This window comes from Phyllobates terribilis, unplaced genomic scaffold (assembly GCF_046119375.1).
Source record: "Phyllobates terribilis strain yellow unplaced genomic scaffold, ASM4611937v1 Scaffold_2__4_contigs__length_985480577, whole genome shotgun sequence".
NCBI lineage: Eukaryota > Metazoa > Chordata > Amphibia > Anura > Dendrobatidae > Phyllobates > Phyllobates terribilis.
The window spans coordinates 656,928,970-657,208,973 of NW_027362762.1; the positions used below are offsets into that span (position 1 = coordinate 656,928,970).

Below are 280,004 nucleotides of genomic sequence, written 5' to 3' on the forward strand. Positions count from 1 at the left end.
CATGATGATGGGATTAGATACATCGGTCTGGGGAGTATCGCATATGATGGGATTAGATACACCAGTCTGGGGGCATATTGCACATGATGGTGGGATTAGATACACTTGTCTGGGGCATATCGCACATGATGTGATTAGATACACTGGTCTGGGGAGTATTGCACATAATGGGATTAGATAAACTGGTCTGGTATGTATCGCACATGATGATGGGATTAGATACACAGGTCTGGAGAGTATCACGCATGATAATGGAATTAGATATACTGGTCTGGGGAGTATCGCACATGATGGGATTAGATACACCGGTCTGGGGAGTATCGCACATGATGATGGGATTAGATGCACCGGTCTTGGGCGTATCGCAAATTATGATGGGAATAGATACACCGGTCTGGGGCATATCGCACATGATGGAATTAGATATACCGATCTGGGGAATATTGCACATGATGATGAGATTACATACACTGGTCTGAGAAGTATCGCATATGATTGTGGGATTAGACACACAGGTCTGGAGAGTATTTCACATGATAATGGAATTAGATACACTGGTCAGAGGAGTATCGCACATGATAATGGAATTAGATACACTGGTCAGAGGAGTATCACACATGATGGGATTAGATACACCAATCTAGGGAGTATTGCACATGATGATGGGATTAGATACACCGGTCTGGGGAGTATCGCACATGATCATGGGATTAGATACACTGGTCTGGGGAGTATCGCACATGATCATGGGATTAGATACACTGGTCTGGGGAATATCACACATGATGTCATTAGATACACCAGTGTGTGGAGTATCGCACATGATGTGATTAGACACACCGGTCTGGAGCATATCACACATGATGGGATTAGATACACTGGTCTGGGGAGTATCACCCCTGATGGGATTACATACACCGGTCTGGGGAGTATCACACATGATGAGATTAGATACACCGGTCTGGGGAGTATTGCACATGATGATGGGATTAGATACTCTGGTCTGGGGAGTATCACACATGATAGGATTAGATACCCCGGTCTGGGGAGTATCACACATGATGATAAAATTAGATACACTGGTCTGGGGAGTATTGCACTTGATGATGGGATTTGATACACTGGTCTGGGGAATAGCGCATATGATGATAAAATTAGATACACTGGTCTGGGGAGTATTGCACATGATGATGGAATTAGATACACAGATCTAGGGAGTATCGCACATGATGATGGGATTAGATACACCGGTCTGGGGCATATCGCACATGTGATTAGATACACTGGTCTAGGGAGTATCGCACATGATGATGGGATTAGATGCACCAAGCTGGGGTGTACTTCACATGATGTGATTAAATACACTGGTCTGGGTCGTATCGCACATTATAAGATTAGATACACCAATCTGGGGCATATCGCACATGATGATTGGTTTAGATACACCGGTCTGGGTAGTATCACACATGATGCGATTAGATACACCTTTCTTGGGAGTATCGCACATGATGATGGCATTAGATACACTGGTCTGGGGAATATGACACAGGATGATGGGATTGGATACACTGGTCTGGGGAGTATCACACATGATGATGGGATTGGATACACCGGTCTGGAGAATATCACACATGATGATGGGATTAGATACACCGGTCTGGCGAGTATCACATATGATAATGGGATTAGATACACTGGTCTGGGGAGTATCGCACATGATGAGATTTGATACATCAATCTGGGGAGTATCACACATGATGATATGATTAGATACACTGGTCTGGGGAGTATTCCACATGATGGGATTAGATACATCGGTCTGATGAGTATCGCACATGATGATGGGATTAGATGGTCTGGGTATATAGCACATGATGATGGGATTAGATACACCGGTCTGGGGAGTATCGCACATTTTGTTGGTGATTGCCAGTAGTATTGATAAGTACAGGACTGACGGCAGCTCTGATTTTGTTAGTTGGTGCTGTTGGTTACTGAAAGAGGACCCAAACACTCGAGATATTAATGTCCACTAATTTCTATCACTTACTGACTGTGGTGAACAACTATATTAAAATGTAACTTTTATTAGGATATTAAAAAATATTTAATCATCCACCATTCTTGTGTGCAGTCTGTCCTCTATAATCCTTATACAAAGAGCCAGATACACCATTGCTCCTATAGAAGTGGATGGAGCAAGGTCACACATTACACCACTGCTCCCATAGAAGTGGATGGAGCAGGGTCACACATTCCACCACTGCTGTCACAGAAGTGGAAGGAGCAGGGTCACACATTACACCGCTGCTCCGATAGAAGTGGACAGAGAGTGGTCACACATTACACCACTGCTCCCATAGAAGTTGGCCAGAGAGTGGTCACACATTACACCACTGCTCCCATAGAAGTGGATGGAGCAGGGTCACACATTCCACCACTGCTGTCATAGAAGTGGAAGGAGCAGGGTCACACATTACACCACTGCTCCGATAGAAGTGGACAGAGAGTGGTCACACATTACACCACTGCTCCCATAGAAGTTGGACAGAGAATGGTCACACATTACACCACTGCTCCCATAGAAGTGGATGGAGCAGGGTTACACATTCCACCGCTGCTCCCATAGAAGTGGACAGAGTGGGGTCACACATTACACCACTGCTCCCATAGAAGTGGACAGAGCGAGGTCACGCATTGCACCACTGCTCCTATAGAAGTGGACGGAGAGTGGTCACACATTACACCACTGATCCTATAGAAGTGGATGGAGCAGGGTCACACATTCCACCGCTGCTCCCATAGAAGTGGAAGGAGCGGGGCCACACATTACACCACTGCTCCCATAGAAGTGGATGGAGCGAGGTCACGCATTACACCGCTGCTCCCATAGAAGTGGAAAGAGAGGGGTCACACATTACACTATTGCTGCCATAGAAGTGGACAGAGCAAGGTCACGCATTGCACCACTGCTCCTATAGAAGTGGATGGAGCAGGGTTACACATTCCACCGCTGCTCCCATAGAAGTGGACGGAGCGGGGTCACACATTACACCACTGCTCCCATAGAAGTGGACAGTGGATGGAGCAGGGTCACACATTCCACCGCTGCTCCCATAGAAGTGGAAGGAGTGGGGCCACACATTACACCACTGCTCCCATAGAAGTGGACGGAGCGAGGTCACGCATTCCACCGCTGCTCCCATAGAAGTGGAAGGAGCGGGACCACACATTACACCACTGCTCCCATAGAAGTGGACGGAGCGAGGTCACGCATTACACCGCTGTTCCCATAGAAGTGGACAGAGAGGGGTCACACATTACACCACTGCTCCCATAGAAGTGGACAGAGCGAGGTCACACATTACACCATTGCTCCCATAGAAGTGGACAGAGCGAGGTCACGCATTGCACCTCTGCTCGTATAGCCCTGATGGTGATACCACTGTTGCAGCCCTGATACTTACCAATGGGTTATGTCACCTCGGCGGTCCTGTCGTTTCTGCAGCTCGCCCAATATCCAGCAGTGTCTCGAGTCTCCAACAGCTCCTCCGGTATCTGCAGCTTGCGCAGGACCGGTTGTGCCGGAAGTTAACAATACAGCTTCCAGCATAACAGGTCCTGTGCTAGAATATATACCGAACCCAGCGGATAGCGCTGGGCTATAAAAGAATGGCGCCCAGCCGCACGTACAGCTGTGAATTGGACAGCCCACAGGGACATGCCCAGTTCATGGCTGATGCAGCTGCAATGTTGGAGATAGGGTCAGTGTCTGATCGCTATGTTCTATGCACAGGGACTGCCGTATTTGCAGACTGTAAGTGTCGTCCAGCAATCTTACAGATCTGCAATATAAAATGGCCGTCCCCCGTGGCTGCAATAATAACTTTTATTTAAAAAAAAACATACATACAATGTTGTCAAGCTTAGCTTAAAAAAACTTTTTGTATTCTTTTTTATTGATATACATAATAAAAAATCACGGCAACATCCCTTTAGGCATATACGGCAATTTCCCCTCCTCTAGTAGACTACTTAAGATTTTATAAATTAAAGACATTCTTTTAGTTGTGGAGTTCACATTATTTAAAACATTTTGAAGCGGACCTCTAGTATTTCTTTTATCTAGGAAACATGACGCTGGAAAATGTCTAATTTGTAAATATTGATAAAAACAACTTTTTCTCAAATGGTACTTATTTCTAATAACATCTTATGGCATAAGAACTGAACCGTCACATATATCTGCTAATGTATTAATTCCACTCTTATGCCATAATGCTAGATTTAGATATAGGATATAAAATTCTATAGACCTAATGGAAATATTTTCCAATGAAATAGACAGATTCCTTCTAGCCTGGTTGTTCCAAGCATATATAGTTGCCACCATAGTTGGTAACAAGGAGAAGAAACTGTTGGCTTTAGATATTTAATTTCAGGAGTTCTCCTTGTAGAACCACTGTTAGCATAAAAGGATTCCATTGCATCCATCTATGAGAACCTTCTTCCAACCACCAATCCTTTGTTGAGTGAAGAATAGCAGCTTCATATGACATGAATTTTATACATCTAAATAAATATAATAGTTTGGGAAGTAAGGTCATTTTAAAAGCATTTATCGTAGCTATCCATGATAGGGAAATCGTTGAGTATCTTTCCAGCTCCATTCTAAGTGAGCTATATATGGTGTCAAGATTCTGCCATACCAATAGATGTGTAGATGTAAGAAATATACATAGATATGAAATTCCCTTTTCAGACCACTTAAAAAGGAATAAAGTTTATATCTTACTGTTAGTTTGCTAGGTAATATGAATATGAAAAATTAATGACTTAGACCCGTTAAGTTTATAGTACAAAACAGTGGAAAGATTCACCAAATTTCTAATAACCCCTTTACCCCCGAGGGTGCTTTGCACGTTAATGACCAGGCCAAATTGTACATTTCTGACCACTGTCACTTTATGAGGTAATTACTCTGGAACGCTTCAACGGATCCCCCTGATTCTGAGATTGTTTTTTCGTGACATATTGTACTTCATGATAGAGGTAAAATGTCTTCGATATCACTTGCGTCTATTTGTGAAAAAATCGGAAATTTGGCGAAAATGTTGAAAATTTCGCAATTTTCAAAATTGTAATTTTTATGCCCTTAAATCAGAGAGATATGTTATACAAAATAGTTCATAAATAACAATTCTCACATGTCTACTTTACATCAGCACAATTTTGGAACCAAAATTTTTTTTTAGAAGGTAGCTATAAGGGTTAAAAGTTGACCAGCGATTTCTCATTTTAACAGCAAACCATTTTTTTAGAGACCACATCACATTTGACACGACTTTGAGGGACCTTTATGATAAAAAATGAACAAAAGTGACACCATTTTAAAACTGCACCCCTCAAAGTGCTCAAAACCACAGTCAAGAAGTTTATTAACCCTTCAGGTGTTTCACAGGAATTTTTGGAATGTGGAAGAAAAAAATGAACATTTAACATTTTTTCACTAAAATGTTACTTTAGACCCAATTTTTTTTATTTTCACAGGGGTAACAGGAAAAAATGGACCCCAAAATTTGTTGTGCAATTTCCCCTGAGCACGCAGATACCCCATATGTGTGGAAAAAACGCTGTTTGGGCACACGGCAGGGCTCGGAAGGGAAGGAGCGCCATTTGACTTTTTGAATGTAAAATTTGCTTGAATAATTAGCGGACACCATGTTGCGTTTGAGGAGCCCCTGATGTGCCTAAATAGTGGAAAACCCCCACAAGTGACCACATTTTGGAAACTAGACCCTCCAGGGAACTTATCTAGATGTGTGGTGAGCACCCTGAACCCCCAAGTGCTTCACAGAAGTTTAGAACATTGAGCCATAAAAATAAAATTTTCACATTTTTCCAACAAAAATTTATTTCAGCCCCCAATTTTGCATTTTCATAAGGGTAAAAGGAGAAGTTGCACCATGCAATTTGTTGTGCAATTTCTCCTGAGTAAGCCGATACTCCATATGTGGGGGAAAACCACTGTTTGGGCGCATGGCAGGGTTCGGAAAGGAAGGAGCGCCATTTGACTTTTTGATTGTAAAATTTGCTTGATTAATTAGCCGACGCCATGTTGCGTTTGGGGAGTCCCTGATGTGCCTCAATAGTGGAAACCACACCCACTCCCCCCAATGACTCCATTTTGAACCCAGAGGTACAACACAGAATTTGATAACAGTAGGTCATCATATTGAATAAGTTGTCATTAGTCTTGAGTGCAAGTGTTCGCTATTTGAGTTTGCATCAGGTACTCAGGTATGCACCAAGTATCGCGGGTGCTTGAGTGACATGCTTGAGTCCCTGCCCCGCATGTTTCACAGTTATTAGACACCCAAAAAAAAACATGCGGGGATCGCACGTGCATGGCAGGTAATCCTCGCAAGGTTTTTTTTGCTGTATAACAGCTGCAAAACATTTGGGGCGGAGACTCGAGCATGTCACTCGAGCACCCGCTGTACTCGGTGCATACCCAAGCACCCGATGCAAACTCAAGTAGCGAGCACTTGCGCTCAACATTAGTCGCCATATCGTCGTCATTTTTTTTTTCTTTACTTCTGAAAAAATCCCAACCCCGACCCTAACCTTAGCCCAACCCTAACCCTAGCCCAACCCTAACCCTAGCCCAACCCTAACCCTAGCCCACCCCTAACCCTAGCACAACCCTAACCCAAACCCTAGCACAACCCTAGCACAACCGTAACCCTAGCACAACCCTAGCGCTAAAGTTTATTTTTTATGCCGTTCCTCGTGCGGTATAAGTGATTAGACGTCTTTATTCTTCGGGTTGGTGCAATTACAGCGATGTCAGATTCATATCTGGTTTTTATGATGACTGTCACACACTAAAAGATGCATTTTTTTTGAGGCAGAATAAACAAAAACCAACAATTCAGGAATTGTTTTTTTTTTATGTCGTTCTGCGTGTGGTAAAATAGATAAGGTAGCTTTATTTTTCGGGTCAGTACGTTTACAGCGGTACCGCATTTACATTTTTTTAATATTTTGGCGCTTTTACACAATAAAAACTATTTTATAGAAAAAAGAATTGTTTTTGCATCGCTTTATTCTGAGAGCTATAACTTTTTTATTTTTCGGTTGTTGGAGCTGTATGGTGGCTTGTTTTTTGCGGGAAAAGCTGACGTTTTCAGCGGTAATATTTTTATTTACATTTGTCTTTTTGATCACGTTTTATTCCATTTTTGTTTGGCGGTATGATGATAAAACATCGTTTTATGTTTCATTTTTTTTTTACCGTGTTCACTAAAGGGGTTAACTAGTGGGATGGTTTTATAGGTCAGGTCGTTCCGGACGCGGCGATACCAAATATGTGTACTTTTATTGGTTTATTTTTTGTTTATAAGATTATTTATTTATGAGTTCAATATATATATATATATATATATATATATATACATACATATACATTTATATATAATTATTTTTTTCATTTTTTTTCATATTTTTACAATTTTTTTTTTTCACTTTCTGACACTTTTTGATCTTTTACACATTGTACCACTATGGAACTTTCACTTTTTGTAGCCTGATCAGCTGTATAGCACAGGAATGCAGAACCATCCCTGTGCTATGCAGCCTGTCAGCGCTGCACAGGGAGAAGTTACTTTGGTCGTGCACTGCGCATGACCAAAGCTACTTCCTGCCTCCTGTTGACCCGGATGTTGTCATGATGATGTCGAGTCACCATGGCAACATTTGGGACCGGACTCAGACGCCGCGAGATGCAGAGAAGGTAAGCATCACCCTTACCTCCTCTTGCCACCGGAATGCTGCGATCGATTTTGATCGCAGAATTTCGGAGGTTAATGTGCTGGGAGCGGTGCGGGACCGCTCCCTGCACATAGCACCGGGTGTCAGCTGTAACAATCAGCTGACATCCGGCGGCGATCTCGCCCGCACACAAGCGTACTAATACAGTACAGACCAAAAGTTTAGACACACCGTCTCATTTAAAGATTTTTCTGTATTTTCTTGACTATGAAAATTGTACATTCAACTGAAAATATGTCTTATATTCTAGGTTCTTCAAAGTAGCCACCTTTTGCTTTGATGACTGCTTTGCACACTCTTGGCATTCTCTTGATGAGCTTCAAGAGGTAGTCACTGGAAATGGTCTTCCAACAATCTTGAAGGAGTTCCCAGAGATGCTTAGCACTTGTTGGCCCTTATGCCTTCACTCTGCGGTCCAGCTCACCCCAAACCATCTCGATTGGGTTCAGGTCTGGTGACTGTGGAGGCCAGGTCATCTGGCGTAGCACCCCATCACTCTCCTTCTTGGTCAAATAGTCCTTACACAGCCTGGAGGTGTGTTTGAGGCCATTGTCCTGTTGAAAAATAAATGATGGTCAAACTAAACGCAAACCGGATGGAATAGCATGCTGCGGCAAGATGCTGTGGTAGCCATGCTGGTTCAGTATGCCTTCAATTTTGAATAAATCCCCAACAGTGTCACCAGCAAAGCACCCCCACACCATCACACCTCCTCCTCCATGCTTCACGGTGGGATCCAGGCATATAGAGTCCATCCGTTCACCTTTTCTACGTCGCACAAAGACACGGTGGTTGGAAGCAAAGATCTCAAATTTGGACTCATCAGACCAAAGCACAGATTTCCACTGGTCTAATGTCCATTCCTTGTGTTCTTTAGACCAAACAAGTCTCTTCTGCTTGTTGCCTGTCCTTAGCAGTGGTTTCCTAGCAGCTAATTTACCATGAAGGCCTGCTGCACAAAGTCTCCTCTTAACAGTTGTTGTAGAGATGTTTCTGCTGCTAGAACTCTGTGTGCATTGACCTGGTCTCTAATCTGAGCTGCTGTTAACCTGCGATTTCTGAGGCTGGTGACTCGGATAAACTTATCCTCAGAAGCAGAGGTGACTCTTGGTCTTCCTTTTCTGGGGTGGTCCTCATGTGAGCCAGTTTCTTTGTAGCGCTTGATGGTTTTTGCAACTGCACTTGGGGACACTTTCAAAGTTTGCCCAATTTTTCGGACTGACTGACCTTCATTTCTTAAAGTTATGATGGCCACTCGTTTTTCTTTACTTAGCTGCTTTTTCTTGCCATAATACAAATTCTAACAGTTTATTCAGTGGGACTATCAGCTGTGTATCCACCTGACTTCTGCACAACACAACTGATGGTCCCAACCCAATTTGTAAGGCAAGAAGTCCCACTTATTAAACCTGACAGGGCACACCTGTGAAGTGAAAACCATTTCCGGTGACTACCTCTTGAAGCTCATCAAGAGAATGCCAAGAGTGTGCAAAGCAGTCATCAAAGCAAAAGGTGGCTACTTTGAAGAACCTAGAATATAAGACATATTTTCAGTTGTTTCACACTTTTTTGTTAAGTATGTAATTCCACATGTGTTAATTCATAGTTTTGATGCCTTCAGTGTGAATGTACAATTTTCATAGTTATGAAAATACAGAAAAATCTTTAAATGAGAAGGTGTGTCCAAACTTTTTGTCTGTACTGTACGTATCAGGCCCATAAGGCCCAGGGCACAGATACGTATTAGTACGCCTTGTGCCGGAAAGGGGTTAATGGCCTGGAGGGATTTTTCCACACTTGTGCACAGTAAAATAACTAATTGAAACATTAATAATTGTTCGATTACATGATCCAAATCATCTACTTTTATGCCTGAAATATCTGGATTAACAAGTATAGACTCTGCCAAGGGTTCCATAGCCAATGTAAAAATAATTGGCGATAGTGATATTAAACTTAGAGGACAAATAACCTGAAGCTGAAACCACTGCCCTAGGATTGGAATACAAGGATCTAATTGCAGATCTAATAAAACCTATCAGACCAAATTTTGTGAGCACTTCCTCCATGTATCCCCAGTGCACCGGGTCAAAGGCCTTCTCGGCATTGTGACAAAGTCACTGGCGGAATACTGGAGGGGGATATGTTTCACTGAGGCTGTTAGCTTCAGTGGTGTGAAACATGTAAGTCTTTTCCTGCATAGTAGGTGCAGAGAGGGTTAAGCAGCCATATTTAAAAGAGCATGTTTTATAGGTGGATGGCTAAAGTGCAGGCGGGAGGCCATCCACCATATTTCCACCCCAGGGAGTGGTCTGGCCTTTAAATAGCCAGCCTTGGGACTCAGGGGTGGTTCAGTATCTGGAGAGGCTTGCTCCAGAGAGGAGTTTGCATGTGTTGGGCTAAATCTGAACCAGGTGTGGTTAACCCTGAGTGGCCGGACCCCGGCCGATATACGGACTGCGCTGTATTCGCTTTTGTTTTGATTTGCCATTATTGCGAATTGGCTGTATTTACTTTATGGAATCCAGGGTGGTTTATGACATCTCTTAATAAACCAACTCAAAATTTAAAGTAGCAGTGTTCCGTGTTTACCTCCGAATGCAGCAGAATGAGCAAGTCTACCACAGTTGGTGTTAGAATTGCGGGAAGCATGCTATAATCCAGCAAGTGACGCCAGACAAAATGGAGGATCTAATTAAGCATCTGGTGCAAGCACAGCAAACACAGCACCAGCAGCAGCTACAGCAGCACAGGGAGCAGCAGCAACAACAGCAGATGGTGCAAGAGGAGACCGCTAAGCTACTTATGCAGCAGCTACAGCAACTACAACATGACCAGCGCCGACAACAGCAGCAGATCGATTTGCTCACTGAGGCAATTCGTAGCACGGCAACAGCTCCCGGTCTAAGGTCAGTGGATGACTTTTCTATCCGGAAGGCGTTAAGGGTCTCTGTGGAAAATAATCCCGGATGACAACGTAGAAGCCTTCCTGACGGTGTTCGAGAGGGTTGCCGAGAGGGAGAAGCTTCCGCCAGAGCAATGGGCAGAGGTGCTGGCACCATACTTGACGGGGGAGCCCCAGAAGGCTTACTATGACTTGGCCCTGCAAGACCCCAAGGAATATGGAAAATTAAATACTGAAATTCTGGCGCACTTGGGGGTGACAATGACTGTCAGGGCGCAGCGGGCCCACCACTGGGCGTATAACTATGACAAACCCCTCGCTCCCAAATGTTTGACTTATTACACCTGGTCCAAAAATGGCTGTAATCCTATACTCCTGTGCAGATAGTAGAGCGAGTGCTATGGATCAGTACATGCATTCCCTGCCAATGCTAATACAGACTTGGGTTGCTCAGGGTGATCCCCGGAACGCTGATGAACTGGTTGGTCTGGTCGAGACCAATCAGGGGGCCAAGGGTTCCTTGGGAAAGCAGCCCACTCCATACTGGGGAACTCACCAGGGGGCTGAGGCCCAAAAAGAGGCAGGTCATCCAAGGTTCAAAGGGGTGGGGGAGGTAATGCCTAAGGTCCCTGCGGTAGATATCATATGCTGGAGATGTCACAGCCCAGGCCATATTGCTGCCCATTGCCCCCTAACCCCCGAGCAAATGGATTGTAGCCTGGGACGTCGGTGTTCGTACTATGCCTACCCCGTCTGCAGTGTGGACTATCAGCCGATTGAGGGGCCACAGTCATGTCCCGTGACCATAAATGGGGTACTGGTGGCAGGACTCTTGGACTCTAGGAGTTTGGTGACCCTAGTAAAGGCCACACTCCCCCACCAGTTGATCCCAGGGAAGTACATAGGTATCCGCTGTATCCATGGGGACACCAAGGACTACCCCGTTGCCTGAGTGACAATAAAGACTAATTGTGAGACTGAGTCCCATGATGTTGGAGTGGTTTAAGGCCTACAACACCGTGTGATAATAGGGCAAGACTTTGGACTGTTCTGGGACTTATGGCGGAAAGCCGGTGTACAACGCGATCCAGGAAGGAGCCAATTCCACCATGGGGAAACTCCAATGCAGTCAGAGACTGATGAATTCCCTCTGTGTGTCCTTGCTGGTGACGAGGATGAGACGGTGACCCCAGAGACCGAAATTCCTGAGTTGGGGGTTTCTGGAGGGAATTTTGGTACTGCACAGATGCAGGATCCCACATTGAAAAATGCTGTCTGTAATAAATGGGGTTGCTCAAGAGCTGGGGGCGGACATCAAGTTTCCATATTTTACAGTAAATGAGGAACTCTTGTATCGGGTCACTAAAGTGGTAGAGCAGTTGGTGGTGCCGAGTCCTTATAGGCGTAAGGTATTAGACCTGGCCCATTCTCATGTCTTGGGTGGGCATCTGGGAGTAGACAAGACTGCTCCAGTGTCCCACTTTCGAAGCCCTTTAGCATCATTGCCTATTATAGAGGTCCCATTTGACTTAATTGCCATGGACCTTGTTGGGCCCCTGGTCAAGTCCGCCAGGTGGCACCAATACATCCTGGTAGTGTTGGACTACGCAACTCGGTATCCTGAGGCGGTACCAATAGGAAACTCCTCCGCCAGGTGTATCACCAGAGAGCTTGTACATATTTTCTCCTGGATGGGCCTGCCAAAGGAGATCCTGACGAACGCCTTTTATGTCTAAGGTGATGAGGGAGTTGTGTAAATGTCACGGGTGTGTCAGAAGTGACAGACAGTCACCCTGCAGTTGGTTGCAGGAGATTGGCATATGTTTGGCATTACAGACTTCTTGTTAGAGGCTGTCGCTAGGACCCAGCGGCTACCTTCCTCTGGCTAATTAACACCCTGCCTGGGTGTATAAATATCTGCTGTGTTTCAGAGGGAGGTGCCGGTGATATTCATTATTCCTTGAGAAGGCTTTAGCAAGAGCAGTACTTCCTCTTTGGAGCTTGGGAACGTTTGTGCATTTGTCTGGAGTTGTCTAAAGCTAAGCAATTTCCCCCTGTTTGTTCACCCTTGTTGTCTATAGTGTTTAGTGGAGATCGACTAGTGCTCATCTCCTCCCTTCCCTAGCCTTAGCCATACGCCAGGGAAAGACAGGGTGAGGCACGTGTGCGGCGATTGGTGAAGAGCCAATACAGGGACGTTAGTGGAGTTAGGGTGACGCTAGATCAATCTAGGAGGTCTCCTTTTCTCCCCCTTTCTCTAGAGTCTGGGTTCCCTTTCCCTCTTCCCTTTGTGTGACACTAAGTCTTTCCCACACCTTGCGTGACATTATCGCCGGCCGAGCACATTTTGAAATGGAAAAAAAAACTGACACTTTGGTTTTTTTTTTTGTGTTTTGGGGCGTGGACCTTTTTTTTTCCCTTCTCTCTTGGAATGGGTTCAGTTGCAGAGCTTGCAGACCAGTTCTGCTGTCTGTCTCTGGGGGTGAATGACCTCCGCTGAGAGGTTCAGCAGCATCAGCAGTTACAGGTCGCCAATGTGGGGGTCTCTGCAGCTAGGCCTGTCCAGCCTGAACCCAAGGTTGCCCTCCCGGATAGGTTTTCAGGAGATAGGGACAAGTTTTTTGTATTTAAGGAGGCATGCAAATTGTATTTTAAACTTCATCCTTACTCCTCCAGAAATGAGGAGCAATGGGTTGGTATTGTGATCTCTCTATTGTAGGGAGATCCTCAGTTGTGGGCGTTTTCCTTACCACAGGAGTCGATTTGTCTCCAGTCTGTGGAGGTTTTTTTCGGGGCTCTGGCCCTCATCTATTATGACCCTGACCAAGTCGCCTTGGCTGAGTCTAGGCTACGTCGCCTTCAGCAGGGGAATCGGTCGGTGGAAACGTACAGTTCGAACTTCCATAGCAGAACAACAGATTTCAAATGGAATGACTGAGCCCTTAGAAGTCAATTTCGTGAGGGGCTTACTGAAAGGTTGAAAGATGCCTTGGCAGTATATGAAAGCCCTCAGTCATTGAAGGCTGTCATATCGTTGGCCATACGTTTTGATAGACGCCTTCGGGATAGACGGGTGAGACTTCCTTCTCCGGGGCCTTCTTGTCGCAGTTGTGTACTTCTGCCAGGAGAGCGATCTGGGGTTGAGCCAGTACTGGGGGAGGTGGAGGAACCCGTGCAGTTAGGGGGTGTCTCTACATCATACATCTCCCCGGAGATTCGCAGGAAAAAAGGACATTTTGTTGGGACCTGTCCTGCAATTCCTAAACAAAAGGAGTTTCGATTAACTCTTGGTAGTCTGGAGTTGGATAAACAAGGTATGCATTTGTTACCAACCTGCAGTTACCGCTTTGTCCTGTCAGCAGAGGTGATGCTAGAGAGCAAAACTGAGAAAATTTCTGTTTGTTGACAGTGGAGCTGGAGTCAGCATGGTTGACGCTGAGTTTGTGAAAACTCATGGTCTTGCTTGTTGTGCTTTAGCTGAACCTATTTCCATCTTTGTCATTGACTCGGCGCCACTTGCACAGAAAGCATTTACTCAGATTGTACATAATGTAAAACTGAGGGTGGGGTCGGTTCATTGTGAAATAACCCCTTGCTATGTCCTTGACAGTCTTCCCACATCTATTGTTTTAGGTCTTCCCTGACTGGTGAAACATAATCCGTTGGTGGATTGGCCAAGCCGGGGAGATTATTGAATGGGGAGATTACTGCCATGAGAACTGTTTAGATATTTCCCTTGCTACTGTCTCTACGGAAATATTACCTGCTTTTCTGTCTGGTTTTGAGGACTTTTTTTCTGAGAGGGGGTGTCAGGATTTGTCTCCTCATCGTGCATATGACTGTCTTATTAACCTGACCCCCGGAGCTAAACTACCAAAATCCAGACTGTATGATATTTCTGGCCCTGAGAGACAAGCCGCGAAGGATTTCATTGCGGAAAGTCTGGAAAGGGACACATCAGACCTTGATCTTCATCCGTGGCGGCAGGGTTCTTCTATGTGAAGAAAAAAGATGGCGGTCTACGTCTCTGTTTAGATTTCCGGGAATTAAATCAAATTTATTATTGAATGGGGAGATTTCTGCCATGAGAACTGTTTAGATATTTATCTTGCTGCTGTCTCTATGGAAATATTACCTGCTTTTCTGTCTAGTTTTAAGGACATTTTGTCTGAGAGGGGGTGTCAGGATTTGCCTCCTCATTGTGCTTATGACTGTCTGTCAGGGATTCCACAGTAACGACATCGGGGAGATCACACAATATCTCACCGTTGCCGTCACTCGGTCACGATTTCGTCAGGGATCCACGAGCACATGGTCCCCACTACTCACTGCGGAGGTATCAGCAAGCGACCAGTGAGCGTATGGCATCAAACCTCTGGATTCCAACGTATGGAACATGTGTTTACGCCGTCCGTACGGTCACTGTCAGCTTCACGATAGCCCGATTATTAATACTATTCTCTGCCACTACCGGCCGAGTTTGAAATATAATACAGGCCTGGCTGGATGCCTGCGTTCTGGTAGCATATGGCTTCAGGGAAGGGAACTATTACAGGACAAAAAAAACAGAACTATTACATTTTATATTTAATCCAAAAGGGAGGCAGTGTTTAGGAAAAATATACAAACGATTTTACAAAAGGGGACAATTACAATACATTGGCAATTACACAAAATCATAAGGATTAAAGAAGAAACTTACTCTATACAGTTCGCAGGGACGAATCAGCAAAGGTGGAGGGGAGATGCTCCAGATTTGACTGTTATTGAACAGGATTCGTTGCTATACTAAATATATACTCTCGGCAAGAATATGGATCAATCTTCAGTTGGCTCTTTTATGCCTAAGGGGAGATCTGCCCACACACCACTGTGGTGACATCATGTGGGCTCGGGCTCCACCTTTCATGTTTTTATTAAAATAACTAACTTCCGCGATAATTTATCCCTGGTTGCTCGCAGAAGCTTGCAAGCGATGCCATTTTTTCTGCTATGAATTTACTTTTCCGTAGGGACCACGCATGGCGTAGTTGTGATCCGTTATTCTGGTGATTTTGCGCTACAGCTCCACTGAGGGGTTTACAGCAACAGGAAAATATCCCTATCATTCCCTAGCTGACCCTGTCACTAAAAATATGGGTCCCATCATTATGGGATGTATGGAACTTTTCTTATTCCATATTTCGTTTCGCCTCCAAATGGCCTGGAGACTTTTGTTAAACTCTCTTTGAAGTCCTGGGTATCTGTAGATTTATCGCAAGCTTGCGTCTAATTGCCCCCTGCCGCGGCCAGGTGAAATTCACTTGCATTTCAAGTAGGTTGGTGGCACCTCTCTTGCCAGCATTTGTTTACAAGGCCAGGAATTAAATCAAATTACCATCCGTGATCCATACCTCTTCCTCTGATTCCTGATTGGTTCAGCCAGGTTGTGGGAGCTAAAGTATTCTCCAAGTTGGATTTAAGGGGAGCCTACAACCTGGTTAGAATCAGAGAATGGGACGAATGAAAAACAGCGTTCAAGAGTCTGGTTATGCCTTTTGGTTTGACCAATGCACCTGCAGTATTCCAGCATTTCATAAATGATATTTCCATCATTTGGTGGGGAGGTTTGTGGTGGTCTATCTGGATGATATTTTGGTTTACTCACCTGATTTTGAGACTCATCAGGGGCATATTAAGCAGGTGCTCCAGATATTAAGGGATAACAAACTGTATGCCAAACTGGAAAAATGTGTTTTCGCTGTTCAGGAGGTGCACCTTTTGGGGTATTGGTTGTCATCTTCGGGTTTTCGGATGGATTTGGAGAAGATCCGTGCAGTTTTTGATTGGGAACGATTGGGAACGTTCCGAGAACCTGAAGTCTCTATAACGTTTTCTGGCCTTTATTAATTTTTACCGGAAATTCATCCACCTATACTCATTCAACCTGATGTTTCCCAACCCTTTATTGTGGAGGTTGATGCGTCGGATGTCGGGGGTTGGGGCTGTGTTGTCTCAGAGTTCATCCCCTGGTAAATGGCGTCCATGCGCATTCTTTTCTAAAAAAATTGGCTTCGGCTGGGAGAAATTATGACATAGGTAATAGGAAACTTTTGGCGATCAAATTGGCATTCGAGGAATGGCGACATTGGTTGGAGGGGGCTGTCCATCCTATTACTGCTATTACTGACCATAGAAACCTGTCATATCTTCAGTCAAGTCAGATGGTCCCTGTTCTTTTACTAGGTTCAATTTTGTTGTCACTTTTCGTCCAGGGGTCAAAAATGTCAAGGCTGATGCTTTGTCCCTGAGCGTCCCTGGTGGTGGTGACCATGAGAACCCTGCCCCGATATTACAGAAAGGGGTAGTCACTTTGGCACTGTATCCTGAACTGGAGGGTGAGGTGTTGGAGGCTCAGGGGGACGCCCCTGCCTCCTGCCCTTAACAAACGTTATTTGTACCATCTAATCGGCACTGCAAAGTAATTAAGGAACATCATAACTCTGTGTTTGCTGGGTATCCAGGTGGTAAGGCAACCACGGACCTCCTCTCTCGTTGTTTTTGGTGGCCGGGTTTGCATCGGGATATGATTGAACATGTAGCTGCTTGTAGTATTTGTGTGTGTTTTTTGCATACCCATCTGTGTGGTACTCTTCTTCCGCTACCTATCCCTAGTAGGCCATGGACACACTTGTCCATGGATTTTATTACTGACCTACCGGTTTCTGCAGGCAAAACAGTGGTTTTGATGGTTGGAGATAGGTTCAGTAAAATGGTTCACTTCGTCGCATTGCCTGCACTTCCAAATGCCAAGACACTTGCTCAGGTGTTCATAAATGAGATTGTGAACCTTCACGGGGTTCCTTCCGATGTGGTGTCAGATCGGGAGACTCAGTTTGTTTCCAAGTTCTGGAAGACATTCTGTTCTCGACTGGGGGTGCAGCTGTCCTTTTCCTCTGCCTTCCACCCTCAGTCGAAAGATCAGATTGAGCGTGTCAATCAGAATTTCGAGACCTACCTCAGGTGTTTTGTCTCCGAAAATCAGAAGGACTGGGCATACTACTTACCGCTGGTAGAATTTGCCATTATTAATCATCGTCAAGAATCCACTGGCAGGTCGCTGTTCTTCAGTGCATACGGTTATCACCCACAGTTTGGTACCTTTAGTGGGGTAGGAGCTTCAGGAGTTCCTGAGGAGGAACGGTTTGTTTCGTCACTCTCCTCGGTATGGCAGGGTGTTCTGAGTAACTTAAAGATCATGGAAGACAGGTATAAATGTATGGCTGACAGAAAACGCTTGCTAGGTCCGGACTTATATGTGAATGACTTTGTGTGGTTGTCTACCAGGAATATAAGATTTAAAGTTCCTTCTTGGAAGCTGGGATCTAGGTTTATTGATCCCTATAAAATAACCGTCGTCATTAACCCAGCAGCGTTTCGTCTTGAACTTCCTCAGGCCCTTAAGGTACAGAACGTGTTCCACAGGTCCTTTCTCAAGAAATATGTGGAACTTCTTGAGTAGTGATGGGAGAGCACTAAAATGCTCGGGTGCTCGTTGCTTGGGTCGAGCACATTGGAATACTCCGGTGCTCGACCCGAGCAACGAGCCCAATGTAAGTCTATGGGAAATTCGAGCATTTTTCAGACGGCTCCCCCCGGCGGTCTGCAGAGGGCCTAAAAATTGCCCAAATCGATGGGAACAGTGCTCAAATGGCATGGGAACAGCATGGGGAAGACCCCTGGAAGCATTTCTGACTCCAAGGTCACTGCCATCAACAATGTTTTCAGAGGTATTATGCCACTTTTACGGACTCACAATAAAACATGCAAAAACTAAATCAAAATGGATTTTCCTGGGAAATATGTTAAGGAACATCCTTTCCAGGGTAATGACTTGTATATAATGTTATGTTCTGCAACTTAGAACTAAGGAATAGGAGGGAAAAGCTGTCCCTGCACTGAGACTCAGCTTTACCCTACGCTGGGGTGGGTGTCCTATTCCTTGTGAATAGCCCCACCGAAACTCCTGCACTGAACTCAAACGAAGACCTGTAGGAAAGTGAAAGGGGTCCCTAAAAGATCTAAGGACTGGGAGAAAAAAGCAGGAGACCTCCTAACAGAAAAGTTAGTTGCAGAAACAAAAATTAAAGGAAACAAAACTGGTGGAACAAGAAGTCCCAGGATAACAATAGTCAAAAGCAAGAAGAACTAAACCAGGCTACTTAGCCAGAGCACGAGCGTTCCAACACTGATGTCCAGCAGGGAATGGGGGCCAGGTGCTGGGTAATAAAGAGTGCAGAGATCACGTGACCAAGAAACCCAGCACTAGAGGAAAAGACTAGAAGCCAGCAAACCACAACAAGATGGCCGATAGTAAAACAACATAGATTCTAACATATAAGGCAAAATAAATAACCAAAACCAAAAATACTCCTCCACACCTTGGGCTATGTTCACATGTAGCGTTTTTGCACTTTTGTATTGCTTTCAACAGTGACAAATGCATTCACCAGGAAATGTCATTTTAACATTTTACAACCTTATCTGGCCATGTGGTGTGTGAGACATGATCAGACACATCCTGTTTCATTTATGAAGGAGGGACTCTGAAAGCCACAAAGCCTATTTTTATAGGGCCATCAGGCGGCCTTTACTATTCTTAAAGGGCCAGCAGTCGGCCCTCACTATTCTTAGAGAAACATCATCCGGCTATGCTTTGTTGTTCAAATTACTAAATAGTGGGTCTCCTATACTGTTATTGTGTATGCAGTGAGTGGCAGGGCTGCCCAAAATTTGGACGCACGCCAATACCCCTTTGAAAATTTGGACGCACCCCAATACCCCTTTGAAGAGACATAGGGGAGGGCCTCCTGAAAACAATGTTCCCATTATTAGGAAGTGGGTCTCCCATTGTGTTAGCCTATGCATGCAAGGGTTGCCAAAAATTAGGAGGCACTCCAATGCCCCTTGGAAGAGGCGTAGAGGGCCTCATGAAAAAATGTTCCCATTACTAGGAAGTGGGTCTCCCATAGTGTTGGCCTATGCAGTGAATGCAAGGGCTGCCAAAAATTGGGAGGCACTCCAATACCCCTTGGAAGAGATGTGGAGGAGGGCCTCATAAAAAAATGTTGCCATTAGAAAGGAGCGGATCTCCTATACCTGTAATGCCCATGCACTGTGTGTATGGGCTGACAAACATATACCCCTGGAGGGTATACATGAACATACTGTATAAAAAAAAATTTTTATGGGCATCATAAACACCCTTTAAAAAAATTATGTGGATGTTGCATCACGGACCAAGGTCACCCTGGTGATATGATGGTGGAGGATGAGGATGAGGAGAAGGAGGAGGACAAGAGCAAATAGCCAAAATCAGGAAGCGTATACCCATGTATGTGTGTGAAAAGGTGCATGGGAATACACCTCCCAAAAAAGACACTGGATTTGAGTTTATGTTACGCTGCTATCATTCGGTGGTGTTGAGAAGTCTGGCCCAATCCAGCCCTTGTTCATTTTCAGCTGACAGGCGGATGCGCTTATCAGTTATAATTCCACCAGCAGCAATAAAAACCCGCTCTGATAACACGCTAGCGGCAGGGCATGCCCGATCCTCCAAGGCGTAGAGAGCCAGTTCTTTCCACATATCCAGTTTGGATACCCAATAATTATAAGGCACAGAGGAATCACGGAGGACGTTGGTACGGTCGGCAAGGTACGCCGTCAGCATCTTCCCAAACTTTGCACTCCTTGTGAGAGTACCCCGCGCCTCAGGGCCTGTGCGATCGGAGGGGATGAGAAAATTCTCCCAGAACCTTGACAGTGTTCCCCTGCCTCTGCTGGATTGGAGTTGTGTCTCTCTCGCCTGTAGTCCTTGGTTGTCCAATGAACTGTGACCTCTGCCACCAGCGTTTTCAGATGGGATTTTTTTTAACAGTTCCGCAACAAGGGCCTTCTGGTACTGCCCCATTTTTGTAGACCTGTCCGCCTCAGGAATAAGAGATATAAAGTTCTCCTTGTAGCATGGGTCTAGAAGTGTCACCAACCAGTAATTACTGTCACCCAAAATTTTGAGAACGCAAGGGTCATGGGAAAAGCAGCGTAACATAAACTCAGCCATGCATGCCAGACTGCTAACAGGCAAGACTTCCGTGTACTCACCAAGAGGACGACTGACCATGCTCTCCTCCTTCTCCTCCTCTCTATTCTCAGGCCATCCACACTGAACAGACGGTATGACAGTTGCGCAGGTAGTACCGTCTATAGCGCATGAAACTAGCTCCTGTTCTTCCTCCTTCTCCTCCTCTTCCTCATTGTCACCCAATCCACGTTGGGATGAGATGAGCCTGGGCTGTGTGTAATCACCCTGTATGATTCCTTTCTCCATCTTATCGTGCTCTGCCTGCAATGCATCCTCTTTGATTGTGAGCAGAGAGCGTTTCAGAAGACAGTGAAGTGGGATGGTGATGCTAATTATGTCGTCATCGCCACTCACCATCTTGATGGAGTCCTCAAAGTTTTGGAGGATGGTACATATGTCTGACATCCATGTCCACTCCTGAGTTTTTATGTGTGGAGTCTGAACTGAATACCGATGGCCTTGTTGATGCTGTTACTCAACAACTGCCCTCTTCTGCTCACAAATCCTTCCCAACATCTGCAGTGTAGAGTTCCAACGCATGGGGACACCACACACCAGTCTGTGAGCTGGAAGCTGCAAACGCTGCTAAAACACGGCAAGGGCAGTGGAAGCTGTAGGTGACTTTCTAAAATGGGCACACAGGGGGCGTACTTTAACAAGCAGATCCGGTAGCTCCGGGTAGGATTTGAAAAACCACTGAACCACGAGGTTAAGCACATTGGCCAGGCATGGTATGTGTGTGAGCTCGGCTTGCCTCAGAGCCGCCACCAGGTTCCGGCCATTGTCACATATGACCATGCCTGGTTGTAGGTACAATGGTGTGAGCCTGCCTGCTCTTTCAGAGCTGTCCACAACTCTTCAGCATTGTGCGTTTTGTCACCTAAGCATATTAGCTACAGCAAAGCCTGTTGCCACATGGCTGAGGCAGTGCTGCAGTGCTTCCAGCTTGTGACTGATGTGGTAATTTCAGAGATGGAGGCTGAAGAGGAGGAGGAGGAGGATTAGGTGCAGGAGCTGTAGACTGTGGGGGCAACACTGATTGACCTAGGGCCCGCAGTCCTTGGCGTCGGGAGGACATGTCCCGTCCCAAGGTCCGACGGTGTCCCGGCTTCCACTATGTTAACCCAGTGTGCCATCAGCGAGATGTACCGTCCCTGCCCACAAGCACTTGTCCATGTGTCCGTGATTAGATGGACTTTCCCGGTAACTGCGCTGTTGGGGGCACGGCTAATGTTTTGGGACACGTGCAGGGCAGGAGGCATCTTCGCATGCACCATGGACAGGGGACTGGCTTGCATGCACAACAGCGGAAAAAGCAGTGGTGCCACCCGCAGACACTGTTCCTGGACCCTGGGGTTCAGCCCACAAAGTTGGGTGCTATGCTGCCCAGTGCTGATCATGCTGGTGGTGGTCAGGCTGCTAGTTTTGCCACCCCTGCTGATGCTGGCCTGATAGATGGTGCAAATGGCCTTTTTGGGGTTATCGGCAGAGTCTTTAAAAAACAACCAGACTCGGGAAGACCTAACAGTTGTACTGGCAACTTCCTTCGTGTTGGTGTTACGGGGAATAGTTGCCTGCCTTCTGTCTGTGGCCACCACACTGCTTCTTCCTGCCTATTGGGGTGCTCTGCCTCCCTCCCCCTGTGTGCTGCTGTCCTCGCTCTGCATGTACTCCTGCCAGGTTGGGTCAGTTACTATATCATCCACCACCTCGTCTTCCACTTCCGCACCCTGGTCCTCCTCCTGATTTTCTGGCAATTGTGTCTCATCATCGTCCACCTCTTGTGACACTTTCCCACTGTCGCCTTCGTGTGACCACGGCTGCTCAAATATTTGGACATTGCTACATGCGATCTCCTCTTGCCCCGCTTCAAGTGGACCAGGCAAGAGGCCCAAATCTATAAATGGAAAAGTGAACAGCTCTTCGGAGTGTCCAAGTGTGGGATCAGTTGTCTCCGGGCACTCGCCATGGTGGGAGGAAGGAGGATCAGGGTGAGGAATATGCAGCCCAAACTCACGGCTACAGAGACTTGACCGTGTGGAAGACAGGGTGGTGGTGGCAAAGTGACGGGAAGCATTATCTGCTATCCAACCAACAACCTTTTGACACTGCTCTGGGTTCAATAGTGGTGTGCTGCGGTCCCCTAGGAATTGGGACAGGAAGGTCAGGCGAGAAGATGTGGGTGTTTATTGTGGCACAATTTCAGCTTGCCTACGGCCTCAGCCTCTGCATGCACCATCACTATCACGTCCAGTTCCCCGTCCCTTTCCATGTGCCTTGCCCATTTTAAATGGAGGACAATATCTTCCACGCTCACTACAAATGGCTGAATTTGGAGCAAAGTTATATGTGATCCGTATGACGGAGAAACCACAGTTTTAAATACCTGGCCTGTAGGTAACTATTTTGAACAGCAAACCGGTGTCAAAAACTTCGCTGACACACTGAAACAAATTTTTTATGGAGGCCAGAAATGGCAGTATTTTCTGAAAACGTATATGTGATCCGTGTGACGGAGAAACCACAGTTTTAACACTAGAACTACTGATGGAGTCATTTTGACTCCTTTCGTTTTTTATTTCTCTTCTGTGACTACATTTTTCAGAATTCCAGCTTGAAACTCGGTGACTTTTCCTCAAATATGATGTGAAAAAAGATTTTGTGAGAATAAATAATTTTGGTGAAAAATTTGCGCGTTTTTTTCAAAATTTACCAAGAACTACTGAAGGGAGTCATTTTGACTCCCTACTATATTTTGGGGTCCTTTTGTCACTAAATGTTGCTATAAAGTTTTGTGCATAATTTTTTCACTCTGTCTTATTTACCCTGATGTTCATATAGATGTAGTTCAATTTACATGTCAACTTTTCACATTTTCCTTGTGTTTTACCTGCTTGTATTACTGTGTAATGCTGAACAAACTCTATCTGATGAGGAGCTAGATGCATTCATTGCGATATTCTATGCTCGTGGAATATCTGGCACGAACCGTCACTCGATTAGCAGTATTTGGTGTAATGACTGGGGAATACCGTTTTGCAAAGCGACAATGTCTAGGGACCGCTTTGTTGAAATTATGAGGTTTCTCAGATTTGATGAGAAATCTACTCGATCGGAGAGACTGCAAAAGGACAAGTTTGCTCTATTTTCTACTGTGTGGGACAGGTTTATTGAAAATTGTATTGCGTGTTACAAACCTGACCCATACATAATGGTGGATGAGCAACTTTTCCCAAGCAAAACTAGGTGTCCATTCACGCAGTACATGCCTTCCAAACCAGATAAATATGGCCGCAAATATTGGCTAGCTGTTGATAAGAGGAGCAAATATCTGGCAAATGGCTTCCCTTATCTAGGCAAAGATGACACACGCCGTGCTGAGGACCGTTTAGCTGACCATGTGGTAATGAAGTTATTGGACCCGTTTTTGAAAAAAGGTCGCAATGTTACAACCGATAATTATTTTACTTCAGTAAAATTAGCTAAACAGCTAAAAAGCAAAGGAACAACCATCGTGGGAACACTGAACAAGATAAGGCGAGAAGTGCCTAAAGAAATAAAATCCATGAAAGAGGAATTGTACAACACTAAAGTGTTTAGAAATGAAGACAATTTTACACTTACAGTATATCAAGGAAAGCCCAACAAAAATGTTGTCATTTTGAGTTCCGTCCATCCAGATGTTGTTGTTGCGTCTGATTCCGCTAAAAAAACTCCAGAAACGGTAAAGTTTTACAATGAAACAAAATATGGAGTAGATGTAGTGGATCAGATGGCACGAAAATATACCACACGAACATGCACAAGGAGATGGCCTGTTCATGCATTTGAAAATGCCTTAGACTTTGCGGGTATAAACGCATGGATAATATTCAAGGAGATTACCCACCAAAAAATGTCACGCAAGGCATTTTTGCAAACGCTTGTGAGAGAGTTGAGTGGTCCTTATGTCACAGATAGGGAAAAGGGTTCCACGTCCCAAGTTTCTACATGCTCAGAAGTGATGGTTCAAACAAAATTTTGCCAGATCAAAGAAAAGTGCAAGAAAAATAGATTTGTCGGAAATTGTAAGACTTGTGGTAAGTCTTTGTGTGGGCAATGTACTGCCATAAATCAAAGGCAATGCCTAAAATGCGAAACACCAAATGTTTAGAAGGTGAATTCTGCGCCATATTTTCATTTTTATGCTCCTCCACCTACATTTTCTCTGCTTTTTGTTCTTCAGTTGTTGTTTATATGTGTGCACTTGAATAAAAAAAAATGTTTGAAAAACGTCTATTATAATTATTGTTATTTTCTGTAGAAAAATAAGAAAAGCAGAAAAAAAACAATCAAAAGCATTACTGTTGGATCTCACAATAATAATACATTACAAAAAATATAATTATTAATAAATAACCACAAATGAAACTCTAAAAATAAACGAAAACAAGCAAGGAGTCAAAATGACTCCTTTCAGTAGTTCTAGGCGGGGTCACGAGTCCAGTAGTCCTAGTGTTAAATAGCTGGATTTTTAGCACTGTAATATGGAAAGGATCTGGCTGTATTCTGCACTGCCAACAAGCAAATGGCGCAAAAAAAAAAAAACTGTGTTCTCTGGATTGCTTTTTAAGCAAATAATGAGGATTAAGATCCAAATAAAATTATTCCTGGCCCCTGAGACTTGGGCCTATGTCTAGATATGTCCAACAGCAGCAGCAGCAGACAGAACTGGAATGGAGCCTCTTGTGCTATATGTACTGCAGTCTGCTATATACACTGCCTGCCTGCCTATATACACTGCCTGCCTGATATCTCTGCAGATGGATTAGTCCTCAGAACGACTGTTTGTTGAGATGGATATGTGTAATATACTTCTGCTCTACCTACACTAACAAATAAACAAGCAAATCTCTCCCTAGCTCAGCAGCACCTCTCCCTACATTGTCTGATTGCGGAGTAGACTGACGAGCACGGTGGCGCCCGATCTGATATAGACCTGATGACGCCGTGCGGCCAGCCAATCACTGCAATGCCACAACCAACATGGCTGCGGCATTACAGTGAGTGTCAGGAAATCCCTGCATGTTCATTGGCTCGCTAAAGAGCGGGACCCGAGCATCCGGCCGAGCATCTCGCAAGTTCTCGGCGAGCTCTGAGCATCTCGAGTACGGAGATGCTCTAGCGAGTACCGAGTACTTTCGAGTATGCTCGCTCATCACTACTCTTGAGCCCTCACTTCTACCACCGCCCCCAATAATGGTTGATGGTAATCTGGAGTTCCAGATTTCGAGGAATGTAGATTCTCATCTCCAACATCGTTTTCTACAATACTTGATGCACTGGAAAGGCTATGGTCCAGAGGAGAGGATGTGAGTTTCAGCATCAGAGGTGAACGCTCCCAGGTTGGTGCGCTCATTCCACACCTCTTATCCTGAGAAACCCGGTCCTGAGTGTCCGGAGGCCACTCGTAGAGGGGAGGGGAGTACTGTCACGGGTGTGTCAGAAGTGACAGACAGTCGCCCTGCAGTTGGTTGCAGGAGATCTCTACGTTTGGCATTACAGACATCTTCTTAGAGGCAATCGCTAGGACCCAGTGGATACCTTCCTCTGGCTAATTAACACCCTGCCTGGATGTATAAATACCTGCTGTGTTTCAGAGGGGGGGTGCCAGCGATATTCATTATTCTTTGAGAAGGCTTTAGCAAGAGCAGTACTTTCTGGAGTTTGAGGACGTTTGCGCATTTGTCTGGAGCGGTCTAAAGCTAAGCAATTTCACCCTGTTTGTTCACCCTTGTTGTCTATAGTGTTTAGTGGAGATAGACTAGTGCTCATCTCCTCCCTTCCCTAGGCTTAGCCATACGCCAGAGAAAGACAGGGCGAGGCACGCTTGTGGCGATTGGTGAAGAGCCAATACAGGGACGTTAGTGGAGTCAGGGTGACGCTAGATCAACCTAGGAGGTCTCCACTTCCCGCCTTTCCCTAGAGTCTGGGCTCCCTTTTCCTCTTCCCTTTGTGTTGCACTAAGTCTTTCCCACACCTTGCGTGACAGTAAGTCTCTTCAGATTACACAACTCCGGCGTATAACATCCGCAGACGGACTTCCCGGTGGAGAGATTCAACAAGTCTATCCTGTAGAAGGTCATAGAGAAGGATGAGCGAGATTGGATTGCCTGTTGCCTTACCTGCTTTTCACCGTTAGGGAAGTTCCCCAGAGCTCTACGGGAATCTCACCATTTGAGCTGCTATACGGACAGCACCCTCGGGGACTTCTGGACATAGCGAAGGAGATTACACCCCACCGGAGCTTCATCAAGCATGTGGCCCAAATGCAGAACCGGATCAAGAATGTGATGCTAATTATGAAGGAGAGCCTTCTACAGGCACAAGAGGCCCAGGCGAGGGTCTACAATCGGTCTGCAAGGCTTAGACAATTCAGCCCTGGAGACCAGGTATGAGTTTTAGCACCCACGGTTGAAAGTAAATTTCTGGCCAAGTGGCAAGGGCCGCACGAGGTGGTCGAGAAGTTGAGTGAAGTTAATTATAAAATCCACCACCAGATCTACCACATTAAGCTGCTTAAGCCATGGCGGACAGGGAACCGATGGAAGCTATGTGTCTGAGGGCCAATCCTGAAGCCAGGGTCGAGGACGTCACAGTGGCAGAGACACTATCACCAGCCCAAAAATAACAGTGCCGAGAACTTCTGCAGAGAAACCGAGACCTGTTATCAGAGTTGCCAGGATGTACATAAGTTGTAGAGCATGAGATCTTGACATAACCGCATGTACAGGTGAACCAGAGGCCGTATTGAATCCCCGAAGCGCGATGCGAGGTGATCTCCAAGGAGGTGCGGAGAATGACGCTCTGTGAATAATTAAAAGTCCTAAGTAAATATGGGGATAAATTCTCAGTAAATGGACGATAGTATTCATTTGGTAGGCCATCTGGGCCTGGATCTGAATTATTTTTAGAAGTTTTTATAATATTTTGGATTTCCTGTCTGGAAAAAGGTGCATTAAGATACCATAATTGTTCTGCAGAGATTTGAGGAAGGTTCAATTTCCCAATATATGACTGTATACTCTCCTTTTTTGGTTGTATAGTAACAAGATCTTCTTTTAAATTGAAGAGTTTATAATAATAATCTGCAAATTTCTCTGCTATTTCAATCAGATTCCGTATAATTAATTTATTTGGGCCTTCTAAACTCTATTTTTGTTTTAGCTTCTTTCTTTTTTATTCCTTGAAATCCCCTATAAAGTAATATTTTCCACCACCACTCAGACCTATAGCAGCGAGAAATGGATCTTTAGGTATGAGACTGGGGGAATGGGTGAACCATTACCTGCAACCGCTGGCACAGGATGTGTAAGGGTCTCAGGGTGGCTGTGATATGTTTGAGTCACTCCGTGAGCATGATTTGTGACTGTTTGACAGCTTTAATACATGTGAGGAATGCCTGTTTCTTAGGCATTCCTCACATGTATTAAAGCTGTCAAACAGTCGCTAACCATGTGCACGAAGTGACTCAAACATAACACCCGAGCACACTGAAGATACTTGGAGAGCACCCGAGCATGCTCCCCGAACAGGTTAACAGAATATGCTCGCTCATCACTAGTTGTCATTAGTCTTGAGCGCAACCCTAACCCTAACACAACCCTAACCCTAACCCTTACACAACCTTAGCCCTAACACAACCCTAACCTGAACACAACCCTAACCCTAATCCTAACCCTAACACAACCCTAACTCTAACACTACACTAACCCGAATCCTAACTTTAACACAACCCTAACACGACCCTAATCCTAACACAACCCTAACCATAACGCAACACTAATCCTAACCCTAACACAACTCTAGCACAACCCTAATCCTAACCCTAACACAACCCTAACCCTAATCCTAACCCTAACACAACCCTAACCCTAATCCTAACCCTACCAAAACCCTAATCCTAACTCTAACACAACCCTAATAAAACCCTAACCCTAAGGGTATGTGCACACTGTCCAGAGCTGCCTGAGGCCCCGACACTGCGGGATAGCTGCTGGCGGCTTCAGCTCAATATGCAAATGAGTGGCGCCATTTTTTATTTTTTTTCACCTGCAGACTTTTCTCATAGAGTTTAGGTGTATGGGGAAAGCCCGCATGGGGATCCACAAGAGAAATTGACATGCTGTGGTCTGGAAAGACAGGCCACATATCAGTTTGAGCCGCAGGTGCACAAAGACGCATATTGGACATGGGATTCTACAAATCCCATCCACTATGCTGTAAGAGCTGGCCGCTGTGGGTTTTCCGCTACATAAGAAATGAGAAATCATGGTCACACTTTTTTTTTCGTGATCGCTGTTATTCACTGAATAACAGCGATCACGAGATCGGCGACCTGAAAATCCGACCCTGATCATATTCTCCAGAATCTCAGCTACTCCCGGTAGCTGAGAACCCGGAGAATTTCCGACTCTGGGGGGCGCTACAGCCTTATTTCTCAGCGACGCATTTTCACGGCGCTGAGAAATAAGTACCCTTAACTGCCGCCGTGAAAATGCGTTACGGCGGTCGTTAAAGGGTTAAGAAAAAGTGTAAAGCACGCTAGTCCTTTTTCACATAACATCATACAAAACGCTAAAGCTAATTGTTCTGAACTCCTAAATAATTCACAATTCCTATTAATGCAAAATGATGACCATTGCTCCCATGCTGCTAAATACCCCTTCCAGGACCGGCTCCATATTTTCGTGGGCCCTAGGCAAAAGAATCTCAGTGGGCCCCTTTAACACATACCACGATTCATGATGCACAGATATGGGAGAGAAATATAGGTATAGTACAATGCCAAAGATTTCACTGACTTCTTACATTAAATGAGTGATATCTATTGTAAATTCTACAATAGCTCAGAAACAAGCGAATCCTCACAGCGCACAGTACATGCCCTGAGGGGATTCAAACGTTTTCATTTTAGACCAGACAGTATAGTCCTCCGTACAGTATTATGGTTACCAAAGAGCCCTCCATAAAGTATTATGGGCACCACATAGTCATCCAAACAATATAATGGGCACCACATAGTCCTTCATATAGTATTATGGGCACTACATAGTCCTCCATACAGTATAATGTGCACCACATAGTTCTCTATACAGTATTATGGGCACCATATAATCCTCCATACAGTATAATTAGCCCCATATAATGCTTCATACAAAATAATGGACCCCATATATTGCTCCATATGGAATAATGGACACCATGTAATGCTCCATACAGAATAACGGGCCTCATATAATTCTCAATACAGAATAAGGGACTCCATATACTGCTTCATACAGAATAATGGACCCTATATAATGCTCCATACAGAATATTGGACCCCATATAATGCTGTATACAGAATAATGGGCCCATATAATGCCCCATACAGAATAATATACCTCATATAATGCTCCGTACAGAATAATGAATCTCATATAATGTTCCATACAGGATAATGGACCCCATATGTTGCTCCATACAGAACAGTGGACCCCATATAGTGCTCCATACAGAATAATGGACCCCATATAATGCTCCATACAGAATAATGGGCCCCATATAATTCTCCATACATAATAATGGACCCCATATAATACTGCATAAATAATAATGGGCTCCATACATTGCTCCATACAGAATAATGGACCCCATATAATGTTCCATTCAGTAAAATGGACCCCATATAATGCTCCATACAGTATAATGGACCCCATATAATGCTCCATACAGAATAATGAACCTGATATAATGCTCCGTACAGAGTAATGGACACCATATATTGCTCCACACAGTACGGGCCCCATATATTGCTTTATTCAGTGCAGGCCCCTTATATTGCTCCATTCAGCAAGGGCCCCATATATAGCTCAATACAGTATGGGCCCCATATATTGCTCCATTCAGTGTGGGCCCCATATATAGACACATACAGTATGGGCCCCATATATAGTTTCATACAGTGTGGGCCACATATATACAGTCCTTCTCATCATTAATGGCACCCATGAAGTTTAAGTACATAATGTGGAATTTCTCCTGAATTAAATTAATCAAGTGAAACAGTTTTATTGTATAGAGACTCATGTTAAATAAAAAAGAGCAAATGAGAAACAATAATTTAAAAACAAAAACAATGAAAAATAGAAAAACTTAAAGCTTGCTTGACACTGGTTTTGGCACCCTTTACATTAATTTAGTATGGAAACACATTTTGACTAGCCTGTGGTAAATCACGAAAGAGATTCTCCTGTGATTAATTGTCGGTGCCCATGTGACATGAATTAGCCAATTAATGATGACTACACTGTTTTAAAAAAACACATGGTAGGCCCTGATCTTTTTTCAGAATGGTGAAGACAAAGGAGCAAACACAAGACTTCCAAAGGGTATAAGGCCATCTCCAAAGACCTTGGTATCCCAGTTTCAACAGTGAGCAATGTTATTAAGAAGTTTGCCAAGCATGTAACAGTCAAGAACCTCCCTGGACATGGGGGAAAGAGGTAAATTGACAAGAGATGTCTTAGAAGGTTGGTGCGAATGTTGGAAAAAACACCACTTCAAACATCCAAAGACCTGAAGGCCAACCTGGAACAGACTGGGGTCATGGTTTCAACAAATGCCATACGCTGCACACTAAACCAAGCAGAGTTTTATGGACGAAGGCCATTGCTGAAGAAGAGACATAAAAAGGAACGACTGATCTTTTCCAAAGAGTACCTTGACAAACCACAATCCTTTTAAGAAAATTTTCTGTGGACAGATGAAACAAAAAAAAGAGCTTTTTGGTAATGCAAAGCAACAGTTTGTTTACAGAATGAAGCTTATAAGGAAACGAACACCTTGCCTACAGTTAAGTATGGTGGAGGATCCATAATGCTGTGGGGTTGCTTTGCTGCGTCTGGTACTAAAGGCCTTGAACGTATCACAGGAATCATGAAATCAAAGAATTATCAAGAGATTTTAGAGCAGAATGCCCAGTGTAAGAAAACTTGATTGGAGTCAAAGATCATGCGTCTCCCAGCAAGACAATAACACAAACACATGCAAGAGTACACAGGAATGGTTAAAAAAGAAAAATGGACTGTTTTAAAATGGCCAGCAATGAGTATTGACCTCATTCCCATTGAAAATCTTTGGGGTGAACTGAAATCTGCCATTGGGAAAAAGAACCCTGCAAACATTCGAGAGCTTGAACAAACTGCAAAGGAAGAGTGGGGGAAATTCCAGCTGAGAAGTGCAAGAAGCTTATAGATGCCTACAAGAAACTTTTGGAGGCTGTCTGCAATGCCAAAGTCTGTGCAACCAAGTATTAACACCTTCGCAACCTTGGGTTTTGTCGTTTTTGCTTTTTCTTTTTTTGCTCCCCTTGTTCCCAGAGCCATAGCGTCTTTATTTTTTGGACAATATGGCCGTGTGAGGGCTTATTTTTTGCGGGACAAGTTGTACTTTTCAACGCCATTACTAGTTTTACCATATCGTGTACGGGAAAATGGTAAAAAAAATTCCAAGTGCGGTAAAATTGCAAAAAAAGTGCAATACCACAGTTGTTTTTTATTTATTTTTTTTACCACGTTCACTGAATGCTAAAACTGACTTGCCATTCTTATTCTCCAGGTCATTACGAGTTCGTAGACACCAAACATGTATAGGTTATTTTATATTTAAGTGGTGAAAAAAAATTCCAAAATTTGGTAAAATTTTTTTTAAAAAAATAGCGCTATTTTCCGAGACCTGTAGTGTCTCCATTTTTCGGGATCTGGGGCTGGGTGAGGGCTTATTTTTTGTGTGCCGGGCTGACGTTTTTATTGATAACATTTTGGGGTAGATCCGATGTTTTGATCGCCCGTTATTGCATTTTATTGCAATTTTGCGGCGACCAAAAAACGTAATTCTGGCGTTTAGAATTTTTTTCTCGTTACACTGTTTACCGATCGGATTAATTCTTTTTTTTATATTGATAGATGGGGCGATTCTGAACGCGGCGATACCAAATATGTGTATGTGTTTGTTTTTTTTTTAAACTTTTATATTTTTTTATTTTTTTTATATTTTTAAAAACATTTTTTTTTTCACTTACTGCATGCTTCAATAGTCTCCATAGGAGACTAGAAGCAGCAGTTGTCTGATCGTCTCTGCTACATACAGGGGACCCGCAGATCCCCTGCATATAGCAGAAATGGTCCTGTGCTATGAGCGCCGACCACTAGGTGGCGCTCATAGCAACGAGATCATGACAACCACAGGCGTCTGCTGCAGACCCTGGATTGTCATGCATGCCCATCGGGGAACCGCGATCATGTGATCGGGTCGCTGGTAGGCGGGGCTTATGACGCGCAACCCGGAAGCGCGCGTTAAATGTCGCTGTCGGAGATTGACAGCGGCATTTAACATGTTAACAGCCGCGGGTGGATCGCGATTCCACCCGCGGCTGTTGCGGGCACATGTCAGCTGTAAGAATCAGCTGACATGTGCTCGGTTCAGTGCGGGCTCAGCGCCGGAGCACTCACTGAACCGGGGGTACGCAAATGTGCGTACTAATACGGCAAGGCTTGGAAAGGGGTTAATTAGGGGTGCCTTTATTGCTGCACATGCTGTTTATTCTGTTTCTTCTTTGAAATTGCAACATGGAAGTTGAAAAACAATGTTTTATTGTTGTATTACTTTGAGCCAATAATTAAAAAATATTGAGGCTATAACTTTGCTACATTTCCATTTATTTCTGAAGATATTGTACAGTCTATGAAAAAATAATGAGGTGCCAATAACGATGAGCAGGAATGTAGCTCCATACAGTAGAGGCCCCATATATTGCTCCATACATAAAATAAAATACTCACCTTTCCTTGCTGGCGGCCAGTCAGGACTCCTCACCATCTTCCGTCTCCTTGCACTGTCAGAGCAGAGGGTGCACTGTAGTGACGTCATCATGACCTCTGCCTTGACAAGTCATAGAGTCAGGAGATGCGAAAAACACCGGAACTGTGGAGGATTGAGGAGATGTAAGTATGGCAAGTTCCGGGGCCCTGAGGGCTGCTTCCTCAGGACCCCGACACTGGCCCGGGTGCTGATGACGGCCCTGACCCCTTCCACGTTGAAGCCGCCACAGAACGCTCCAAAAGATTCATTACAAGGACCAAATTGAGCCCCATAAATACTCCGGACAGTCCACGCCTGTCCTTTCTGCCTCTGGTTCAAGGTTGAAGGACTTGACAAGCTGAAAACGAGAAAACACATGAGCTATTACATTAGTTCTGCCTTCAATAGCACTGCTTTTACCCAAATATTCCATTTCAGGCACAATAAAACCAAGTGTCTAAGCAATTTTACTACTAAACTACAGCAGGACGATAAACAATTTATTGCAAATACTACATCTTGGTTATCTGAACTAAGCAAAATACACTTGTTAGCTAACTTACTACTCCAAAATACCAAAGAAACCACTACAGGGAAAAGTTCTAGCAACACCAGACTTTTTGTTAGTCTGTTCGCCACCCACTATTGATGCCATCTAGCACAGCACCACTTACCATTTCAATAAGCTTCAAAACCAACTTAACTAGATGCATCTGTGAACAACTTCATATCCTCAGCAACTACAAACAGGTCTCTCCAAACTGCAATACCATTAAAGTCACTTAAAAATTCCAACCAAATTTCTAAATCTTTAATTTCTCTAAAAATCAGTATATGAAACGATGAATTCATAACACCTGCTATATGCATAGCTAATCTTCTGCAAAAAACCCTTCCCATCGGTATAACTCTAGAAGCAAATGCTAACATACCCAGCAAAGATTCAACATCCTTAACTGTGATTTTTTTCCTTGAATAAACCACCATTAACACATTTTTACATTTCTCAACTTTATCTAATGGCAACCTAAACTCTCCCTTTACGGTATCAATTACTATGCAACTGGATGGAAAAACAGTCTTATCACACGCTAGCGGAAAACCAAATTCCCTACAAACTCCTAAAAATGTATTCACCAACTAACCACACACCTCACTGTGGTTTGGACCTGTGTAGCATCGGCGTCTCTGCCCCCTGCCAGGCAGAGACGCCGTCCCTCTCATCTCCTCGCTCCCCGCGCGGCGTCCTCCAGCGCTCCTCCCCCTGCTGCTGCTGTCGGCGCGCGCTGCTTCCCGGGCACTGTGCTTAGGGCGCGCGCCTGCTCCCTCTCTCTTAAAGGGGCCGCGCGCGCCGTCCTAAGGAGTCCCCGGCCAATGGCCAGAGGACCTCCCATATATAAGGCACCTCCTTCAAAATGGAGGTGCCCGAGCAATAGTTGTTGCACAGTATACTTTCCTCTGCTTCAGCCCTCAGGTCCAGTTGCCAGCCTGACTACTGTTCCAGTCCGCCAGCCTGACTACTCTCCAGCCCGACAGTCTGTCTTCCGTTCTACCCACCAGTCTGTCTATGGGCAAGTCCGCCTGCTTATCAGGAAGCACCTGCCAGTTACCTGCCTGCAGCCTGCCGAGCCTGCTAAGCCCGCTCACCTGGGAGCACTCGCCTGTTACCTGCCTGCTACCTGCCGTGCCTGCTAGCCCGCTCACCTGGGAGCACTCGCCTGTTACCTGCTTATTACCTGATAGCCTACCTGGGGGCTTCTGTTGTCACTTGCCGTGACCACCTGTCTGCTAACCTAGAGACTTCTGCCTGCTTGTTGTGCCCATCCACTATACCGGTCAGTCCCAGTCATCTGACCCGTGGGAGCCACCTGCTCTCTTACAAGGTCGTCCCCAGAGTAGCACCTGGTCCCTCTGCTCAGTCCCTCCCTGGTCACGGAGTAGTTAGCTGCCGTACGACCAGGGTCGGTCTGAGTTGATACTTAGTCACGCCCCTCTGGGTCCCTCCTTGCACCACGGCACAGAGGTTCCACCACCCGGATCCGTAACAGTTTGCTCGGGCCATGGAACCCGGTGGCCCCCAAGCCCCCTCGCTTACGGACCTGTACCAGGAGGTTTCCCGTCAGAGATCCCAACAGGAAACCATTTTGAACTACCTGCGGAATGTCAACTCCCGACTGGACACGCTGTCTGTCCCACCTATGCCCACCTCGAGTCGTGTGACTTCCGCTCCGGCAGCACCACTGCCCACTGATACAACGGCATCCAGCCCTCGAACCCGGCTCTCGGCACCTCCATGTTTTGCAGGCAACCCCGCCTTAGCTTGAGGTTTCATAAACCAGTGCACCCTGCACTTCAAACTTTTGGCACATCAGTTCATCTCCGACCGGGCCAAGGTGGCATTCATCATGTCCAATCTCACTGGGGAAGCACTGGCATGGCTAAATCCCTTGTGGGAGAGAGGGGATCCCCTGGTGTCCGACCTATCGTCTTTCCTCGCTGCTTTCTGGAAAATCTTCGATGAACCAGGACGAAAATCCTCTTCAACCTCCTCTCTGCTACGTCTCCACCAAGAGAGTCTCACCGTGGGCCAATATGCCATACGGTTCCGTACCCTCGCTTCTGAGCTTGCCTGGGACAAAGAGGCTCTGGTGTCCGTCTTCTAGGAGGGTCTTTCCGGTCGATTAAGGACGAGTTAGCCGGTCGACACATTCCTACCACCCTGGATGACCTAGTGTCACTAGCTACTTGGATTGACATCCGTTTCCAAGAATGTACCAAAGAGACTACACGGGAGAGAAAGTTTCCTCGCCTTGCTCCTACTTTCCAGAGACCTGCCTCTCAACTAGTCACTCCCCGGGCGCACTCGCCCGAACCTATGCAGATCGACCAGACCAAGATGGTCAAATCTCGCCAAGAGTTACACCGAGCCGAGGGGAGCTGTTTCTATTGTGGCAGTAAGGAGCACTTCATCCGTTCCTGCCCGGAGAGGCCGGGAAACTCCAGTGTCTAGGACAGTTCGGAGAGGTCGTCCTAGGAAAAAGTAAGCCCTCTCCAACCCTGACTTTGTCCGTCTCTATTTCCTGGGGAGAGAACCATCACTTTGAAATTGCTCACCTGGATTCTGGAGCTGCTGGAAACCTTATTTCCCAGTCCCTGGTAGAGAGATACCGGATTCCCACCAAACCTCTGGCTGAACCATTGTCTGTCGCCTCCATGGATGGAAGACTCCTTTCGATGACCATCCTGCTCGTCACTGAACCCATAACCCTGCAGGTGGGAATGCTGCACTCTGAGAAAATCTCCTTCCATGTGCTACCCGGACTCTCCCACTCCCTATTGCTAGGTCTACCCTGGCTCCAGACACATGAACCCGTGCTGAACTGGCAATCCGGTGAAGTACTCCGGTGGGGTCAGGACTGCCACAGGACCTGCCTGGTTCCGGTTCGCCCGGCTCGTCCACCACCTACCCCAGCTAATTTACCCGGTCTTCCGGCTCCTTACTGGTCCTATGTGGATGTCTTCGGTAAAAAGGAAGCAGAGACACTGCCACCCCATAGGCCATATGATTGCCCGATCGACCTTGTACCTGGCGCCATGCCACCCCGTGGGCGTATTTATCCGTTGTCGGCAGCCGAAACCCGGGCCATGTCCGAATACATTGAGGAGAATCTGGCTAGGGGATTCATCCGGAAATCTACCTCCCCGGCTGGAGCCGGATTCTTCTTTGTCAAGAAGAAGGATGGCTCGCTACGCCCCTGTATTGATTATAGAGTACTCAATCAGATCACGGTAAAAAACAAATACCCCCTGCCGCTCATCTCCGAGTTATTTGATCGCCTTAAGGGCGCCAGTATCTTTTCCAAGTTGGATCTATGTGGAGCATATAACCTGGTCCGTATCCGTCAAGGAGACGAGTGGAAGACGGCATTCAATACCCGGGACGGTCACTATGAATACTGGGTGATGCCCTTCGGTCTCTGCAATGCTCCCACCGTCTTCCAAGAATTGGTCAATGACATCTTCTGTGATCTTCTCTACTCCTGCGTGGTGGTATACCTGGACGATATCTTGGTCTTCTCTCCGGATCTTCCCACACACCGGAGGGATGTTCGTCAGGTCCTGCTTAGGCTCAGGCAGAACCACCTCTATGCAAAATACGAGAAGTGCCTCTTCGAGCAGACCTCTCTTCCATTTCTGGGCTATGTCATCTCCCAGACAGGCTTACGAATGGATCCTGAGAAGCTCTCTGCTGTCCTAAAGTGGCCCCGTCCGGAGAGGTTGAAGGCGATTCAGCGATTCCTGGGCTTCGCCAACTACTATCGTCTCTTCATTCCGCACTTCTCTTCCCGGACTGCTCCCATATCTGCGCTCACCCGTAAGGGAGCAAATCCCAAGGTATGGTCGCCTGAAGCTGAGGAGGCCTTCATTTCCTTAAAGCAAGCCTTCTCCTCTGCTCCAGTACTGCACCGTCCGGACTGCAACAAACAGTTCTTCCTGGAGGTTGATGCCTCCTCCTCCAGAGCCGGAGCGGTGCTCACCCAAAAATCATCATCCGGGAGAATGGTAACCTGCGGCTTCTTCTCCAAACTCTTCTCCTCGTCTGAGCGCAACTACTCCATTGGAGACCGAGAATTGTTAGCCATCAAGTTGGCACTGGAGGAGTGGCGTTACCTGCTTGAAGGGGCTCTATACACGGTGATCATCTATACAGATCACAAAAATCTGGCATATCCCCAGAATGCCCAAAGACTCAATCCGCGTCAGGCCCGGTGGTCTTTGTTCTTTGCTCGCTTCGACTTTGTCCTACATTTCCGCCCGGCGGACAAAAATGTCAAAGTCGATGCCTTGTCCCGATCCTTCCTGTCCTCCGACCAAGAGGAGGAGCCTATGCACATCATCGATCCCTCCAAGGTTATGAATGTGGCCCCCTTGGATCTGACTCGTCTTCCACCCGGTAAGACGTTTGTAGCAGTACCAGATCGGAAGAAGGTTCTTCACTGGGGTCATTCATCTAAACTAGCCGGCCATGCTGGCCAGAAAAAGACCTTCCTGCTCATTACCCGACATTACTGGTGGCCTACCCTGCGCAAGGATGTGGTAGACTTCATCTCAGCCTGTTCGTCTTGTGCCCGCAACAAAGTTCCCAGACATCTACCAGCCGGTCATCTCCTACCTCTTCCCGTACCTAATGCCCCATGGCAACACATTGCTATGGACTTCATTACAGACCTCCCTGTCTCTGCCGGTTGTACAGTCATTTAGGTGGTTGCCGACCGCTTTTCTAAAATGGCCCACTTCATTCCTCTGCCTGGTCTCCCGTCGGCATCACAGCTAGCTAAGGACTTCTTCCTTCATATCTTCCATCTCCATGGTCTACCCCTCCACATCGTGTCGGATCGAGGGGTTCAGTTCACCTCACATTTCTGGAGAGCTACGTGTAAGCTTCTGGATGTCACCCTGGATTTCTCCTCCGCTTACCATCCATAGTCCAATGGTCAAGTGGAGCGGATCAACCAGATCCTTACCGGCTACCTCCGGCACTTTGTTAATGCTCACCGTACTGATTGGGTGGACCTCCTACCATGGGCCGAATTCTCCTACAACAACCATGAGAGCGAATCGACTTCCAAGTCCCCATTCTTTATAGTCTATGGTCAACATCCCCGGATTCCGTTTCCCGTCTCCGCTTCTGTGGACAACCCTGCCACGGAGTCTCTGGTCAGCGAATTTTCCACCATTTGGGAGAATACTAGGTCCGCAATTCTTCAGTCCTCCGAGCGGATGAAGAGATTTGCTGACAGAAGATGTCTGGATCCGCCTCAATTCCGTCCGGGAGACAAGGTTTGGCTCTCCTCCAAACATGTTCAGCTAAAAATACCCTCCTACAAGTTGGGTCCTCGGTTCATTGGTCCATTTGAGGTCCTTAAACAAATCAATCCAGTGGCCTATAAGTTAAAGCTTCCAGCCACCTTACGGATTCCCAACTCCTTCCACATATCTCTCCTCAAACCAGTTGTCTTTAATTCTTTTTTCAGTAATCCAGGTACTTCTCCTGCCCCGATTTCCGCTGAGGACGTTTTTGAGGTAGAGAATATTCTGGCCACCAAGAGGGTAAGAGGAAAAACCTTTTTTCTGGTGGATTAGAAGGGGTTTGGCCCAGAGGAGAGAACTTGGGAACATCCACGCCCCGCTTCTCCTTGAAAAATTTCTTTCTGGCCTAAAAAAGAGGGGGCGTAAAGGGGGCAGTACTGTAGCATCGGCGTCTCTGCCCCCTGCCAGGAAGAGACGCCATCCCTCTCACCTCCTCGCTCCCCGCATGGAGTCCTCCAGCGCTCCTCCTCCTGCTGCTGCTGTCGGCGCGCGCTGCTTCCCAGGCACTGTGCTTAGGGCGCGCGCGCTCCCTCTCTCTTAAAGGGGCCCACGCGCGCCGTGCTAAGGAGTCCCCGGCCAATGGCCAGAGGACCTCCCATATATAAAGCACCTCTTCCAAAATGGAGGTGCCCGAGCAATAGTTGTTGCACAGTATACTTTCCTCTGCTTCAGCCCTCAGGTCCAGTTGCCAGCCTGACTACTGTTCCAGTCCGCCAGCCTGACTACTCTCCAGCCCGACAGTCTGTCTTCCGTTCTACCCACCAGTCTGTCTATGGGCAAGTCCGCCTGCTTACCAGGAAGCACCTGCCAGTTACCTGCCTGCTACCTGCAGAGCCTGCTAAGCCCGCTCACCTGGGAGCACTCGCCTGTTACCTGCCTGCTACCTGCCGTGCCTGCTAGCCCGCTCACCTGGGAGCACTCACCTGTTACCTGCTTATTACCTGATAGTCTACCTGGAGGTTCCTGCTGTCACTTGCCGTGACCACCTGTCTGCTAACCTAGAGACTTCTGCCTGCTCTGCCGTCACGTGCCGTGACCACCTGTCGGCTCACCCAGAGACTTCTGCCTGCTTGTTGTGCCCATTCGCTATACCGGTCAGTCCCAGTCATCTGACCCGTGGGAGCCACCTGCTCTCTTACAAGGTCGTCCCCAGATTAGCACCTGGTCCCTCTGCTCGGTCCCTCCCTGGTCACGGAGTCGTTACCCGCCGTATGACCAGGGTCGGTCTGAGTTGATACTTAGTCACGCCCCTCTGGGTCCCTCCTTGCACCGCGGCACAGAGGTTCCACCACCCGGATCCGTAACAACCTGCAAACAAAAAGTCATCTAGATAATGTGTAACTTCACCTTTTCCATGAGAGCATTTATCTACATAATGAACATTTAAACTGGCAACCCAAAGAATTAAACCTGTCTGGGTGAATGGGGAGCAATCGAAATTCTGCTTCTATATCTGCTTTTGCCATTAAAGCACCAGGACCAAACCTTTTAACAACTTCCGCTGCCTGATCAAAAGATATACAGTACAGACCAAAAGTTTGGACACACCTTCTCATTTAAAGATTTTTCTGTATTTTCATGACTATGAAAATTGTACATTCACACTGAAGGCATCAAAACTATGAATTAGCACATGTGGAATTATATACTTAACAAAAAAGTGTGAAACAACTGAAAATATCTTATATTCTAGGTTCTTCAAAGTAACCACCTTTTGCTTTGATGACTACTTTGCACACTCTTGGCATCCTCTTGATGAGCTTCAAGAGGTAGTCACCGGAAATGGTTTTCACTTCACAGGTGTGCCCTGTCAGGTTTAATAAGTGGGATTTCTTGCCTTATAAATGGGGTTGGGACCATCAGTTGTGCTGTGCAGAAGTCAGGTGGATAAACAGCTGATAGTCCTACTGAATAGACTGTTAGAATTTGTATTATGGCAAGAAAAAAGCAGCTAAGTAAAGAAAAACGAGTTGCCATCATTACTTTAAGAAATGAAGGTCAGTCAGTCCGAAAAATTGAGAAAACTTTGAAAGTGTCACCAAGTGCAGTTGCAAGAACCATCAAGCGCTACAAAGAAACTGGCTCACATGAGGACCGCCCCAGGAAAGGAAGACCAAGAGTCACCTCTGCTTCTGAGGATAAGTTTATCCGAGTCACCAGCCTCAGAAATCGCAGGTTAACAGCAGCTCAGATTAGAGAACAGGTCAATGCCAAACAGAGTTCTAGCGGCAGACACATCTCTACAACAACTGTTAAGAGGAGACTTTGTGCAGCAGTCCTTCATGGTAAAATAGCTGCTAGGAAACCACTGCTAAGGACAGGCAACAAGCAGAAGAGACTTGTTTGGGCTAAATAACACAATGAATGGACATTAGACCAGTGGAAATTTGTGCTTTGGTCTGTTGAGTCCAAATTTGAGATCTTTGGTTCCAACCACCGTGTCTTTGTGCGATGCAGAAAAGGTGAACGGAAGGACTCTACATGCCTGGTTCCCACTGTGAAGCATGGAGGAGGAGGTGTGATGGTGTGTTTAGTCGGACCATCATTTATTTTTCAACAGGACAATGACCCCAAACACACCTCCAGGCTGTGTAAGGGCTATTTGACCAAGAAGGAGAGTGATGGGGTGCTACGCCAGTGTCACGCTGTCTCTGTATACTGGAGGTAGGGGGCCTAAGCTGACCCTAAGCTGGGGCCCTGACTAATCCCTCAACCTGGAGGTACTGTTAAAGGTACAGAGGTCCAGGCCGCCAGCGTAACCCCTACCTCCTGAGGATCCCTGCACCTAAGTAATCTAGTCCTGAGAAGGACCCCGATCACAACAAAAGGGGACAAGTAATAATATGCCCACACACAGTACTTAGACGAACGAGACAGTACAAGGGAAAAACCAAAACCACCTTGCATACAAAAACTACACAACTACAACAGAGGGAACACCAACGGGAAAGGAGATAAATGATAAAGCGAGGAAGGGAAAAAACACTCCAAATGCACTTATCTCTGAAACTCCAAATACCACGATCCGCTCTGTTAGTCTGCATGAAATGCTTTCACCGACACTTCCCTAACAGACCAGCAGGCATTTGAAGGAGTCTCACTACAGCAGCATTGATTGCAGCTGGGCGAGGCTGGACCTCGTCTAGCACAGAGAGAGAGAGAATTAACTCCCTCACTGCCGAAAAACACAAAGCACCAAAAAGTCAGCTGCGAGAAGTCAGGCTGTGTAATCGTGACGATCTTCGTGGCGACACACCCGTGACAGTACCCCCCCTTCTACGAGGGGCCTCCGGACCCTCAGGGCCAGGTTTATCCGGGTGAGTCGTGTGGAAGGCCCGAACTAATCGGTCTGCGTTAATATCCGACGCAGGAACCCACATCCTCTCCTCAGGACCATACCCTTTCCAATGAACCAGGTACTGAAGGGACCGGCGATTAAAGCGTGAATCGATGACCCTCGATACCTGGAACTCCAAGTTACCCTTGACCACCACTGGAGGGGGAGGTAAAGGTGACGGTACCACCGGCGCCACATACCTCTTAAGCAACGATCTGTGGAACACGTTGTGAATTTTAAACGTAGGGGGGAGGTCAAGACAGAATGCCACCGGATTAATAATAGAACTGATTCTGTACGGCCCGATGAACCTGGGACCCAGTTTCCAGGAGGGAACCTTAAGTTTTATATTCCTGGTAGACAACCATACCAGATCGTTCACACTTAGGTCCGGACCAGACACTCTCCTCCTATCAGCCATACGTTTGTATCGGTTCCCCATAGTATTCAGATTCTTCAGCACCCCTCTCCATACTGAAGCGAGTGATGAGGAAAATCGTTCCTCCTCAGGAACCCCCGAAGAGCCCCCCCTACTGAAAGTACAAAACTGGGGGTGAAAACCATATGCCCCAAAAAACGGGGACTTACCAGTGGACTCGCTCCACCTATTATTAAGAGCAAACTCTGCCAGAGGTAAGAAAGAAGCCCAGTCCTCCTGGTTCTCTGACACAAAACACCGGAGATATGTCTCCAAGCTCTGGTTCATACGTTCCGTCTGACCATTGGTCTGAGGATGAAAAGCCGATGAGAACGACAAATGCATCCCCCGCCGTGCACAAAACGCCTTCCAGAACTTGGACACAAACTGAGACCCCCGATCAGACACCACCTCGGAGGGTACCCCGTGAAGCCTCACAATCTCCCCAATGAACACCTGCGCAAGAGTTTTAGCATTAGGGAGAGCCGGAAGAGCGATAAAATGTGCCATCTTGCTGAACCTGTCCACTACAACGAGTATGACCGTTTTACCCGAAGACGGAGGGAGGTCCGTAATAAAGTCCATAGACAGATGAGTCCAAGGACGCTCCGGGATCTTCAAAGGTAAGAGGGCCCCAGACGGACGGGTATGTGAGGTCTTAGAGCGCGCACAAACCCCACAGGACGCGACAAAAGTTACCACCTCCTTATGTAAGTTAGGCCACCAAAACCGACGCGAGAGGAGATCCACAGTTGCTCTACTCCCCGGGTGTCCTGCAAAAACTGAGTTATGGTGTGCCTCGATCACCTTTTGTCGCAACTGATCTGGAACAAACAGTCTCCCCGGAGGTCCAACAGGCGCGTCCCCCTGAGCCTCCAATACCTCCTCCTCCAGCTCAGAGCATACTGCCGAAACCACCACCCCCTCCTGAAGGATAGGAATCGGGTCGTCCGTATTCCCGGCCCCAGGGAAACTACGAGATAAGGCATCCGCCTTTACATTTTTTGTCCCAGGACGATATGTAACGACAAAATTAAACCTGGTAAAAAACAATGACCACCTAGCTTGTCTGGGATTCAGACGTTTCGCGGACTCCAGATATAGCAAGTTCTTGTGATCGGTGATGACGGTGACCGGATGGACTGCCCCCTCCAAAAAATGGCGCCACTCCTCAAAAGCTAACTTAATGGCCAAGAGTTCCCTATTGCCGACATCGTAATTCCTCTCAGCGGACGACAATTTTTTAGAGAAAAAGGCGCACGGATGCCACTTACCAGGGGACGAACCTTGTGACAATACTGCTCCCACCCCTACCTCGGAAGCGTCTACCTCTACAATGAATGGCTGTGACGCATCAGGTTGAATGAGTATGGGTGCCGAGGCAAAACATTTTTTCAAGGAGGAGAATGCTTGACAAGCCTTGTCAGACCACCTAGAAAAATCCGTCCCCTTTTTAGTCATGTCTGTGAGAGGCTTAACCATGGACGAGAAATTACGAATGAACTTCCGGTAATAATTAGCAAACCCCAGGAAACGTTGTAGTGCCTTAAGATTCTCTGGCCGATCCCACTCAAGAACTGCCCGCACTTTCCCAGGGTCCATACGAAAACCGGACGCTGAAACCAGGAAGCCTAAAAACTGGAGTTCCTGTACGGCGAACACACACTTTTCCCATTTGGCATACAGTTTATTATCCCGCAAGATCTGTAACACCTGCCTAACGTGCTCCTGATGAGACACCAGATCCGGCGAGTAAATTAAGATATCATCCAGATATATGACAACAAACTGTCCCACCAGGCGGCGAAAAATGTCATTAACAAAGTGTTGGAACACCGCCGGGGCATTAGTCAGACCGAATGGCATGACAAGGTTCTCATAATGCCCCTCCGGAGTGTTAAACGCCGTCTTCCACTCATCCCCCTCCTTCATCCTAATCAGATTGTACGCCCCCCTGAGATCCAACTTAGAGAACCATTTGGCGCCCACGATCTGATTAAAGAGATCGGGAATAAGTGGGAGCGGATACGGATCTCGGACCGTAATCCGATTAAGTTCACGGAAATCCAGGCAAGGGCGTAGGCCTCCATCTTTCTTCTTAACAAAGAAGAACCCCGCAGCCACCAGTGAAGATGAAGGTCTAATATGCCCCTTAGCCAGACTTTCTGAAATATAATCCTTCATGGCCTGCCTCTCAGGACCAGAAAGGTTATACAACCTAGCTTTAGGTAACTTGGCCTCAGGGAGCAGTTTTACAGAACAGTCATACTCGCGATGAGGAGGTAGTTCCTGACACCCTTTCTCCGAGAATACATCCTCAAAGTCCGCCAGAAATGGAGGTAAGACCCAAGGAGTAACCGCACCGATGACCGTGTTCATGCAGTTTTTATTACAGAATTTACTCCATTGGCTTATCTCTCTGGTTTGCCAATTAATAACCGGGTTATGCTTAGTTAACCAAGGAAGGCCCAACACTATAGGAGTGGGAAGACCCTCCAACACATAGCAAGACAACAGTTCTTTATGTATCGCCCCCACTTGAAGTTTTACGTCATGCACAGCTTGCAAAAAACTTCCCTGACCGAGAGGCCTGGCATCGATCGAGAATATGGGGATGGGTTTAGCCAACTCACTCAATCGCATACCTTGAACCCGGGCAAACCGAGCATCAACCAGATTAGCCCCGGCCCCACTATCCAGAAGAACAGATATCCTCTCAGTTCTCGTACCCACCACCACCTCCGCCGGTACGAGAAACTGAGACGAACCTAGGGACGAAATACCTACTCCCAGATTGCCGTCCACCACACAACCTGGGATCAACAGTTTTCCGACGACTCTTCACTCTGCAAGGGACGGGATGGACACCCCCCAATAAAATGTCCCTTTCTCCCGCAGAAGAAACACCTTCCTGTCTTATGGCGCACCACCGGTCCCCTCCCCCGAAATGATGTCCCTCCTAATTGCATAGGCTCCTCTGGACTGACCAGGGGAACCACCATATGAGGGGACCTTGTAGGAGGTGGAGTCATCACAGGGGGTAGAGTTATCCCGCACCTCTCCCGAAGCCGTCTGTCAACGCGAATAGCAAGGGCCATAGCGGCTTCCAGTGACGCGGGAGAGTCATACTGTGCCAACACATCCTGTAATTTGTTGGATAAACCTTGACAAAACTGGCTCCTAAGAGCCGGGTCATTCCACTGGGTGTCCGTGGCCCACCTACGGAACTCCGAACAGAATTCCTCCGCCGGACGATCTCCCTGCTGAATCCTACGTAACTTAGACTCAGCAAGGGAGATCCGATCTGGGTCATCATATACGAGTCCCAGAGCAGCGAAAAACCTATCCACTGACTGGAGAGCCGGGGAGCCCGGGGGAAGAGAGAACGCCCAAGATTGTGGGTCCCCTTGTAGGAGCGAGATGACAATTCCCACCCTTTGTTCTTCACTCCCCGATGACCGAGGCCGCAGCCGAAAGTACAACTTGCATGCCTCCCGGAAAACAAAAAACTTGTCCCGCCCCCCAGTGAACCTGTCAGGGAGAGCTACTTTAGGTTCTGGTCCGGCTTGCTCCTGAGGATACAAAACCTTGGACCTAACGTCCGCCAGCTCCATGGACAAACTCTGCAACTGCCGAGCTAGACCGGCTACTGGATCCATGGTAGCTGGAGAAAAACTAAGTGGTCGGTGAAAATGTCACGCTGTCTCTGTATACTGGAGGTAGGGGGCCTAAGCTGACCCTAAGCTGGGGCCCTGACTAATCCCTCAACCTGGAGGTACTGTTAAAGGTACAGAGGTCCAGGCCGCCAGCGTAACCCCTACCTCCTGAGGATCCCTGCACCTAAGTAATCTAGTCCTGAGAAGGACCCCGATCACAACAAAAGGGGACAAGTAATAATATGCCCACACACAGTACTTAGACGAACGAGACAGTACAAGGGAAAAACCAAAATCACCTTGCATACAAAAACTACACAACTACAACAGAGGGAACACCAACGGGAAAGGAGATAAATGATAAAGCGAGGAAGGGAAAAAACACTCCAAATGCGCTTATCTCTGAAACTCCAAATATCACGATCCGCTCTGTTAGTCTGCATGAAATGCTTTCACCGACACTTCCCTAACAGACCAGCAGGCATTTGAAGGAGTCTCACTGCAGCAGCATTGATTGCAGCTGGGCGAGGCTGGACCTCGTCTAGCACAGAGAGAGAGAGAATTAACTCCCTCACTGCCGAAAAACACAAAGCACCAAAAAGTCAGCTGCGAGAAGTCAGGCTGTGTAATCGTGACGATCTTCGTGGCGACACACCCGTGACAGCCAGATGACCTGGCCTCCACAGTCACCAGACCTGAACCCAATCGAGATGGTTTGGGGTGAGCTGGACTGCAGAGTGAAGGCAAAAGGGCCAACAAGTGCTAAGCATCTCTGGGAACTCCTTCAAGATTGTTGGAAGACCATTTCCGGTGACTACCTCTTGAAGCTCATCAAGAGAATGCCAAGAGTGTGCAAAGCAGTCATCAAAGCAAAAGGTGGCTACTTTGAAGAACCTAGAATATAAGACATACTTTCAGTTGTTTCACACTTTTTTGTTAAGTATATAATTCCACACGTGTTAATTCATAGTTTTGATGCCTTCAGTGTGAATGTACAATTTTCATTGTCATGAAAATATAGAAAAATCTTTAAATTAGAAGGTGTGTCCAAACTTTTGGTCTGTACTGTATATCATACTGATTTTAAATTGTCATCTATGCTCTCAATTAGTGATGAACCATAAGGAAATGACAAATGATATATTAGCTTAAATTAATTTGGTTCTTTTTATCAGTGGCAATAAGCGAAAGTTGGGAACTACACCCAGTGGCGATAAGCAAAAGTTGGCAAATTATACTTTTGCAAAGGGCCCAGTAATTCTGCTGGCTTTAAGTTCTTTATCCAACTTTGCTACTAACACCTCCGGATGCAGCTCCGCAAATGTAACATTTTTTGCCCAACTTCATCCTGTGCCAGTAAAATGGGGAACAACAAAACCTTCAGAGAAACCATCAGTTAACAGCTTGGCTCTCTTATGATTTGGATACTGTTCTAATCATGTTAACATATTTTCCAGTTTTACTGAAGCCATTGCTTTTGCTAAGGTGTTAGTATATGTACGGCCCTCCTAATGTCTGGTGAGGTGCCCAAGTAGGGTTCCCACCTGTAGTCAATATAGAAACAACTTGACACTTAGGAGGGTTGCAGTGAATAATAGACTCTTTTATTCAGGCCATCTTTTTAAGTTAAACGTTTTCGGTCCTACAATTGGACCTTCATCACAACTGATTGCTGGTGTGTCTGGGAGTTACTGCCTGGAGTAGCGCTGGTATGTGCGATGCACGTGGCTGCAGGGGAGACGCTCTTTTAACTTTAAAAGATTGCCTGAATAAACAAATCTGTTATTCACTGCAACCCTCCTGAGTGCCAAGTTGTTTCTATACTGCTTTTGCTAAGGTATTCCTTTTTGGGTGGCTGATCCGGCAAGTGGACTTTTTTAAATCATCTCGCCATCAGATGTGCCCCTCCACAAAAGAAACATTCGTGTCTATACTTACACTAATTTGGCCATTTACACTGAGTCTTGTTAAATGCAAAGCAGGTATCTTTTCTAATTATTGTTTGGAATATGAGCCTCTGCGCACTGCCCGACTTAGTTAGTAGCATTAAATTTAGCCAAAGGCCCACATCCTTAACTCCCCATTTAAGTGATGGGTTCACTGTTAGCTTCTGTCTGAAATTTTAATCATATAAAAACCAACTGAGACCACTAAAATTTTTATACGCCTCCTGTGACTGCCAGATAGAGCAGTCACATCTCCTGATGTGGCTGTTCTATCAATGACCCAATCTCTACTGCAGTATCCATCTGATGTGGTCAAATTTTCTCTTTCATATATATTCTGTAAAGTTTGAAATTTGGATGTCCAGCAGACTGCCCTCACAGTTCATGGAAGTTCAACAGGCGGCCCTCACAATTTATAGAGTGCCAGCAGGCGGCCTTCACTATTTTTAGAGGGCCAGGAGGCGTCTTGGGGTCAGCTGAGACCAAGATAGAGCTTTTTGGTAAATCACATCATTCAACTGTTTACTGTAAATGGAATGAGGCACACAAATAAAAGAATACAGTACTTACAGTCAAATATGGTAAAGGTTCAAAGATATTTAGGGGTTGTTTTGCTGCCTCTGACACTGTGTGCCTTGACTGTGTGCAAGGCATCATGAAATGTAAAGATTCCCAAAGGATTTTGGGTCACAATGTAGTGCCCAGTGTCATAAAGCTGGATTTGCATCCTAGGTCATGTCCAGCAGGACAATGACCCCAAACATACTCCAAGAAGCACCCAGAAATGGATGGAAACAAAGCACTGGAGAACTCTGACGTGGTAATTCCAGCTCCAGTAGCGTCAAGTCTCCCACTACAACCTCTTACATACAGAAGCTGTAGAGAAACTGCGAATGACACATTAGTGTAGTATCAGCGTCTCTGCCCTCGGACAGGCAGAGACGCCGTCTCACTCACCGCCACGTTTCCTGCCCGGCGTCCTCCGGTGCTCCTGCCTCTGTGGCTGCCGGCATGCGCAGCTCCCCGGGCACTGTACTTAGGGCGCGCGCTCCCTCCCTCTTAAAGGGGACTCACGCGCCGTCCTAAGTAGTCCCCATCCAATGACCGGAGGACCTCTCATTTAAAAGGCACCTCCTCCAAAATGAAGGTGCCCGTGCAAGGTTGTAGCTTTGTATCTCATACTCTGCTTCAGCCCTCAGGTCCCGCTGCTAGCCTGACTACAAGTCCAGCCCACCAGCCTCACTACAAGTCCAGTCCGCCAGCCTGTCTACAAGTCCAGTCCGCCAGCCTGACTACAAGTCCTGCCCGCCAACCTGACTACAAGTCCAGTCCGCCTGCTTGTCTACTCTCCAGCCCGACAGTCTGTCTACAGTCCAGTCTGGCAGTCTGTCTAGGGGCTCTGTTCGCCTGCTTACCTGGAAGCACCTGCCCGTTACCTGCCGTGCCGGCCAGCCAGCCTGCCTGGAGGCTCCTGCCTGTTACCTGCCATACCTGCCAGCTCTCTTACCTAGAAGCACCTGCCTGTTACCTGCCATGCCTACCAGCCAGCCTACCTGGAGGCTCCTGCCTGTTACCTGCCGTGCCTGCCAGCTCGCTTACCTAGAAGCACCTGCCTGTTACCTGTCGTGCCTACCAGCCAGCCTACCTGGAGGCTCCTGCCTGTTACCTGCCGTGCCTGCCAGCCCGTCTGCCCGGATCACTCGTCAGCCTGCCCGCCATGCTCATCTGCTGTACCGGTCAGTCCCTGCCTTCTGACCCGTGGGAGTCACCTGCTCTCATACAAGGTCGGTCCCCAGAGTAGCACCTGGTCCCTCTGCTCAGTCCTTCCCTGGTCACGGAGGTCACGGAGTCGATTGAGCCGCTGTACAACCTTGGTCGGTCCGAGTTGAAACCTAGTTACGCCCCTCTGGTCCCTCCTTGCACCGCAGCACAGAGGTTCCACCACCCGGATCCGTAACACTTAGATCATTAAATTTTGTTAACGCTGATTAATTTCTGTCAAATTTTAAAAATTTCTGCCAACTTCGATGAATTTCTGTCAACCATGATAATTTCAACCTTGATTAATTTCTGAGTACAGATCACCATAAAAATTATGACTCGGTCAATGAGTGTGTGGAAAAAAATCAATCTAGTTATGAACTGAGGAAGAGATGTATGCGACCAGAATGAACACTTATTTCAAGCAGATGTTACCACTTAGCATCTGTCACTATTGTAAATGCAGCTAACAGTGGAATGAATAGGAAATGGAATATCATTTTTTTTTGCAACAGCAGCAGCACGGAGTATAAGGCAATAATCCCTGGCTGGATGCGTGTAATACACTATCAATACCTCACCTGTACACAAATTTCAGATAAGAGAGGTAATATTGTAGAATATAAAATATATTTTAACCAGCCCCAAAGGGGTTTTTTGGTACGTTGCGGCACCAAACTGTGAACAAACATAAGCAACCCTGCCTGCTTTGATGAATTTATAAGTACAGATCACGGTTAAAAATTATGAATTGGTCCATTAGTGCATGGAAACAATAAATTAAGTCATGCACTGTGGAAGATATTTATGTGACCAGAATGAACACTAATTTCCAGCTGATGATACCTAGCGCCTGTCCCTATTGTAAATGCAGCTAACAGCGGTATCAATATGGAATATAATAGATTTTTTTTCAGCAGCAGCACACAATATAAGGCAATAATCCCTGGCTGGATGCGTTTAATACACTATTCATAGTGCGCTAGCTCACCCATACATGAATTGCACATAAGAGAGGTAATATTATAGAATATAAAATATATTTGAACCGGCCCTGAAGGGTTTTTTTAAGGTACGAGGAAGCACCAAACTGTAAACAAATGCAAGCAACCCTGCCTGCCTGCTTTGATGAATTTCTAAGTACAGATCACGGTTAAAAATTATGAATCGGTCAATGAGTGCATGGAAAAAATAAATCAAGTTATGCATGTTATGCACACGCCCGGGCTAAGCGGCGTGTGCGTGTGATTGGTAGTGATTCCACTGGACCGTGCCGGAGAGTGAATGCCTGGAGGGGCGTGACTAAGTATTCACCCGATCCGACCAGGGTCGCACGACGGCATACGACGCCAGTGCACCAAGGAGGAACCGAGCAGAGGGACCAGGTGCTACTCCAGGACAGACCCCGGACACGGCTGTTGACCCACACAGGGGAATACAGGAACAGGCTGGTAGGCTGGCACACAGACTGGTGGGTATAGGCAGGCACGACTGGTATGCAGGCAGGCGGGTATGCAGGCAGGGGGGTAAAGGCAAGCACAGCTAGAGTGCAGACAGGGAGGCACTAGCAGGTAGGAACACAGGCGGGATAGGACCCAGTACACACCGGGACTCAGGAACAATACAGGCAGAGGGTTACAGGCAAGCACAGCTAGAGTGCAGACAAGGCTGAGCAGGGAGGACAGGGCTCTGTTCACACGGAACAGACAGGAAGGGAAAGACAGAGCCAGATACTCACACAGTACTTGCAGAGACAACAAGCAGGAGTTAGGTACGAGTTCAGACTCTGCAGAAAAAGGAAGGGAACGGACATAGAGGCAAAACAGGTAAAGGACAGGAGAGAGTTCAGACTGGAACTGAGTGTACGGAGGAGACCGACACTGCAGAGGGATACAGGAGCGGGTCTGGGAATACGGCCCCCAGAGAGGCGGAACGAACAGGCAAGGAGCGTGTTCAGACAGGACAGACCAGACGCAGGAGCGGGTCTAGGAAATCGGCCACTAGAAGGCGGAACGAACAGGCAAGGAGCGTGTTCAGACAGGACAGACCAGAGAACACAAAAAGGACACAGTTCAGACACGGGAGCTGATACCGCAAAGCAGGAGACATACAGGACTCAGTTCAGACACGGGAACTGATACAAAAAGCAGGAGACAAGAGACGGGACCTGGCACCTTCAGAGTGCAAGCACACACTGAAGGAAACACTATGCTCAGGCAGGGATAGAAGGGAGCTGCTGAGCTATATACCAAGTGACAGACAGCAATAGGCTGAGGACGCACAAGGGGTGTGACCCACAGCAGGTACAAAAGGCAGGAAGTGATCGGGCGCCGCCCTTAAGCAGCAGAAACAGACACAAACAGACAGCATGGAGGGAAGCCAGAGAGACATTCTGGACAGGAGATCAAGTGCGCCCTCTTGCACAGTGGGAGATGGACCACCATGCAAGGACGCCGCCAGGTATGTTACAATGCACTGTAGAAGATATGTATCTGATCAGAATGAACACTCATTTCCAGCTGGTGATACCTAGCACCTGTCCCTATTGTAAATACACAGCTAACAGCATGCAGTATAAGGCAATAATTCTGGTCTGGATGGGTGTAATACGCTATCCATAGTGTGATAGCTCACCTGTACACGAATTTCAGATAAGAGAGGTAATATTGTAGAATATAGAATCGATTTGAATTGGCCTTCTCATCATTAAGGAGTGGGCCTCCTATACTGTTATTTCATATGCAGTAAGTTCAAGGGCTGCCAAAAATTAGGACGCACACCAATACCACTTTGAAGAGACGTAGTGAAGGGCCTAAGAAAAAATGTGTTAAAAATTATTAAGGATAGGGTCTCCTAGACTATTATTGCGTTTGCAGTAAGTTCAAGGGCTGCCAAAAATTAGGATGCACTCCAATACTCCATTGAAGGGACATAGTGAAGGACCTCAGAAAAATTTTATTAAAAATTATTAAGGGGTGGGTCTCCTAGACTGTTATTGCTAATGCAATAAGTTCAAGGGCTGCCAAAAATTAGGACGAACTCCAATACCATTTCGAAGAGACTTAGTGAAGGACCTCAGAAATATTGTATTAAAAATTATTAAGGAGTGGGTCTCCTAGACTGCTATTGCGTATGCAGTAAGTTCAAGGGCTGCCAAAAATTACGACGCTCTCGAATACCATTTAGAAGAGACGTAGTGTAGGACCTCAGAAAAATTGTATTAAAATTATTAAGGAGTGGGTCTCCTATACTGTTATTGCATATGCTATAAGGTCAAGAGTTGCCAAAAATTAGGTTGCACTCTATTACCACTTTGAAGAGACGTAGTGAAGGGCCTCAGAAAAATTGTATTAAAAATGATTAAGGAGTGGGTCTCCTAGACTGCTATTGTGTATGCAGTAAGTTTAAGGGCTGCCAAAAATTAGGACACACTCCAATACCATTTCGAAGAGACATAGTGAAGGGCCTCAGAAATATTGTATTAAAAAATATTAAGGAGTTGGTCTCCTAGACTGCTATTGCGTATGCAGTAAGTTAAAGGGTTGCCAAAAATTAGGATAGACTCCAATACCACTTTGAAGAGACGCAGTGAAGGACCTCAGAAACATTGTATTAAAAATGATTAAGGTGTGGGTCTCCTAGACTGTTATTGCATATGCAATAAGTTCAAGGACTGTCAAAAATTAGGATGAACTCCAATACCATTTTGAAGAGACTTAGTGAAGGACCTCAGAAATATTGTATTAAAAATTATTAAGGAGTGGGTCTCCTAGACTGCTATTGCGTATGCAGTAAGTTCATGGGCTGCCAAAAATTAGGACGCACTCCAATACCATTTAGAAGAGACATAGTGAAGGACCTCAGAAATATTGTATTAAAATTATTAAGGAGTAGGTCTCCTAGACTGCTATTGCGTAAGCAGTAAGTTAAAGGGCTGCCAAAAATTAGGACGGACTCCAATACCACTTTGAAGAGACGTAGTAAAGGGCCTCAGAAAAATTGTATTAAAAATTATTAAGGAGTGGGTCTCCTACACTGTTATTGCGTATGCAGTAAGGGTATGTGCACACGGTCCGTGCTGTCAGCGCTTTGAACGCAGCATACTTTATGCTGCTTCCAAAGTGCTGCACACAGGTGAATCCGCATGTGTTCATTGAACCATGCAGATTCACCGCATCCTATACATTACAATGATCTAATTTCTCTTGCGGAAACTAGCGTCTCTGCAAGAGAAATTGACATACTGCAGTCTGGAAAGACGCGCTGCATGTCAGTTTCCGCGGGTGTGCGGCAGTCGCATAGTGGGCATGGGATTTCTACAAATCACATCCACTATGCTGTAACATCTGGCCACTGCGCAGCATCCAATCCGCAGCGATCACTGATTGTGTGCACATACCCGAAGTTCAAGGGCTGACAAAAATTAGGATGCACACCAATACCATTTTGAAGAGAACTAGTGAAGGGTCTCAGAAAAAAATTATTAAAAATGATTAAGGAGGGGGGTCTACTAGACTGTTATTGCTTATGCAGTAAGTTCAAGGGACGCAAAAAATTAATACACACCAATACCCCTTTGAAGAGACGTAGAGGAGGGCTTCAGTCAAAAATGTTTTTCTTATTATTAAGGAGTGGATCTCCTAGACTTGTAATGCCCATGCACTTAGTGAATGGGCTGAAAAACATTTACCCCTGGAAGGTATACATATATATTTCATAGAATGTTAGAGGCAGGTCTAATAATAGTTCCAGCAGGCATCATAAAAACCCTTAAAAAAATTATGTCAGTGTTACATGATGGTCACCCTGTTGATATGGTGGTGGACGATGAGGAGAAGGACAAAGTAAATCCTAAAGCGTATACCCATGTCGGGGTGTAAAGGGGTGCATGAGAGTAGATCCCCAAAAAAAACACTGGATTTGAGTTTATGTTCCGCTGCTATCATCCGGTGGTGTTGAGAAGTCTGGCCCAATCCAGCCCTTGTTCATTTTGATAAGAGTCAGCCTATGAGCATTTTCAGTTGACAGGCGGATGCGCCTATCAGTTTTAATACTCCCGGCGGCACTAAAAACCCGCTCTGACAAAACATTTGAGGCAGCAAACCAGGATCTCCAAGGTGTAGAGAGAAAGTTCATGCCACGTGTCCAGCTTGGATACCCAATAGTTGTAAGGCACAGAGGAATCACGGAGGATGCTGGTACAGTCGCCAAGGTACTCCTTCAGCATCTTCCAAAACTTTTCTTCCTTGTCAGAGTACCCCACGCATCAGGGCCTGGGTGCTGGGAGGGTCTGAGAAAACTGTCCCAGTGTCACAGTTCCACCCCTCACTGTGTCTGGGATGCAGTTACTGACAGCTCAGCCATCCAATCTTGTAGAGGGGCATGATGGAGCTGTCGGTACATTGACAGCTCGGCTATCCAATATGGTACAGGGGCGTGCAGTAGCTGTCAGTGTTTTGGATGTCCAATCTGAGACTGGGAGGCACTAGCTATCACCTGGTGTTCATTATCCCAGGTGACTACCTGTCTTCTTAACTGAGCTTCTTCTCCCAGTCCTCTGCCAGATGTAAATTCAGCTAGTGTGAGTTTTTTTTCTCTGCCTAGTGTTCTGTTTATTGATCTTCTGTTGCCTGACCTTGGACCTTGTTCTGACCATCCGTCTGTTTAACCCCTTCTGCTCTGATCTGCTATCCTCCTGGTATTCTGACCAATGGAACATTACCTGACTACACCTTTCCCTCTGTTTATGACGCACCCTCCTGGCTTTTAACTTTGGACTCCTTGACTGTTCCATCTCACGGTTTGGCCGTGAAAAGTGACTCAGCGTCACACCCAGACCTTTGACAGTGTTCCCCTGCCTCTGCTACTTCTGGTTTGTGTCCCCCTCATCTTTACTCCTTGGTTGTCCAAGAAACTGTGACCTCTGCCACCAGCGTTGTTAGATGGGAATTTTTTTAATAATTCTTCAACAAGGGCCTTCTGGTACTGCAACATTTTATTAGACCTCTCCGGCACAGGAAGGAGAGATAGAAAGCTCTCTTTGTAGCACGGGTCCAGAAGTGGGACCAACCAGTAATTAGTGTTGTCCAAAATGCATACAATGCGGTAGTGGAGGTAGTGGAACATAAACTCAGCCATGTGTGCCAGACTGCCAACAGGCAAGACGTCCCTGTCCCCACCATGAGGACGACTATCCATGTTCTCCTCTTCATACTCCTCTTGGTCCTCATCCTCCCTCTCCTCCCCCTCTTCAGGCCATCCACGCTGAACAGACGGTATGAATGTAGTGTGGGTAGTATCATCTGTAGTGCAGGAAACCAGTTTCTGTTCCTCCTCATTATCACCCAATCCGCATTGAGATGAGATGAAGCTCAGTTGTGTATCATAACCCTGTATAGTTCCTTGCTCCATCTCATCGTGCTCCGTCTGCAAAGCCTCCTCTTTAATTGTGAGAAGCGAGTGTTTCAGTAGGCAGAGAAGTGGGATGGTGATGCTAATTATGGTGTCATCGCCATTCACCATCTTGGTGGAGTCCTCAAAGTTTTGGAGAACCACACAGATGTCAGACATCCATACACACTCATCAGCTCTTATGTGCAGAGGCTGACTGGAATACCAATGGGCGTGTTGAAGCTGGTACTCAACAACTTCCCTCTGCTGCTCACAAATCCTTGCTAACATATGCAACGTTGAGTTCCAACACGTGGTGGCAACACACACCAGTCGGTGAGCTGGAAACTGCAAACGCTGCTAAAGCACTGCTGGGCAGCGGAAGCTGTAGCTGACTTTCGGAAATGGGCACACACTCGGCATACTTTGACAAGCAGCTCAGGCAGATCAGGGTAGGTTTTGAGAAATCACTGCACCATTAAGTTGAGCACATGAGCCAGGCATGGTATGTGTGCGAGGTTGCCAAGCTTCAGAGCCGCTACCCAGTTTCGACCATTGTCACACACAACCATGCCTGGTTGTAGGTTCAGCGGTGAGAGCCACATATCTACCTGCCCTGTTACAGTTTTCAACTACTTTGCAGCGGTATGCAGTTTGTCACCTTAGCAGATTAGCTTCAGCAGAGCCTGTTGCCGCTTGGCCGAGGCAATGCTGCAGTGCTTCCAGTTTGCGACTGATGTGGTAGTTTCGGAGCTGGAGACTGAAGAAGAGGAGGAAGAGGTGCAGGAGCTGCTGTAGAATGTGGGGGCAACCCTGATTGAACTAGGGCCCGCAATCCTTGGCTTTGGGAGGGCGTGTTCCGTCCCAGGGTCTGACTGTGTCCCGGCTTTCACAATATTCACTCAATGTGCCGTCAGTTAAATTAACTGACGGCACAGTTAACGTCCCTGGCCACAAACACTTGTCTACATTTCTGTGGCTAGGTAGACCTTCCCAGTAACTGCATTGGTGAGGGAACAGGTAATGTTCTGGGGCACGTGTTTGTGTAAGCCGGGGATGGAACACCAGGAGAAATAGTGACGGCTGAGGACTGAGTACCAAGGTACAGCCGTCGCCATGAGGTTCTGGAAAGATTCTGTCTCCATAAACCTAAAAGGCAACATTTCCAGAGCAAGGAGTCTGGAAATGTGGTGGTTTAGTTTTGTGGCCTGCGGGTCGGTGGCTGCATATTTGCGCTTGCATTCCTAGGACTGGGGTAGGGACAGCTGAACGCTGCGCTAGGACAAGGACGTGAATGTGGTTGCTAACGGTGGTGGTTGGAAATGTGCAACGACAGGTGCAGGGTGGGAGGCATCTTCACCTGCGTCATGGAATTTGCGTACAAGTACAATAGCGTAACAGGCAATGGTGTCACCCGCAGACAGTCTCAGGACCCTGTCATTTGGCCCAACTAGTCGGGTGCTTTGCTGTCATGTGCATGAGCATGCTGGTGGTGGTTAGGCTGGTAGTTTTGCTGCCCCTGCTGATGCTGGCATTGCAGATGTTGCAAATGGCCTTTTTGGGTTATCTGTAGTGTTGAGCGAGCACTAAAATGCTCGGGTGCTCGAAGCTCGGCCCGAGCTCGCCGTGATACTCGGGTGCTCGACCCGAGCAACGAGCCCAATGTTAGTCTATGGGAGACCCGAGCATTTTTGCGGCGGTACCCACGGCAGTCTGTAGAAAGCCTAAAAAGTGCCCAAAACGATAGTGACAGTGCTCAAATGACATGGGGACAGCATGGGGATCGCCCCAGGAAGCATTTCTGACCCACAGGTCACTGTTGTCAACAACGTGTTCAGAGGTATTAAGCCACTTTTACAGGCTCATAATAAAACGTTCAAAAACGAAAGTGAAACTTTTTTCCTGTGAAATATGTTAAGGAATTTCTTTTCCAGGGTAAAGACTTGTGTATAAGGTAAAATAAATAACCAAAAACAAAAATACTCCACCACACCTTGGGCTATGTTCACAAGTAGCATTTTTTATGCGTTTTTGCTCTTTTGTATTGCTTTCAACTGTGACAAATGCATTCACCGGGAAATGTCATTTTAACATTTTACAACCTTATCTGGCCATGTGCTGTGTGACACATGCATACAGTGCTGAAAAGACATGGGGACAGCATGGGGAAGACCCCTGGAAGCATCTCTGACTCCCAGGTCACTGCCTAAAAGTGTGCCCATCAGAAGTGATCCTTGCTGCATCAGAAGATGCAGACTTGCAACTATCCCCGTGCAAGTCCTTGTCCCAGGGCAGTGTTCAATTGTACCTCCCCCATTCCTTGCAATGCAAGCGCAAATATGCAGCCAACCACCCACCCATCCCTAGGCTGCAATACCATACTGCTAGCTTGCACTTGAAATGGTACCTTTTAGTTTTGAGGAGGCCGAAGCTGGCCACTACCTCATGGTTGCTTCGGCAGCGAGGTATCCATACTCAGTCCCCAGCCGCCCGGCGGCCAGGTGTCCACGCTCCGTCCCCAGCGGCCAGGGGGTGGCCGGGTGTCCACACTCAGTCCCCAGCCGCCACAATTTCTCCGTGGAGCATCTCCACACACTTTTCTTAGACTGGCCTGCTTTAGGGCAGCATTGGACGAGCCCACCAGAGAACCCGACTCCTCCGGTGAGCCCTGGCTTCTCCATCAGGGGAGTTGAGAGTGCCAAGGTGAGGAGCATGATGATGATAGAAGTTAGCATCTGTTTTGTTTTGTTGGAATGCAAGCGTAAGTGTGCAACCTGCCACCCACCCACCCTCAGGCTGCAATACCATACTGCTAGCTTGCTTGCACTTGAAATTGGGCCTTTTACGCATGTGGAGGCCGAAGCTGGCCACTACCTCATGGCTGCTTCGGCAGCGAGGTATTCATACTCAGTCCCCAGGCGCCCGGTGGCCGGGTGTCCACGCTCGGTCCCCAGCCGCCAAGGGGCGGCCGGGTGTCCACACTCGGTCCCCAGCCGCCTCCCGGCCGGGTGTCCACACACGGTCCAAAGCCGCCTAGGGGCGGCCGGGTGTCCATAAACGGTCCCCAGCCGCCCCGATTTCTCTGCGGAACATCCCCACACACTTTTCTTAGACTGGCCTGCTTTAGGGCAGCATTGGACGAGCCCACCAGAGAACCCGACTCCTCCGGTGGGCCCTGGCTTCTCAAACAGGGGAGTTGAGAGTGCCAAGGTGAGAAGCATGATGAGGATGATAGCATTTAGCATCTGTTTTGTTTTCAAGGAATGCAAGCGCATGTATGTAGTAGCGGCTAGGCCTGAGGTGATCAGCGTTTTGGCGCATATCCTAGCTCCTCCGAGGATTGCTGGATGTTTTCCTGCTACTATCGAAGTTCTATGACTCCCGTTAAAACAAAGCTTCAGGTGATAAATGATGGATGAGGTAGTGGCAAAGGAGAAAGAGCAGGAGGAACAGGGACCATTCACATCAATATCAGGCCAGTCAACCACATATGTCTTGTAGGATATGTTTCTGTAACAAAAGGAGAGGTTCGGCTACACAGTTATAGGGCATACAGTGAGTGCAATGCCTACCAAAAATTTTGAGGCACTCCAATGTCCCTTGGAAATGACATGGAGGTCAGAGGGCCTTAACTAAACCTTTTTTTCCATTTATAGCAACTGGGTCTCCTATGCACTGTTGGCCTAAGCAGTGAATGGAAAGCTTTCCAAAAATTATGAGGAACTGCATTGCCCCTTGAAACAGACGTGGATTACAGCGTACTAAAAACCTTCTACCCATTATTGGGGAGTGGGTCTCCCTTAGTTTTCGCTTTTGCATTGAAAAGCAAAAGCTGACTAAAATTAGGAGGAAATGCAATGGCCGTTGGAAGAGTCGTGGAGATTAGAGGTAAGGTAATTAAAAACAACATTTCAATGCCCCTTGGAAGAGCTGTGGAGTTCAGAGTGGCTTAAGAAGACGCTTTTAATGCCCCTTTGAAGAGACGTGGAGGTCACAGTAGCTTAACAAGATGGTTTTAATGCCCCTTACAAGAGCCATACAGTACAGCATCTTAAAAACATTATTCCCATTATTGGGGAGTGGGTCTCCCATAGTATTTGCTTATGCCTTCCAAGCAAAAGCTTCCAAAAATTAGGACGGAACAACTTGCAATGCCCCTTACAAGAGCCATACAGTACAGCATCTTAAAAACATTATTCCCATAATTGGGGAGTGGGTCTCCCATAGTATTTGCTTATGCCTTCCAAGCAAAAGCTTCCAAAAATTAGGACAGAGCAACTTGCAATGCCCCTTACAAGAGCCATGCAGTACAGCATATTACAAACATAAGTCCCATTATTGGGGAGTGGGTCTCCCATAGTATTTGCTTATGCCGTCCAAGCAAAAGCTTCCAAAAATTAGGACGGAGCAACTTGCAATGCCCCTTACAAGAGCCATGCAGTACAGCATATTACAAACATAAGTCCCATTATTGGGGAGTGGGTCTCCCATAGTATTTTCTTATGCCTTCCAAGCAAAAGCTTCCAAAAATTAGGACGGAGCAACTAGCAATGCCCCTTACAAGAGCCATGCAGTACAGCATATTACAAACATAAGTCCCATTATTGGGGAGTGGGTCTCACATAGTATTTGCTTATGCCTTCCAAGCAAAAGCTTCCAAAAATTGTGAGGAAATGCAATGCCCGTTCGAAGAGTCGTGGAGGTCCCAGTAGCTTAACAAGATGCTTTTAATGCCCCAAAGTAGAGACGTGGAGGTCAGAGTGGTATAACAAAACAGTTTTAATGCCCTTTACAAGAGACGTGGAGGTCAGAGTGGTATAACAAGACGGTTTTAATGCCCCTTACACTAGACGTGGAGGTCAGAGTGGTATAACAAAATGCTTTTAATGCCCCTCAGAAGAGACGTGGAGGTCAGAGTGGTATAACAAGATGCTTTTAATGCCCCTCAGAAGAGACGTGGAGGTCAGAGTGGTATAACAAGACGCTTTTAATGCCCCTCAGAAGAGACGTGGAGGTCAGAGTGGTATAACAAGACGGTTTTAATGCCCCTTACAAGAGACGTGGAGGTCAGAGTGGTATAACAAGACGCTTTTAATGCCCCTTAGAAGAGCCATACAGTACAGCATCTTAAAAATATTATTCTCATTATTATTATTAGTCTTTGCTTATGCCTTCCAAGCAAAAGCTGACAAAAATCAGGATGGAGGAACTTTCAATAATGGCAACACGGACCACGGTCACCCTGGTGGTATAGTGGTGGTGGAGGCTGAGGATAAGGAGAAGAACATAAAACAGCCGAAATGAGGAAGCGTATACCCATGTGTGGGTGTGAAGCGGTGCATGTGAATACACCTCCCGAAATAACACAGTGGATTTGACTTTATGTTTCTCTCCTGTCATTTGGTGGTGATGAGAAGTCTGGCCCAATCCAGCCCTTGTTCATTTTGATAAGGGTCAGCTTGTCAGCATTGTCAGTTGACAGGCCAGTGCGCTCATCAGTTATAATTCCCCCAGCGGCACTAAAAACATGCTCCGATAAGACGCTAGCGGCAGGGCAGGCCAGGACCTCCAAGACATACAGAGCGAGTTCATTCCAAGTGTCCAGCTTGGATACCCAATAATTAAAAGGCACAGAGGAATCACGGAGGACGCTGGTACGGTCGTCAAGGTTACTCCCTCACCATCTTTTGAAACTTTCCACTCCTTGTGAGAGTATCCCGCGCCTCAGGGTCTGTCCGAAGGGAGGGTCTGAGAAAACTGTCCCAGAACATTGACAGTGTTCCCCTGCCTCTGCTGGATTAGAGTTGCCTCTCTCTCGCTTGTACGCTTTGGTTGGTCAACGAACTGTGACGTGTGCCGCTAGCGTGTTCAGATGGGAATTTTTTTAACAGTTCTGCAGCACGGGCCTTCTCGTACTGCCCCATTTTTGTAGACCTCTCCACCTCAGGAATAAGAGAGTGAAAGTTACCCTTGTAGCGGGGGTCTACAAGTGTCACCAACCAGTAATGACTGTCACCCAACATTTTGACAACGCGAGGGTCACGGTTAAGGCAGCGTAACATAAAGTCAAACATGTGTGCCAAACTGGTAAGGGGCAAGATTTCCGTGTCCTCACCAAGATGACGACTGACCATGCTCTCCTCCTCCCCCCTGTCCTCAGGCCACCCACGCTGAACCGACGGTATGACAGTTGTACAGGTACTACCATCTACAGCGCATGATACCAGCTCCTGTTCTTCCTCCTCCTCTCCCTCATTGTCCCCCAATGCACGTTGGGATTAGATGAGGCTGGTCTGTGTGTAATCGACCGCTACGGCTTCTTGATCCATCTCATCATACTCTGGCTAGAAATGCCTCCTCTTTAATTCTCTGCAGAGAGCGTTGCAAAAGACAGTCAAGTGGGATGCTGACACTAATGATGGCGTCATCGCCACTCAACATCTTGGTGGCCTCCTCAAAGTTTGTCAGGATGGTACATATGTCAGACATCCAGGTCCACTCCTGAGGTCTTATGTGTGGAGTCTGACCTGAATATCGACGGCCTTGTTGCAGCTGGTACTCCACAACTGCTCTCTTCTGCTCATAAATCCTTAGCAACATGTGGAGGGTAGAGTTCCAACGTGTGGGGACATCACACACCAGTCAGTGTGCCGGAAGCTGCAAACGCTGCTGCAACACAGCAAAGGCGGCGGAAGCTGTAGCCGACTTGCGAAAATGAGCTGACAGGCGGCGTACTTTCACGAGCAGATCTGGCAACTCGGGGTACGATTTAAGAAACCGCTGAACCACAAGGTTAAGCACATGAGCCAGGCATGCCTCAGAGCCGCCACCAGGTTACGCCCATTGTCACACACGACCATGCCTGGATGTAGGTTCAGCGGTCTCAGACACAGATCTGCCTGCTCTTTCACAGCTGTCCACAACTCACAAGCAGTGTGAGGTTTATCACCTAAGCTTATGAGTTTCAGCACAGCCTGTTGCCGCTTGGCGGAGGCAGTACTGCAGTGCTTCCAGCTTGTAACTGATGTGGTGATATCTGACATGGAGGCTGAACATGAGGAGGAGGAGGAGGATGATGCGCAGGAGATGTACACTGTGGGGGCAACTCTGAGTGACATAGGGCCCGCAATCCTCGGTGTGGGGAGGATGTGTTCCGTCCCAAGGTCCGACTGGGTCCCGGCTTCCACTATGTTTACCCAGTGTGCCGTCAGGGAGATGTACCGTCCCTGGCCACAAGCACTTGTCCACGTGTCCATTGTCAGGTGGACTCTCCCAGTAACTGCGTTGTTGAGGGCACGGCAGATGTTTTGGGACACGTGCTTGTGTAGTGCGGGGATGGCACACCGGGCAAAATAGTGTTGGCTGGGGACCGAGTACCGAGTTCCACTGCCATAAGGTTGCGGAAGGATTCCGTCTCCACCAGCCTAAAAGCCAGCATTTCCAACGCAAGCAGTCGTGAAATGTGCGCATTTAGGACTGTGGCCTGTGGGGAGTTAGCTGCGAATTTCTGCTTTCATTCAGAGGTCTGGGATATGGACAATTGAATGCTGCGGTGGGACGTGGACGTGGATGCTGTTTCTTGAGAAACTGCCATAACAAGTGAAGACTGAGAGGAGGGGGCATCTTTACATGCAGTATGGACAGGGGATTGCCTTGCACACACAACAGGGGGTTCTATTGCACGCACAACAGCGGAAGAAGCAGTGGTGACACCCGCTGACACTGGTCGTGGACCCTGGGGTTCGCCCCACAAAGTCGGGTGCTTTGCTGCCATGTGCCTGATCATGCTGGTGGTGGTCAGGCTGGTAGTTTTGTAACCCCTGCTGATGCTGGCATGGCAAGTGGTACAAATGGCCTTTTTGGGGTTATCAGCAGAGTCTTTAAAGAAATTCCAGACTCTGGAAGACCTACCGCTTGTACTGGCAACGTCCCTCGTGTTGGTGTTACGGGGAACGGTTGCCCGCCTTCTGTCTGCGGCCACCACACTGCTTCTTCCTGCCTGTTGGGGTACTCTGCCTCCCTCCCCCTGTGTGCTGCTGGCCTCACTCTGCATGTCCTCCTGCCACGTTGGGTCAGTTACTAGATCATCCACCACCTCCTCCTCTTCCACTTGCGCACCACGATGCTCCTCCTCACTTCCTGGCAATTGTGTCTCGTCATCATCCACCTCTTGTGACAAATTGCCAGCGTCGACTTCCTGTGGCCGTGGCTGTTCAAATATTTGGGCATCGCTACATGGGATCTCCTCTTCCACCACTTCAAGTGGAGCAGGCGAGGGGCACAAATATGGAAATGGACCATTCAACAACTCTTCAGAGTCTCCAAGTGTGGGATCAGTTGCTGTCTGACGACACTCGGCATGGTGGGAGGAAGGAGCATCAGGGTGAGGAGGAGTATGCGGTCGAGACTCACGGCTACTAAGAGTTGACCGTGTGGAAGACAGGCGGGAGGTGGTGGTGCCCAGGTAACTGGAAGTATTATCTGCTATCCAAATAACCTGTTCAAACTGATCAGTTCGCAATACTGGTGTTGTTCTGTACTTCCCTAGTAATTCAGTCAAGAAGTGGGAGCGAGAAGATGTGGCTGTTGGTTGTGGCACATTTTCACCTTGGCCATGGCCCCGTCCTCTGCACGCACCATCACCAGAACGTCCACTTCCATGTCCCTTGCCACGCACCTTGCTCATTGTAAAGGAAGTAAAATAGCTTACACTTGCACTATCAATGGAAAAAGGGTAATAAAAAGTAGATTAGAACCGTGGAAGAGGAAAACCACAGTTCTATTTCTCTGGCCTACATCCGACTCTTTTAAACAATCTGAACAATCAGGGAGAAACTATTACTGTTTTTCTTTACATAAAAAATACCAAAAACCTGAATAATAGAGATTTTTTACCGTTGAATGGCAAAACCACAGTTATTGTTTAGTGGTGTATACCAGACTTTTAAAAATATAGATTTGCAGCTGAACAGTGAGCGACACACTCAAACTGTTTTTTTTTTAGATACAAAAGGCCCAAAACTGGATACTACAGAGATTTGACCCGTGGAACTGCAAAACCACACTGGGATTTGTCGGGCCTACACCAGACTATTTTCAACAGATATATTTTTGTGTCACAACAGTCAGGAGACACTACTGCTTTTTTTTTTTTAAGGCAAAAAATGCGAAAAACAGGATAATAAAGATTTTTTACTGTGGAACAGCAAAACCACAGTTTTAATTTACTGGTGTATACCAGACTTTTTTAAAAATATAGATTTGCGGCTGAACAGTGAGCGACACACTCAAACTGGGTTTTTTTTAGATACCAAAGGCCCAAAACTGGATACTACAGAGATTTGACCCGTGGAACTGCAAAACCACACTGGGATTTGTCGGGCCTACAACAGACTATTTTCAACAAATATATTTTTGTGTCAGAGCAGTCAGGAGACACTACTGGTTTTTTTTTAAGGCAAAAAATAGGATAATAGAGATTTTTTACCGTGGAACAGCAAAACCACAGTTTTAATTTACTGGTGTATACCAGACTTTTTTAAAAATATAGATTTGCGGCTGAACAGTGAGTGACACACTCAAACTGGTTTTTTTTAGATACCAAAGGCCCAAAACTGGATACTACAGAGATTTGACCCGTGGAACTGCAAAACCACACTGGGATTTGTCGGGCCTACAACAGACTATTTTTAACACTAGGACTACTGGACTCGTGACCCCGCCTAGAACTACTGAAAGGAGTCATTTTGACTCCTTGCTTGTTTTCGTTTATTTTTAGAGTTTCATTTGTGGTTATTTATTAATAATTATATTTTTTGTAATGTATTATTATTGTGAGATCCAACAGTAATGCTTTTGATTGTTTTTATTCTGTTTTTCTTATTTTTCTACAGAAAATAACAATAATTATAATAGACGTTTTTCAAACATTTTTTTTTATTCAAGTGCACACATATAAACAACAACTGAAGAACAAAAAGCAGAGAAAATGTAGGTGGAGGAGCATAAAAATGAAAATATGGCGCAGAATTCACCTTCTAAACATTTGGTGTTTCGCATTTTAGGCATTGCCTTTGATTTATGGCAGTACATTGCCCACACAAAGACTTACCACAAGTCTTACAATTGCCGACAGATCTATTTTTCTTGCACTTTTCTTTGATCTGGCAAAATTTTGTTTGAACCATCACTTCTGAGCATGTAGAAACTTGGGACGTGGAACCCTTTTCCCTATCTGTGACATAAGGACCACTCAACTCTCTCACAAGCGTTTGCAAAAATGCCTTGCGTGACATTTTTTGGTGGGTAATCTCCTTGAATATTATCCATGCATTTATACCCGCAAAGTCTAAGGCATTTTCAAATGCATGAACAGGCCATCTCCTTGTGCATGTTCGTGTGGTATATTTTCGTGCCATCTTATCCACTACATCTACTCCATATTTTGTTTCATTGTAAAACTTTACCGTTTCTGGAGTTTTTTTAGCGGAATCAGACGCAACAACAACATCTGGATGGACGGAACTCAAAATGACAACATTTTTGTTGGGCTTTCCTTGACATACTGTAAGTGTAAAATTGTCTTCATTTCTAAACACTTTAGTGTTGTACAATTCCTCTTTCATGGATTTTATTTCTTTAGGCACTTCTCGCCTTATCTTGTTCAGTGTTCCCACGATGGTTGTTCCTTTGCTTTTTAGCTGTTTAGCTAATTTTACTGAAGTAAAATAATTATCGGTTGTAACATTGCGACCTTTTTTCAAAAACGGGTCCAATAACTTCATTACCACATGGTCAGCTAAACGGTCTTCAGCACGGCGTGTGTCATCTTTGCCTAGATAAGGGAAGCCATTTGCCAGATATTTGCTCCTCTTATCAACAGCTAGCCAATATTTGTGGCCATATTTATCTGGTTTGGAAGGCATGTACTGCGTGAATGGACACCTAGTTTTGCTTGGGAAAAGTTGCTCATCCACCGTTATGTATGGGCCAGGTTTGTAACACGCAATACAATTTTCAATAAACCTGTCCCACACAGTAGAAAATAGAGCAAACTTGTCCGTTTGCAGTCTCTCCGATCGAGTAGATTTCTCATCAAATCTGAGAAACCTCATAATTTCAACAAAGCGGTCCCTAGACATTGTCGCTTTGCAAAACGGTATTCCCCAGTCATTACACCAAATACTGCTAATCGAGTGACGGTTCGTGCCAGATATTCCACGAGCATAGAATATCGCAATGAATGCATCTAGCTCCTCATCAGATAGAGTAAACTGTAAATTATTGTTCCTGCATGCTTCTGCAAGCGTACAGTTCTTTATATGTGTCAATATATATGAATCAAAAAATAAACGCCATGCGCTCAAAGGACTATCGATAATGATATTTCTTCTGGCGTATCCTGTAGGGCCAGGTGCTTCTCGAAGAATATTTTGGCTGTCACGCCTACCAGGCAAGTGTTCTCCAATTTCAACAGGTTTCCATTGAATACCATCCGCTGAAACTAGTATTCCTTCAGATTCGCCTTCTCTGGTGTTTGTTGTTGCATTACCTTCGCCGCCATCGTTATCTGTTGTTCTTTCATTTCTGGGACGTTTTGCTGATTTTTTCTGTCCACGACCAGGAGGATGGTCACGAGGCAACATAACTGCATGAGCCCGATCCCCAGTTGATGTGCTTGGAATATCTATAAAAAAGTTGATGAATATTTAGAATTTTTGTTTTGTAAGGGTCCGTGCACACTGGCTGGATTAGCGGCGGAATATCCGACCGGATATTCTCACCACAATCCGGCCCGTACCTGCCCGCTCAGGTACAGAGCGGAGTTTCATACCTGAAGCTCCGCTCCGAACCCCGGGCTGGAGCCGCTTTCTGGGACGGAGCCGTGCTCGCGCGTAAGCAAGCGCTGCTCTGTCCCTGACAGCGGCTCCAGCCCGGGGTTCGGAGCGGAGCTTCAGGCATGAGCGGGCAGGTACGGCCTGTATTGCGGCAAGAATATCCAGATGGCTATTCAGCCAGAATTCTGCTAGTGTGCACAGGCCCTAACTCAGTGTGTGGAAGAACAAATAAATACACATAACTACTTACCTTCTGGATTTGTTCCTTCTGAGTCTTCAGATTCACTTGATATGTTCTGAGGAATGAAATCTTCATCACTGTCAGAATCAAATACATGTTCCTGCAATTTGGATTCCGATTCATCCTCCGGTATGGATTGCAAAGTAGCCAGAATATCCTGAGGCTTTATCAAACGTCTTCTCTCCATATTCCTCACAAATTCCATAATTCTATATAGTTCCCTGCTGAGAAATAGAAATGAAATGAAAACTAAAAGAAATAATAACTGTTCTGCCACCTTCAAAAGTAGGTGGGCTGAATCAGTTGACAGACAGCTAAACTATTTCATAACAATTCATACCTGTATGAGTCTTCAGAGCTCGTATGTCTGCGTCTGTTCTCTTTGTCTCTTCAGCTGAACTGAAAGTAAAGTTACTATCCAGAATACTGTCTCCTGCTAGGACCTTAGAAAAACACCACCCTTCATTAGCATAAGATAAGAGCCTAGAGTAAACAAGCTATTTTGTTCAGCATTACACAGTAATACAAGGAGGTAAAACACAAGGAAAATGTGAAAAGTTGACATGTAAATTGAACTACATCTATATGAACATCAGGGTAAATAAGACAGAGTGAAAAAATTATGCACAAAACTTTATAGCAACATTTAGTGACAAAAGGACCTCAAAATATAGTAGGGAGTCAAAATGACTCCCTTCAGTAGTTCTTGGTAAATTTTGAAAAAAACGCGCAAATTTTTTACCAAAATTATTTATTCTCACAAAATCTTTTTTTCACATCATATTTGAGGAAAAGTCACCGAGTTTCAAGCCGGAATTCTGAAAAATGTAGTCACAGAAGAGAAATAAAAAACGAAAGGAGTCAAAATGACTCCATCAGTAGTTCTAGTGTTAACAGATATATTTTTGTGTCAGAACAGTCAGGAGACACTACTGGTTTTTTTGAAGGCAAAAAAAGCGAAATCCAGGATAATAGAGATTTTTTACCGTGGAACAGCAAAACCAAAGTTTTAATTTACTGGTGACTTTTTTAAATGTATAGATTTGCGGCTGAACAGTGAGCGACACACTCAAATTGTTTTTTTTTACATACAAAAGGCCCAAAACTGGATAATACAGAGATTTGACCTGTGGAACTGCAAAACCACACTTCTGTTTCTGTGGCCTATACCAGACTCTTTTCAACAGATATATTTGTGTCTGAGAAAGAGGCACACTTTTTTTTTTTGGGGGGGGGGGGACACCAATAGGTTAATAAGACGGGTATTTGTACAGTGTGAAGGAGGAAAAAAAAAAGAGGATTTAGATGAAAAAAAAAGGATTTTTACTGGCCCCCGAGACCTGGAGCTAAGTCCGGCAATTTCAGAAACAGGAGCACACAGGACTGTAATGCAGCGTTTGCTGGTATAACCACTGCGTCTCCTATACAGCCTGCCTGCCTGATATCTGGGATGGATATTAGTCCTGAGAAGGACTGTTTGTTTGTTCTGGCAGCCTTTACAGACCCTACACTAACTATTTCGCAGTAAAAATCTCTCCCTAGCTCAGCAGCGCTGTCCCTACACTGTCTAATCCGGAGCTACTGTGTCCAAGATGGTGGTGCCCAGTTTTAAATACTCGAGGTGACGCTGTGTGGCCAGCCAATCACGGTAATGCCCACAAACAACATGGCTGCGCCATTACAGTGACTGGCTGCCAATCCCTGCATGTTCATTGGCTCTGTAAAGAGCGCCAAACATGCAGGGCGGAGACCCGAGCTCACGCCCGAGTAACCTGGAAATGCTCGGTGCTCGCCGAACATCCCGAGTAGCGTGATGCTTGGGCGAGTACCGAGCAGTGTCAACACTAATTATCTGGACAGTCTTTAAAAAAAGAGCCAAACTTGGGAAGACCTAATATTTGGACTGGCAACTTCCCTTGTATTGGTGTTATGGCCTTGTATCTGTGGCCACCCCACTGCTTCTTCCTGCCTGTTGTGGTGCTACGGCTCCCTCACCCTCTGCACTGCTGTGTTCGCTATGCATGTCACCTTCCCAGGTTGGGTCAGTGACTTCATCGTCCATCACATCGTCTTCCATGTACGCAGCCTGGTCCTCCTCCTGACTTTATAGCAATTATCTCATCATCCACCTCTTCCAACAGTAATTGCACTTTCCCACCATCGCCTTCTTGTGACCATGGCTGCTCAAATATTTGGACATCACTACATGTGATCTCCTTATGCCCCGCTTAAAGCGGACGCAGGGAGAGGCCAAAATCTATAAATGGAAATGTGAACAGCTCTTCGGAGTGTCCAAGTATCAGCATCACATCTACTTCCCCGTCCCTTACCAGGCACCTTGCCCATTTTAAATGGAGTATAATATTTTGCAAAAAATGTCAGGATTATTACCGCAGTAATATTTGATCACGTCTGATGACCACGTTTTAATGCAGTGGTGGTATAGCGATGCTATTGGTCAGCGACTAAATGTGGATAAGTTTTGAACGCACAACTGGCTGACCTTAAATGGAGTATATTTTGAAGCTTGCAAAAAATGTCAGGATTATTACCACAGTAATATTTGATCATGTCTGATGACCACATTTTTATGCAGTGACGGTATGGCGATGCTATTGGTCATTGGCCAATTCTAGGTATATTTTCAAAGCACAACAGGCAGACTTTAAATGGAGTATAATATTTGGCAGCTTCCAAAAAAATTCAGGATTATTACAGAAGTAATATTTAACCCCATGAGATGATGGACAAGTTTCTCTGCTTGCACAATACAGCAGTGCTATTCAAATCAACCACATTTGCCTGTATGCTGTTAACAAGTAAATGGAGCAGTATAAATGGTGTATTATATAGCTTTTCACCAAAATAATCAGGATCAAGAGCAAAAAGAATATTATTAGCCCTGATATCTACAGTCATGGCCAAAAGTATTGAGAATGAGACAAATAGTAATTTTTCCAAAGTTTACTGCTTCATTTTTTTTAATGGCAATTTGCATATACTCCTGAATGTCAAAGAGTGATCAGCTTAACAGCAATTACTGTACTTGCAAAGTCAATATTTGCCCAGAAAATGAACTTTAACCCCCATAACACATTTCAACATCATTGCAGTCCTGCCTTAAAAGGAGCAGCTAACATCGTTTTAGTGATTGATCCATTAACACAGGTGTGGGTGTTGATGAGGACAGGGCTGGCAATCAGTCATGATTAAGTAAGAATGACATCACTGGACACTTTAAAAGGAGGCTGGTTCTTGGTATCATTGTTTCTCTTAAGTTAACCATGGTTATCTCTAAAGAAACACGTGCAGCCATCATTGCATTGCACAAAAATGGCCTAACAGGGAAGAGTATCGCAGCTACAAAGATTGCACCTCAGTCAACAATCTATCGCATCATCAAGAACTTCAAGGAGAGAGCTTCCATTGTTGTCAAAAAGGCTCCAGGGCGCCCAAGAAAGACCAGCCAGCTCCAGGAACGTATCTTAAAATTGTTTCAGCTGCGGGATCGGACTACCAGCAGTGCCGAGCTTGCTCAGGAATGGCAGCAGGCTGGTGTGAGTGCTTCTGCACGCACTGTGAGGCGGAGACTCTTTGAGCAAGGGCTGGATTCAAGGAGGGCAGCAAATAAGCCACTTCTCTCCAGAAAAAACATCAGGGACCGACTGATATTCTGCAAAAGGTACAGGGAGTGGACTGCTGATGACTGGGGCAAAGTCATTTTCTCTGATGAATCCCCTTTTCGATTGTTTGGGACATCTGGAAAACAGCTTATTCGGAGAAGAAGAGGTGAGCGCTACCACCAGTCTTGTCTCATGCCAACTGTAAAGCATCCTGAAACCATTCATGTGCGGGGTTGCTGCTCAGCCAAGGGAATCGGCTCACTCACAGTCTTGCCTAAAAACACAGCCATGAATAAAGAATGGTACCAGAATGTCCTCCAAGAGCAACTTCTCCCAACCGTCCAAGAGCAGTTTGGTGCCCAACAATGCCTTTTCCAGCATGATGGAGCACCTTGCCATAAAGCAAAGGTGATAACTAAATAGCTCATGGAACAAAACATAGAGATTTTGGGTCCATGGCCTGGAAACTCCCCAGATCTTAATCCCATTGAGAACTTGTGGTCAATCATCAAGAGACGGGTGGACAAACAAAAAACAACAAATTCTGGCAAAATGCAAGCATTGATTATGCAAGAATGGACTGCTATCAGTCAGGATTTGGTCCAAAAGTTGATTGCGAGCATGCCAGGGAGAATTACAGAGGTCTTGAAGAAGAAGGGGCAACACTGCAAATATTGACTTGCTGCATTAACTCATTCTAACTGTCAATATAACCTATTGGTACTCATAATATGATTGCAATTATATTTCTGTATGTGATATAAACATCAGACAAACACTAATAAAAACCAGAGGCCAGCAGATCATGTGAAAATATAATTTTGGTGTCATTCTCAAAACTTTTGGCCATGACTGTAGGGTTATTGATATGAGTTCCAGCAGCTGAAATAACGTGCAATGAACTCTATTCTGTATTATACTAGGTCCCCACAAACTCTGCCTAACTACTACTGTCATCAATATTAATATGCATCAGAATGAGCCCTTACTAGCACTGTTATTGTAGATTAAATTAATAATAGTGGTGTGGAATCACAGATGAAAATAACCACCAATTCTCTCCCTTGCTTAGCAGCACCTCTACCTAATCTGCTTGTTTGTTACTGGGTAGAGAGAAGTGGAGGAAAAAGGGAAAGAGAGCGCTACCTGAGCGTAGTAAGTAGAGACTGGAAATTTTAAAAGAATATAAAATCTTTTATGCTCACCTGAGCGAGTTGTGCTGATAGGCACAACTCTATTTGAGGAATTTGTCCGTTATTAGGGTTCTCAGACCACGGTTTGCAGTTCTTCCATAGACGGTGGCCGTATATTTGTCCTACCCGACAGACAGCCACCACGTGAACAAATTGTGACAAATGGATTCTGGAGGTGCTCCTGTGGATTAAAGAGTAACCAAAAAATTGTTGAATCTTCCAATTGTGGTGCAATCGCATGGAGGATATTCCACCAGGGATTAATATTTGTAGGTTTATTAAAAAAACATAAAACCGTGAATACACATAAGGGACATGGATGTACAAAAGGGGAAGGGAGTCTTTAAAAAGGATCACACAACGCGTTTCTGCTCATAGAGCCTTCATCAGGTGTGTCACATGCTCCATGTGTGCGCTCCCCTATTAGGCTCCTTACTTCCTGGTTGCCCCCGGATTACTCCGTAACCTGGGTCGATTTACCCTGGCATGTATATTATATGGTGAATGCTCTGGGGATAATGCATATGTAAATACCTATGAGCGTTTCTTTCACCCTCTATATGATATAAGGGCACTAAGACAGATTACTATGTGTATCTTGTATAGAGTTGTTGACTGAAGTATATTTAATATGGGGCTTACTATGGTGACTGCCATGTGGAGTGGGCTATTTTTATGGCTTTTTTAGTCTATCCTATTGTACTTGCACTTACCCCTATTGTGTGCCTAATTATTGTCAATAAACTTTGATATAAATTTTCAAATTCAGTGGCCCCTTCTATCGTCTTTTGTTTTCTATGCGTTTTTTGTGCTTATTTGACGATGGGGTTTATTTAGTCCATTATTGGTAGTGTTTAATATAGTAATAAATGGGATATTAATTTAAAATATACACCCGCTTAGGGTGTACACACTACTTTTCTTCCATGAATTGTGTATATTAGGCCAATTAGAGCATAGTTGTTCCTCTGGCTAGATGCAAAGATTGAGGCAAAGCAAGCTGGATCTGGATCCAGAAATACGAAGATTCTATAACCAGAATCAAGGCCAGAGACAAAAGCGTGAAGAGGTAGGCTGGAGACACAAGGTTCGAGGCACAATGCACGCATCCCAAGGCATAAGCCGCAGGCACAGAGCCATGAAATATTATAATGTACCATAAGGTACCATGAGGCGCAATGAAATGCCATGAGGCACTATGAGGTACCGTGAGGCACTATGAAATGTGTTATGCACACGCCCGGACTGACTGGCGTGTGCGTGTTCAGTGATCCCACTGGACCACGAACCGGAGAGTGCCTGGAGGGGCGTAACTAAGTATCTACCCGATCCGACCAAGGTCGCACGACGGCATACGACGCCTGTGCACCAGGTAGGAACCGAGCAGAGGGACCAGGTGCGACTCTAGGTCAGACCCCGGACATGGCTGTTGACCCACACCGGAGAACACAGGAACAAGCAGGTTAGGCTGGCACACAGACTGGTGTGCAGACAGGCGGGCACCGGTAAGCACGACTGGTATGCAGGCAGGGGGTACTGGCAAGCACAGCTGGAGTGCCGACAGGGAGGCACTAGCAGGTTGGAGCACAGACTGGATAAGGTCCAGTACAGACTGGGACTCAGGAACAGAACCGCAGATGCGGTAGACAAGCAGAGGAGAGCAAGAACGCCGGAGTGGTGAATAGGAGCAGAGCAGGGCGAGACCACCTGGAGCGGTGAGCAAAGGCAGAGCAGAGCGAGACCGCCTGGATCAGTGAGCAAAGGCAGAGCAGAGTGAGGCCGCCTGGAGCGGCGAGCAAAGGCAGAGCAGGCAAGAACCGCCGGAGCGGTGAGAAAGGCAGAGCAGGCAAGAACCGCCGGAGCGGTGAGAAAGGCAGAGCAGGCAAGAACCTGCCGGAGCGGTGAGAAAGGCAGAGCAGGCAAGAACCGCCAGAGCGGTGAGCAAGGCAGAGCAGGCAAGAACCGCCGGAGCGGTGAGTAAAGGCAGAGCAGAGAGGACAGGGCTCTGTTCACTTGGAACAGACAGGAAGGGTAAGGCAGAACCAGATACACACAAGATACTTGCAATGAAGTAGCGAGTGGACTCTAAACTCACGAACGGAAGTACAGCGACAACGAGTAGGAGTTAGCTGCAGGTTCAGACTGCAGAAAAAGGGAAGGTTCGTACATAGAGAAAAACAGGAAACAGGTTAGGAGACAGTTCAGACAGGAACTGTTACTGCAACAAATACAGGAATGAGGCAAGGTAAAGCCAAGTGCTGGTTCAGACAATGCAGGAGAAAGGGAAGATACGGACATAGGGAGAAACAGGAAGCAGGTTAGGAGACAGTTCAGACAGGAACTGTTACTGCAACAAATACAGGAACGAGCCAAGGTAAAGCCAAGTGCTGGTTCAGACAATGCAGAAGAAAGGGAAGGTACGGACATAGAGAAACAGGAAGCAGGCTAGGAGACAGTTCAGACAGGAACTGTTACTGCAACAAATACAGTAACGAGCCAAGGTAAAGCCAAGTGCTGGTTCAGACAATGCAGGAGAAAGGGAAGGTACGGACATAGAGAGAAACAGGAAGCAGGCTAGGAGACAGTTCAGACAGGAACTGTTACTGCAGCAAGATACAGGAGCGAGTCTGGGTATGCGGCCCCCAGAAAAGGTGGAACGAACAGGCTAGGAGCGTGTTCAGACTGGCCTGGAAATACAGCCTCCAGGAAGGCGGACAGACAGGCAAGAAAACACAGACAACAGGTCTAGGTATGTGTCCCCTAGAAGGCAGGACGAACAGGCTAGGATACAGTTCAGACAGGAACTGCTACTGTAGGAGATACAGGAGCCAGTCTGGGAATACAGTCCCCAGAGTGGTGGAAACAGACAAGAACAGGACCTGGCACATTCAGAGTAAGGCAGCACACTGAATGAAAGCGTTGCTCAGGCACCAGCTTCCAGGTGAAGCTGGTTTAACCCTCCGTCAGGGGAAACTGATCTGACAAGCGCAGCTCACTTAGTTTCATTTCTCTATTTTCAGTGGTTTGTCTGGTTAGTGTTACTTTTCTGGTTAGTAAACATTTTTTTTCCACCTGATTATGTGTATTCCTATTTATTACATTCCTATTAAGGTAACTAATCACTTTTAGCGCATTGAAATTTTTAAAAAAGGAAAATATGGCCAATTTTATAGCCTGTGCCGGACAGGCGCAATGCCCCTAAACTCATTATGAAACATATTGCCCCTGATGGAGGGTTAAATATCCAGTGACGGACAGCAATAGGCTGAGGACGCATTAGGGGTGCGCCCACAGCAACTACAAGAAGCAGAAAGAGATCGGGCGCCGCCCTTAAGCAGCCAGAACAGAGGCAAGCAGACAGCATGGAAAGAAGCCAGGCTAGCAGACTGGACTGGTGATCAAGTTTGCGATCTTGCATAGTGGGGGATGGAGCACTATGCAAGAACGCCACCAGGTATGTTACAAAATGCCATGACGCTCAATGAAATGCCATGAGGTACTATGATGTACAATGAGGCACTATGTGGTGCCATGAGACAGTATGATGTACCATGAGGTACAATGAAATGCCACAAGACGCTATGATGTGCCCATGTGGCGCTACGATGTACCATGAGGGACTACAAAGCACAGACTAGAGCCGTGTTTGAAAGTGCTAGACAAAAGACTAGACTCAGAGTTTTAATCAAAAGAGTAATTCATCTGAACTCCGAATAAACTGAGTAGCACACCTTGTCAGACTAGCCCCACCTGAAGGAGCCACTTTAATGAGGTGCAGCTGGAGGGCAGACAATGTGCTGAATTAACACCATGTGTCCTTTAGACTGATACTGGTCTGCAGATAACAGTGAAGCATGCGTTTATTCGACCATACAGAGATACAAACAGGCTTGGCCTAAGTCAAACTGTGAAGCCCACTCATGAGGCCCTGTGCAGCCATGACATACGACTAACTGAAGTCAAACTTTAGCACATGGGGGTCTAGGCCCAGCTTTGGCATGAGGCTAGTAATCGCCCAGAGGCCGAGCCCATCTACCATGCACTTACCTGTGCTGGCTACACGCCCATTAAAAGAACAGGAGGGCTGGTAATCGCCCAGAGGCCTAGCCCTGTGCACTTACCTGTGCTGGCTCCACACCCATTAGAAGAACAGGGAGAGCTGGTAATGCCGACAGTCAATAATGGAGGGTAGGAGCATCACACCAGGAATGCTGCACAGGCTGCCTAAGGGACCTCTGCCGAGAGAGGTGTCAGCCCCAGACTGCTTGATAGAGGGAACGGAAGGCCAAGACGCCGCCCGCGCCCCCCCCCCCCCAAGTCCGTAGGATGAAGCTCCACCTTGGAGCACATGCAGCTTGATGCAGAGAGCCCCGCCAAGGGAAGCGGCGAAGCAAGGAGCCTCTTCCTGCTCTACTGACCTGGCTGAGGGACCCCCGCCCAGTGAGGTATCAGCCTGGAGCCTCTTCACAGAGGGAAGGGAAGATATCGATCTCCTCCAATCCCCCAGGTAACTTTGCGCTAATGCACATTCCTCTCCTGCATCTGTCCTGCAAGGGACAGGAAAAAACACTGGAGGGTGAAGGGGCCTTTTAACCTCTCTGTGATCCTGTCCTGTCATAGGTCAGGTCAAGGAGGCTTCCTCCTACCATGCTGTCCTAAGGGACGTACTGGAAATGAACATTTAACTTTTTTCACAAAAATGTTAATTTAGACCCCAATTTTTTTATTTTTGCAAGGGTAACAGGAAAAATTGGACTGCAAAATTTGTTGTGCAATTTCTCCTGACACGCCAGTACCCCAGATGTGGGGGCAAACCACTGTTTAGACGCATGGCAGGGCTCGGAAGGGAAGGAGCGCCATTTGACTTTTTGAATGTAAAATTTGCTTGAATAATTAGCGGACGCCATGTTGCATTTGGAGAGCCCCTCATGTGCCTAAACAGTGGAAAGTCCCACTCAAAAGCGACACCATTTTTTGAAACTAGACACCTCAGGGAACTTATCTAGACGTGTGGTGAGCACCCTGAACCCCCAGGTGCTTCACAGAAGTTTATAACATGGAGCTGTGAAAATAAAAAAAATAAAAAATTTTTCCACAAAAATTATGTTTTAGCCCCACATTTTTTATTTTCACAACGGTAAAAGGAGAAAACGGACCCCAAAAACTTTTGTGCAATTTCTCCTGAGTACGCAGATACCCCATATGTGGGGAAAATACACTGTTTCGGCACTCAGCAGGGTTCAGAAGGGAAGGAGCACTGTGTGACTTTTTGAACGCAAAATTGCCTTGAATTGAGAGCAGACTTCATGCCGCGTTTGGAGAGCCCCTGATGTGTCTAAATAGCGGAAACCCCACACAAGTGACCCCATTTTGGAAACTACACCCCTCAAGGATTTTATCAAGGGATATAGTGAACATTTTGAACCCAGAGGTACAACACAGAAATTGATAACATTAGGTCACCATATTGAATAAGTTGTCATTAGTCTTGAGCGCAAGTGCTCGCTACTTGAGTTTGCATCGGGTACTCCGGTATGCACCATGTATCGCGAATGCTTGAGTCCCCGTCCCACAAGTTTCACGATTATTAGACACCCAAAAAAAACTATGCGGGGATCGCTACTGCATGGCAGGCAATCCCCGCAAGTTTTTTTGGGCCGCGAGGCATATGGGGCGGAAACTCGAGCATGTCACTCGAGCACCCGATGCAAACTCCAGTAGCGAGCACTTGCGCTCAACACTAGTTGCCATATCTTTTTTTTTTATTTATTTACTTTTGAAAAAATCTCAACCCTAACCCTAGAGTTTATTTTTTACGCCTTTCCTCGTGCGGTATAAGGGATTAGACTTTATTCTTCGGGTCGGTGCGATTACAGCAAGGCCAGATTCATATCGGGTTTTTACAACTTACTCACACACTAAAAAAAAATTTTTTTTTGCAAAGACTAGTTTTTGCATCACCATGTTTTGAGAGCTATAATTTTTCCATATTTCGGCCGCGCCATGTGACTGCTTGTTTTCTTGCGAGACAAGTTGACGTTTTTATTGGTACCATTTTCAGGCACATGACATTTTTTGATCGCTTTCTATTCCGATTTTGGGAGGCAGAATAAACAAACCAACAATTCAGGAATTGTTTTTTTGCTGCGTTTACACCGCCATGACTTGCATTGGAACGCATGGAATCCACATCACTGAATCTGTACATGCGGAATCCATGCATTTCAAAGTGCGGATGGTACCCGGGTTTGGAGAAGAGGAGACTCTCCTCCAGACCCGGGTACCATAGTACCTGTACAAAAAAGAATAAAATAAAAACTAAACATTATACTTACCTTCTGATGGCCCCCGGTGTCTTTGTCTTGCCGGCAGATCGCGGTGGACTCAAGGACCTGCCATGACATCATTTAGTCATGTGATGGGTCACACTACTGCTGACGTCTGCAGGTCCTTTAGTGTACCGCGAGCTGCCGGCAAGCCGAGACGCATCGGATAAAGACACCGGGGGCCATCAGAAGGCAAGTATAATGTTTATTTTTTACCATTCTTTCGGTCACACTATATAAATCCATGCAGGTTGCATGGATTTAGATAGTGTGAACAAGCTGTCAAGCACCTTCCAAGTGATGCTAAAATCGCTTGGAAAACGCTTGACAACCCGCGTGCGGAAATGCATATGAAGAACGCTTCACTTCCGCTTGTCTCTGGCAGGAAAAAACGCATGTACAATCCGCATGCGTTTTTTCTGCCAGGGAGATGCAGAAACGCTCAGGAAAAAATCCGGAGCATTTCCACATTGTGGGCACATAGCCTTAATGTTTTTTGTTTTTTTTGCATAGTAACATTTAATGGTACAGTATATATATATATTTTTATATATTTACAATTTTTTTTTCACTTTGAGACTTTTGGAACTTTTACACATTGTCCCACTATGGGACTTTCACATTTTGCAGCCTGACGGCTTATATAGCATAGAAAAGCAGCAGCATCTCTATGCTACATAGAGCACGTCAGCACTGCATGCAGAGGTTACTTTGGTCACACATTGTGCATGACCAAAGTAACTTCTTGCCTCCTGGTGACCCGAATGTTGTCATGGTGACATCAGGTCACAATGACAACATCCAGGACCCGACACAGACACCGCGGGACACAGGAGAGGAGGTAAGTATCGGCGCTTACCTTCCCCCCTTGCTCCAATGTTGTGATAGACTTCGATCGCAGCATTTTGGGGGTTAATGTACAAGGAGCGGTGCTTGACTGCTCCCTGCACATAGCACCGGGTGTCAGCTGTGACAATCAGCTGACACCCAGCGCCGCTCGTGTGCGGGCGCGATTGTAGCACGCGTAATAGTACGTAGCTGGCCCAATAGGCCCAGGGCGCAGCTACGTACTATTACTGACATGGTCGTAAAGGGGTTAAGGTTCAGAATGAATGTGTTTTTAGTATTCAAATCAGAACAAGGGGACACAGTCTGAAATCAAGAGTAGTTGGGGGAAATCAGAAGTAATATCAGTAAATATTTCACAAAATGTTGGCAAATCGAAATTAAATGGAGTCAAGCATGCCAGGGATAACCATATCTACAACCCCTGGCAAAAATTATGGAATCACTGGGCTCAGTGGATGTTCATTCAGTTGCTTAATGTTGTTGAAAAAAAGCAGGATCACAGACATGGCACAAAACTAAAGTCAATTCAAATGGCAACTTTAGGGCTTTAAGAAACACTAAAAGAAATGAAGATAAAAAATGTGGTACTTAGTAAGGGTAATTTTTTTCAGACCTAGCAGAGGGAAAAAATTATGGAATCACTCAATTCTGAGGAAAAAATTATGGAATCACCCTGTAAATTTTCATTTCCAAAACTAACACCTGCATCAAATTAGATCTGCTTGTTAGTCTGCATCTAAAAAGGAGTGATCACACCTTGGAGAGCTGTTGCACCAACTGGACTGACATGAATCATGGCTCCAACACGAGAGATGTCAATTGAAACAAAGGGGAGAGGATTATCAAACTCTTAAAAGAAGGTAAATCATCACGCAATGTTGCAAAAGATGTTGGTTGTTCACAGTCAGCTGTGTTTAAAATCTGGACCAAATACAAACAACATGGGAAGGTTGTTAAAGGCAAACATACTATTAGACCAAGGAAGACATCAAAGAATCAAGACCAGAAACTTAAACTAATAGGTCTCCAAAACAGGAAATGCACAACAAAACAAATGAGGAACGAATGGGAGGAAACAGGAGTCAATGTCTGTGACCGAACTGTAAGAAACCGTCTAAAGGAAATGGGATTTACATACAGAAAAGCTAAACATAAGCCATCATTAACACCTAAACAGAAAAAAACAAGGTTACAATGGGCTAAGGAAAAGCAATCGTGGACTGTGGATGACTGGATGAAAGTCATATTCAGTGATGAATCGCGACTCTGCATTGGGCAAGGTGATGATGCTGGAACTTTTGTTTGGTGCCGTTCCAATGAGATTTAAAAAGATGACTGCATGAAGAGAACATGCAAATTTCCACAGTCATTGATGATATGGGGCTGCATGTCAGGTAAAGGCACTGGGGAGATGGCTGTCATTACATCTTCAATAAATGCCCAAGTTTACATTGATATTTTGGACAGTTTTCTTATCCTTTCAATTGATGGGATATTTGGGGATGATAATGCATCCTGCCATAGAGCAAAAACTGTGAAAACATTCCTTGAAAGAAGACACATAAGGTCAATGTCATGGCCTGCAAATAATCCGGATCTCAATCCAATTTAAATTCTTTGGTGGAAGTTGAAGAAAATGGTCCATGACAAGGCTCCAACCTGCAAAGCTGATCTGGCAACAGAGAAAGTTGGAGCCAGATTGATGAAGAGTACTGTTTGTCACTCATTAAGTCCATGCCTCAGAGACTGCAAGCTGTTATTAAAGCCAGTGGTGGTGCAACAAAATACTAGTGATGTATTTGGAGTGTTCTTTTGTGTTTGTTTTTCATGATTCCATAGTTTTTTCCTCAGAATTGAGTGATTTCATAATTTTTTCCCTCTGCTTGGTTTAAAAAAAAAAAATTACCCTTACTGAGTACCACATTTTTTATCTTGATTTCTTTTAGTGTTTCTTAAAGCCATAAAGTTGCCATTTGAAATGACTTTAACTATGTGCCATGTCTGATTTGCTTTTTTTTCAACAACATTAAACAACTGAATGAACATCCTCCGAGCCCAGTGATTCCATAATTTTTGCCAGGGGTTGTATATATTGTTTAAAAACCTATTGGTGTGAGACTTCTTAGCTGGTGCAGTCTTAAAAGAAAAGTCTGCAGGAGTAATGATTGTTTAGCCATCAAGCTGCTTCTTAGGGTATGTGCACATGGTCTGGATTTGCTGCAGTTTTGACGCTGCAGAATTTCTGCACCATTTCTGCACCCAATATACAAATTAGGTTAATTGCGTGTTTTTGTTTTTTTTTTACATGCGGTTTTGCCGCTGCATGCTTTTTTTATGCATGCGTTTTTCATATTGAAAGAGATTACCGGTAAAGGGATTTCTCGGAGACCATGACAGCACCACGAGAGAGGGAATCCGCCCACCAAGGACAGGAAACCTACAGGCTTAAAAGGGGGCGGCCCTCCCTCTCGCCTCAGTTTGGATTACAGAGCATTGAGAGGACCGCCCGGTTAGTAGACATAGCAACATAATCATGAAACAAACAGTATATACATTTTCTTACAACACCAATGTGTGAGAATAAAGATTGAAAACAGATAAGAAGTGTTCCCAAAAGGGTTGAAGGGAGGGAATATAAGGGTGCTGTCATGGTCTCCGAGAAATCCAGTTACCGGTAAGTAACTAATCTCTTTATCGGTCGACCATGACAGCACCACGAGAGAATTGCAGAGATGAAGATTCTAGGGAGGGACCACCGCTTCGTCTGACCTCCCAAATGTGAGGTCAGACGAAGTACCCAGATCTAGTCTATAGTACTTATAGAAAGTACCCATGAGGTTGCCACCGCCCGGGTAGCGTGAGCTTTCAGGCCACGCGGTGCTTCCTCTCTGCTGGATACATAGGCTAGCGTAATGGCCTCCCTAATCCATCTAGCTATGGTGGATCTAGAGACCTTGAGCCCCTTCCTAACCTCCAGATAGGAGATAAACAAGGAACTATCTCTCCTAAAGGGCTGAGTGACAGCAAGATACCTAACCACACACCTTCTCACATCTAAAGTATGGAAATCTGCTTCTCTCTGATTACTAGGGTTCGGGCAAAAAGAGGGTAATGTTACTTCCTGAAGTCTATGAAACCGGGAAGCTACCTTAGGCAAGTATGCTGGATCTGCTCTAAGAATTATTCTGTCGTCCAGGACCTGGGTGAAGGGAGGGCCAGAGGACAGAGCCTGAATATCACCAATCCTCCTAGCAGATGTTAGGGCTACAAGAAGCGCTGTTTTGAGGGAAATAGATCTCAGGGATACAGAATCTATCGGCTCAAAGGGTGACCCAGCTAACGCTTTCAGAACCAGGTTTAGGTCCCATGGAATGAAATTAGTTTTGGTAACCGGCCTGGACCTACCTACCGCTTTTATAAAGCGGGAAATCCAATAGTCTCCTGCGAGGACACAGTTATAGAGCACCTAGTGCCGACACTTGGACCTTCAGGGTGCTCGTTGCTAACCCCAGCTCGAAGCCCCTTTGTAGGAACTCCAAAACCTTCCCAATTGGCGCTCCCTTATCCACTGAAGATTTAGAAAAAGATAAAAACTTGTTCCAAATTTTTGCATAAATTTTGGTAGTGACAGGCTTTCTACTACGTAATAAAGTAGATACTAGACTCTGGGAAAACCCCTTTAGTTCTAGCAGGGACCTCTCAAATTCCACGCTGTCAAGTGGAGGCCAGGAGCTTGCGGATGGAGCACTGGACCCTGGCTGAGGAGATCCGGAACTTCGGGCAGGACCCAAGGGTCCGAGATTGACATGTTCCTCAGGCGTGAGAACCAGGGTCTTTTGGGCCAAAAGGGGGCGATCAAGAGGACCCTTGCCTTGTCCTCTCTGATCTTTCTTAGCACCATAGGCAGAAGGTTTAACGGTGGGAAGGCATAGGCCAGACTGAAGTTCCAAGGGATTTGGAGAGCGTCTACTGTCAGGGGCCTTTCTCTCGGATCTAGGGAGAAAAAAACCTTTGTCTTCCGGTTTTGCTTTGTGGCGAAGAGATCCACCACCGGAAGACCCCATTTCCGGACTAATAGGGAAAAAATGTCCTGTTTTAGTTCCCATTCGCCTTGCCTTAAAAAATGACGGCTTAAGAAGTCTGCCTTTGAATTTTCTTTCCCTTTGATGTGGAGGGCTGTTAAAGAGAGGAGATGGTGTTCCGAGATCTGAAAAAGATGATCCGCCACTCTCATTAGTGATCCAGCACGTGTACCCCCCTGATGGTTAATATAAGCTACTGCTATATTATTATCGGACAGGATCCTAATGTTCTTATTGTGAAGGAATGGTAAGAAATGATCAACAGCTCTATCAACTGCCAGTAGTTCCCTAGTATTAGAGGAAAGAGCCCTCTCAGCGTCCGACCAGGACCCCTGGGCAATCATATCCCCCAAGTGAGCTCCCCATCCATGTAGACTTGCGTCAGTTGTAATTATTTCAGATATTCTGACCACCCAGGGAACTCCTCGAGACAAGTTTTCTAAATTCACCCACCACTGTAGAGAGTCAATAGACCGAGGAAATAAGAACATCCGTCTCTCCAAGTGCCCACGTAACGAGACCTCATTCTGTAGGACGTCCCACTGTAAAACTCTGGAGTGGTATTGTGCCCACATTACCCCCGGAAGACAAGATATTAGGGTACCAAGCAAGGACATTGCAGCCCTAAGGGACATGACCGGGTTCGCAAGAGCTCCTTCCACCAGCCTTTTGACCTTCTGTTTTTTGGCTTCTGGAAGGAAACACATCTGGAGGTCTGAGTCTAGCATGATACCTAGGAACTGCTGTACTCTCGAAGGGACTACCCTGGATTTCTCCAGATTTAGGATCCAGCCCAGACCTTCCAAAATAGAGGAGACCAATTTAAGATGGGAGACACATTGAGAGGCTGAGTCTCTAACGATCAAAAAATCATCTAAGTAAGGGATAATTAACACATTATGTTCCCGTACATGAGCCATCACCTCCGCTATCACCTTCGTAAATACTCTAGGGGCTATAGCGAGACCGAATGGCAAGGCCGCAAATTGGAAATGTTTGATTTCATCCTCTATGACCAAGGCCACTCTAAGGTATTTTTGGAAGTTTCTGTGTATAGGTATATGGTAATATGCGTCCTTTAGATCCAATACTACCATGTGACAGCCTGAAAACAATAGTTTTATTGTAGACTTAATGGACTCCATTTTAAAGGTGGGAGTTAACAAAAATTTATTCAGGGCCTTCAGGTTAATAATACACCTAAAGGATCCGTCAGGTTTAGTGACCAAAAATAACGGTGAGTAGAACCCCAGTCCCTTCTCTGCTATCGGGACCCCCACTAAGACGGCCTTTATGGACCAGATTCAGGACCTCCACTTGCAGGGCCATCGGCTCCCATGTTGAGGACCGGTTTGGGGTCAGGACGAACCTCCCACGAGGGACTCGCTGAAAGTCGAGTCTCAGGCCGGAACCTACCAGACCAAGGATCCAATTATTAGAAGAGATATTTGTCCAGGCAGATAAGAAGCCCAATAACCTCCCCCCTACCTGGGCCGCGAGTCATTGGCTCGGTTTTCGGGGGCCTTGGCTAGTAGAAGAGGATCCGAGCAGGAGCCCTTTACCTTTCGGTCTACGGTCTTCCCATTTATCCTGACCCTTCTGGCGCTGATTACGTAGAAATCTTCTTTTCTGAAAAGGACGTTTGTACGTGGGGGCAGATAGGCTAGGAAAACCCCTTTTTGTGTCACTTGCTCTATCCAGCAGTTCATCCAGAACCGACCCAAAAAGATGTTCCCCTTCACAAGGGATAGCGCAGAGTCTTGTCCTCGCTTGAATGTCCCCCAGCCAATATTTTAGCCACAAGGCTCTCCGGGCCGAGTTAGACATGGCGGCCGACCTTGCTGCTAATCTGACAGAATCTGCCGATGCGTCCGCCAGAAAGGCTGCCGCCCCCTGAAGAGGAGACATGTCCGCCAAGATTTCCTTCCTGGGGGTATTGTTTTTAAGATGGGCTTCAAGCTGGTCCAACCAGATCATTAGGGACCTGGCGGTACAAGTAGCTGCCACCGCGGGTTTTAGGGCTCCCGCCGAAGTCTCCCAGGTCCCTCTAAGGAAAGTATCAGCCTTCCTATCCAGGGGGTCTTTAAGAGCTCCCATATCATCAAACGGAAGGGAGGAACTCGTAGAGGCTTTGGAAATGGCCACATCTATCTTGGGGGCTTTTTCCCAGGAGGAAGAAGCCGATTCCTCAAAGGGGTACTTCCTTTTGAAGAATGGAGGTAGAGCGCCCTTCCTTTCCGGTCTTTTCTACTCACTATGGATTAAGCCCTGAATTTTTTCGTTCAACGGAAAACTCCTTCTCTTCCTTTGTCCCAGCCCCCCGAACATAACGTCCTGGACTGACTTCTCCTGCCTGGCCTCTGTGATGCCCATAGTGGACCGAACCATTTTAATCAATCCGTCCACTTCACCAAGGGGGAAGCAATTTTGTCCCACACCACTATCAGAGGAGGAAGCAGAGGAAAAAGCTGCACCATCTGAATCCGACTCATAGGGAGAGGATAGGGGGTCATCCAGGACTAAGGGGATCTCACAGTCCGAGTCCACTTTCCCTTTAACTCTCTTGGAGAGGACCTTGTGAATCTCTGTTTTAACTAAGGTTTTTAAACCAGAAGTTAGAGCAGGACCCTCTTCTACCAGAGTCTGGTTTATGCATAACTGACAAAGCTTTTTAGGGTATCCGTCAGGAAGAAGAGACTTGCATAGCGCACACTGTATATGCCTTGCCTTGGAGGTACATTTCTTCCCCTGTTAAAATTTGGAAGGGGAGAAGGGATACCATATTACTAAGTGAACTTACTCAAAGATCACTTACCCAGGCGGCTCAGGAAGAAAAAACAGCTGGTAGCGGATTGGAGGAAGGACCCTTCTCAGCCGGGGGACCTTCCCTAGAGGCTGCAGATTCGTCCGTTCTACCAGAGGTATGGTGACCGGACCTAGACACCGAGCTCCGTTTTCCTGAGGACCGGCTACCAGAACCACGTGAACGATGCGTTTTTTGGGGCTTCCCAGACAGCCGCTGAGATGATGAAGATGGCGGCTGCTCAACCTGCTGCTGCTGCTGCAACTGAACACCTTCAGACTCCATAACGAAAGAATGAAGCATTGGGAAGCTCTGAGCCATGTTACCTGATGGGTTAAATAGGTATTGGCTCCTCCCCTCTAGCAACGCATCAGCACACTTTTTCCATTTTTTTTTTTTTTTTTTTTAAATTTCGCGCTCTTTTGACACCGGAGCCCTCACATGATCGCCGAGTTGCGGTGACGTCATCGGGCCGCGACTTACCAAAACCCGGAAGTACGCGCCGCGCAAGGACGCATGCCGTCAGCGCTCCCTCAGGTAAGCCGCTCTTTAGCGATGCACCGAGCTGCGTTCACCCAGGGCAGGGCGAGGGGACACAATCACCTTGGACCTTGCCCCCCTTCCCCATGCTTAAGGAGGGTGATGGTGGGCTGTCACCCCCACTCGGAGTGCAGACCCCACGGCACTTTTGGGGCTCAGCCAGGGCCTACACTCCCACGGGAGGAGCACCTGGCTGAGGCAGAAAAGGGGATGCCACCCCAGACAGGGGCGCAGCCTCACTGCAGAAGGAACCCCCAGTGCCTCAGGATGCTGTGCCTCTCCCATATAGGGGCGCACGAGCATAGGCCAAACGCTGGAGCTGCCGTCCCCAGACAGGGGCGCAGCATCGACAGCCGTCGCCATCCACGTTTTTCACCTGCGACAGGCTTCCTCCATCAAGGACAGGAAACCAAACTGAGGCGAGAGGGAGGGCCGCCCCCTTTTAAGCCTGTAGGTTTCCTGTCCTTGGTGGGCGGATTCCCTCTCTCGTGGTGCTGTCATGATCGACCGATAAATTTGCAGTTTCAGAGAATAAGGTTTTTTCTTAACAAACTTTATTGATCATCATGCAGCGTTTGGGAGTTTCCGCTGCGGAAACGCTATTGAAACACACATGCGGATTTTCCTCATTTCATGCAAGTCTATGGGGAAAATCCGCATGCGTCCCCGCAAGAGAAGTGGACATGCTGCAGTGTGGAAAGACACGCCTCAGTTTCCGCGGGTGATCCGCAGGTGCACAAAAACGCATAGTAGGCATGGAATTTCTAGAAATCCCATCCACTATGCTGTAACATCTGGCCGCTGCAGTTTTGATGCTGCGTCGCAGCCGCAGCAAATCCAGACCGTGTGCACATACCCTTAATAGTACAAAACACTTGATACGTCCCTTCCAGGATAATTAAAAAGAAATAAAGTGGATATTTCTTCCACCAATTAATTGAAATTGGTCAAATATAGATCAACTTTGTTTTTTTTTGTATCTATTAAAGGGATCCCAAGCTTGTGGATCTTAGAAGCTTTGCACGCTCAGCGGTGTTGCCATCTCATTTTAATTTCTTCAGAATAATGGTTAGGACCCCATTGAAGAGGGCTGACTGGTGCCACTTCCACATCAGGCAAGCAGAGCAGATGACTGTGCATCCCCAAATAACTGAAGGATGCATGCACAATTCCTGCTATAATTGGCAAGTATCTGTCCTATTAATCACATGCGCATACTAAGAGGTAAGCAAGACACGTCATCACCATCGCTCACCTCCCGATGCAGAATTTAGAGCCAGACAGCCCCATTGACAAAAAAAAAAAAAAGGCAGAGAAAATAATATAAAAGACCATGTAGTCTTTTGCAGGAGTCAATTTTCCACATTTCTTCCAAAGTGTCACTTTGTGGGTAAGCACTTTGTTTTTTTACTAACAAACAAACAAAAACCATACATGTGTTAACAATATGAATGGACAACAATATTAAGGTATGGCAAAGACATTGTTTTTATCATTTTAGAACAACTTTACCCTTTTACACAATGCAAAATATGAAGTTTCCAATTAAATTATAAATATTTTTATTCATCTTAGATAGCTCAGTGATCCCCTTATAAGCAAAAAGTAACAGGGCTTCCCAGTACAGCGTTATCAGTGATCTTCCAGCTGCATACGATTGGTCCATTCAATGTGTAGTCATCGCACTATGTAGACCCAGACACTGTATAATGTGCAGATGTGAAGGAATGACACAAACTGCAAAAAAAGAAAAAAGAATGACATCAGACGAGGAATCAGCAGAGTGGGATTAAGAAGTGGTCAGCTGTAACAAACGTTCCACTATACCAGGGAAATGCTCTATGCGGATTGGAGAAACATACCCTATGGATAAAAGTATCAGGATACCTACAGGAGCTTTTATGACATCCCATTCTAAATCCATACGCATTAAGATTGAATTTGTCCGTCCAACAGCTTACACTCTTCTGGAAGACTTTCTAAAACATTTTGCAGTGTCTGAGAATTTTTGCCCAATTCACCCAAAAGAGTATTTATGAGATCAGACAAGAGGACCTGGCTCGTAATCTCCATTCTAGTTGACCCCAAAAGTGTTCGATAGACTTGAGATCAGGACTCTGTGTGGGCTTGTCAAGTTCGTCCACACCAAACTACCCCCAACCATGTCTTTATGGACCTTACTTTGCATACATGTGTTCGCAATGGCTCAAACTAGATGATAAATTTAAAGAGAACTGGTCATGTCCTCAAATGCTGTTAACTTGGGGTTAATCCGCAGATTAATAGCATCCGAAAGCTGAGTGGCCGCCGCACTTGAAAGCCCGGCTACCGAAAGGAAAAACTTTAATCTTCCTGGCAGGCAACCTCCGACTTTCAGTCATAGAGGCACGGCTTCAGTCACAACTCAGTACATAATACGTGGCTGTTGTAACCACAACCCGGGACTGACTAACCACGCCACAGCACAGAGACAGCTGTCAAATACACCACTTATGTACTGAGGAGTGACTGAAGACACGCCATTAACCTGCAGATATGGGGGTTAAGTAGTATTTGGGGTTCCTTTTAATGAATCGTTAGACTACTTAGTTCACGTTTTCGTCTATACATTAGAAAGGATTAGTAAATCTGCCCCACTATTTTCATCAGTAAGCATGACAAGTGTATAGGTCACTACGCCACAAAAAATTATTGCAATAGGAGCCATTGAGCTGTAGTCTATATGACTAATTCAGGATCAAAGCAATGAACAAAAATGTCCTTATTGAGAAAATCTCTATGCTTATACACAGAATAAAAGTACAGTGGATTCTGTGCTGGTGACTGTCACAGATCCAGCCTTTGTAACTCTATCCTAGACGATGAGGATAAGTGCCCTTTTCAGGACCCTCCTCCAATAAAACAGAAAATTGCTACAAAGTGCAGCTGTCCCTCAGTATAAAATGTTTTCATTACTAACCTCCCCTTTAGCTGGCAAAGGTTACAGAAGCACTCGCAACAATTTATTTTCCTTAATCCTAACTATGTAACATAATGTAGGTGCTTTAATGTTCTCATCAATCACAGTCTTCCCTGGTTTCTGGTGTTGCTCCAGTCCTCTTCTAGGACACATCACTGCTCCTCTTTGCTGTGTAGGTGGTGCTACTGTCTCAATGTGAGCCTATGGAGCCTCAGATGAAGGCAGACTTACAAATGGAAGCAATTCCACACACAAATTCTGGCTGACATAGGCGTTTAAGTAAGATGACCTAGTGGAGGACTGGCGAAAATACAAGGGAAGACGGCGATCGGCAAGTATATTAATAAATCTAGAGTAAATTACGTAAACAGGATTAGGAAAATAAATTTATGGAATTGCTTCTTCATCTACTTCTGGTCTACCCATAGATGATGAAACGTCTGAGCAGTTCTCATTCTATTCTGCAGCAACGTTCTAAAAAGTTACTGCATAGTAGAGGAGATACACACGCACGATCGTGCAGCTGCGAAAGTAGGGAGACGAGTCGATTGTCAGACAGAGCTGGACTCCCCACAGTGAAGGCAGAGACAGTTTATTACCAACTCTGCCTTCCCGATCAATGTATACAGAGTGTTAAACAAGCGCAGTTGTACACAGCATATAAGCAGTACTGACAGCACTTCCTCCACTGGACCCAGCAGTCATGAGATCCCTGGGTATAGGAAGGGAACTTCTGGATTATAGGAGACCCAGACAGCTCTGCTATGCAGCAGGAGATTGAATATTTCCAGTAACTTGGTCTAACATACAAGTTACAGGGAAATTCTGGAAACAAAAAAAGTGTAAATACATAAAAAGCTGAAGAAAAAAAACCCTGAAACTAGTCCAAATTGCGGTTAAAAAGATTTCCTGTTGAAAAAAATAAAAAAATACAAAAAGTATTTGAATACTTTTTTACATCTTTTAAACAGCATGTATGAAAAGTCTCAAAAATGTGCCTGGTGAGGAACAGGACCTGGTCTTGAACTGGTTAAAGGGATGTATCCATTACTAGGATACTGATGTAGAACAGGACAGTTCTGTTCAGCGCATTGGGGCTGTTCTCAAGTACTGCAGCTCAGTGCCTGATGAAGTGGAGTCTAGCTGCAGCATTCCTATACAGCCACTACACACTGAACAGGGCTGTGCTGATTTACTTCTCACACAGTTCACATTTGGCCACCAATGGGGCTGCCAGTCCCACCTATCCTATGCTGATGAGCTATCCCAAGAATAAGTCATTAATATTGCAGAAGTGAATACTACCGTTAAGGATGGGGGTGAGGGGATGTTTGGAAAAACTAATCTAGAACTGCAAACTAGGCCTAACAATGTAATATTTTCTTTTATGGCGTTTTTGGCAGTAGCTAAAAGTAGATGTAGTTTTACAACAGCTGGAGAGCTACAACACCAATCATGCCCTTGTGGGAGATGTAGTCTTCCAATTGCTGGAGCTACTGGGTGGGTAGGATTGCCGTTAAAAGAAGCACTCCGCTGATGAAACTTTTTATCCTCTTAATATATTGCAGTCATTACATTGGCACTGTGTACTTACATGCTGCTCATTATGCCTTTCTATCCAGCTAATTCTTCTCTTTTCCATTAGGTCTACACCACATTATTTAAAACCGACTAGCAGAATCCTTGTAATCTCTATGTAGAAACAGTAGGTCAATTTTCCCTGTATGAGTCACTGCAAAGTTCCTTGGCAGGAAAAGCGGAAGAGCTGGGTCAGGAGTTCAAGAGGGAGATGATAAATGCAGGGACAAGAGACGTCCTGTTTCTACATAGAGCAGAGTAAAGAGAATTAGCAGGGTAGAAAGGCAAAATGAGCAATTGTAAGTACACAGCGCTATATATTATGATGACTGCAATATATTAAGAGGATAAAAACTCTGATGGGAGGAGGCATAGTGCTTCTTTCTGGCTGTGTACAGAGGCCTCCACACATAGGGGGCATCGTCTCCCAATTCTGCAAAGACAACCGGTAACTGACATACTGGTGTTCCCATAGAAACATCTCAGGACACTTTCAGTGTTTTGGAGTATGGCAGTGTAATGTATACTGTTACTTAAGACCTAAACACCTAGACTGATACATCTTTATAGAAACAAGCCCCCCTTCCTGTCAGTGAATGAACCCACCTCTAGAACTATGGAGATTTGTCACAAGAAGATGGCCCCTGAATCCGGATGCAATACTGTAACAAGCAAGGGCCCAGGGGAGCCGGGCAGCCATCACTGACAGCGAGCAGAGGAGGCACAGGCCCAGGCGGTGACAGGAGCCTACCTGCAGCTTCTGCCATCACAGTCCAGGCTGCGGCGCCATCAGGTCAATGTCAAACATGTTCCTAGCGGCCCATACACCAGCAACGAACAGGCCGAGGTTCACAAGGAGGTTCCTGCAAAGAGGAGACACATCAGCCCGCCGCCATGACACCCGCACCGCACATTCACATAAGCGCTCCTCACCGCCGGAAGTCATTCCTGTCAGTCATAAACTTATAGGCTCCGCGAACCCAGCCACGGCCGCTAGCACTGACCTCCGCTCCGCCCGGCGCCATCATGACCTGGTCTGCCACTACTTCCGGCTGCATGTCACCCCACTGCGCCTGCGCCTCATTGTCACTTCCTTTTCCCCTGTTGTCGTCACACGGTTACATTAACAAATACAGTAATTAACGGCAATGATACAGCAGAGCTGCGCCTGCGCGGGGTGACGTCACCGGAAAGAGCGGATCCTCCATCACGTGGCACAGCTGCTACCAAAAGCAGGAGGTGACAGAGGTGTGTGTGACTCTCTGTATGACTGTGTGTCTCTGGCTGTGTTCCTGTGAGGACCTCCCTTCTGCAGTGGTGAGGGGACCTGCTGAGGGGAGAATCTCACCGGAGCCACCAATGTAGACACTTCATCATGGCTGGTGTTCACAGGAGAACATGTTTTTTGCTATATACAGCAGTACTGCTATAGTGCTGTATATAGCACAAGTGATCAGATGATCGCAGGGTTAAGTCCCCTAAGGGGACTAACAAATACTATAGAAATAAAAGTTCAAATCACCCCCCATGTCCTCAATTAAAAAATACACATGTGTGGTATCGCTATATTCATAAAGATCGAATTCATTGGCGTACCCACCGTGGGACAGGGGGCGCAGCTGCCCCCCCCCCCAGAAGCAGGGACGCACGCCGCACACCAGGGCCTGCGTCAGCACTCGGGCAAATGCCGGGGCCCTGAGCAGCCAGGGGCCCCCTCACCGTCGAGCACCCCGCGTGCTATAGGACCCGCTCCCCCCCGCTTGCTCAGGGCCCCAGCACCCGGCACATTACTTACCTCTCCCCGTGCCTCCGCAGCAGCTCCTGCATCCTCCGCAGCTGCTGCACTGTGACGTCTTTCCACCGCGCTCTCTCCTGAGCCGTCACAGCGCAGAGCGGGATGAGGCTGGCGACGCTGAGGAGTCTGGAGCAGGGGCAGCAGGTGAGAAGTGAGGTGAGTATTTGATTTTTTTTTTTTTATTATTGTATGGAGCTCTGTGGCAGTATAAGGGAGGGGGGTGATATCCTGCATGGGGCATTATATGGGGGTGTGACATCCTGCATGGGGCATTATATGGGATGGTTGTGTGACATCCTGCATGGGGCATTATATGGGGTGGTTGTGTGACATCCTGCATGGGGCATTATATGGGATGGTTGTGTGACATCCTGCATGGGGCATTATATGGGGTGGTTGTGTGACATCCTGCATGGGGCATTATATGGGGTGGTTGTGTGACATCTGCATGGGGCATTTATAAGGGAGTGGGATGTATGTGACATCCTGCATGGGGCATTATAAGGGAGGGGGGTGTGTGTGACATCCTGCATGGGGCACTATAAGGGAGGGGGGAGTGTGTGACATCCTGCATGGGGCACTATAAGGGAGGGGGGAGTGTGTGACATCCTGCATGGGGCATTATAAGGGAGGGGGATGTATGTGACATCCTGAATGGGGCACTATAAGGGAGGGGGATGTATGTGACATCCTGAATGGGGCACTATAAGGGAGGGGGGAGTGTGTGACATCCTGCATGGGGCATTATAAGGGAGGGGGGATTGTGTGACATCCTGCATGGGACATTATAAGGGAGGGGGATGTATGTGACATCCTGAATGGGGCACTATAAGGGAGGGGGGAGTGTGTGACATCCTGCATGGGGCATTATAAGGGAGGGGGGTGTGTGTGACATCCTGCATGGGGCACTATAAGGGAGGGGGGAGTGTGTGACATCCTGCATGGGGCACTATAAGGGAGGGGGGAGTGTGTGACATCCTGCATGGGGCATTATAAGGGAGGGGGATGTATGTGACATCCTGAATGGGGCACTATAAGGGAGGGGGATGTATGTGACATCCTGAATGGGGCACTATAAGGGAGGGGGGAGTGTGTGACATCCTGCATGGGGCATTATAAGGGAGGGGGGATTGTGTGACATCCTGCATGGGACATTATAAGGGAGGGGGATGTATGTGACATCCTGAATGGGGCACTATAAGGGAGGGGGGAGTGTGTGACATCCTGCATGGGGCATTATAAGGGAGGGGGGATTGTGTGACATCCTGCATGGGACATTATAAGAGAGGGGGGGTGACATCCTGCATGGGGCATTATAAGGGAGGGGGGGTGTCATCCTGCATGGGGCATTATAAGGGGGGGTGACATCCTACATGGGGTATTATATGGGGGGGGGGGCAGCCTGCGTGGGGCATTATGTGGATGGAACAGCCTGCATGAGACATTATGTGTGGGGAACAGCCTTCATGAGGCATTATGTGTGGGGAACAGCCTGCATGAGGCATTATATGGGGGCCAGTATTCTGTATGGAGCGTTATATGGAGGCCAGTATCCTGTATGGAGTGTTATATGGGGGCTAGTATCCTGTATGGAGTGTTATATGGGGACCAGTATCCTGTATGGAGCGTTATATGGGGGCCAGTATTCTGTATGGAGCGTTATATGGGGGCCAGTATTCTGTATGGAGCGTTATATGGGGGCCAGTATTCTGTATGGAGCGTTATATGGGGGCCAGTATTCTGTATGGAGCGTTATATGGGGGCCAGTATTCTGTATGGAGCATTATATGGGGGCCAGTATTCTGTATGGAGCGTTATATGGGGGCCAGTATTCTGTATGGAGCGTTATATGGGAGACAGTATTCTGTATGGAGCGTTATATGGGGGCCAGTATTCTGTATAGAGCATTATATGGGGGCCAGTATCCTGTATGGAGATTATATGGGAGACAGTATTCTGTATGGAGCGTTATATGGGGGCCAGTATTCTGTATGGAGCGTTATATGGGGGCCAGTATCCTGTATGGAGCATTATATGGAGACTAGTATCCTGTATGGAGCATTTTATGGGGGCCAGTGTCCTGTATGGAGCGTTATATGGGGACCAGTATCCTGTATGGAGCGTTATATGGGGTCCAGTATTCTGTATGGAGCGTTATATGGGGTCCAGTATTCTGTATGGAGCATTATATGGGTGCCAGTATCCTGTATGGAGCGTTATATAGGACCAGTATCCTGTATGGAGTATTTCATAGAATCATAGAATCATAGAATGGTAGAGTTGGAAGGGACCTCCTGGGTCATCTGGTCCAACCCCCTGCTCAAAGCAGGATTCACTAAATCATCTCAGACAGATGTCTGTCCAGCCTCTGTTTGAAGACGTCCATTGAAGGGGAACTCACCACCTCTCGTGGCAGCCTGTTCCACTCATTAATCACCCTAACTGTCAAAAAGTTTTTTCTAATATCTAATCTGTGTCTCCTCCCATTTAGTTTCATCCCATTGCTTCTAGTCTTTCCTTGTGCAAATGAGAATAAAGATGATCCTTCTACAATGTGACAGCCCTTGACATATTTGTAGACAGCTATTAAGTCTCCTCTCAGTCTTCTTTTTTGCAAGCTAAACATTCCCAAATCCTGCAACCGTTCCTCATAGGACATGGTTTGCAGACCAGTCACCATTCTGGTCGCTCTTCTCTGAACTTGCTCCAGTTTGTCTATGTCTTTTTTAAAATGTGGTGCCCAAAACTGTACACAGTATTCCAGATGAGGTCTGACCAAAGAGGAGTAAAGACCAATAATGACTTCACGTGATCTAGACTGTATGCTTCTGTTAATACATCCCAGAATTGTATTTGCCTTTTTTGCTGCTGCATCACACTGTTGACTCATGTTCAGTCTATGATCTATTAGTATACCTAAGTCTTTTTCACATGTACTGTTGCTTAGCTCTATTCCTCCCATTCTGTATATGCTTTTTTCATTTTTATTGCCCAGATGTAGTACTTTGCATTTTTCCCTGTTAAAAACCATTCTGTTGGTTGCTGCCCACTGCTCCAGTTTATTTAGGTCTTTTTGAATCCTCTCTCTCTCTTCTCTAGTATTAGCTATCCCTCCTAGCTTTGTGTCATCAGCAAATTTAATCAGTTTACCCTCAATTCCTTCATCTAAATCATTGATAAAGATGTTGAACAATACAGGTCCCAGGACGGAGCCCTGTGGTACCCCACTTGAGACATTCATCCAGCTGGATGTGAAGCCATTTACAATCACCCTTTGAGTCCGATCACTAAGCCAGTTATGAATCCACCTAACAGTTGCCTGGTCCATTGCATACTTGGTCATTTTTTCAATAAGGATGGTGTGAGATACTTTGTCAAATGCTTTGCTGAAGTCAAGATATACTATATCTACAGCATTTCCCTGATCCACCCAGTCAGTGATTCTGTCATAGAAGGAAATTAAGTTAGTCTGACATGACTTGTTAGTTATAAACCCATGCTGACTCTGGTTAATCACTTCATTCTTATCCAGGTACTTACATACATGTTGTTTAATAATTTGTTCAAAGATCTTTCCTGGTATAGAAGTCAGACTCACCGGCCTATAGTTCCCTGGGTCCACCTTCTTCCCCTTTTTGAAGATAGGAACAACATTTGCTCTTCTCCAGTCTTCTGGGACTTCTCCTGTTTTCCAAGAATTTTCAAAGATTATGGAGAGTGGTTCTAAAATTTCTTCTACGATCTCCTTCAGTACTCTGGGGTGTAATTCATCTGGACCTGGAGACTTGAACTCATTTATGTTAGCTAAATATTCCCTCACAATCTTTCTGTTTACAGATAACTTGGATTCTTCTATTCCTTTAAAAGGACAGTGAAGATCAGTTGATGTTACATTTTCTTTCTGAGAGAAAACAGATGCAAAATAGGAATTAAAAAGTTTGGCCTTCTCAACATCCTCTCTTACCATTTCTCCATTTTCATCCTGGGGGCCAGTATTCCTGGGGGCATTTTATGGGGGCCAGTATTCCGTATGGAGCATTTTATGGGGGGCTGTCTCCTGTATGGAGCATTTTATGGGGGCCAGTATACTGTGTGGAGCGATTCGCTGGTTTCTGAGCTATTGTAGAATTTACAATAGATATCACTCATGTAATGTAAGAAGTGAAATCTTTGCATTGTACTATATATATATTTCTCTTTATCTGTGACCATGGCTTGCCCTCCCCTAGTTTTGATCCTGGGTACGCCCATGATCCAGTTTATAAAAATATGAAATTAATACACCCGATCGGTAAACGGTAAGGAGAAAAATTAATCAGAAGAACAGGATTGTGTTGTTACGGCAACAGCTCAAAATAATGTAATAAGAGGCGATCAAAATATTGCATCTACCCCGAAATGGTATCAATAAAAATTTCAGCTCAGGGCGCAAAAAAACAAACCCTCACACGGCCCCATCACCCAAAAACGTCACAACTCTTGGAAAATGGCGACACAAGCAAATTTTTTTTTTTTATATATTTCTGAATTTTTTTTCACCACTGTTCAGTGTAGTCATAATTGTACTGTCCTGGAGAATCACATTGCCAGGTCATTTTTACCGTATAATAAACGCTGTAAATTAAAGAACCCAAGAAAGCAATTGTGGAATTTCACCATCTCCTGCACTTGGAACTTTTTCCCACTTTCCAGTACCAAACATGTGGTGATTTTTTTTTACTAAGTGTTGATTTAAAAATTAAGAATATTGCAAAAAAAATATTTTTTTACTTTGTGTTGTCATTTTTCCGAGTCCTGCATTTTTATACAATTTTAGCCATTTTTAACTAATTTCATGTTCATATGATGATTTGATTCCTTAATATTACCTTTTTTTAGGAAGATGAAGTGCCCTTTTTTTTTCTCTTTGTTACATTTACCGGTTGGGTCAATTCATTTTATATTTTACTAGATCAAACTTTTACAAATATGGCAATACCAAATATTTTTTTTCCTTTTGTTAATTTTTAACGGGGGAAAATGGGGGTGAATTGAATTTTTATATATTTTTTTAGTTTATTGTTTTAAAAACACTTTTTTTATATTATTTTTCAGTCTCCTTAGAGGTTTGATCGCTTATACTATATGCTGCAATACCACTATATTGCAGTATATGGTTAAAATCTTGCTGCTGAGCTGCATAGGAGGACCGAGATAAAAGTGACAGGGGTCTTCAGCAAACCCCTGGCTGTCATAATAACCCATCTGCAATCGTGAGGGGCCAATGGAAGGCAGTGCACACGATCACTCACGTGTTATCATGGCAAGCAGCATCTCTGGACTTGTCTCCCATCAAGCACATCTGGGACATCATTGGTCAGAAATTGCAAAGGCAGCTGCCAGCAGCTGATCTTGATTGTTTATGCGACCAAGAGCATTCAGCATGGCAGAACATTCTTTAGACAACCAATAACAACCTCATTAATAACATGCCAAGTTGTGTAAGTGAGATTATTTCTACACGTAGAGCTCTTACTCAATGCTGTGTTCATTCGAGGTATTTTAAAAATGTTCTTTCCATGGTTTCATTTGCATATCATTAGCATGTCTATTGATCCTGTGATTTCCAGTGTTGAAGAGTGTACATCCAGTGCTGTTAGGCACGCGTGTATGACTCAGACCTGGCGGCTTATGGGAAGAATAAAACTTATTTTCCCCCAGGAGCCGTGTTTTCAGTATGGCTGATAGAAAGCTGCCTAACGCTATTAACCAGCAGATTAGCCCTATATCTCAAGGTTAATAGCGTTATTCTACATGACAGGTTCCCTCTAAAGGGCATCTGCCAGTAGGATCAACCCTCCCAAGCCGTCTATATGGGCATGTAGGTCATAGAAAGCTGAATAAAGTGATACCTTGATATCTGTCACCCAATGTTTTATTTCAGAGAGATCCACATTTTTCTAAATGAGCTGTTAAGAACTATGGAAAGGACACTGATCTGCATGAGAATGTACCTCTAGGGCTTATTTTACATGAAATGGGGCCTTACCAGTGTGAGACATGTAATTAACATAGAGCAGGAGAAATTAACTTTGTCTCATAACAAAAATATTCTCTGCAGCTCTCACAGCTCTGCTGTATTATAACACTGTCTGCCAGTAAGATGGAAGCTAAAGCACTGAGAGGAACCTGCAGATTTGTCAGCTCTGCAGTGAAATCAGGAGAGCAGCCATTACATATCACACTGGTGACCCACACCCCCCTTTTTTAACATAAGCTCCAAAATGGGGTCACTTGTGGAGGGCTTATGCTGTTTTGGCATCTCAGATGGTTGCAAATGCTATGTAGCATCCGCAATTTATTCCAGCCAAAATTTTTCTCCAAAAATTAAATGGTGCTACTTTGCCAAAGCAGTAGTTTTCAACTAATTATGGGGTATTGCGTAATAAATTGTGGGTTTTATTTACCCCTTGTTAAAATAAAAATTTAGGGCTAAAGCAATATATTTTTTATTCCACATTACGTTAATTCCTGGAAAGCACCTGAAGGGTTAACAAACTGACAGCTTTTTTTAAATACAATGAGGGGTGCAGTTTTTAAAACGGTATCACTTTTGCAAGAATTTATATTAAATAGGCCTCTTAAATTAATTTTAAACCAGAAAAGTTCACAAAAAAATAGAATTTTTAAGATTTCTTGAGAAAACTGTAAATTTGCTGCTAAACTTTTAACCCTTCTAACAGGATAACAAAATAGAAGATCACTAGAAAAATGATGCCAACGTAAAGTAGACATATGGGAAATATTATTTATCAAGAATTTTGTTTGGTATGACCATATGCTATGAGGGCATACAAGTTTAAAGTTTGAAAATTGCAAATTTTTCAGAATTGTAGATTTTATTGACCTAAATTTATCACTAAAAGTAGTCTCTCTCAAAATCACTGCGATATATAGAAGCATAAAGTGACATAGAATTGAAAAATGAGGCTTGGTAATTCAAGAGATTATCGGGGACTAATTTATTTTCTTACTCTAGTCCCAAGAAACAACTAGCATGTATTTCCAAACTACCTGCCTGTTCTAACTGGCACCAGCACAGAACGATCAGGGATCGATCCAGCCAGCAATTCTGCTGCTTCATATCAACAGAACAGCTCTTCCTCTTACGGGCTTCGTCAATGGGGAGTGACTGCCGACATTAAGCTGATTGACAGCTGGCTCCCTGCTGCCTAACTGTGGGGAACCAGCTGTCAATCAGCATGACATTGACAGTCATGCCCCGTCTACAGAGTAGAGCAGAAGTGAAGCAGCTGCTCTGTCGATGCGATGTCAGCTGAAGACGCAGAATCGCTTCCAGCAGAGATCGGCGGCGGGCAGGTGGATAGCAACTACCTGCCTGTTAGGCCTTAGACTCATCGTAAAAAAATAAAACAGTGCCGGATAACCCCTTTGAGGCAAAAAGTCGCTCAGTCCTTAAGAGGTTAAAATTCATGACTTATGATAAGAATTTTTATATGCTCACCGATTTCCCGTATAAATAACATTGCTGAAGTCATTAAGGTTCAAGTACACAAATTCCTCGATAATAATAATCATCTTTTTATTTATATAGTGCAAACATATTCTGCAGCGCTTTACAATTCAGACAAGTTACAGACGTTATTGGCACTGTCCCCATTGGGGCTCACAATCTAGATTCCCTATCAGTATGTCTTTGGAGTGTGGGAGGAAACCGGAGAACCTGGAGGAAACACAGGGAGAACATATAAACTCCTTGCAGATGTTGTCCCTGGTGGGATTTGAACCCAGGACCCCAGTGCTGCAAGGCTGCAGTGCTAACCACTGAGCCACCGTGCTTCCCGATAGCTTGCGAGGTACAGTACCAGGATTGATCTAGCACCTTAAAAAAAATTGTTTCTAGACTTGCCACAAAAAAAGACTAGTATTATTTACCAGCTACCATGGTTTACATAACATGCCTTCTTGTCAACAGGTTTGAAACCTACATGGTTCTTTGTCAAGATATTGAAGACTGTGATGACATTGCATTTAGTCGGAGTGACATAGGGAATTATTGTTATTGTGGCGCACTTGACAGAAATTCTCAGAAAAATTGAACACATTTTTTTTTTGTTTTGTTTTGCTGTTGCGTGACACAAAAATGTGTTTCACTTCAACCATGCCATCAAAAACCTCATGGCAAAACCTTGGCAATCTGTAGAAAAAAATATTCAGCTTTTTAACATGCACTTTCCATGAACTTTAATGGCTATGGACACCTTTGACAAGATAAAATATTTTAAACATGTTAGTGCAGTTGTCCCCAACCTTTCTGACCTTGAGAGCCACATTCAGTTGAGTGAGGGTTGCGAGCCACATCCAGCTCCCGTCCCCCTCACAGCAGTGATAACCAAAGTCCCCATTATGGGTATAATGGTAACCAAATCTTTTCCACAGAAATTACCACAAAGCAGTATACCAAGATCCAGGGGTTCCCACAATAACCCCCATTCAGTATTCTCCCATCAATCACTCCCAACACACTGTCACATCCAGCTTCAAGCACCTCCCCTGACAGGTAGTATCATCCTATCTCCAGCGTACCATACTTAAATTATCTCTAAACCCCTAAGGCTAGTAAATGTGCATCCAGATCTGCTCTTCTGTGCAGGCCTATTCACAAAAGTCACCATTTTGAGGTGAGCTCTACATACCTGTTTCCTAGAGCTGGAGCTAATGCACGAAGCTGGCAGACAGCCGCGAGCCACAATTCATGGGACCACGAGCCAGATGTGGCTCCCGAGATACAAGTTGGGGACCCCTGTGTTAGTGGTTACATCAAATTACAGTCAGTTTTAGTCTGCAAACTGTATTTATTTTCAGACCCCCTGACACGCAGTTTGCAGCCTGCTCCAAGTTTCAACTTTTTCTCTGGGATTGTCTCTCCCAATTACATGAGCTGGATGTGAGGTCTGTGTGTATCCAGGAAGCTGCTTCATTTGCTCATATATAAACACAGCTAATATATCAAGTACTTATTTTCTCTTGTGCTTTCATCATTTTTATAGCTGGTTTCCTCTTCTCTCCCTGAGACGTTACATGATTCTCCAAAATGGAGACCCATGTACAACCCCCTTCCTAATGCTATCTCTAAGGTCAGATTTAGACGGTAGTGTTTTCGGTCAGTGTGCTGTCCATGTGCTCAACAGACAGCATGTTGGTTCAATAAAATCCGGTGTGCAAGAACTAAGGAAAGAAAGGGAATCTGTCCCTACAATAAGACTAAGCTGATTCCCTACGTTGCAGCGGGCAACCTGTTCCTTGTGAACAGACCCGCCTTCGTCCTCAGCTAGTCTGAACGCAGACCTATAGAATAAAGGGAGGGGTCCCTAAAAGAACTGAGGACTGGGACAAAATTGGACACCTCCTAGCAGAAGTTGTAGCGGAGCAAAAAGACAAAACAGACAAAAAATACTAAGAGGTCCAAAGACCAAACGAACTAGAGAGATAGGTACAAAAGCACCTGGCTAGATAGAGAGTCAAAGTAACAGTGAAGTCCAGCAAAGCCGGGAGGGCAGAGCTGGAATAAATAGGCAGCAGGTCATGTGACCACAAAATAGAAAAAACTAACAGGAGGGTTCTAACAGTACCCCCTCTTCTATGAGGATCCTCCAGGCCTATCAGGAAACCTCCTGTGGAACGCTCTGACAAGTCTAGGGGCAGAGACATCATCCGCCCTTACCCAGGAGTTATCCTCAGGACCGAAACCTTTCCAAGCGACGAGATACTGCAATCTCCCTCTATACCTTCTGGAATTCAGGATACGAGAAATTTCATATTAGCCGTCTTCCACCACCGGAGGAACTGAGACAGTGGCATCCCTATCCGATACATCAGCCTTTTTCAACAAGGAAACATGAAACACAGGATTAATCTTCCAGGAGGTGGGGACCTCCAACCTAACAGCAGACTGGTTAACCACCTGAAGCACCTTAAATGGCCCCACAAACTTCGGACCCAATTTTTTAGAGGGAATCCTCAACCGCAGATTCTTTGAGGACAACCAAACCTTGTCACCCACCGTAAACAAAACGTCTTTATGTTTCCTGTTAAAATACTTCTTGGACTTCTTGTTAGCCTCTTGAAGGTTACCACGTACATCAGTCCAAACTCTCTCCAAATCACCGGAAAAATTCTCCTCCTCCGGCACAGCCGACACCAATTTTGAAGAACGAACCAAACGACGGATGTCTCCCAGTACAACAAAAAAAAGGAGAACACCCAGCAGAAGAGGTGTATGGTTGTTAAGAGCAAATTCAGCGAGTGGCAGAAACTCAGACCACCCCTCCTGATTGTCTGCCACAAAACAACGCAAGAACTGCTCAACATCCTGGTTCTTTCTTTCTGTCTGTCCATTAGACTCAGGATGATACCCAGATGAAAATGACAAATGGACTCCCAACCTGTCACAAAAGGCACGCCAAAAGCGAGCCACAGACTGAGGTCCCTTATCAGAAACAATGTCGGTGGGAACGCCATGGAGCCTGACAATTTCCTTAACAAACGCCTTAGTGAGTGTCTTAGCGCAGGGTAGTTTAATGAAAGGAACCAAGTGACACATCTTGCTAAAACGGTCCACGACCACCCAGATGACAGTGAAACCCTCGGACACAGGAAGGTCAGTAATAAAATCCATTGCTAGATGCGTCCAAGGCGCACTAGGAACCTCCAGAGGGCAAAGCAACCCCGCAGCAGGGGTGTGTGAAGCCTTTGACCTAGCACACACCGTACACTGACGCACCCACTTGATGACTTCCTTCTGCCACCCAGGCCACCAAAAACTGCGACTTATAAGTCTTAGTCTCAGAAATTCCTGGATGACCTGCCAACCGAGACTCATGATACTCCACAAACAAATCTTTCCTAAAGGTTCTAGGCACAAACAACCTCCCATGGGGAGTGTTAGATGGGGCATCCTCCTGGGCTTTCAGAATCCCATCTTCCAGAACGGAGTCCAATGCTGCTACCACAACTCCTTCCTGTAAAATGCTCTCCTCCTCCTCGGCACCAACCATGGGAGAAAAGCTGCGAGATAAAGCATCGGCTTTAACATTCTTAGTACCAGGGATGTAAGTAACAGAAAAATTAAACCGAGAAAAAAAAAGTGCCCACCTAGCCTGACGGGCATTCAAGCGCTTGGCAGCATCCAGATAAATCAAATTTTTATGATCCGTGAAAACCTGAACAGGAAATTTAGCACATTCCAAGAAATGATGCCAATGTTCAAACGCGAGTTTAACAGCCAACAATTCCCGATTACCAACATCGTAATTGAGTTCGGTTTCTGAAATTTTTTTCAAAAAAAAGGCACAGGGATGTACTCCATCCTTGTTCTCCTGAGACAAAACCACGCCGACCCCCACTGAAGAAGCATCAACCTCAACCAAAAAAGGCTTGGTCTCATCAGGCTGTATAAGGATAGGGGCAGAACTGAACCTCTCCTTGAGATACACAAAAGCTTCAATGGCCTCAGTAGTCCACTGGACCGTATTCGCACCTTTGCTGGTGAGATCGGTCAGCGGCTTGACAGTTATAGAAAAATTCTTAATGAGTTTCCTGTAATGATTGGCGAAACTCAAAAAGGAGAGGGGAAAGAAAAAAAAAAAAAGGAAAAAATTTTTTATTTTTGTGATCAATCTAAGGGACTCTATAATCAATGGTATACACAACAAAACATGCTTATTACGTTTTGTAATAATTTCCAGCCATTTTCATATGGTTTTAAAGTGGAGAGGTTTTTTTTTTTTTGTTTTTTTTTTTGAAAAGTATGCCCTTGAAATCAAATGTTAGAACAATAATTTTTAGAAAATAGGTAATGATATCTTTAGAATTTAAATAGTGCATCAATTGTTTATTCAGTGAATTCACATATATAAAAACTTGGGTAAAAAGTGATCAAATAATTAGTGCATTACTAAGTGACAGTTCACATTGTAATATGTTTGTAGAGGATGGATGTACTATAGGGTTAAACTAGTGTTTAGATCACTGCTAGCCTTGAATTAGTGAAGCTGATACCACAGCTGATTTTGGTGGGTGTTACCCTTGGCAGCTTTCCTTGACTGTTTTCCTTGAAAAGTGCAACATTTATTCAGTACTTTATGCTATGACTAAGGGTCAAATATGATCCGAAATGCGCAAGCCTACACACGCTTTTATCTCTGTTGGAATTGTATTTTTTAACGATGGATTAAATAAAGGCTTTTTGTAATTTTTCTACATCGTGTGCTGGAAAACTATTTTTTACTTTCACTGATATGTATATGTTATACAAAGGTTAAATACATATATATGCCAAAAGTTTGGACACACCTCATTTAAAGATTTTTCTGTATTTTCATGACTTTCAAAATTGTACATTCACACTGAAGGCATCAAAACTATGAATTAACACATGTGGAATTCTATACTTAACAAAAAAGTGTGAAACAACTGAAAATATGTCTTATATTCTAGGTTCTTCAAAGTAGCCACCTTTTGCTTTGATGACTGCTTTGCACATTCTTGGCATTCTCTTGAGGAGCTTCAAGAGGTAGTCACCGGAAATGGTTTTCACTTCACAGGTGTGCCCAGTCAGGTTTAATAAGTGGGATTTCTTGCCTTATAAATGGGGTTGGGACCATCAGTTGTGTTGTGCAGAAGTCAGGTGGATACACAGCTGATAGTAATACTGAATAGACTGTTAGCTGCTTTTTTCTTGCCATAATACAAATTCTAAGTAAAGAAAAACGAGTGGCCATCATTACTTTAAGAAATGAAGGTCAGTCAGTCCGAAAAAGTTGGGCAAACTTTGAAAGTGTCCCCAAGTGCAGTTGCAAAAACCATCAAGCGCTACAAAGAAACTGGCTCACATGAGGACCACCCCAGGAAAGGAAGACCAAGAGTCACCTCTGCTTCTGAGGATAAGTTTATCCGAGTCACCAGCCTCAGAAATCGCAGGTTGACAGCAGCTCAGATTAGAGACCAGGTCAATGCCACACAGAGTTCTGGCAGCAGACACATCTCTACAACAACTGTTAAGAGGAGACTTTGTGCAGCAGGCCTTCATGGTAAAATAGCTGCTAGGAAACCACTGCTAAGGACAGGCAACAAGCTGAAGAGACTTGTTTGGGCTAAAGAACACAAGGAATGGACATTAGATCAGTGGAAATCTGTGCTTTGGTCTGATGAGTCCAAATTTGAGATCTTTGGTTCCAACCACCGTGTCTTTGTGCGACGCAGAAAGGGTGAACAGATGGACTCTACATGCCTAGTTCCCACCGTGAAGCATGGAGGAGGAGGTGTGATCGTGTGGGGGTGCTTTGCTGGTGACACTGTTGGGGATTTATTTAAAATTGAAGGCATACTGAACCAGCATGGCTACCACAGCATCTTGCAGCAGCATGGTATTCTATCCAGTTTGCGTTTAGTTGGACCATCATTTATTTTTCAACAGGACAATGACACCAAACACACCTCCAGGCTGTGTAAGGGCTATTTGACCAAGAAGGAGAGTGATGGGGTGCTACGCCAGATGACCTGGCCTCCACAGTCACCAGACCTGAACCCAATCGAGATGGTTTGGGGTGAGCTGGACCGCAGAGTGAAGGCAAAAGGGCCAACAAGTGCTAAGCATCTCTGGGAACTCCTTCAAGATTGTTGGAAGACCATTTCCGGTGACTACCTCTTGAAGCTCATCGAGAGAATGCCAAGAGTGTGCAAAGCAGTCATCAAAGCAAAAGGTGGCTACTTTGAAGAACCTAGAATATAAGACATATTTTCAGTTGTTTCACACTTTTTTGTTAAGTATATAATTCCACATGTGTTAATTCATAGTTTTGATGCCTTCAGTGTGAATGTACAATTTTCAAAATCATGAAAATACAGAAAAATCTTTAAATGAGAAGGTGTGTCCAAACTTTTGGCATATATATATGTACTGTATATATACAGTTAGGTCCATATATATTTGGAGAGAGACAACATTTTTCTAATTTTGGTTCTAGACATTACCACAATGAATTTTAAACAAAACAATTCAGATGCAGTTGAAGTTCAGACTTTCAGCTTTCATTTGAGGGTATCCACATTAAAATTGGATGAAGGGTTTAGGAGTTTCAGCTCCTTAACATGTGCCACCCTGTTTTTAAAGGGACCAAAAGTAATTGGACAATTGACCCCAAGGCTATTTCATGGACAGGTGTGGGCAATCCCTTCGTTATGTCATTCTCAATTAAGCAGATAAAAGGCCTGGAGTTGATATGAGGTGTGGTGCTTGCATTTGGAAGGTTTTGCTGAGAAGTAAACATGCGGTCAAAGGAGCTCTCCATGCAGGTGAAACTAGCCATCCTTAAGCTGCAAAAACAGAAAAAACCCATCCGAGAAATTGCTACAATATTAGGAGTGGCAAAATCTACAGTTTGGTACATGATGAAAAAGAAAGAAAGCACTGGTGAACTCATCAATGCAAAAAGACCTGGGCGCCCACGGAAGACAACAGTGGTGGATGATCGCAGAATAATCTCCATGGTGAAGAGAAACCCCTTCACAACAGCCAACCAAGTGAACAACACTCTCCAGGAGGTGGGTGTATCAATATCCAAATCTACCATAAAGAGAAGACTGCATGAAAGTAAATACAGAGGGTTCACTACACGGTGCAAGCCACTCATAAGCATCAAGAATAAAAAGGCTAGACTTGACTTTGCTAAAAAAACATCTAAAAAAGCCAGCACAGTTCTGGAAGAACATTCTTTGGACAGATGAAACCAAGATCAACCTGTACCAGAATGATGGAAAGAGAAAAGTATGGCAAAGGCGTGGTACAGCTCATGATCCAAAGCATAGCACATCATCTGTAAAACACGGCGGAGGCAGTGTGATGGCTTGGGCATGCATGGCTGCCAGTGGCACTGGGCCACTAGTGTTTATTGATGATGTGACACAGGACAGAAGCAGCCGAATGAATTCTGATGTATTCAGAGCCATACTGTGTGCTCAGATTCAGCCAAATGCAGCCAAACTGATTGGTCGTCGTTTCATACTACAAATGGACAATGACCCAAAATATAAAGCCAAAGCAACCCAGGAGTTTATTAAAGCAAAGAAGTGGAATATTCTTGAATGGCCAAGTCAGTCACCTGATCTCAACCCAATTGAGCATGCATTTCACTTGTTAAAGACTAAACTTCAGACAGAAAGGCCCACAAACAAACAGCAACTGAAAACCACCACAGTGAAGGCCTGGCATAGCATCAAAAAGGAGGAAACATAGCGTCTGGTGATGTCCATGAGTTCAAGACTTCAGGCAGTCATTGCCAACAAAGGGTTTTCAACCAAGTACTAGAAATGAACATTTTATTTACAATTATTTAATCTGTCCAATTACTTTTGGTCCCTTTAAAAACAGGGTGGCGCATGTTAAGGAGCTGAAACTCCTAAACCCTTCATCCAATTTTATTGTGGATACCCTCAAATGAAAGCTGAAAGTCTGAACTTCAACTGCATCTGAAATGTTTTGTTTAAAATTCATTGTGGTAATGTCTAGAACCAAAATTAGAAAAATGTTGTCTCTGTCCAAATATACACTGTGTTCCAAATTATTATGCAAATAATATTTTCTCAGATTTTCCCAAATTACCTATATGAATTGCAGTCATTGTAATTTTCCAGTCAAATAACTATTAGAGTACAATTGAAAGGTTTTTGTACAAACTGCCTATGATAACAGTATATTTTTAAAAAAATAAAAAACTCAAACTGCACTCAAAATGCATGCTCCAGATTATTATGCACAGCAGAGTTTTCAACCTTTTCATTTTAATAAAGAACAAAAAAATGGTCATTTTTGAAATTATAAGTATTAGCAGGTTATTAGAAACTGAAATCAAACAGTTTTCAACTCAAAACTTTATTCTAGGTGATGTTACATTTGCACATAGGACCGCTTGTTCGAAAGGAGCTTCTGAACTCTCTCGTCCATTGAATTTGTCAGGTTTTGGATGGTTTCTGCTTCAATTGTTTTGCATGAGGACAGAATACCCTCCCAGAGCTGTTGCTTAGATGTGAACTGCCTCCCGCCATCATAGACACTCCTTTTGATGATGGTCCAGAGGTTCTCAATGGGGTTGAGGTCAGGTGAGCATGGGTGCCACACCATAAGTTTGTCCTCTTTTATGCCCATAGCAGCCAGAGATGCAGATGTTTTATGTGCAGCATGAGACGGTGCATTATCATGCATGAAAATGATCTTGCTGCGGAATGCACTGTTCTTCTTCTTGAACCATGGAAGGAAGTGCTGTTTGAGAAACTCAACATACATTATGGAGTTCATCTTTACCCCTTCAGGGATCCTAAAGTGGCCGACAATCTCTCTCCCCATGATTCCAGCCCAAAACATTACTCCACCTCCTCCTTGTTAGCGCCGTAGCCGTGTTTGCATGGGGTGTCCATCAACCAGCCATCCTCCACTCCATCCATCTGGACCATCTAGATCATTTCATGCATGATAATGCCCCGTCTCATGCTGCACATAACACATCTGCATCTCTGGCTGCTATGGGCATAAAAGGGGACAAACTTATGGTGTGGCACCCATGCTCCCCTGACCTCAACCCCATTGAGAACCTCTGGAGCATCATCAAAAGGAGTGTCTATGATGGCGGGAGGCAGTTCACATCTAAGCAACAGCTCTGGGAGGGTATTCTGTCCTCATGCAAAACAATTAAAGCAGAAACCATCCAAAACCTGACAAATTCAATGGACGAGAGAGTTCAGAAGCTTCTTTCGAACAAGGGGTCCTATGTGCAAATGTTACATCACCTAGAATAAAGTTTTGAGTTGAAAACTGTTTGATTTCAGTTGGTAATAACCTGCTAATGCTTATAATTTCAAAAATGACCATTTATTTGTTCTTTATTAAAATGAAAAGGTTGAAAACTCTGCTGTGCATAATAATTTGGAACATGCATTTTGAGTGGAGTTTGAGTTTTTTATTTTTTAAAAAATATACTGTTATCATAGGCAGTTTGTACAAAAAACTTTCAATTGCACTCTAATAGTTATTTGACTGGAAAATTACAATGACTGCAATTCATATAGGTAATTTGGGAAAATCTGAGAAAATATTATTTGCATAATAATTTGGAACACCGTGTATATGGAGCTAACATGTACATATATATATATATAATGTACTTAACCTTTGTATAACATATACAAAAGTGTACGCAATATCATATCATGCTATTCCTTTAATTATGTATTTTACCTTTTAAATCAACTATTATAAATAAAATTGCGTTATATCGCAAAGGGTTGCCTTCTTTAAAGCCGAACCTTAGTGTTAAAAACTTGGCAAAACATCACTGTATACGCCGTACGTACCACACATACACACACTGTATACGCCGTACGCACTACGCACCACACACACACACACTGTATACGTCGTACGCACCACACACACACACACTGTATACGCCGTACGCACCATCACACACACACTGTATACGCCGTACGCACCACGCACACACACACACTGTATACGCCGTACGCACCACGCACACTGTGTACGCCGTACGCACCACGCACTGTATACGCCGTACGCACCACACACACTGTATACGCCGTACGCACCACACACACTGTATACGCCGTACGCACCACACACTGTAAACGCCGTACGCACCACACAAACACTGTATACGCCATACGCACCACACAAACACACTGTATACGCCGTACGCACCACACAAACACACTGTATACGCCGTAGGCACCACACAAACACACTGTATACGCCGTACGCACCACACAAACACACTGTATACGCCGTACGCACCACACAAACACACTGTATACGCCATACGCACCACACAAACACACTGTATACGCCGAAAAAACCTGGGAGTCTGAACTGAAGCGTAAATTTATGTGCATGCAAAATGTAAATGCATGTTCACATAAGACCACTAGTGTCTTTGGTTTTTATGTCTAGTGGCCTTATGTGAACATGCATTTACATTTTGCATGCACATCAATTTACGTTTCAGTTCAGACTTCCAGATTTTTTCTTTCTAGTCTAATGTGCAATAGTGCATATAAGGGTGTGGCCGCCCTTTGTCCGAGCTGAAAGGTTGATTCTGCCTCTCAGGTCCATGCTTCTACTAGAGGTTCAGTCTCTCTGCCCTTATCCATATGTATGTCACTTGACAAATGGTAAGGTTTTAATATTAGAGTTCAGACTGTCCCATAAGGGTTGCCGTGACGTGGCGGGATGGCTTTTACATTATTTTGATCAAAATTTATGTTAACTAAATACCCTTTATTATTATTTTTATGCAGTGTGCAATTTATCCATTTACTTCTAGGTATTTGGGTATTTTGCTTGTCTTTGGTTTTACACTGTATACGCCATATGCACCACACACACACACACACACACACACTGTATACACGGTACACACCCCCACACACACTGTATACGCCATACGCAACACACTGATTACGCCGTACGTATGAGACACACACAGTATACGCCGTACGCACCACACACACTGTATACGCCGTACGCACCACACACACACACCCACACTGTATACTCCATACGCACCACACACACACTGTATACACCACACACACACAGTGTATACCGTGTGTGTGTGGTGCGTACGGTGTATACAGTGTGTGTGTGGTGCGTATGGTGTATACAGTGTGTGTGTGGGGGGGTGCGTACGGCGTATACAGTTTGTGGTGCATACGGTGTATACAGTGTGTGTGGTACGTACGGCGTATACAGTGTGTGTGTGTACGGCGTATACAGTATGTGTGTGTGGGGGGGTGCGTACGGTGTATACAGTGTGTGTGTGGTGCATACGGCGTATACAGTGTGTGTGGTGCGTACGGAGTATACAGTGTGTGTGTGTATGTGGTGCGTACGGCATATACAGTGTGTGTGGTGCATACGGTGTTCTGCTGGTGGTACCGCGCAAGAGGCTGGTACCACCAGCGGTTTCCATATTGAGACACCCATCACTTGGGTGTCCCAATATCGTGATCGGGGAACTTCCGCCGCTTGAAATTCTGGGATCCGGACACATCTGGACAGAACAGGATGTAAAGACATTACAAGGTAAGTATATATTAGATGTGTTTGATTTCCCTTTCCATGGTAATTTGAAAATTGTCCATTGCTGCAACCCTGGTTTGGATTGGATAGAAATATGGACTAGGAACTGGTTTGCGATTGATAGTATTATCCAAAAATGACTCAGTCGATTTGGATTCTTCCTCCAAACTTGACATTTGTTTCTTGTGCATGCTGATAAATTTTAGTGCATAAAATATAACCTGATTCAACTGCATCAGGTTTTGGCACCAAAAACACAGCAAAACCTGATACCTGCATTTTTTTTCCGGCGTTTCTGCTGTGGTTTTGCACTACCCATTGCTTTCGATGGGTGAAAAATGCTGCAAAAATGCTCAAAAAACGCTGAAAGAGGTGACATGCTGTGACAGTCAGGAAAATAAAACAAGATGTGTGCATGAGATTTCTGAAATCTCATAGACTTTGCTGGTACTGTAAAATGCAGCTGAAAATTTGCATAAAAAAAACGCTGCAAAAACATAACGTGTGAACATAGCTTTAGGTCACCGAAAATGTTATTAATATCTTTAAGAGTTTGATGTATAACTCCTCTGTTAGTGGGGACAAAATTCAAACCTTTCTCAAGAACTGTTAGTTGTGTAGTTTTAAGTATACTAGCAGATAAGTTAATGACACTAAAATTCTCAGTAGGGAAGTTAGTAGGAGGGGAAAACTCAGCATTTACATCCTGCGGTTCCGCCTGAAATATCTTTTTCTTCCCATGGTTTCTTCTAGATCTATGCGTTTTTCGTTTTTTGAAAGCTTGTTCCTAGAGTAATTGGGTGTGCAAGCAGAAAAAGTGTTATAATTTTTTTAAACCAATAAAATATGAAGATTGGGATCGCCGTAATCGTACGGACCTGAAGAATTATAGTACTATGTTATTTTTGCCGTAAAACAAAAAAACAATGACAGAATTGCATTATTTATATAATTTTACCCCACTGTGATTTTTTTCCTGTTTGTCAGTATATTATAAGGCAAAGTGAATAATTTCATTGAAAACTATAACTTGTTCTGTGAAAAATAAGGCCTCATAAAGCTATGCTGATGGTAAGGTAAAGGCTTTTAAAAGAAGAGAAGGAGAAAACTAAAGAGAAAAAATTGTCAGGTCATGAAAGGGTTAGGGAATAAAAATGCTCTAAATGCCCTTTAAAGGGATACTCCCATCTCCAAGATCCTATCCCAATATGTAGTAGGTGTGATAATAATAATATTAGCAAATACCTCCAATTAGAAATGTAGGATAGTTTTTCTGATTTGCTAGGTGTCCATGGATGCGACCACTGATATAGTGACAGCTAGTTAGCTAGTTGATAATGGTCGTACCGATTGATAACCTAAGGTCCTGCAATGCCTGCACATGAAGAAAGAGACATAGCAAATCAGAAGAACTATATTACATTTTTAATTGGAGGTATTTACTTATATTATTATTATTATTATTATTACACCCACTACATATTGGGATAGGATCTTGAAGATGGGAATACCCCTTTAATGAATAATAATAATGTGCCAAGTGCCTTTTAGGGATTAATAATGCCCCATGAGTAGAGTTGGTATGAATGGCTAATTAATAAAACCAGATCCATTGGCCACATAAGTAATCTCGGGGCTCTAGATGAGAGCCCTGAAAATTGCCTGTTACCTGAGGCCATACACGGCTCTTCTGATTAGCTAGTAAGACATGACGTCTCATGTGCGCTAGGACGGCCAATCAAACAAAACAGGAACCAGGAATGTGGTTCTCAGGGCTCTCGTCCTACAGACACAGATCACTGTTGTTGCTGATGGACCACGTCCTGCAAATTGATTCACACCAACTCTACCCAAGGGCTCCTTACTGAAGAGTAATGTGCCCTGACTGCTCCATAAAAGTAAAAATGCCGCAGAAAAAAATGCCCTGTGCCCTGCTAAATCTGTAGTCCGCAGGCCCAAATGAACATGCCTACCATGAGACATCGGATGGGACCCACAAGCTCCCCTCTCTACCACAAAGAGGACCTTTCACAAATTTTGACTTTATGAATTGTATATTCTTGCACATAGTAGTAGGGATGTAGACAAACTTTTTTCTTCTCCACTCCGTTTTGGTGATACAAGGCACCAAAATTACTAGCACCCATTATGTTAATTTTCTTATCATTCAACAGGGCCTATCATTTTCTCCAGCTATGTGGGTGTGTAACCCACTGGAATGCTGTCCAACCATAAAAAGGATGCATCATGGGGATGAAAAAGTCTTCCTCCTGCTCCAACACTGATGCTGCTGTCCTTCTCTCTCTGGGCACTAATAGAACTGTGCCAGCGTGACTTTCTGTGCTCACAAACACAGATTTTACAAATTTGTGAACAATATTTGAGAGAGAAAAGCCTTTTGTGTACATGGAAAAAGTCTTAGATCTTTGAGTTCAGATCATGATAAATGGGAGCAAAAATAAAAGTGTTGCGTTTATATTTTTGTTCAGTGTATATAGGCGCAAGTATCTTTTATATAACTAACTGTAACAATGAGTGGTCGTAACCATGGATACCTAAGCTACTGCAATACCCTACACATGGGATAAGCGACATAGCGAATCAGAACTCTACATTTCTATTTGGAGATATTTGCTAATATTATTATTATTACTACACCTACTACATACTGGGATAGGATCTTGGATATGGGAACCATTAATCACTTCATGACCTTGGATGTATCCATACTTCCAGTTCGCTAGGTACTTACTGACCTTGGATGTATGGATACGTACAAGCGATTTTGCGTGCACAGAGGCTGTGCACATGCGATCGCAGCCGCTTGTCAGCTGATTCTGACAGTTGACACCCCGCACTCACTGCCAGGAGCAGTTCCTGCACTGTTCCCGACACTTTAATCCCCGAAATGCTGTGATCGCTAGTTTTCACATACCTGACCAGGCCAAATTTTACAATTCTGACCAGTGTCACTTTATGTGTTAATAACTCTGGAATGCTTCAACGTACCCTAGTAATTCTGAGATTGTTTTTTCACGACACATTGTACTTCATGTTAGTGAGAACATAACAGAGCCTCCTCCAGGTTTCACAGTAGGGACAGTTCTTTTATTGATATGCTTCATTTTTCCGTCTGTGAACATAGAGCTGATGTGCCTTGCCAAAAACTTCCATTTTTGTCTCATCTGTCCATAGGACATTCTCCCAGAATCTTTGTGGCTTGTCAATATGTAGTTTGGCAAATTCCAGTCTGGCTTTTTTATGATTTTTTTTCAACAATGGTGTTCGCCTTGGTCGTCTCCCATGAAGTCCACTTTGGATCAAACAACGACGGATGGTGCTATCTCACACTGATGGTCCTTGAGCTTGAAATTCACCTTTAATCTCTTTAGAAGTTATCCTGGTCTCTTTTGTTACCATTCGTTTTATCCGTCTCTTTGTCATCAATTTTCCTCCTGCGGCCACGTCCAGGGAGGTTGGCTACAGTCCCATGGATCATAAATTTCTGAATAATATGTGCAACTGTAGTCACAGGAACATCAAGCTGCTTGGAGATGGTCTTATAACCTTTACCTTTAACATGCTTGTCTATAATTTTCTTTCTAATCTCCTGAGACAACTCTTTCCTTTGCTTCCTCTGGTCCATGTTGAGTGTGGTACACACCATGTCACCAAACAACACAGTGAGTATCTGTAGCCCTATATACTGGCCCACTGACTGATTACAAGATTGTAGACACCTATGATGCTAAATAGTGGACACAACTTGATTTAACATGTCCCTTTTGTCACATTATTTTCAGGGGTACCATCATTTCTGTCCAGGCCTATTTCATGAGTTTAATTTTTTTTTTAAATTCTGTGGAAGCAGGGTTGAAAAGCAATGTCTGACTTTCATTTTCATAGATTTTTAATTATTACTTTTGTCAGATTCAAGTTATTTCTGTGACCATTGTGGGTTTTTCTTTCATTAAATGAGGGGTACCAACAATTTTGACCACGTGTGTATATGTGCATTGCGCATGTGCGGGATGTTCAGCACTAGACTGCATGTCACAGGGCCCTGTGATGTGCAGGGGGGGGGAATATTTAAATTAAGCAGCTAGGCCGGCATTTCTTGGCGTCCCCCGGACGCCAAGCTCAGGAAAACGGATTTAATAAAAATATATTTCTCTGCTATCAGACCTCTAATATGGGACATACAGGCAACTATAGATTTATATTTCTATAACCTGTATGCCCATATTAGAGGTCTGATAACTCCCAGGGGGTGACAGATTCCTTGATCAGAAATTTCTCAATTTTCAACATCACATTTGAAGTGACTTTGAGGGGCCTATATGACAGAATATACTCAAAAGTGCAGAAAATAACACACAGTTACAGTGAGGAAAAAAAGTATTTAGTCAGCCACCAATTGTGCAAGTTCTCCCACTTAAAAAGATTAGAGAGGCCTGTAATTGACATCATAGGTAGACCTCAACTATAAGAGACAAAATGAGAAAACAAATCCTGAAAATCACATTGTCTGATTTGGAAATTATTTTTTTCAAATTTTGGTGGAAAATAAGTATTTGGTCACTTACAAACAAGCAAGATTTCGGGCTCTCACAGACCTGTAACTTCTTAAGAGGCTCCTCTGTCCTCCACTCATTACCTGTAGTACTGGCACCTGTTTGAACTTGGTGGCTGACTAAATATTTTTTTCCCCACTGTATCTACAGCAGTTTCAAGAGCATATTCCCCAGTTTTTCCCCAACTTCTACACTACACCAGATGAAGAAAAAAAGTGACATAGTGTCGCCCTGCACAGTAACAGGACCCTCCTCACTGAAAACAGTATCCTCAAAAATAAAATACATCACAGCAGTAATAATATCCATAATTAGCCCAATAATGTCCCACATCCTGTCCCCATATATACTCCATTCTGGTCCCCATGTGACTTCATCCTCCCCTCATGTCATGTCTCAGCTCTCCCCCCCCGTGTCTCAGCTGTGCCCTAAACGTCTCAGCTCCCCCCCCCCCGTGTCTCAGCTGTGCCCTAAACGTCTCAGCTATCCCCCCGTGTCTCAGCTGTGCCCTAAACGTCTCAGCTCTCCCACCGTGTCTCAGCTGTGCCCTAAACGTCTCAGCTCTCCCCCCTCCCGTGTCTCAGCTGTGCCCTAAACGTCTCAGCTCTGCACCCCCCCATGACTCAGCTCTGCACCCCCCATGTCTCAGCTCTGCACCCCCCATGTCTCAGCTCTGCACCCCCCATGTCTCAGCTCTGCCCCCCCCATGTCTCAAAAAAAACAACAACTTTCCTCCTTACCTTGCTGCTGCTCCAGCGGGGACGCTCCTTCCTTTATTTCAAGCATGGATGCCAGCCAGTCACAGGCCGGTACTGACGTCATACGCCAGCGAAGTGCGCGTGACGTCAGCTGCAGGCCTGTGATTGGACTCCCGCACGGCAACAGCTTTAAACTAAACCTTCGTCCGAGCGAGGACGCAAGTTCAGTTCACTGGGGCCCGGTGAGCTGAGGGGGGCTGCCGGGGCCTCTCTGCTCACCGGGCCCCATACGCCAGTAAGAGCAGTAATGCCCTGATGGTGGCCCTGATCCTATGCTCTACGCTGAGCACTTACATCGGAGTTTCCATCTAAGTCTCTGAATGACGTAATTCAGATGAAACCTCTGAGGGATCCATTCACTATAATGTGGCAGCAGAGTTACTCTGGACTCTGTTCAGCGGTGTCCTTCTTTTCAGAGGTGCACAAAACTGGCCGACTGCGCTTTTATACACGCTTAAAAAGAAGGACATTGCTGGATCACAGTCCAGATGGAGTTCACAATGCCTCCATCTGCCTCATTATAAGGAATCTTCCACCGGCGGTTCCATCTGAATCACGCATTTCAGAAATTTACATGAAAACTCCGATGTAAGCGCTCAGCATAGAGCACAGGATAAATGTGAGCCCAGCCTTACTGCAAGCTTTGGGAGGCAGAATGAACAAATCAACAGCAGCTCAAGCATTGGTTTTATTTATTTTTTACGCCGTTCCTCTTGTGGTATAAGACAGACACCGCCGAATCATAATGCGACGCTGAATCACTACTCATGGGCAAGCCGTGAGACAGGGTAGTCAGGAGGTCCGAGGTCAGATACCAGGAGGTCTCGTGGTACAGAGAGGTAAGGCAAAGACGTGGTCAGGTAACAGTCCGGGGTCAAACTCTGGCCCTCGGGCCAAATCTGGCCCTCAGGGTGATTATTTTTGGTCATCGACACCGGGGACTATATGGAGTCATGCTACTGTATGGAGGACTATGTGGGGCCCATTATATTGTATGGAGGAGTATGTGGGGCCCATTATATTGTATGGAGGACTATGTAGGGCCCATTATACTGTATGGAGGATTATGTAGGGCCCATTATACTGTATGGAGGACAATGCAGGGCCCATTATACTGTGTGGATGACTATATGGAGCCCATTATACTGTATGGAGCACTATGTGGGGCCCATTATTCTGTATGGCTGACTATATCGGTCCGTTATACTGTATGGAGGACTATGTGGGGCCCATTATTCTGTATGGAGGACTATGTGGGACCTATTATTCTGTATGGAGCACTATGTGGAGGTCTATATGGGGATAACAGTTGGGGCATCATACTGTGATGGGTCACCATACTTTGCTGGGGGGTACAGAAGGGTCATCATACCGTGCGTGTGGAGGTTACTGTGAAGGAATTTACTTTGGGGGTATCATACTGTGTTTGGGGGGCACTTTTCTTGGCATCATACTTTATTTTCTGTATTATTTATTAATTTATGTTTTTTTAGCCTTTGTTTTTACATATTTAAATTAGACCATTGGGCAATATGCTTTTTACTGCTATTACATAACATATTATTGCAGTACGCACCATTTGTGATTATGTGCCAATTTTATTCTAAGATCTATTAATTAAAATGTACTTTGTTCATGGGACCAGCCCTTTAAGTTTTGTTTCCATATGAAAAGTTTCATCATTATATTTGATGATAAGGAAAACTTTCTCAATTGTAGACATTTTTTTAAATAAATATCAAGATTGTCCTGTGATTTTGTCCAAGTTTTTAATTTTTGCCCTCTTGTGTATGTGTGTTTGACATCCCTGGCCTAGAGGGTACGTCAAGACCAGGGAATAAAAAAAAAAAAAAAAAAAAAAAAAAGAAAATTCAGAGGCCATGACTGGGTCAGATACCTGAAGTCAGAGAGTGTCAAAAGCAGATGGTATAATCCAGACGAATAGTCACAACAAATCCGAGGTCAGCCACAGAATCTAAAAGTCAGACACAGACAGCGCACGCACGCACACACACCTAACTTAAAAGGGTTTTCCACAAACAAAGTTAATTTTAATCATAACATCTTTGAATAATAATAACACAATTGGATCAGTTTAGAAAAAAATGTTCCTGTGCTGAAATAATCGAATAAATGTGCCCCCGCTGTGTACTGTGTAATGGCTGTGTCTGACCGTACAGGAACATTGTCTGATCATACCACATCTCCTGGGCAGGGGAGGAAGCAAAAGAGTATAAAGACATTACAACATGGGATCACAGCTGATTCTTTTTGTGAGATGAGAAAAAGCATTTCCCTGCCTATCTCACAAAAAGAATCAGCTGTGATCCCAAGCTGTAAGGTCTGTACAGTCATGGCCAAAAGTTTTGAGAATGACACCAAAATTATATTTTCACATGATCTGCTGGCCTCTGGTTTTTATTAGTGTTTGTCTGATGTTTATATCACATACAGAAATATAATTGCAATCATATTATGAGTACCAATAGGTTATATTGACAGAATGAGTTAATGCAGCAAGTCAATATTTGCAGTGTTGCCCCTTCTTCAAGACCTCTTAATTCTCCCTGGCATGCTCTCAATCAACTTTTGGACCAAATCCTGACTGATAGCAGTCCATTCTTGCATAATCAATGCTTGCATTTTGCCAGAATTTGTTGGTTTTTGTTTGTCCACCCGTCTCTTGATGATTGACCACAAGTTCTCAATGGGATTAAGATCTGGGGAGTTTCCAGGCCATGGACCCAAAATCTCTATGTTTTGTTCCATGAGCCATTTAGTTATCACCTTTGCTTTATGGCAAGGTGCTCCATCATGCTGGAAAAGGCATTTTTGGGCGCCAAACTGCTCTTGGACGGTTGGGAGAAGTTGCTCTTGGAGGACATTCTGGTAGCATTCTTTATTCATGGCTGTGTTTTTAGGCAAGACTGTGAGTGAGCCGATTCCCTTGGCTGAGAAGCAACCCCACACATGAATGGTTTCAGGATGCTTTACAGTTGGCATGAGACAAGACTGGTGGTAGCACTCACCTCTTCTTCTCCGAATAAGCTGTTTTCCAGATGTCCCAAACAATCGAAAAGGGGATTCATCAGAGAAAATGACTTTGCCCCAGTCCTCAGCAGTCCACTCCCTGTACCTTTTGCAGAATATCAGTCGGTCCCTGATGTTTTTTTCTGGAGGGAAGTGGCTTCTTTGCTACCCTCCTTGAAACCAGCCCTTGCTCAAAGAGTCTCCGCCTCACAGTGCGTGCAGAAGCACTCACACCAGCCTGCTGCCATTCCTGAGCAAGCTCGGCACTGCTGGTAGTCCGATCCCGCAGCTGAAACAGTTTTAAGATACGGTCCTGGCGCTTGCTGGTCTTTCTTGGGCGCCCTGGAGCCTTTTTGACAACAATGGAAGCTCTCTCCTTGAAGTTCTTGATGATGCAATAGATTGTTGACTGAGGTGCAATCTTTGTAGCTGCGATACTCTTCCCTGTTAGGCCATTTTTGTGCAGTGCAATGATGGCTGCACGTGTTTCTTTAGAGATAACCATGGTTAACTGAAGAGAAACAATGATACCAAGAACCAGCCTCCTTTTAAAGTGTCCAGTGATGTCATTCTTACTTAATCATGACTGATTGATCGCCAGCCCTGTCCTCATCAACACCCACACCTGTGTTAATGGATCAATCACTAAAATGATGTTAGCTGCTCATTTTAAGGCAGGACTGCACTGATGTTGAAATGTGTTTTGGGGGTTAAAGTTCATTTTCTGGGCAAATATTGACTTTGCAAGTACAGTAATTGCTGTTAAGCTGATCACTCTTTGACATTCAGGAGTATATGCAAATTGCCATTACAAAAAATGAAGCAGTAAACTTTGGAAAAAATACTATTTGTCTCATTCTCAATACTTTTGGCCATGACTGTATACTCTTGTTTCCTCCCCTGCCCAGGAGATGTGGTATGATCAGACCATGTACCTGCACGGTCAGACACAGCCATTACACAGTATATAGCAGGAGCACATTTAAAATGGCCCCAATGTATTTAACCTGTGCTGATAAGTGTTTTTGTAAATACCTTTAGTTGTCTTTACTGCCTGTGAGCGGCGCTATCGCTGGCCGCTCACAGGCATCACGTGACCCCCGGCTGCAGTCGGCTCTTGCTTCTGCTGATGTCACGTCCAATGAGGCATGACTCAGTGTTGCGCTCCCTGCGGTGGATGCCGGGCTGTGGGCTGCAGCTGGGGGTCACGCGATGCCTGTGAGCGGCCAACGATAACTAAAGGTATTTCCAAAAACACTTATCGGCACAGGTTAAATACACTGGGGGACATTGGGGCCATTATAAAAAGTAGTGGACTTCTTTAAGTTTTATCACACTGATCGCTGGTATAGTGCACTGCAATGCATTATATCTGTCAGTGCTGCACTGACAAAAGCCTCTTAGACCATGCTCTGAGCATGGTCTAACAGGCTTGCCATAGCCTGGTGACCCAGATGTCATCATAACGACCTCCGGTTGCCATGGCAATGATCATGCCCTCATGATGACATTGTGGGGGCACCAATTGGATAGGAGAGGGAGCCCCATCACTCTCCCAGCCTTCTAAATGCCGGGATCGATATCGATCATGGCATTTAGGGGGTTAAAATGCCAGGGGCGGTGCCAGCTCCACTCCTGGCAGTAACAGCTGTGTCTTGGCTTTAACTTAAGCCGAGCTCCTGGTGGAGATCAAGCGGGTACAGCTCCTGTGCCGCGCATGATCACCATGACGTACCGGTACGTCAAAGGTTGGAAACACCTCCCATCTATGACGTATGGGTACGCCAAAGATTGTGAAGGGATTAAGGATCTTATACAGGTAACATGGCTGTGGAGTCAGTGTCCATTTGGGTGAGGTCTGAGTTGGAGTCGGTATAAAATGGATCGACTCCTAAGATATATAATAAATTGGGTACTATAGTACAATGCAGGATGTGCTGTAAATGTTTTCATAACAATTTGGGAAAGTTCTGAAATGTCCTATAAATGTCTGTCCTATTCCTGATCTAAGGATCTCGGCTGTTAGTTGAGATGAATCTGTGCTGCACTTTATGTACACGCTCAGTAGTGAGGCAGGGCTGTGGAGTCGGAGGTTTGGCTTACCGACTCCACAGCCCTGGATACATAGGTTGAAAAAAGACGTAGGTCCATTGAGTTCAACCATTCACCAGTTATACATTCTCTATTTCTGACATTTCCGCCAGTTCCCTAAGATACAGGACAGATCTACTGTGTGGGGGGCCGACAATTGGTTGCGCCGTCAGCCATTTAATGGGTGGGGGGCATTAGTTAATTTAGTTACCTGAAGGTTTATTTAGCGCTGATGTAGTTTAGTCCATTTTCTGGGCTAGTGAGGAATGAGTCTAATACAAGCATTGCTTCAGCATTTGTGTAATAACAGGCTGGGGTTGCCCACTTCTATACAGGCTGGCAGTAATGTGTGCACGAGGGCCAGAGGGAAGAGCCAATGTGTCTCATGGACTTCCCGGGCACACAGCTCTCATATTGGCAACCTTTTGCTGTGGATGAGTCCTGACAGGAAGGGGCTATGTTAGGGAGGGGTCTAGATATGCAACTGGGAATGGCCGGTCACAGCCGCCGCAGGACGAGATAACGAGCAGCACACAGCCAGGTGGGTGGTTGCGGCTTTTGTACAGCACGGTCGTGCCGTGCATGTGGGGGAGCGGTTTCTGCGGCAGACACTACTCCGGGATAGACGTTCCGCACGCCGAGCTGTGACCCCGGCGCGTCCGTGTGAGGCGCGCTGTACGGTCACATCGTACCACGCTCAGAGGAGGTGGGGGAAGGGCCAGTCCTCGATGAACCGCACTGAGGTGAGGCGGGACCGTTATGTGCGTGAAGTTATGGGCTCGTTAATTGACTCTTACACAGGAGGCTGCTCCGCAGCTCATTGTGCGGGTGGAGCCGTGTGTGCGGGGACTTCCGCTCCGCCGCGTGTGACTGCTGTGTTACCGAGTGCGTGTGCAGCGTCACAGAGCAACATGGCCCCGGAATGTAACAAGCACCTATACATGTGCCGTGCAAGGGCGCCGCCATTGCAGGCTGGGGAGCTGCTGACGAGACTAGTGTGCGACATGGCAGAAAATGTCTGCCTCCTGTGTGTCAGTCCTTTCAGGGGTTTACTACTCGGACATCCCCCTTCTCAATCACCATAGATCCCCCATGTAAAATAGCGCCTATACTCCCCTCCAATGCCGTTCTGTGATGTTGGCGCCTGTTCTCCCGGTGCTCGCGTGACATAGTTGCCTTATCCGAGCCAGTACGCAACCGCTTCACTGCCTTTGGGCCAGACGCACATCCTGAGGAAGCCAGAAAGCAGCAGTCCTCACTTCTTCCAGGTGCCAGTTTTGCGAGAGTGAAGCTGTCATGGTCACACTGGCACTGTGAGGATTCTCCGGTGTTGGCGCCAGGAACGGTGGGCAGGTGGCCACAATCCCACTACACTGTTCCGACCTTCGCGCAATACATTTGCATTGAGCACACAATCCTCGCAGTACTAGTCATTTTAGACCGGACAACCCCTTTAATGAATTTGGCAAATCTCACCAGTGGGGTATGTCAAGCCAGAAATGTTAATCCAGACTGGACTAAAGTGGGTTAACGTTTGAAGAATTTGTAGAGTGGGCATCACCACACTTTGTTCTGGCCGTATTTTGACCACTTTGGTGGATCTGGCCAGGATTGGGACGAAAACACAAAACATTGCAACATTTTTGCACAACCTCAAGTGTCTCAAAAATGTTGCAGCTTTTCTTGCGAAAACACCTTGATGAATCGAGACCTATATTCCCCAGTGTTTTCTCGATGAAAACTCTTCCAGAACAGACAGAAAGTAGGAGTCTAAAAAAGCCCCTGTGGACAGTTTGAAAATTGCAAAATCACTTTTTTTTTTTTTTTTTTTTACTAAAGATCATGATATGAAAAAAAATAATGAACAGTGACAAAATGTAAGAAATATATGCATACAGCACAAAAACCTGATATGAACAATAGGTTGTTTTCTGATGGCTTCTAGTTTGAAGAAACTTGAAACACAAATATCCACCATACATGTAGACTCCCAAATTTTAGGTAGTTGGAATTTTCTGTCTGAATTGAACGTATTTGGTGTATTTGTCAGGTGCTTAGTTAAAGGGGTTGTCAAATACTAGGAAACCCCTTCTTGATCTAAATGTTTGGCACTGATAAAATAAAGAGTTTATGCTTGCTTCCCGTGTCGGCGCTTTTCCCTTGGTGTCAGCACTCGCGATCCCGGGGCTCTCGTGCGGTTGTTATGTCACGTGGTGCCCAATCAGCACTGTCCCCGCCTTCGGACGTTTTGAACTTGAAGAGGAAGTCCAAGTCAGCTGATCTGATGTCCTCTTCATGTTCATAAGGTCCGAAGGCGGAGAAAGTGACTCCAGCGCTGATTGGGCACAACGTGTCACAACAACTGCACGAGAGCCCCGGGACCGCGAGTTCCAACAATGCTGGAACGGCACCTGCACAGGAGGTGAGTATAAGCTTTTTTATATTATCGGGGGCACACATTTAGATCACAAAGGGGTTGTCTTAGTAGTGGACAACCCCTTTAATAACAATTTGCAGGAATAGGTTGTAATGTCCTAATGTTACTCCCTGGCAGATGATGGCTGGAAATTTCCATGACTCAATTTCCATGACTCCGACTCCCTCATACATGGCTCATGTTTAAGTGATAAATTTATGGTAGGACACCTTTTTCTTGGCTAAAAGTCTAGACCCTTAGATCAGGAATAGGACAGACACTTATAGGACATTTCATAACTTTCCAAAATTCTTATGAAAAAATATTCCCCACAAGCTGCATTGAACTACTGTACCCAATTTATTATATATTTTAGGAGTTCATTTTATACCGACTCCACCAAAGTGGGCTCCGACTCCACAGCCCTGGTGTATAGTGCAAGCAATCGGATAATCGCAGGTTCAAATTCCCTTAGTGGACTAACAAATACAAAGAAAAGTGGAAAAATGTTTTTAAAGCACCGCTTCAGCGCTTTTTTTTTTTTCATTTCTAGCGCTGGGATGGTGCCACTAATGTAAGTTCCCTGACCCTAGTAATATACTGACCAGCCGCTGTCTTCAGCTGTTCTGGGTGCCGCTCCAGTAAAGATATGCCATCTTGTGACCGCAACTTCTGACAGACCAGAAGTCTGAGGGGGTGGTCACAACCTCTCAATGTAAGTCTATGAGAGGTTCGTTCTGAGAGACTCAGGCTATGTGCCCACGTTGCATTTATGAAGCAGAAAATTTCTGCTGCATAAATGCAAGTCCTCTCCCGGAAAAAACGCATGCGGAATTCCGCACGTGTTTATCGCGCGTTTATCACGCGTTTTCCACATGCGGAATTGCCTTGCGTTTTTTATGCATTGGACTAAGGCAATTCCGCTTGCGGAAACGCAAAATTAAGGCTGTGTGCCCACGTAGCATTTTTCAAGCGTATATGCTGCGGAATTTCCGCAGCGTAAACGCTTGAAAAACGCATGTATATCCGCACCCCATGGTCCCCAATGGGATTCCGCAAGTTCTATGCACATGCTGCGGATTTTTCCGCAGCGTTTATGCCGCGTTCAAAAATCCGCAGCATGTCATTTAATTTTGCGTTTCCGCAAGCGGAATTGCCTTTGTCCAATGCATAAAAAACGCAAGGCAATTCCGCATGTGGAAAACGCGTGATAAACGCGCGAAAAATGCGCGATAAACGCGTGCGGAATTCCGCATGCGTTTTTCCGGGAGAGGACTTGCATTTATGCAGCAGAAATTTTCTGCTTCATAAATGCAACGTGGGCACATAGCCTAAATGACATGCTGCGGATTTTTGAACGCGGCATAAACGCTGCGGAAAAATCCGCAGCATGTGCATAGAACTTGCGGAATCCCATTGGGGACCATGGGGTGCGGATATACATGCGTTTTTCAAGCGTTTACGCTGCGGAAATTCCGCAGCATATACGCTTGAAAAATGCTACGTGGGCACACAGCCTGTTAGGATCATTCAGCCATGGAGGGTCCTTGTTGGAGTCGGGGTATCCCCGTAACAAGAAATACACAGACACGTAGTGTATAATCAAGTACTGGGAAGCCCCTGAGCGCGCCTGCCTCTATAGGTGCTGTCCCTTTATTTATACTAATAATCATAGTTTTTTTGTCACACATGCGCAGTAAAATGCCTTTGTTTCACAAGCAGTGAAGTGATGATTCATAACAGTGGAATGTTGATAAGAAAGTTTCATAAGCAGAAAAGTGATAATTCATAGCAGTAGAAGGTTGCTGAGACAGCTAAAAACAAGTTACAATCTAATTTCTGGGCGTCAGTCCAAATGTCCAGATAAGGGAAGAATAACTTCATCTGTGTCTTACATCGTAGTCTTGGGTGAAGTATAACTCCTATCATCCTCTCAGTCCCCCCTTTGATTCTTCCTTATGGACTTTTGGTAGAAAACCTGGTCCGGGAGTTCTTTTCTTTCATATTCTTGAGTCCGTGTTACAAAACTTATTTATGCATATTAAAATAATTTTTAATCCTATTTTAAACACTACATATATGACTACTATAATTAGCACAATCTGTAATATACCTTGCAGAATTCCAGCCACCCAACCTCCAATACCCTTAAACCAGTTCTTTGGGTTGAGAAAGGAGAAGGTGTCTGACCACCAGCTATCTTTATTTTGGTCATTGTGTCTGTCATATTCATCCCGTAATCGTTGTATATCTGCCAGCTTGAACCTCATACTCATTGTACTGTTTGGATCTATGTAATGACAACAGGTTGGACCAATAATTTGACACATTCCTCCCTGGGCCGCAGTTAGGTAGTCTAACACTACAGTATGTTGATTAGTAACAATTATAAGTTGATTTTGGACAGCTATACTAGTATTAAGTATATCCATAATATCCTATATCTGATCATCTAGATAGTCGGTGGCCTGAACTAATTTATCCCACATCTGCATCAACATTGGATACACAAAGAAAGTGCTGAATATTTTATTAGGAATTCCCATTTGGACCACATGTGGCCTACCTGAAGGTCTAGGCGAGTTGTCGGCTGCTCTTTTGTATAGTGTGTGTTTAGGTACTGCTTGCATATCTACCTGCTGATTCTGAACTATAAATGTGGCCGGTGTTAAGCGTCCTAGAGTACATGCACCTTTTATTCCTACTGGGAGCCATTTGTATGCTCCATTTCCACAAATCCAGAAGGTTCCTTTAGGCAGATCCCATATTGCAGAGTGTTGGAGCACCAACCTATGTACCAAATCTAAAAATTTAGATACATTCTGAAGTATACACCAAGGGGGTTTTTGACCTAATGGACTACAGTATCCTGCATCTGGATTTTCACAAGTCGGTGTACCTGGGTCATATGCACTTGACTCATTACATAATATATTACCTGGTATCTTTGAACATGTATCATTGTTTCCATCGGGGAATAATTGTGAATATTTCCAACCATTATTGTGTATGTATTTTTCTACTATATCAGGTTTAAAAGGTTGAGAAGAAGATACTGTGCTACTAAAACTGAGTTGTATATTTTCTGTAGGAATTAACCCTAAGTCTGTTAGTCCCGTCTTATTTCTAGGAACCCATACACCTCCTTTAAACGCTAAATATTGTAAGTTGTTTATTTTTTTCGGTCATATTACCTTGCCACCAGGGAAATCCCACCCACCCCACAATTGGGATGGCAACAGTGGTGTTCCATAATCTAGAATTAACGGTTTGGTTATTTGCTAATTTGTCTGAGCAATTAGTCCATGTAAACACTTCCTCAGGGGTCATGGGTACGGCCAGGAAGGGTATGCTCGTGGCTGATATTGGAGAATGCGTACAAATCCAACAGTCTGCTATTTTCTGTCCGCCATCGAGCAGCCCGTTTACCAATGTCTCATGATGTTTTATAAATTTATTATCTGCAGGTTTTGGGGAACTTAGTTTATCCCACAGGTCTCCCTGATCTATCGTTATAGCTAACACAAGTACAATCACCACTATTTCTTTTTGCAATGGCTTGCATGTACCCATGCTGATTTTCCTTCCAATTTTACTGCAGTTGGAGTTGTCAATAACACCTGATATGGACCCTCAAATCTGGGTTCTAGCGTTCTTCTGTTATGTCTTTTTACGTAAACTTCGTCTCCTGGTTGCAGCTTGTGCGTTCCCTCAATGGAATCAGGATCTGGAATGGAAGAGAACACTAAAGAGTGTATTTTAGACACATGCTTACATAAATTTTGTACATAAGCAGTTAAGCTTTCAGTTTCTAACATTAAAGTCTGTGGGAAATACAATCCTGTATTGGCAACTCTACCAAACAATATTTCATGGGGGGTGAGTTTGCTCTTTCCCTGGGGGGTGTTTCTGACTGAATACAATGCTATTGGGAGACACTCAGTCCATGGTTTCTGTGTTTCTGCCATGGCTTTCTGTATTTTTAACTTAAGTGTTCCATTCATTCTCTCAACCTTACCAGAACTCTGTGGGTGGTAAGGGGTGTGTAGTTCACTTTTTATACACAACATTTTCATTACATTCTGAAAGATCTCTCCAGTAAAATGTGTACCTCTATCCGACTCGATCACTTCTGGGATACCATAACGGGGTACCAGTTCATGTGCTATTTTTACTGCAGTGACTTTAGCCGTGGCTGTATGAACTGGATAAGCCTCTGGCCACCCCGAAAACATGTCCACACATACCAGTACATACTCATAGTGTCCATGCTTAGGCATCTGGATGTAATCGATCTGAAGTCTCTGGAACGGATATAGTGGTCTTACATGGTGCTTCTGGGGGGTCTTAACAGTCTGTCCTGGATTGTGGGCTAAACAGATTTCACAAGAACCACATTTTGCTCGAGCTACCTGGCCGAACCCTGGGGCTAACCACTTCTGTCTGACCCTCTGTATCATACCGTTTGCAGACACATGTGTAGGTCCGTGGGCTTCACTGACCACAACAGGGTACCACGCTCGGGGGAGACAAAGCTCATCTCCTTTTCTCCATAGTCCTTCTTTTTCTTCTGCCCCCTGTTTCTGCCACTCTTCTTTTTCTTCTCTACTCACCTGCTGGTGGGCTTCTTTGAGCCGTGTAATTAAGTCAAATTCTGATACTGCACTAATAGTGTGGTCAGTTGTCAGAGGTTTTACTGCAGCTCGCTTAGCAGCCTTGTCGGCTCGGTCATTACCCCTAGCTATCTCGGTGTCGAGTCTTACATGTGCAGGTACTTTTATTACTGCTACTTGTTTGGTTGAGGCAGCTGATTCTAGGATTTGTCTAATCATCTGTCCATGTTTTACTGGTTGACCTGAAGCTGTCATGTAACCTCTAGCTCTCCATATACATCCAAAATCATGTACAATACCATATGCATATCAGTAAAAATATTAGCGTTTTTTTCTTTTGCTAACTAATGCTCGTATTAGAGCTAATAGTTCAGCTTCCTGGGCTGAACAGCTGGCCTGCATTGGCTCAGCTTCAATAACATCATGATCTGATACAATGGCATAACCTGTGTGAAAGTTACCAGTTTCATCTGCATACCTACTACCATCTATATACATATGTAGGTCTGGATTGTCAAGAGGGGTGTCCTGTACATTAGGTAGCCCTTGTGTTTCTTGTTCTATACACTGTAAGCAATCATGTATTATATTGTCTTGTTCGTGGTATTGTAAAAAATTTTCATCTTCGTCTTCCTGACCTCCTTCCACTCCCCCCTTTGTCTCTAGTGGTAACAGAGTGGCTAAATTTAGAGACAATATGCGGCGAAAAGTGAGGTTTGGTGGCATTAGTAAGGAGCATTGTAATCTAAGATGTCTAGCCATTGAAATGTGTTTTGGCAATACCTGATTCAGTATGCCATGTACATCATGTGTAGTTTGTACTATTAAGGCATGGTCTAGTACTATTTCTGAGGCTTTTTCTACCAAAAGAGAGACAGCTGCTACTACTCTGACACATGATGGTGCAGCTTTGGTAACATTATCTAATTGAGCAGAATAGTATGCGACAGGTCTTTGTTTATTTTCATGTTTCTGTGTTAGTACTCCTGTAGCATGATTAGACATTTCCGCAGCCATTAATTGGAATGGTTTGGCGTAGTCTGGGATTCCCAAGGCCAGGGCTGACATGAGACCTTTCTTGAGGTCTTGAAAGGCTATGAGCGCTGATTCAGTTAACTGAAAAGGCTCGATTTTTAAACAATCATATAGAGGTTGCATAAGCTGACTAGCATGTATAACCCATTGTCTGCAGTGTGATACTATTCCCAAAAATGCTCTTAATGTTTTGTAGTTCTTGGGAGGAACAAGATCTCTAATGATTTTTAGTCTGTCGGCGGTGAGGTGCCGAATACCTTGTGAAATGCAGTGTCCTAGAAATACTACCGTAGTCATACAAAGTTAAACTTTTTTCTTGTTAACTTTACAGCCCATGTCTGCTAGAAATATTAACAATCTTATTGTGTTGCTGTTTGCGGACTCTTGAGCAGGGGCACATAATAATAGGTCATCAACATATTGAAGAATTACAACCTCATCCGTAGGTTTGAAATTTTGAAGAACTGATCTCATAGCTTCTGAGTACAAGGTAGGTGAATGTATCATACCCTGTGGTAATCTTGTCCATGCTAATTGTCTATTCTTAAATGTAAATGCAAACAGTTTGTAACAGTCTGGGTGTAATGGTACTGAAAAAAATGCATTTGATAAGTCTATGACAGAAAATACTCGTGCTGTTGCTGGGATCTGTGATAGCAACGTGTGTGGATTTGGCACAACAGGAGTAATAGGTTCCAAAATTTTATTTATCTCTCTTAAATCATGTACCATCCGGTATCTAGCAGCTGACCCCTCAGTAGATTTCTTTTTTACGGGGTACAACGGTGTATTGGCTGGTGACTTTACTTCTATCAGTACTCCAGTTTTTAGATAATCTTTTATCTGTTCTCCTATGGCGTGTTCTTGTTGGGCACTAATAGGATACTGTCTCAATTGGGGTAGTGTCACACCTGGAACAGGAGTGACTTTTACTGGAGCTATTGGCATTAGTCCTACATCGGTGTCATGTTGTGCCCATAATTTTTCTGGTACCTCAGAAAGATCTAAAATAATTTGGGTAGGGGCAGGATCTTTCTCATCCTCTAAGGCTTGGACTTTTACAATGTTTTCTAGAGACTCTTGGTCATCAGGCACCAAAATTTGGACTCTACCATCCTCCAAAAATTGGATATTCATTTCTGTCTGCTTTAATAGGTCTGTACCTAGAAGACAAGTAGGTGCCCCTTTGACAAAAAGAAATTTAGATAAAAATATTTTAGATCCTATCTTTGTTTCAAGGGGAATACTATATGGGAGTGGCCTGATTCCTCCATCATACCCTTCGGTATAGGTTACATCATCTGATAAACAATCAGCATTTGGTAAGGCGTCTTCATTGAGGACGGAGGAAGTTGCTCCGGTATCTATTAGAAAAGGGCATTGTTTTCCTGCTACTTTTACCTGAATTATTGGGCGCCTTCCAGTCAAAGTGGTTTGCATCACGTCTAGTCACTCGCTTGCTGCAGGAGCAGAAGCCTGTACTGTCTTTTCTTGTGATTCTCTTGGGACATAGGTACCATCTTCTATATCCCTGGCTTTTTTCCTGCATTCTCTAATCCAATGTCCTCCCATAGTTTCCTGTTGAACCTGTCATGCCTTGCTACCTGAAAAGTTTTGCAAACTTTCCCTAAATTCTTAGTTGCTTCTACACCACACCTTTCTTTCACGATTGTATAGACATCTTGTTCATCATTTGTGGTCTTAGTCTGTTTGTTGCCCATTTTTCCTGACTATTCCTACCTTAGGAGGCTTTTTGGGTTAGATAAAATATATTCTATATTTTACCTTTCCTCGTTACCTATTCTGTCCTAAGGAGCCAGTATCTGAAACGGTTTCTCTGGACCGTTTTGTCTGAAGTGTAGAGTAATTCTAACACATATATATATGGCAACAAGGGCAAGACCAACAATACATAAAATGAACCATACAGTCTCCATTATATATCGTGTCCCTGGAGTATTATCATTACTTCCATGGGCTCATTCTGTCAATCTCTTATCCGTCAAAAAGGAGGACAAAGGTTCGGGAGTTAAGCGTGAGCGAAGGTTTCCCCGAAAGGACACAACCTTATGACTCAGTTAGGCAATCTCCGTAATACTTATGTCATCTACCTTAGTGCGGCTTATGAGGCTATTCCCGACATCCACATCTCTTTCATACCATCCGTTTCATAACCTTCTCTGACCTCTCCTTCGGCAGATCCTACAGTATATACATGAATGACCCGAGCTATAGGTATCCTTCTCTACTAGTTCCTCAATCCCAACACAAGATATGCATGAAATTTACGGACTATCGCAGAGCAGATGTAAGAGAACTAACAGTGTCTCTTACCTGGCCAGGTTTGTCATCTGCTGTTCCGATGTCCCAATCTCAGCGGTTACTCGTGCCGGTCGATGAACTTGAAGGAATACGCAGACCTCGGGTCCCTGTTCGGGCGCCAGGAATTGTTAGGATCATTCAGCCATGGAGGGTCCTTGTTGGAGTCGGGGTATCCCCGTAACAAGAAATACACAGACACGTAGTGTATAATCAAGTACTGGGAAGCCCCTGAGCGCGCCTGCCTCTATAGGTGCTGTCCCTTTATTTATACTAATAATCATAGTTTTTTTGTCACACATGCGCAGTAAAATGCCTTTGTTTCACAAGCAGTGAAGTGATGATTCATAACAGTGGAATGTTGATAAGAAAGTTTCATAAGCAGAAAAGTGATAATTCATAGCAGTAGAAGGTTGCTGAGACAGCTAAAAACAAGTTACAATCTAATTTCTGGGCGTCAGTCCAAATGTCCAGATAAGGGAAGAATAACTTCATCTGTGTCTTACATCGTAGTCTTGGGTGAAGTATAACTCCTATCATCCTCTCACAGCCTTAGGCTATGTTCCCACACGTTGTGTTTTGCTGTGTATTTTTATGCAAATTTTCAGCTGCTTTTTGCAGTACCAACAAAGTGTATGAGAAACCAGAATTCTCTGTTCACACATCAAGGTTTTTGTTGTTGCGTATTTTGTGCCTTGGTTGGGTGTTTAGAAAATAGAGCATGTCACTTCTGTCAGCGTTTTTTCACCCATAGGAAGTAATGGGTGGTGAAAAAAACGCATCAAAAACGCAGGTACATTTTTTTTCAGTGCTTTTGATGGCAAAATAGAATGGGGTTCTTTTTTTCACTGAACTTTATGTACATGCATAAATAGAGACAGAAGGACAGTGAAAAAATCGCAGCAAAACCTGCAGATTTGACGCAGCTGATTTCCTGCCAGATATCAGTTTTGCTGCAGATTTCTGTCTGAAAAAAAGCACAACATGTGGGAACATAGCTTTACACCGAGTTGTGACTGCCAGGTTGCCCAGCAAACACTGCAGCAATCCAGCGGGTCACAAACTGCAGAATACCGACCGGAGCAGCGCCGATAACTGATGAAGACGGCGGCTTGTAAGTATAATACTAGGGACAGGGAACTTACATTAGTGACACCACTCCAGCAGTAAAATAAAAAAATACAGGAAAAAAACAAAACGTTGGAGTAGTGCTTTCAAAGAATGTAAAAAAAAAGCAAGTTCAAATCACCTCACTTTTTTTTCATTAAAAATAAAGAAGTAAAATATGCATGCGGTTATTGTTTTGTCCATAAGTCAAGTCTGTAAACTCTGTAATGAGAAAAAATCCAAACAACAGAATTGCTGTTTTTCAGCCTACGCAACGTAACACCACAATAAAAATACAATAAGAGGCAAGCAAAACATTGTATCCACCCCATAATGGTATAGATAAAAACATTGGCTCAGGGCGCAAAAAAACAAGCCATCACACAGCCCCATCTACCAACAATTGAAAAATGTTATGGGTCTCCTAATATGGAGCACAAGCAAATTATATAATATATATACAGTACAGACCAAAAGTTTGGACACACCGTCTCATTTAAAGATTTTTCTGTATTTTCATGACTATGAAAATTGTACATTCACACTGAAGGCATCAAAACTATGAATTAACACATGTGGAATTATATACTTAACAAAGTGTGAAACAACTGAAAATATGTCTTATATTCTAGGTTCTTCAAAGTAGCCACCTTTTGCTTTGATGACTGCTTTGCACACTCTTGGCATTCTCTTGATGAGCTTCAAGAGGTAGTCACTGGAAATGGTTTTCACTTCACAGGTGTGCCCTGTCAGGATTAATAAGTGGGATTTATTGCCTTTTAAATGGGGTTGGGACCATCAGTTGTGTTGTGCAGAAGTCTGGTGGATACACAGCTGATAGTCCTACTGAATAGACTGTTAGAATTTGTATTATGGCAAGAAAAAAAGCAGCTAAGTAAAGAAAAACGAGTGGCCATCATTACTTTAAGAAATGAAGGTCAGTCAGTGCGAAAAATTGGGCAAACTTTGAAAGTGTCCCCAAGTGCAGTTGCAAAAACCATCAAGCGCTACAAAGAAACTGGCTCACATGAGGACCGCCCCAGGAAAGGAAGACCTAGAGTCACCTCTGCTTCTGAGGATAAATTTATCCGAGTCACCAGCCTCAGAAATCGCAGGTTAACAGCAGCTCAGATTAGAGACCAGGTCAATGCCACACAGAGTTCTAGCAGCAGACACATCTCTACAACAACTGTTAAGAGGAGACTTTGTGCAGCAGGCCTTCATGGTAAAATAGCTTCTAGGAAACCACTGCTAAGGACAGGCAAAAAGCAGAAGAGACTCGTTTGGGCTAAAGAACATATGGAATGGATATTAGACCAGTGGAAATCTGTGCTTTGGTCTGATGAGTCCAAATTTGAGATCTTTGTTTCCAGCCACCGTGTCTTTGTGCGATGCAGAAAAGGTGAACTGATGGACTCTACATGCCTGGTTTATATATATATATATATATTATTTATTTATTTTCTCAATGGTTAACCCCCCCCCCCAAAAAAAAACAACAACAAACAAACAAACAAAACTACTCATGTTTGGTATTACAGTGATAGTATTGACCTGTATAATCATATTGCCAGGTAATTTTTACCATATCATGAACACTAACTAAAAAAGTCCCCCCAAAGAACGATTGCTTAACTGCATTTATTTTTACTGCAATTTTGCAGAACTTGGATTTTTTTTTCTGCCTTACAGTACATCACATGATAAAATGAATGGTATCAATTAAAATTACAGCTCACTGCAAAAAACAAGCCCTCATATGGCTATATCGACAGAAAAGTAAAAACTTATCGCTGTTAAGAGAAGAGGAGGCAAAAAAGGAAAATTGCCATGACGTGAGTGGGTTAAGAACCAGGTGACTTAATTTTTTGCGATTTTGTTTTTTCTCTCCTTTCTCCAGCAGCTGTAACATTTTTATTTTTCTGACAATGGTAGGAGATGCAGATGTGCTGTGCTGCTGGTTGTTACAAAGTAGAAAATATCCTAAGGGCCCAGGGTATTGTGAATTAACCTCTTACCAATCACCGTCTGTAAATAATCGTCGTTGCTTGCTGGACTTTGTTAGGCGCTGCCGTAAATATGCGGTGGGCTGTCGGGCAGGTATAGGGGCCGGTATCGCAGTGCTAAACACCGCTTCGGACCCGTGACAAAATCAGGATCTGATTGGCTCAGGTTCCGATGATGTTATTCCTGTGTAAACCAGTCCCCAGCTGTGTTTTCTTTTAGATGCCGCAATAAATTGCAATTGCGGCATATAGACTTTTGTGAGAGGCAGTGGGCTCCTTCTCTCACCCCTCTTAGGGGTATATGGAGTCTGAAAACTATTCTAGGAAAATCTGCACTCCAGGAGGCAAATAGAGCTCTGTCCCTCCCGAGTCTCGCCGTATGGCTAAGCAGTACTGTACAGCCCGCTATGGGGTATTGCTATGTTCAACTGAAATTGTGGGACAAATTTTGGTGCCAGTTTTACCCACTTCCCCAATGTTTAATTGTAAAATCTGAGCTAAAACAAAATTTTGGCAGTAAAAATGTAATTATTTTTTCTTCACTGCTCAATGGTATAAAATTCTGTGACCCCGCTGTGGTGTCAGTTTTCACGCATAGATGAATTAATTGAGGGATTTAGTTTGTAAAATGGAGTCGCTTATGGGGGGTTCTGCTGTTCTGGCACCTCAGAGCCAATGTGATATGGCCCCTTCAAACCATTCCAGGAAAATCTGAACTCCGATATGGTGCTTCTTCACTTCTGAGCTTTACATTGTGCCTCAAAAGTATTTTTCTACCACATATGGTGTATCGGTGTACTCAGGAGAAATTGCACAATAAATTTTGGGGTCCATTTATAGTATTTCATTTTCACAGATCATAGTTGTAAAACTCTGTGAAGCACCTGTGGTTCAAGGTGCTCACCGCACATCTAGATACATTCATTGAGTGGTAACATTTATTCGATATGACTTGCATTTATTTGTGAAAAAAAATTGGAAATTTGGCGAAAATTTTCAACATTTCTCAATTTTCAAACTTTGAATTTTTATGCCCTTAAATCAGAGAGATATGTTACACAAAATAGTTAATAAATAACATTTCCCACATGTCTACTTTACATCAGCACAATTTTGGAACCAACACTTTTTTTTTTTTTTTTTTTTTAGGAACTTCTAAGGGTTAAAAGCATCACATTTGAAGTTACATTGAGGGGTCCATATGACAGAAAATACCCAAAAGTGACACCATTCTAAAAACTGCACCCCTCAAGGTGCTAAAAAACCACATTCATGAAGTTTATTAACCTTTCAGGTGCTTCACAGCAATTTTTGGAATGTGGAAGAAAACAATGAACATTTAACTTGTTTTCACAAAAATTTTACTTTAGACTCAATTTTTTTTCTTTTTGCAAAGGTAACAGGGAAAAATGGACCCCAAAATTTGTTGTGCAGTTTCTCTTGAGCATGCCGACACCCCATATGTGGGGGGAAAACCACTGTTTGGGCGCACGTCAGGGCTCAGAAGGGAAGGAGCTCTTTGACTTTTTGACTATAAAATTTGCTAGAATAATTAGTGGACATCATGTCACGTTTGGAGAGCCCCTGATGTATCTAAAAAGTGGAAATCCCCCACAAGTGACCAGATTTTGGAAACTAGACCCCTATCATGAGGTACAATATATCACGAAAAAACATTCTCAGAATCAGTGAGATCCGTTGAAGCATTCCAGAGTTATTACCTCATAAAGTGACAGTGGTCAGAATTGTAAAAATTGGCCTGGTCATTAACGTGCAAACAGCCTTTTGGGGTAAAAGGGTTAAACCAGAGAGATATGTCACATAAAATAGTTAATAATTAACATTTGCCACATGTTTACTTTACATCTACATCATTTTTGAAACATAATTTTTTTTGTTAGGGTAGAGGGTTGAGGCTGCGTGCTCTCTATGCGCTTTTCAAGCGTTTTTGCCGCGTAATTTCCGCAGTGAAAACGCTTAAAAAACGCTTGGTAATACGTGCCCCATAGTCACCAATGATAATCTGCATGTGCTGTGCACATGCTGCGGAAATTTCTGCTGCGGATTATCATTGCGGAAAAATACGCAGCATGTCCATTAATTTTGAGTACATGCAGCGTAATTGCCGCCATTGACTTGCATTGAAACGCATATTATCCGTGTCGGCACATTTGCACACACGGATAATATGCGTTTCTATGTGCGGATGGTACCCAGGTTTGGAGAAGAGGAGACTCTCCTCCAGACCCAGGTACCATAGAACCTGTTAAAAAAAGAATTTAAAATAAAAAATAAAGATTATACTTACCTTCTGATGGCCCCAGTCTCCTCAGCGATGCGTCCGGTCTGTTGCATGGGTCGCGGTGGTGTGAGGACCTGCGATGATGTCATTTAGTCATGTGACAGGTCACGCTACCGCTGACGTCGGCGGTCGCGTGACCTGTCTCATGACTCAATGACATCATCGCAGGTCCTTTCACGCCACCGCGACCCATACAACAGACTGGACGGAGCGGAGAAAATACCGGGGGACATCTGAAGGGAAGTATAATCTTTATTTTTTACCATTTTATTCCTTTTTTTAACTATTATTTGGTCACACTATATAAATCCATGCTGGTTGCATGGATTTATATAGTGTGACCAAGTTGTCAAGCACCTTCCAAGTGATGCTAAAATCGCTTGGAAAAGCGCTTGATAACTCGCATGCAGAAATGCATGTAAAAACGCTTGACAAACGCTTCTACCTGGCAGGAAAAAATATGCAGCATTTCTGCATCGTGGGCACATAGCCTAAAAGTTAATCAGCAGCTTCTCAATTTTCCAGCAAAATTTACAAAACCATTTTTTTAGGCACCACATCATTTTACACATTTGAAGTGACTTTGAGAGGCCTATATAACAGAAAATACCCAAAGGTGACACCACTTTAAAAACTGCACCCCTCAAAGTGCCCAAAGCCACATCCAAGAAGTTTATTAACCCTTCAGGTGCTTCACAGGAATTAAAGCAATGTGGAATGAAAAAATGAACATTTTAATCGTTCCCACAAAAATGTTAATTTAGCCCCAAATTTTGCATTTTTACAAGGCTAACAGGAGAAAATTAACCATACAATTTGTTGTGCAATTTCGCCTGAGTAGGCAGATACCCCCATATGTGGAGGAAAACTACTGTTTGGGCACACAACAGGTCTCAGAGGGGAAGGAGCGCCAGTTGACTTTTGAAGCGCAAAAATTTGCTGGAATAGATAGCGAATGCCATGTCTTGTTTGCAGAAACGCTGATGTGTCTAAACAGTGGAAAGCACCCACAGGTGACCCCATTTTAGAAACTACACTCCTCACGGAACTTTTCTAGATTTGTGGTGAGTACCTTGAACCCAAAGGTACTTCTCAGAATTTTAGAACGTTGAGCCGTAAAAATGAAAAAATACATTTTCCCTACAAACATGTTCCTTTTGCCCGAAATTTTTCATTTTCACAAGGGTAACAGGTGAAATTGGACCGTACAATTTGTTGTGCAATTTCTCCTGAGTACGCCAATGTGGTTTAAAACTACTGTTTGGGGAAACGGCAGGGCTCAAAAGGGAAGGAGCGCCAATTGAATTCTGGAGCGCAATTTTGCCTGGAACTGATTGTGAATGCCATGTCACATTTGTAGAGCCCCCAACATGCCAAAACAGCAGAAACCCCCACAATTTACCCCATTTTGGAAACTACACCTTTTGAGGAATTCATCTACCGGTGAAGTGCGTATTTTTACCCCAATTCACAGAATTGTATAACATTCAATGGAAAATTACCATTTTCCCACTAAAATGTTACTTTGGCCTCAAGTGTTGAATTTTCAAGAGGGATAATAGGAGAAAATGGACCACAAAGTATGTTACGCAATTTTTCCCTCAAAAATGTTGGTTTTGCTTAAAATTTTTTATTTTGAGTTTGAGTCCATGGAAAACTACAGTTTTTCCACTAAAATGTTGCTTTAGTCTCAATTTTTTAATTTTCAAAGGTAATAGGAGAAAGTGAACCATACAATTTGTCATGCATTTTCTCCTGAGTACACCAATACCTCATATGTGGTTGAAAACTACTTTTGAGGCACAGTGCAAAGATCAGAAGGGAAGAAGCACCATATTGTAGTGCACATTTTGCTGGAATGGTTTGAGGGTGCCATATCACATTGGCAGAGCCCGTGAGGTGCCAGAACAGCAGAACCCACCCCCCTAAGTGACCTCATTTTACAAACTACGTATCTCAATTAATTCATCTAGGGGTGCAGTGAGCATATTGAAACCATGGGTGTGTCACGGAACCTTACACCATTGGGCGGTGAAGAAAAAATAATTACATTTTTAACACAAAAAAAATAGTTTTAGTCACAGATTTTACATTGTCAAATGGGGAAATGGGTAAAAATTGCACCAAAATGTGTCACACAATTTCTGCTGAATGTGGCAATACTCCCATATGTGGCTGTACAGTAGTACTATTTAGCCACATGGCGAGATTCGGAACGGAATCTTGAAGAACACATTATCATAGAATAGTTTGCAGACTCCATATACAGAGCCCCTAAGTGCCAGAAGAGCAGAATCCTCCCTCAAGTGATCCCATTTTAGAAATTACACCCCTCTGGGAATTTATCTACAGGTCTAGTGACGATTTGACTCCATGAGTGTTTTCCAAAAACAAGCAGCAGTGAATGTTGCTAAGTAAAAATTGCAAATCTGACAGTGTACCTGTACCTGTAATGCCTGTACATTGTGCCCAGTTAGTGCTTCTGGAGAAATGCCAAACATGTCGATGCTAACTGTTGTTTAGGCACACTGTGGGGCTCATAAAAGAGGGGGGCCTTTTGATCTAGGGGCACAGAATTCTCTGGATTTCTTTTGGGGGGTGAGCCATAGCGGTTTTCTACAGCGTTGTACTACCAGTAACTTGGAAACCCCCTATGTTTCTGTTAACAGATGATGGACCTAAGTGGGAACTTGCTTTTTTGTGGATTGAGTTGAAGCTTCTATTGGGAACATTTTGCATAACATTTTGGATCACATTTATCCTGTGCTCTATGCTAAGGACTTGCATCAGGGTTTCCATCTAAATCTCTGAATGACGTTATTTGTATGAAACTCTCAAAGGATCCAGTTACTCAGGACTCAGTTTGGCTTCTGTTCAGCTGTGTCTTTTTCAGAGGTGCACAAAACTGGCCAACTGAGCTTTTATGCATGCTTGAAAAAACGGACACCGCTGGATCACAGGTTAGACTTGTCCACTGAGCGCAGGATAAATGTGAGCTGAGCCTTACTGTGATCTTGGAAGGCAGAATGAAAAAATCAGCAGCAGGTTAAGAATTGTTTTTTATTTTTTTACGCCATTCTTCGTGCGGTATAAGTGATTAGACGACTTTATTCTTCAGGTTGGTGCGATAGCAGATTTATATAGTTTTTTATGTTTGGCTGCTATTACACACTAAAAGACTTGTTTTGCAAAGCAAAGTTTTTATTGGTACCATTTTTGATCACATAACGTTTTTTGATTGCTTTCTATTCCGATTTTTGGGAAGTAGAATGAACAAAAAACAGCAATTCAGGAATTTTTGTTTTTTTATGCCGTTAAAATTGATAACGCATTTATTTTTCGGCCCAGTACGATTACAGCAATACCACATTTATATAAAAAAAAAATTTTGCCACTTAAACTATTTTATAGAAAAAAGAATTGTTTTTGCATCGCTTTATTCTGAGAGCTTTAACTTTATTTTTTCCACTGATGGAGCTGTATGGTGGCTTATTTTTTGCAGTGCAAGATGACTTTTTGATACCATTTTTATTTACATTTGACTTTTTGATTGTGTTTTGTTCTACTTTTTGTACAGCGATATGATGAAAAACGTTTTTTTGGCCACGTATTTTTGTTTCGGACGCAGAGATACCAGATATGTGTACTTTTATTTGTTTATTTTTGTTTTTACGTAAATCTATTTTTTGGATTAATATTTTTTCATTTTTTCTTTTCTTGATTTTTTTTTTTTTTATATTTTGACTTTTTTTTTTTTTCTTAACTTTTTCTTTAACTTTTTTTGCCTTGTCCCAGGATGGGACATCAACTTTCTCTTCCCTGATCACTGATCTATTACACTGCAGTGCTTTTGCATTGCAGGGCATCAGATCAGTGTCTTGCAGACAGGGAGGAGGTGTGTCAGCTCCTGCCCTGAGCAGGAGCTTACAGGCCACCGTCCCTGAGTGACCCCTCTGCCATCTTTCGGCTGGGGTCACCATGGAGACCATTGGCACAACACGATCACAATCACGTTGTGCCGATTGGAGCAGAGAGTGAGCTAACGCCCTCTGTGATGCCAATAGATGTCGCTATCACTATTGACAGCGGCATCAAATGGGTTAAACGCCCTCGATTGGCACTAGCACCGATCGTGGGCGTTGCTGCAGGGTGTCAGCTCTCTTATAGAGCTGACACCTGCATTCGATCACGGCAGCACTCTGCGTGAGCCTGCGAGATTGTCACTTCGTACATGTATGGCAGTTTACGGGAACACAAACCTGTACGGTGAATGTAGTGAAGGGGTTAAGAAAGCTAAAAGATCTAAGTCCAGCTGAAATATCACTGTCCTATCCCTCCACAAACTTTAAAACTAAAAAGCATGACCTTTTACCACTAATGGTTGGGACTGCAAAACAACTAATCCCAATCCATTGGAAGCAACCTAATCCATCAACATTCTTAGAATGGCTAGAAAAATATGTCTGATCTACCGACTAGAAGAACTACCCAGTTGGGAAACGCTCAACATTCCTGAAAAATTGGGCTCTTTGGTTATGAAATTCCAGCACAATTATAAATGCCCCCCTCCATTCCCTTCTCATGTCTAACCACCATTGACCTCCTATTCGCAATTATTTTAATACCCTTATCTTAGATTATTGTTGATGTCCGCCTATTGTCCCCCTATTCTGTATTTGATGGACTCGGCCAATCTACCCTGTTTTGTAAATTTACAGTACTGCTCTACTTCTTGGTTGTATACTATACTCAGTTTTTCTTTTTCGTACTTGTACTTTTCGCTACTCTTTTTGTTAATTATCAGGTTTTCTTTGTTTGCTATTATCCTTAAAGTTCATTAAATAAAGAGTAATTTAAAAAAATGGTGTAGCAAAAACCTGCTGACAGATTCCCTTTAACAAAAAGCAAATAGACAGAATTAGATAAGCTCCAAACTGGTCATGCTGACCCAAGCAAACTGACCTCTTTGTAAACTGATAAAAAAAAAACAAAAAAAAAACTTGATACTATGCTCCACTGAATATATTGGACCATTCACATCTGCAAACTGTGCACATGACTGGTTCAATATGACAGTGGTAGATGATTACAGGAACTGCCAGTCGTGGCCAGAGTTTTGAGACTGTCACAAATTTTGTTTATCACGGTTTCCTGCTTCCCTTATTATAGTGGCAATTTACATTAACTCTAGATTGTTATGAAGCATGATCACATGAGTTGCTATGTCTTTCCTTGCCATGGAAATTAATTTAATACCACAAATCCCCATTTCCACTGAATTTTAGTACTGACGCAAAATTAATTGTTAGAAAGTGTTAATAAGGATAAGGCAGCTGATACAATTCTGTCATGCTGATTGAATTATAAGAGTGGACTGGTGTTTGAAATCATTGCCGTATTCTGTTAACCATGGTTACCTCCAAGGAAACATGAGCAGTCGTTACTTTGCATCGAATGGGCTTTACATTTTTTTTGGATCACCAAGAACCTCAGAGAGAGGTTCAGTTGCTGTGAAGTAGGCTGTGGTGCACTGAAGAAAGTCCAAAATTTTCAAAAACTCCTTCGTAAGATTGGTTCACCAGTGTAGAGCTTGCTCATGAATGGCAGCAGGCCAATGCATCTGCATACCCAGAGAAAAGAAGGGTGTTGGAGACTGGCCTGTTCTCAAGTTGGGCAGCAAATATTGCAGAGTATTAAAGTTAATTTCCTCTTAGCAGTTGGGTAGGGATGAGTGACTCCGAACTGTGAAGTTCGGGGCTCGTACCGGACACCTAGTGTCTGATACCGAACTCCGAGCTCAGGCTTTTTCCTGCAAATCTGTTTTACTGTTTCGGTTCAGTGCAGAATAAAATGTATTGAAAGGCTGCAGTGCAGCCAATTAAAAAGCTTTTAGGCTGTGGGCACGATATTGCATGCCAAATATTGACATGGCTGTGATTGGCCGGTGCAACAAGTGACCCGGCTTGTTTAAATGCCGAATCATGGGTAGCACCGCCATTGTGCTCTGATTAGCATAGAGACAGTGTTACATAAATAAATAGTTTTAAAAAATTACATGGGTCCCCCCTTATTATTAACCAGCCAAGGGAAAGCAGACAGCTGTGAGCTGGTCTTACTATGCTGGGAAAGGGCCAATATTCATGGTTCTTCCCAGCTTATTAAGCTCAGCCCCCAGCTGTTTGCTTTGCCTTTCTGGTTATTAAAAATGGGGGGACCCAAAAAAATGACTTGGGGTTCCCCCTATTTGTAATAACCATCTAAGGCAAATCAGACAGCTGATATTAATAGGCAGGGAAGGTCCATTGATATTATCCCATCCATTAGATGCGCTAATTCTTGCTCATCGCCTCGGCTCTTCCCGAATGCCTGGTGCTGTGGCAATCGGGGTAATAGTTTTTGAGGTTGATGTCAGCTGTGTAATGTCAGCTGGCATCAAGCCCAGGGGTTAGTAAGGGAGAGGCGTCTATCAGACACCCCCATTATTAACCCCATATTTAAAAATAAAAAGACAAACAGGAATAAAAAGTTTATTTAAATAAAGACTCCTCCACACATTCCCTGGTTTACCCATTTATCATTAAAAAATAATCCCAGCTGCTTCGACATAATCCATTGTGGTTCCCACGACGTCCAGCGATTCTCTACTGCAACCTATGGAACGGCGTTCTGAGAACAACGCTTCATAGGTCACTCACGGTCATGTCTCATAGGCGATGACGTCAGTAACATTATCGCCCGTGAGACATGACCAGGAGTGACCTATGCAGCCTCATTCTCATTTAAGCAAACGGATGTCCGTTAAAGAGGTATTCACATTGGTAGGGTCCTGGTATTTTGAGAGATGCCTTAACATGGCACACATAAATTGGCCAATTTGTGTGCTAAGATTTCTCATTTATTTCTATTTTCTACAGCAGTATTGCTATTCAAATTTCACATATTTCATGCTCGCATACTTAGCGTTAGTGTGCTGCTTTGTTTGTTATTTTTTATTATTATTATTATTATCATGAGTGATGACGTCAGTAAGCAGACAGCAGGGAGCTGATTTTAATAGGCTGGAAAGCTCCATGGGTATTGGTCCTTTCCCAACATAAAAAGACCAGCTCGAAGCTGTCTGCTTTCACTTGGCTGGTTATTAAAAATAGAGGGGACTCCATGTAATTTTTTTCATTTATTTATTAAGTACAGTAAACTACACACGCGAGGCACTTCTCCACTTGGACCTCTGCCTCCTGGTTCAAGGTTATTATTTTTTTTTACATTTTTTTTTTAATCCTATGTTATTTTAAGTAATTTCCGTATCCACATTTGTTTGTAGGGCAATTTTCCTGCTCTTACCTGCATTTTGCTTCCTTTTGTAGCCCCATAGCCCTTTTTATGTCCATTTTACAGCACAAAGTTCGGGTCCCCATTGAATCATATAGGATTTGGGGTCAAGTTCTGGTTCCCGAACCCGAACTTCCATGGGTCTGCTAATCCCTATAGCTGGGAATTCAGTGTGGCGGCTGCACGGCTTTAGAGCGCTATTAACCTGCAGATTAACATCCACAACTACAGGTTAATAGCATTTTTAGGGTTCCCTTTTAAACTAAAAAAAAAAAAAGGCACAATTGTTCCTGAAATAACTTGAAACTGACAAAAATAATTTTGAATTTAAATCTGTGTTTTTTGACATGAACAGATCCCTTTAACAAAGTGATGGAATAACTTCCATAGGGCATAACACTTTATTCATAATGACAATCTCTGAATCATCACACACTTTTTTTTTTTTTTTTAAATCAGATGTTTTTTATTTAAAAAAATTCGGTTTAGATACAGTACAAACATACCTCCCAACTCTTGAAGAACTGACAGAGGGACACATAATGAGGCAGATTTTGGCTACGCCCCTGGCCACACCCCAATCTACGCTCATATACCATTATCTTTCTCTCCCCAGCAGGTGGAGTTGAGTTGTCAGAAGGGCGCTGGTAATGAGGGACATTCAGCAGATGCTTGAGACTGTAGGGCATGGACCCAAATCCAAGACTGTCCGCTGTATCTGGGACGGTTGGGACTAGAGAAGAGCGGATTGATTCATGGGTCTCTAGTCCGGCATCCAGGTCAGTGGTACCTGGCGGCTGGATAGAAGGCCGTGAATCTCTAACCATCCCGGCGTCCCTAGCGCGGCTTTTGATCACGCAGGGCAGCGCAACGGCATCTGTGTATCCTGCTCACCTCTAGTTGTGATCTGTGGATTATTTTTTGTTCTTTCATTCACAGTTTGAGCCGCCATAACTTTTTCATCTTTATGTATCTTCACTATATGACATCTGGCTTTTTTATGTCTGTAAGGCCATGTTCACACTTTGCAGAAATACTGTGCTTTTTGTTTTCAGCAGGATCCGCACCAACCTACACAATAACAATCTTCTCCCCCTTATTTGATGCGTTTTTGCTGCAGATGTGAAGCTGCGTTTTTAATGTGTTTTTTATAGTACAGAAAAGCTTTGATTCTGCACTTAATAAAGTATCTGCGTTTTTTTAGGCACCACATAGAACCAGAGAATCTAGAGAAAAAAAAGCACCAAAACTGCAGAGTTCAGCAGCGTCCTTGGACGCACAGGGGGCACCTTTTTTTGTTGAAGTAGTTTTTAATAAGGATTTTTTACATAAATGGGGTAAAGAAAAAGGGGGAGACATATAAATACACAGTAATATAGAAGCAAACAAGAGCAAAATAAAAGCAAAAAAGCTAAATTTAAAGGGATGAAAGATATATGCAAAATAAAACGTGGAAAGGGTAAAGGATGAGAAGGGGAAGGAAAAATATGGTTTAATAAGGAAAATAGGAAAAAATGAATTTTTTTTAAAGGGATAGAAGGAAAATGAAAAAGATTGGTATATACAGGATAGGCGACACATATAAGTTACCTTATATATAAAACATTTAAGAGGTAGGAGGGGAAGAATAGAGGAAGAATAGGAATGGGAAAGGCAAGGAAAGAAAAAGGAAAGGAAGAACACTTGTAAAAACAGGTGGAGAGACAAGCATATAGAGAAATACTAACTTTTAAATAATGTAAAATACTGTTTGAATTCTAATAGCTTGCTCAGTTCTCATGAAATCTCATCCACTTTTTTGTGCAAAAAAAAGCAGCAGAAAATACACATCATTTACGCTATATGTGAACACAGTCAAAATTTTTAAGCAAAGTGGACGTGATTCTGTGAAAATCTCCGCCCTCTGTGGTCTGAAGACACTGCTGAACTCTGCGGTTTTGGTGCATTTTCTCTCTATAGGTTTCTTCTGAAAAAAACGCATGAAGAAAAAAAGCCTTTGCATTTTTAAGTGCAAAATCAAAGCTTTTCTATACTATTAAAAAAAAGCACTCTTTCATATCTGCCCCAAAATCGCATAAAAGAAATGCAGCAAACACGCAATAATCAGAGAAGATTGTTATTGCGTCATGTGGTGCAGACACCTGCAGAAAGAACGCAGCATTCGCGCTATGTGTGAACACGGCCTCAGCCGTGTTACATTTTATATGGGTTTAATAGAGAAATAATATCACACCATTTTTTACGTAATTTCCCGATCCCTGTAAATAATCTGATCACTGTGTTGTGCGGGTTGTTACAATTACAGGGACACCGAATATGTCCTTGTTATTTGCTGATTTGTGATGTTCGTTATTTTTTTTATGACATGCATTAAAAATAACAATTTTTTTTTTCAAAATCAAGTGTTTTTATTATTTTTTTTAGCATTTTTATAAGATGAAAAAATCTCTTATTCTCCCTCTAGAATAAAAATACATACATTGTACACAGCAGTGTATTTCTATCAGTACAAACTGCCTGTAGTCAGATCCTGCAGTACAGATCAAGTACACAAGTCTCCCATGACATCATGAAAGTTTATAGTTTAGCAGCTTAAAGGGAACCTGTCATGTTCTTTGTAGTATCTAAACTGCCCCGATTGCATTGTTAGTGATACAATGTGCATCATTAACACGCTTTTTTTTCATTAAAATTGTCGGTGTAATTATGTGTAAAACCACTTTATCATATCTGCTTGTTTAGGCCGGTTTCACACATCCGAATATCTCCGGTACCAGAAAAAACGGTACTGGAGATATCCTTGTCCCGTGTGTCCGAGTATGTCACACGTGTGGCAACAGTGTGCCGCATCAGGATCACACGGACCAGCGCCTGGGAATCAGCGCTACAGTTAGCGCTGTTCCCAAGCACCGGGTGCTTAACTTCCCTAATGGACAGTGATGAGGGTAGTGGTAGTCTGCTCCCGCAGTGTCCCCACCTGTAACAATAAGAGTAAAAAAATAAAATCCATGTACTCGCCTCTCCTAGGTGTTCCCCGCTGTAATCCATGCGACTGCTGCTGCCGGGGAGAATGAGCCGGAGCTGCACTCAGTGATTAACAGGAGCTGCAGCTCCTGTCAGGATCATCCCAACCTCTTAATTAAGTCATACTGTTATTATATACATGTATGGCGAGGGGTAGTGATGTTCAAAATTGTTAATTTGCTGTATCTTAAAAACCCTATGCAATAGATATTGTTGGCTTACATATAGATTTCACAATGCTGAACAAGAATATGAATCACCCAAAACAATTGAAGAGAGAAAAAAATTGTAAAAAAATTTGTTATTCAAGAAAGCTGCCTCACCGTGTCCTATTATGACTCAGCCCGTCTTGTAGTGTTGTGGGTCTCCAGCCAGTAGCCGTGGCTTGCGGCTACACATAAAAAAAGAGGTTCTGGCGAGTCCCAAATTTCAAATAATTTAAAAAGATCGTACAAGTTGGGAATACCGTATATTCCGGCGTATAAGACGACCTGGTGTATAAGACGACCCCCCTACTTTCCTGTTAAAATATCGAGTTTAGGATATATTCACAGTATAAGACTACCCCTTTTCCAACGCATACCAAACACCGGTAAAAATTAAAAAAAAACAGATTTGAATTTAACATGGTCCTTTTTTTAATTTAAATTCTTATGACATGCAGGTATATAGCAGGAAAACTGTCACTCATAAACATATTAAAATAGGGGGGACCCCACGTCATTTTTTGGGGGGGTCCCCCATTCTAATAGCTAGTAAAGGCTAGGTATTCAGCTGGGGGCTGATATTAGTAGCCTGGGAAGCTCCGTGGGTATTACCCTCTTCCCAGACTTCAAACATCTGCCCCAGCCGTCTGCTTAACCTCCGCTAGAGACTATAATGATGGTGGATCCCACGCCAATTTTCTTTTTAAAAAATCCTTTATTTTAACACTAAATGACAATTGAGGGGTTAATAAAGATGCAGTCCCTAAATTATTAATTTTGTAATTAATTTTTCCCAAAAATGTTGACGTGGGGCTTCGCCATATTTTTGTGTCCAGCCAGGTACAGCAGGCAGGAACGGGCTGCACCCAACCACCAGCTGCCTATTTGTACCTGGCCGGACACAACAATATAGGGAAGCCCTTTTTTTTTAAATTATTTCATGAAATAATTTAAAAAAAAAATACGTGGGGCTTCGCCCTATTTTTGTGTCCAGCCAGGTACAACTAGGCAGCTGGGGGCTGGAATCCGCAGCGCAGGGAGGCCCAAGCTTTCTGGGCCCCCCCGCTGCAAATTGCAGTCCGCAGCCACCCCGGAAAATGGCGCGTTCATAGAAGCGCCATCTTCTGGCGCTGTACCCAACTCATCCAGGGCCCTGGTGCGGTGGCTCACTGGGTAATAAAGGGGTTAGGGCCAGCTTGGCATTATCAGCTGGCCCTAAGCCCGAAATTCATGGGGTCACGCCAATATTAGACATGACCACCATGAATTTCTAGTAAAGTAATTAAAAAAAACACAACACCCAGAATCAAGTCCTTTAATTGAAATAAAGACACAATTTTTTAATGTTCTAAATTAAACCATACTTACCATCACGCCCATTCCAGCTGAAGCCAACGATCTCCTGCAATAAAAGTAAAATAATAAAGCAACATCATCCTTACCTCTCCATGGTTCCCAGGACCGGTCCAGCTCTGCTACATTCACATGACAGGCTGCACCGCAGCAGAACGCTGCCGTTCAGCTTGCCATGCGGCAGACACTGAGAAGCGCAGGCATGCTTGCGCTCCTCAGTGTCTGACTGTGACGGCATCCAGATGAGCCGAGATCATGTCCAATGAACTCGGCTCACCTCATGCACGTCACTGACAGCGTGGGAAAATTCTCCTGCTCCCCGCATGCGCAGTAGAAGTTTTCCACGCTGTCAGTGACGGACGTCCAGGAGGTGAGCTGAGTTCATTGTCGGCTCATCTGGATGCCGTCACAGTCAGACACTGAGGAGCGCAAGCATGCCTGCGCTTCTCAGTGTCTGCGGGATGACAGGCTGGATGGCGGCGTTCTGCTGCGGTCCAGCCTGTCATCTCGATGTAGCAGAGCTGGACCCGTCCTGGGAACCATGGAAAGGTAAGGATGAGGTTGCTTTATTATTTTATTTTTATTACAGGAGATCGTTGGCTTCAGCTGGAATGGGCGTGATGGTAAGTATGGTTTAATTTAGAACAATAAAGATTTGTGTCTTTATTTCAATTAAAGGACTTTATTCTGGGTGTTTGTGTTTTTTTTAACTTTGACTATGGGGTTAGTAATGGGGGTGTCTTATAGACGCCTCTCCATTACTAACCTGGGCTTGATGTCAGCTGGCATTATAAGCTGACATCAACCCCAGCCCTATTACCCCACTGCCACCGCTACAGGGCAGTGGGAAGAGCGAGGCTAAGTGCCAGAATTGGCGCATCCTATGAATGCGCCATTTCTGGGGCGGCTGACGGCTGGTGTTTCTAGCCTGGGAGGGGGCCAATATTCATGGCTCCCTTCCTGGGCTATTAATATCAGCCTCCAGCTGTCTGCCTAGCCTTTGCTAGCTATTAAAATAGGGGGGACCCCACGTCATTTTTTTGGGATCCCCCATTTTAATAGCTAGTAAAGGCTAGGTATTCAGCTGGGGGCTGATATTAGTAGCCTGGGAAGCTCCGTGGGTATTACCCCCTTCCCAGGCTTCAAACATCTGCCCCAGCCGTCTGCTTAACCTCCGCTAGAGACTAAAATTAAGGGGAACCCCACGCCAATTTTTTTTTTAATAAATCCGTTATTTTAACACTAGATGACAAGTACAGTAACCAGCACTGTCCCTGTACTTCATATATATGTGACTGACATGTTTCTATCTATCTAATCTATGTGTGAAGCTCTATTCTGTCTGTTATAAATTGTCGGGTACCGCTGCTGAATTGCCGGCCGGCTTTTTTAAAGAGACGGTGCATGAAAACACTATTATTTGTTTTAATAAATCCTTTACACTAAATGACAAGTACAGTAACCAACACTGTCACTGTACTTCTTATATATGTGACTGACATGTTTCTATCTATCTAATCTATGTGTGAAGCTCTATTCTTTCTATTCTAAATTGTCGGGTGCCGGCTTATGCCGCTGCTGAATTGCCTGCTTTTTATATATTGTCACAGAAGCGATGCGAACTTCCCTGCTCCGGACACAGCGCACCGCTTCTGTGACAAGTGAAAGCTGTCGGCACAGAAGCCCTGCGCTGTGTCCGGAGCTGGGAATACGCAGCGATGTGTCAGTTTCAGCAAAGAAGCGCTGACTGTCTGGACCTACCGCCGCCGTATTTTAACTCCCTCCACCTTATATTAACTCCGACATGGCAGGGATACGGCCACGGCAGCTTATTAACACCCCCAGAGTATCCCCGCATGTCAATTTCTGAAAGTTCAAAAGCATTACCGGCGTATAAGACGACCCCAGACTAGACAGAAGATTTTTCAGTCTTCAAAAGTCGTCTTATACGCCGGAATATACGGTACATCTCAACGCGTTTCTGGCATAAGGGCTTTTTTTTTGCAAGAAACGCGTTGATGTATTCCCAACTTGTATGATCTTTTAATTTATTTAAAAAAAATTTGTTGTACAGTGATTTTCAAAGTTCTGAAAAAATGCTAATTTCTGTGTTGCATTCCTTTACGTTTTTCCTCACAACTCAGGCAAGAAACAAGATAGGGAAATGGGGAACAACACTATTCAACTCAGAATAGTAAAGGCTTTCAAAAGATATGTCACAAGAGTATCTTTGTTAGTATTTTACCCATGCGGAATCAAACGCAAAATTTCAAAATGCATTTCCGAAAAATAAATATGATATTAAGTTTGCAAAAAAATCACATGTGCCTCCTATGTAAAATTACGTCAAACCCACAGCGGCTCCTGATCGTGTGCACATACCCTTACACAACGCTAACCCTAACACACCTCTAACTGCAAAGAATGAAAAAAAATGTTTTGATTTTATATTTTTTATTCTAGCGAGGGGGACAAAGGGGGCTTCAATTTATTTATTTTTTTCTTTTGATCACTGTGATAGACCCTATCACAGTGATCAAAAGGAACCAATAGGGAAAATTCCCTATTGTTGCCGGGCACCGGCCGGCAGATCTCACGGGCGCACTGCACATGCGCCCGTCAATTTTCTAATACAGGAAGATGCCGGAGGGCCAGGGAAAATCTGGGGACGGTGGAGGTAGCAGGTGGGCTTGTGGGGTTCATTTCTCTCTCCTCTGACATGTATATCATGTCGGAGGAGAGAGAAATCATTGTATCCGTGGGCAGAATTTTTTTTTCTGTGATCGCCGTTATTTGTTGAAGAACGGCGATCCATGATCGGGGACCGGAAAAACTGGCCCTGATCATATTCTCCAGGGTCTCAGCTACCCCCAGTAGCTGAGATCCCGGAGAATTTCCAACTCTGGGGGCCGCTACTGCTTTATTCCTCAGCGACGCTTTTCACGGCGCTGAGGAATAAGTACCCTTAACTGCCGCCATGAAAATGCTTTAGGGCGGTCGTTATGGGGTTAAAGCCTGTATTATTCTAAACAAAACGGTGCCTCTCCCATCTCTTTATCTTATTTCTAACCAGAGATATGATAAAAAATGTAACCTCATGCAAGCCCAAAATTCTGACTTTTTCAAAACTTTAGAAATCTATAAAAAATTAACTAATGAAGATAAAAATGCAAAACTTCTTCTTGTCATTCACTTAAGTAGCACTTCAAAAAAATCAAACAAAAAAAAATCCGAAGACATCGGGTAAAAAAATATTCAGATTGGGATCACTTGACATGGAATGACCCGTATATATGGCACCCCCCCATCCTCATCTTGCTATATATGCCCCCCCCCCCCATCCCCATTCTGGTATATATGGCCCCCTCACTCTGCACATATAAAAATAATAAAAGGATTCTACTAACATTCCCTCTGCTCCAGTGGCATTCTGTTCTGATGCCATCAGCTGACACCAGCTTGTAAGCAGCGCATGATGTCACAGACCCATGGGAGTGGAGAGCAGTGAATATTCTTGCTCTTTAATAGTGGGCACACTGTTAGCTGCAGGCGTGGTTCCTTCAGCTGCTTGGTGATCACGTGTGCCCGCTACTAAAGAGCATGAATATTCACTGCTCCCCACACCCATGGGAGTGGAGAGTAGTGAATATTCATGCTCTTTAGTAGCAGGCACACATGATCGCCCAGCTGCGGCTAATATTGTGCCTGCTATTAAAGAGCATGAATATTCACTGCTCCGCACGCCCATAGTCCCTCCCACCGCCGGCTTCAGTGCACCGAGGTGGGAGGGGCAATGGGCGTGGGGAGCAGTGAATATTCATTTTTTTTTTAACAGCAGGCACAGTGTTAGCTGAAGCAGACGGCTCCTGCCTCTATGACCTGCTCCGTTGCCCCCCCCCCGTTGCCCTTCCAACCACCCACAACCGTACATATTGACTATAAGACGCACCCCCCACTTTTCCTTCAAAATTTTGGAGGAAAAAGTGTATCTTATAGTCCCAAAAATACGGTAAACCCTAGAGTTGTGGACACTCAGACCTCCATTGCTTTTCAGTCTCTACAGTGTTTCCAATTTAATTCTTGGCGTTAATTCCCTGAACAGGCGATTGATTTGAAAAACATATCTGGGGTATCCATATAGGGGAGTTATGAAGTGCGTATAGTAGCTGGGGCATCCAAATCATTTTAATTAGGTTTATGCGACTCGCCACTGACAGTGGTAGTTTGGCCCAAGATTCCATTTTATGTTTAAATTTCGTGAGGATTAGGGTTACGATTAGTCTATCATAGTCATTTATTTGTGCTGTTTTGGGAGTAAAACTGATTTGTTCCAATTTAATCTTTAGGCCTGAATATTTTTCAAAACTGTCAATGATTTCCATTGCCCCTGGTAGAGTATTAGAAGTCTCTGCCAAAAACAGTAACATATCATCAGCATAAAGGGCCACATTTTCTTCCATTACTCCTCTACAGAAACCTACTATGCTCGGGTGTCTCTTGATGATTGCGGCTAGAGGTTCCATAGCCAATGGCACCTATCAAGTTCAAAGAATGGTGGAAGATGTCTATTTATTTTTAACATGGCCACTGGTCTCCCATATAGCAATTTTATCCATGAGATGAAAACAGAACCCATACCCACTTTTTCGAGTACTGCCCATAAAAATTCCCACTCAATCGAGTCAAACGCCTTTGCGGCATTCATAATATAAAAAGTAGTCGGCACTCCATTTCTGTAGTTGTGGGGGAATAGCAATGGAGCAAAAAAGGAAACCCGGCAATCACATGTTACACCCAATGAACATGTTACCCTATTTTCCACGTTGTCTGCTGGGATTTGGAGGTTGAGGTGTAATCGACGGATGTTTATCGCTGTAGATCTAACCAGCATAAAACACAATTGAGCAGTACATATTACCTTGGAAATCACCCTATTAAGTCTGCTAGCTAAAACTTTCGCTATACTATTGATATCTGTGTGCTTCATCACACTCTTTAATGCCAATGAGGTTGTAGGTTTCTTGAAGATCTAACTTGTGGAAAAATATGGGCTCCCAAAATCTGATCGAAAACCTTTGAAATAAGAGCCAATTGGTAGCGATCTTTAACAGTAATCTCATTCAGTGTTGGTGTCACCTGGTGAGGTGGATCTTCGAAGCCTCAGGTCTTGGTGGGCACACAGATTGTGGACGTTTGTACAGCTGGAAGGTAGGCACTTGGGTAGCGAGGACTTGGCACACTGGAGACCAGTCCAATATAACCTGTGAGGAAGTGGAGCTGCGGATATTTGTGTAACATTCAGACCCTGATAGTCAATACATGGTCTAAGGAATCCATCCTTCTTCATGAAAAACCCTGCTCTGGCTGGTGATGTAGACTTTTCTTAAAGGGGTTATCCAGGGTTGGGACAAAAGTCTGCAGACACTGTGGAACAGCAGAGCTTGATATGTCTGTTGGCACCTTGGCCATGAAAAGCCTGAGCCGAGTTTGTGGTCATGCACCGTGTAACAGCAGAGCCAAGTGTGCAGTAATAGAAAAGATGAGTTTGGAGACACACCTTTAGAGATATGTAGTCAGCTATGTTAGTCTTCTGGCACACAATCCAAGAACATGGTAGCCATAAGGATGCTACACCCGAATAATCAGGTATAGTATCCGGTTATTACATGATTGAAATGGCTATTGGAAATGTTTTGTCTTCTAAATTTCTGGTGCTTACAGTTTGAATTTTGCTTGGTTTCCGAACTGTTACATGGAGTCCTCCAGCTTCCTGTTTCATTACGTTCAAGCAGAGAGCACAGGTTTCTCCTATCTGTGCTTTGCATTGAACATAACTTGTTAATCATGTTGATCCCCTCATGTAGTGAGACAGAACTAAGCCAGCATGTCTCAAAGCACTCTTTGAAAGGTGAGATCAGTGAGGGGACCTTGATTATATTCTCTGGCTTACATTGATTGACATAAGGGATAGTTATGTCCACGGCCAGAACACAGAACACATATAGGGAAGTGGCAAATGCTCTGAAAAGAAGCTAAGCACAATACATCTTGGGACTTGTAGTGTGGAGTCGCAGAGAAAACACTGGGTGGACGTGCAGAATCACAACTATAGCCGAAAGCCACAATGGAGAGGCAATAGGTTATGGGAAACACCTTTAATTAAAGTCATATTGTTATGTCTAGACGACAAACAGCAGATCTTGAGTGTTGTTAATCTTTGTTCAGAACTTCATCCTGGTTTCTGTCAAACAGAAACGAACCAGACCTTCACATGACTAAGACAGGCTGCGACTGATGGGCTCACACCTGCAATTAGCACTATTGTCCCCATAAAAAAAAATCAACTGCAACAAAGGTTTCTGCACTTATGGCGTGCTGATAAACACGTGACTGCTGCAGCCACTCAGTGGCCTCAATAGCAAAGATAGCACAGTTGAAATGCAACGCCCTGAAGCCAGTGATTTGTTGAAGAGTTCATGTGTACAAAACCAGCATGTCCCTATTGTAGGGCAGTTCATAAAAATTGCCAATACTGCGGTTTTCAATTCACTGGATGTCCTTGCTTGCGGCACTTTTGATGGGTAGTAACTACTGCTTATTGTGAACACTCCACTACTAGGACAACCCCTTCTTGATCTAAACGTTAAAATGCCATTAAAATAAAAAAGCTTATACTTCCCTCCCGTGCCGGCGCTGTTCCAGCGGTGTCGGCACTCGCGTTTCCGGGGCTCTCGTGGGGTTGTTTATGACACGTGAGCCTGGTTCCTAATCAGTGCTGGCATCACTGTCTCTGCTTTTGCTCAAATTGAACATCAAGAGGAAGTGAGAGAGCAGCTGCAGCCCTGACTTTCGCTTGATGATCTATTTGTTCGAAGGTGGGGCCAGTGACACTAGCGCGGATTGGGTGCTGGGCTCACGTGTCATAACAGCACGACAGACCCGGGAACGCGAGTGCCGAAACCACTGGAATGGCGCCAGCACAGGAGGTGAGTATGGGGTATGAGAAGGGGTTGTCCAAGTAATGTACAACTTCTTTAATGTCATTCATAATCTGTACAATTCAATTAAAAAATACATTTAAATCTTTTCAGGTGGAAATTCTGCTGCAAGTTCACCATAGAATCTTATGAGCAGCAACTGGCATTTTCTATCTCCGTAATCATAAAATCTGTGTTCACTGAAGACAGATTTTACCCTTGAATTGAGAATTCATGATCAGTCCAGGAGGTGAAAGAAGCAGATTTCTCTAATAAGATGTATTAAAAGGTTTCTTACGCTCACTATTTTATTTATGAAAGAAATTAAATCTATGCTTACTTTTTAAAGGGAATCTGTCAGTAGGATCAACTCTCCTAAGCTGTCTATATGGGCATGCACATCATAGGAAGCGGAATAAATTGATACTTTGAGTTCTGCTATCTGATGTCTTATTCCAGAGATATCCACGTTTTACTGTTATGTAAATGACCTGTTGCAGGCTATGGGGAGGATACTGATCTGCATGAGACTCCACATCTCAGAGATTATTTTTAATAAAAGGGGGCGTTACCAGTGTGATATGCAATGGCCGCTCTGATCTCACTGCAGAGCTGTGTGTGATTATACCGGACACATCTGCAGGTTCTCTCAGTGCTTCAGCTTCCATGTCACAGGCAGTGTTGCAATACAGCAATGTTTATATGTTCATAAGGAGAAAAAGTTCAGTTCTCCTGTCCAGCGTTAATTAGTTGTCTCACCCTGTAACATCCCCTTTCATTTAACTTAGGGTCTGGAGGCAGATTCTCATGCTAATCCTTATCCGACCCATAGATATTAATAGCTTATAGCTTATTTACATATAAGGAAAACATGGATTTCTCTGGAATAAGAAATCAGAATATAATTTTATTCCACTTTCTATGACCTGCATGCTCATATAGACTGCTTTGGAAGGTTGATCCTATTATCAGATTCCCTTTAAAGAGGTTGTCCACTACTTTTTTTTTTTATTGATGACCTACCCTTAGAATAGGCAATCAATAGCTGATTGGGGGTGTGACGCCTTGCAACCCCGCAGATCGGCTGATGCTGCAGGAGCACAGCAACTCCATCGTTTCTAGAGTGTCCACTGCCAAGTACTGCAGATCCATCCCGTATTGAAATTAATAGACCACTATAGTTTTGACAGAGCTGCATCCCAGAACTTCAGTCCGGCTCAGTAGACTCCCATACTGTGCGCAGCTCAGCAGGGGTTCTATTCAGTGATTTGGTGTGTTTCATGACACTGATACCCACTGATCAGGCAATTAAAATATCTGCTAAACCGGAAAAAAAACTTGTTTAACTTTTTAGAGAAGACCAGTCTTAAATAGGGGTGCCAGTCACGAGGTGAATAGGATGACATGTGCATGCTATCATCTTCCCGCTCAGCTAGATTGAGGAGTCTCTAAATACACACACAGATTCCTATTTTCCATCAATATAGTTGTATATGGTCTTGTTATTGCAGAATTTCTTTCTTTAGAACTATTTTCATTGAAAATATACACTGCTCAAAAAAATAAAGGGAACACTCAAATAACATATCCTAGATCTGAATGAATGAAGAATTCTCATTGAATACTTAGTTCTGTACAAAGTTGAATGTGCTGACAACAAAATCACACAAAAATCATCAATGGAAATCAAATTTATGAACCAATGGAGGCCTGGATTTGGAGTCACCCCCAAAATTAAAGTGGAAAAACACTACAGGCTGATCCAACTTTGATGTAATGTCCTTAAAACAAGTCAAAATGAGGCTCAGTATTGTGTGTGGCCTCCACGTGCCTGTATGACCTCCCTACAACGCCTGGGCATGCTCCTGATGAGGTCGCGGATGGTCTCCTGTGGGATCTCCTCCCAGACCTGGACTAAAGCATCCGCCAACTCCTGGACAGTCTGTGGTGCAAAGTGACGTTGGTGGATGGAGCGAGACATGATGTCCCAGATGTGCTCCATCGGATTCAGGTTTGGGGAACGGGCGGGCCAGTCCATAGCTTCAATGCCTTCATCTTGCAGGAACTGCTGACACACTCCAGCTGCATGATGTCTGGCATTCTCCTGCATTAGGAGGAACCCAGGGTCCACCGCACCAGCATATGGTCTCACAAGGATCTCATCTCGTCACCTAATGGCAGTCAGGCTACCTCTGGCGAGCACATGGAGGGCTGTGCAACCCTCCAAAGAAATGCCACTCCACACCATTACTGACCCACTGCCAAACCGGTCATGCTGAAGGATGTTGCAGGCAGCAGATCGCTCTCCACGGCATCTCCAGAATCTGTCACGTCTGTCACATGTGCTCAGTGTGAACCTGCTTTCATCTGTGAAGAGCACAGGGCACCAGTGATGACTTTGCCAATCCTGGTGTTCTGTGGCAAATGCCAAGCATCCTGCATGGTGTTTGACTGTGAGCACAACCCCCATCTGTGGACGTCGGGCCCTCATACCACCCTCATGGAGTCTGTTTCTAACCATTTGTGCAGACACATGCACATTTGTGGCTTGCTGGAGGTCATTTTGCAGGGCTCTGGCAGTGCTCCTCCTGTTCCTCATTGAACAAAGGCAGTGGTAGCGGTCCTGCTGCTGGGTTGTTGCCCTCCTACGGCCCCCTCCACGTCTCCTGGTGTACTGGCCTGTCTCCTGGTAGAGCCTCCAGCCTCTGGACACTACGCTGACTGACACAGCAAACCTTCTTACCACAGCTCGCATTGATGTGCCATCCTGGATGAGCTGCACTACCTGTGCAACTTCTGTGGGTTGTAGAGTCCGTCTCATGCTACCACGAGTGTGAAAGCACAACCAACATTCAAAAGTGACAAAAACATCAGCCAGAAAGCATTGGTACTGAGATGTGGTCTGTGGTCCCCACCTGCAGAACCACTCCTTTATTGAGTGTGTCTTGATAATTGCCAATAATTTCCATCTATTGTCTATTCCATTTGCACAACAGCATGTGAAATTGATTGTCAATCAGTGTTGCTTCCTAAGTGGACAGTTTGATTTCACAGAAGTTTTATTTACTTGGAGTTATATTCTGTTGTTTAAGTGTTTCCTTTATTTTTTGAGCAGTGTATTTAACATTCACTAATTTTAGAATGTTCACGTTTCAAAAAAATGTTATTACCATATATTTAAACATTTTTTGAAAGATGATAATCAGATCGTGTTTGTTTCTAAGCTTTGTACATGTAGATACATATGCTGGTTAGTATGTGTCTTCTTTGTTCCCTCTGTTCATATAATGTCTGTATTTTTTTCCACAGCTCCAGCCTCTTGGTGGCATTAGAAGAAATTAATAGGATGTTTCATCTTTGACCTATATCCGAAGAACAGAAAGGGGTAAAAAATATACTTCTCAAAAAAATAAAGGGAACACTTAAACAGAATATAACTCCAAGAAATCAAACTTCTGTGAAATCAAACTGTCCACTTAGGAAGCAACACTGATTTACAATCAATTTCACATGCTGTTGTGCAAATGGAATAGTCAATAGATGGAAATTATTGGCAATTATCAAGACACCCTCAATAAAGGAGTGGTTCTGCAGGTGGGGACCACAGACCACATCTCAGTACCAATGCTTTCTGGCTGATGGTTTTGGTCACTTTTGAATGTTGGTTGTGCTTTCACACTCGTGGTAGCATGAGATGGACTCTACAACCCACCGAAGTTGCTCAGGTAGTGCAGGTCATCCAGGATGGCACATCAACGCGAGCTGTGGCAAGAAGGTTTGCTGTGTCTGTCAGCGTAGTGTCCAGAGCCTGGAGGCGCTACCAGGAGAAGTGGAGGGGGCCGTAGGAGGGCAACAACCCAGCAGCAGGACCGCTACCTCTGCCATTGTGCAAGGAGGAACAGGAGGGGCACTGCCAGAGCCCTGCAAAATGACCTCCAGCAGGCCACAAATGTGCATGTGTCTGTACGAACGGTTAGAAACCGACTCCATGAGGGTGGTATGAGGGCCCGACGTCCACAGATGGGGGTTGTGCTCTCAGCCCAACACCGTGCAGGACGCTTGGCATTTGCCACAGAACACCAGGATTGGCAAAGTCGCCACTGGCGCCCTGTGCTCTTCACAGATGAAAGCAGGTTCACACTGAGCACGTGTGGCAGACATGACCGATTGTGGAGATGCCGTGGAAAGTGATTTGCTGCCTGCAGCATCCTTCAGCATGACCGGTTTGGCAGTGGGTCAGTAATGGTGTGGGGTGGCATTTCTTTGGAGGGCCACACAGCCCTCCATGTGCTCACCACAGGTAGCCTGACTGCTGTTGGGTACCGAGATGAGATCCTCAGACCCCTTGTGAGACCATATGCTGGTGCGGTTGGCCCTGGGTTCCTCCTAATGCAGGACAATGCCAGACATCATGCGGCTGGAGTGTGTCAGCAGTTACTGCAAGATGAAGGCATTGAAGCTATGGACTGAGCTCCCCGTTCACCAGACCTGAATCTGATTGCGCACATCTGGGACATCATGTCTCGCTCCATCCACCAACGTCACGTTGCACCACAGACTGTCCAGGAGTTGGCGGATTCTTTAGTCCTGGTCTGGGAGGAGATCCCACAGGAGACCATCCGCAACCTCATCAGGAGCATGCCCAGGCGTTGTAGGGAGGTCATACAGGCACGTGGAGGCCACACACAATACTTGGCCTCATTTTGACTTGTTTTAAGGACATTACATCAAAGTTGGATCAGCCTGTAGTGTGTTTTTCCACTTTAATTTTGGGGGTGACTCCAAATCCAGGCCTCCATTGGTTCATAAATTTGATTTCCATTGATGATTTGTGTGTGATTTTGTTGTCAGCACATTCAACTTTGTACAGAACAAAGTATTCAATGAGAATATTTCATTCATTCAGATCTAGGATGTGTTATTTGAGTGTTCCCTTTATTTTTTTGAGCAGTGTATTTACATTTGACTTTTGGAGCACTATTTTAGCTGGAGTAAATTGCAGATGCCATGTCGCATTTACAGAGCCCATGAGGTAGAAAAATAGCAGTATTCATCTCCCCTCATGAGTCAATCCATTTTGGAAATCTAGACCCCTCAAGAAATTAATCGAGGGGTGTAGTGTCCTTTTTGGAGTCAACAGGTGTTTCTCAGAATTATTTTTCTTTCACAAAAAAAATGTTGCTTTAGCCCCCAAATTTTCATTTTCACAAAGATTAATAGGGAGAATTACAGTTGAAGGGCCATTTCCGCCGAATGGCACAATACATTATATTTGGTTGAAAGCTATTGTTCTTACACGTGGCGGGATTTGAAAAGAAGAAACACTATTTGGCTTTTAGAATTTACATTTGACTGGAATTATTTGTGAGCACCACTTGCAGAGTCTTCAAAGTGCCAGAACAGCAGAAAACCCTCAAAGTGACACCATTTTGGATATTGCACCCCTCATACAATTCATAGTGGTATAATGAGCATTTTTACTCTACGGTTGTTTCACTGATTTCTTTACCATTGGCTATGTGAAATAAAATTGCTTTTTGTTACAATTAGTAGTTTAAGCTCTAAAAGTTTCATTTTTACCCTAATAAGAAAAAGTACCCCCTAAATTATAATATTTCTCACAAGTCCGACAGTATGGACACAAGGCAGGGCTCAGAAGAGAAGGACCACCATTTGGCTTTTGGAGCATAGATTTGGCAGTAATAATTTGCGGTGGCCACTTGCAAATTCCCCCAGGTGCCAAACATCAGAAAAGCCCAGCTACACCACTCATGGAATTCATGTAGGAGATGTAGTGAGCATTTTTATTTCACAAGTGATTAAGATTTTTTTTACCATTGGGCTATGAGAAAATGAAAAATTACATTTGTTACAATAATGAGTAGAATTGGCCCAAAATGTTTCATTTTTATCATGGCTAATAGGAAAAAAAAGTACACCATAAATGATTATTGATATTTCTCCCATGTATGGCAGTACCCTGTACTGGTCATACACTACGGTTTGAACCCAAACCCGTGCTTTGAAGAGAAGAGCGCCATTTGGCTTTTGGGGAACAGATTTTCCTGGGGTACTTTGTGGGTGCTATATGCAGAGATCTAAAGTGCCAAAACTGCAGAAATCCCCAAAAAGTGAATCCATCTTGCAAATTTACTCAGGGAATTCTTCTTTCAGGTGCGGTGACTATATGAGCCTCACTGGCATATTTCATCATTTGGTGCGCAGTGGCTATAGCCCGGTGAAAATTGCAAATATTCCATTTGAGTGTCCAATACATAGTGCCCAGCTTCCGCTTCTGGAGACACAAGCGGCATAATTTAAGGTGTACAAGACTTAAAGTACCACTCCAGTGTTTGCTGGGTGAGCTGAAAGTCACAACTCACTGTAAGTCTAGACTTATATTGAAAGCTTGTGACCGTTACCTCTGACTTCCGGTCAGTCACATGTTGTGGACACAAGATGACGGCGCAGGACCGGAGCAGCGCCAGGAAGAACTGAAGACAGCACCTGGTAAGTATAAGACTAGGGTCAGGGTACTTAGATTAGTAGCACCACTCCAGCACTGAAATAAAAATAAGAAAATGCTCGAGTGGTGTTTTAACAATTGATGACCTATCTTAATATGAGACTAGTGTGGGTCCGACACCACAACAATTGTCAGTAGTAGCTATTCAATTTTGTATTGGGCTGTTGTGTTCTGCCCATACGTCACAGTTTTCAGATGACTGGTGGGTGTGGGTGTGTCGCTGATTGGCCGCGGCCGGACCAATCAGCGACGCGGGATTTCCTGGACTGAAGGACAGACAGACGGGATAAGACAATTATATATATTACATGAAAGGAGCTGTTACCAGTATGAGACATTTAGATCACTAGAGCACAACCTGTCAGTCGTTACATGTCTCAGACTGATAATTCTCCCTTTCATTTAAAATGTTGAAATTCTTATTGGTGTCATTATACACCGCGTGCAGAATTATTAGGCAAATGAGTATTTTGATCGCATGATATTTTTTATACATGTTGTCCTACTCCAAGCTGCATAGGCTTGAGAACCAACTACCAATTAAGTAAATCTGATGATGTGCATCCCTGTAATGAGGAGGGGTGTTAACTAATGACTTCAACACCCTATATAAGGTGTGCTTAATTATTAGGCAACTTCCTTTCCTTTGGCAAAATGGGTCAGAAGAGAGATTTGACAGGCTCTGAAAAGTCCAAAATTGTGAGATGTCTTCCAGAGGGATGCAGCAGTCTTGAAATTTCCAAACTTTTGAAGCGTGACCATCAAACCATCAAGCGTTTCATGGCAAATAGACAACAGGGTCGCAAGAAGCGTGTTGGCCAAAAAAGGCGCAAACTAACTGCCTATGAATTGAGGAAAATCAAGCATGAAGCTGCCAAGATGCCATTCGCCACCAGTTTTGCCATATTTCAGAGCTGCAACGTTACTGGAGTATCAAAATGCACAAGGTGTGCGATACTCAGGGACATGGCCAAGGTAAGGAAGGCTGAAAAACGACCACCTTTGAATAAGAAACATAAGATAAAACGTCAAGAATGGGACAAGAAATATCTTAAGACTGATTTTTCAAAGGTTTTATGGACTGATGAAATGAGAGTGACTCTTGATGGGCCAGATGGATGGGCCAGAGGCTGGATCAGTAAAGGGCAGAGAGCTCCACTCCGACTCAGACGCCAGCAAGGTGGAGGTGGGGTACTGGTATGTGCTGGTATCATCAAAGATGAACTTGTGGGACCTTTTCGGGTTGAGGATGGAGTGAAGCTCAACTCCCAGACCTACTGCCAGTTTCTGGAAGACAACTTCTTCAAGCAGTGGTACAGGAAGAAGTCGGTATCGTTCAAGAAAAACATGATTTTCATGCAGGACAATGCTCCATCACATGCATCCAACTACTCCACAGCGTGGCTGGCCAGTAAAGGTCTAAAAGAAGAAAAAATAATGACATGGCCCCCTTGTTCACCTGATCTGAACCCCATAGAGAACCTGTGGTCCATCATAAAATGTAAGATCTACAGGGAGGGAAAACAGTACACCTCTCGGAACAGTGTCTGGGAGGCTGTGGTGGCTGCTGCACGTAATGTTGATTGAAAACAGATCAAGCAACTGACAGAATCTATGGATGGAAGGCTGTTGAGTGTCATCTTAAAGAAAGGTGGCTATATTCATCACTAATTTTTTGGGTTTTTGCATGTCAGAAATGTTTATTTCTAAATTTTGTGCACTGATATTGGTTTACCTGGTGAAAATAAACAAGTGAGATGGGATTATATTTGGTTTTTATTAAGTTGTCTAATAATTCGGCACAGTAATAGTTACCTGCACAAACAGATATCCTCCTAAGATAGCCAAATCGGAAAAAAAGCCCACTCCAACTTCCAAAAATATTAAGCTTGGATATTTATGAGTCTTTTGGGTTGATTGAGAACATAGTTGTTGATCAATAATAAAAATAATCCTCTAAAATACAACTTGCCTAATAATTCTGCACACAGTGTATTTGGGAGAACATAAGATTTTTTTTATTCTGATTTTTGGAAACTGAAATGTCTTAATTTTTTTAATGCTGTTCACCCTTCGGTAAAAGTGATACAAGAATTTTATTCTTTGGGTCAGTATGATCACCATGGTGCCAGGGATAAATAATGACATTATATATACACTTTTTGAAAAATAATAATTTATTTTTGCATCACCACATTCTGAGAGCTGTAACTTTTTATTCTTCCGTCAAAAGGGCTGTGTGGAGGATTATTATTTTTTCAGGATGAGTTTAAGATTTTATGTGTACCATTTTGGAGGACATAACACTTCTGTTCTAACTTTTTTTTCCCGATTTAGGCTGCATGCCCACTATGCGTTTTTCAAGTGTTTTTGCAGCAGAATTTCCGCAGCGAAAACTCTTAAACGCTTGGTAATGCGCGTCCCATGGTCCCCAATGAAATTACCGCTGCGGTTTGTCATTATGGAAAAATCCGCTGCATGTCCATTAATTTTGCGGACACGCAGTGTAATTGCCGCCATTGACTTGCATTGAATCGCTTAATATCCGCATGACTACATGAGCACATGCGGATATTAAGCGATTCAATGTGCGGATGGTACCCGGGTCTGGAGAAGAGGAGTCTCTCCTCCAGACCGGGTACCATAGTACCTGTAAAAAAAAAGAATAAAATAAATATTATATTTACCTTCTGATGGCTCACGGGACGTACATGCTAAGAGGCTGCTGTGATACCCTGAGTTATAAATAACGGGGCAGCAAGTCTTAAAGGGACAGTGTAATGACAGACGATTCATTAGGTCTGTAAGTGAAACAAAAAGAGCTGTGTCCTATGTAGATGTAGAGCTGTCATTGAGTCATCTGTGATTCAACAGAAATTTACAAGCAGTAAACTGATATCGCATACCAATTGCTTTTAGACAAGATCACAATCTAGATAGAATCGTGTTATCTGTATCATCTATTAGTGGATTGTAGTTTATAAAAAAAGATTAGAGGGGGGGGGGGATCCGTCCTTTTTCGTATAAAAAACGACAATACACAAGATGAGAAGGGGTCTATATTTTCTGCAGAGGGCAAAGTGCAATAATAATCATATGCTCCCCCTATGGAAATAATTAATATTTCTCCTGTCTCATATAACCCCGACTATATATAGGATGAGAAGGAGTCTAGAGTCTGATATTTTGCAGAGGGCAAAGTGCAATAATAATTCTATGCTCCCCCTGTGGAAATAATTTAAACCTCTCCTTTTTCATATAACCCCGACTATATACAGGATAAGAAGGAGTCTATAGTCTGATATTCTGCAGAGGACAAAGTGCAATAATAATCCCATGTTCCTCCTGTGGAAATGACTTATATTCGTCTAAGGGTTGGCAATTTAGGATAGAGATATATTGAGAGTAGTCTAGACATCAGTTATTACACATTGGGTGATTGGTTTTAGGGAATATTAATATCCTGAGTATGACCCGTGTGATAAAAGAGGGGACATACAGGATAGACTGCATTTAGTACGGTGGTTTTGTTCATCATATTTTAATATTTATAATAAAGTATCATTTTTTAATTATTGCTATTCCTCCTCAGTCAGTGATTTCCGGGTACCATAGTACCTGTTAAAAAAAAAAAGAATTTTTAAAATAAAAAATATACATTATACTTACCTTCTGATGGCCCCCGGTCTCCTCTATGGTGCGTCCTGGCTCCCCGGTGGCTCGCAATGGTGTAAAAGGACCTTCCATGACGTCATGTGACAGGTCACGCGACCGCTGACGTCGGCGGTCACGTGACCTGTCACATGACTAAATGACGTCATGGAAGGTCCTTTTACACCCTTCGAGCCGTACAAGAGACCGGACGCACCGGTGAGAAGACCGCGGGCCATCAGAAGGTGAGTCTAACAGGTTTTTTTTATATTTTTTACCATTTTTATTTTTTTAACTGGTTGCATGGATTTATATAGTGTGACCAAGTTGTCAAGCACTTTTCCAAGTGATGATAAAATCGCTTTGAAAAGCGCTTGATAAACCCGCAAGCAGAAATGCATGCAAAAACGCTTGACAAACGCTTCTACCTGGCAGGAAAAACGCATGTAAAATTCGCATGCGTTTTTCCTGCCAGGGAGATGCAGAAAAAATATGAAGCATTTCTGCATCGTGGGCACTTAGCCTTACGGGTGGCAGAGTGATCAAAAAACAGCAATGTGCTATGCATTAATATTGACAATGAAGCATGCTAATTTAAAGGGGTTATCCAGCACTATATAATTTTTTAGTATGGGCTTAAGAACTTACAGGTAGGTAGTTGCTAACTACCTGCCTATTGTGCCTGGCGCCAATCTCTGCTGGCACAGAACAGTCACAGACCACTCCTGTTGGCTATTCAGCGGCTTATGCTGACGTTACATTGGAGGAGCAGTGGGCAATCTCCTGCTCTGCTCTGTTGATGGGACATGACTTTCAACATCATGCTGATTGACAGCTGGCTTCCCTCTGCCTAAGACTGTTTTCAGACGTCCGGATATTTCCGGTACTGTAAAGAAACAGTACCCGAGATATCCATTGCTGCATTAGGATCACACGGACGGCGCCTGGGAATCGGCACTACAGTTAGCGCTGTTCCCAAACGCCAGTGCTGAACGCTGCCCTCATCATGGTTCCCTGCCGGCGCTGCGATCAGCATCAGAAGGGACAGTGATGAGGGTACTAGTAGCCTGCTCCCGTAGTGTCCCCACCTCTAAAAATAAGAATAAAATAATAAAATCTATGTACTCACCTCTCCTAGGTGTTCCCCGCTGTAATCCAAGCGGCCGCTGCTGCAGAGGAGTCGGGAGAATGAGCCGCTCCGGAGCTGCAGCTCAGGAGCGGTGTCCTGTCACTCACTGAGTGCAAATCCGGAGCAGTTCATTCTCCCCGATTCCTCTGCAGCAGGGGTCGCATGGATTACAGCGGGAGACTCCTAGGAGAGGTGAGTACTTGGATTTTATTATTTTATTCTTATTTTTACAGGTGGGGACACTGCGGGATCAGACTACCACTACCCTCATCATGGTCCCTGCTGGTGCTGATCGCAGCGCTGGCAGGGAACCATGATGAGGGCAGCATTCAGCGCCCTGCGCTTGGGAACAGCCCTAACTGTAGCGCTGATTCACAGGCGCCGGTCCGTGTCACCCTGATTATACATGAATGTCATCCGTGTGTTCAGCGTGAGACACTTTTGCGGACCTTTTATCCGCAAAAAAACAGACTTGTCTCCATGTGGAGCACACGGACACACGGTCCGTGAAAACACACTGAGATGTGCACCGACCCATTCATCTAAATGGGTCTGCATGTGTCAGTGTCTCCAGTACATGTGGAAACTGTTACCACTCGTACCGGAGATACTGGCGTGTGAAAGAGCCCTAACTGTGAGGAGTCAGCTGTTAATCAGAATGACGCCGGCAGTCACGCCCCAGCAACAGAGCAGAGCGGAAGAAGAAGAGCTGCTCTGATGACTTGAAGCAGCTGAATCGCCGGCAGGAACAATCGGTGTCTGCTCTGTTACCAGCTACCGGCCTTTTAATTTTGAAGCCCACAGTAAAAAAAAAATTAAAATAGTCCTGGACAACCTCTTTAATAATTTAGTGGTATCTAATAGTTGAATCGAGGAAAATTGGTTACTTCAGATTTTCTTTATCCTAGTCCTGCTAACACACGTGAATGGATTCGCAAGGATTCAATCTAACAATTTCAGTAAGACAAAACATTATCTAATAATGATTAGCACAGTTTTAAATTACTGTCTGCCGTTTGTATAAATTCTTTGTCTGAACTTAAAAGTGAAGTTCTGACCTGAATTGCTAAAACCTATGTAGTTACACTACGAATAAATATTCTGTAATTCAAAGAAATTTTGCCCATGAATCCTTGCAGGATGTTATTGGGTTAAATGAGTTTTCCCTCTATTTTACCCACATTTCCAGATGGGTACTAAAATTGCTTGTTTGGTTATAAAGTATACATAATGGCATATTTTATTTTTTGTTAAGGGCACACTGGCACAGTTCAGAAGAAATGTATCACCGCGGGGAAGACCGGGGATGGCAATATGGACACCACCATATGGATGTAAGTGGTTCTGCTATACCAGTGAATTTACTGATTGAATAATGTAGTTCTTCTTGTAAGAGAAAAGGATGTCTATAGAATTAGCTTGTGTGGATACAGTGGAAGAAAACTCATTTTACTTTTTAGGTCCTCCTTAAAAAGAAAATCATGTTAAAATGATCCCTAGCGAACCATTTAGATTTGGTGATACCTGATACGTGTGTGTGGTTCTTTTTTTTTTTTTCTTCTTTTTACATTTTAATGACACTAGAAGTTTTGATCTTAGGCTATAGTTATATTAATACAGTGCTTTCCCCTGGCAATCTGAGACAGAAAGGGCTGTCAGGGGAAAGCAAATCAGCCTGTCTGATTTGCTTTATTTTTTATTATCTATATTTGTAGAAGTATATGTTGGTCCTGTTTGGACTTAAAGGATTATTCCCACAATATCAATCATAGCTCAGTGGCTTAAAGGGAATGCGTTGTCAAAAAGAAAATGTAAAACAATATAAAAATGTTAAGTATTAATGTTTTAATTTAAAGCACCACACCAGTCATTTTTTTATTGCAGTGCAACTAATTTAAGTTCCCTGACCCTAGTACCACACTTACCAGTCGCTGTTTTCATCTGTTATTGGTGCCGCTCTGGTCAGTCTTCTGCAGGTTGTGACCTGCCAGATCGCTCCAGTGTTTGCTGGACGATCTGGAAGTCACAGCTCAATGTAAGTCTACGACAGCCAGAACGAACATCTCATAGACTTACATTTAGCGATTGTAACTGTTAGCTCTGACTTCTGGTCAGTCAGAATTTGCAGTCACACGATGGCGTCGCAGGACCGGAGCGGCGCCAGGAACAGCTGAAGACGGCGGTTGGTAAGTATAATACTGGGGTCAAGGGAACTTGGATTAGTAGCACCACTCTAGCGCTGAGCTAAAAAAAAAAAAAACGCTGAAGTGATTCTTTATAAAAAAAATATATATATATTTAAAATATTTTTTAATGGTGTAAAATATGAAAAAAGGTTTAAAGTGTTGATATTTTCAACTTTTCTGTACTAGGGGCTGCTGTTATTTAACCTGTAATCAAAGTGTAATGCTAGCTCGCATTATGACTACTGTAAATGAGGGAAAGATCTGCTAACGTGTATAACACCACTCCACCTTTTTTAGGTATTTGCAAAACAATGGGGGAAGGATAAACTTTAAAATCATAATGCAGCAGCATTTTGTTGGTGACTGCAATGTGATACTGACATGTAGGACAGAAGAGGGGCTGATCCTAGCTTTCCTGCTGAGGCCAAAATGGAAATAGCATCCCTCCCTACAGTGCAATGTTTTACAGTGTTTATGGCGTTCATTTGTGGTAATAATAACCTGGTAACATGATTCTGCTGGTTAGTATGATTACGGTGATACCAATCCTTTTTTTTAACCCCTTAACGACCATTAAGGGTACTTATTCCACAGCGACTTTAAAATGCATCGCTGTGGAATAAGTAAATAGCGGCCGGTATCAGGGCCGATCAACTCCTTAAATACCGCTGTCAATCGTGAGAGCGGTATTTAAGTTGTTACAAAGGGGTTGCAAGACCCCCTTTGTATCCATTGGACCCCCGCAATGAGAATCACGGGTCCCGATGGTTATCATGGTACTCTGAGATCATGTGATGATACCAGGGTACGGTGGCCTGTGAGATCAAGCAATAAGCTGGATTTCACAGGCACAGTCAGTGACTCACTGACAGGTCTCAATACACTGCAGCACAGAGGTACTGCAGAGTATGAAATCGGCAATAAATGTGACAATTACACATGTCCCACAGTGGGACTTTGTGTTGTTTTTTTTTTACCTTTTAACCAAGTGCACACAAATCCGTTTCGCCTCTCAAAAACTGTTGTGTTATTTAGTCAGTTTGGCGAATGCCGTAAAAAAAATAAAAATACACCAAAAATTAAGCTTTTTCATCATTCTGATTTATTATATAAATAAAAACGCCAAGCAGTCCCTAATATTTTTTTGGAAAATACTGTTTTTAGTCTGTAAAAATAGCAAAGCATAAAAAAAATATATAAATCTGGTATCGCTGTAATCGTACCGACCTGACAAACAAATCGGTCTTATCACTTTTACCACACGGCGAATTGCGCAAAAAACAATAGCTGAATTGCTGGTCTTTGTTCATTCTGTGTCTAAAAAATCTGCATAAACAGCGATCAAAAATTACTATGTGCCCCAAAATGGTACCAAAAAAATCTGCAACTTGTCCCGCAAAAAATAAGCTATCATACAGCCCTGTTCACCAAAAAATAAAAAAGTTACAGCTCTCAGATTATGGCAACGAAAATAACTACTTTTTCCCCTCACTCACCTTGAGGGGGATCTGCCCCACCAAGAACAGGAAACCGTTTGAAATAAAAGGGCGGTACCTCTCCCTCACTTCAGTTTGTTTCCTGTCCTTGATGGGAACCTGTCTGAAGAAGATGTCCATACTTACCTGGCCTGTTCCGGTGTGGAAGAGCGGGCACCAGCCTGTGCACCGGTTCCAGAAGCGCCGTCCGCGGTTCCCTGGAGCCGTGTCCGAGCGTGCGCAGGCTGCGAGGAGGGTTCCCCGCAGACCGCTGCGCTGTCCTCTCCCTGCCGCAGGCTCCTGGCTGGCCGCACGCAGGGAGCGGCGTCTTCCGGGTGTGACGCGCCTGACGTCACGGTGCTGTGCATGCTGGGAGAGGAATGCCCGATGACGTCGGGGGGCGCCACTCAATCCATCATGGCTGCACCCTGTAAGCGCTTGCCGGCCGGCTTTTCAAACCTCGGCCGGCGGGCGTCAGGAGGGGGGAGGACACCTGAACTGGAGGAGGTTCCGGATGTGCCCTATTTAAGGTGGGGGGGTTTGTCCTGGTCAAACGCTGCCTATGCTCGTGCTTGAGGTATAGGAGCTATGGCAAGCCAGGAGCAGCAGCAACTGACCCCTCCATCTCAACAACGCCAGCGGAAGAAGCAGTCGGGCGTCTCTCGCACGGAGAGCCGCTCCAGCAACCATAGCGGCAGCAGGAGAAGTAAGGTGTTGGACACTTCAGGGCCATCCAGAAGGGATTCATCTTATGTCCCGCCACAGCCTCCAAATCCGGTACCCATTTGTTACTTCAGGGGTGAGTGATCTTCTTGAATGTCACTTAATAGTAATGGAAAGTTATTATGTGCTTCATTCCTTATGAAGAAGAGTAGCGCCAAACAGAAGCACAGGGTTTGCGCCTTATGCCAAGTCCCCCTTTCCATAGATTGGCAGAAACAGCTTTGTGCTAGCTGTATTAACCAAACCATAGCAGAGAGCACCCCGCATTTTGCTTCTAATTTGAGGTCCGTAATTCTTACAGAGGTTCAAGATTCCCTGAAAGGCTTACTTAAGGGGAAAAAGAGATCCCATAAGGATATCTCCTCCGACTATGATTCATCCTCCCAGTCAGAGGATCTATGCCTCAGTGATTCATCATCCTCTACATCAGACAGTGGTAGGCCCTGTTTCCCTATTGAGGGTACTGACAAGTTGGTCACAGCGGTCAGATCTACCATGGGGTTGAGGGAGGAGAAGGCAGCCAGGTCCCTGGAAGACATTATGTTCGCAGGCCTGGAGGAAAAAAAGAGACACTCCTTTCCAGTGAATCCTCAAATTCAGACCCTTATAGACCGGGAATGGAGGAAGCCTGAGAAATCGGGAGTGTTGCCCTCATCCTCTAAAAGAAGGTACCCCTTCGATGATAGTGTCTCTGGGTCCTGGAATAAAATTCCTAAAGTTGACGGGTCTGTTGCCTGACCAAAAAATCGGCCCCACCCCTGGAACATTCGGGCAGTCTAAAAGATGCTCTAGATAAGAAGGCAGATTCCTTCCTGCGTCACACCTGGGAAGCGGCAGCAGGGGGCCTGAAACCAGCGGTAGCAGGCACTTGTGTCGCTAGGTCACTCATGGTGTGGCTTCAACAATTAGAAGACCAGCTCAAGGATAAAAAGATATCCAGAGATAAAATCCTCTCCAATCTACCTTTACTACAAGCAGCGTCCACTTTCCTTGCATACTCCTCAGCGGATTCGGTTAAACTCGCTGCCAGGTCTGCTAACTTATCTAACGCTGCCAGACGAGCCCTGTGGCTCAAGGGTTGCCCAGGAGACCTGCAGTCTAAACATAAACTATGTTCCCTTCCTTGTGATGGTAAATTCTTGTTTGGCCAAAAACTGGACGAGCTTTTGGAGAAGGCTGGCGACAGGAAGAGAGGTTTTCCAGGGTTCACAGGGGGGACACAAAAAGGTCCTACTTTTGGAGGAAAAGATTTAACCAGGGTCGCACTCCAGGAGAAAGGAAAAGATGGGAGCCCAGATCTAAAAAAGACTCTGGTTACATGATTGGGGGGCCATCCTCCAGTACCAAAAAAAAACCCAATGACGCAGGGCTAGAGGTCGGGGGAAGGCTTTCCCATTTTATCCCAGCTTGGGAAGCCATTACTTCAAATCCCTGGGTGTTGAGTATCATAAAGAATGGCGTAAAGATACGCTTCAGTCTGGTCCCTCACCGAGCCTTCATGATCACCTCCAGGAAAAAGTCCAGGGAGAAGCAGATGGCCTTAGTCGGAAGTGCTAGATTTAGTCAACAAGCAGGTACTTCACGAAGTTCTGAATTCACAATGGGGAAGGGGATTTTATTCCCCCCTATTTGTGATAAAAAAAAAACCAAATGGGTCCTTAAAGACCATTATCAACCTCAAAAGTCTAAATCAGCTGATAGAGAACCAGACTTTCAAGATGGAATCAGTGAACTCGGCAGTAAAACTCCTACACCACAATTGTTTCATGGCATGGCATTTATCGACCTAAAAGATGCCTATTATCACGTCCCAATCCATCCAGACTACCAGAAATACCTAAGGGTAGCCCTATTCATCCAAGGGGAATTGAGGCATTTCCAATTTACTGCCCTACCTTTTGGACTCTCGATAGCACCGAGAGTGTTTACAAAGGTTATAGCGGAGGTGACAGCTTTTCTCCAAATCAAAAACGTGGTGATTGTTCCCTACTTGGGCGACTTTCTGGTAATAGGGAAATCGGAGGACCACTATTCCACTCAACTTTTAGAGGTCAGGACAGCCTTACATCAGCTAGGATGGTTAATAAATATTCAAAAATCAAAACTATCCCCCTCAAGGACTCAGATCTTTCTGGGCTTGACCCTAAATTCCCAACTCCAATCCTGCTTTCTCCCGGAAGACAAGGTTTGCAAAATAATCCGCTTGGTCTTAAGGGCCATAAGGTCTCCAGTAATGTCCCTGAGAGGAGCAATGTCCCAACTGGGCTCCATGACTTCCTGTCTCCCAGCAGTCAAATAGGCCCAAGGTCATATGAGGCTTCTTCAGTGGGAGGTCCTGTCAGCGCAAAAATCCTTCAACGGACATTTAGAAAAAAGACTGTCTCTTTCCTTGGAGACGGTAGGCTCCCTCTCATGGTGGACAAACAGGGAGAATCTGACCTCAGGCTTGCAGTGGTCCAGACCAGTCGACCATACAATTACAACAGATGCAAGTGGCTCCGGCTGGGGGGGGTCATCTAGCAGATCTCTTGGTTCAGGGGCTCTGGCTACGTCATGAAATAGGGACATCATCGAACCTAGAAGAGCTTTTGTAGTGGAGAAATCCCTGATAGCTTCCTTCCCCACATACAGGGTCACGATGTCCAAATCAGGTCCTTCAATCTGATGACAGTAGCTTATATAAATCACCCTTATGGTAGTGGCAAACGGAATCCTGCAACTAGCAGAACAGCATCTCCCATCCCTCAGTGCTCTTTACATCCGGGGGTAGAAAATTCAAAGGCAGATTTCCTCAGTAGCCACACTTTTAAGACAAGGAGAGTGGGCTCTAAACCCGATGGTCTTCCAACAGATTATCCAACTATGGGGGTCACCGGACATAGATTTGTTCTCCACCAGGGTGAACAGGAAGGTAGAGAGATTCTGTTCACTAGATCCAACAGAGAATCCCTATGCTGTAGACGCTCTCCAGATACTCTGGAAGTTCAGGAAGGCCTACTCTTTTCCACCGATAGTAATGATCCCGGCAGTTGTGAGGAAAATTCGGGAGGAGGGGGCAAGAATAATTGTGATAGCCCCCTTTTGGCCAAAAAGACCCTGGTTCTCCCTGCTTCGCCTAATGTCGGTCTCGGATCCCTGGGTCCTGCCGGACAGGCCGGACCTTCTCATCCAGGGGCCGATGTTCCATGCACAAGCCAAAAGTTTCCATCTGGCGGCTTGGAATTTGAGAGGTTGTTACTGAGCTATAGAGGGTTTTCACCAGCCCTAGTTTCCACCCTATTGGGTAGTAGGAAGCCGATAACAACTAAGATTTATAGCAGAATCTGGGGAAAATTCCTGGATTTTATAGATTCCTCATTGTCGGATAAACCTCCAATTAAAGATGTCCTACAGTTTTTACAGAAGGGATGTGACCTGGGGTTAGCTACGGGAACACTTAAAGTTCAGGTGTCCGCCCTAGGGGCGCTGTATAATTGCAATCTGGCGGGGAACATGTGGGTCTCTAGATTAATTAAATCCTGTTTCAGAGCTAAGCCAGTTCGGGCTCTCAGAGTTCCTCCCTGGGACCTGAATTTGGTTTTAAGCGCTCTCTCTGGCGACCCATTTGAACCCCTGCAGGTTATCTCTCCAAAGTTCCTCACCCTCAAAACCATTCTCCTAGTGGCCCTAACATCGGCCCGTAGGGTGAGTGACCTGCAGGCTCCTTCTGTTGATCTCCCATACACCCAAATTCATGATGACTGGGTCGTCCTACGTACAGATCTAGCTTACCTTCCGAAATTAGTTTCCAGATTCCACTGTAATCAAGAGATTGTGCTTCCCTCATTCTGCAGTAACCAAAAAATACCCGGGGAGGTTAGATTCCACAATCTAGATGTTAGAAGGGCTTTACTTCAGTACATAGACATGACAAGTCAGTGGAGGAAGGGCTACTCCTTGTTTCTGGCCTTTCAGGGGAGTAGGAAAGGCCACGGGGTGTCAAAGGGAACTATTTCTAGGTGGCTTAGGGAGGCCATTTGTCTAGCTTGCATATCTACAGGTGTTCCGGCACCTGACGGTATTAAAACTCATTCCACCAGAGCTGTAGCGACCTCCTAGGCAGAGAGAGCCGATGTCTCAATTGACCAGATATGTAAAGCTGCTACTTGGTCTGCACCATCCACTTTCTACAAGCACTGTCGGTTGGATCTATCCGTCTCCGAACTTTCCTTTGGGAGAAGGGTACTTCAAGCGGTGGTCCCTCCCTAGGGTGCTCATATTCTCCAAAATTCTCTCAAGGTGTGCTGTCATGGGTGAGGGGAAAACACCCAGGTTACTTACCGGTAGGCGGTTTTTCCTGAACCCATGACAGCACCCGCAGTCCCCCCCCCCCACCCCCCACCCCCCCTGTCTCTTTCTCACACCCTGGTGAGCACTTTACGTTTTGGGTGATTATATGTATATATATATTGTAGGTGTTGGTTATGTGTCTAGAGGTCCTCTCAATGCTCTGTATTCCAACTGAAGTGAGGGAGAGGTACCGCCCTTTTAGTTCAGACGGTTTCCTGTCCTTGGTGGAGCGGATCCCTCTCAAGGTGTGCTGTCATGGGTTCAGGAAAAACCGGCTACCGGTAAGTAACCTTGGTGTTTTTTTATAAAAAAAAAAAAAAAAGCATTTTTACTGTGTGATAGTATGACACGCCCCCTGGGCCGTGGGGTGCTCGGTGCCGGGCCGGTCGTTGCTAGGCGAGATGTCACAGTGGCGGTGGCCCGGTCCGTGACCCAGAGCGGTCAATAAAAGGGGATATTTACAGGGGATTTATAGTTGTTATATAAAGTTTGTGATGCCACCTGTGGTATGCGACAAAAGGGAGCCGCCGCTGCGGAGCAGGTCCTCTGGAGCTGATGTTAGTGCAGCAGAGTTGGTTCAGCTCTCCACAGGCAGAGCTTAGCTCCAGGGCAGGAATTGGTGATGTTATAGATGTTGCTGTGCAGTGTAGTGCAGGGGATGATGGCGCAGTAATAATTCGCAGAGACAGTGGGGTGCAGTCTTCAGCGTTTTAGACTCCAAGTTACCGGGGCCAGAGTAACTTCCCACGTTGTCCTGTGCTTACTCAGGGAGGGGTTCAGCAAACACGCAGGTACCTCCGGAGTACATAACGGGACCCCTTCTGTGTGTTCCTTCTGGCCGTCTCCCTGCACCTCACACCCAGTGTCCCAAGCCAGTGACCGCGGACCTTGTCGGGCGATGTCTTCTCTGTCCCCTGGGTCCTCTATGGCCACCTTTTTGGTGTGTTAGATGTGGCTTTTGGCTGCAGCACCTGAAATGCTGCACCCTCCGGTTACCTAGTTGAGGCTTGAAGAACTCTGCTAGTTTAGGGGCCGGTCCCCTTCTGCGGCTCAATCCCTCCACCGCCTGGTAGATTCGGGCGTACGGGTGGCCTCCAGCACTGCCCGTACCCCTGGGATCCTTTCTGCTTTACTGGAGCCTTCCTTCCTGCTCCTCTCCTCTCTTCTTTCTGTCCTGAGCCTCTCTCACTAGGCCCTCCTCCTGAGCAGAGCTCCTGCTCCACACATTCTCTTCCTCTGACTGAACTTATCTGACTGACCACCTCTCACAAGATGGCTTCCCCTTTTTATATCCTCCTTCTCAAGTGCTCCCCTAACCTGCTTCCTCCACCCACACCCACTACATGGTTCCCCCTACTTTGGTTCCCCCAACTCCAGCCAGGGACAGGGCTCAGCAGAGGAGCAGCGCATCTTGCCCCTCCTGCTGGTCTGGAGTAGTGTAGTGTTGGATGCAGGTGTTAGTGTCCCGGGCAGTACTCCTTCCTTACCTGAGAGTGAGATACCACACCTCTGGGTGAGATGCAGTACCTCTGTGGCGACTGAACCCGCAGGGGCGCCACAATAGCAACAAAACCTAAAAAAAAAAACATATAAATCTGGTATCGCTGTAATCGCACCAACCCGAAGAATAAATCCGCCTAATCACTTAAACCGCAAGGTGAACCGTGAAGAAATAAAAATAAGAACTATTCTGGTACTGCTATCTATTTCTTCATTCTACCTCCAAAAAAATCGGAATAAGGCTCGGCTCACATTTATCCTGCCCTCTCCGCTGAGCGCTTACATTGGGGTCTCCGTGTAAATTCACCGAAACCGCAATTCAGGCAAAAAACCCAGATGCAGCCACTCGCTTATGAGGCCGATGGAGTCCCTTTGGACTGGTCTCTGTTCCAGCAGCGTACCATCATTTTAGGCTTTTTAGCGCACAAGTGTGGATGACAACAGATCTGTGTGCGCCTAAAAAGATGGAGATCACCAGAGCAGACGTCAAACGGACTCCAAAGTGTCTGCATCTGCCTCCTTGTGGTGGGTGGTTCCTTTGGGGGTTTTGTTGTCTGAATCGCATTTTTGTGGTATTTACACAGAAACTCCAACGTAAGTGCTTAGCGTAGAGCACAAGAATGTGGCTGGAGCCTTATTCTGTCAATGACGCTATATAAATAAATAATAATAATAATTCTGGAAGCAGTCGAAAATGATGTACCCCAAAATGTTACCAGTAAAACCCCTAATTTATCCCACACAAAACCAATCCCATCTCAGGTCTGTTATGTGTCACTGGGACTATAGCGGGTCCCACATTACTGGTAGAACAAAGACTCTGGAAAAGCGACGACTCCCACCCCCTCAAATAAAATCCAGTGAATTCTGCACTCTCAAAATCCAAATGCCCCCTCCTTCTGAGCCCGACTGTGCCTAAACAGCAGTTAGCGGCCACATGTTTGGCATTATTGTAACGGGGAGAGCACTTAATGCATGGAGTGTTTCTCATCAGTAGAAATGTATGGGGGCACAATGCATTGGGCACTAAACTGGCATAAGAATAAAGCCTGGCGTGGATGTTACATAATAGTCACTGCAACATTAAATGAATTCATTGCGATGTGTAATTTCTACAATGGGGTCACTTTTGGGGTTTTTCTCCTGTTCTGGCACCTTTGGGGCTCCGCAAATGTCGCCCACAAACTATTCTACCAAAATCTATGCTCCAAACGCCAATTAGTGTTCCTTCATTCTCAGCCCTGACGTGTGGCCTAACAGTAATTTCTGATGACATAAGGGGCATCATCGTGTTCAGGAGAAATAGCAAAACAAATTATGGGGTCCATTTTCTTCTATTATCCATTGCAAAAATTACAAATTTGGGGCTAAAACTACATTTTCGTGAAAAAAAAATGAAAATTTTCAGGGTGACGACCTAATGTTATCAAATTCTCTGTGTAGTACCTGTGGGTTCGAAATGCTTACTATACCCCTGGATAAAATGCTTGAGGGGTGTAGTTTCCAAAATGGGGTAACTTGTTGGGGTTTTCCACTGTTTAGGCACATCAGGGGCTCTCCAAACGAGACATGACACCCGCCCACCATTCCATCAAAGTCTACGTTCCAAAACGTCACTCCTTCCTTTCTGAGCCGTGCCATGCGCCCAAACAATAGTGTTTACATATAAGGCATGTCCATACTCAGGAGCAATTACACAAAAAATTTTGGGGTCCATTTTTTCCTGTTACCCTTGTGAAAATAAAAAAAATTGGGGCTAAAATACATTTTTGTGGGAAAAAAAAATTAGATTTCTTAATTTCACGGCTTCACGTTATAAACTTGTGAAGCACCTGGCAGTTCATGGTGCTCACCACACCTCTAGATAAGTTCCCTAATGGGTCTAGTTTCCAAAATGGTGTCACTTGTGTGGGGTTTCCACTGTTTAGGCACTTCAGGGGCTCTTCAAGTGCAACATGGTGTCCGCTAATTATTCAAGCAAATTTTACATTCAAAATGTCAAATGGCGCTCCTTCCCTTCCGAACCCTGCCGTGCTCCCAATGTTTTTTTCCCCACATATGGAGCATCGGCTTACTCAGGAGAAATTACACCACAAATGTTATGGGGCAATTTCTCCTGTTACCCTTATAAAAACGCAAAATTGGGGGCTGAAAAACATTTTTGTGGGAAAAATGTGAAAATTTTTGTTTTACTGCTCAATGTTATAAACTTCTGTGAAGCACCTGGGGGGGTTCAAGGGGTTCACCACACATCTATATAAGTTCCCTAAGGGGTCTAGTTTCCAAAATGGTGTCACTTGTGTGGGGTTTCCACTGTTTAGGCACATCAGGGGCTCCCCAAACGCGACATGGCATCTGCTAATTATTCAGGCACATTTTACATTCAAAAAGTCAAATGGTACTCCTTCCCTTCCAAACCCTGCCGTGCGCCCAAACAGTGGTTTTCCCCCATATATGGGGTATCGGCTTACTCAGGAGGAATTGCACAACAAATTTTGGGGTCCATTTTCCCTCGTTACCCTTTTGAAAATTAAAAAAATTGGGTCTGAAGTAAACATTTTGTGAAAAAAAAGTTAAATGTTCATTTTTTCCTTCCACGTTGCTTCAGTTCCTGTGACGCACGTGAAGGATTAATAAGCTTCTTGAATGTGGTTTTGAGCACCTTCAGTGGTGCAGTTTTTAGAATGGTGTCACTTTTTGGTATTTTCTGTCATATAGATCCCTCAAAGTCACTTCAAATGTGATGTGGTCCCTAAAAAAAAAAAAATGGTTTTGTAAATTTTGTTGGAAAAATGAGAAATCGCTGGTCAACTTTTAACCCTTATACGAGGGTCAGTCAATAAGTAATGCCTCCTATTTTTTTTCTCCTTTTAATTGGCAAGAAATTGAAATGCAATTACGTAGGTTGAAAACCACAACATTAACGATTAATTTGTCACTTTTCAATATAATCTCCATCCATTTCCACAGTCTTGGTCCACCGTTTAACAAGGGCATGTATTCCAGCATGGTAAAAAGCATTCTTGGGACCCACCGTGCTCAAACTTTTCTGTATCCCAGTTGTCCAATAATTTTCATCACACTGCCTTTACTGAGGCAGATAATGGCAAACAATTCATCTGCAGTCACCCGGCGGTCACCACGAATGATGTTATCGACTCGCTGAATGTTGCTTGGAGTCACTGCGGTTACTGGCCTGCCACTCCGCATTTTGTCAGCCAACGGTGATGGCCCTTCAGCTGTGTTAAAGCGACAAACCCATCGTCTAACAATACTGACATCCACTGTTGCATCACCGTACACATTTTTCAGTCTCTCATGAATTCGAATGGGCGTTTCACCTTCTGCATGCAAGAATTCAATCACAGAACGTTGTCTAATACGAACATCGATGTCAGCCATTTTGCAAACTGATACAGTCCTGCCACCTGTTGGTGCAGGAAGTTGCAATTGCTGTGGATTGGAGAAGAAGGTTTGAGGAATTGTGCCAAATTCGAATATTTAACATAACTACCTTATTTAAGGAGAAAAAAAATAGGAGGCTTTACTTATTGACTGACCCTCGTAACTTGGAACTTTTGGTTCCAAAATTGTTCTGATGTAATGTAGACATGTAGGAAATGTTATTTATTAACTATTTTGTGTGACATATTCCTCTGATTTAAGGGCATGGAAATTCAAAGTTTGAAAATTGCCAAATTTCAGTTTTTTACACATGTAAATGCAAGTCATATCAAAGAAACATTACCACTATCATGAAGTACAATATGTCACGAAAAAGCAATCTTAAAATCAGTGGGATCCGTTGAAGCGTTCCATAGTTATTACTAGAGTTGAGCCACCCCTGTAGTGTTCGAGTTTGGTTCGGTTCGTCGAACACCCGAACTGTTCGTCGAACACCGTTAAAACCAATGGCAGGCAAACAAAAACACACAGAAAACACCTTCAAAGGTGTCCAAAACCTGACAAACTGCTCAGAAGATTCAACTAACACATGGAAAAGTGACAAGTACATATAGTCATGCGAAAAGAAAAGAGGTGGAGGAGTAAAAGGATGGGGAGACACAGATATAGGCATGTCATGCCCTTCTAAAACCAAAAAAGTGTGAAGCTGACACGGCCAGTCCGTTCCTGCCCGTGCGACCTCCGTGTCACCGGGTTTGTGCCAGAGCTGCGGTGGACCCTGACGGCCAGCCCCCCTCTCCCAATACTGGTGCCTGTCCGCTGGTGGGTCGAGCGAGCCACCCTGCGGTGGAGGCAGGTGTAAGCTTTTTAATTTAAATTGTCTCTGTAATTTGAATGAGTACACTTTAAATCCTTTTACAAGGATCTATTGGAGGGAAAGTCAGCTGCGGGAATTCCAGCTCCAGTAGCGTCCACTAAAGCTGCTGCAGTTAAAAAGCTTTTCTAAGGATCGAGCTTGGCGGTGCACCGCAAGGCGTCCTACCGCCAGTCCCAGCCCATGTGCCTTGGGGTGCCTCCCCGATGCTCTTCACTGAGTGTCCCGGGGGCCCGAAGCATTTCCTTTGAAAAAATGAAGTGTCCAAACTACAGGTGGTGTAGCTTGCTTAATAGGTGGGATAATCCGCTGACTAGCAGACACTGCTACTAGGTCCAAAGTATTTCCTGGGCTAGATGCAGTTAAAAATTTGTAATTAGATCTACAGGCGGTGGCTACTCCGCTGACTAGCAGACACTGCTACTAGGCGCAAAGTATTGCCTGGGCTAGATGCAGTTAAAAATTTGTAATTAGATACTCTCGTTGGATGCTGAGAAAGCATTCCATAGAGTTTCCTGGCACGCCATATATTATTCTCTTAAAAAGCTTGGGGTAGGGGTCTAGGGGACCCTTTTATAGCCAAAATCATGGCCCTGTATCGCAATCCGTCAGCTAGGCTGAAGATAAATGGAACATTTTCATCACCTTTCATAATCACTAATGGGACAAGGCAGGGATGTCCTCTGTCCCCTCTCTTTTACATCCTAGTGATGGAGCACCTGCTCTCATCAATTCGCGATAACCCCAATATTAGGTGGATTGAGGTGGGAGGCACCGAGTACAAGTGCTCTGCATTTGCTGATGAAGTCCTAGTATATATCACTCAATCACATATATCCATCCCTGCTGTTATGGCTGAAATAGATCACTTTGTTACATGGTCAAATTTTAAAATCAATGCAGCGAAGTCTGAGGCCCACGATGTCTCCCTCCCCTAATCCATACAGGATTCCATACAGTCCAACTTTCCCTTTGCCTGGCCCTCACAGGGTATCAAACACTTAGGAATTCGTATTCATAGAGACCTCTCCCGTCTATTTTATCTTAATTTTGGGCTCTTTATTGAACAACTCCATAAAGATCTTACTTCTTGGACGGTGAAGGATTTTTCCTGGTTCGGCAGAATAAGTATACTAAAAATGAACGTCCTACCTAAACTCTTATACCTCTTCCAAACCATTCCCTCAAATTTTTGGAAAAGACTACGCAGTAGCTTTTAGTCTCCCCAGGATGACACAGGTGGGGCAGATGGTGGTTGTCCCGGCCCGCTAGGCCGCATTGTAGCACAGTGAGCTTCGCACTGCAACTTATGCTTCATATCCATGTGATGGTTCATGCATGAAGTACTCAAACTATGGATTTTTTTTGGCCTCTACTTAGCTTTTGGTGATAAATGTTACAGATAACACGAGTTGGGTCATCCTTAGCGATCTGAAAAAATGCACAGGCTATGCAAGGTTTAGAGCCCATGCGACTCTGCTACTAGCAATACTATCAAATGATTGGCTGGGTTAGATGCAGAGCGTCTGGGTTTGGTTGGGGGTCTCCACAGTCTGCCTAGGCTAGATGCAGTTAAAAATTCTCATTAGATACACAGGCGGTGCAGCTTGCTTCGCAGCTGGGCTAATACGCCCAAAGTATTGGTAGACTCTATACTAAATAAGGAAGGATTCACTGATTGTGGTGGCCCCTCCGTGGGCCGTGGCGATTGGTGGAGATTTGGTGGATGATTATAGGAGAAAGATCCTTAATAGAGAAAGTTGGTGGATTTATACTTTAAATACACGTGTACCAGCGGGTTTAAACATCAGACATGATTTGATGTATCATTATGAGTGATCATTTATAGATTATTATAGATATGTTCCTTTTTTCTTCTTTTCTTTTTGATTATTTACATTTATATGCATTGTTTCTATGCTATACGATTTTAACATGGTATGTGTGTTTAAATTTCTGATTAACTCAGCCTTGAACAGGTGCATAGCAGGACATGACATATGAATACCACTTCCTTGCTGTTTTTTTGCTATGCAATGATTAAGAACTCGTATATATATTGTGCAGAAAGAAGGGTGAAAGTCTGCCCAGGCGGGTGGAAATTTGAGTTTCATAACACATATTTGAACTGGAGAGGTATTAGAGGCCTGCAATGGCCACAGGTACTAATGGAGGTAATCAAGGTAGGGAGAGAGGCAAGAGGTCCGGTCATCTTAGTTATACAGGCCGGGGGAAACGACATAGCTTATCACAAGAGCGCATAACTAATGGCAATAATGAAACTAGACACTGAGCGCTTCAGATAATTTTTCACAAAACTAACTATAGTATGGTCAGAGATTGTGCCGAGAACGGTATGGCAAGGTGCGTGAGACATCACGGCCATCGAACGGACAAGGCAGGTAATAAATATTCGGATGGCAAAATTTATAAGAGACAGAGGCTGTGTAGTGATAAGACACCGACAACTGGAAGGAGATAAAGCAGGCCTCATACGGCCCGACGGTGTTCACTTAATGGATATTGGACTGGACATATTACTGTCAGGGCTCCAGGATGGATTGGCACAAGCGTTAAGAGTGATGGATGGGGGTCTGAGTCCTGCATACGAGTAAGCAGGATCCTCCGTGGCCTGGAAATAGAAAGGACATGTTGGAGAGTTACACTTGTTGGCCAACTTGCCGTTGTGGAGACTGGAGACACAGGGCATGCTGCAACAAGCTGAATTATTTTAGAAATAAAATGCATTTCAAATGGAATGAGTATAAACAGTTAATAAAGCTGTGACCGATCCTCACCCATCCAGTTGTAAGAGTTACATGATTGTATTGTCAATGAAAGGGGGGCGTTGGGGGTCTGAGCATCTGGGTTTGGTTAGGGGTCCCCACAGTCTGCCTAGGCTAGATGCATTTAAAAATCATTATTAGATACACAGGCGGTGCAGCTTGCTTCGCAGCTGGGTTACTACGCTGACTAGCAGACACTGAAGCTTTGGAGCAGACCTCTGAGTAAACCGCTCTTCAGACTCAACCATCTGTGTTACCCCAAGCCATAGTGTATGTAGTTTCTTACGGTTAAAAGGGGGAAGGGGGGAGACCCAACCCAACCCACCTCTAATTGACGATGGCAACGTCACTTAAAACAAAGCAAGGGGACTCCAAAAAGAGTCTCCATTTTTTCCAAAAATTTGTGGCACAGACACCACTTAAGTGGCATCAATTGCCCCAGAGTTGCTTAAAACGGTTGGTTAGAATGAGTACCACACACTGCTACTATGTCCAAAATTATTTTCCAGACAAGATGCAGCTAAAAATTATTAGTAATTTGCAAGCTGGTGGAGCTTAGTATAGATGGCATAATAGAATGAGTAACGCACACTGCTACAGGCCCAAAATTATTTTCCAGACAAGATGCAGCTAAAAATTATTTGTAATTTGCAAGCTGGTGGAGCTTAGTATAGATGGACTAATAGAATGAGTCCCACAAACTGCTACAAGCCCAAAATTATTTTCCGAGATAGATGCAGAAAAAATTATTTGTAATTTGCAAGCTGGTGGAGCTTAGTATAGATGGCCTAATAGAATGAGTACCACACACTGCTACTAAGCCCAAAATTATTTTCCGAGCTAGATGCAGCTAAAAATTATTAGTAATTTGCAAGCTGGTGGAGCTTAGTATAGATGGCCTAATAGAATGATGCTATGCCCAAAAGGTTTTACTTGGCTAGGTGCAGTAAAAAAAATTGTATTCTATACACAGGTGGTGTAGCTTGCAACATGGATACTCTACTCCACTGACTAACACACACTGCAATAGGCCAAAAAGGATTTGCTTAGCTAGATTTAGCCAAATGCTGTGAAAAACACTTGCACAGCACTGGCACAGACCTGCGTGGCAAAAAGTCCTAGGAAATGCTGTAACCTAGTCCTCAAAAGGACTGCAATCACAACTATTCCCTACTCCCAAGCTATCTGTATATTTCTGAGAAAATTGGCTTGAAATTAACACTGAAAGTATAGCGCACACAGCAACAGCGGTGCCGTCTAACACGCAGCTGCAGCAGTGAGAAAATGGTGGCGACGGGGAAAATGGCTGGGTCTTATAGGGCAAGGACATGTGACATACACTGCCAATCACACATGCCCTTGCTTGTGTGAAAAAAAGCAGTTCGCTCCGTGTGTGCGCTGCTGATAGGCTGACAGATTGCACCTCCCCACTGCAAATGCGGGAAAGAGAAAAAAAAATGGAGATCTTCATTGTTCCTGCAGAGATCCATCCCCTGCCCCTCCCCCCGCCCCGCTGTACACTGAAACTGTCTATTAACATTAATTTTCATCATTACTGAGAAAAAATCCAGTTATGATTTTGGTGCACGAACAGTTATCGAACATAACCTCGAACAGCCGAATTTTTTTCAAATCGTTCGTGTTCGCCGAACGGCTCGAACACCGTTCAAAACAGCTCGAATTTGAGATTGGCGAACAGTTCGAGTCGAACACCGCTCATCTCTAGTTATTACATCATAAGTGACACTGGTCAGAATTGTAAAAATTGTCCTGGTTATTAAGGACATAATTGGCTCCGTCCTTAAGGGGTTAATTATTTTAATACTGAGGAAACAAATTCTTAAATTAAAAAAAGTTGGTTTGTGTCACCATTTTCCGAGTAACGTTTTTATTTTTCCTTTTGTTGCTGAGCTCACGTTTTTATTGGAACCGTTTTTGGGTACATAGAATATTTTGATTGCTTTTTATTGCATTGTTTTAGAGAAGTGGAGCAATTCTGGCTTTTAGATTATTTATCTGTTTATGGCAATTGTTGAAGTGGTTGATTCATTATAGATCAGACTTTTATGGATACACTGATACCAACTATATTTATATTTTATTTTGTTAATTTATTTTAATGGGAGGAAGGATGATTCTAAATGTTTTCTTATATTACTTTGACCATTTTACCACACTTGGAATGCTTTTCCAGTTTTTTTTTAGTACATTAGATGACAATGTGATTGGAGTCATTCAAAACTACAACTCATCCTACAAAAAAGCCCCTTGTGTGGTTATATCAAAGGAAAAATAAAAACTCAAACTGAAACACTCCTGGTCTTGAAACATTTAATGGGGAGAAGGAGGTGACTATTCGGATTTTATATATATATATATATATATATATATATATATATATATATATATATATATATATATATATATATATATATATATATATAATATTATTATAGACTTTATGACTTTGTCACTGGCTTCTGCGCTTTGTGCAATGAAGATAAATGTGCAGATGGCACTGTAGCCGATGGCAAAGTCACTTCGCTGCTGCACTGTGCGGATGTAGCAGTAAGGTCTCATTCATACAGTTGAAACCAGAAGTTTACATACATTATATAAAAAGACACATGCATGTTTTTCTCAATATCTGACATGAAATCAGAATAAATCTTTCCCGTTTTAGGTCAATTAGGATTACCATAATTTTTAATATTTGCCAAATGTAAAAAAGAGAGAGAGAGTGTTTAAAGGCATTTTATTACTTAATGCAAAGTCAAAAGTTTACATACACTAAGATTACTATGCCTTTAAATAATTCTGAACTGCCCATATGATGATGTCAAGTGTTTGGAAGCTTCTGATAGGTTTCTTGGCAATATCCTGAGTTAATAAGAGACACACCTGTGGATGTATTTTAATGCACACCTGAAACACACTGCTTCTTTGTGTAGCATCATGGTAAAGTCTAAAGAAATCAGCCAAGATATCAGGAAGAGAATTGTGGACCTGCACAAGTCTGGCTCATCCTTGGGTACAATTTCAAGATACCTGAAGGTGCCTCGTTCATCTATACAAACAATTATACGCAAATACAAACAAGATGGGGATGTCCAGCCATCATACCACTCAGGAAGGAGACGAGTTCTGTGTCCCAGGGATGAACGTGCTTTGGTTCGACATGTGCATATCAACACAAGGACAAAAGCAAAAGACCTTGTGAAGATGATGGCGGAAGCTGGTAAGATTGTGTCAATATCCTCAGTGAAACGAGTACTGTATCAACATGGGCTGAAAGGCCACTCTGCCAGGAAGAAGCCATTACTCCAATAGAAACATAAAAAAAACAGATTAATATTTGCAAATGCACACAGGAACAAAGACCTTAATTTTTGGAGACATGTCCTGTGGTCTGATGTAACTAAAATTTAACTTTGAGCGTAATGACCATCGTTATGCTTGGAGGAAAAATGGAGAAGCTTGGAAGCCTAAAAACACCATCCCAACTGTGAAACGGGCATGGGGTGGCACCATCATGTTGTGGGGTTGTTTTGCTGCAGGAGGGAATAGTACACTTCATAAAATAGATTGCATCATGAGAAAAGAAGATTATGTGGCAATACTGAAGCAACATCTCAAGACATCAGCCAGGAAGTTACAGCTTGGGCGGAAATGGGTCTTCCAAATGGACAATGACCCAGAGCATACTGCCAAAGTGGTAACAAAGTGGCTTAAGGATAACAAAGTCAATGTTTTGGAGTGGCCATCACAAAGCCCTTATCTCAATCCTATTGAAAATTTATCGGCAAAGCTGAAAAGGCAGGTACAAGCAAGGCAACCTACAAACCTGGATCAGTTACACCAGTTTTGTCAGGAGGAATGGACCCAAATTCCGACCAACTATTGAGAAACTTGTGGAAGGATATCCCAAACGTTTGACCCAAGTCATTCAGTTTAAGGGCAATGGTACCAAATACTAATGAAATGTATGTAAACTTTTCACTTTGCAGTAAGTAACAAAAATGCCTTAAAATATTCTCTGTCTCATTATTCTGGCATTTGGCAAATATTAAAAATTATGGTAATCCTAATTGACCTAAAATGGGAAAGGTTTATTCCTATTTTATGTCAGAGATTGAGAAAAACATGCATATGTGTCTTTTCATATAGTGTGTGTAAACTTCTGGTATGTCTATGTATCACGGTCGGTACACGGACCGCGATGCATGAACCGGCCATGGGTCTCCTGATCTGAACTTGACAGCCTCAGCTGTATATGAGACTGTCAAATTCGGGTCAGGCAACCCACGGCCTACCTGTGCATTATTGTTCAAACACTGACCGTGACACAGACATTTGAATGAGGCTGTAGCAAAGCTGAGACAGTGTTCAGATCTGTGGTCTAGGTACCAGGAAAGCACCAGCGGTGAGAACATGTTGGTCAGCTTGACATTGCCCTACTAATGCCAGGAAACCGATCTGTTATCACCACTGGAACAAGTCACTGTTGCAGCCCTATGGTGGAAGAAGTCACTGTTGCAGCCCTGCCCTCACCGCTATTCACAGTGATGAGAGCAGCTCTGTGGTTGTGCCTTCTTCCAGCATTGTGAACAGGTTGGTTTCCTGACATTAGTACTGTACGTTCTCACCAATGCTGCTCTATTGCCCAGAACTCCTGTCACAGAGGGAGATTACAGCTCTTTCCCTGTAGCCAACAGCAGATCACAGAGTAGATTGGAGGCCTAGCTAATATCAGCTGTGGACAGGAGAGTGCAGGGAGCCTGGAAAAGAAGCAGAGTGGTTGTGGGAAATGTAGTTAATAGTGGTCAGATGGTCAGCACTGAAGGACTGCCTAATTTAGACTGAGCAGTTAGGGAGGGGCTGGAGCTAGAAATAGGAGTAAGAATATAGTCAAGGGCCAGAATTCTGACTTAAATTGCTTTTGAGTTACGCAAAAATGTTCCGACTTTTGCCAATTTCTCCTACTTTGCCAAAAAAATGGGCGAAGCTGAGGTGGAACGGGGCATGACGCTACAGCTCGTGACGCTACTGCTCGTGTACTTCATGACTACTTCATGTACTGTGGTGTTACTTACGCCACAAATCTGGTTTCCACTTGGCCCCTCATCAAGAATAGCAAGAAAATAGTTAATCTTGATCAATTCGGGGCCAATGGGTATAAATAAGAAATCCATGTCAGAACATGTGAGTTCTTTAGTTAGTTAGACATTTTTTTTTTTGTCAGTGTTTCATCAGTATTTGCAAACTGAAGCCAGGAGTAGCATGAAAACAAACAGAACAGGTGTGACGGTCAATTCTTTCAATAATGGCTCATTGAGATGACAATTTTTCATGTATAAGTTCTATCTGTGTTTTTCATTGATAGAATTCCAACCCATTATAGTCCGAGACTATTAATATATCAAGTGATCCGCACCAAAACACAGGGACATGTCCTATTGTCACAGGCCTATGACTCTGCTGCCATCAATGTTTAATGTGTGCTGACTGATTTTCATATTTAATAAAAATAAGAAATTTTCTTGCACGCAAAAAGAGCACAAACATATGAAACCATGATGGTAAAAATTGACACACTGATAAAAAATAATGATAAAAAACGTTTTGTTGTTACACCCTTAGAAGAGTTACTGATGTGCATATGAAGCTAAGAGTGTGAAAGAAATAGTTACATTTCTTCAAACATAGCATTATAAAAAAACAACCATGAATGCAAAAAATGCTAAATGGTTAGCGTCTGTCTTCATGATATCTTTATTTCACAATACTGACATTAAAGAAGTGGGAGTTCAGTTGGAGCAATGGAAAATAAAATTCCCCTTTTGTGTGACATGTCCAAACTTCTATTTCTGCTAAGAACAAATGGTTTACAATAAAATCTAGTGTGTAGGCCAGGCATCCTGATGTCTGTCCATCCAAGTACTGATATACAGTATATTTTGCCAATCTACTGGCTTGGTTATTAACCAGGTGATTGATTTTTTATTTTTTTACGCTGTTATGCAACTATTATGTTGTTTCTTATGTAATATTTTGTGTAGCAAAAAACCCTATGAAATGATGGGTCAGTGCAATATACTCTTAGTTTGTCTTCCAATCAAAATCAGGGGTATACCTACAGCCGCTATATCTCCCACAAGGGTAAGGCCAAACAGATTGGCCCCAGTCCATGATCTGATGCGTTGGTGACGTGACCAATATCCTGTTTTCAAATTGCTTGCCAAACAATTTGTTTTTGTGGTAATACGGCTGTTTGCCACAAAACCGACCGGCTGATTAGATAGATATATAGGTGTATGTGCGTATGTATTGGCTGTTTTTTTTTTTTTGTCTGAAACAGCTGCTCACCTACAAAATCTGTTCACTAGTTTTAGGCAGGTGTGGAAAAATTGCTGCAAAGTAAGAATACTTTAAAAAATAGAAGTGTTAATAGTTTGCAATTTGTTAGTTGATAAAAATAAAGTGAATGAACAAACGAGAAATCTAAACCAAACCAGTACTTGGTGTGACCACCCAAGTATAGTCATGTCTATGGCAACCCATTCAACTACCAGAAGATAATGATCATCATTTTAATATGTAGGTTGAAATAGTCATTAACAGAAATGGCTGTGTAGGAAAAACTGGGTGAGGAATAGCCAAGCTAACAAAGGTGAGCAGATGCTTACTTCCTTTCTAAATTAGAAGATGTCTAGCAATACCATCAGCTTAGAACTGACATAAGCTAGTGGAACCCATCTACACACATTTTACTGTATGAAGACATCTGGCCAGAAGTGGTCTTCATGGAAGAATTGCAGGCAAAAAGCCATATGTTCGACATGGAAACAAAACCAATCATTCCACTATACACAAAAACTTAGAAACTGGTGTGCATAAAAATGTCAACAGGTGTTCAAAATGTGCAGTATTTGCCTATAACAGAAGCCAATTTGTTCACTGAAAGTTGGCAAGTTTGAAAATGTAAATAACTATATATCATGTACCAGAAAATTTCAGGCTCAAACTGATATCACTTTTTTTTTTTGCTATTACTCTTATTTACTCATACTACATGCTGCTTATCTCATGTCACTCCTTTCCAATCACTCTCTCACAAACACACACAGCCTGGTGCTTATTTTATTGAACTACCGACATAGACATAGCCATTCGACTAGAGTCCTGTCAAGCTTTCCACAATCTCCTGTTCAGTATGATATGAAGGGCGCACAAGCAAACAAGAGAAAATATAAAAAGGTATTATTTATTCAAGTTATACACTAGACATTTTCTGTGAACATATATACCTGTCTATGAGCTTTTTTAACAGCAAAGTATTTATTGGCACAAACCCTTTAAGAATTACCGGTAACATGTTGGTGTTTTTTTCCACTTGAAGTGAGAAGGAAGCTTATTCAAAAAGTAATTGAAGTGGTTTCTAATGGGGATGTTGGAGCAGAATCTGCAGCAAAATATTATTACGTTATTGTGACATACTTTTTGTGTACTTCCACACTTACATTTTTTTAACCCCTTCCTGACCTTGGACATACTCAGTACATCCTGGCTGGGAAGTGCTTCCCGACCTTGGACGTACTGAGTACGTCCAGGCGATTTCGCGCACATAGAGGCTGTGTGCACGTGATATCCGCCGGATGTCAGCTGATTCTGACAGCTGACACCCGGCTCTCAGTACAGCGCTTTAACCCCTATAAGGTGGCTAATGGTCGCATAGTCTATGGGAGGTATGTGTCACAGGGATGGCTGTCCTCTGTGATGTAATCCAGAGTGCTTTTCTAGTGCACGTTAGCGCTAAGAGGATCGTTTGGTGCACCTGGGACCGGGTTATGGGTAGCTAGGAGAGTTGGGCGGGTCCAGCTACCCACATACCTCACCTCTGGGTGTGGTTAACAGCCTTTAAAATGGATGTTGTTTGGCACATGGTTAGTGTGTCTGGAGGTAGAAGGCCTCCTGTGTGTGGTTGTCTCCAGACTGGGCCGTGTACTGGATGCCTACCAGCCTGTGTGACCACAGCGCTCGCTAACCAGAGACTTTGTTCAAAGGACTGTTTTCTTTGTTTTTGCCTGCACTAAAGGCTGTTTGTTTGCATTTTGCTTTTGATCTGTTTATGAAGCAAATAAACCGTTCTGGACATTTAAAGGAACATGCCTCCCGTTTGCCTCCCATCGCACCCAAGTGAGTACAATCCCTACAGCTGGTGTAAGCAGTGTGGGCAGCTTTCCCAGCAGATAAGTGTGACTGCTACAGGGAGGACTGCATGTCCTGGGTGAAGTATGCCACAAGTCAGCATGCGACGCCGGACAAAATGGAGGACCTGCTGAACACCTGGTCCAGTCACAGCAGCACCAGCAGGAGACCAACAGGCTGTTGCTACAGCAGGAGCAGCGGCAGCAGATGCAGCTTCTGGCAACTGCCATCCAGGGCAGGATGAGTGCCCCAACCCCAGGTCTGGCAGATGACTCACACGTCCAGAAGATGGTAAGACGGGCCTTGATGGAGATAACCCCTGGGGATGATATGGAAGCTTTTCTAACTGTATTTGAAAGGGTTGCTGAGAGGGAGAAACTTCAGCCAGAGCAGTGGGCAGAGGTGCTAGCGCCATACCTGACAGGGGATCCCCAGAAAGCGTACTATGACCTAGCTTTGCAGGATGCTAAGGAGTATGGCAAGCTAAAAACCGAGATTCTGGCATGCTTGGGGGTGACAATGTCTGTCAGGGCCCAGCCCTTTTGCACCTGGTTCAGAAGTGGCTGCAGCTGGAGTCATCTATCCTGGGCAGATGGCAGAGCGGGTGGTGATGGACTGACTTGTACACTCCCTGCCGAGTTGGGTTACCCAGGATGATCCCCGGAATGCTGATGGACTGGTCTAGAGATAGCAGGGGGTTGAGGGTTCCTTGGGAAGACAGCCCACACCATACTAAGGGTCTCAACAAGGGACAGAGGCTCAAAAGGGGGTGGGGCGTTCAAGGTCCCTACGGGTGATGTTATTTGCTGGAGGTGCCACGGCCTAGGCCATATAGCTGCTCTTTGTCCCCTGACCCCGGAGCAGATGGACTGCAGCATAGGACGCCACTGTTCATATTATGCTTTTCCGGCCTGCAGTGTGAACTGTCCACCCAGCGAGGGGACACAAGCATGTCCTGTGAAGGTGAACGGACGGGAGCTAACGGCACTGCTAGACTCCGGGAGTCTAGTGAGGGCCACCCTTCCTCTTCAACTGATCCCGGGGAAAAAGGTTGATGTACGGTGCATTCATAGAGATGCTAAGGACTAACCCCATGGCCAGAGTGGACATTGAAACTGCCCACAGTACTGAGTCCCACGAGGTTGGCGTCGTTCAGGACTTGTTGCACCCTATTATTATAGGCCGGGACTTTTGTTTTATTTTGGGAGCTGTGGGATTCGCTGGTTCAGATAGGAAACCAGCTAACCCTGATGAAGTATCACCACACCCAGAGTCAGGTTTCCTTTTTGTGTTCTTTTGGGGGATGAGAAGGTAGTGTCACCTGAGTCTGACATTCCGGAGTTAGGGGTGACCAGCGAGAATTTTGGGTCTGCCCAACATAGGGACCTAACTCTGAAGGAAACCTTTAATAATGTCACGGTCATAAATGGGGTTGCACAGAAGCCGGGGGCTGACACGAGGTTTCCCTATTTTATAAGTGGGGAATTGTTGTACCGGGTCACGAAAGTGAGTGAGGAGCTGATGGAACAGCTAATATTGCCAGGCCCCTATAGATAGAAGGAGTTGGACATGGCCCATTCACTTATCTTGGGGGGACATGTGGGGGTGGAAAAAACGCAGGAACAGATCATAGAGGTTCTATTGGCCCGGGTGTCACTGGTAAATATTAAAGTATTGCAGGTCTTGCCCTACATGTCAGTTAACCGCCCCACCTCTCACTTTCGAAGTCTCCTCATGCTGTTGCCCATCATTGAAGTGCCGTTCGAGAGAATTGCAATGGGCTTGGTCGGTCCCCTGGTTAAATCTGCTCATGGGCATCAATATATATTGGTTATTCTGGACTATGCCACACGCTATCCTGAAGCGATTCCCCTGAGAAACTCCTCCTCCAAGAGTATAGCCCGCGAATTGGTCCACTTTTTTTTCCTGGACAGGGTTACCAAAGGAGATCCTGATTGACCAGATAACACCTTTTGAAGAGTAAGGTGATGAGGGAGTTATGCAAGGTCCTGGAAATCTCCCAACTGAGGACTTCGGTGTACCATCCTCAGACAGATGGCCTTATGGAGAGGTTTAATAAAATGCTAAAAAGCATGCTGAGGAAGGCCATAGAAAAGGACGGTAGAGACTGGGACTGTCTCCTACCATATCTACTGTTCTCTATCCATGGGGTTCCACAGGCCTCTACGGTATTCTCGTCATTTGAACTCCTGTATGGCCGTCCTCCACGGGGTCTCCTTGATATAGCAAAGGAAACTTGGGAAGCCGAAGTCACGCCCCACAGGAGCGTCATTGAGCACATTGCACTGATGCAGCAGAGGATTGTGAAAGTGATGCCCATCGTAAAAGGACATCTCCTCCAGGCACAAGAAGCTCAGGCCAGGGTCTACAATCAGTCAGCCAAAGTGAAGCAATTCAATCCGGGAGACCTCGTACTAATTCCTACTGTGGAGTGTAAGTTCTTGGCCAAATGGCAAGGGCTGTATGAGGTGGAAAAAGTTGAAGTGAACTACAAGGTTCATCTACCACGTCAACCTCATCAAGCCATGACAAGACAGAGAGGCTGTGGAAGCTCCATGCTCGCTGGTCAAACTGGAAGGTGAAGTTGACAATATCGGAGACAGGGATCTGTTCTCAGAATTGCCGAGGTGCACAAAGGTCATAGAACACAAGGTTCTGACAGAGCCACATGTGCGGGTGAACTTGAAGCCCTATCTGATACCTGAGGCCCGACGAGAGTTGATCTCAAAAGAGGTGGCTCGTTTGCTGAAACGTGGAGTCATTAAAGAATCCAAGAGTGATTGGTCGAGCCCGATTGTCTTGGTCCCAAAGCCTGATGGTGAATGGAGATTCTGCAACAATTATCAGAAGTTGAATGAGGTCTCCAAGTTCGACACATATCCCATGCCACGCATCGATGAGCTGATTGAGAAACTTGGGACAGCAAGGTACCTAACCACCTTGGATTTGACTAAGGGATATTGACAGATCCCCATGGCACAGGGAGCCAAGGAGAAGACTTTTTCTACGCCAGACGGATACTTCCAGTATGTCCAGATGCCTTTTGGACTGCAGGGGGCCCCTGCAACCTTCCGGAGAGCAATAGATTGAATTCTTACATCCCATAAGAAGTATTCCGTAACATACCTGGACAATATTGCTATCTTCAGCCCAGACTGGGAGAGTCATCTGGAAAAGGTCCAGGTGTTAGTCGATGCTCTAAGGAAGGCGGGATTTTCAATAAACCCTAAGAAATGTGCCATGGGGAAAGAAGAAGCCAAATACCTGGGATATGTAGTGGGTAGAGGTGAGATCAAACCCCAAATCTGTAAAGTAGAGGCAATCCAAACCTGACCAAGACTGCTGTCAAAAAAACAAGTTAGAGCCTTCCTGGGTATCGTGGGCTACTACAGGAGGTTCATCCCAAACTTCACCATGATGGTCGCACCCCTGACTAACCTCCTTAAGGGGACAAAATCAGCTATGGCCAAGTAAACTGCTGAGACTGCCTTTCATGAAATGAAGGTGGCTTTGTGTAAGCAACCGGTTCTGGTTGCTCCCGACTTTAAGAAAGAATTTGTACTCCAAACAGACGCCTCAGATGTCGGTTTGGGAGCTGTCCTTTCCAAGGAGGAACACCCTGTTCTCTACCTGAGCTGTCCTCATGTGAGAGGAGTTATTTGGTCATAGAGTGCTTGGCCATAAAGTGGGACGGTGGACATGTTACGGTACTACCTTTTAGGGCGTAAATTTAGGTTTGTATCCAACCATACCCCACTCAGATGGATAGGGGGAAACAAAGGGTAAAAATTCTAGGGTCACCCTCTGGTTTTTAGCCCTACAGGATTTCAACTTCCATATAGAACAGGGAAGCTATATGGTAATGCCGATGCCCTCTCAAGAATCTCCTGTCTAGCAGTAAAAGGTGCCAAGCCCCTTTAGGCATAGTCGATGGGAGGTTTGTGTCACAGAGATGGCTGTCCTCTGTGATGTAACCCAGAGTGTTTCTCTAGTGCACGTAAGCAATAAGAGGATCCTTTGGTGCAGCTGGGACCGGGTTATGGGTAGCTAGGAGAGTTGGGCGGGTCCAGCTAACCACATACCTCACCTCTGGGTGTGGTAACCGCCTTTAAAATGGATGTTGTTTGGCACATGGTCGGTGTGTCTGGAGGGAGAAGGCCTCCTGTGTTGTTGTCTCCAGACTGGACCGTGTACTGGATGCCTGTGTGACCACAGAGCTGGCTAACCAGAGACTTTGTTCAAAAGACTATTTTCTTTGTTTTTGCCTGCACTAAAGGCTGTTTGTTTGCATTTTGCTTTTGACCGGTTTTTGAAGCAAATAAACCGTTATGGACATTTAAAGGAACATGCCTCCTGTTTGCCTCTCATCGCACCAAGTGAGTACAATCTCTACACCCCCTAAATGCTGTGATCGCTAGCCATCGCAGAATTTAGCAGGCAGAGGGAGGGATCCCCTCTGGCCTCCGATCGCCACCCCTGCGACGTCATAGCATGGGACTGATTGTTGCCATGGTGACCCAATGTCATGACAACATCCGGGTCACCAGGCACTAGCAATTTAGTTAGATCGTGCGCATTGCACGTCTAACTAACTTGTGTCTGCAGGGCTGACCGTTCTAATGCATTTCGTTAGAACTGCGATCAGACTGCAGAAAGTGAAAGTGCCATAGTGGGATTAAGTAAAAAAGTTTAAAAAAAAACATATATGTATGTGTGTGTATATATATATATATATATATATATATATATATATATATATATATATATATATATATATATATATATATATATATATATATATATATATATATATTATAATTAGTACAGACCAAAAGTTTGAACACACCTTCTCATTTAAAGATTTTTCTGTATTTTCATGACTATGAAAATTGTACATTCACACTGAAGGCATCAAAACTATGAATTAACACATGTGGAATTATATACTTAACAAAAAAGTGTGAAACAACTGAAAATATGTCTTATATTCTAGGTTCTTCAAAGTAGCCACCTTTTGCTTTGATGACTGCTTTGCACACTCTTGGCATTCTCTTGATGAGCTTCAAGAGGTAGTCACCGGAAATGGTTTTCACTTCACAGGTGTGCCCTGTCAGGTTTAATAAGTGGGATTTCTTGCCTTATAAATGGGGTTGGGACCATCAGTTGTGTTGTGCAGAAGTCTGGTGGATACACAGCTGATAGTCCTACTGAATAGACTGTTAGCTGCTTTTTTCTTGCCATAATACAAATTCTAAGTAAAGAAAAACGAGTGGCCATCATTACTTTAAGAAATGAAGGTCAGTCAGTCCAAAAAATTGGGAAAACTTTGAAAGTGCAGTTGCAAAAACCATCAAGCTCTACAAAGAAACGGTTTCACATGAGGACCTCCCCAGGAAAGGAAGACCAAGAGTCATCTCTGCTTCTGAGGATAAGTTTATCCGAGTCACCAGCCTCAGAAATCGCAGGTTAACAGCAGCTCAGATTAGAGACCAGGTCAATGCCACACAGAGTTCTAGCAGAAGACACATCTCTTCAACAACTGTTAAGAGGAGACTTTGTGCAGCAGGCCTTCATGGTAAAATAGCTGCTAGGTAACCACTGCTAAGGACAGGCAACAAGCAGAAGAGACTTGTTTGGGCTAAAGAACACAAGGAATGGACATTAGACCAGTGGAAATCTGTGCTTTGGTCTGATGAGTCCAAATTGGAGATCTTTTGTTCCAACCACCGTGTCTTTCTGCGACGCAGAAAAGGTGAACGGATGGACTCTACATGCCTGGTTTCCACCGTGAAGCATGGAGGAGGAGGTGTGATGGTGTGGGGGTGCTTTTCTGGTGACACTGTTGGGGATTTATTAAAAATTGAAGGCATACTGAACAAGCATGGCTACCACAGCATCTTGCAGCAGCATGCTATTCCATCCAGTTTGCGTTTAGTTGGACCATCATTTATTTTTCAACAGGACAATGACCCCAAACACACCTCCAGGCTGTGTAAGGGCTATTTGACCAAGATGGAGAGTGATGGGGTGCTACGCCAGATGACCTGGCCTCCACAGTCACCAGACCTGAACCCAATCGAGATGGTTTGGGGTGAGCTGGACCGCTGAGTGAAGGCAAAAGGGCCAACAAGTGCTAAGCATCTCTGGGAACTCCTTCAAGATTGTTGGAAGACCATTTCCGGTGACTGCCTCTTGAAGCTCATCAAGAGAATGCCAAGAGTGTGCAAAGCAGTCATCAAAGCAAAAGGTGGCTACTTTGAAGAACCTAGAATATAAGACATATTTTCAGTTGTTTCACACTTTTTTGTTAAGTATATAATTCCACATGTGTTAATTTATAGTTTTGATGCCTTCAGTGTGAATGTACAATTTTCATAGTCATGAAAATACAGAAAAATCTTTAAATGAGAAGGTGTGTCCAAACTTTTGGTCTGTACTGTATGTGTGTGTGTGTGTGTGTGTGTGTGTGTGTGTGTGTGTGTATATATATATATATTAGTGCCTACAAGTAGTATTCAACCCCCTGCAGATTTAGCTGGTTTGATAAGATGCAAATAAGTTAGAGCCTTCAAACTGCAAATGAGAGTAGGTTTTATTAACAGAAGCATAAATCTTACAAACCAAAAAGTTATGTTGCTCAGTTGAATTTTATTAAATTTTAAACACAAAAGTGTGGGTCAATTATTATACAACCCCTATGTTTAATATTTTGTGGAATAACCCTTGTTTGCAATTACAGCTAATAATCGTCTTTTATAAGACCTGATCAGGCCGGCACAGGTCTGTGGAGTTATCTTGGCCCACTCCTCCATGCAGATCTTCTCCAAGTTATCTAGGTTCTTTGGGTGTCTCATGTGGACTTTATTCTTGAGCTCCTTCCACAAGTTTTCAATTGGGTTAAGGTCAGGAGACTGACTAGGCCACTCCAACACCTTGACTTTTTCCCTCTTGAACCAGGCCTTGGTTTTCTTGGCTGTGTGCTTTGGGTCGTTGTCTTGTTGGAAGATGAAATTACGACCCATCTTAAGATCCTTGATGGAGGAGCGGAGGTTCTTGGCCAAAATCTCCAGGTAGGCCATGCTATCCATCTTCCCATGGATGCGGACCAGATGGCCAGGCCCCTTGGCAGAGAAACAGCCCCACAGCATGATGCTGCCACCACCATGCTTGACTGTAGGGATGGTATTCTTGGGGTCGTATGCAGTGCCATCCAGTCTCCAAACGTCACGTGTGTGGTTGGCACCAAAGATCTCGATCTTGGTCTCCTCAGACCATAGAACCTTGAACCAGTCTGTCTCAGAGTCCTCCAAGTGATCATGAGCAAACTGTAGACGAGCCTTGACATGACGCTTTGAAAGTAAAGGTACCTTACGGGCTCGTCTGGAACGGAGACCATTGCGGTGGAGTACGTTACTTATGGTATTGACTGAAACCAATGTCCCCACTGCCATGAGATCTTCCCGGAGCTCCTTCCTTGTTGTCCTTGGGTTAGCCTTGACTCTTCGGACAAGCCTGGCCTCGGCACTGGAGGACACTTTCAAAGGCTGTCCTGGCCGTGGAAGGCTAACAGTAGTTCCATAAGCCTTCCACTTACGGATGATGCTCCCAACAGGTAGGCCCAACTCCTTGGAAAGGGTTTTGTACCCCTTGCCTGCCTTGTGACCCTCCACGATCTTGTCTTTGATGGCCTTGGAATGCTCCTTTGTCTTTCCCATGTTGACCATGTCTGAGTGCTGTTCACAAGTTTGGGGAGGGTCTTAAATAGTCAGAAAAGGCTGGCAAAAGAGATCTTTAATCCACACATGTGAAGCTCATTATTCTTGGTGCCTGAACTACTTCTTAATACTTTTGGGGGACCAAACAGAATTCTTGTGGTTTGAGGGGTTGAATAATAAATGACACTCTGAATTAACTTTTAACGTTTTTAAAAAAAAAAAAAAAATTTGCTGCAGTGCATTTCCCACTTCCAGGCTGATCTACAGTACAAATGTCACAATGCCAAGTTAATTCCGCATGTGTCAACCAGCTAAATCTGCAGGGGGTTGAATACTACTTGTAGGCACTGTATATGTGTATATGTATGTGTGTATATATATATATATATATATATATATATATATTATATTATATTATATTATATTATATTATATTTAAGAAAAAAAGTGCACATAATTGGTATCACCGCGTCCGGATCGACCCGACCTATAAAACTGTCCCACCGGTTAACCCTTTCAGTGAACACCATAAATAAAAGGAGGTAAAGTGCTTTTTTATCATTCCTCTGAACAAAAAGTGGAATAAAACGCAATAAAAAAGAGGAATGAAAATAAAAATGGTATCTCTGAAAACGTCATCTTGTCCTGCAAAAACATACAGCTCCATCAGTGGAAAAGTAGAAAAGTTATAGCTCTCAGAATTAATCAATGCAAAAATAATTATTTTTTCTATAAAAATAGTTTTTATGCGTAAAAGCTTCAAAACACTAACACTATATAAATGTGGTATCGCTGTAATCATACTGATCCGAAGAATAAAACTGCCTTAGAAATTTTACCACACGCAGAGTGGCATTAAAAAAAACAGTTCCTAGGTTGCTGAGTTTTGTTCATCCTGCCACCCAAAAATCTGAATAGAAAGCGATCAAAAAAATGTCATGTGCCCGAAAATGGTACCAATAAAAACGTCAACGAGTACTGCAAAAAAAAAAAGCCCTCGGCTGACTGTCGGCCGAAATATGGAAACATTATAGCTCTCAAAATATGACAATGCAAAAACTAGTTTTTGCAAAAACAGCGTTTAGTGTGTGACAGCAGCCAAACAGGAAAATGTATGTAAATCTAGTATCGCTGTAATCGCACCAACCCGAAAAATAAAGTAGTTTAATCACGTATACCGCACGAGGAACGGCGTAAAAATCGATAAAACCAATTCTTCACCTACTACTGATTTGTTAATTCTGCCTCCCAAAGATCGCTCACATTTACCCTGAGCTCTGCACTGAGCGCTTACATCAGGGTTCCATGATTCAAACGCACCCCCGGTGGAAGATTCCTCTAATAAGGCAGATGGAGCCGCTATGGACACAGTCTGGCCTATGATCCGGTGATGTCCGTCTTTATAGGCGTGCATAAAAGTGCGGTCCGCCACAGTTTTGTGCACTTCTGAAAAGTACACCGCTGATCAGAGGCCAAACTGATTTTAGGGTAACTCTGCTACCTCATTATAGGAAATGGATCCTGCTGGGGTTTTATCTGAATTGCGTCACTCTGAGATTTAAATGGAAACCCAAATGTAGGTGCTCAGCGTAGAGCGCTGAATAAATGTGATCCAAAATGTTATGTAAAATGTTCCCAATAAAAGCTTCAACTCAATCCACAAAAAAGCAAGTCACTACACAGGTCCGCCATCTGTCATTGGAAATTTAGGGGCTTCCACATTACTGGTAGTACAAAGGCTCTGGAAAAGCGAAATGGCTCCTTGCCCCGCAAAAGAAATTCAGCAAATTCTGCGCTCCTATATCCAAATGCCCCTCTCCCTTCTGAGCCCCACAGTGGGCCTAAAACACAGTATCCACATGTTTGGCATTTCTGTAGCGATGACAGCCCATCTAATTTACAGGTGCGTGTCTCCAGAAAACATTTGGAGCTAAAACCACATTTTTGTGGGAAAAATATATAAAAGGGAATTGGGCCTATGTAAACATTTGGGCACCCTTGGAGATTTGTGTGCTCAAATAACTTTGACCAAGGTTTCAGACCTTAATTTGCTTGTTAGGGTTATGGCTTGTTCACTATCATCGTTAGGAAAGGCCAGGTGATGCAAATTTCCCAGCTTTATAAAAATCCAGCCTCCTCTATGTGCCAAAAGAGCAGTCATGAGTTCTTCTAAGCAGCTGCCTAGCACTCTGAAAATGAAAATGGTGGAGGCCCACATAGTAGGAGAAGGCTATAAGAAGATAGCAAATTGATTTCAAGTTGCCCTTTTCTCAGTTTGAAATGTTAAGAAATGTCAGTTAACAGGAACATTGGAGGTAAAGATAAGGTCTGGAAGACCAAGCAAAATTTCAGTGAGAGCTACTTGTAGGATTGCTAGAGAGGCAAATCAGAACCCTTTCTTGACTGCAAAAGACCTTCAGAAAGATTTAGCAGACTCTGTAGTTCTGGTACATTTTTCTACTGTTCAGAGACACCTGCACAAATATAGTGTCACGGGTGTATCAAGTGTGACAGACAATCGCTCTGGATCTGGCTGTAGAAGGTCACTGAGCTTGGCATTGCAGATGCCTTCTTGATCCTCTCATGTCACGGGTGTGTCAGAGGTGACAGACAGGCGCCCTGCAGTTGGTTGCAGGAGATCTCTACGTTTGGCATTACCAACATCTTCTTAGAGGCTGGCTGTCTCTAGGACCCAGCGGCTACCTCCCTCTGGCTAATTAGCTCCCTAGCCTAGGTGTATAAATATCTGGTGTGTCTGAGAGTGAGGTGCCGGCGATATTCATTACTACTTCTGAGGCTTTAGCAAGAGCAGTACTTCATCTTCTCTGGAGCGTGAGGCCTTGTGTGCATTTATCTGCAGTCGTCTAAAGCTAAGCAATCCTGTTTGTCTACCATTATTGTCTATAGAGTTTAGTGGAGATCGACTAGTGCTCATCTCCTCCCGTCCCTAGCCTTAGCCATACGCCAGGGAAAGTCAGGGTGAGGCACGCCTGCGGCGATTCGTAAGCAGCCAAAATAGGGACAGTAGTTGAGACAGGGTGACACTAGACCAGAATAGGTCTCCCCTTACCCCTTTTCCCTAGTGTCTGGGCTCCCTTTCCCTTTGTGTTGCACTAGTCTTTCACACACCTGGTGTGACATCTCCTCTCTGTAGTGTAGTGATATCCTTCTTCCTTTAGGACCCAGCATCGACCTCCACCTTCTGCTGCTAATTGACACACCCTTGCTTGATAGTTAAAAACTCTGTGTCTCCAGAGAGTCACCGGTGATAGTTCTATGTTCCTCTGTCCATGCCTGGAATACTAGTAGTCGGCTAGTTTCTTCTTGGACTTCCCTTGGAGGACAGTTTGCGTTATCTCTTCTGATGTCTTCTAAAGCTAAGCGTGTCCCCTTTGTTTGTTTATTTTGTTGTCTTTCGTTACACTGGGGTCTGACTAGTGTTCACCCCGTCCCCTCCCTACTTAGGGCCTAGCTCTAGGGATATTCAGGGATTAGGATTCCTGCTTGGCGATAGGTGCTGAACCTATATTGGGACAATAGGGTAGGCTGTGTGATATTAGATCAACCTAGGGGTCTCCACTCCACCTTTCCCTAGTTGTTGGGCTCCCTACCCCCTCTTCCCATCATTGTGCACTTAGTCTTTCCTTCACCTTGTGTAACATATCGCTTTCATGGAAGAGTCATAAGAAAATCTCTCCTGCGTCCTCACCATAAAATTCCGCATCAGAAGTATGCAAAAGAACCTCTAAACAAGCTTAATGCATTTTGGAAACAAGTCCTGTGGACTGATGAGGTTAAAATGGAACTCTTTGGCCACAGTTATCAAAGGTATGCTTGAAGAAAAAAGGGCACAGAATTTCAGTAAAAGAACATCTCGCCAGCCATTAAAGGGGTTGTCCACTACTTTAACATTGATGCCCTATCCATACTGCCCGCAGGCACAGACCCCGGCTCTCTCCAGCAGCCACGGACATCTGCGCATGGCAGTAACGTCATACGCCGCTGCACTGGGACGCAGAGGTCAGCTGCTGACCTCTGATAGGCCGGCGGCTAACACTGGTATTGCTGATGTCGGCGGCTGCTGGAGAGAGCCGCGATAGTTACGGGGTCTGTGCCTGCGGGCCGCAAGAAGCAGCCGGAGGGGCCGCATGCGGGCCTTGTGTTTAAGACCCCTGATCTAGACATTTCAATATCAAGCAAATTACGGCTATTGAGCAAAACGTTCCTAATATATATTTGGCTCTGAATAAAAGAAAATCCTTTTGGATCTATAGATTAGAAATTATCTCCAGATAATAGAAATTAAAATGTTTCATCAAGCTGTATATGGAATTGCTATGCATCGTACAAGTCTCTTTGCAATATCTTATGTCTTCCACTTTTAAGCGCAATACTTATTAGTACACACTTTCTTTCCATGCTCATCAGTACTACCCATCTTTCCCACAGTTCTGTTACTATATCTTCATCAGGACCTCCTCCTTTCTACATCTTCAAAAATCGTCGATTGCTCCCACACTTGCCTTCATGTATGGTATGTGTATGGGTGCATTTACTTGTGGGTCATATATTTTCTCATCAGGTTTCCCACTTCTAACTCTTGTTCAGCCATCTCTGTCCTGCTCTTGTTTTTTATCTTGATCCCTCCAGGTTTAGCTAAACAGTTTTACATTTTCCCATGCAGCATTTTAATATTTAGATTCATTTTGGTCGTGTATTACGACTGTTTATGGACTGAGTACATTTCTAGTTCTTTCTCTGATGAACGTTTTCGAGTAGAATTCCATATGTCTCTGATTGTATCACATCATGTTAAGAGAAATTGTTCAATTATATCCTATTTCGTATAAAATATTTTGAGTGTTTTTTTCTGGCTGAGAATTGTGGTGTATTTTAATTGTTTCAGTCAGTGTTTATTAGTGGATTATATTACTTTATGTTTTGGCGCTAATCTTATTCCCATTTCCTTGTGCCTGATGAAGGCTGAAGATCATATATGAAACGTATAATTCTGGTCCAAGTTGCACAGATTTATCTCTTGTTTCTGCCCAAATTTATTAAGAAGTGAGTGCCTCTTAATAATTTGGGGCTTCTTCTAAGGTCGGGGTCACATGAGTGTATAACATCCGACATGCTAATGACCCTCGGCTCCAGCTCTGCTGCGAGCATGAGCCGAGTTTTATTGCATTGTGCTCTGATTGTCTCACATCAAAGAATTGCAACACAGCGGAGGAGGAGAGAAATGTCTCTATCTTTTCCATTGCCAGTCTTGGTGTATATCCGACTGCACTGGGATGACCCATAGACTTGTATGGGTGCGTGTGAGCTTTGTCTCGCTGCCAATCTCAGCATGCTGCCATTGTTTTCTCATGCAAAATTGGTATGAGAAATAATTGCTGATCTGCTCTGCCCCATAGTGTAACATTGGTCTGAGTGCTATCCGATAAAACATTGCACATAGCACTCATCCTTGTTATACACTCGTGTGATCGATGCTTAACAGTCACACATCACCACCACCGACTGTAGTGCATTTTTGTCGTAACTTGCATCCATTTTGGGGTATATATTTTAATGAAATAGTTGCGTGCCCTTGGCCATGCCCTGTCCCGCTTGAGCTCCACCCAGTTTTCAGAAAATAGATGGAGTCGGCTGGCACTGGTATAAAAATGCCAAAACTCGCAAAACTTTTTCACAACTTTGCGTTGTGAAAAAATTTTGTGATCTTTCAAGCAATTTTATGTCAGAAAACTGGCGAAAAGTGCTTGATGGATTAGTGTCATATTAAAAATGTAATAATATTTTTTTTCCTTTTATTGACACGCCATTTGCACCTTGCTTGTCTGCAAATATTAGTTATGAAAACAAGCAGAGGGGCCCAATAGGTATTTGTAGTTTCAATTTGACTTCCATTTGTTGTCCATTTTTTTAGAACAGAGGAAAAAGTCCCGTGTGCAGATTTTTCCTTTGTTCTAAGAAATGGACACCAAACGTATATTAGACTGACTCCATGATAATCTATGCGGCCCCAGAATGTGCAGAAGGCATATGAATCTTTCCTAAGTTGCTAATAGAATATTTTATGTTGTTTTTGTTTATTATCAATTTTCCAGCTAAAATTCCTTCTTTTTTTTCTGTAAAGGCTCCTCCACCTAGAAGTCACCGCTCCAGGCCATACAGGGGAGGCTACCATGATCACAGGTAAGGGATGGGGGATTCTTTGACTAATATTTATATAAGAAAAAAAAAACTTGTAGTAGGAATATCATTTATGGCAGTTTTTCTACAAAAACAGTGTCATAATAGAAATGTAGCATTTTCTACAACATTGCTATTAGTTAGTGGCTAATTTTTTATTTTATTTTTATTTTTTGTACAGAGAGCATGACAGCTATGGGTCATATCATGACAATACATACCATGATAGAAGTTACAATGACGATCAGTATGTGGAACATAAGCATCGCTCTTACCCAGAGTACCATGAAGGAAACCAATCATACAGTGAATATAGAGAACATAGAGAGCCTGTATACAACAGAGGGAGTCATCATGATGGTGGCTATCATAAAGAAACGTATTACCGTGGTAGCTACCAACGTGGACGTGGAGAACCTGTACGGTATCGGGGCAATGTTCCAGAGGCACCACATAAGAAATATCCCCATAAGCCTGTTAAAGTCTATGAGAAAGAAAATGATTTTCGAGTGAAGAGCAGTCCATCACAACCTATAGAAATAGGTGAGTAAAAATAACTAGCTGTAAAAGCTAAATTTACCATGGTTATTGTTGTTTTCCCTCAGTTGTGTAAATATAATTTAGAATGTCTTTGGGTCTTAATTTTAGATTTTTAATGGAAGTAGTGTAGCATGGAGTTCCATTTTTGATTCCCATCTTGCAGAACTCCATTATATTTTGAAAACCCACATAAAGGTTAAGTCCAAGGATTACTCCTCCTTGGAATTTTTATAGAACTATTCTGGAATATTTATCGGCTACAGAAGCAAGGATAAAAGATTATCTCTTTGAATTGCAATGGTCCAATAAGTGCTGAAAAGCATCAAATTGCTAGATGGTTAGAGTATGCCATTTGTGAATCATACAGTTTTTGGAGAACCTTCTCCTGAGTGGCTGAAGGTGAACTTTATGAGAGCAGTGGCTGTCTCCTGATCTGAAAGCTCTTGAGCATCATTCGAAGAGATTTGCAGAGCAGCATAGTTATCGAGTCATCACACCTTTTGTAAACATTCTGGCCCCGATTCAACTAATACCAACATTTTTCATGCTGGTCTTGATGAGGAGGTGTGCTGGAGTCAGACGCTCGTGATTCATTAAGTGATTCTTGATGAATCTGGCACGTCTGAAAAGTGGAGTGCGCCTGACCATAAATCTTACTTTATTTGAGAGCTTGAGTGAGATTTGTGGCATAATGAACACTGCCATGAATTTGACGAGAGATGGTTGCCACAACCTTGTCCCTCCCCAACTTCACCCACTTTGTTGGAGCTGAGTGAAAATGACAGGAGAATGGCAAAAGTCCCAAGATTTTGTGACTTTTCAAAGTTTTACGCCAAAATTCTGGCTTAAAAGCTATTATGAATGACGATCTATAAGTTAGATGTGTGTTAGTTAGGATCTCGCTTTTGTCAGAAAAGTGTTACATGCCATTGTCCCTTTTATATTTCCATTTGTTTGGAATTCTTCTGGTGGTGCTGTCATGATGACGTAGTGTAAAGGTAAAATTTAGACCTAATGATGATTCAGTTTTCAGATGTCCGCCATCACAGCACCTCTATATTTCCTCCCATTGTTGTCGTCCTTATGCTTTTTTTTAAAGTGGTTTTTCCCTCAAGCAAAAAGTTAATTTTAATCAATAGATGTTGGAATGATAACTTCCACAATTGGATGTGTTTAAATAAAATGTTCCTGTGCTGAGATAATGTTATAAATGTGTCCCTGCTGTGTACTGTGTAATGGATGTGTCTGACCGTACAGGAACATGGTCTGATCATACCACAGCTCCTGGGCAGGGGAGAAAGCAAGAGTATACAGACATTACAGCAGGGGATTGCAGCTGATTTTTTCTTTGAAGTAAAACATTGTTTAACCCCTTGAGCCCCCAAGCCTGTTTTCACCTACATGACCAGGCCAAATTTTACAATTCTGACCACTGTCATTTTATTTGGTAATATCTCTGGAACGCTTCAACGGATCCCATTGATTCTGAGACTGTTTTTTCGTGACATATTGTACTTCATGATAGTGGTAAAATTTCTTCGATATGACTTGCGTTTATTTGTGAAAGAATCGGAAATTTGGTGAAAATGTATCAATTTTCAAACTTTTAATTTTTATCCCCTTAAATCTGAGAGATATGTCACATAAAATACCTTATTTTTCGGAGTATGAGACACACCAGACCATAAGACGCACCTAGGTTTTAGAGGAGGAAAATAGGAAAAGAAATGTAAGCAAAAAATGTGGTCATGAAGCACTGTTATGGGGGGGGGGGGTCTGCTGCTGACATTGTTATAGGGGTAATGTCCCCCAATTCTGTACTAATATCCCCTATCCTGGTATATATATGTCCCCATCCTGGTATATATGGCCCCCATCTTAATCCTGGTATGCATCCATTATCCCCATCCTGGTATGCATGGCACCCCTATCCCCATCCTGGTATGCATGGCACCCCCCATCCCCATCCTGGTATGCATGGCACCCCCCATCCCCATCCTGGTATGCATGGCACCCCCTATCCCCATCCTGATAGGCATGGCCCTCCCCATCCTGGTATGCATGGCCCCTCATTCCCATCCTGGTATACATGGCCCCCATACCCATCATGGTATGCATGCCCCCCCCCCCCCCCCCCCATCCCTATCCTGGTATGCATGACACCTCTCATCCCCATCCTGGTATGCATTGTCCCCCATCCTGGTAAGAATGGCTCCCCGTCCTGGTAAGCTTGGCTCCCCATCCTCATAAGAATGGCTCCCCATCCTTATCCTGGTATGCATGGCCTCCTCATCCCCAATCCTGGTATGCATGACACCCCTCATCCCCATCCTGGTGTATGCATGGCCCCCCATCCCCATCCTGGTTAAGAATGGTCCCCATCCTGGTATGCATGGCCCCCCTATCCTGGTATGGAAGGCCCCCCATCCCTATCCTGGTATGCATGTACTCCCTATCCTGGTATGCACGACGCCCCATCACTGCACACATGAAAAAAATAAGCAACTCTACTCACCTTCCTTCCCTCTGCTCCAGCGTTGCATCTTGTTCCGCCAGTAGCCGATCAGATGCTGAGGTGAGCTGCGGGGATATTCACTCCTCTCCACGCCGGGATTATGGGCGTGGAAAGGAGTGAATATTCATTTTCTTTGATAGTTCATACTGTCAGCCACAGCCACCGGCTTCTGCTCAGCAATCCTGTGTGCCCGCAACTAAAGAGAATGAATATTCATTCCTCTCCACACCCATGTGTGGGAGGAGTGAATATTAATACTCTCTAATAGTGGGCATACAGGATCGCTGAACTGCTGCAGGAGCCGGCAGCTGCAACTGACAGTGTGCGCTATTAAAGAAAATGAATATTCAGTCCTCTCCACCCCCATGGGCAAAGCCGCAGCAGCCGGCTACTGCCTGTGCCCCGCTCCTCCGCCGACGCTCCCCCCTCCCACCCCACCATCCACAATGTATTATCCGGACTATAAGATGCACCCTCCGCTTTCCTCCAAAATTTTGGAGGGAAAAAAGTGCGACTTACAGTCCTAAAAATACATTAGTTAATAAATAACATTTCCCACAAGTCGACTTTACATCAGCACAATTTTGGATCCAAATTTTTTTTTTTTTCGGAACTTATAAGGGTTAAAAGTTGACCAGCAATTTCTAATTTTTCCAACAAAATTTACAAAAACATTTTTTTATAGGGACCACATCATATTTGAAGTGACTTTGAAGGTCCTATATGGCAGAGAATACCCAAATTGACATCATTCTAAAAACTGCACCCCTCAAGGTGCTCAAGAAGTTTATTAACCTTTCGGCTATGTGCCCACGATGCAGAAATGAAGCAGAAAATTTCTGCATCTCCCTGGCAGAAAAAACGCATGCAGATTGTGCATGCGTTTTTCCTGCAGAATACATGTGGATCCACATGCGGATTCACATGCGTTTCCGCATGCAGATTGACAAGCGCTTTCCAGGCGATAGCATCACTTGGAAAGTGCTTGACAAGTAGGTCACACTGTATAAATCCATGCAAACCACATGGATTTATACAGTGTGAACCGTAAAAATTAAAACAAATAAAGCTATACTCACCCCCGAGGCCCCGGCGTGGCTGCAGCGCTGCTTCCTGGCTGGTTCCTGGCTGCCGGCATATCGCGAGACAGAGCGGTGAAGGGCCTGCGGTCACATGACTGTGACGTCACCGCAGGTCCTCAAGCGATGCCGGCATTCAGAGAGAAGCCTTCGGAAAGGTGAGTATAAACTTTATTTGTTATTTTATTCTTTTTTTACAGGTACAATGGTACCCAGGTCTGGATGAGAGGGTACCATCCGCACATAGAGACGCATAGAAGCCGCTTGTACAAATGTACAGTCACGGTTTCTATGCGTCTCAATGCAAGTCAATGGCGGGAGTTCCGCTGTTCTTCCGCAAAATGAAATGACATGCTGCGGATTTTTGTACGCAGCATAAACGCTGCGGAAAAATCCACAGCATGTGCATAGAACATGCGGAATCCCCTTGGGGACCATGGGGTGCGGATTACCTAGCGTTTCACAAGCGTTTATGCTGCGGAAATTCCGCAGTATAAACGCTTGAAAAACGCTACGTGAGCACCCAGCCTTCAGGTGCATTTTTAGAATGTGGAAGGAAAAAATTAACTTTTTTTCACAAAAATTTTAGTTTAGATCCAATTTTTTTTAATTTCAGACCTGACAAGGAACTTATGTAGATGTGTAGTGAACCCCCAGGTGCTTCACAGAAGTTTTAACATAGAGCCGTGAAAATAAACGCAAAATTGACTGGAATTGAGAGCGGATGCCCTGTTGCGTTTGGAGAGCCCCTGATGTGTCTAAACGGTGGAAACCCCCCCACAAGTGACCCAATTTTGGAAACTAGACCCCTCAAGGAACTTATCTAGATGTGTGGTGAACACCTTGAACCCCCAGGTGCTTCACAGAAGTTTATAACGTAGAGCCATGAAAATAAAAAATCACATTTTTTCCATGAAAGTGATCTTTTAGCCCAACATTTTTTTTTTCACAAGAGTAACAGGAGAAAATGGACCTCAAAAATTGTTGTGCAATGTCTCCTGAGTACACTGATACCCCATATGTGGAGGAAAACTACTGTTTGGGCGCACGGCAGGGCTCGAAAAATAAAGAGTGACATTTTGGAATTCAGACTTTGATGAAATGGTCTGCGGGTGTCATGTTACGTTTGGAGAGCCCCTGATGTGCCAAAAAAATGGAAATACCCCCACAAGTGACCTTATATTGGAATTTATCTAGTGTGTCCTGGTATGTGAATTTTATAATTTGGTGGCATATGTAAATTGTGTAGAGTGCATCAGGTTGGCATATTTGAATTATGGAAGTCACAAAATGAATTTAGTAGTTCATGGATGTTTGGTAAAGTCTGAAACATTCTTTTATACATAGGCCAGGTTTGTCGGGGCAGGTGTCGCATTGATAAGTGGAGTCCTTGCGTATCCTTTCTTTGTGCTTTGAGTGACCTCACCCGGGAAATGTTGGCCTGGTACGATAGAAGCACCTTCAGTTCCGGAAGTACTGAGGCCCGCTCCTTCCTGACTTCCAAAGATTAGGGCCTTAATTACTACCTCCTGGAACTGAAGGTACCTACCGGTCTGGCCTGCACATTGTGATAGCACGAAAGCTTTGTACATTAACATCTGTACAATGTGCACGGCCAGCTTCTTGTACCACACCTTCGTTTTTCTCATGAAACTGTATCGTTGGAGGACTTGATCAGAGAGATCAACTTTCCCCCATGTTCTTGTTGTACCCCTGTGCACAATGTGGTTTGTGGACCTGTGTAGAGGTACATTGTACAGTGCTGGGGATGCTGCCATCACCATTTATGGTGGTCAAGATAAGGACATTCCTCGTGTACTTGACCACCAGCACGTTGTCTCTACTTTGGGCTCTGCTCTCACCCTTTCTGAGCAGCTGCCCAATTAGTGTTTAGGGAGGCCTCACTGATTTTTGTGGATAGTACCGCAGGCTGCGGTAGTTCGTGAAGAGAGGGACTTGAAGAGTGGGATGCTAGTATAAAAGTTATCTACATAGAGATGATAACCTTGATACAGCAGTGGGTGCACCAAATCCCACACTATTTCCCCACTCACTCCCAGGACAGGGGGGCATTCAGGGGGTTGAATCCAGGTGTCCTTCCCTTCATAAGCTCTAAACCTGTGGGTGTACTTTTGAGGTACTTTCACACAGTTTGTAGAGCTTAATTCCATACCTGGCCCTCTTACTGGGCAGGTATTGCTTGAATTTGAGCCTCCCCTTGAAATGGATTAGGGACTCATTAATGCAAATGTCCCTTTGGGGCACTTACACCTCAGCAAATTTGTTGCTGAAGTGGTCAATGACCGGACAATCTTTGAAAAGTCAGTCAAAGTTGGGGTCATCTCGGGAAAGACATTGTGCATTATCATTCTAATGCAAAAATTTCTGGATTGCCTCAAATCATTCACGGGTCATGGCCATGCAGAACACTAGAGTGTTATACAAAACGTCAACACTTCAATATTGCCCAAGCTCTGGCTTCTTCACTAACCCCATGTGAAGGACTAGGCCCCAAAACGTCATAATTTCTACTGTGTCTACAGGGGTGCAGTTAAAAAATGTTGAAGGGCAGTTTTGTGCCAAAAATTGCTGGATGTACAAATTTGTCTGAGCCACCATGAGGTTTACAAAATCCTCAGAGAAAAAGACTTTGAAAAAAGTCAATTTCTGTGAGGCTGGTGGTGTCAAATTGGATTCCTGATTGCGCCACAAAATCAGAAGTTAGTGGCTCATAATCTTCGAGGGGTGAGGTCCCTACAGTGTCAGTAACGGTGGGGGCTGGTTCATTTTCTGTCCTTGGACGTCTGCCTGGTGGTTCGGCATCACTTGAGGAAAAGGGTGAAAAATAAAGGTAAGTGGCATCCTCTCCCTCACAGTCAGTGTCTGAGGCAAGGAAAGCGTATGCCTCCTCCGCTGAATACCGTGTTTGGGACAAGCGGGACAACCTTTTTTTAAGGTATACGGTGTTTGTGTGTGTGTATCAAATTTTATTTGTGTGTGTGTGTGTGTTTGGTGTAAACTTTTTTTTTTACTTCAAACAGAAAAAAAAAAAAATTAGAACAATAAAATACTAACTTACCGTATTTTTCGGACTATAAGACGCACCGGACCATTAGACGCACACAAGTTTCAGAGGTGGAAAATAGGGGGGAAAAAAAGCATGCCGCTGGGAGTTATAGTTCCTTTCATTTGTCATGTGTTTGCCCTGAGAACTATAACTCCCAGCATGTCCTTCAGCTCTTATGCCATGCTGAAAGTTAACCCAAAGACAAAAGAAAAAACTTTGAAAAACGGTCCAATGTGAATGAGACAAATTTTATTTGTTCAAGACAACTATAGTTAATGACAATGTGGTGAGTAATCAGGGGAATAAACACAGACACACAAAAAGGGACAAAAATATAGGAAGATAATAGAGTCAAGTATAATATCCCACTTATCTGGCGTGTCTACGTAGATAAGATGCAAAAATATATCAATATGTATACAAAGCAGTATACAGTATATATGGCGTGGTGCTGGTGTACAAAGATGTACTCACATCATTCTTTCTGCTGTGGAAATATAAGCAGATGAAAATGCAAAAAGAGTCCTAGGCACTTCAATTGACTGACATCCAGCTGTGAGTGAAGCACTAATTGCTTAGTGGAATAAGTGTCCTATACATAGTGACGTTCTGTCATGATTCTAAATATACTGAGTAATACTCACTGCCTGGAGATGGATCTGCTGCTCTGCAATGGCACCCATCTCGGGGCTATAAAAAAAAGCCCTCACTTGGCTCCATCGTTACTGGCAGGACTGTGGAGTCAGAGTCATGGAGTCTGAGTAGGAGCCCATTTTGGTGGAGCCAGAGTCGATATAAAATGGACCAACTCCGACTCCTAAAATATATAATAAATTGGGTACAGTAGTTCATTGCAGTTTGTGGGGAATATTTTTTCATAAGAATTTGGGAAAGTTATGAAATGTCCTATAAATGTCTGTCCTATTCCTGATCTAAGGGTCTAGACTTTTAGCTGAGATGAATCTGTGCTACAGTAAATTTATCACTTAAACATGAGCCATGTATGAGGGAGTCATGGAGTCAGAGTCGGTGTCATGGAAATTGAGGAGTCGGAGTCAGAGGTTTGGCTTACGGACTTCACAGCCCTGGTTACTGGTTTTGAATCATAGCGAGACCAGCAAAAAAAAAAAAAAAAAATTTTCATGAATTTCCAATTTATTTATTTATTTTCCCTCTTAAAGGTCACCAGTTTTTTTTCCCTCCTACTCTGAGACCATAATGTAGAGAGAGACCCTGAATCCAGTGATGTATCACTTACTAGGCTGCTTGCTGTGGTTTTCATTAATGTCACTTTTTAATCAGTGGACGATTATCACTAAAGGTGGTGTGGTTCGGGTTATTCAGCTCTCAGCATGCAGAGGATAGATAGATCTGAAACCAATAAAGTGATCGTATAAAAAAATACAACAGCCCTATAAGTGACACATCACTGGAATCAGGGCCTCTAGTCCTCATCATGCTGCTCTCTAATAGGGTAGCAAAAAATTGGTGACGGATTTTTTTTTTTTTTTTAAATAAAAGAAAAAAACTTTTATACAAGTTTGGTAACACTGTAATTATACTGACCTGGCAAATCATATTGCCATTGGCATTTTCCTGCACAATGAAAGCTATAAAAATTAAAACCTAAAAAATCATTGCAGAATTGCTTTTTTTTTTTACACCATTTTACTGCACTTGGAATTTTTTTTTCCCTGTTTCCAATACGTTGAACAGTAAAATGAATTGAATAATGAGGAGCCAAAACAAAAAACATTTGCATTGCGGTTTTCTGACAATGGACTCAAGGCGCCAGCAGCAACCAAAACCTAGTGCAGTGTTTGCATATTGAGACTGGCACCACGCCGATTAAAGGATATTTCTGTGAATACTTTCTGCGTCCCCCTTGGCTTGCTCTAGTCAAAAATAATAAAATCTGCCCAACTCTCCCACCCCTGCTCAAGCGATGCTGCTGCTCCTCACCCTCACTGGGTTCAGCGGCCTCATGCCGACAATCAAGGTGTCATTGCTCATCTCAGTGATTGACTGCAGCGGTCACATGCTTTGTAGTTGTGATGTAAGTGCTGCTGTCTGTCAACAAACAGTGGGAGCAGTGGTGGAGAATCATCGCTGGAGAGGATGAGTAATGTTAATTTTATTTTTAACTTGCTGAAAAATTTTATGGGAACACTCTTTAAGAAGTTTTGTCTTGGCATCAGAAGACAGTGGCAGATCATTAAGAAAATCAAAATTATTTAACATAAGATGTATTTATCACTGTTTAATAAAAACAAATTAAAAAGCTTGGAAAAATTTTATCTGTTTTTTGTTATAGTAAACCATAATCCCGGTCGCATTATTGTAACCTTAACGCCAGGCATAACTGAGGTAAGACATCTGCCTAACTTGCTCTTCTTGCATTACAGTGCAAAAAGTTTCATTATTACATGAGGAATATTCTATGTATTACAGGATACAAGGGAGGAAAAGTCCAATAAAGCAGAAAGTCCCGAACAAGATGACAAGCCTTCAAAAGATTGTGAGAAGCCCGCACAGGAGACTACGAAGCTAGACAGTATTAACAAAGAAGAAGAAGTTGAAGCAGATGGGGTAGAAATCCTAAGCTCACCTTCTAATCAGATAAATGAAACACTACCTGCTTCTAACATAGTTACAGAGCCCTCAGAATGCCAGGTATGTAGAGACGGAGTTTCTCAAAGCTGAAAGCATGAAATCCCTTTTTAATCTTAAAATCCAGTAGTCCTGAAAGTTCATAACCCCTTAATGACCTCAATATGTTTTTTTACGGCGGCCATTGACCGGATTTAATCAACAACGCTGTCTTTTCATGGCATTTCTGTAGGATTAGATCACGACGCAAGCAGTACTGAAATTGCTGTGGGCCAGGTGTAAACTTGCTTCCGGAGCATGGGAAAGAGAAGCTGTGAAAATATATAATACATCTTCGATTAATAAATAGGCTAACTATATAATATATTATATTATATTACTTTAATTTATTTCTGTAATATATAAGATTACTTTGCATACAAATGCGTACATGTGTGTATGTATGTTTATACAGTGAGGGAAGAAAAGTATTTAGTCACCAATTGTGCAAGTTCTCCCACTTAAAAAGATGAGAGAGGCCTGTAATTGACATCATAGGTAGACCTCAACTCAAGGATAGTATGAAATACTTGATCAAATGCTTTGCTGAATTCGAGATATACTATATCTTCCACAATTCACTGATCCACCCAGTCAGTGATTCCATCATAGAAAGAAATTAGATTAGTCTAGCATGACTTGTTTGCTACAAACCCATGCTGGCTCTGGTTAATTACTGTATTCTTATCCCAGTACTTGCATACATGCTGTTTTAATAATTTGTTCAGACCATAACAGCTGATCAGATCAGCTGTCATGTCCCCAGAAAGGTGCAGGCTCATCACCGGACCCCGCGCCACAGAGGGGGATGCAACCTTGGACATACTCATACGTCCAAGGTTGTAAAGGGGTTAAATTAGCCAAGTGTTCCCTCACCATCTCTCTGTTTATAGATAGTGTGGATTCTTCTATTCCTTCAATAGTATAGTGAAGATCAGTTGATGTTACATTTGCTTTCTTAGAAAACATAGATGCAAAATTGGAATTTAAAAGTTTGGCCTTCTCAACATAATTTTTTACCACTTCACCCTTTTCATCCTGTAAAATTCCTATAGCATCTTTGACTTTTCTGAAGCATCTGAAACAACGGATACTGGAAGCCTGTGCTAGCATTTCTTCTGCGGTGTTGCTATCAGTGTGTCAAGAGTGGGAGAAGAGGGCTGCATTGACAATCCAACACAATGGGCAGCACTTTGAACACATTTTATAAGTGGTCATAAACTTGTAAAACTCATGAAAGAATAAAGTTACATTAAAACCAAGCACACCATTGTTTTTCTTATGAAATTCTCAATAAGTTTGATCCAAAGTTGGATCCAAAATGGCCGACTTCAAAATGGCCATGGTCACCACCCATCTGGAAAACTTTTCCTCCTCCCATATACTAATGTGCCACAAACAGGAAGTTGATATCACCAACCATTCCCATTTAATTTAGGTGTATCCATATAAATGGCCCACCCTGTACTACATTTCTAATTGGAGGTATTTAATAATAATAATAATAATAATAATAATATTATTATTACACCTACTACATATTGGAATAGGATCTCTGGGAATGGAATACACCTTTAAGTGTTAAAATATTAATATAAAATAATTATAATTAATATACCAATATTGAGCAGAATTAATTTCAGCCTATTGGTTTGGCCCTCCACAACAGTCACAGGCTCTCATGTGGCCCCTTGGGAAAATGAATTGCCCACCCCTGGCCTACAACATGCTGCTCTCGGATGAGGTAGCAAAAACATGTTGACAGATTCCCTTTAACATAAATTATAACCTAAAGTTTACAATCTAATATCTCCACAACGGAGAGGAGGAATTTAACCCCTTAATGGCCTAGGGCGTATTAGTACGCCCCAGGCCATCACCCCCGGTTCAGTGAGGGCTCCGGCGCTGAGCCCGCACTGAACTGGGCACATGTCAGCTGATTCTTACAGCTGGCATGTGCCCGCAACAGCCGCGGGTGGAATCGCGATCCACCCGCAGCTGTTAACATGTTAAATGCCGCTGTCAATCTCTAACAGCGGCATTTAACAGGCCGCGCCAGAAGCGCGTCACTCACCCCGCCCATCGGTGGCCCAGTCATGTGATCGCGGGTCACTGATGGGTGGGCATGACAACCCTGGGTCTGCAGCAGACCCCGGTGGTTGTCATGTAAAGATCACTATGAGTGGTCGGCGCTCATAGCACGGAGCATTTCTGCTACATAGAGGTGATCTGCTCTGCTATGTAGCAGAGGTGATCAGAAAGTTGCTGCTTCTATTCTCCTATGGAGACTATAGAAGCAAGCAAAAAGTGTAAAAAATTGTTTTTAAAAATATAAAAAAAAAAATTAAAAAAAAATATCAAAGTTTAAATCACCCCCCTTTTGCCCCATTCAAAATAAAATAATAAAAAATAAACCCCACATACACATATTTGGTATTGCCGCGTTCAGAATCGCCTGATCTATCAATATAAAAAAAGAATTAATCCGATTGGTAAACGGTGTAACAAGAAAAAAATTCCAAACGCCAGAATTATGTTTTTTGGTCGCCTCAACATTTCAATAAAATGCAATAACGGGCGATCAAAACATCGTATGTACCCCAAAATTGTATCAATAAAAACGTCAGCTCGGCGTGCAAAAAATTAGCCCTCACCGGCCCCAGATCACGAAAAATGGAGGCACTACTGGTCTTGGCAAATGGCGCCATTTTTTTTTTTTTTGCAAACTTTGGATTTTTTTTTCACCACTTAAATAAAAAAAGAACTTGTACATGTTTGGTGTCTACGAACTCGTAATGACCTGGAGAATAAGAATGGCAGGTCAGTTTTAGCATTCAGTGAGCATGGAAAGAAAAAAAAACAACTGTGGATTTGCATTTTTTTTGCAATTTCACTGCACTTGGAGTTTTTTTTCCCGTTTTCCCGTACAGGATATGGTAAAACTAGTAATGGCGTTTAAAAGTACACCTCGTCCCGCAAAAAATAAGCCCTCACATGGCCATAAAAACGCTATGGCTCTGGGAACAAGGGGAGCAAAAAACGAAAATGCAAAAATGGAAAATCCCAAGGTCGTAAAGGGGTTAACAAAATGAAAACTATGGTTTACTCAGCTCTGCAGCCACTATTCCATGATATGGCCAGTTAAACATGCTCAAACTGGTGAACGGTCCTCTGTAAGACTCCTTGCTGCCCATGCATCAGCCGTGCAAAGAGGCAGAACAGGACAAAGCCAGGGAAGCCATCACCTAATTTTCCCCCATGTGAAAGGCTCCATCTCCATTGCCATGAATGCAGTGGCTGGTCCATCCAGTATTTACAAGGCTGGTTCGTGGGCATTAGGGGTCCTAACATACAGTGCAGGGATAAGCTATCTGAAATTAATGATGGCACAAAGCTTGTTAGGTCATTTTAGAAAATTTGGACAGAAAGGGACCTACTCCTTTTTAAGTTTTTTTTGCTCTGGAAGACTGCTTATTTTATGGAGACATCCCATTGTTTTTTTTTTTAACAATTGTAATTTTTATTGAAAGATATATTTATGTTCAACTAGAACAAGACTTGAAAATAGGAATTAAAATTAGTAGATTTCAATGAAAATAGAGTGAATCAGCTTTGTGGTATAGATGTAACATATCATGGTGATATTCAAATTCTTATATATATATATAACAAAATAAAAAACAAAGGTGAATACGTATAAGACCTACAAATAGACAGAGGGGTAAGAGGAAGAGTAAAGGTGTTGGGCGTTGAAGGGTGAGAAGAGATATATGAACTAGCGAATAAGGTTCCAAAAGGTACTAAAGGAGGGTGAATCTCAACCGTTTAATCATTCAGAGCAGTGCAATATTCAAAGTTTCTGATATCTTTTGATCTTGATGTATAAGTCCTATATAGAAGGGAAAGGCTTGTTTCCAATGAGAATCCTTCACAGCCCATTGGTTTCAATAATGTGCAATGAAAACACTTTCTACATGGTTCCTCAGCAATAAAGAATGACAGCTGAGTCTTAGTTCACATGTTGAAAAATTTACCTGTTGATTTTGTCTTGGATTTGGCCATGAATGGAGTAAAATCCCTGTGAAAATTCACAATAGAATGCGCATACTGAAGATTTAAAAATTCACAGAACTTTTTGTTCATATTATTGTTATTATTGTTATTATATATGGATTGAGTTTTGAAAGCCCCATCACTGATACTCTACTGGAAATTGGTGCAGAATCCGCATCGGAAATCCAAATCAAATCCTAAACTTGGGATGAAAGCTTAATGGTCACAGCAGCATGTCATATGCATATCATTAGGAAACCTAACTAATTTAACATTTTTTTGTGGGAGTACTGTACTACTTATCTTATTCCACTTTTTATTAAACTAGATGATTTGAGTAACCCATCTACTTTCTAATGATTTTTATAGGACCCTCTTCAAACAGAGCAAGCTGTGCAGGAGGAGAAACAGAAAACGAGCGTGAATCCTGGGAAAAGAGCCCTTTCAGAGGAGAAAGATTTTGATTTCAATGTGGATCAAAGAAAAGGAAAATCCTTTGAAGAAAAGAGACTATGCAGCATCCATGATAGAGTTGATCGCTTATTGGAGAAGACTCTTCAGATCCCTTTATTGGTATATATCTCTGAATGCAGGTCACTCATTTTAAAATGACACCGGAATCTTTTTAAGGGTATGTGCACATGATTACTTTTTCAGGCGAATTTCGCTTGAAAAAGTGACAAAAAACATTGGCAAAACTGCCAGCAAAGCCACTTCAGGAAAAAAAACAAAACACTTTTTCCTGAAGTGACTCAAATCTCAGTAGCTCCGCCATTGTCTTTAGGACATTGTGTGCACATACCCAAGAGGGTTCTGCTCAACTGAGCAATTTATAGTAGAACACCTTGTAGTACATTTTTTATAAAGTGCAGTTGTTGTGCTTTTTAAACAGTTAAAGGGAACTTGTCGCGTCTCAAAACTCTATTACCCTGTAGAGTAGGGTACTCTTATTACCCTAGAGAAAATGAAATGTATTAACCCTGGCAGCCTTGGACTTTCAGTCACAGAGGCACAACCGGCATGGCTTCAGTCACCGCTGGGTATAAAGTGAGCTGTGGCTGTGACAACGCACCCACTCAGCAGTGCATCCGTAGTCACAGAACACTTCTCACTGTGTACTGAATGGTGACTGATACCATGCTGCTATGACTAAAAGCCAGAGGCTGCCAGGAGGAGTAAAGTTAATTTGCTCACTGCAGCTAAGCTTTCAGTGCAGCCGCTTTCGATTGCTATTAACCTTCAGATTAACCCTATATCTGCAGGTTACTGGCGTTTTGAAATGTGACAGGTTCCCTTTAACCTCTTCTAGACATATGACGTACATACATATGACGTACATATATGTCATAAAGGGGTTAAAGGGAACAAGCGCCAGCCGGGAGCGCGTCATTTCTCCCGCCCACCTGCAAACCCGTTACATAAGCGCGAGGCGCTGATGGGTTGTGATGACAGCTGTGGGTCCGTTGATGACCTTTGTGCCTGTTCATACGATCCTCCTGTGAAAGCCAGCCCGTGGCCACGTTCACAGATCGTGATTTCTGCTGATGCACTGCTATGTATAGTACAAGCGATAGGATGATCATAGCTTCAAGTCCCCTAATAACATATTAGGTATCTCTGTGTTCAGAATGTCTGATCTATCAAAATATAAAATTAATTAATTAATTAACCCGATCGGTAAATGGCATAACAAGAAAAAAAATCAAACCGCCAGAATTACGTTTTGTCGGCTGCCACAACATTGTAATAAAATGCAGTAAGAGGGAATCAAAACATCGTATCTAGCCCAAAATGGTATCAATAAAAATGTCAACTCAGGGCGCAAAAATAAGTCCTCATACAGCCCCATGTCCCAAAAATTGGGTTAATAAAAGGTTAATTTCACTGGATGTGCTGCCTGTGTCGACTGTTGTTGACTTGTTAGATCTAGTCCTTAGAGACTTTAAAACAGCCAGTGCTGCTGCGTTTTCTTTAATTACTTTTGAATGGAAAACCCTGCAATCATTTGTGCTGTCAGCTTTTAACGTCCTGTGGTCTCATTCAGACGTCAGTGTTGTACGTATTAGTTGTATCCGTTTTCTTCACAGATGCAAAACATACCCATCATAATCTATAGTGCAAGTCACGTGTCCGTTTTTTTCAATCGGCAAAAATTAAAACCCGTTCCCAACATGCGCTGTATATATACAGCGCGGTGGGAGCTGCGTTCCCACAAACCACCATATATATATACAGTGCCATGATCACACGGGCTCACGCTGAACGCCGCTGCGATCGAGTACGGGTGTCAGCTTTATATGAGAGCTGACACCCCGCAGCAACGCCCACGATTAGTGCTAGCACCGATCACGGGCGTTTAACCACTTTGATGTCGCTCTGAATAGTGGGGCGTTGCAGAGGAACTGAGCTCCCTATCTGCTCCCATTAGCACAACAATGAAATAGTTGATGGTCTCCATGGTGACCCATGGCCGCTGGGACCTTAAGGGTCTTTCAGTAAGGTGACTTGTGAGCTCCTGCTGGCACACCTCCTCCCTGCTTGTCAGTCGCTGCTCTGATGCTCTGCAGTTGATCACCATTGCAGAGTATTAGATCAGCGATCTGTGTCAGTGTAAAGATGATGTCCCATAGTGGGACAATGTGAAAAAGTAAAAAATAAAGTTATTAAACATTATTAAAAACATCCCCAAATAAAGAGCAAAAAAAGAAAAACATATTAATCCAATAAGTATATTTATGTAAAAAAATACACATATTTGGTATTGCCGTGTCCGGAACGACCCAATCTATAAAACTGTCCGACTACTTAACCCTTTCAGTAAACACCGTAAAAAAAAACAAAAAACAAAAAAAAACGAGGCAAAAAACAATGCTTTATCATGATATCGCCGAACAAAAAGTGCAATAAAACGACCAAAAAAGACGAATGCAAATAAAAATGGTACCGCTGAAAACGTCATCTTGTCCCGCAAAAAACAAGCCATCATACAACGCCTTCAGCAGAAGAATAAAAAAGTTATAGCTCTCAGAATAAAGCAATGTAAAAATATATTTTTTTTTCTATAAAATAGTTTTTATTGTGTAAAAGCAAAAACAACATAAAAAACAAATATAATTTGGTATCGCGGAACGGCATAAAAAAAATCCCAAAAAACAATTCCTGAATTGCTGTTTTTTTGTGAGGCAGAGCTCACAAAAATCGGAATAGAAACCGATCAAAAAATCTCATGTGCCCGAAAATGTTACCAATAAAAACGTCAACTCACAAAAAACAAGCTCTCACATGACTGTCAGCTGAAATATAGCTGTCTAAATATGGCAATGCAAAAACTTGTTTTTGCAATAAAAAGCATCTTTTAGTGTGTGACAGCAGCCAAACATAAAAACCCGATATATATCTGGTATCACTGTAATTGCACCGACCCAAAGAATAAAGTAGTCTAATCACTTATACCGCACGAAAAATGGCGCAAAAAATAAATAAAACAAATTCTTCACCTATTATTGATTTGTTCATTCTGCCTCCCAGAGATAGCAGTAAGGCTCGGCGCACATTTATCCTGCGCTCTACGCTGAGCGCTTACACCTTTGTTTCCGTGTAAATCTTTGAAATACATGATTCCGATGGAACCCCCGGTGGAAGATTCCCTATAATAAGGCAGATGGAGCCACTGGACGCCATCTGGCCTATGATCCGATGGTGTCCGTCTTTTTAGGTGTGCATAAAAGTGCCGTTGGCCACGGTTTTGTTCAGTATATCTGCTGTCTCATTATTGTGAATGGATCCATCGGGGGTTTCATCTGTCACATTACTCGGAGATTTAGATTGAAGACCCAATATAAGTGCTCAGCGTAGAGCGCAGGACAAATGTGATCCAAAATGTTATGTAAAATGTTCCCACTTAAACCTCAAGAAAATTCCCCACTCAGATCCATCATCTATCAATGGAAATACAGGGGATTTCGACGTTACTGGTAGTACAAAGGCTGTGGAAAAGCGTTATGGCTCCTCACCCGCCAAAAGAAATTCAGCACTCCCAAATCCAAATTCCCCTCCCTTCTGAGCCCCAGTGTGTCTAAACCATATTTAGCGTCCACATGTTTACCATTCTTTAGCGATGAGAGCCCGCCTAATTTACAGGTGTGTGTCTTCAGAAGCATGAGCAGGGCACTACAACATACTGGTCACAACAATGGCTGTTTCCAATTTTCACTCTGCAACATCCACTACTGCTTGTTTCTGGAAAACACCCATGGAGTCAAAATCAACACCACACCTGTAGATAAATTCCCAAAGGGGTATAATTTACAAAATGGGGTCACTTGAGGGAAGGTATTCTGCTCCTCTAGCACTTAGGGGCTCTGCATATGGAGTCCGCAAACTATTCTAGGAAAATCTGCGTTCCAGGAGGCAAATAGTGATCCGTCCCTCCCGAGTCTCGCCGTGTGGCTAAGCAGTACTGTACAGCCACATATGGGGTATTTCTACATTCAGCAGAGATTGTGGGACACATTTTGGTGTTATTTTTACCCATTTTCCAGCATGAAAATGTAAAATCTGGGGCTAAAACAAAATTTTGTTGGTAAAAATGTAATTATTTTTTCTTCACTGCCCAATGGTATAACATTCTGTGACCCACCTGTGGTGTGAATATGATCACTGCACCAGATGAATTCATTGAGAGGTGTAGTTTGAAAAATGGAGTCACTTATGGGAGGTTCTGCTGCTCTGACACCTCAGGGGCTCTCCCAATGTGACATGGCACCCTCAAAGCAGTCCAGCAAAATCTGGACTCCAATATGGCACTTCTTCCCTACTGAGCTTTGCACTGTGCCTCAAAAGTAGTTTTCCACCACATATGGGGTATCGGTGTACTCAGGAAAATTTGCACAACAAATTTTGGGGTCCATTGTATCCTGTTACCCTTGTAAAAATGCTAAATTTGGGGCTAAAAAACATGTGGGAAAAATGTGGGGTTTTTTTTGGGGGGGGGGGGTATTATTTTTTTGATTTTCACGGCTTAACGTTGTAAACTTCTGTGACGCACCTGGTGGCTCAAGGTGCTCACCGCACATTTAGATAAGTTCCCTGAGGGTCTAGTTTCCAAAATGGTTTCCACTGTTTAAGCACATCAGGGGCTCTCCAAACGCAACATGGCGTCCACTAATTATTCCAACAAATTTTGCATTCAAAAAGTCAAATAGTGCTTCTTCTGAGCCCTGCCATGCGCCCAAAAAAGGTTTTCCCACACATATGGGGTATCTGTGTGCTCAGGAGAAATTGCACAACAAATTTTGGGGTCCATTTTCTCCTGTTACCCTTGTGAAAGTAAAAAAAACATTGGGTCTAAAGAAAAATTTTGGTGAAAAAAAGTTACATGTTTAATTTTTCCTTCCACATTCCTTTAATTCCTGTGAAGCACCTAAAGGGTTAAACTTCTTGAATGTGGTTTTGAGCACCTTAAGGGGTGCAGGTTTTAGAATGGTGTCACTTTTGGGTATTTTCTGTCATATAGATCCCTCAAGGTCACTTCAAATGTCATGTCTCTAAAAAAAAATGGTTTTAAATTTTATTGGAAAAATGAGAAATTGCTGGTCAACTTTTAACCCTTATAACTTCCTAAGAAAAAAAATATTATGTTTCAAAAATTGTGCTGATGTCAAGTAGACATGTGGGAAATGTTATTTATTAACTAGGTTGTGTGCCATATCTCTCTGATTTAAGGGCATAAATCTTAAAAGTTTGAAAATTGCCAAATGTATGATTTTTTCACAAATAAATGCATGTCGTATCAAAGAAATTTTACTACTATCATGAAGTACAATGTCACGAAAAACAATCTCAGAATCACTGGGATCCGTTGAAGCGTTCCAAAGTTATTACCTCATAAAAGTGACAGTGGTCAAAATTTAAAAAAATTTGCCTGGTCAGGAAGGTTAAAACAGTTTTCGGGATGAAGGGATTAAGGGTGCAGTTACACTAGTTGATTATTATGAATGAGCATCTGTAAGAGCGCTCTTTTCCCAATAATCAGCCACTGTAAACGGGCTGATAATCACCTGGGTAAAATGATTTTAAGCTTGCTTAAAAAAATCATTCTCGGCTGCACTTTGGGTAAATAACAGTCTATGCGCAAAGAACGATTATATTAGCGATTTTCTTCTGTGGCATTGGAAGTGTGGTCAGCTTCTCTAAACCGGCTATTAAATGACCACCACTCACCTAGTATGTTGCAAATTGGCCGTCGTTTAACTCCTGCCATCGATAGAGGAAAACCCACTCTAAAGCTTTACTGTTTGGATACTACATTCAACAGAGTGATTGAAATGATCTTCTAAACCTATGGCAATACTGACGTTAATAAGTTTCATTTTACAGGGTGATTTAGGTGATACGCCATCGGAGACTGTGGTGTCTGCTAGCACCAGTGATCATGATGAGAACACAGGATCGGTCGTGAATTGTGAACTACCTGATGCTGCTCAAGAACTTCGTACAGCTTTTATTTTGGCAAGAAAAGAACAGATTGAAGTGGTGAGTTCCCTGTTTGCTTTATTTCCCAACAGAATTCCAATAATACTATATCCATGAGATTGCTGATCATTACCATATTCCGTGCATTGAGGACCAAAAGGCTAAAACTTACTGTAATGTCTTATAAGACTAACCACATGATGTGTCAAGGGACCCTTATACTTCTTCAAAGGTTTGTCCCACAATTAAACATTATATTATATTTATATATATTATATTTATATATAATCTATTACATCATGTAAAGAATTTTTTTTAGTCAAATGGAGTCATTAAAAAAATGTTCCTGTGTGATACTACAACTTATATTATTGTTTAAAGAAGACCATCTATCAGGGATGTTCAAAGAAATCATAGTGCAATCCTAGCAGAAGTCCCAATTGCCCCCCCTCCTCAGAAAAAAAATGAATAAAATATTTGGTGGGGTCACAGAAGAGCACATTTCATACCTTGCAGCCTTTTCAAAGTAATTTTCCGTCTGTTGACGCCTCTTAGTGTTCCCAGTCATTAAGATATCCCTTTCATGAACCCCATGAAGCATGATGCCAACCAGGGCCGGCTCCAAGTTTCAGTGGGCCCCTTTAACACATACCACCATTCATGATGCACTGATACGGGCGAGAAATACAGATATACAACACAGGGCCCAAGCTGTCCCCTCATCCTTCACATATGCAAACATGCCCACACTCACAGTAAATACACAGATATACACGCACAGTAGGCAGACATGCATGCACACAGTACACAAACATGCACACACACACACACAGTAGGCAGACATACACAGTGTGCACACAGTACGCAAACGTGCGCACGCACACAGTACGCAGACGTGCGCACGCAGACGTTTCCACACCGTACGCAGACGCGCCCACACAGTACGCACACATGCACACACAGTATGCACACACACACAGTATGCACACATGCACATGTCGTCACTGCATTCTGGGTCTTCTATCCTTGGATTACGATATCGGAGAGAGAATGAGACACAGGACAGGATGTATGTGTCAACAAGCTCTAACTTTATTACAAAGCATAGGGTTTATATGCACCCTGGAGGCAGGAAACGGATTTACCATATATGGTTCGATGATACAATTTAACTATGTAAGCAAAAAGAAAACTAGTTTCTTCTCTCGTGATGCTTATACCTTGAAACATTTAATTAGACTTATCTGGCTATCATGGCCACGTTATCTTCTGTCAAGGACACATTATTGATACAAGGAAAGGAACATTTAGCTGTTGTTGTTTTGACCTAAAGTAACTGTCAGGCTTATATAGCATAGATGGGGTCTTTGAACTTGAGGGGCCTCATCTTCTGCTATAACACACACACAGTATGCACACACACACACACAGTACGCACACATACAGTACGCACACACAGCGTACGCACACATACACACGCACACGCGTACGCACACATACATACATATTTGAACACAAATTCTTAAAAACACATATAAAACACAAATATATGTACACAGTCATACACACTGTACATGATGTGAATATCTGTGTATGTCACACACACATTAGAAATATATTTAATATGGGGATTGGGGAAGCTGGCAACAAGCCTCGCTCACCTGCCCCTGGCCTGTGCCCAGTCCAGGTCTTCGGGCATGTGGCTGTGCAGGGCCACCGGAGTGTGTCTGATGGCCATCACAGACATGGCCCTGGACTATCAGAGGGGCCCACTCGCCGTTGGGGCCCGGGCTGCTCTCCCAGGATCTGTGCAGGGTCGCCGGCGCTGCTTGATTGCCGGCACCTCCCCAGACATGGCCTCGCGCTGTGCGACTGTGTCTGCTATTAATGACACGGCTAGGGCAACAATTAAAGGCGCAGTGTCCTCCCTGCCATGTCATTACTACCAGACACAGCCGCACAGCACACTGCGCGCGACCATGTCTGGTAAAGTCACGGCAGTCAAGCAGCGCCAGCGGCCCTGCACAGAACCTGGGGGAGCAGCCTGGGCCTTGACGGCGAGTGGGCCCCCATGATGGTCCAGGGCCCCAGCACTTGCCCGGGTACGCCGGCCCTGATGCCAACAAAAGTGCCCCCTAAACACAGTATGATGCCACACAGTGCATTCCTACACCACACCCTCCAGACGCATAATTTGATGACCCTACATTACCCCTCACCCCGCAAAGTATGATACCCCCACAGTGACCGAAATACAGTATGATGGCCCCGACACAGCACTCCATATAGTATAATAATCCCTTACACCCCTGCACACAGCATGATGGCCCCTACACAACCTACACATTTAGGGCCCTAAAACAACCCTCCACATTGCATAATGGCTTCACACAATTGACCACACTAACCCTCCAAACAGTATAATCAACCCCACATAGACCCCAAACAGTATAATGGATCCCACATAGCCTACCAAACAGTATAATGGCTTCCACATAGTCTTGCCAACTGCAGAATGGCCGCCAAATAGTATTTAGTGAAACTGCTTGGATAGCCATAGATTTATCAGTACAGAAAACAAGACCGGATTAATGGCACTTTTTTTTGGACAAAATAATTTACTACCGTTGAATACAGTCTCTAGTGTAATTGTAGCATCAATTCAAAAATATACATATAGTTAAAAATATTGCTGTGAGATTTAGGTGGTGGCTTTGAGATTAAAATGGACGTTGGGGCGACATTGTGACATTTTGAGACCTAGCGAAAGGGTATTTAAAAAAAAATTATACTCTCATTTCTTCAGCCTTCACATGTCTGACTGCACAACCCCTTTATTACTATTGTGCTGTCATCAGGCGTCTAGTCCCAGCCCCTTTAGTCCTGCCCTTGTTTCACTAGATCTCAAAAACATCATGACATTACATGAGGCTTAGTGACATCATGATGTTTTAAAGCCTAGTGGAGTGAACGCCTGAAGACAAAACTGGAGCATAGAGGGGCTGGACAGCTGTTTGGTGTTTTTTGTTTTGTTTTTTTAAGTGAACCTGTCAAGTAAAAAAAAGAAAAAAAACCGCCAGTAACCTGAAGATATGGGGTTAATCTGCAGCTGCCGGTTAATAGTGTGGACGCCCAAAATAGTGTGGGCGAGGAAATGATCTTTATTCCTCCTGGCAGCCACAGGCTTTCAGTCATAGGGATGGGCCAGCACAGCTTCTGTCACTACTCAGTACATAGTGTGAGACTGCGCCCTCGGCACTGACTGTTGGCTCTAATGCTAAACCGGTTCTTAGTCAGTGCTGGGAGTGTGATTTCATCTGCAGCTCACTATGCAGTGACTGAAGCCGGTCTGGCTCACCCCCATCACTGAAAGCCTGGGGCTGCAAGGAGGAATAAAGTTAATTTCTTCCTCGCAGCGGGCCTCTCGGTGAGGGCGTCGGGCAGCTTCAGAACACTATTAACCTGCAGATTAACCCAATATCTGCATGTTAATAGCGTTGTTCTATATGACAAGTTCCCTTTAACCCCTGTCTAGCCTCTTAGAATCAAACAAAATGACGGTCGGTCAGTTGCCATTTTGCTGGGTTTGCACGGAGCAAATCTCCGAAAATTCAGATTTTCCTGAATTTTTGGGAACTTCTAAATTCTATATCATCCTGAGAGCACCATCTTCACCGTCAAACATGGTGGCGGTAGCATCATGTTGTGGGTAGGCTTTTTTAAGCAAGGACAGGGAAGCTGGTCAGAGTTGATAGGAAGATGGATGGAGCTAAATACAGGTCAATCTGGGAGGAAAACCTGTTAGAGGCTGCAAAAGACTTGAGACTGGGCCGTAGGATCACCTTCCAGCAGGACAATGACCTTAAACATACTGCCAGAGCTACAATGGAATGGTGTAGATCAAAGCTTATTCATGTGCTAGAATGGACCAGTCACAGACCAGACCAAAATCCCATTCACAATCTGTGGCAAGAATTGAAAATTGCTGTTCAAAGATGCCCTCCATCCAATCTCACTGAGCTACTGTAGAGCTAGTATGCAAAGAAGTATGGACAAAAATCACAGGAGGCAGGGTCCTTCAGGAAGCCAGGCATGACGCTGGTGGGCTGGGGGCCTGGTGACTGGCGCTGGAGGCCTTGGCGCTGGCTGCCTGGCACTGGTGGCCTGGGGATGGGGGCCTGGTGGGCTGGAGGCTTGGCGCTGGTGGCCTGAGGCTGAGGGTCGGTGCCTGGCACTGGTGGGCTGGGGGCCTGGTGGCTGGCGTTGTGGGGCTGGGACTGGGGCCTGGTACCGGGGCCGGTGTCTTGCTGGCTTGGCAGAGCGGCGTGAGCAGCTTCTGGTGCGCACGGCCATCTTTCTGAAGCTGTGATCTACAGGAAAATGGCCACTGGTGTGGCAGAGCGCATGCCCCGGCTCCGACGGCCATTTTCCTGTAGATCACAGCTTCAGAAAGATGGCTGCACGCATCGGAAGCTGCTCACAGCAAGGTAGCGGTACCCGGCAAGGCCCAGTCAGATACCGGCCCTCCTCACCTCCTCCTCTTCTGCTGCCGCCACTGCCACCTTCTTATTGGCCCTGCGCTCCCACTCCGCTACTTTCGGACCATAAGAGGCACTCCCCATTTTCCTCCTAAATTTGGTGGGAAAAAAGTGTCGTATGGTCCCAAAAATACGGTAAATTAAAAGGATGTTTTATTATGACTGCAAAGGGGAGAATCTGAAATCGAACAAAAATATCCGTGTTAGGCTGTGTGCCCACGATGCGTTTTTTAAGCGTTTCCGCAGCGGCAAAGACACTGCAGAAACGCATGGTAGAAGGCCTGCCATGTTCCCCAATGATAATCCGCATGTGCTGTGCACATGCTGCGGAAATTTCCGCTGCGGATTATCATTGTGGAAAAAAACGCAGCACTACCAATTATTTTGCGGAAGCGCTGCGTTTTTGCAGCCATTGACTTGCATTAGAACACATGAAATCCGCATCACTGCATCTGTACATGCGGAATCCAAGCGTTCCAATGTGCGGATGGTACCCAGGTGTGGAGGACAGGAGACTCTCCTCCGGACCCGGGTACCATAGAAACTGTGAAGAAAAGAATAAAATAAAAAATAAATATTATATTTACCTTCCAGCGGCCTGCAGTGCACTCGTCCTTTCATGCCTACAGCTAGCGATGGACTGAAGGACCTGCGCTGACGTCATAGTCATGTGACGGGTCACGCGATGCTGACGTCGGCAGGTCCTTCAGTGTACCGCAGCCGGGACGGAGGGAATCAAGACTGCGGGGGCCATCAGAGGGTAAGTATAGATTTATTTTTTACCATTCTTTTGGTCACAGTATATAAATCCATGTCGTTTGCATGGATTTATATAGTGTGACCAAGTTGTCAAGCACTTTCCAAGTGATGCTAAAATCGCTTGGAAAGCGCTTGACAACCTGCATGCGGAAATGCATGTGAAGAACGCTTCACATCCGCATGTCCCTGGCAGGAAAAAACGCATGTACAATCCGCATGTACAATCCGCATGCATTTTTTCTGCCAGGGGAGATGCAGAAACGCTCAGGAAAAAATCCTGAGCATTTCTGCATCGTGGGCACATAGCCTAAAAGGCATTAGGAAGACTAATGAAGATATATAACTGTTCCTTAGATCAGTTTCACACATACATTCTCGAATCAGGAGACATGGCCTAACTGCAGAGTCTCCCAACCTGAGCTAACTGTCCAACGGTCAGCCCAGGTCTTCCAGCGCAAGAATAGCTCGTGGCTCACAAATGTATGCAGCCTGGCTTTAGGAAGCTAAGCGAGTATGGAGCAATTATGATTGAATGCATGAGACTAAAGACTCGTGAATGAGTTTGGAAGAGTACCATCACAGTTCCAGTGAAACAATTGCTGTTCATAGTGTAGACTTCTTTGTTGGGTATGAGTACGAAGTAAATGTCTTACAATGACTATTTGTAAAGTATTTTAATTAAACGATCACAAAGCCTCTAACTTGTAGACCAAGTTTCCATTTCTTAAGCATATTTGCTTGTTGCACATATGTATAGTGAACATCTGCACAAAGCTGTGCTGCCTTTTCATCTCTATTTTACTTTCTTACCAGGCCTTTGCTCAGGACTGCAAGACTTTTGCCTTTGTTGCCAGCACGTTACTGAAAAAAGACCCATCTATTGAGGCAGCTGTTACAAGTGCCCTGCACTCAAGTTTGCAGGAGATGGCTGGACTCTGTGTGCAAGAACTCAATACCTTCATAGACCACTATGACTCAAGAGTGTGAAGAACAAGTATTATGGCTGATATTTTAGAGAAATTATTTTGTCCATTACCAAAGTCTACAAGCAATTATGTTTTTTCATTTTTCCTTTTGTGAATTTTTTTTTTTTCAAAAAATATGCATCACACAATAAAAAGGACAAATAATGTAGAAAATAATAATAATAATTAAGGTGTTATACACTAGAGGTCTGTATGGCACATTTCAGAAAGCAACTAAAGAAAAATATAATTGCATAGTTGTATTTCTTGTTTTTAGAGATGATTCAGAGTTATTCCCATTAAATCTTTGATGCACAATGGCTGTTGTGGCTGGAGCACATACCAATGACTTCCAGATGTGTTCATTTATTTCCTATATTTGTGCACCTGGCTGATTCTTGCACATACAACTTTACAGCAAAGTGCTAAGTTTTTGGTGTTGTTTTTGTCTACATGTTAAAACCAGCCCGAATGAGTATTCCTGCCTTCTATGCAGAGTACAGGAAACAATTGCAGTAAGTAAGCAAAAATAAAGTTAGTCCACAGAATTTTCACCTTAAATATATTCACCAACATGGCAACTACTCTGTGATCAATATTTCCTTGAAAGTACAGTCTTGTCCTGAATTCTTGTAGCCTCTCTTCCAGACTGGCACTGTGATGTTCAGGAGTGTCCAGCATTTCAGTTTCCATGAAGATATTAGGTTTATAGCACTTGGTAGATCAAAAGGGTGTCTTATATTCTCTCCCAGCTCCATGTTCTGTTGTGCACCAAAGGATTGATGTCAGATACTGAATACTTAAACCGGGAAATGACCGAATCTCCTTCTTTCACATGCATGAGTGTTTTGTAGTAATTGGCCCTCTTTTCTCTGCCTGATCTTTTCTTGAAAGTGCAACCCCAATTTCAAAAAAAGTTGGGACGGTGTGTAAAATGTAAAGCAAAAAAAGAATGTAACGATTTGGAAATCTCTTATAGCCATATCATGTGCGCAAAATAACATAGAACACATATCAGATGTTGAAAGTTAGACATTTTTCATTTGAAAAATTAACTTCTTTAGAAATAGATGGCAGCAACACATCTCAAAAAAGTTGTGACAGGGTCAACAAAAGGATGAAAAGTAAGTAATAGCTGAAGGTTCAATTTTGAACTAAGGGTTCATGCAAACATCTGTGAAACGCAGTTTGAGCATGGATCGCAATGTAGGGATTGTCCGTAGGTCTCCCAACCAAATTTCGACAGCTTCATGATGTGTCTGAAAATTGTGGATCAATTTCAAAAAATGTTCCTCAACATAAAAATTGTAAAAACTTTGTCTGCACTGTAGCCTTGCAGCACTGGAGTCCTAAATTCAAATCCCAACAAGGACAACATCAGCAAAGAGTTTGTATGTCCTCCTCGTGTTCGCGTGGGTTCCCTCCAGGTGCTCCAGTTTCTTTCCAAATTCCAAAGACATTCTGATTTAGATTGTGAACCACAATGGGGACAGGGATGACCATAGCTGTAAAGTGCTGTGGAAATTAATGCTGCTATATAGAATATGATGTAGGATTCTATATAGCTAGAATCGTACATCAGACATGAATAGAACAACATTCCCCTATCAAAACTCCAGTAATTGGTCTCTCGCTTCAAAAACGTTTACAAGGGGTTGTAAAAAGAAGTGGGGATTCTACACAATTGTAGACATGGCTCTCTCTCAAGTTATTCATGATGGGTTGCTGTTTCTAACGGAGCTCATTTTTTTTTCAAATGAAATGGAAAATTTCTTTAAACTTCAGATATGTGTTCCATATTCTGTTGTGCATAAATTGTGGTAGAGATTTCCAACTCATTGCATTCTTGTTTTTTTTTTAACAGTTTACACAGCGTTTGAGCTTTTATGGACCTGAGGTTGTACATATTTGTTCTGTAGACATATAGCTCCCTTCTAGGCTGGCACTATGCTGGTTAGGAGTCCCACTAGTGCTTAGAGATGTTGATGCATACGCTCGTTAGAGGGCTGGCACTGCAAATGTAGGAATCATGCTAGAAATAGAATGACTGTATTGGAGCCTTGTGTTCCATTCTCCATTTTTGCTATGGTTAGGGGTGTCCTGCTTATACAAAGGTAATTTGGCATGTACTCATTTTAGAAGTTTGGCAAGATTCATGCGCAGGATTGATGCTAGCAACTGAAAACCCAAACTAGTTTTTGCCAGAAATGTTCTTCCTTCTTGTACGTTATCTGTTTTTTTTTTTAAAGGGACTCTTGTCAGCGCAGAATGACTGTTCAAAACAAGTACAGGCAATCGGTGCTGCACAGCGTGGCCAATCATTTAAATACTCTTTTCCACCTGCGGCGGGACTTCGTTTGAGTCATTTTAAATATCCAGAAGCAAAAAAGCATTCATATTTAAACAGTATTTTTTTTCCTTTTATTCCAATGTAACAAATGCTCAGTTAGAGTGGTAAATTGTATATAACCTCCCAAGAATTTTCTTTTCCACTGTGATGATGCAGGAAAACTTGTCGGATAGTTAAAAATTATTGTAGAGGTGTTCGAGTGTGGACGTTGTGAGGAATGGCTGCTGCCTGTCTCTGCTATGTCCTAGCGGTTCAATTTAAAGACTGTTTTAAGAATTCCGCTGCCATCATAGTTGCCCAAAGGTTCCACGTCCACCTTCCAGCATGACCAGCAGGAATAAAAAAAAGTACCTACTAAGAAGCTAACTTTTTTCCAATGCAAAGTCAGACCCAAGCCTCTTAAGCATCCTATACTTTTTCTCACTCATCTAAAAAGGCTGAAAGGACCGTGATTACACAGAAGGGTGAGAATGGAGTGGTGATTGTAGGAGTGGGGGTAGGAATGTCATTTTTTCTCAACATTAATATGAGGAATGGAGCCTTGCTGTACGAAATGCCTAAGGTTCTTTAAGGTGTCCAGTGTAACTCTTCTATCTCTGCAAACTGACCCCTGAAATTGCAGTATTACTGGAGATGTCTACATGCATCTGAAAAAGATAATTTTTTATTAAATTGCAAAATAATTTCAAATAAAACATACACACGGATGTTCTTGGCTAGAAAATGACTCCTTCCAGAGGTCACCCAGTCCCAAATTAATCATAGAACATAGTCTGATCTTTTTTTATTTGTCTTTATGGTTCCCTGAACAACTTTCCTCTCTAAACTCATTTTTCAGCAGAGTGGCAGAAATAGCTTTAGCTATCAAGTCTCTCAAAATGGGCAAGTCACTAAATCTAGACTGCTTTTCCAATGAATAGCTCAAAACCTTACAAGTCCAGCTACACTTGCAATTTATTTAATCTTGCAGTGCCCATATGGTTATTTTCAGAAGAAATGCTCATATTTGTGATGACACCCAAGAGTTGACATCCTGTTAGAGCTCACCTGGTGAGATCTACTAAGCTACAGATCAGGGTGAATACATGGACTGAGGGCAATGGCACAGCAGCGAGGACCTGAACAAAGGACGATGCTGGACAGCAAGAAAGCAGGTGGAGCAAGAGCCAGGAATGTTGACAAAAAAGGAAAGCAGATTAAGGTTTAAATGGAATGTCTGAAACAGGATATAGATGCACATCGAAGAAGCCATGTGAATTCGCAGATATGATTGCAGCGGAATGTGAACAGTCTCTGCATGACAAACTGTGTAATGCTTAGGGCAGACGATGGGTTAGTCATCAACTCTGCCTTTAATAAAATGGCACAATTTATCAACAGTGGATCTATTCCTTATCTTATGCACATAAATCAACCTTATGTGTCTCTTATTGGGAAATTTAAATTACTATTGACATACTTGTAGGACTATCATGTATTTACCTAAGTTCCTTACTTATTGCTGGAGGGGTTGTGGGGAGCTGGGAACAGTAACACATTTTTTAGAGTTTCTCTCACATTTCCAACTTTTGGTCTCTGGTCCTAGATCTACTGAAACAACGCTCCGATGCTAGCACAACTCTTCACCATGAGTTAGTTTTTCTGGTCATAATTTCTGTGAAACCCTTTCTCAGGGTGTTTGGCATGACTCATTCAACATGCATGTAACAATCTAATTGATCGGAATTGGAAATCACAGACTATGCCCTCCACAACATCTTTTGGAGATTTGGGATTATTGTTGTAATGAGAAAATGCTTGATTCCGAAAAGGCCAAGACAAATGTTTTACATTAAACTAGAACACTTGGCTAACCCAAGTTCCCTACTCTCTGAGATTAACCTTTTATAAATGTACCTTAACTGAGACTTCAGAGTCACATAGATACTTATGCTATATGGGTAAAAGTATTGAGACCACTATAAGAGCTTTATAACATCCCATTCTGAATCCATAGGCATTAATATAGAGTCAATTCCCCCTTTGCAGTTATAACAGCTTCCTCTTCTAGGAAAGTTCTCTACAAGATTTTGGGATATTTCTCAGATTTTTTTTTATATACACTTCTCGAAGAGCATTGTGACGTCAGACACTGATGTTAGAGAAGAGGGCCTGGCTTACAGTCTCTGTACTAGTTCATCGCAACGGTGTTTGATGGTGTTAAGGTCAGGGCTTTGTGCAGGTCAGTCGAGTTCTTCCACATCAAACATCCCCAACTATATCCTTATGAACTCTGGTTTGTGCACTGAGGCAGTAGTGCTGGAAAAAGACCTTCCTGAAACTAACCCCACAAAATTGGAAGCATACAATTATCCAAAATATCTTGGTATGCTGAAGCATTGAGTTTTCCCTTCACTGAAACTAAAGGGCTTTAGGTCAGCCCCTGAAAACAACTGAATAGGATTATGCAACCTCATCAAACACTTGGCACAATGTAGTCTTGTAGGTAACGTTCTCTTGGCATTTGTCAAACCAAAACTCGTCTATCAGACTGCCAGATAGAGAAGCTTGATTCATCACTCCTCAGAGCACATTTCCACCGCTGCAAGGTCCAGCGGCAGTGTGCTTTACTCCACGCCATCCAACCCTTGCCATTGTCTTAGTGATGTAAGACTTACATGCAGCTGCTTGCCATTGAACATTCATCATGCAGCTTCTAATGCACAGAGCGGAGTTTTGGAGTAAAGAGTTTGTGACATTTGTGCACTATGATCTTCAGCACTCGGCCCTATCTTTACTTGGTCTACCACTTTTTGTCCAAGTCTCTACATCATAAGCATTTCCACTTTTCAATAATACCACTCGGTTGATCATGGAATATTTAGGAGATAAGATGTTTACTTACTGACTTATTTCAACATCGGTGCCCTTTTAGACTATGCGCAGATGGAGTGCTTTGAGGTTTTTAGGGCAAGCCAACTTAAAATTACGCCACCAATATTGAATAAATACAATTGAACAACTCTTCCAATTCATTTCAGTTTTAATCCTCTCTGCTATTCATATGTATTAAACGTTTTGAGCCTTTTTTATCCCCACTTTAGATATTGAAGGCAAAAATAAAGTGCCTCTCACTTCACTGAAGCGGATTCTGAAAAAAAAACTACTCCAAACTCGGCGCTTTCAAATTAAATGGCTGCAAAAATCACTTCAATAAAAAAAAACTCATGAAATGCTTCAAATACTCTTCAAAACTGCTTAAAGAAAACAAAAATGCCCCAAAAAAGGAGCATTTCCTGAAGCTGTTTCCACTTGAAAACCTTTTCATTTTTTAATCCCTCAAAAAAATGTCTGCACACAACTTTTGCAATACCACGCTCAAATTCGGTGAGATCTCTAAAATGACCCACGCTTTAAAAATTGTTTATGAATTGTATAGATAGGTGCTTGATTTTAGTTCACAGTCACGAGTTTCAGCAGTGTTTGCATTTCTTTTTGTGAAAATTTCAATAGATTATTAGTTTTTGCTGTGAATGTGTGAATTAAACACAATGCGGCCACAATGTTTGAACACAGCCTTATACACCTGAGGCAATAGGACTGAATGGAAACCTCAGTTCATTAAGAGGTGCTTCCCAAATATTTTGTCTAAAAATTAGCTGAGTTTCATTTTAAGTATAATGTTTACTCGCTGATATGAGAAAAAAGTATTTTTGATTAAATAGACTTTGTCAGCAGGTTTTTGCTATGTAACCTGACAGCACCATGAGATAAGGCAGAGACCTTGATTCCAGCGATGTTTCACTTAGTTTACTGGGTGCAGCAGTTATAACAGTTTTCTCTACTGCAGATCTAGCATTGTTCAGTTGTTGGGCGGTGTATAACTCCACAGCTTTATGTGTACATTTTATAGTGAGAGAGCGCTGCTAATCAGTGCTGGGGTGTGGTTGGACTAGGATGCACAAGGCCAGTTGTCCTGTAGTGATCATCTCCTGCTGATAAAACACTGATTATATTGAAACAGCAAAACACAGCCCAGTAAGTGACACATCACTGGAATCAGGATCTCTGTTCAGACATTATGGTGCTTTCCAATTACATAGCAAAAATCTCCTGACAGAGTCCCTTTAAAGATAATAATGGTAATGGTATGTCCAAGGCCTGGTCCCAATGCATGGAACAGGATATAGACCTGAGCCCGCATTATCCCAGGCAGATTTTAGCTGTGCTACTTAGCTGGCATCTGCCTGTAACTACTGTGACAGGAGCTTTCTCTGTAGTTTTACTATTTAAATGCCACTGTCAATCTGACCGTAGCATTTAAATGTGGTTATTGCCGATGCCTGCATGCAGGCTGGCTCCCATCAGCCTCCCATTACACGATCACGGGGAACTGAGGGGTTACCATCGCAGTTGTACTGAAGGATGCCGCAACTGTAGTTTTTGTCCTTTTGTAAGCTCAGCCATAGACTACGCTTCATAGAAAAACAGCGATTTTACTATATACTGTGGTATTGCAGTACAGTCATGGCCAAAAGTATTGAGAATGAGACAAATAGTAATTTTTCCAAAGTTTACTGCTTCTTTCTTTGTAATGGCAATTTGCATATACTCCTGAATGTCAAAAAGTGATCAGCTTAACACCAATTACTGTACTTGCAAAGTCAATATTTGCCCAGAAAATGAACTTTAACCCCCAAAACACATTTCAACATCATTGCAGTCCTGCCTTAAAAGGAGCAGCTAACATGGTTTTAGTGATTGATCCATTAACACAGGTGTGGGCGTTGATGAGGACAGGGCTGGCGATCAATCAGTCATGATTAAGTAAGAATGACATCACTGGACACTTTAAAAGGAAGCTGGTTCTTGGTATCATTGTTTCTCTTCAGTTAACCATGGTTATCTCTAAAGAAACACGTGCAGCCATCATTGCACTGCACAAAAATGGCCTAACAGGGAAGAGTATCGCAGCTACAAAGATTGCACCTCAGTCAACAATCTATCGCATCATCAAGAACTTCAAGGAGAGAGCTTCCATTGTTGTCAAAAAGGCTCCAGGGCGCCCAAGAAAGACCAGCAAGCGCCAGGACCGTATCTTAAAACTGTTTCAGCTGCGGGATCGGACTACCAGCAGTGCCGAGCTTGCTCAGGAATAGCAGCAGGCTGGTGTGAGTGCTCCTGCACGCACTGTGAGGCGGAGACTCTTTGAGCAAGGGCTGGTTTCAAGGAGGGCAGCAAAGAAGCCACTTCTCTCCAGAAAAAACATCAGGGACTGACTGATATTCTGCAAAAGGTACAGGGAGTGGACTGCTGAGGACTGGGGCAAAGTCATTTTCTCTGATGAATCCCCTTTTCGATTGTTTGAGACATCTGGAAAACAGCTTATTCGGAGAAGAAGAGGTGAGCGCTACCACCAGTCTTGTCTCATGCCAACTGTAAAGCATCCTGAAACCATTCATGTGTGGGGTTGCTTCTCAGCCAAGGGAATCGGCTCACTCACAGTCTTGCCTAAAAACACAGCCATGAATAAAGAATGGTACCAGAATGTCCTCCAAGAGCAACTTCTCCCAGCCGTCCAAGAGCAGTTTGGCGCCCAACAATGCATTTTCCAGCATGATGGAGCACCTTGCCATAAAGCAAAGGTGATAACTAAATGGCTCATGGAACAAAACATAGAGATTTTGGGTCCATGGCCTGGAAACTCCCCAGATGTTAATCCCATTGAGAACTTGTGGTCAATCATCAAGAGACGGGTGGACAAACAAAAACCAACAAATTCTGGCAAAATGCAAGCATTGATTATGCAAGAATGGACTGCTATCAGTCAGGATTTGGTCCAAAAGTTGATTGAGAGCATGCCAGGGAGAATTACAGAGGTCTTGATGAAGAAGGGGCAACAATGCAAATATTGACTTGCTGCATTAACTCATTCTAACTGTCAATATAACCTATTGGTACTCATAATATGATTGCAATTATATTTCTGTATGTGATATAAACATCAGACAAACACTAATAAAAACCAGAGGCCAGCAGATCATGTGAAAATATAATTTTGGTGTCATTCTCAAAACTTTTGGCCATGACTGTATATAGTATAAGTGATCAATTGATCGCAGGTTCAATTCTTTTAAGTGGATTAAAATATAAAGTAAATAAAATTAAATATGGAAGAAAAAAATTTTTTTTTTAATTCCACCTTTTTCCCCCATTAAAAATAATTAAAAAACTATGAAATTCTAAAATGAATTAACCCAGTTGATATACACTGTAAAGAGAAAACAATTTGAATAGTAAGAATTGGGTTTTTTTTTTTTTAGCTACCCAAAAGATTCTGAAAATAAACATCTCAGCTCACCATGCAAATAACAAGCTTCCACGCTGCTCCATTGACGTAAAATGTAAAACTTTACCGATCTCAGAAAATGGCAATAAAATTATTTTTTTTCACAAAATTTATGAAAAAAAAAATATTACCACTTTTATATAAAAACCTATACTGGTTTAGTACCGCTGTATTCATACTAACCTGGATAATGATACTACTGAGTTATTTTTACAGCTCAATGAACGCCATAAAAAAATGAAAAAAAACAATTGCGGTTTTTGTGATTTTGTGCAATTTCACAGCATTTAGAATTTTTTTCCCTGTTTTTCATTACACTATTTGGTAAAGAGAATGGCGTCATTCAATATGACAACTCATATGTATACATATGAATGAAAAAATGTATGCATATATGCAATAGTGTGATGCTAAAGTTGACACATACACATATATCTGCAAGATATAGTATCTAGACCAATAAAAATATACAAAACCTCCAAAAGAAAGCCCAAAATAAAAGGTCAATAAAATGGGAAAGACCTTAGGAGGTAGAAAATCTTTATTGAAAACACAAGTGGGTGTGTGATGGCAATGTAGGAGACAGGCGCACACAATCTAAAAACAATAACGTAATAAAAACTGACATATGCAGAGGGAACCTACAGGGTATGCATACAGCCATGGCCGAAAGTGTTGGTACCCTTGAAATTGTTACAGAAAATTAAGTATTTCTCCAAGAAAATTATTGCAATTACACATGTTATACACATGTTTATTTCCGTCATGTTTATTGAAACAACACAAAAAAAGGGCAAATTGAACATAATGTCACACTTAACCCCAAAAATGGGCCGGACAAAATTGTTGACACCCTCAACTTAATATTTAGTTGCACAACCTTTTGGATAAATAACTGCAATCGCTTCCTAAAACCATCAACAAGCTTCTTACACCTCTGAACTGGAATTTTGGACCCTTCTTTTGCAAACTGCTCCAGGTCTCTCATATTTGAAGAGTGCCTTCTCCCAACAGCAATTTTAAGATCTCTCCACAGGTATTCAATGGGATTTAGATCTGGACTCATTGCTGGCCACTTCAGAACTTTCCAGCGCTTTGTTTCCATCCATTTCTGGGTGCTTCTTGAAGTATGTTTGGGGTCATAGTGCATAGTGAGTGGTGGCTGTAACCATACCCCAGCAGGATCTACAGTGCATCAATGCTTAAATTTGGCACAACAATGACATTACCTAGATCTGGATGTCCCTCAAAAATGTATGAAAAGACAAGAAAATTGGTCCGTGACACTGCCAAGAGCAGCAACATTAAGGAAGCTGCAATAATTTCTGGCATGTACTGGTTGTGTACTGCATGGGACAACAATCTGCTATATTCTTAATTGGTACGTCCAGTGTAATATCCCTGACTTTGAAGCCGCCTCAGAAGCTGTGTCTGCATCTTTGCTGGCAGATGATGGCTGTGTTATTCAGTATTTATTGTTAAATCCTCTTACTCTTGTCAACCTGTGACTGGCATTTACAGCGTGTGTCCCCAGGGCATGCTACTCTAACTGCTCATCACAGCCCCTGATCGCAGGGCGCCGATGGGTTTCCATGACTGCTGGTGGTGCCTGTGCCTGTCATGACGCTACTCCTCTGAACACCAGTCTATGTTTGGCATTCGCAGGAGACTGTGATTTTTGCCTATTTACAGCAATACAATAGTATTGCTCCATATAGCACAAGCAATTGACCGATAAAAGGTTGAAGTTTTCTAAGGAAACTACAAAATACAGTCAAAAGTAAAACAAAAAAAGGGCTGATTCATCAAAACTTTCCACCTGAACTCTGGCATGAAAGCTTTGAAAAGTTGCATTTTTCAGCGCACTTTGGAATTGCACCTAACTTTTACAACTTTTGACGTCTTCACACCAATTTGTACTAGCTCTGCTGGAATAGGCAGAGCTGGGGAATGACGCCACAGCTCATCTAATTCATGACAGGCTGTGGCATTCCCTACACAAGAAATCTCACTCCAGTACTTAACTGGAGTGAGATTTCTGGGGTAGCACACACCACTCGTCAGACGGTCCAGATTGATGAAGAAGCACACCACCTCATCAGGACCAGTGCAAACAACATTGGTCTTGATTAATAGGGGCACAAGAGTTTGAAAAAATATGAAAAAATCTCCAAAAATTTAAATCGGCATCATTTTCCTCCAATAAAAATAAAGAAATAAAAAAAATACACGTGTTTTCTGTGTGTCTGTAAAAAAACAATCAAAATGTAAAATTAATTAACCTAATTGGTAAACCGCAAAAGGAGGAAATAATCAAAACACCAGAACTATATTTTTTCGGCCGCCGCAGCTGCATAAAAAATGCAATAAAATGCAATAAAAACATTGTATCTACCCCAAATGCCATCAATAAAAATGTTGGCTTAGGGCTTAAAATCAAGCCCTTGCACAGCTCCATTATCCAAATATCTTTATCACTTTCCAATACATCACATTATAAAATGGATGAGGTCATTCAATAGTACAACCAGCCCTATGTCGACCGAAAGGTACTAAAAAAGTTATGCAAGAAGGGGAGAAAAAAACAGAAAGTCTAGTGTTTGTGAGTTGGTTAAAGGCATAAAAATTCAAAGTTTACATATTTTTCAACAATTTTTCCAAACTTCCCGTTCCTTTCATATATACACTGTGTTCCAAATTATTATGCAAATAATATTTTCTCAGATTTTCCCAAATTACCTATATGAATTGCAGTCATTGTAATTTTCCAGTCAAATAACTATTAGAGTACAATTGAAAGGTTTTTGTACAAACTGCCTATGATAACAGTATATTTTTAAAAAAATAAAAAACTCAAACTGCACTCAAAATGCATGTTCCAGATTATTATGTACAGCAGAGTTTTCTACCTTTTCATTTTAATAAAGAACAAAAAAATGGTCATTTTTGAAATTATAAGCATTAGCAGGTTATTACAAACTGAAATCAAACAGTTTTCAACTCAAAACTTTATTCTAGGTGATGTTACATTTGCACATAGGACCCCTTGTTCGAAAGGAGCTTCTGAACTCTCTCGTCCATTGAATTTGTCAGGTTTTGGATGGTTTCTGCTTCAATTGTTTTGCATGAGGACAGAATACCCTCCCAGAGCTGTTGCTTAGATGTGAACTGCCTCCCGCCATCATAGACACTCCTTTTGATGATGCTCCAGAGGTTCTCAATGGGGTTGAGGTCAGGGGAGCATGGGTGCCACACCATAAGTTTGTCCCCTTTTATGCCCATAGCAGCCAGAGATGCAGATGTGTTATGTGCAGCATGAGACGGGGCATTATCATGCATGAAATGATCTCGATGGTCCAGATGGATGGAGTGGAGGATGGCTGGTTGATGGACACCCCATGCAAACACGGCTACGGCGCTAACAAGGAGGAGGTGGAGTAATGTTTTAGGCTGGAATCATGGGGAGAGAGATTGTCGGCCCTTTTAGGATCCCTGAAGGGGTAAAGATGAACTCCATAATGTATGTTGAGTTTCTCAAACAGCACTTCCTTCCATGGTTCAAGAAGAAGAACCGTGCATTCCGCAGCAAGATCATTTTCATGCATGATAATGCCCCGTCTCATGCTGCACATAACACATCTGCATCTCTGGCTGCTATGGGCATAAAAGGGGACAAACTTATGATGTGGCCACCATGCTCCCCTGACCTCAACCCCATTGAGAACCTGTGGAGCATCATCAAAAGGAGTGTCTATGATGGCGGGAGGCAGTTCACATCTAAGCAACAGCTCTGGGAGGGTATTCTGTCCTCATGCAAAACAATTGAAGCAGAAACCATCCAAAACCTGAAAAATTCAATGGACGAGAGAGTTCAGAAGCTTCTTTCATACAAGCGGTCCTATGTGCAAATGTAACATCACCTAGAATAAAGTTTTGAGTTGAAAACTGTTTGATTTCAGTTTCTAATAACCTGCTAATGCTTAGAATTTCAAAAATGACCATTTTTTTGTTCTTTATTAAAATGAAAAGGTTGAAAACTCTGCTGTGCATAATAATTTGGAACATGCATTTTGAGTGCAGTTTGAGTTTTTTATTTTTTTAAAAATATACTGTTATCATAGGCAGTTTGTACAAAAAACTTTCAATTGTACTCTAATAGTTATTTGACTGGAAAATTACAATGACTGCAATTCATATAGGTAATTTGGGAAAATCTGAGAAAATATTATTTGCATAATAATTTGGAACACAGTGTAGATTCAAATTTTATCAACCTAAACTCACCACTAACATAAAGTATAATGTGTAAAAAAAAAAATTTCATAATTTCAGGGAAAAGCATTCCAGAGTTCTTGCGATGTAAAGTGACAGATTAGAAAAATTTGGCCTGGTCAGGAAGGTGAAACTGTCTATGACGGGAGAGAGTTAATAATAAATAAATAGTAGTAATACAGCAGTTAATAATAGTACTCAAGCATTTAAGATTATCAAGGCACTTCTGGAATTTTTTTATTTTTTTTACATGTACAGTGGCACATAAAAGTTTGGGGGCCCCTTGTTAAAATGACTGTTATTCTGAACAGTTAAGCAACTTGAAGATGAAATGATCATATGACATAGAAGATGACATATTTCCTTTGTATTTTAGGCAAAAAGGTAAAAATTCCAAAAAGGAAAATGGACTTATGCAAAAGTATGGGCACCTTGCATGGTTAGTACCTAGTTCCGCAGCGCTCTACAAACGTCATCATCACAGTCTCCATTTGGGCTCATAATTTAAAGTCCCTATCAGTATGTCTGTGGAGTGTGGGAGGAAACCGGAGAACCAGGTGGAAAAACGCAAGACAACACGGGGAGAGAATACAAACTCTTTCCAGATAATGTCCTTGGTGGGATTTGAACCCAGTGCTGCAAACCAGTAGTGCTAAACACTGAGCCACCATAGTAACATAGTAATGTAGGTTGAATAAAGACCTAGGTCCATCCAGTTCAACCTTTCTCCCCCAATTGTACTCCCCACACAAACTTACTAACTTACTGGGACTAGGCCTCACAAATGTATTATTACCATTTTTATTATTGCTGCACTATTACAATCAAAAATGAACCCGTTTATAATTTTTTAAATTAGTTTTATATTTTGAATTACTCTTGTGATTCTAATAATGGTATTACTAAAATTCCTATGCCTAAATCGGTTGATCCAGAAGAAGGCAAAAACCCCAGGACACATTCAGCCAATTTGCATCACGGGGAAAAATTCCTTCTTGACCCCGAGAAAAGGCGATCAGTCTTAGAACCCTGGATCAAACCTAATTATGATACTAGTTATGTAATTACTATTATTATATTAAATGTACTACTATAGGTGTAATATTTTGTCTACACAATGTTAGGTGTATCGATGAAATCGTCCAGCCCTTTTTTAAAAGCTGTTATAGTGTGTGTCATTACTACCTCTTGTGGCAAGGCAGTACACAGTCTGACTGCTCTAACTGTAAAGAACTCTTTCCTATTTAGCTGTCGGAATCGTCTTTCTTCCAAATGTAGTGAGTGCCCCCTGGTCCGTAGTATGGTCTTTGGAAGGAATAAGTCGTGCCAGTCCTTTGTACTGACCACACATATATTTATACATGTAAATGAGATCCCCTCTGAGGTGTCGTTTTTCTAAGCTAAACAGACTCAATTTTTTCAACCTCTCATCATGTGAGAGTCCTTCCATCCCTTGTAATAATCTAGTTGCCCGCCTTTGAACTGACTCTAACTTCTGAATATCCTTTTTAAAATGTGGAGACCAAAACTGGATTCCATATTCCAGATGTGGCCTCACCAGTGATTTATAAAGGGTTAACAATACTTTGGGATCGCGAGATTTTATTTCTCTTTTTATACATCTTGTTTGCTTTTGCGGCTTGACAATGAGTACTGCTGCTCGGCTTACTTGTAACCAGAATACACAAGTCCTTCTCCTGTTCTGTAGTCCCGAGCATACTCCCATTTAATGTGTATGCAGCAATAGGATTACTCCGTCCTACGTGCATTAGTCTACATTTATCTACAGTACTATTAAACCTCATCTGCCAAGTGTTTGCCCATTCAGTCATCTTATCCAGATCGTTCTGCAATATCGTAATGTCAAGATCAGATTTTAATGTTCTAAATAGTTTGGTGTCGTCAGCAAAAACTGACAATTTACTCTCAATCCCATCCCCATGGTGAGTAATAAAGAGGATGAAAAGAATCGGTCCTAGCACAGATCCCAGCGGCACCCCACTGCTGACTATATCCCATTTAGAAAACGTACCATTTATGATGACTCTTTGCTTCCTATCATTTAGCCAATTCCTTACCCATCTACGTGCATATAGTTCCCCCAAGTCCTTGCTTCTGTAGCTTCAAGGCTGCTATGTGGTACAGTGTCAAATGCCTTTGCAAAGTCCAGATAAATCACATCAGCCACATTACCAACATCCAAATTTGCACTTACCTAATCATGGAAACCCAACATGTTGGTCAGACACAACTTATTTTTCATGAATCCATGCTGATTATCATTTATTATATTATTCTCTGTGATATAACTCTGCAGGTCATCTCTTATGATGCCCTCAAAAACTTTGCACACTACGGATGTCAGACTTATCGGACGGCAGTTACCTGGATCCACCTTCTTGCCTTTATTAAATATTGGTACCACATTGGCTATCCTCCAATCCCGTGGCACTACCCCTGTTACCAGAGAGTCTAAGAAAATGAGATTCAGCAGTTTGTCAATTACTGAGCTTAATTGCCTCAGTATCTGTGGATGAATGCCATCTGGGCCAGGGGATTTGTCAATGTTTAATTTGCTCAGACGCAGGCGTACTTCTTTTTGTGTTACTTATATTAGGTGGTGAACTTTGATTTTTGCCATGTTGAAAGATCCCTGGAACAGTCATTTCATTGGAGAACACGGATGAAAAGTGCCTGTTTAATATCTCAGCCTTTTCTTTGTCCTCTATAATTATCTTGTTGTTATCGTCTTTTAAGGGGCCGATACCATCTGATTTTTTCTTTTTGGCATTGATGTATGTATAAAAATTTTTGGGATTTATTTTAATGTCGCTGGCGAATTGTTGCGCTGTAGATAATTTTGCTAGCTTGATTTCTTTTTTACATTTCTTATTTAGGTCTTTATACTCCTGAAATGCTATTTCTATATTCAACTAACAAACAATGCAGCACCATATAGATGTATATGGAGGTAGCTGCTCCTAGTAAGCACCTGTTCACACCTATTTCTTGTTTTGGAAGTGCCGGCCATTTTTTTCTGTTGCTATTTCTGTATTCTCGGTCTTCAAGATTTTGAATGCCCTTTGTTTTTGTAAAATTAAACTTTGTACTGTCTTATTTATCCATAATGGTTTCTTTTTATTCCTGGACATCTTATTACCAGAGGGTATACATTTTCTACAGGATTCTAGTAGTATTTCCTTAAATATGCCCCATTTATGTTTGGTATCCCCAGTTACCATGACATGGTCCCAGTCTACATGATTAAGCTTTTCCCTTAATTTATTGAAATCAGCTTTTCATGCTGCAAAAGATTTAAAAACAGAAAGAAAACAACAAAATTTATTCAGTACCAAGTATGAGCATCACGTGCAGAAATGCACACTTATAAGCCTTGGCATGCTATCAGTGAAGTTACTAATGGTTGCCTGAGGAATTCAAGATGAATGTACTAGGTCACACAAATCATTAAGGTCTGCTGCTGGCTGCTCCCTTTATAATTTCTGACTAATGACATCCCGGAGATGCTTGATGGCAGGCAAGACTGGAGATGCTGCAGTCCATGGTAGGCCAGGCACAATAGCACAAGGTACATTTGGCCTGGGGGTGCCAAATTGAAAAAAGGCTCCTGAGGCACTTTGGAGAAATTACCATAGCATTGATTCCACACCCAAATCAATGTAATGCCAAGCTGTTAGTGCACCTAGAATAAAGAGTAGAGGGGTCCGGCTATTGTACATTATGCGACCCCACACCATAATCCTGAGAGTAGGATTGGTGTGATGTTCCCGCGTTAAGGCCTCTCATTGTCCTCACGCCAACCCTCTCAAAAGCTATCATAGTGAGAACGGCAACAAGCACTTCTCAGCCGTCATAGATTGGCGGTGGATCTTAATGATTTAGGTGCCCAAGTGACTCCAGTGTGGCAGAACATTCCTCAAACAAGCATTAATAATCTTATTGATAGCATGTCTCTGTGTGTCAGTACATGTATTTGTGTGCGTGGTGCTCATACATTACTTGGCACTGAATGTATCGAGAGGTTTTCTAAACCTTGTTTCCATTTCATTTTACTTCCTGTGATTTTCAGAACTCCATGCCTTTTCCTTACTTATTTTGCAATTTCATTGTTGAGAAATGTATAATCTGTGGGATTTTACAGCTATGTGCTGAAAAATATGACTGAGCTAGGAATAGTTCTTGATACATTTTTTTTCCAGATAATTAGTTTTGTAGTAAATAACTGAAATAAGTGGACTGAAGTGTTATGTCAGTAAAGTTCTAGAAGAATAGATGAACTTCATAGTGAGTTACATGGGCCATTAGTAACGAGATCGGCGTCTGTGACGCAGTGTTTTGTCTACAACGTTTAATAAACAAACCAGTTTCTTGAAAATATCTGTTCGTTGGAAATGGTTGATTTAGTTAATGTAAATGTCAATAGTAGATAATCCCCTTTACAGCTCAAGCATGTGAACAAGTGGAATTACATAGCTAAAAATGTTCCCTTACCTGCCTTAGCAATAACTACTTCTGCAAACAAAATACACCTTTCTACGTGCGACTGAGTGTAAAAAGGTGGATATTTGTCTAAACAGAGAATGTTGTGGCTACATCAAAATGTTGAGTGGGGAAAGGTTAAATTTTCTTTTTTAATATATATTTCAATGCCAGACTGTAACTGAAACCGCAAGTTAATAAAAGTTTTGGTTGTATTCACAACAACACAACACATACAACTCTCAAACTGACATTTGCACTTGGAAAACATATTCATAACAATGAGTTAGGGCCAGGGCCAATTTTAGACAAATTGGGGCCCTGGGCAAAATTTAAAGTGGGGCACCCAATCCTGAAATATTCCACCAACAACACTGTTAGGTGACGTGCCCCCTGGGCTGTGGGGTACTCGGTAGCCGGGCCGGTTGGTGCTGGGGGTGTCACGGTGGCAGTGACCCGGTCCGTGACCCAAAGCAGTCAATTAAAGGAAAAGTAAAAGGGGAATAAAGTTTTTAGAGATAATGTTAGTGACGCAACCCGTGGTATGTGGCTATATGGGGCCGCCGCTGCGGTGCAGATCCACTGGAGCTAATGGTGACGCAGCAGAGTTGGTTCAGCTCTCCACGGGCAGAGCTAAGCTCCAGGGCAGTGTAGATGGTGATTTTATGAGGTAGATGTTGTCGGTGCAGTGTAGTGCAGGGCTGGTGATGGCGCAGCAATTATTCAAGGACACAGTGGGGTCAGTCTTCAGGTTTTACTCATAGTTGTTCAAGACTCCAGGTTACAGTACCCGTCTGTAACCGCCCACGTCGTCCTGTGTCCTCCGGGGTAGGGGTACAGCAAACCCTCAGGTATCTCAGGAGCACTTACATGGGACCCCGTTCTATGTACCTTTCCCGGTCATCTCACTGCACTGGCTCTCACCCTCCTGCCCTGCGCCTCACAATCAGTGTCCCAAGCCAGTGGCCTCGGGACTTCTATATATGTACCATCTTGTTCTTTCTTCTTCTGACATTGTAGTTTGGGTACATTAGGATGCATCCTAATTTATGATTGAGGTTGTGCATCCTTTGCTTTGAGTTTTGACATTTTGGTTGTTCTCCACTAGTTTGGGGCTGGTCCCCTTCTGCGGCCTCCACGCCAGTGTAAATTCCAGCGCACGGGTGGCCTCTGCACTCGCCGTGCCCCTGGGATCACCTCTATCTTCCTGGAGCCCTCCTCACTGCTCCTCTCTACTCTCCTCCTGGGCCTCTCACTAGGTCCGACTCCCCTCACTTTACTGAACTCCGGCTCCAAGAACTGGAGCCAGGAGCCTGGACCTCCTCCACTGCTCTCCTGAGCAGGACACGACCATTCTAGATGTTTCTCTGTCTTTTATACCCTTTCTGTCTGTGCTCCACTGAACTTTTTCCTCCACCCACACCCACTACATGGTTCCCCCTCTCTTGGTTCCCTCCCTTCCAGCCAGGGACAGGGCTCAGCAGTGGACAAGTGCATCTTGCCCCGCTTGCTGGTCTGGAGTGGTGTAGTGTTGGATGTAGGTGGGTGGGTCCCGGGTAGTGCTCCCTCCTTACCTGAGAGTGGGGTACTACACCTCTGGGTGAGATGCAGTACCTCTGCGGCAACTGGACCCGCAGGGGCGCCACATAGGCATCCTTCACATGTCCGTCTAAAACACGCCCGTCATGGTACACCAGTATCAGTGTCATCAGTGTTTTCAGTCAGTCAGTCATCCGTGTGCCGTCCATGTTTTTCCGGTATGGATACTGGAAATGAAATTACAAAGCTTCTCATATACTTTCAATGGTAAACATGTTTAGCACATGGATGGCACACTTATGGCATGTTTACACTTACCCATAGACTTGGCCCTTGTCATCCATGCTGCCAGAAAAACACAGACACATGGATAGCAGCATAAGTTAAAAAGGGTACATGTGGCATCTGTGAAAAAAAAGTCGTGTGAAGGGGGCCATAAGTTAAAGAATAGAAAACATTAGCAAAATTGCCGTCTTTTTGTACATCCTACTTCACAAACGGCAGAATAAAAAGCGATTAAAAAAAAAGTCCTATATGTCCCCCAAACTCCCCTGCTAAATCCCCTCTGGCACCGGTGCCGATGCTCCGGTGTCCCTGATGGTCATTATTCACTGTGCTGCTATAACAGAAGGTACAGTCACAAGATCACTGCGGCCAAGTGCTTAGAATGGCAGAGACCACCGGAGCATCGGTACTGGAGCCGCAGGGAATTTATCATTTCATGCAAATTATTTTTACATTTTCAGAAACCTCCAGTAGGGTCTGTTCACATGCACCATTTTTGCTGCTGATTGTTCTGCATGAAAAACCAGAGAGTTCGCAGAAAAAAAGTCAGCGTTTTTGCTGCTTTTTCACTTGCACTTGTTTGTTTGCCATTCATTTGAATAAGGAAAAAAAAACGCTGTAAAAATGCTGAAAAAATTGACATGCAACACTGTGCTTCTGCGGTGCGTCCGGGGGTTCTGTCTGAATCCCTCTAATTAGGATTCACACAAATCCTGGAAGTGGCCACAGACTGCAATTAGCCCAGTGGAGTTCAAATGAATTTAATTTGTCTGTTTTTTTCTGAAATTGACTGTCTAATTTATTTTCTTAGGCCACGGCCCCACTATCAGTATTCGGTCAGTATTTTTTCTCAGGAGTGGGAGCCAAAACCAGGAGTGGGTGATAAATGTAGAATTGGTGACTTGTTTCTATTATACCTTTTCTCTGATTGTTCCTCACCTGGTTTTGGCTCCCACTCCTGAGAAAAAAATACTGACCGAATACTGATAGTGGGGCCGTGGCCTAAAAGTCTCAGTTTGTGTTTTTTCTTCTTCTAAAAGTGTCCACTTTTTTGTGGCTGTTGAAATTGATGAACACGCTCAGAAAAAAAATCACAGATGGAATTTATTTGAACTCAATTCCTGTCATTGCGGTCTATGGGTCCATAGGGGATTCAGGTAGAACCTGACGGGCCGCAGTAAAGAAAAACAGTGTGAACAGGCCCTAACGTAAAACGCAAACATGAGGCAAACTGTGCTTACAGTTGATCTCTATTATGACAACACTACAATCACTGAACTATATATCCAGCACATAACAGATATACACTATACAGGTACACACATTTTATATATACACTTTATACATATATAAACATACACTATATACTGTATATATACAGACACATACAGTATGTACAAACACATATCAAGTATATACACACAGAAATATAGATTCAGTTTATATACAGTTTGCTTACATACGTATAGAGCTTATACATACAGTACAGACCAAAAGTTTGGACACACCTTCTCATTTAAAGATTTTTCTGTATTTTCATGACTTTGAAAATTGTACATTCACACTGAAGGCATCAAAACTATGAATTAACACATGTGGAATTATATACTTAACAAAAAAGTGTGAAACAGCTGAAAATATGTCTTATATTCTAGGTTCTTCAAAGTAGCCACCTTTTGCTTTGATCACTGCTTTGCACACTCTTGGCATTCTCTTGATGAGCTTCAAGAGGTAGTCACCAGAAATGGTCTTCCAACAATCTTGAAGGAGTTCCCAGAGATGCTTAGCACTTGTTGGCCCTTTTGCCTTCACTCTGCGGTCCAGCTCACCCCAAACCATCTCGATTGGGTTCAGGTCTGGTGACTGTGGAGGCCAGGTCATCTGGCGTAGCACCCCATCACTCTCCTTCTTGGTCAAATAGCCCTTACACAGCCTGGAGGTGTGTTTGGGGTCATTGTCCTGTTGAAAAATGAATGATGGTCCAACTAAACGCAAACCGGATGGAATAGCATGCTGCTGCAAGATGCTATGGTTGCCATGCTGGTTCAGTATGCCTTCAATTTTGAATAAATCCCCAACAGTGTCACCAGCAAAGAATCCCCACACCATCACAGCTCCTCCTCCATGCTTCACGGTGGGAACCAGGCATGTAGAGTCCATCCGTTCACCTTTTCTGCTTCGCACAAAGACAAGGTGGTTGGAACCAAAGATCTCAAATTTGGACTCATCAGACCAAAGCACAGATTTCCACTGGTCTAATGTCCATTCCCTGTGTTCTTTAGCCCAAACAAGTCTCTTCTGCTTGTTGCCTGTCCTTAGCAGTGGTTTCCTAGCAGCTATTTTACCATGAGGCTACTTTGAAGAACCTAGAAAATAAGACATATTTTCAGTTGTTTCACACTTTTTTGTTAAGTATATAATTCCACATGTGTTAATTCATAGTTTTGATGCCATCAGTGTGAATGTACAATTTTCATAGTCAAGAAAATACAGAAAAATCTTTAAATGAGAAGGTGTGTCCAAACTTTTGGTCTGTACTGTATATTTACGTGATATACTGCATACATGCACACATACAGTATACATATAATATATATATATACAGTTGTGCTCAAAAGTTTACATACCCTGACAGAATTTTTCCTTTCTTGGCCTTGTCTCAGAGAATATGAATGATAACAAAAAAACTGTTTCTCCACTCATGGTTATTGGTTGGATGAAGCCATTTATTGTCAAACTACTGTGTTTTCTCTTTTTAAATCTTAATGACAACCAACTACATCCAAATGACCCTGATCAAAAGTTCACATACCCTAGTGATTTTGGCCTGATAACATGCACAGAATTTGACACAAATGGGTTTGAATGGCTACTAAAGGTAACATCCTCACCTGTGACCTGTTTACTTGTAATCAGTGTGTGTGCCTAAAAGCTGAGTGAGTTTCTAGGATCCAGACAGACTCTTGCATGTTTCATCCAGACACTGACATTTCTGGATTGTGAGTCATGGGGAAAGCAAAAGAATTGTCAATGGATCTACAGGAAAAGGTAGTTGAACTGTATAAGGCTGCGTGCCCACGTTGCGGATTACAAGCGTTTTTGATGCGGGATTTTCGCAGCGGAAACGCTTGTAAAACGCTTGGTAATCCGCACCCCATGGTCCCCAATGAGAATCCGCAAGTTCTATGCCCATGCTGCGGATTTTTCTGCAGCGTTTATGCTGCGTTTAAAAATCCGCAGCATGTTCATTAATTTTGCGTTTCTGCAAGTGGAATTGCCTTATTCAATGCATGAAAAAACGCAAGGCAATTCCGCATGTCGAAAACGCGCGATAAACGCGCGATAAACGCTTGCGGAATTCCGCATGCGTTTTTCCGGGAGAGGACTTGCAGAAATGAAGCAGAAATTTTCTGCTTCATTTCTGCACCGTGGGCACATAGCCTTACACAGGAAAGGGATACAAAAAAATATCCAAGGAATTGATAATGCCAGTCAGCAGCATTCAAACTGTGATTAACAAATGGAAAATCAGAGGCTCTGTAAAAACTAAACCACGGTCAGGTAGACCAACAAAAATTTCGGCCACAACTGCCAGGAAAATTGTTCGGGATGCAAAGAAAAACCCACAAATAACATCAGCTGAAATTCAGGACTCTGAAAACTAGCGATGTGGCTGTTTCAAGATGCACAATAAGGAGGCACTTGAAGAAAAATGGGCTGCGTTGTCGAGTCGCCAGAAGAAAGCTATTACTGCGCAAATGCCACAAAGTATCTCGCCTACAATACACCAAACAGCACAATGACAAACCTCAAAACTTCTGGTACAAGATAATTTGAAGTGATGAGACCAAAATTGAACTTTTGGGCCACAACCATAAACATTACATTTGGAAAGACGTCAACAAGGCCCATGATGAAAGGAACACCATTCCTACAGTAAAACACAGAGGTGGATCGCTGATATTTTGGGGATGTGTCAGCTACAAAGGCACAGGAAATTTGGTAAAAGTTGAAGGATAGATGAATGCTGCACGTGATCAGAAAATATTGGAGGCAAATTTGCACTCATCAGCTCGGAAGCAGCGCATGGGACACACTTGGACATTCCAACATGACAACGATCCAAAACACAAGGCCAAGTCGACCTGTCCTTGGCTACAGCAGAACAAAGTGAAGGTTCTGGAGTGGCCATCTCAGTCTTTCGACCTCTATATCATTAAGCCACTCTGGGGAGATCTCAATCGCGCAGTTCATGCTAAACAGCCCAGGGATTTACAGGAACTGGATGCTTTTTGCCAAGAAGAATGGGCAGCTTTACCATCTGAGAAATTAAAGAATCTCATCCACAACTACCACAAATGTTAAAGGGGGCAATACATGGTATTAAGAACTGGGGTATGTGAACTTCTGATCAGGGTCATTTGGATCATTTTCGGTTGTCATTAAGATTTAAAAAGAGAGAACACAGTAGTTTGACAATAAACAGCTTCACCCAACCAATAACCATGAGTGGAGAAAAAGGTTTTTTGTTATAATTCATATTCTCTGAAACAAGGCCAAGCAAGAAAAAATTCTGCCGGGGTATGTAAGCTTTTGAGCACAACTGTATATACACAGTCACACACATACTATATACTGTATGTACATATATATATGTGTATATACACACACACCACAGATATACACAATCATACTATATACTGTATATATATATACACACTGGTCTAATGTCCATTCCTTGTGTTCTTTAGCCCAAACCAGTCTCTTCTGCTTGTTGCCTGTCCTTAGCAGTGGTTTCCTAGCAGCTATTTTACCATGAAGGCCTGCTGCACAAAGTCTCCTCTTAACAGTTGTTGTAGAGATGTGTCTGCTGCTAGAACTCTGTGTGGCATTGACCTGGTCTCTAATCTGAGCTGCTCTTAACCTGCGATTTCTGAGGTTGGTGACTCGGATCAACTTATCCTCAGAAGCAGAGGTGACTCTTGGTCTTCCTTTCCTGGGGCGGTCCTCATGTGAGCCAGTTTCTTTGTAGCGCTTGATGGTTTTTGCAACTGCACTTGGGGACACTTTCAAAGTTTGCCCAATTTTTCGGACTGACTGACCTTCATTTCTTAAAGTAATGATGGCCACTCGTTTTTCTTTACTTAGCTGCTTTTTTCGTGCCATAATACAAATTCTAACAGTCTATTCATTAGGACTATCAGCTGTGTATCCACCAGACTTCTGCACAACAAAACTGATGGTCCCAACCCCATTTATAAGGCAAGAAATCCCACTTATTAAACCTGACAGGGCACACCTGTGAAGTGAAAACCATTTCCGGTGACTACCTCTTGAAGGTCATCAAGAGAATGCCAAGAGTGTGCAAAGCAGTCATCAAAGCAAAAGGTGGCTACTTTGAAGAACCTAGACTATAAGACATATTTTCAGCTGTTTCACACTTTTTTGTTAAGTATATAATTCCACATGTGTTAATTCATAGTTTTGATGCCTTCAGTGTGAATGTACAATTTTCAAAGTCACGAAAATACAGAAAAATCTTTAAATGAGAAGGTGTGTCCAAACTTTTGGTCTGTACTGTATATGTATTCTTACCTTACCAGGTCCTGCTGCTTCACTTGTGCAGATACCAGGACAGTGGCTTAGGGGCATCCATGATGAAGAAGACAGGCCACAGACACAGACAGGGCTGCAGGTATCTTCCTGCCCCCAGCGTCTGAACTCTGCTGTGCTGTGAGATGGCCCCTCCCCCTCACTCTCAACTTCTAACCCGACATTGCTGGAGGAGAGGGAGAGAGACTGAGTTCAGGGACTAAAGAGGAAGTATAACATTATTCACTGTAAGTAATACTGTACACCCTCTGTGCACTTTATAAAGGGGCTGCAGATGCAGGGGGGCCCTTTGTGGGTGGGTGCCCTAGGCATTTGCCTTGGTTGCCTGCCCCTGACGCCGGCCCTAGTTAAGGCTAACTGTAAGCTACCACCATTGAAAATGTCAATATCATATGTTGTATAGTCGATTTTATCCATACCTGCTGGAAAGATCTGAGGTTGTGCGTTGTAAGTAATCACCTAGGCAGGTTAACGATGCAACAATATTTTATTGATCACAGCCATGGTAATAAAGCAATTCCAGGTAAAAATACAGTTCTATCAGTCCTCAAGTTCCCAATCTGGGTTCAGAAGTTCCACTGGCTTTGTACAAAGCCATACTTACTGTCTCCCAACTTTTGGTTGGTCGACAGAGTTCGTATCTTCAGCCAGTATAGTCTGTAGCCACAGTCCATGATCCTCTAGACGGCAGATAAAACGATGAAAGCACAGGTAACCAGTAGCAACAGTTCTTTTAAGAAAATTTAAATCCAACCGACATAATCCATAATGGTAACATGTTCCTCCATCCATCCTTCCAAGTTCACGGTCTCCATCCTCTTTCTTCAATCCTTCCACACAACTTTTTACTAAAACCTGTTTCTCCTTTCTTTCACTGGGATCAGTCCCCTCCCAGGTCAGAAGTGATGGCACCCTCCACCTTAAGCATTTACAGGTAGCTAAAACAATGAAGAATATTCTAGAAGCCTTCATCTGAGACTGCATGTAAGACCCCCTGTGGTGACGGCTCCACTGTGTCTACAATCTACACACACATAATGAGATTATTGGCTGTTGGAACAATGGTTATCATGAGATGCAGATTAGTGGAATGCTGGACATTTTACAAGTGAATCTAGTGCACACACTGATAAGTTAGCAGAACTATATAAAACATAACAAGTAAATCACTAATAAAACACAATAATAATATTGACAAAAATGGTGGTCCGTTGCTGGAAAAGTATCATAGTCTTTAGTAAGTGGGCAGCTCCTCACATACCTCCCCCACTTTTTCAGCACAGACATGAATGTAAGAGGTCTCGCCTTTATGAGAACGAAACTTTGTATAATCCAGTTTCCTTAAAGCATATTCCATGTCGCCCTTGCGAATATACTCCACAGTCCCCATTCCACACTGGTATACGTCAGTGTAATAGACATCTCCAGCTTCTCTCATATGGTCTTTCAGATCCTGCCAACTTCCCGATGGAGGAAGCCCTGAGACGGGGACTCTGTATTTAGTTTGCTGGATCAGGGGTCTGTCTCTTCCGTGGGGTCCTCCATATCCCCCCCCCCCGATCCCCGGTTTGTCCTGGAAAACTCCCCACGTGCTCAATGAGAACCAAACTTGTATCTATTGTGACCAACCCCAGAGTGCTGACACCCAATTAGGGGGATGATCACTTGGTGGCCTGGTCAAGGGAGCTCTGGAGGGACAATATCTGGGCTGACCAGGGTGCTGGTAGATCCAGTGTCCCGAAGTCCCTGGGCCTCCTCCCTGATGTAATTTACCTTCCCCAGATTACATTCCTTAATTGTGACAGTCATTGCATTTTGCGTATCGCTCACCGCTGACATGTTGATATTGGTAGCCCCCCCCATACCCCAATAAAAGGGGGATCTCATGGGAACATGGACACTGGATGTCATTAAGTTTTATCAGTATATGGTTTTCAATACAGTTTATTAATCGCCTGTGTATGGCTTTTTGGGGTCAAAGATTATGCTGTGGTCTCTGGTGTCCACGAGCAGGTTCTAACCAGTTTGTGCCAGTTATTCTTGGCGCTCTTTTGTGACTTCCTGATTGGTTGTTTTAAGAAACTGCGGGAATTTCAAATGTATAAATAGAACAGCGTGTCTGGGGTCCCCTCATTATCCTGTCAAAAGAGCGAAGACTGAAGAACTGAAGACTGAGGATGGAGAGCTTATTATAGCAGCTGCTTACCCGGGCTGGTGAAGAGGACGGAGCCGAGTGGGTCCAGAGCTGCCTGGCTATAAAACCTTCCATGACAGTGTGTCACCCCAGGCCTGGATGCCACAAATATTAAAGGCTGTGTCTGAGAGCAGGAGGGAGGTTCCCTGGTCAGGGACCATTAGCATGCAGCACCTCCTGTCCCAGGCCAGTAGGGGGAGCAGGCTGCGCCTATAAAAGCTGGAACTGGGGCAGGGTTAGAGAGACCAGAACCCACTTCTGAAGTGTCTAGAAGGGTTCCCAGAGAAGAGGGACAGGTCAGCAGCAGCTGAGGAGTCCGTGAGACAGAGGAGAAACTGCAAGCCAGGGACAGAGGCGACGAGAGCCGGTCCTGGCTGAGAGAAGCACACAACCGGACATTGGGGTCCGAGGCTGTTAGGGTTGCAAGCCCAGCAGCAGAGAACCAACCCGCGAGGGATTTAAGGTCCCTTGGCCTAAGAAGCCTGGAGGCTCCATCACACAGAGGGACCAGTACAGCAAGGAGAAGCAAAGGTACCCAAGGCCCGAGTCGCAAGCCATACAGGCAAAGTACACGGCCAGCTCAGGGACGTGGGCTATTACACCACGAAAAGGGGGATAGTCAGCAAGAGCATAGAGAGAGAACGGTAGGCCTACACACTCACTCTGACCAGTGGGGCTCGCCCGAATGCTCTCAGATACCCAGGCCCACTCTTAACCGGTACTCCTGTTGGGTCAGTAATAACATCTGCAATAAAAACCCTGGACTGTTTGAAGCGGACTCTGAACTCTTACTATTGCGGCCTGCACTATCACCCCCAGCATTCACCTACACTGCCCTGAGGCTACTCTCTTCCCGTGGGGAGTTGTCCTACCCCTGTGCGGCACACCAACACCAGCCTCAGTGGTCTGCCTCGCAACGGCGGTTATCTCTGACCGCAATCCACGGGTGGCGTAGTCGGACATTCACAAATCTATAAATAGACTGCCACAGCATTTGGTCTGACCACCCTGAGCCATGGGATCGGGTTGCAACTACTACCCCCAGCATCGCACAGAAGCCCAGTTCCGGGTGCCCCACGGCCCAGGGGGCGAGTCAACAGCTCCCGAAGATACCTCCTTACCTCCCGGATCTCCAGCGCTTCTTCGGTCTGCTTCCGACTCCTCACCGCGGGATAGAAGAAGCCGCAGTCTACGACGGAATCCCAGGGCTCATGTACCCTATTGGGCGCGCACAGGAAGTGCGCAAGCACCATCACAGCCCGCCCTCCCGCAAGTCGCGCAGTCCGCCGCGAGATGAAGTCCACCGGGACGTCATAGAGGCGGCGGCGTCATCAAGGGGCTCTGCGGTGGGCCAGGATTCGTTACCGGTCTCAGCGGATGCCCGGTCCCTCCCCCTGAGAAGAGGACCGTCTGCTGAATCAGCCGCATCGCTCTCCTGGAGAAACGCTGACCAGGGAGCTGAAGAGGAGGAAGATCAAGCGGAGCAGCTTACAGTGCAGCCACGTTTGCCCTCCAGGCGGGGCTTGAGCGCTGGCAGCACAGAAGATATGGACACGGACCAGGGTCTAAGCAGAGGGGGTGAGATTTTCCATGTGCCCCTGTCTATCTCCCATAACGATTTAAAAGTTCTAATTACAAATGTGTTGGTAGAGGTGTTGGGCAGGTCAGATAAATCTGGCTTGTCTGAGCACTCCCAGCAACTTTTATCTCCTAGTCATACGGCTGTCAATATCAGGCCTGGTTTGCCCGAGACACACTTGAAAGAGTTATCCCCTCAGGGCTCTTCTCTAAATGATGAGGTTGATAAATCCTTAGCCTCTGTCAAATATACTTCTTTTGATATGGCGGTGGATGTTCTTAAAAAATTTTGTCAGAATGCTTTAATGGCAAAATCTGATATAAAATCTGCTTTAGATTGCTTCCTGTTAACCCTTATGGTTTTAATTCTTTGGGTTTTTATTTTGATAACAAGTTCTTTTTTGACAAATGCCCGCCTATGGGCTTTTCCCTTTCTTGTTTTTACTTCGAATCATTTTCTTCTTTTTTACAATGGGTAGTGGAATACGAATATAAGGAGGGAGGTGTCCTACACTACCTCGATGATTTTCTATTTATAGGTCCCCCAGAATCCCAGGTTTGCTTAGATTTACTTAACAAGTTTATTTCTATTTGTAATAATTTTGGCGTTCCTATTGCGTATGAGAAAACAGTTTATCCTTCTTTATCCTTGGAATTCCTTGGTATAAAAATAGATTCGGCAAACATGGAATGCAGCCTTCCTCCTGAAAAAATCTCGGGTATGTGTAAGACAATTCTTAATTTTCTTTCCAGAGATAAAGTTACTTTAAAGGAGCTTCAATCTTTATTAGGTATGTTAAATTTTGCTCTAAGGATCATACTCATGGCAAGAGTTTTTTCAAGGCGCTTGTATGATGCCACAAAAGGCTTTAGTGCGCCTGGATCTCATATAAGATTGGGAGCTGACATAAAAAATGATCTTCAAATATGGCGTGAATTCTTATTGGATTTCAATGGTAAGTCATGTTGGCAATGCTCTTTTGTTTCTTCTGATTCCTTATCTTTGTTTTTCTCAATTGACCAAACTACAGGTTATGGGATACTATTTTCTTCATATTGGTCATCTCAAAATTGGCCTGATTCTTGGGTTTTAAGGAATATAACCAAGAATTTAACAGTACTTGAAGTTTTTTCAGTCCTGCTTTCTGTGATTTTTTGGGGACCATTGTTGAGTGATAAGAGAATTTTGGTGTTACTAAAAAACCAGGCTTCGGTTTTTTCCATCAACACTTTGTCTTCAAAAAACACATGGGTTGCGAGGATTGTCAGAAAATTGGTTCTGAATTGTTTGAAATACAACATTTGGTTGAAAGCTGGTTTATTGCACAATAAGACTAATTTTATCGCTAATATTCTTTGTCATCGCCAGTTAATAGAATTTCGCAAACTGGTGCCGGATGCAGATATGGAAGGAGTACCATGTCCACAACATCTTTGGGACACAATTCGGGAATGATTCCTTATTTTATTCAAAAATCCCTAGCAGATAGAACATGGACTGATTATTCAGTTGCATGGCAGCAATGGATTTTATTTTGCCAAACATATAACTATGACTATACTGAAGCTCACTCAGAACCCGCTTTAAATTTTGCAGATTCTCTGGTTAGTAAGGGTCTGTCTTTTTCAGCAGTATCAAAGTATTTAGCCGGAGTTTCATTTTTCTTAAAATTAACAGGTAAACCTTCTTTAACGGGTTTATTCCCGGTGAAGCAATTCATTAAAGGCTTTAAACAATGTAAAAACAAATTGGACAATAGACGTCCAATATCGTTTTCTTTATTAAAGCATCTTTGTTCGATTTTGGACTGTTTGTATTGATTCTAATGAAGCATGTTTATTTCGTTCAGCTTTCTCCTTAGCCTTCTTTGCTGATCTCAGGATTGGAGAATTAGTGTCAGCAAAGAAGGCCACATCTTCAGGTTTAATGGTTAATGACATTTCTTTTCAGGATTCGTACTTAATGATATTCATAAGACGATCAAAAACAGATCAAATAGGTAGAGGGGCATCTATTAGATTGAATGCCATATCTGACAACACAATTTGCCCTGTCACAAATTCAAAGAGATGGCTTGACGTAAGACCAAAAATCCAGGGCCCATTTTTTATACATTGTAACACCGAACCGCGTCACGATTTTTCAATATAATGCTGTCTTGAAGAAATCCTTAAAATTTTTGGGCAAGGACAATTTAAGGATCTCTTCGCATTCATTTAGAATTGGAGCTGCGCCTGCGTCTGAAGCATCCCAGCTTGGTTTTAGAGATGATAGCATTAAAAAAATAGGGAGATGGAAATCTAGGAGATTTAAGCTGTATGTTCAACCAGATTTATTTGATTATTGTAACGGGTCTGGGAGGCGGAACCTCTGGGCTACTATACAAGGGAGCGGTCCTTGTAAGGGAGCGGGTGGCGACCAGGCAGGCAGTCACAGCAGGTGACCGGGACAGTCTCTGGGTGTACGGGCAGGAGGTCACGGCAAGTGATCAGGGCAGTCTCTGGAAGAACGGGCTGGAGGATACGGCAAGTGACCGGGGCAGTCTCTGGAAGAACGGGCTGGAGGTCACGGCAAGTGACCGGGGCAGTCTCTAGGTAAAGGGTAGGTACGACCTGTGATGGCTGAACCTCCAGGTAGGCTAGCAAGGCAGATGGAGGATGTGTGCTCCCAGGTGAGCAAGCGAGAGTCTCTGGAATAGCAGGTGGTCACAGCACGTGACGGCGGAGCCTCCAGGTAGGCAAGCAGGCAGGTAGCGGAGAAGCGCTCCCAGGTGAGCGGGCAAGAGTCTGGAATAGCTGGTGGTCACAGCACGTGACAGCGGAGCCTCCGGGCAGGCAAGCAGGCAGGTAGCGGAGAAGCGCTCCCAGGTGAGCGGGCAAGCTGGTCCATAGACAGACTGACCGGAGTTGTAAGGCAGACCGTCGGACCTCAGGCAAGCAGGCAGGTAGCTGATGTGCGCTCCCAGGTGAGCGGGCAAGTTGGTCCTTAGACAGACTGACCGGAGTTGTAAGGCAGACCATCGGACCTCAGGCAGGCAGGCAGGTAACAGGAAATCAGGCAGGATTAGGACAGCAAGCTGGCAGGAATCTGGCAGGTAACTGGCAGGTAACTGGCAACGGGACCTGAGGGCTGAAGCAGAGTAGAACGGTGCAACAACATTGCTCGGGCACCTCCATTTTGGAGGAGGTGCCTTATATATGGTAAAGTCCTCCGGCCATTGGCCGGGGACTCCTTAGGACGGCGCGCGCGGCCCCTTTAAGAGGGAGGGAGGGCGCGCGCCCTAAGCACAGTGGCTGGGAAGGAGCGCGCGCTGCCAGCAGAGCGGGAGAGGGATGCCGGGCACGGAGCAGAGCGGTGAGGGGAACAGCGTCCCTGCCTAGCAGATGGCAGGGACGCCGGCACTACAGTACCCCCCCTTTAGGCCCCCCCTTTTTTAGGCCAGATAGAAATTTAGCTAGGATGAGAGGGGCATGGATGTTCTCCCGGGGCTCCCACGTTCTCTCCTCAGGACCAAACCCCTTCCAATCTACCAGAAAAAAGGTCTTTCCTCTTACCCTTTTGGTGGCAAGAATGTTCTCTACCTCAAACTCGTCCTCAGCAGAAACCGGAGCAGGAGGCGTACCTGTAGACTTGGAAAAAGAGTTAAGCACCACGGGTTTGAGGAGAGATACATGGAAGGAGTTAGGGATCCGTAAGTTGGCCGGGAGTTTCAATTTATAGGCCACCGGGTTGATCTGACTGATGACCTCCAGAGGACCGATGAACCGAGGCCCTAACTTGTAAGAAGGTATCTTGAGTCGAACATATTTAGATGAGAGCCAGACTTTATCTCCTGGACGAAATTGTGGAGGATCCAGGCGTTTTTTGTCAGCGTGTCTTTTCATACGCTTGGATGACAGAAGGAGTGCGGACCGGGTACTCTCCCATATGGAGGAAAATTTGCTAACGAGAGATTCCGCAGCAGGGTTGTCCACAGAGGTGGAGACAGGAAAAGGAATCCGAGGATACTGACCAAAGACTACAAAAAACGGGGATTTGGAGGAGGATTCGCTCTCGTGATTATTATAAGAGAACTCGGCCCATGGTAGGAGATCCACCCAGTCAGAATGGTGGGCATTAACGAAGTGCCGGAGGTAACTGGTCAGGTTCTGATTGATCCGCTCCACTTGACCATTGGACTGTGGGTGGTAAGCGGAAGAGAAGTCCAGGGTGACGTCTAGTAGTTTACAAGTGGCTCTCCAGAAACGTGAGGTGAACTGTACCCCACGATCCGACACGATGTGGAGGGGCAGGCCATGAAGACGGAAGATGTGGCGGATAAAGTCTTTAGCCAGCTCGGGTGCAGACGGAAGGCCTGGCAGGGGAATAAAGTGAGCCATCTTGGAAAAGCGGTCAGCGACCACCCAAATGACCGTACAACCGGCAGAGACGGGGAGATCAGTTATAAAGTCCATTGCTATATGCTGCCAGGGGGCAGCAGGTACAGGAAGCGGAAGGAGGCGTCCGGCTGGCAGATGTCTCGGGACTTTGTTGCGGGCGCAGGACACACAGGCAGAAACAAAGTCTATTATGTCCTTGTGCAGGGTAGGCCACCAATAGTGCCGGGCAATAAGCTGGAGGGTCTTTTTCTGACCGGCGTGGCCAGCTAGTTTAGACGAATGGCCCCAGTGTAGGATCTTCTCCCGATCAGGTACTGAAACAAACGTCTTACCGGGAGGGAGACGATTTAGACTCACGGGAGCCACCTGCATTACTCTGGCGGGATCGATGATATGTTTAGGTTCTTCCTTGAGATCGGACACCAGAAAGGATCGGGACAAGGTGTCTGCTTTGACGTTTTTGTCAGCCGGGCGAAAATGAAGAACAAAATCAAAGCGAGCAAAAAACAAGGACCACCGGGCTTGGCGCGGGTTAAGTCTCTGGGCATGCTGGAGGTAAGCCAAGTTCTTGTGGTCAGTGTAAATTATTACCGGATGAAGAGCCCCCTCGAGTAGGTAACGCCACTCCTCCAACGCCAGCTTGATGGCCAATAACTCTCGGTCTCCTATGGAATAGTTGCGCTCAGAAGAGGAGAAGAGTTTGGAGAAGAAGCCACAAGTTACCATTCTCCCGGAAGATGATTTTTGAGTAAGTACCGCTCCGGCTCCAGAGGAGGAGGCGTCAACTTCCAGGAAGAACTGCTTGTTGCCGTCCGGGCGATGCAGCACCGGAGCGGAAGAGAAGGCCTGTTTTAGGGAAAGAAAGGCCTCCTCTGCTTCGGGCGGCCACTCTTTGGGATTAGTACCCTTACGGGTGAGCGCGGAAATTGGGGCAGTCCGGGAAGAGAAGTGCGGGATGAAGAGGCGGTAATAGTTGGCGAAGCCCAGGAACCGTTGAATAGCCTTCAACCCCTCTGGTCGGGGCCATTTCTCGATGGCAGACAGTTTCTCAGGATCCATTTGTAGGCCGGTCTGAGAGATAATGTAGCCCAGAAACGGAAGCGAGGTCTGCTCAAAGAGGCACTTCTCATATTTAGCGTAGAGATGGTTCTGCCTGAGCCTGAGCAGGACCTGACGAACATCCCTCCGGTGAGTCTGGAGATCCGGAGAGAAGACCAAGATGTCGTCCAGGTACACCACTACGCAGGAGTAGAGAAGGTCCCGGAAGATGTCATTGACCAACTCTTGAAAGACGGCAGGAGCGTTACAGAGGCCAAAGGGCATTACCAGATATTCATAGTGGCCGTCCCGGGTGTTGAATGCCGTCTTCCATTCATCCCCCTGACGGATACGAACCAGGTTGTACGCCCCACGGAGGTCCAGTTTGGTGAAGATTCTAGCCCCCCTCAGACGATCAAATAACTCCGGAATGAGCGGAAGGGGGTACTTATTCTTCACCGTGATCTGGTTAAGGCCTCTATAGTCTATACAGGGACGGAGAGAGCCGTCCTTCTTTTTGACGAAAAAGAAGCCTGCTCCCGCCGGGGAGGTAGATTTCCGGATGAATCCCCTGGCCAGATTCTCCTCAATATATTCGGACATCGACCGGGTCTCAGCAGCGGATAATGGATAAATACGCCCACGGGGAGGAGAAGTACCAGGTAACAGGTCGATAGGGCAGTCGTATGGTCTATGAGGGGGTAGTGTCTCTGCCTCCTTTTTATTAAAGACATCAGCATAAGACCAATAAGGAATCGGAAGTCCAGGTAGATTAGCTGGGGTAGGAGAAGGACGGACGGGATGAACGGGAACCAGACAGGTCTTATGGCAGCCCTGTCCCCAGCGAAGGACTTCTCCGGTCTGCCAGTCAAGAACGGGTGCATGTTTCTGGAGCCAAGGTAGGCCTAGCAAGAGGGCGTGAGAGAGTCCAGGCAGAACATGGAAGGAGATACTTTCAGAATGCAGCATTCCCACCTGCAGAGTAATGGATTCGGTGATGAGTTGGATGGGGCGTGGTAAGAGCCCCCCATCCACGGCAGCAACAGACAAGGGTACAGCCAGAGGTTTGGTGGGGATGCGGTATTTCTCTACCAGGGACTGTGAAATAAGATTCCCGGCTGCTCCAGAGTCCAGTTGGGCTAGTTCGAAATAACGGTTCTCCCCGTAGACGATTGAAACTGACAACAGCAGGGATGGAGAGGATTTATTCTTGTCTAGGTGGACCTCTCTGAGCGAACCTAGACACAGGCGTTTCCCGACCTCTCCGGGCAGGCACGGATCCGGTGCTCCTTACTGCCACAGTAGAAGCAGGTCCCCTCGGCACGGCGTAAGTCCTGACGGGTCTTGACCATCTTGGTCTGGTCGACCTGCATAGGCTCAGGAGGGTGTACCTGGTTAGAGACAGAAGGAGTGACGGGTTTCTGAAAAGTAGGAGCTAGACGTGGTAACCTCCTCTCACGGGTGACCTCTCTGGCACGCTCCTGGAACCGTAGGTCAATCCGGGTGGCAAGAGTTATTAAGTCATCGAGAGTGGTAGGAATGTCCCGACCGGCAAGTTCATCTTTAATACGGCCGGACAGACCCTCCCAGAAGACGGAAACCAGAGCGTCGTTATCCCAGGCCAGCTCCGAGGCAAGGGTACGGAACCGTATGGCATATTGGCCCACGGTGAGACTTTCCTGACGGAGGCGTAGCAACGATGATGCGGATGAGGTCTTCCGTCCGGGTTCGTCGAAGACTTTCCGGAAAGCCGTGAGAAAAGCAGGCAAGTTGGACACCAGGGGGTCTCCTCTCTCCCATAGAGGATTTAGCCAGGCCAGGGCCTCCCCGGTGAGATGGGACATGATGAATGCAATTTTGGCTCGGTCGGAGTTAAACTGGTGGGACAATAGTTCAAAGTGCAGGGTGCACTGATTTATGAAGCCCCGAGCCTGGGCTGAGTCGCCTCCGAAGCGAGGAGGTGCAGAAAGCCGAGGTCCGGAGTAGGATATCATGGTGTTAGTGGACAGCGGAGCTGCCGGATTGCGAGACATGGCACGGGCGGAGGTTGTTGGTGGAGCAGTCAGAGTGTCCAGGCGAGTATTGACATTCCGCAGGTGACCCAGGATGGACTCCTGTTGGGACCTTTGACGGGACAGTTCATGACACAGGTCCGAGAGCGAGGGAGCTTGGGTGCCACCGGGTTCCATGGCCCGAGCAAACTGTAACGGGTCTGGGAGGCGGAACCTCTGGACTACTATACAAGGGAGCGGTCCTTGTAAGGGAGCGGGTGGCGACCAGGCAGGCAGTCACAGCAGGTGACCAGGACAGTCTCTGGGTGTACGGGCAGGAGGTCACGGCAAGTGATCAGGGCAGTCTCTGGAAGAACGGGCTGGAGGACACGGCAAGTGACCGGGGCAGTCTCTGGAAGAACGGGCTGGAGGTCACGGCAAGTGACCGGGGCAGTCTCTAGGTAAAGGGTAGGTACGACCTGTGATGGCTGAACCTCCAGGTAGGCTAGCAAGGCAGATGGAGGATGTGTGCTCCCAGGTGAGCAAGCGAGAGTCTCTGGAATAGCAGGTGGTCACAGCACGTGACGGCGGAGCCTCCAGGTAGGCAAGCAGGCAGGTAGCGGAGAAGCGCTCCCAGGTGAGCGGGCAAGAGTCTGGAATAGCTGGTGGTCACAGCACGTGACAGCGGAGCCTCCGGGCAGGCAAGCAGGCAGGTAGCGGAGAAGCGCTCCCAGGTGAGCGGGCAAGCTGGTCCATAGACAGACTGACCGGAGTTGTAAGGCAGACCGTCGGACCTCAGGCAAGCAGGCAGGTAGCTGATGTGCGCTCCCAGGTGAGCGGGCAAGTTGGTCCTTAGACAGACTGACCGGAGTTGTAAGGCAGACCGTCGGACCTCAGGCAGGCAGGCAGGTAACAGGAAATCAGGCAGGATTAGGACAGCAAGCTGGCAGGAATCTGGCAGGTAACTGGCAGGTAACTGGCAACGGGACCTGAGGGCTGAAGCAGAGTAGAACGGTGCAACAACATTGCTCGGGCACCTCCATTTTGGAGGAGGTGCCTTATATATGGTAAAGTCCTCCGGCCATTGGCCGGGGACTCCTTAGGACGGCGCGCGCGGCCCCTTTAAGAGGGAGGGAGGGCGCGCGCGCACGCTGCCAGCAGAGCGGGAGAGGGACGCCGGGCACGGAGCAGAGCGGTGAGGGGAACAGCGTCCCTGCCTAGCAGAGGGCAGGGACGCCGGCACTACAATTATTAATTCTTCAACTTCGTTTTTAGGTCCTCTGATAGTTTAGATTATTGGACATTCTTTCATTCTTTGGGCCGAGAAGAGAGCAAGTCAGCGGTCATACACCGAAAACCTTTCATTTAGTTCAGCCTCGGTCCAAGTTAGGTGGCATAGTATCAGAGGGATGAAGTGGAAGAGTTTATTATTATCTGAAATGCAAAAATTAGCAATTCAATGGCCCATTCCGGGCTTAGTTATCTTTCACTTAGGTGGTAACAATATTGGAAAAAGCAACACCTTGGATTTACTCGCTTTAATGAGAAAAGACTTTTCCCTTTTAAAAACAGAATTTTACAATTCGGGTTTTGTTTTTTCTGAAATCGTTCCTAGACAGTTATGGTCTAGGCCAAACTTAATTTTTATGGACAAGATTCGTAAAAGAATTAAGGAGATGAAGAAATTTATGGTACTCCAAAACGTTTTTTCCTACAGGCATTCAGATTTGAAGGATTTACTCCAGGGTTATATAGAAAGGATTTGGTTCATCTTTCGGAAATTGGCTTAGACATTTTTAATCTAGATTTTCAGACGATAATTGAAAAATGGCTGTGGTGTTTAGGGGGGCCATGACGTTTGGGAAAATCGCCCAGTTACTGGGTGGATTGGATTAATGTGTTGGTAATTTTATTGAGTTTTATGGGTTAATAAATTATTCAATTTATTTAATTTATTTAGTTACCCTAAATAAACATCACGGCCATTTTCATCCAGCTGGTGTTATGTGTCGTTATTTCTGGTTATTTACACAAATGTGTTCTATGTTACCATGCTCCTTTACCTGTCAGCTGATGCAGTGTGAACCGGTCCTTGGCTTCCGGTTACAACATTGGCCCAGTGGCATACCAATCCTGCTCCCAGATTGTTTCCCAGCAACACATCTTCTGGTAGGCGCCACACTACTCCTACATCCACCATTCCATGACTGTGACCCCAGTCTAAATCTAGTTGGGCTCTCCGAATGTTCAAAGATTCTCCTCTGGCTATATTGACTAACATATGGCTGCCGGGAACAATACATTGGTCTGGTACTAAATGGTCTTTCATCAATGTGACTGAGGCTCCGGAGTCACAGAGCCCCACAGCCTCCACAACCTCTACCCAGACCGACTGCAGATGCTGGTTAATAGACTCTGAGGTGTCCCATCTAGTCCGGGACACTTCACCTTGTACCACATATGCCTCTTTTTCTTCCAGTCGGGGTAGTAGGTTCCTCTCTCCCTCAGCATTCCAGCCCCATTGCAGCACAGTGTTCACAGGCTGGGGATGTGGATGATGTGGACTAGAACGTTCCCAGCATTCCCTGGCAAAGTATCCCATGCATCCACAGTTATGGCAGTTAAGCCCTCCTCGCCCCAACACGGGCTGTACTTGAGGGCTTGGGCAACCTCCCCCTCTTTGTGAAGTCCGAACTCCCTGCTGTTCCTCCTCTGGCCAGTCCATGGGTTTCAATGGCCTCCCTGTAAAGCTCCTGTTCCCGACTCACTGGGGCTGTACTTCCACGTTGCCCTGGTCGATTAGCAGACCAATCATCAACCAATCTTGCAGCCTCATCCAGGCTGAGTGGTTTTCTATCTGCCCCCCATTCTTTTAAATTACCTGGGAGCTTTGACATAAATTGTTCAAGCACGATTATATACATTACATGTGCTGCTTCCTGAGCCCTCAGTCCTTCTATCCACCGAGTGCATGCCATACACAGTGTGTTGGCAAACTCCCGATGTGTGTGTGCAGCGGGCTTGTCAGTCTCCCGAAACTTCCTCCGGTAGGTTTCCGCCGTGACGGCATGCCTCTCTAGTAATGTGCTGCGAATGGCATAGTAACATCTCTAATCCCCAGAAGACAAGTTATTAAAAGCTTCTCTTGCTTTTCCGGTCAGGCCAACGTTCAAAAATCTGGGCCAGTCACTGACTGACACCTCATGCAGCAGACAGAGGTTCTCAAATAACCGGAGATGTTCATCATTATCCGAGGTGTCCTAATTGAACTGTGGTATATCCCAGTACCTTAAAGATGCGGGCCCCTCTCTCCTGTTATCCACTGTCCTCTGCAATGGGGTGGGTTGGGGTACTGCTACATGCAGACCCAGATATTTGCTTAACACTGCCGCCCACTCTATCTCCGTAGCCCGATCTCCTAGCGTGTCCATCATCCACCTCAACTCAATCGGTCGATCCTCCACCATCTGGATGACAGCCCTGGGCTGTTGTCCCTCATTCACGTCTGAACTGATCTCCTCATGTGGTTGTTCCTGGTCCCAATCATCCAAGCGTTGCATTAGGGTCGCCCGATTGTCCTTCGGCAACCACTCTAGTACTCTCTCAGAGCAAAGGGCTCTAAGCTCCTCCTTCTTGAGCCCCTTGTAGATGGAGTCTGCCATCTCTTCTGCCAAGTCCCCTCTCAGTCACTTTCCCTGGTATGCTGTCCAGAGATAGGTGATCCCACCGCTGCCACCACTTGTAAAGATCTGAGGTTGTGGGTTGTAAGTAATCACCTAGGCAGGTTAATGATGCAACAATATTTTATTGATCATAGCCATGATAATAAAGCAATTCCAGGTAAATGGCCAAAATACAGTTCTCTCAGTCCTCAAGTTTTCAATCTGGGTTCAGAAGTTCCACTGGCTTTGTATAAGGCCATATGACTCGCCCCCTGGGCCGTGGGGCACTCGGATCCGGGCAGTAGGGGAACGATGGGAGTAGTAGTGGCAACCCGGTTCTGTGGCTCAGGGTGGTCAGGCCAGTGGTAGTCCGTTATGCGCTGATGATTATGTCCGACTACGCCACCCGTGGATTGCGGTTATTAGGAACCGCTGCTGCATGCAGACCGCTGGGGCTGATGAAGTGTGCAGCTAGGGTAGTGTGACTCTCCACGGGAAGAGTGCGGCCCCAGGGCAGTATAATGGATGGTGGGAGTGATGGTGGTGAGAGTCCCAGTACCGGTAGTGCTGGAGGCGCGAAGGAGCACACAGACAACAGGTTGCAGTCCAGGGCCTTTACTAAAACAGGTAAACTGACCCATAAACAGTCCCGGCTAGGAGGGGATCTGGATATCTGAGAGCAATAGGGAAATTGGCCCTGGTCAGGGTGAGGGTGTAGGCCTACCGTGCTTTCTGTGCTCCTTCTGGCTATCTCCTCCTTATAGGGTAACAGCCCACGTTTCCGAGCTTTCCGTGTACTCTCGCCTGTATGGTCTGCGACGTGGGTTCCTTTCTGCTCCCGGCCTGGTACGGCTTTACTGGTCCCTTCTGTTGTGGCAGAGCCTCCAGGTTTCTTAGGCCAAGGAACATACAGTCCCCTGCGGACTGGTTATCTGCTGTGGAATGTGGAATCCTCCCAGCCTCAGACACCAAAGTCTGGTAAATTAAGTCCTTTATCTGCTAAGACAGGCTCACTTCGCCTCTTGTCTCTGGCTTGTGGCTCTCCTCCTGCCACACTTCCTCTTAGGTGCAATACAACTTTCTGTCCCTGCTCTGCTCCGGGACAAGTCTCAGTACTGAGACAGGTCATCCAGTTCTCCCTAACCCTGCCCCCAGCACCAGCTTTTATAGGGGCAGTCTGCTCCCCCTACTGGCCGGAGACAGGAGGTACTGCATGCTAATGTTCCCCTGACTAGAGAACCTCCCCCTTGCTCTCAGACACAGCTTTATTACATTTTGTGGCATCCAGGCCAGGGTGACACACATACTCACTGTTTCCCAACTTTTGGTTGGCCCACAGATTTCGTATCTTCAGCCAGTATAGTCTGTAGCCACAGTCCATGATCCTCTAGACAGCAGATAAAATGATGAAAGCACAGGTAACCAGTAGCAACAGTCCTTTTAAGAAAATTTAAATCCAACTGACATAATCCATAATGGAAACATGTTTCTCCATCCATCCTTCCAAGTCCATGGTCTCCATCCTCTTCCTTCAATCCTTCCACACAACTTTTTACTAAAACCTGTTTCTCCTTTCTTTCAATGGGATCAGTCCCCTCCCAGGTCAGAAGTGATGACATCCTCCCCCTTAAGAATTTACTGTTAGCTAAAACAATGAAGAATATTCTAGAAGCCTTCATCTGAGACTGCATGTAAGACCCCCTGTGGTGACAGCTTCACTGTGTCTACAATCTACACACACACACAATGAGATTATTGGTTGTTGGAACAATGGTTAGATACTCCTGAGATACTGATATCCTGAGATACAGATTATGCTGCACATTTTACAAGTGAATCTAGTGCGCATACTGACAAGTTAGCAGAACTATATAAAACATAACAAGTAAATCACTAATAAAACACAATAATAATATTGACAAAAATGGTGGTCTGTTGCTGGAAAAGTATCATAGTCTTTAGTAAGTGGCAGCTCCTCACACCTCTGCTACTCTATATTATCCCTGCCAAGCTGTTTTCTCTGCCTATTATAGGATTAGGAAAAAAAACTAAAGAGATGAACTGGAATATAAATTGGTATGCATGCAACGTGTAGGCGCATGTTCACACTGGCCACTAAACAGACAAAACCTAAGATAAAAACAAAATGAGCAAATACCCTGCAGTAAATATATAAATAGCAACAGTGCATGAAAATAACATAGGGTTCTTAATTAACCTAATTTTGATTAAAAAAAAACTGTAAAAGCCATCCCACTGCGTTAAGGTGACCCTATTCGAACCACCCTGCATAGGGTCACTTTGATGCAGTGAGATGGCTTTTACCTTTTTTTACCTAAATTACCTAACTAAGTACTCTATGTTATTTTCATGCACTATTGCTATTTATTTATTGCAGGGTATTTACTCATTCCATTTTAGGATTAGGAAAGTAAGGATTCTGAGCCCAATTTCTCACTTGGCTTTAGGTAGGCCACACTTTAAGTATTTGTCCACTGCAAAGGCTTCTGCTCCGCATTATTATATCAGACAGTGCAGTGCTTATTTCACCTTCTGTTGATAATTGCTATGAAGCATTTGATATTAGAATATAAGAACTCAATAAATCAGGGTTGTTGGGGGCATGGCCTGGCTATGGAGGGACCCGTTCCACAGCTTGCCTAGTCCATCAAAACCCATCGGAACTACCGTCTAAGAGGAAGAGCTCATTGCATGCATATATATGCTTCTCTTCCCCTTCTCCAGAGAGAATCAATCGCTACCTCAGAAGCTCATCTTCATCGTCAGAGGAATCAAACATGGTGTCGGTACACTTGGTTGGCAGCCGGCGAGTTGAATATCATTGAGGATTCTCCTCTACCTCTACTATCTACAGGGAAGGGACAGTCTCTGCTGGTGAAGACAGACCACCAAGCTGCAGGGGTTCGGAGAATTCCAGGTGTCCCTTCCACTACACAGGACAAATTATCTGCTATCATGATGGAGGATAGAGGACCTGCAAAGCATCGCATTGTGCCTTTGGTGCACAGGAAGGACTTCAGTTCCATGCTCCCTTGGCTCAGCTATCATTTACCTCTTAGTTATCCCCACATTGCCTGCAATTTATTCCCCCCGCATAAGACATTTTCAACTATTCCGAAAGGGTGTCCCCCTCTGCAGTTCTCTGCCCTCTCTCCCCTGGGTAATCAGATGGGAATTTACAAGAAGATCCCTCTCAACATGAGAGCGTCTGGGCAGACCTTAGAGTCCGCATATGAGCCGTCCCAACAAGGGAAGATATGAAAAATTATGTTTCCATAATTCTCTTACAAAGCAAAAGCCACTTCCATAAGGGGTGAAATCTAACAATTAATGGAGAAGGTGAGCTTTACTGAATCACACACAACTGAATATACATGAGAAGGATATTTCATCTCATATCAGCTGCAATATTTGTCAGATCTAACGGATGACATTCAAAATAGGGGAAGATGTAACAATATCAGAATTACAGGGTTCCCCGAAACTGCAGAGCAATTGGAGGGAGCTCATACATCTATAGGCCCCAGGCTTATTGATGCTACAAAGCTATGGGATGTAATATGCTTGGTCCACAGATAGCCACTTTTAATTAGTCCAGGCTGAGCCTTCTTTTTCTCTTCCCTTATAGTTTCTCACCTTTCCCACACCTTCAT

At 44.1% G+C, this 280,004-nt stretch overlaps 2 protein-coding genes across 2 annotated transcripts; one reads left to right on the forward strand and one right to left on the reverse strand.

Moving 5' to 3' along the window:
* Positions 1-90,077: 90,077 nt before the first annotated feature.
* On the reverse strand, positions 90,078-94,240 carry TOMM6 (translocase of outer mitochondrial membrane 6). The gene is made up of 3 exons (XM_073666744.1): positions 94,084-94,240; positions 93,902-94,013; positions 90,078-90,350 (listed from the first exon to the last, which is right to left on the reverse strand). The coding sequence occupies exons 1-2, from the start codon at positions 94,206-94,208 to the stop codon at positions 93,917-93,919; spliced, it is 222 nt and encodes a 73-aa protein (XP_073522845.1). The 5' UTR covers positions 94,209-94,240; the 3' UTR covers positions 90,078-90,350; positions 93,902-93,916.
* Position 94,241: 1 nt separating this feature from the next.
* Positions 94,242-237,725, forward strand: LOC141222972 (uncharacterized). The gene is made up of 9 exons (XM_073666743.1): positions 94,242-94,389; positions 171,797-171,875; positions 209,906-209,964; positions 210,143-210,504; positions 219,477-219,529; positions 219,614-219,835; positions 224,234-224,437; positions 230,243-230,398; positions 236,449-237,725. Exons 2-9 carry the CDS (start codon positions 171,822-171,824, stop codon positions 236,620-236,622), a joined length of 1,284 nt encoding a protein of 427 aa, XP_073522844.1. The 5' UTR covers positions 94,242-94,389; positions 171,797-171,821; the 3' UTR covers positions 236,623-237,725.
* Positions 237,726-280,004: the final 42,279 nt, after the last annotated feature.

Excerpts from the sequence above, each read along its gene's own strand:
- LOC141222972 (XM_073666743.1), top strand. The coding sequence starts at position 171,822 with ATGTATCACCGCGGGGAAGACCGGGGATGGCAATATGGACACCACCAT. Across the intron at positions 209,965-210,142 it reads GGAGGCTACCATGATCACAG|AGAGCATGACAGCTATGGGT; the intron begins GTAAGGGATGGG and ends TTTTTTGTACAG. Across the intron at positions 224,438-230,242 it reads CTCTTCAGATCCCTTTATTG|GGTGATTTAGGTGATACGCC; the intron begins GTATATATCTCT and ends TTCATTTTACAG.
- TOMM6 (XM_073666744.1), bottom strand. The coding sequence starts at position 94,208 with ATGCAGCCGGAAGTAGTGGCAGACCAGGTCATGATGGCGCCGGGCGGA. Across the intron at positions 94,014-94,083 it reads GACAGGAATGACTTCCGGCG|GAACCTCCTTGTGAACCTCG; the intron begins GTGAGGAGCGCT and ends TCCTCTTTGCAG.